This window comes from Pogoniulus pusillus, chromosome 9 (assembly GCF_015220805.1).
Source record: "Pogoniulus pusillus isolate bPogPus1 chromosome 9, bPogPus1.pri, whole genome shotgun sequence".
NCBI classification, from domain to species: domain Eukaryota; kingdom Metazoa; phylum Chordata; class Aves; order Piciformes; family Lybiidae; genus Pogoniulus; species Pogoniulus pusillus.
In genome coordinates, this window is record NC_087272.1 from 22,984,420 (window position 1) to 23,249,382 (window position 264,963).

Sequence of the window (264,963 nt, forward strand, 5' to 3'; positions counted from 1 at the left end):
ATTCTGAATATTCCCCTTACTACTTTGAAAAAAAATTATGAAAGCTGATGTCTCAAATAGCTACAACTTCTCCCCAGTGTGCTGCTCTGCTATCTTCAGAAATAGCAATGGTGCTTTTTCTATTCTGCATCATTAGCCCATACCCCAGTTGTTGGTTAGGAAGCAAATTAAATGGACTGTAAAAGCTTTAGTGCCAGTAACCTTATAATGAAAGCATGGAAGCTGTTTGGCTTTCATTTTAACAGAAGCTGAGAAATAATTTCATGGAATCAAGCAGGTTGGAAGAGACCTCCAAGATCATCCAGTCCAACCTACCACCCAGCCCCGTCCAGTCAACTAGACCATGGCACTAAGTGCCTCATCCAGTCTTCTCTTGAACACCTCCAGGGACAGTGACTCCACCACCTCCCTGGGCAGCCCATTCCAATGCCAATCACTCTCTCTGGCAAGAACTTCCTCCTAACATCCAGCCTATACCTCCCCCAGTACAACTTGAGACACTGTCCCCTTATTCTATTGCTGGTTGCCTGGGAGAAGAGACCAACCCCCACCTGGCTACAGCCTCCCTTCAGGTAGTTGTAGACAGCAATGAGGTCACCCCTGAGCCTCCTCTTCCCCAGGGTGAGCAACCTCAGCTCTCTTAACCTCTCCTCATAGGGTTTGTGTTCCAGGCCTTTCACCAGCTTTGTTGCCCTTCTCTGGACATGTTTGCGTACCTCAACATCTCTCTTGAATTGAAGAGCCCAGAACTGGACATAATACTGAAGGTATGGCCTGACCAGTGCTGAGTTTATTGTGATAATAATATTAACATAATGCAAACCATGTCAGCTCCATAACTGAGTCTTACTTAACAGATGTTTTACTGAAATTTGCATAGTGATGCTGAGACTGCTTGAAGTTTTTCCTACAGCATCTGTTGGCGAAGGGTTACTTTAGTTCAGTCATTATCATACGTAAGGATGAATTCAGAAAAAAAAATTAAAAACAGTTTTCCTGCTCCTTTTTACTTTGTTTTCATAAAATCATTGAACTGTTAAGATTGGAAATGACCCAAGGTCAACACATTGAACTGCTCACCTAGAGCTTGCAATCCAAGGGCTGCTGATAAACCACTACCACTAAACCATGTCCCTAATCACCATTCCACATCTTTTAAGTACCTCCTGGGATGACTCCACCACTTCTCTATGCAGCCTGTTCCAATGCCTGAGAACTCTTTCTGTGAAGAAATCTTTCCCAATATCCAACCTGAATCTCCCCTGACACAACTTGAGGCCATTTCCTCTTGTTCTGTCAACTGCTGCATATGAGAAGAGGTTGGACCCGCACCTTGTACCAACCTCCTCTGAGGCATTTGTAGAGTGTGGCAAGGTTCTCCCTCAGCCTCCTCTTCTGAAGACTTAACTGCCCCAGTTCCCTCAGAAGATTCAATGTGGGGGATGTTAAAGGACAAAATGGAGAAGGTGACTCTATCTTCTAAAAAATCAATTTCAATGTCACATTGTTTTGTCGCATTAAATTATCCATTCTAGAATCATATGGGAAAAGACCTCTCCTTAAAGCCTAAATTTACAAACTTCATATGCCTAGCTTGTCAGCCACAATCATTCTGGGCCATTTCAAATAACTGTTTTTCTTAAGAAAGATTTGACCTGATAATCTTTGAGGTCCCTTCCAACCTGGTGTTGTATGATTCTGTGATAGGTCTGTTAAACTCCTGATGCACTTAATGCCTCTACAGTTTGCAGTCTTAGTATCCAGTTTTTAACTGAAAGCTTTAGATTTGTAACCTTACCTCTCTAATAAAATAGGACAAAACTTGGTCAATATTTGAATAAAGAATCTACTGTCTCACAGGTTGACCTGGTAACAGGAGATAAACTCTTATTCCTCATTTAGTTCTGAATGATTGTCAGTGCTCTGTAACCCATATTGCTGTCTTTTGCTAAGATAACCAATGTAAAGATTATTGGCTTATGGAAAAAATGATTTAGACAGATATACAAGTCTCAGTCCTGGCAAAATTCCAAACTGTACTAAAATCTTGCCTCTGCATTTTCTCTGGTTTTTAAGTGGAGGAATTCTGTATTCTGAGAAAACAAGCTAATTAATTTTACTTTCTCAGTGGCTGGTGTCCAAGGATGTCTCTGTCCATTTTGCCTTCAATTGCACTTGGTGCGTTCCTGAATCTACTGCTGAGTCAAGTCTGCGACTTCCCTGGTGCATGCCCACCATGTAAGTGCTGAAGGTGATGTAACTGCCACTGAGGGGGTTGGGTTCAGTATTGGTTTTGTATATGTTTGTAACTATTTCATTTCATTGTTATTATTTCTACTGAAGTCATTTCAGTTTTAATTTCCAGTCCCTAAGTTTCTCTATTCGCTTTTTCTTCCCTTTTGGGAAAGGAGAGAGGCATTAAAAGAGAGCATCTGTCACTCTAGTGGCTGGCCCAGCCCTAACCCTAAACAGGGAAAGAAAAGGTAGAGTTTTATTTAATTGTCAATTTATGCTTCTTATCTTAAAATACTTTCTGTAAAATATGTTTTGTAAGTAGCTTTAAATATATTTCTGTTAGGTAGAAAAGGAATTGTGTATTCTGAGTGAAGTCAAACAGAGCAGTGACATTTAATGATGCGTTTTAAAGGAAGGCAGACAAGTGTTCAGCCAGAGTTTCCAAATACACAAGTAGTTCTAGCAGTTGAAACCAGAGCATTTAAATAATTTTGACATTCTTAATTGGATGTTCCCTCAATCTCTTGCCTGTCTTGCTGTTTGAATTTGTTTCTCTCTAAATTTTTCAGAATATTCAGAATGTTCTCAACCTTACAAAAATAATATACTTAAGTATTTCTGATGTATATCAGGTCAAATTGTGCACACAGCCCAGAACCACTGAAGTCAGTGGAATTATACCTGGTGATATTTTACCCCACCACCACATTTAGCTGTCAAGACAGATAAACAGATGCGTACCCTTCTTTGAAGTAGTAATTTTGCCAGAGGTTAGATACGTGAAGAATCAAATTTATAGTAATGGAAGTTTTGGTACAGGAAGGGAGTAGTATGAACTCTGCAATCATGCCTATGCCTATTTTATGTGTGTCATAGAAGACTGAAAAAAAGGGAATAAATATGAGAGGAAAAGAAACCAAAAGCCTCTCACATGACTATGCTGGTGCCTATGTCTGTGACTGATCCCTACTCTTAAAATACTAGATACTGTGTGTTGATACAGTTCTCCTAATGTAATAATACGCAGCAAAGTAGGAAACAGCTTAGAGAATAACGAAATGGATGGTCAAAACTACAGAACAGATTCCATGCAAAGAATGACAAGTAAGCTGGAACTTTTTTTCTGAAGAACTAGCAGAAGATATGAAACTGGTCTATGAAGTCATGGCTGGAATGCAGCACTACCACAGGTATGAATTGTCATTGTCTCTCCCAAAACAAAAACTAAAGAGTACCAAGCTACGGTAGAAGGTGGCAGGTCTAACACCAGTACAAGGACTCTTGGGCTTTCCTATCAGATGCTAAGCATTTATATGAGTTTAGATTAATACTGAACAAGAAGATACTAAGGATAGAACCCATGATATAAGCAATACTAGCCAGTGATCAGCTTTGCTTAAGTACGCAGTATTGTATCCTCACAAATTCTTAGCCCCAGCTGGCAACTAAGCCTCTCAGCTCACACCCTCCTCATGAGACAGGGGAGATAATCAGAAGGGTAAAAGTGAGAAAACTTATGGGTTGAGATACAGTTTAATAAGAAGAGCAATACTCATGCATGCAAGCAGAGCAGAAAAAGGAATTCATTCACCTTTGATTTGTTGAGACCAGCTGTCTGAGCTGTTGTTTTCTCCCAGCTTCTTGTTCATCCCCAGCCTACTTGCTCGTGGAGTGGTATGAGAAGTGGAAAAGGCTTTGAGTCTGAGTAAGCACTACTCAGTAGCAACTGAAACATCACTGAATTATCAACATTTTTCCAGCACAAATCCAAGACAAGCCACATACCAGTTACTGTGAAGAAAATTAGCTCTCTTGCAGCCAAAGCCAGCATAGGCATTTGTAACATTTCACTGTGTATCATGTAGTTCTATACTTTGTTTTCAAGCTCTTCATTTTAGTAGAGAAAAAAGTACTGTAGGAGCATCCTTAAGTCCAGAAGCTGAGAGGTATGCACTGCAATGCAACTGATTTAGTACTGTCACAAAGTAGCTATTTCGGGTATAAAGAGAGGGGAAGGTGAGATTTTTGAAATCTGTGTCTTTTTCAACTGCCTCTACTTTGCATATTCTTCTGAAAAACTGTTGTTGAGTGACCTTTAGCTTCTCTCGGGCTCATGCTTTTTAAACTTCTGAAGATGTTCACAGTATCACAGTATCATCAGGGTTGGAAGAGACCTCATGTTATCACTGATCTCTTGAGTAAAGTGTGTACTTTTTCACTCTTATTTCTTTATTACATACTGTTTGAAATATTTCTGTTGTGTTGATAGCTCAGTGTAAAAAGAGGCCAATATAACTGAGCTCCATGTTTTCAGGCTTTTACAATGTTATTTCTCCACCCCCTCAGTGAGTTATATAACTGTATTGTGAGTTTGAGTTTTTGTCCAAAACACTTGATTCAAAAAAAATCTATTTAGCACAGTACATCCCAAGCTATTGAACATATCAGCAAAGACAAAATGTGGCAGCCATAGCCTCAGGTAACTCATGAATGGGTTGTGTTCACAACTGAGAGAGTGTAGGAAAAAGCACAACTTTGCTTTGCTCAGTGGTAACTGAGTTAATTTTTTGCTGACATTGATACTCTGTGATAATTGCTGTATTTCACAGGATCTCACAGAGATTCATAAGTTTGTTACCAGGTTTGAAATGTGACTAATCAAACTAAAAGAAAGAAAATCAGGAACATCATAAAATGCTGACTGCTGGAAACAGCATGGCAGGAAGTACATCACTGCAAGTCTGTCCTCTTCTTACAGTTCCCTCAGGTACCTGATACTGACTTCAGATAGGAATGAGCAGTAGGTTTGGTATGACTTTTTGGCCATCCACAGTGAATCTCAAACGTAATTGTAACACTTTCACAATCTACTGTGAAAGCAATGCATAGCTGACTGTTGAGAACACTGAAACCCCAAGCACTCATAACAGAGTTACATCACAGAGTGCAACTTTTTCATGGCTGTTAGTCTGGCTGAGATTTAGCACCTGGAAATACTGGACCAATAAATGGCAAAAGTCCCTTTTTATTCTATGGAAAGAATAGAGAAAGTAAAGTTCAGCTGCCAAAGATTGAATGTTTTAGGGATTGAGCATCTTAGGTCAGCCACAGGTAGATGACAACAGCTACTGAGAGTTCTGAGAAGCCAGGTTTTCAGAGTGAAATGAGCAGGTGGCTTATATACAGAAGGCATGGCAGCTGTTGGAAAACAGGTAACGTACAAAGTTGTTGATTCTGTGGAGGGCGAGACAACTCCAGCTGTGATACATGAAATCAAGATGCCTTTCCAAGGCACAGAACAGAAACTAAATTATCTATGAGAGTGCTGAAACAGGTCTGAGGGGCAAAGAAGGACACGGTGAGTAAAAGAAAGAAAGATGGTGAATATCTGCTTGGAACTTAGCTGCCTGGATCCAAAATCCTTATTTAAGAAAGTATAAGAATATTATGCAGAGACAGAAGCCAGAGGAGATGAAAGAACACTCCCTTACATTTCTGTTAATACACATTTTTAATGAGCATTGGGACATTGGAGCTTTCATTTAGAAATACAATTTTCATTGCAAATACAGATTTTTCATGCGTACTACCCACAGCTAAGTATTTCAAAGCTTCCGTGAATGGGTTATGTTACATCTGTAGCCCTGCAAGCCATTACCCCATTGACTATTTAGTGTCACTTTAGTGGCAGATTAGATAAGCAACAGGCATCCACTGCTTTGTGGCATAATGGGATATTAGAGCATGATCTTTGCATTGCTCCTTTTGATACAGAGATGTACACTAATCTGCTTCTATAGCAGAGCCATGAAAAAAAAGGTGCTGCAATTATGCACATAAATGCTTCTAAGATCTGAAATTTTTGTGATGCCTTTTTTTTACTCAGAAGAAAGCTAAGGATGCTTGCATTTTCCACAGCACAGATGCAGAAGGAGAAATAGAAATTAGAAGAAAGTGTCTTTTAAGGCATAGCTGACTATGAGTGAAGCAGGTTAAAAAACATGATATGTGCAAAACATGTTTTGTGCTTGAATGTCTCTATGTCTTGTGCCCTTTATCATTTGGGTAAAGGTAAGGTTGGTTTTTTTTCCACCCTATTTTTGTTTGTTTTTTAAACACAAGCAAATTGGAGGAAGTGTGTTAAACGTGGTTTTAGTATCTAACTAAGCTGAAAACCTCCATCCCTCTGCAGTGACTCAAAAAAGGGTTGAGCATAATGATCTTTTATTTCAGAGTCTATTCAAGATAGAAGGTAATTGTTTTCCAGGGCTGCTGAATTCTGAACAGATTAATAAGGAAGAGGTAATCATTTGAAGTGTAGAATCTGGAGAGAGATAATGGACAAGGAGATGAGAGTGGATAGAGGCCAGACTTCTACACTGTCAGTCACAATCTTGGTTGGAATTGAGGAACAGTTTTAAGCTAGGAAGGGGTTTGCACAGTGTAGTTTATAATTCTCAAACTCAAAGCTTTCTGAATTTGTTGAGAGAACACTTGACAGCCCTCTCCTTGTAAGTGTCCATGAGTAACTTAATTGTTAATGCTTGCTGTGCAATACTTCAGAATTGGAGAACTTTTTTCATTTTCTCACAGCTTTCTCTTCTGCCCTTTAGTTACCTCTCATTAGTGGCACTCCCACGTTACTTTTGAACAATTATTTGTTATAGATGAGGTTAGCAGACATCTTTGTTTTAACCCCAACAGTGTCTCTCTGCTTTTAGGGACCATTGTAGGAGGCATATGTTATGATGATGACAACTGCAACCACCTTATCATCTGAAAGTTTGAAACTTACATCTCAGGTAATTTCTACTGGGTTTTGTGTTTTTGGTTTTTGTTTGTTTGTTTGTTTGTTTGCTATTTCATTTACTATTAGTCCTATTTGTTGCTATGGCTTACTGTGTATTCATTAGAGTGAAATGTTCATCCATAATTTCACGCTCTTCTCTTACCATAAGATACACTACATTTGCTGAAATGGTAAACACAGCCCTTAGTTTAGGTAATGAGTATCTCCCAGATGTGCTGTCTAACTGTGTGTTAAGACATGTAACATAAAAAGACATTTGTAATCAGACACCTTTTTCCCCAAGAAAAACAATCTCATTTAACTAAAGGAAAATGTTCCCATTTTGCCTGTGTTCAGCAGTTTTTGGGTTATCTAGAGAGAAAGCAATTTAGCCTGCTGTATCAGGTAAGCTGGAGAGGCAGTTATGAAAGCCACGCTGTGTAACCGCTTCTATACCAAATGCTGGCCTCATCTTCTCAACCTTATCTGTACCACAGGATCTGTTGAAAGCTACCCAGCATATGTCATATGGCAGCCCCACCTGCTCAGGAGTATAAATCTGGCTTTTACAACTCTCTGTTTTGATGATGAAAGCTCCAGCTACTGGATGGGTTGAAGTGTCTGGACCTCTCTCTTCCCCATTATTAAGTGGCACTTCTTTTGGTAAGAAATTGTCTCAGCTATTTCAAGGACACATGGATGAATTGCTATTACTGCTGGGTAGGTTTAGGATATTTAGTGCTCTGTAAGTATTTCTAAGTTTATATAAGTAAGTGCATATACAGAGCTCAGTCAGCATGTACAGAGTATATCTCTCAATGACAATTCCAAACTTCTTGTATCTGTCACCTTAATAACTTACCTATCTTTTCAACTTTGTGAAACGGTCTCAGTGAAAGTCCTTGGCAGGACACTGAAACAGGTGAATGCCAAATCTTTATACTTAACATGACACTCAGCCAGCAGTGGTATATTAAATTCTAGAGTCATTCATAAACCACATCATGTAAGTATCAGGAATCTCTGTGTCACCTCTAAATCCCATTTTTCTTTCTTTTTTTTTCCCCCTGAACGTTTTTGTGTGAACATTCTTCAATACTGTATTTGAAACCTTTCCTTGCATAAAAATAAAATAGAAAACAAACCATGCAAACAAAAAACCCACAAAACTCCCTACAGCAGCAACAACAACAACAACAAAAAAAACCACCCAAATAAAGCATCCAATCTGGCATTGAGCATTTACTGTTAAGTTGTGACATCCCCCTGGAAATCAACTTGTTCAGCTTTACTTTTCATTAAATATTAAATAATCTTATAATCAAAACAATATTACATTATTTGCATAGAAGATTGCAGAAAGACTGTGTGCTTCCCTCGGGATCCATAATAAAGTGTTTTTCTACATAGTCAAGAGTGGTTAAACAGATGAAAGCCTTAAAAGAACAGGAGGAATTTTAAGATGCAAAGAAATATAATTCTTTCCAATTTCTGAAAACAAGTGCGTATACTTTTCTTTAAGAGACAGACAGACACACAGGGAAAGTAAGAGTGAAATGTGATACTAGATGTGGGAAGATTCAGAAGTTGTGTGTGTTATGTGTGAGGGGCATGCTTTTCAGCTATAAACACAAATCACTAAAGGTAATTATGTTCTTCCTTTGTATTAATCACAGTGAAAACAAAAGATTGCCCAGTGCTGAGAGGATTTTACTGTCTGAAGAAATTACCTCATAAAGGAGGCTGGCATGGAGATGAATGTAAAGAGAATTGGGAGAAGTATCATGTGATGTTTTATGTCTTGGAAACACCATGCTTGTTCAATAATTAGCATACAGTTTGATTCCTGTCTGGTGTAATGCTGCAGAGCGCTATTAGAAACAGCAGATGGTTGCACTTCATTTGTGAACAAAATGATTCCCATGAATATTAATACAAGGTACATTCTCTGTCATATCCTGAAAGTCAAGCTAGTCCAACCAATGTAATATTGACTCGAACAAATGGAACAGAATTTGGCCCATGTGCTTTATAAAGTATTTATGATCCATAGAAGTGAAGATAACTGGTGTATATTAACACAATGTTATTAGTCTAATTATCTTTGCATATGGCAGAGTAAATATTGATACTATTAAAGCAAGATGGAACTGAATATTTATGCTTTAGTTCAGAGTATGTTACAGATAGTTTATGCTGTGAAGTTACATATAGCTTGATAGACTTTCACTGCTTATGTTATCTGCCATATGTCTACTCTGTCCTTAATTATAACCCTCTGGCACAAATCTATGGTATTTTCTGTAAGAAAAAAGCAAGGAGAGCTATAAATGACAAAAGCTTAAATTAGTCTGATTTTGAAGAGCTACCACATTAATCGCAAATGCTTTTTTGCTTGTCTCATCACTAGAAGAGAGGGGAAGAGAGGAAAAAAAAGGCACTTGTGAGTTTCTCCCTCCTTACTACAGCTGATTTTTCTTTTTCTATTTTGATGTAATATGGTTTCAGCATTGCACCTTGCTTGTGATACTTCATCTTCTTCTTTTCTCTATATTGAGACTTCTAGAATTTCAGCTAAAAAATCCTGTTTAGAATACAAACGCTTGTTTGTACTCTAGTTCTTGTGAATTCAACATATCATCTCTCAAATCTTGCTGGCATTTGAGATTTAGTCTTCTTTCAAATTTCTCTTTACTGCCTTGATTCACCAACTCTTGTCATTCCCAGACTTGGATGTAGATGTCTAGTCTATTTTTTTCTCTCTCATCTTCACTCTGACAATCAGCTCTTGTTCTCTTCATTTCAGCATGTTGTCATTGCTCTCCCTAATACTTCTCTATCCTGAGCTAGTGAAAAAAATCTAAGATTTAAAAATACTTCCAGAAAGAGGATTCACTTGCCTTAAAACTAAACAATTCCACTCCCTTTTTGCCGGTGCTTCCCATGGAATACAAGCAAGAGAATCTGAGAAGGCTCCAGAGGTCTCATTTAAACACCTTTGAGTGACGCCATGCACTTATTGCAAGGTTAGCATTCATTTCGTGCTCCCTCAAAGTAGTTTTACATGGGAAAACAATGTCTTAACATAATCTGTTCTCTAGATATAACTGGCCTGATGTGTTTGTTATTTTTGGTGGGGTTTTTTGTTGTTGTTGTTGATTGCTTGGTTATTTTCTTCTTGGTATTTATTTGCTTTCCTTCTGCACTAGACCAGACATGCATGGAAACTTGTGTATTAACACAACTTTCAGGTCTTCCAAGTTCCCAATTAATTGTGCTTTCAAGAGCAACTAGTGGCTGGTTTAGATATTGTAAATAATTTTTAAAAAGAAATTAAAATTGCATGGGTGTATATATATACACACACACAAACATAAACTAAGCCAGTGAAAGAATTTCTATTTGATTGCGTGTGCTTTTCGTTCCTCAGGCAGAGCTACCCTACCACCAAATGAAGAATGGCAGGGGATTAAAATAGAAAGTAAGAATTAAAAATTATCTTTAGGGAAACTCTCAAATATCCATTGATTAAGGCATATTTCAGCAGAGCCTTAATTTGAGATAAATAAATTAAGCCTTAATTCAACAGGGCATAAAGTTCATAGATATATGAGCTAAGAGTACATTTAACTAAAGTTTATCTCTAAGTGCTCTTCAGTTTTGCACATCAGGCCCCCAGGATCATATTTTCTGGATGCCTGGTTGCATTATCTGTGCCTAGCATGAAAGTACTGACCTGAAAGTCTTGTTTAAGTGACCATCTAAGAATCCTTTTTTAAAGATGAGTCACAAGCATGGATGGGATCCTTATCTCTAGAGCAACAGAAATTATGCTGCCTTAATTAAAAAATCTTAACTTTTAAATAGTTTTGTGCCACATATAGAACATGTATTTAAAGAAAATATATACAAATTGAGCCAATTAATTCATAGGTATCCTTAAATCATCTGGTGCAAAGGTACTCTGAACTGAATGGGGCAACAGCAAGGAGGACATAGATGGAAGAGAGGGGTAGGCCTTCTGTGCAATTTTTTTCTTAAAGGCAATGTTTTCTGAAGTTTGTTTTTCTAATTCATCCACTATAAACTTAAATTCTTCTATTTAGGGAAGTAAGAAAAAATTCACTGGTATTCTCCAACTCCATCTAGCACAAGCTAAACTGTTGAACAAACAACAACAACAATGAAAACAACAACAAAACCAATGAAGAAACAGGATTTCAACAATAACTTCTCAAAATCACTCAGTTTAGCAAATATTGTAATCAAATTATCAAGCACTTGATATGAATAGTAAAGTAATATTGAGGTCTCAGCACTCTCAGAAATATTATTTGGAACTATCAGCAGTGATAGTGTTATGAGATAGTAAATCCATTTTTTTCTGGTAAGCATTTGTTCTCGAATTCCACAGTGCTGCAGCTGAACTCGGGGAATCTGATCTAGTGGAAGATGTCTCTGCTCACTGCAAGAGGTTTGGACAAGATGACCACTGGAGATTGCTTCCTACTCAAACCATTCTGTGATTGTTGAGGCATTTCCAGTGTCCAGGATGCTGATGGTAGGTAATCTATGTGTAATAGACAGTTTCTCTAAACATCTTGGAACACTAGGTGCCTTGGTATGGCTTGTGGTACTCAAGCATTTTTGAAAGCAAAATGTTTGAAACTCTCAAGCTTCACTGGAACTGTTGTAATTTGTTTGTCTTTAATAGGACAAACCATCTGACTATAGTTCCAGTCAGAGTCTTACCTGTTCAGGGGCTGTGATAGCCCACTGACTTAGATTTGTGTTTTGAATTAAATTCATGTGTTTGTGATTGTTGGTTGGCTGGTTAGTTTTGGGGTTTTTTACATTTTATTTCTAAGCAACAAATTTATCCTCTGATAAAAATTTTTGCTGTAAACTGAATCAACTCATTTAATATAAAGCCCTTTCAGCAAGAAAGATGCTTTCTTTGGCAAAAAATGCCTACAATTATGACAGGGTTCTAGGCTGTGACTCTCCAGTGGACAAATAAACCACTTTTTCTCTATGGTTACTTTGGCTAGATGAACCAGGCCTTGGTCTTTCCTCTGATAGCTTCTTTAACAAGTACATATTATATTCTTTCTTTTCCTTTCTTTCCTTTCCAACATATGAAGGAGTGTGTGCACATTATTCACGCTACTCACACTACCTTACTCCCTGCCAGCTGCTAATATAAAATCCTACTGCTCTCTAGGGAGACTTGTTTTACATGTGTTTTTCTAAAGATCAGTATGAAATCTTCCCCCCTCTAATCTTACAGTTGTTCTGTATGCTAAACCACAGTTTAGATTTACTTAGGTTGTTCTGCCCTTCATGCATACCCTTCTTTCAAAGTGGGCAGCATAAAGATCTCCTAGCACCAGTTCGGTGGTTTGAATTTGAACAAACTATTTCTCCTAAAGCTGCAGAACAGTTCTCCCTCAGCACCCTTCATTTACATACAAAAGCCGATCAGCCCTGCCGCAGAATACACAAATGGTAGGAGCAGCCTTCTTGCTGTTCAGTCACAGTTCCCTTGTAAAGCCCCATTTACAGTGTAATTATCACACTTCGCCCTGCTAAAACACGACGTGTACTTCAGAGATTATGAAATGATGCAACACTAAATTAGATTCAACAATGAAAATGTCTGGAATATTCTTTCCATTCTAGGACCTTTCACTTCCTTTAAGTTAAGTTGTAGTTTTTCTCCAGCCTCCTCCATGTATATACCTACATATATGAGTGCCATGTACACACAGTAATGCAAGGAAACTTAGCAAACAGGCAGATCCAAAACTGATTTTTGTATTTATTGTATTCTGTATCAGCAACTGTTTGATTATTTTGTGCAAAGAAACACATTCTTCTGTGTTGTGGAGCAACACAGAAGAATGAAAATAAATTTCCTGTTTCAGACCAGGAAACCAGACTTGAGATTTATTTTTTTTCTGCTTCCCATTCAAAGACTTTGGTTCTACAAGTTATTCTGTGATGATTTATTTAAAGGCCTTTCTGGTTTATTTGGCCTTTTTTTTACTACTGTGCACGCAATAAAAACTGAAGGGGAGAGAAGAAGCATAAACATTACAGAAAAAAAGCTAATCTAAGGAAAATTTAAGACCTAACTACATATAGGCACATAGGTATATGTGTGTGTATGTATATATGTGTGTGCAGTCTGCTGGGATTTATTCATTAATGTATTTATAGCCTGGAAATAGCAGGAGAGAAATACTGTAGCTATCATTTGAAAATCTTCATGCACTTCCAAAAAAGTTCTCTGTGTGTGTGTGTGGGAGAATATTGAATTAATTGAAACTGTTTTTATTTTAAATTAATTGGATCACCTCTTTGAAAAATTATAATCCGACTATCAAGTGCTTCAATCTTGCTGAATCAGATTGCCTTCTTTGGGGTGACAGGGAAAGTTCACCTTGAAAACCACAGAATTTTACAGCTCTTCCTTGCTGATAAGACAGCAGAGAAAACTGATGTGACAGGTCAGTGTAAAAGAAACAAAATAGTTTATTCTCCTCTGTAACAGCCAGTAGGATGTCATGCAGCATCAGCTGATGGACTGAGTCACTTTATCACGGATCTTGCATACTTAACTTAATAAGTGGTAAGCATTAGCTATCAAATATTCTCTGTCTTATATATAAAAAAGGGAAATAAAATGCAACTTTGTGATGCATTCTTGCCTGATAGACATTTATCAGCCAAAAAAAGAAAAAAACACCCACCAGTGCTTTCCTGGGTTTCTTCATCACATATCATGTCAGTACATTCACCCCTTCATTATAATATGCGTAACTAACATAATTTCTTCTTCACAGAAAATGGAATCTGCGGTTCTTGTACTTTTGTCAAAAGGTTATCTTGAAAATAAACATCGGCCACAAGAATGTAATACTTGCCAGCAACAATTCTTTAGCATGCTTCAGTGACCCTGGGTAAGTTGTCAAAAGAAAAGAGATGCATTTATATATATTTTTTTTCTTACTTTGTTGCATATTAAGCTTTATGGACCAGAAACACACCATTTTCCCGGACTGGAAAACATTTCAATACTGTAGGTACTATTGGAACACAGAACTAAAATTGTGAGTAATGACATCATATTTAATAACAATGACTGACAGAGGCTGGAGAATTCATGGAGCTACAGTTAGTGTGCTTTTCAAAATACACAATATCGAGGTGTACTTTCTCCTGGTAAAAGTGACTCATTATCATCCGTATTGTGAAATTGTGAATTTTACCTGATTTTAACTTCAGAAGATCCTAGTGCTTATGTGTTCTGGCCTCCTGGCATTTTGATGTTGATTCTATCCAATGATAAACTGGATACAGATGCTGCATAAAACACAAGTGCATTCTTTTCACTTCTCATATCCTTGACAGCACTTTACAAGTACAGCTTTCCTTTACTTTGTTATGTTTTAAAATACTTGGTTTGCCCAAACAAGTTCTCTCTTATGCAACCTGCCTTGTGTACTGATGAACTAATTTATTCAGTCCCATGGGTACTTTTGGAATAATTAAATTAGAAAATGTGGATGGGGTCACTGTCTCTGAAGAGCTTCTGTATAGGGAAGGAAAAAAAATGTGATATTTCTGGAACAGTAGAAGTTGACTAACTGAGCTTAGTAATGGATACTACTATATACAATGTCCTCAAATGGACAATTTTTCTAGCAATAGCTTCATTATGTCTCAATCCTAAAAGTGAAGATATTTTACACTATTGTTAATTTTAAATGTAGCTAACATACTTGTTACAGCATTGTCCAAATGATGAGATTAACCTGATTAGGTAAAACTATGGCAAAAATTATTGGGAATTATAAAGCTATTGTATAGTTTCATGGAGTATTTATAGCCTGAACCTCAAACTGATTCTCAGTTTACAAGAGGTTTCCTTCACGTTTCACACCTAGATGAAATATTTGTTCAGTTGGTTCAATTCCAAATTCTCTATACTTCAGCACAGAGAAGTGCTGCTTAGCTTATTAAGACCTGAGAGAGATGGTTTGCCCCAGCACAGCTCTCATTCTGCAGATTATTTTGCTTTTTATACAGGAGGTACATTTCTGTGTTGTGGTTTTGTTCATGTCAAATGCTATTACTACAAATTGGCAGGCTGTTGTGGGAGAGCAGTTACTGATGTGGATCCAAAATGTATTACATAATGCAACAATGTTGCACTCAAAGAAACATTTAGAAGACTAATTCATGCTACAATTGTTAATATAAATAGAAATTATTCCTTTGAACAGTCCTATGCTCTTGTGGTTCATACTGTACTTTTTAGGGTATAAAATACATACCAAACATACTGATTTAAAGCCCATAAAAGTCAGAAATTCAATAACCTGTTCAGTTAACAAATCACAAGAATTAGACAGGTCTCTCAAAGTACACATTTGTTACCAAGATGATTCAGATGTTTTTCACAAACTGTTATTTCTTCTTCCCTATCTTTGATTCCTTTCCTTCATAAATCACAGTATTTGCTATGGCTTATTCGTAATGTCAACAATTTACCACAGTCTACATAACAACAATTCACACAATGCCTCAAAGCAGCGCACTTGCCAACGTACGTATTCATGAGCACGTTCACCTACAATGGGAATAATGGGAACATCATCCAATAGCTCAAAGTTCTCACCTAGTAGACCCTTTTTATCTTCCATGTAAAAGGAGTCAATTACATCCAGGAAATCAAGTGGAGATCCTAGCCTATAGGACAGTATGTTAGTTTGAGTGATCCTGAGGTCCCGCTTAACAAAACTGTAGGGACAGAGGCCCATCCCAGGGGGATGGACCTGCTTGTCCCAGGATATTGTAATTTTGTTATTCTATTCTGTATTCTGGTATCACAGACTGGTCTCTACCCCTTCTCTTCCCTGCCTTTCTTCCCTTCGTTTCTCTCTCGGAACAATGCGTGCTCTTATCACACGGTTCACGGGGAAGAGAGCTAGGCAGGGAATCGAGCCACTGAGGCCTTCTAGGCCCCGGCTTTGGGGGCTATGGAGGGATGGGGCAGTTTTGGCCTACTCAGGCCAACTGAGCATAGAAGGGGTAGAGGATTCTAGAAGGCCAGTTTGGGCCTAGTGGATTTTATACTTTTTCTACCTGCCTGCCTTTTGTATATATGCTCTTGTAAATAGAATTTCTCTACACTTCCAATCAGTGTGCAGTATCCTCAGTCCTACTCCTGGAAAGGGGTAAGAGTCATTTCTGTCCTCCAGTCCCTGGCATGCCCATGGCCCCAAACAGAGACAGACAAAGCAAATCCAGACTATAGGATACCTTACAGCCAATGATTCTTCAGCCTTTCCAGAGAAGTTTTCCCACCTTCCACAAAATGTATCCCATATGTACTTCCGAAGGCTGCGGGTATGTTTCACATAAAATGCTTGAATAAGATGGCCAAAGAAGTTTATCGCTGGTGGGCCAGAAGAATCTTGTTTTGTCTAAGCAGCATCATGAGATTTCTTTTAATACCTAAATATCCAGACAAAGGAGCACTGGGGAAGAAATCAGTCACAGTAGTTATTAGCTGCTCACTGACAAATGGTAAGTATCCCAAATGAATATAGCAACTTTCTTCCCACTGTATTGAGAAAGGAGTGTCAACACCTTGAATCATAGAATCAGCCAGGTTGGAAGAGACCTCTAAGATCATCCAGTCCAACCTATCACCCAGCCCTAGCCAGTCAACTAGACCATGGCACTAAGTGCCCCATCCAGGCTTTTCTTCAACACCTCCAGGGACATAAATCAAAAAACGAGTAAATCAAGACTTCAATTCTGTTACTTTTATATATATATACATGTTAGTGATAACTTCTCTGATGTTTTGCCAACCTAAAACTGAAAATCAAGGGAAGGGAAAGGATCCCTTAAATGTAGGAAGGAAAAATAAATAGCTTAAATAACTTTTCTGATTAAAAAAATAGTCTAGTTTAAAAAATGGGTGTGTAGGATGGAAAAACAAATTTGGGATTAACACCACTACCAGATCCCACCAAGACTTCCTCTCAAAAGCAGAATGAATTGACAAGTGATTGGTTAATATGAGCATCTGCAGAACTACGAACCTGCTTGACACTAGTTAAGTGGCAACTGGTATAAACTCATTTTCCTTAAAAAAAGAGAAAAAAAAAAATAGAAAAGCTGTGGAGAGTCCAAAGAAGAGCTAGATGAGGTGAAAGACACAGAAAATACAGCACACAAACAGGCTTAGATATTTGCTATTGGGGAAGATAGAGAGAGGTTATAGACACGCTTTGATTGTAGGTGCTATAAAAAAGTAAGCCTCTGTTCTTGAATCTGTTACAAATGGTCTGTGGTGACGTCATTCAGCTTCACAACTAGGGAAGTCTTTATTCTCCCTTCTAGTTCTGTCTTGTATTATTCTTCTCTTGTTGTACATCCCAGAAATGAAGACTTTAAGCTGGGACCTCTAGATTCTATTACCATGTAATTTAACATAAAACTCTTTTTTTATTCAGTAGAAAGGTAAAGTAATTAAATATCCTGTGCTGCTGGAAGCCAAATAAGTGAGAGCATGAGAGATAATGAGACCTGGTTCTTATGCAAGAGCCTAGAAGGAAATGTGTACCAATTGTGCACCAATAAAGCTTAGAAAATTAAAACAGCTTCTCTGGAAAACTGCATTTCTAGTATTTTTACAACCATGCATATAAATCTCAAAGTCTCAGTATCAGCATATATAATAAGTTTCACAACAAATGTCATTTATTTAAATCAGGAGGGAATTAACAAATAAACCTATTTGGCATCTGATTGTTAGACTAAAAACCCATCCATCAGATAAGTAAAACATAATAAAGTTTTTGCTTTTAATTTAAATCCAACCTTTACAAAGGTGAAAAACTGTTTTCTGGACAAAAATTTCTTGCTACACCAAGATACAATTATGTTCAGTATTCTAGACACTGGAGGCATACATATGAAATAAGTAAATCTACTGCTCGGGTTAAATAGAATCTGATTTTGGCTTTTTGGAAGGTCAGTAGCTTTTGAACCTATGGGCGACAGCAGTACCACTTACAATAACTAAATCTAATTCAGAAGCTCCTTTCTAGCCAGATTTAGATTGGCTTAACACAGCTCAAGTGGCTTAATAGGGGTGAATATTTACTTTGTTCCACTAGAAAGTGCCTTTGAACGATGAAAGCTGCTCATAAAAGAGATGTGTCATGGAACGTCAAAAGGAGTACTTACAATCTGTCCAGCCTTTTCCGTTCTTATTCTGTTGAGTACTAGTCCATGAGGCAGATCCAAGGGAATTCAAGTTGGACACTTCTTAAAAATACTTATATAAAAGCTTTGAACATGAGCTAGGAGGAAACTAGGAAGGCAGTGAATGAAAAATCAGCTTTTATGTGGTATCTGCCAGCATTAAAGTCAGAAAACTGTAACACCTGTGGCCTGAAGACCAAATACAGACAAATATCAATTTTTACTCAACATGCTGTCTGCAACTGTTGTAGAAGAGAGGTTATCAATATGACATAGGAATGAATGAGTTTCTGTTATGCTACCTACTACATAGTATCTGACAGATACAAGACACTGATGTCAAGAGGACTACCAGATCACATGAAATTAAATTCAGGACATATTTCGTTGCACATGTTACTTCAGTGTTTCAGTAAATTGCAATGTTACAACATTTAGATTTTTTTCCCCAGTTCTAAACAGGCTTTATTTACTTATTATAGTGGAATTATTTCTCTTTAGTTTTCACGTGGGCATGTTTGATTCCATACATGTTGCACCCTTTATGACCATTTTATCTATCATGTCTCAAATGTTTTAGAAGACACATTTGTGAATTCATAGCATATGATATATCAATTCCTTTGCTATTAACATCAGTTAGAGTGTATCTTTTCAAATGTGCAATAATGGAAGAGAGAGGATGAGACTATTTCAGTTGGAAGGGACCTACAACAATCGTGTAGTCCAGCATCTGACCACTTCAAGGCTGATCGTAAGTTAAAGCCTGTTATTATAGGCATTGTCCAATGTCTCTTAGATACTGACCACCTGTCTAGGAAGTCTATTCCAGTGTTTGATCACCCTCTCAGTAAAGAAATGCTTCCCAGTATTCAGTCTGAACCTCTCCTAATGCAGCTTTGAACCATTCTCACTCATCCTATGACTGGATGCCAAATAGTAAAGATCAGCATCTTCCTCTCCACTTTGCCTCCTCAGGAAGCTGTAGAGAGTAATGAGGTCCCATTTTAGCCTCCTTTTCTCCAAATTACAAACCCAAAGACCAGTTTTGTAAACTAGCACATTTTAAACTACTGTACTTCCTCAGCCATTTTGAGCTTGAAAATCTGTTATGGTTGTCATCAGGAAGAAATTAACTCAGGCTGTAATTGGTGTCTAGGTCTAGTTTGTCCATCTTTAGGGCAACTACTTACTCATTTCATATTAAATGAATACTGCAGCTAAACACTTGCAGACTGTGTTTCAGGTTTGAAAGATTAGTAAGATGCATTCTTTCTTGTCTATACCTAAAACATGAGATTGTGTGGTTAAGCCTGGATGTTTGTAAAATCCGAATGAGACATGGTTGCCACTCAGGATACATGTTTTGATCTCTGAGAAATTACCTTAAGCAAGTAACAAATTTAGCTGTGCAATCATTATACATTAAAATATTTATATAGCGGTCTGGTTTTAAAACTCAAAGACACTACTTATGATACTTTAACTGTCAGTTTTTAGTAAAACTACATCTTTTTAATAAAGATTTTCATTGCTGGAGAGAGTTATTCATTGCACTTAGTTGGAAGAAACAAATAATCTGATAACACAAAATTATTAATATACTGTGATCCCAGAAGTAATGCAGTATTTATGAAAGCACGGTCTATGTTTAATGGTCTTTTGAAACTCAGTTCAGAAATCACTGAATGTGATTCACTCAGCCTCTACAAAAAAGGAGGAAGTTATACTGTTGGAAGCCAAAGGTTGCAAATAGAATCACCGAGAAACAAATAAATTACTCACTTGTGAAAGAGAGAGCAGCTGATTTTCCCACATGGATCACTGGCTGGCAAGAGAAAGTGGAAATAATACTCTGGAAACCCAAAATCGGTACCAAATGTGTATATAAAGCAGATTGACACATCAGTTTGAAAACTGTAGTCTGTCTTTGTTGTCTGAACTCCTGTAGTATCATCCAGTTCCAACTATAACATGTAGTTTCACCTACAGCAGTGTCATCCCTGAAAATGGTATAAATTCAAGCGTAATCTACTGGAAACAGTTTAACATAGTTGAACAGTATTCCAAAAGGGATCAATTGAGTTGCCTCACAGTTGGCCCCATTTACAAGTTAAAACATGCACTACAATTTCCTTTAGGTTGCTCTCCAGAAAGCTAGGTCTACACCACTTCTAATAGCAAATTATTTTACTTGTATTAGTACATTTTTTTTATTTACCCAAATGAACCTCCCCCTCAAAATAAAGAAGCTACAGTTCTCTCAAACCTGTGGTAACTACCATGCTTCTCAGTAAAGGAACTTGATTATTTTCACTAGAGAGAAACAGGACTTTAGAAATAGCTGTAGAGTTCTGCGGTTTGTTTTTAATTTCTGATTTCTGTGTGAGAAACCTGAATTGCAAAAAGTCTCACAAGTTGAATGATAAATATTTGTATATAAAGACATACACTTTGTCTCTAATTTTGTCAAAAATAATAAAGATATAAACCAATGAAACATACAACTAAATGGAAAGCAAAACATTTTTATAGCATGTATTCTATTGTAAAGTTCAATTCTGAAAAGTCAAACTTTGAATCCACTTTGTTCTAGTTTTCAGAAGCATTGAGAAGCACCAAGGACACAATCACAACACTTTGCCTTTTTTCTGAACAGTTTTTTAAGGAATATGAAGGTCAGAGTAAATAAATGGAATTATACATAGTGGATACTCCAAGACAAAACTTTGAAAACCTCAAATTATTGGATTCAGATCAGATTATGGCAAATATAAATATTTCTGTACAGTAGAGTCTGGAGGAAACATCTAAACATAATCTAGTCTACCTTTTCCCACCAAGATAATCACTATTGCTTAGTGGAAATATCTCAGCTCTACATAGTCAAATGATGCAAATTTCACATAATCTCTGCTTACATGACCATTAAGTAGGCTCATGGGAAAAAAACAAACAAACAACAACAACAACAAAACCCAATTAAGCTGGACAACAGAACCAGTGGCTATTTCTCTATGGCATGCCTCTCTGGGAAATGTTTCTGCTCTTTCCTCCAGGCAAAGTAGGGCCTCCAAGGGTTTAGATATTCCTGAAAGATCCTCCCTTGAGTCATCTTTCCTGTTCAAACTTATTGTTGTGCACCTCTTTCTATACTGAGTGGCCCAGATCTGGATGTGATTTTGCCCACTGTAATACTTCACCTAGTACCTGCTCTGTAACAAAGCTATTCATGTGATAAAGAAATGCACACACTTAATTTGCATGCTGTTAGGAAGATTATAGAGAGCCATGGTAATGAAGACATACTTCAGCTTAACCATGCAAAGATTCAGGCTCCTTTCTGAAGTACTAGGTCACTAGAAACTAAGCGGAACCACCAGGTCTCAAATGACCTATATTCTCCAAGGATGTAATATTCAAATATGACTTACCATACAGAACAAAGAAAGGGTGAGAAGGAAACTTTCCAAGTAAATGTGATAAAAAAGTGAAAACCATAGGCACTTTATTTCAATTTTAAGAAATTGAAAGCCATAAAGATAATTTTCCTACTACTGTTCAGTAGAAACACAGTTGTCTGGCTTAGCATACCCTGGTTTTATATCTCTGTGTGTATACACACACACACCCCCACACACACCCATGGTAGCTCAGTGTACAGTTGCTACTTACAGTATGAATTAATCCGGAATTTGAAGGAGTTCAATGCAGAACTTTTATCTACATGAACCCACCCTAAGCAGCAAAGTTTCTATCTGTGAAAATCTGTTAATATTCAAAACAGAGAAGTCATCTTTTGAAAGTTGTACACTGAGGTGGTTTGACTCTATCTTTAAGAAATAGTTTATTGTAATTTCATTTCTTATATCTTTTTGCATATATCAATTTTATCAATTTCCCATCTATATAAAAAAAGAGACTAAATTCAATATCAAGATACATAACATAAAAACTAAGTGCAAAAATGCATGTTTTTTTCCTCTCAGAAACATAAATGTACATTCTTTCATCTCCCATGTTACAAGCAAGACTTTTCTTCCTTTACTGTCTTTGCTTAGGGATTAGATCTCCACTTCGGTCATTGGAGTATGAAAACACATCAGTATTTTACCTACTTAATGACAATCTCACTTTTAAAATAGAAGTAGTACTTCTAATGTTCATAAACAGCCTCTTTGGAGTTGATACCAGGATACATCCTGTGTCTTTGAAAACCAAGAAGTAATTGAAACAATTTACAGCAGTTGTAAAATGCTGGTCTTAGTAATTTGATGAACTCTTAGCATAACAGAACAACTGCTGATACGTTAATTAGCTGAAAAGTCCATATCAATATATCTGCTGTTCTGTTAAGTCTCAGCTCTACAAAAAATGCATACGAACAGGATTACAAATGGGACTTCCTATTCACTTTTTGGTAATAATTATGTCTTGCTCCAAACACTTATGCGTCTGATTCATTTAGAGTCAGTCTGTATCAGTTCAACTCAGTTTTGATTTCATTAGGGATGAACATACGTCAAACAGAGTTGCCTGAGTTGAGACTCAGATTTTCAAAGATCCGCAAAATCTAAACTACAGTGACCTGAAGTAACACTGATGCTTGTCACCTCAAATGAGGATCAGCAAAGGCACTGGTATGGCAGAGTTTATAAGGAAAGCAAAAAAGTCTGTTGTTATGACTAGGGAAACCCAGAGGCATCCTGTTCTGGATTGGATACAGATTTTCTATAGTTTGACAATATCTAGTGAGCTGACTTCTGAATTTCCACATGGATCATGAATGGACGAGTCTTGACTACATTTTGACTTACTGCTGTTTCATGCTACATATTCACTGTCTCTCTCAGTGATTCTAGGGTCAGTGTAATTTTGTGTGAAAATTCAGAGTATAGAGCATGTGCATTACAAAGCCACAGGGTAAGGTCTTTCACTGTAAATTCAACTTGATGATCAGTGTTTAAATTTTTCTTGATGTTCCTGATATTCCTACTTAGACCTAGTTTCACATACCTCTCTAAATATCCTTCCCGTCACTCTCCAGGGACCATTCCAGCTTTCCTGAACTGAGGTAGCTCTCACACTCAACAATGTTCATCATCATTTACTTCTCTCTTAAAGACCTTCTCCCTCCAGCATCCTTTTCTCTTCAGTGCATCTTTATATATCCATATTGCTTTGCTCATAAAGTCTCTTTTGGGAAACAGTTAACTACCCTCTGAAACTGATTTATTTAAATTAAATTTGCCCAAAACAAAAAGGTCACAGCAGCCATCCTACAGATGAGATTAACAGCACACTATCTTGATTCATTCAGGTTACACTAACATTGCTTCACTTTTTTCACATGGCTCCTAGTCATTCAGGCTGAGGTGTGTATGCCTGTCTGTGTAATTCCATCCTCTAGGCAGCAAAAATAGTATGCACTAGCTCAGCAGAATAGTATTAGAATTCCAGCCACAGGTGTTGGAATCAAAATACTGTATGGAAATCTTAGATAAAGAAACGTATGCTTGTACTTTGCTCCTGAGGAAGACAAAGAAATCAATAATTACATACCTTAATAACTTCTTAGTCCATTAATAAGTCTTCAGCCACAAATCCTGAATGAAAGAGCAGCAAATGTCAAGCTAATCTGAAAAACATTTTAGCAAAGTGTTTAAAACAGAAAATTACCTTCATGATAGTTGAGCTGGAAGTGCACTGTACCTCAGGAAACAGTTGCTTTGGTAATAGTATTTTCAGTTTGTTGCAGTATGGAAATACATTTTAATTGAAAAATGCAGTGGTCCCTAAAAGGTTATTACAGAATTAACCTCTTGGATTAAATTTGAAGTGCACCTAGGTATGAGATTCTTCATCAATATCAACCCCATAAGGATCTTTATTTTCACTTCTATCTACATTCATATTGGAAATACAGTACAAAGAGAAAGAAAAAGACAGCCAAATCCTCTTTCTACAAGCTTCCTCTAAATTTATCCTTTTGTTTTCAAACATTCAGAAATATCACTACATTCACACAAAATACACTGTTTGAAATTCCTGGTTTAATTCAATGCCTTGCAGAGTTTCCTTAAGAGGATTCCTCTTTCTAAGAACCGTATTCTTCTCCAGATTTTGCAAAACACAGCATGATTGTTCCTACAAAGATGGGAGTTGCCTGCTGTAAACAAAGAATTACCCATCACTCAGTTTTACAGCCTAGTTCCCTGCACTTTTATCCCCAGATTAAAATATGTTAGTCAAAGTATAACCTCAGTGTCTTCTCAAATGGTCATTTCCATATAGCACAAAACCCACTGCATAGTATAGAATGCATACAGGCCTTTAATGTACAGCATCAGCAACATTTTCTCATAGGTTTTCATCTGTATTGGGATGTAAAAAGGAGAACAAGAAAGATTTTCTCCTTTCTGTTCCATACAATATTTCTGACTTAAGAAGAAATATGGAAAACCTGTATCTTTCCATGTGTAAAATAACTATGTTTCTATGTGTAAACACCAGATACCTTTGTAATATGTCCTGGTTTTGCTGGCTTGGCTGCAGGACATTAGCAGGTTCGAGTCAGCTAGGACAGCTGACTGAGCTGGCTCACAGCTATTCCCAGCCTATAAACGTCATACTCACTACAAAGGTGGAAGTTTGCCTCCTATTTGCTTTCCGTGCTCAGGTTCATCCTGACGCTGTTCCTCTTCCTTCTCTGTTGCTGTATATATTAGTTAGTGACAGACAAAATAAGAGACACATGAGAATATGTGGACATAGTAATCAACGCTTTAGCAGCAGTCTTTTTATATGCCGTTCTGCAGGCTGTGGAATAATTCCACAAAAATAAACTCTACAAGTTATGGAATACAGTGAAGAGGTAAAATACTGTTTTTAACATTATTATTGGATAACAGTGAGGTGTTGGCTATCTTGGCACAGACTACTTCCAGATCTTTGTTCTAAGCTTGCTGTGCTCCCATGCAAATGTTACACAAGGCGAGAATACCAGTTTACTATGTTTCTAACCTCTGTCCTTGCTGCATCAAGGGTACACAGGGATGCGCTCCGGAGATACATCATTTATCACATTTACCTGACTCACTTCTTTGATTCTCACACTTCTGCTGGTCTTGTGGGCTGCCGTCCTGTTTAAAGTGCCTTTGTTGGACTGAGTATAACTTTGTATTGACATTGGTATCAGTTTGGCCGTTTCATTAAGTCCACTTTAATTTTAACCCATGGATCTTTTCTCCTTTAGCTTCTCCCTCCCCTTCTCTGCTGGGAACAGATCACTAGGTGACTGCTAGAGTTCAGCCCCAAATATACGCCAAATGTAGACATAATGTAAATACTTTAAAGTTATTTATCAAAAATTTCCGTATTTCACAGAGCTTTAAATATAAAACAAAGATATACCTTACAATTTCACATTGCTATCTGTGTTTTCTTTTCTGCTCCCAGACAAGCAAATCCCACACAGCTCTCATTCTTCCATTTATCCTCTACATATTTACAAGCCTTTCACTGCAGATTTGTTGCTCTTTTATGAGCAGAAAAGTTTGCACAGTGAAACTCAGAGAAGAAAATGTTATTCAGAGAAATTTCTTCTGATATCTGATGTGGCAATTGTATAAATTACATTTTTTGCATAGATGGAGTAAAAACAGCCTATGCTATTTTTTTTCAGAAGCATGTAAAGATATGGATTTCAGAGAACCACACTGACTCTTCCAGAGAATTGTTTCACTTGCCTAAAATACCTCCTGCCTACGAGTCTGAAGAAATAAACAAAAAAATTATCACCAGAAATAGGAGAAAAGAAGAAAAGTATCATCCTGATGAAGTAAGAGCGAAATAGCTCTGCTTTTTCCATCAAAAGAAGGAAGTAGATAAAAGGAGAAAATCTTTTTCCTGCATAAAAAGTTAGGGGTGTGTGTGGAGGAAGCCTTTTCATAAGGAGGAAATGAAAGATGAGAAATTCTAAGCAGACACAAATGAAAGAGAAATGTCAACTATGAAGTAATTAAAGGGAAAAAAATGTGGTCTGTGTTACTGAAGATTTGAGGTAAAGAAGAGAGCTTAAAATATTCTAGCAATATACATAACATTGCCTCTGTTCATAGTTATGCTTGAAACAAGACCTATTTTAATGACTGAGTTCCATGGCAGGAAGAACAAAAGAAGAACCCTCAGAACCTTTAAGGTGATGCTTATCCAGAGTATTCTGTGGTTTAAATTGTGTAGTTTTAAAAACAAAAGAGGATTTAAAAGCTAAATAAGACTAAATATTCCATTAAATAGGTGATATTGTTATAAAAAAATCCCAAACCAGAGTGACTGTTATAGCCAAATATTTTGTGATAGTACCTTAAAATATATGTTTTCTTTAGAGTAGCATTTCGATAGTATTCTCGAGACAGAATGAAGGAGAGCTGGTCAGTGACAAATACAACAGTAATTTGGTTACTCTGCACAAAAAGACATTAGTAAACTTTTGACTTATTTGGACAAAACCAGAATTCAGGTGCCTAACTCATACTTTTACAACCAGCTAACTTTATATCTTGCCCAGAGACTTCTAAAGGCATAAGAAAACATATTGCTTTTATTATGTACACTTTTACTTAATAAAGATCAATGATAAGTTGAAATGTCCATGGCCCCATTTAGAAGTTAATGCTCCCTTATATATTACATATTTTCAAAATATTGATTTTATGGCACAATTTTATAGGCAGAATTACATATTGATTTTTCTTACAATCCTATCCACTTCAGTGGACATATTTTACTTGTTAGATGCATTGTACCAATTAAACTGCACACTATGACACATGCTGGTGTTGGAGGTCAGGCCTCACTCCTCTCGTCTAGTAAGACCTTCCATCTTAAGGATCCAAAGAAATCTCCGTGGCCCTGAAAAATATCCTGAGGGACTAAAGAAATCCTCGCTGTAGGAGGACTTCCTTGCTTAATTATCTAAACTAAACAGCTTTGCTTAATTCTCAACTTCTCTATCTATTTTGAACATGTAAGCCACAGTTCAAAGGGAAAGCAAGTCATAACACTAGAAATTGTAAAGGACTTCTTCTAGGTTTTTTAGTGCTAGGACAACAGCTTGCCTTTTTTTTTGTTTTGTTTTAATTTGTTGCTTTCCTTGGCATTTTCAGTGCTTGCTGTAGGTCTAGAAATATAATCTTCAAAACCACAGAAGGACAACTAAATACATATGAACATAGCATGGGTAGCTACAAGGAATTATCACTCAACAAATTCAAACACCACACACAAAAGAAAAAAAATAAGGATGATGCAGTATAGCTACAAAAATAGATCTTCATACTGTGTAAATTTAGGTAAGGGTCTAGTTTAAAACAGCCTGCTTAAAAAAAAAAAAAAACAAACACACAAAACAAGGCAGTAACACAAATGAAGTCATCATTGAGATATCCACACATTTCTATCCAATTTCTGATAAGGCCACAAGTCAAGCAAGAAGTGAAATCACTTGCTGGTATAAGAGGCTTGTCCCACTTTATTACAAACCTTATTATTAAGTCAGAACTAGATTTGTTAATGCAAATCCAAGACAAGAAGACAGAAGGCAAGAAAACTATCAGAGCAATTTATCTTTTCCGCTTTTACAGCTGTCTATGTGTCCAGGATTAATACAGTCCCACCTCAGAAGCAAGGATCCCACCCCACACACAGGTGGCAGGGAAAGTCACAGAAGAAATCTCTGGGTTGAGATACAGAAAAAGCAGCAGTAGAAGCCAGTGATAAAATGGTTGCCCCTAACCAGACACACAGCAGCCCACACACTGGAAAAGAACACCCCAAACCCTGAAACTGGAATCAACAACTGGGATAGCTGGCATAATGGCAGCATAGTGTTGAGTACACATCAGCAGATTCAACTCAGCCCATGGTAACATGTTTCAGAAATTATTTTCTGAAAACGTTTGTGTGCTTGTACCTGCTGTAGTTTTAACCCAGCCAGCAACTGAGTTCCAAAAACTCATGACAGTTGCCCAGTAAATACTGCTTGTAGCACAGGCTTGTTGAATTAACAGCACAAGCCTCAGGATATCTCAGACATAAGGCTTATCCTGGCCTGTTTGGCAATTAGTCTTGTAGCAGTGGCTAACACACTGGTGATTATAGTCAAATTTGTTTTAGCTTCTCTTTATATTCATTGAGGTTTGTGGCACAATACCTACTGGTACATATGAGGTGTGTAGGGGATGGCTAGTAACAGCAACTAGTTATTACATATAGAATGAACTGCTGCTGACTTACAATGTAAGTCAATACAGATATAAGATTACAGCAGGAGCCTTGATTGTACAGTCACAAGGGGCTAGAGAAGCATTTGGGCTATAAACTCACCAATGCTATTCACCAGTGGTTAGCTACTGGTTACCAAAGAAATGCAGGTCTGGGAGATGAGTAAAAAAAGTGTTGGAGGAAACAAGGAAAAGAAAGAACACTATGTAACATATACCACAGAGAGCAAATGTGGATGAACCATGGAGATTTGAGGCAAGGAAAAAAGAGTACGGTGTAGAAAGTGTTAGCAACATGTAGCAACTTCATTTTACTTCCACCAGAAATCCTGAGATGCTACTGTCTTGGCAGACCATTGCCCACTGCCAGCCCAAAGTCATTAATCTCAGGATCTGGGAGGCAGTGGAAGGAAGGCAAGCACAATAGAAGGGGATGGATACTCAGCTTGTTTGTGTATATTAATTTTAACCATATTTCCTTAAAACTCTAACACTGTAGCAGTGTTCTTGACTTACATGTAATATATGCTGTCCTTCTTGCACAAAGGAAGCATGAACTGCAATAGCTGTATGGAAGACTCTGCTCCAGAAGAGAAGGACTGGAGGAATTCTATCAATTTATATAAACATCTGGTGGAGAGAAGTGAAGAAGAGCCAATCTCTTCTTAGTGATGCTCTGTGACAGGACAAAAGGCAATGGGCACAAACTGTAATTCCAGGAAATTTCATTCAAACCTCAGAAAAAACAAAAACAGGTTCTCTGTCAGTTGGCTTGTTGATAGTTACAATTCATCACTTCCCACACATTTTCATGTGCTATGAAAGGAAATGTATACAGTCAAATATAAGAGAAAAACACATTTGAAGGACAATATTGTGCATTTTTTCAAGTCCATTTAGAGACAAATTATACAGTAAGAAAAATGGGGAATATATAGTAAGAAAAGCATAGACTTTATCTGCATTTTGTTAATCCTTATTTGTCATTTCCTTTGCTTTAATGCTCCTCTTCTGGCTATAAAAAGACTAAGTATTAAAATAGTAACTCCAGAAATAGTGAGAAGGCAACCAATGAAGGAGTTTCATCCATCTAACATGCTGTATCCTGATCATATCACCATATTGCAGAAGGACTTCTCAGTAAAGTTTTCATTTAATATGCTTGTGTAAACATTCCCGTTCCAACTTAAAGAGGAGTTCCTGGGAGTTTTGCCAGCCCATGTTTGAACACAGTGTAAAGACTCTCCTCCTCTGGATGTAACCAGTGGCAGCAGTTAGGGATATGATAGCTCCTTCACAGATGACTTCATCCAAATTTTTTAACAGAAGAACCACGACACATTGCTTTTTTGCTTTGATTTTAAATTAAGGGATTAGGGCAAACAAGCTGTTCTGACTTCTTCACTAGAACATAAGGCCTGTACATATTTCAGTAAGTTTAGTGAGTAGAAATGCTGACAGGCTATGAGATGCACAGTAAGTTTCACTTTATTTTCTGACAAACACAGTGACAAGATGTACTGCTGTATAAGTAAATGAATGTGCTTATGAAACTTTAACAACTAACTTGTGGACACCAGAGTAAATGCAGTAGACATATGCCTATGTCAGCTAAGATTTAGTTGACGTCCTGTTTAAAACATATTTATAGACCAGACTTTTTTTTCCTTGTGTTATCACTGAAAGTTAGGCTAGATCTCCAAGAAGGACTTTGAAACCAAAAGGGCACCACTCGAGTGACTTTGAGTGAACAAAATAATCCAAGATGAAGGATAAACTAAGTAAAGTTCTTGACAGAGTCTTTGGGTGCCAGCTGCAAGGCTGTGGTAACTTCACCTGGATCTATCACAGAAAGTTAATTCTGTATTTTTGAATAAGGAGCACAGCATGTTTTTCTACATGCTGACATTTAGTAGGCAGGAACACAGTTTTGCTTTCATTTCCATTTTGTTTCTCATTATATCCTCTCAAGTCAGTTATTATTTTATGGCTCTTGCATATACAATTGCAAATAACAAAATCAACCCAAAATCCAAGAAGCTTATTTATTTTAAGCCAGTATGGGTTTTCAAGTTATAGTCCTGCATCCAGTGCTGCACACACACATCTATCAATGCAAGCATTTTAAAAAGGATGAATGTTTGTCTCTCTCCCCTCTGTTCAGGCATCACTCCATTGGAGTAGCACTATTGTAGCAGCATTGTTGAAAGTCTTTCCTTCTCAGGCTATGCAAAATGGTCTGAGAATAGGCAAGAGATGTGGTTATGACTCAGCTGCTTTTGCAAATCAGGAATATTTTTGTATTTATAAAAAATACTATTTTTTATAAAATAATTTATAATACACTGTTGTGTAGAGGTTTCTTTAAATATGCTGAAAGAGCAGGGTAAGGCGAGTTCTGCACATCTCTTTACAATAAAGCGAAGGAACACTTAGAGCTAGAAGAGTGCAAGCCAAAGGCTGACAGATGCAGTGTCTTTCTGGAAACATAATGAAAACAACTGGGGAAAAATCTGCTATCTTTTCTGTCTGTATACCACGCACAGCTACTGATTTTATTATGGGAGTGTCCTACAAAAGACTGAGAATAGTCAGCTTTCTAAACAATGCAGATTTTCCTACACCAAGTACCAAAACTAATCTCTAAACCTAAGCCTACTCCTAACAGTAATCCTAATTCTAAAACTCATGCAAAACCTAATGTCCTCACACTTACCCTAACACTAATGACCTAAGGCTAACCCTACAAGCCTAAACCTAACGAAAATCTAAGGGCCTAATGCTAACCCAATGTTTGAACTCTAAAACTAATGGCCTAACCCTAACCTAACCATAATCTTTACCATGACCCTAAGCCAACAATAAACCTAACCTTAATGGTGTAATGCTAACTCTAAACCTAACCCTAATGGTCTAAAACTAACTTCAGCCCCAGTGGTCTAACCCTAATCATAGCCCTAATAGCAAGGTAGACCCTGGGGAAAAAAAAGAATTTAAAATAAAGGAAGGGATCCAAGATATATTCAGTCACAAGAAGTTTAGAGTTTTCCAAAGGTAGTTTTCTCTGAGGTCAGCCAAGAAGGATATACTACCTAAGGTAATAAAACAACTCTATGGTTGTATTAAAACATAATTGAAGATTCATAGTAAAATAGTTGAGTTTTTCCCAGTAATTTTCAAATAAATACATAGTTAGGCTGCCATTTCCCTTACAGGTAAAGCCTGAAATGTCCTGAAATATGTAATCAAAACTATAAAACATAACCTGTGTATGTATATATATAATATATATTTTCTATATATAAAAACATACCAAAAATACAGTAAATAATAATGATTGAAGTTATTCAAGATGGGTATACTCTTGAAAGTTTGCACTGAAGATAGGAGGAGATTCAAGTGTCAAAAAGAAATTCTTATTCCTCTACGATAAAGGATTCATCTGATGTTAAGGTTCATTTAGAAGTCAGTAACTGGAAGCAACGTATGACATCAGATAATATAAAACCAAATTCCTCTTTAGAAATTAAAAATAAATGTAAAATGTCAGGCAGAAGACTGAGAATGAGACGGTGTCATGCTTCTTACAAGCACCTACATAGCAGTCACGTGTGAAATTTCATTCACAGATTCTAATAGTCAAACACAATTTGCTCTAAGCACACTCTTCAAAGAAATATTACTGAGCAATAATTGCAAGCAAGATGCCTTTGGAGATGTTGAAAGGCTGCTAAAGCAAGTTTCCTGTTAGATCAGATACTGTGGAGAAATACACCATTGATAGAATGGTATCGAAGTATGAATTTATCATCCTAATACAGGATGATAGTCTTGTCACAATGGTAGTGGGAAAATTCACCAGCCTTCATTTCACTTTGTAGCAACAAATACAAGGTAATTTATTGCACAGTACCAATATTAGGAAAAAAAAACAACTATTTTAGACTTGCCTCCCAAGATCCTTCCTCTTCTTTTTCCTCTTACATTCTGCTTCAGACTTATTTTTATCTGTGCTGTCTTTCCAACTACCTAAAACCCATCCCACATTATATTGACAAATTATCATTCAGTGCATGAATTTTCCCTATCCTGTGACATGTTTAGCCAGTCTTCTGTACTCTTAGGGGTACCCATCTTCTAATTTCAGAACTACCCATGATAGAGCTATGAGTGTACGTTTATATAACTTAATTGTAGACAGCATTAAAAAAAAAATCTAAGAAATCCAGTATTTATCTTCTAGTACACTGAGAAAGTACTTTTTGGTTTTTTTCTGCTTCATGGTCTATTTCACAGACAGACCCATGTGTTGTACTTATGGGTATATCTGTCAGTAATTAATTTGTGACTGAAAGCTGAAATAATGATGCTATTCAAAAATAGTTGCCCAGATTTTGTCTGGCTTATTTTGGCTTTGCTGTAACTGAATGGGATCCAAATAAACTATTTGGATGGGAACCAGAAGATTCTAATGGCATACTTCCACCCTGCTTTTAGGTCAGACTTTTTGAAATGCAGAGAGGAAGCAAAATTTCATACAGATTGTCTGAGCTTCATGGTATTGGTGATTCTTTTAGCACAAGTAGCAGAAATTACAGTGTACTCTAAAAATTTCTCATTCATCAATAGTAGCCTCTACCACCCATTCCTTTAGTGCTGGTTTCAAGAGAGAAAATGCTGGAGTAGATCCAAACAACTCCCATTTAAGACCTTGTGTACAAGATATAGAATCATAGAATCAGTCAGGGTTGGAAGGGACCACAAGGATCAGCTAGTTCCAACCCCCCTGCCATGGGCAGGGACACCCTACCCTAGATCGGGCTGGCCAGAGCCTCATCCATCCTGGCCTTAAACACCTCCAGGGACAGGGCCTCATATGTTTGTTTCTACATCAGAGGGTTTTTTTTCCCCAATAAATTCATCATTCCAAAACTTAACTGTTACAATTTTGAACATGGTATATGAATCATAATGCATCTTTTATATTTGCATTACTGTGGGCTTTACAAACAGCAGCACTGTCCAAGAGTCACTGACCATTTATTGCATCTGCTTATCAACAGTTATATGTTTTGAATATAATAAAGTTTTTATACTAATAAAAAAAATAAACCATATTTAAAAACAAAGGAGTGTCTGGATTAGATTTGGCTTATTATGTAAACAAATGAAATAGCAGATCAAGACAGTACTGAAAGTTACAAACAGCAATTATTCCATACCTTAATTCAGCAAATTATGCAACTTGGGAAAAAACCCTCAACTTGTCCTTTCATCACTTTGGGGGCTGTAGTGAATCCATGCATCTGCTACAACTTGTTTCTGTGGATAAAAAAAAATATTTTTGCTCACTGCAGATGGTGTTTTGCTGTTTTCATTGGCAGGTTAGTAAATAAATTCTCTTTGTGTTTGCAAAGGCACAATGGTTGCCAGATGTTATATTGATCTCTACAACTTCAAAAATATTTCTTTGTAAAAAAAGGAAACTAGAAAGGTCTAATAACATCGACTTTGGTATCACAAAAAAAATCCACAGCACTGCTTTGACTAGATTAAGAAATGCACACAAACCACAAACCAGGAGAATGCTTAAATCAAACACAAACAAAGTACTTGAAAAATACTTATTTGCTATGCCAGAGTAGAGCAACGATTTTTGGAAACAACTTAAGAGGTGAATTTTATTTCATTTCCAACTGACAAATTTGGGGTTGATAACTGTAGTGTATTTGTACATCAATGACAAAACAAAACTGGTGCCACATAACTTCCTGTACAGTGTATGTTAACTCTATCACAAAATGATGCCTATCATTCACCTGTAAGTGTATCTACAAATTCAAGTTATTAGCTAATAAAATAATGGAGAATAAGTAAAGAGATAGGATTATAGCTCAATGTAGTTTTCTTAAGAAACCCATCCTTAATGCCTTTTTATAGTAATTTAGAAATATAATAGCAACTGGAACAACATTTTGATACCCATTCACCTGTTCCTTACAAAAGAAAATAATGCAAGGAGGAAATTCACAGATTCTTCTTGGTGCAATCAAGTACTGGTAAATTTTATGAAACTATTAACATGTTTCCCACTGGACACTCAGAACATATGAACTTAAGAACTCTAAATTATGAGCTAGGAATGTGCAAAGGATTTGTGAGAAATAAAATAGTTTATAATGGTCAGAAAATTAAAGATTTTGTGAGTAATATTCAGAAGATTAATATAGAAAATTAATACATATTAGGAGAAATCAAAGTCTGTTTCTCATTCTCTACTGCTTTACCTAACACAGATGAACAGACCTTTCACACCAACCCCCATCTTTCAAAATATACTGAGTTTACTGCAGTTCAGTACTGTTTTAGTGGATGAGCTGGAGATCTGAATAAGCAGGTGCCCATCACCACAAATGCATTCCTGGGTCATCTAAAAATAGTACCCTTTTACTAAAAAGTTTTTATCTTTGTCAATATTGTGAGTCACAGATGGTTACCTAAAATAAGACTTTTAAATGTTTTAGTACTTTTCAAAGTATCAAAGCATGAAGAAAAGGTTGAAAGGTCCCTAAATGCCTTTCGATCTTAAGCAGTGCAGCAGATTTTCAATTTTGAGCCTAATTTAACAGCTTGTTATATTCAGTGTTTGGAGAGTAAAACAAAACAAAAAACAAACCCCAAAAATTCACAAGAAACACCAAAGCAAATTTCACATTTTCCTAGTAAATCTGAAAACAGGATTTTTGCAGCCAGGATATTCCTGAAAGGAGGTGTAAAGGAAACAGAAATGTTGAAGACAGACTTGTATTTTGTTTCCAATCTATGTATTTTAAGTATTGATACCACAATGATCCATTTCACATTACAAATATAAGTAGAACAGCAAATAACTGGCAAGATTCTAATCTTCTGTTAGAAAATCTAGTTTTTTATTTCTTCTACACTACTGGATAGTAGTAGTAGTATCTACAGACTGGATAGTATAAGCTGACAGATGAGAAAGAAAAATTATTTCTTTACTTGTTTTCTTTTTATGTCCTAACTTGAGAGTTGCAATGAGTAGCAACAAATACCAAAAAATACAGATTTGTCTCCCCCAGCAACAACATAAATTCTTTTTATACTCTATTACTTGTATTCCAGCAGTAATTGCCAAAGTTTTCTTATTTTAAACCAAAATGTAGAAATGGAATTTGATATGGGATCTGCCATACTACTTGAAGTATATCTTTAAAAATCTGGTTTCATGACTACCTGCAGTCTGCAACATTATGTTAGACCTTAGCGAATTCTGAAACCAATTCCAGCTTTGATGCACACAGGACCATTAAAAAAAAGAAACAAATCATAGACAGTGACTGAGTTTGTAAGCTACTGTTCTACAGTCTGTTTTAAGACTAAATGCCAAGATGTCTTTATTCTCCCTGGAATGAGTTATTTATACAAATGCAAAACTATTTAAATCCAGTTTGTCTTTCAACACACGATTCAAAACAATTAGTAGTGTTTGTGATTTTTTTTTCCCCCAGAAAGGGCAGACTAAAATTGCAAACACCTGTAAAGTTAGTCATGAAGGAGAAGATAATTTTTTTAAATTAAAAAAATAGATTTGGTTTTCTATCAGGAATGAAAACTTCAAAAAATATTCTTCACTTTAGGAGGTATCATCATAGGTATCATAGAATCAACCAGGTTGGAAGAGACCTCCAAGATCATCCAGTCCAACCTATCACCCAGCCTTATCCAGTCAACTAGACCATGACACTAAGTGCCTCATCCAGGCTTTTCTTCAACACCTCCAGGGATGGTGCCTCCACCACCTCCCTGGGCAGCCCATTCCAATGCCAATCACTCTCTCTGGCAAGAACTTCCTCCTAACATCCAGCCTATACTTTCCCCGGCACAACTTGAGACTATGTCCCCTTGTTCTGTTGCTAGTTGCCTGGGAGAAGAGGCCAACCCCCACCTGGCTACAGTGTCCCTTCAGGTAGTTGTAGACAGCAATGAGCCCCCCCCCCGAGCCTCCTCTTCTGCAGGCTGCACACCCCCAGCTCCCTCAGCCTCTCCTCATAGGGTTTGTGCTCCAGGCCCCTCACCAGCTTTGTTGCCCTTCTCTGGACATGTTCCAGCACCTCAACATCTTTCTTGAATTGAGGGGCCCAGAACTGGACACAATACTCAAGGTGTGGTCTGACCAGTGTTGAGTACAGGGGAAGAAGAACCTCCCTTGTCCTACTGGCCACACTGTTCATGATGCAGGCCAGGATGCCAGTGGCTCTCTTGGCCACCTGGGCACACTGCTGCCTCATCTTCAGCCTACTATCTATCAGTACCTCCAGGTCCCTTTCCTCCTGGCTGCTTTCCAGCCACTCTGTCCCCAGCCTGTAGCACTGCTTGGGGTTGTTGTGGCCAAAGTGCAGAACCCTGCACTTGGCCTTGTTAAATCTCATCCATCCAAGAGTTTAACATTTTTCATGCTAAAGTTAGAAAGAACTTAGTCTTCCTTTCTTCTTTCTCAGGTAATAGACTTCTGAGATTTTTGTCACCATAACCAATCTGAAATATAATGCCTGTATGCCATTGGAAATAGGTTTATTACCAAAAAAAATCTTAAATGAACAAATGTCATTGGTCTGCTTCTTCCTATGTTAGTCCCTAATTTATTTCTAAGAAATAGTTTCCAGAACAAATACTGAAAGATAGACATAAATAAAACTCTTCTATGTATTCCAAACCAATTCAGTTTGCCCTTCACTGAAAAATGGAATTCAATTATACCTGTGCAGTGAAAACCTTGAAATGTTTTGTCTTATCTATAAATATACCTAAATATGTTTTGTGATGAATGGGAAACGTTGTCTAAAACATCACTCTAATTTAAAGTAGTCCTAACCAAACCAGGATGATCTCCACTCCTAAACTGCTGTTTGTCTTAATAAAATTGCTTAAATTGCTTTAATCATGCAATGGTTTTCAGTGCTTTAACTAATTTTCTCTAAAGGTAAAACATCTTTCATTTTAAATTATTGGAGTGGAAAATTGAACATGTTTAAAAATTTATGAAAAAAAATATGTAAAGGCCTGCAGTCTCATAAAATATGTATCATATAGCACCATATTTATTCTCCCTTCTTGCTAAATTTGCTTAAATTGCCCACTGTGATTTGTTTGGCAGAACACACTTCTTTTTCTATGAAAGTCCTTTCAGTTTCTTACACAGTGTTATCTCTTGTTTGAACTGTGCCTGGGAAAAAGAGAGCTTAACATTTCCAATTGTTTTTCCCTGTCCCTGTTAACAGAGTTTATCAGTTAGTGTGAATTTAAGACAGCACTTTTATGAAACTACTTAGGACAATGTAAAACTGAAGAGGATCTATTAAATAATATAGCAATAAACAATATAGTTTCTGCTTTCAAATGAAATACTGCATTTGTGATCCTGAAAAGTAATGAGAATTCTTTTTTGTAATTTTGTTGGTTTAGGTAGCCTTTCTTCAGCAGCAAGGGTAAATATCAGATGTCTGACTTGTAGAGGAAGTACATGTATTCTCAATGAAATACCAATACCAAAGTCATTCAGTAGGATGGAAGGGAAAAAAAGTTACCTTTCACTCTTGAACAAATCAGGGAGGTTCTTCTCATTTGCTTTAATAATTTCTACCTCATTTCCTAATTAATTAGTTCAGTATTTATAGGACTAACAACAACATTAATATTCATTGCTAAGAGCCCAAGAACAGTTACATGGAAGTAAATCAATTAAAAAAAAAACTCACTAGATGAAATTACATCTGCTTTCTAAATATTGTAGTAATCATTGGTTTTAGCTTGCCTTGTGTCCAGTCCCATGTATTGCACAACACAATAGAATAAATACAGAGAATGAGCCTCTGAAATGCACAACATTTTTCTGTGAGATGATATAATTAATTTTATGTACATTACAGATAAACTACATGAGGAAAGTCAGAATTTGGTATTCTGTTTGAATGGATGCTTGTTTCTGAAAGCAGAAGAGATTAACCTTTGTGCATTCAAGAACCAGTAAAAGAATAAACGCATTGCATTTGAAATATCTATATCCCTCTAGGATAATGCTACAATAACTCTTTTCTTGTTCAGAATTTTGTGTTTAGACTTTCCTCTCTAGTTTAGAGGTGTATTCATAATTGGCTTGACCACACTGCTGCAAATTAGCGTTGCAACACTAATAGTTCAAACTCAAACTGAAAAAAAGGGTGTGGCTGCTCGGATGGAGAGATTAGCTGATGGAGAAGGAGATCTTGTATCACAAATCCACTTGAGACAATTGAAAGGAAATTCTTTGAAAGGAAGAACCTTTGCCTTCTATTCAGGATTTTTTGAAATTAAAAGCCATAGAGTTGGTTTGTTGTTTTTTTTTTCCCCAGCTTTGTTTTGCTTTGACCTTTGCTTTTTGCTTTGTGTATTGGAGACATTATATGTAAAATGTCATGAGGAAGAAAGCATTATACCCTCAAATTTGTAGCCACTAGTATCTTGGGGACAATATATCTCATTTTCCTAATATCATTCCAATACACTAAGCAATGATACACAGCATAGATATGAAATCCTACTATAAACCCTGCCATCAGAGACTACATGCCATCATATTTCAGAATCTGTGAAGGATATTTAAGAAGATCTCCAGACAACTTATTTGTTAATAACACATGTGTCTATCAATGGAAAAATCTGTAATACCAACAGGTTAGCTTGAAGACAAGATTTCTTTGGCAACATTTTCTTCAGGAAAAATAGAATTTATTTACTCCTAAACTAGCTTGTAACATAAAAAAAAAATAAAATTAAATTAAAAAAATCTATTATTTGAAGACTGAATCCATACTTTTCTTCTAAATACTTCTGAAATCTTAAAAAAAGCTGTACATAATTCTAGTTCATAAGTCCACCTGTAGTTTTTCCCCCATTTAAAATGCCACTGAATTTGCGAGGTTCAAGTTTTGCTTTGATTTTGACATGTCCAACCTTGGTGATACTGTGATACTGTGATGTCACTGTGTCACATCATCTTGGAACTTCCTCTTTCTTATCCTTTGACAAAATGAAAGATAATTTCATAGCAAGTAATTCTTCAGGACAGTTTCTTCTCATTTAAGTTTTCATTATATATCAGGAGAGAATACAGTGTACATATGCACAGGAACTTGTTGGCCTGGACCACAAAACCTTTGATTTAACATTCAGTACTACTGTCAAGCATATGGTTAACTTGCTAAAAAGCCCAGTAGTTACAGATAAGTTAGTTTTAACTTGTCAAGCAGAAATTTGAGGTCCCTTCCAACCTAAACGGTTCTAAGAATGTCTAACTCAAAAACACGTGCATTCTGAAGTGTGATCACATTACTCCCTTTGAATAAAGGCCACAAGTAGTTCACAAATTGTACAGGTAATTTTTTGTGGCCTTCACAGAAATAAATTACTTCAAAATCAATAAAATATTTATGTAGCTATACCACCAGACACATAGTAGATGCAATTTGTTCCTTTTTCTTGTTGGATAACTACATAAATCCAATATCCAAGTCTCCCAGAACAAATGGCTCTGCCTGGATATACAACTTCATTCATGCACTGAGATTCTTTCAGCAGACTATCTCTACAGCTTTAAACCACCTCATTCCACATCTTTTGCCTAGCATAAAAAGCCGCTGATTTTTGCCCATCAACTTGATTGCTAGAGGCTAAGGTTGCTTTCCTGTGGAGTTTTCTTCCAGGCAATACCCCAAAGCTTTTCATATCTTTTTAGGTCCAAAGGGTAGTTTACAGAGTCCTTAAAAGGACCTTTTTAAAAGTGCTTCTAAAATTTCTGTTTTTTTCCCATACCACAAGGGACTGCAGGACACTATGCATATTATCCTGTACTCCAAAAGAAATATCTCTGTCTACACATCCAGTCTGTTTTTCAGTAAAAAGTGCTTTCAGACAAATCCAAACCTGTAGCTGATTAAGCTCTCATAAACTAACAGTGGTAGCCTTTTTTTCTCCCCTTTGGAAATACTAAGTGCAATATCTGTTCTTTTGATGATTTAATCACTCCATCTGATGAGGCAGATTACTTTGATTATATTGACTCCGTCTATAGCGATACCAAAGTATGAGAAAAAATAAAGGTAGCACTAGTCTTTTAGAAGTTGCTGTTATTATCACCTGTACTTTTGCAGTCTAGTAGATTTGTAGAAAGAAACAGTAACTAATGAACCCTAAGGAAGAGTATTCTGATTAGAGTAAAAATTCACAACCTCTATGCCCAAGAAAGTCAAAATATTCTGAATTTCTGCCAAGCACCTCAGTAGCATTTAAATTCAAAGGGTAATGTTAGTGAAGCTGGGTAAACAGAGTTCTAAAGGAAAGACACTCTCTTTTAACATGTTGTTCTGGAAACAGGAAAAACAAAAACCACAGTATCGTCTCTGTTTTCTTTTACTTAAACGCATATAGCTGCCATCTCTCATCTCCATAGGCTACTCTTCATTCCTGATCACATTAGAAATAAACGAGATAAAATGGGTAGATTACATAAACCTGAGTACCTCTAGAAAAAAAGGTAGGCCAACTGCTAACTGTGACACAGAAGACATATTCTTTTCTCCTTAGAGAAATCCTTCCCTATTTTTTTTTCTTTTTCTAGCTTAAATAAATAAATAATTTAGAGAATCTTATTACCTTGAAAATTCCTTCACATATTCTAGCTCAAGGATAGAATCTGCTTGCATTTCCTTAAACATATGTGCATCAGTGGAACAATAGGAGAAATAAACCCATGGATGGACAAGCAGGTTTTGAAATGCTTTTCCATATGCACATTCCCTCTATTTCCTCTCACTGATTTCTGTATTAGTGCTTTTATCATCCCACTGTAGAAACCATTAGCACACAGCTGAACAGCCTTTAAATCACTGGCTTTCATAACTCTCAAGGTACATTAGATTTAGTATGGTTGATCATTTCAACTAGAAACAACCTTCCTCTGGAGAAAAGCCAGGAAGTTGCATATGTCAGCAGCAGCAATCTGCTATATCCAATACATGACCTTTTTTTTTTTTTTGGTGAAAAACAGTGAAATCAAACATCTTAATCACATTTTCTTACCTGACAAGATCGCACACTGCAATAAATGAGGAAAAATAAAGTTTATAAGATTTAAAACAATATGTCTTCAGAAAATGTTAGCAGAATTTTTTGCTGTTAACAGATTTATCTTGTTACAGTTCTGGTGTACTCCTTTTTATAGGTGATAATCTACTTCAACAATGCAGAACACAATAGAAATATCTTCAACTCTGTTTGAATAAAGACTTACGTAACAATTCCTGTAGTTCTTTCACCCTAGTCTCTTTTATACATATTAGAGTGTTTATTATCGAACAATGTTTTTTCAGGGAAAAAAAAATATTTCCATACTATTATGTTCTTCCAAAAGTGTCTGAAAATTACTTAGTTGACCATAAAGCATCATCAGTTAAGGTCAATGTGCCAGTGTGACACTGGCAAAAACAGTAAACTAGGGAAACTCCACTGTAGTTTCTGTATTTTCTAGTAAAAAACCTAAGTTAAAAGTCTGAGCACATTTCCATATCTATAAGCTGAAAACAGTGCATGGAGCTAACAGTCGAATTTACCAGTGTAGAAATAGCTGGGTTCATATTGGCATTTCTGTCCTCCTTTACTTTTATATGAACTCAACTTCATGGAAATTCTGTATTTTGAAGAACAGATCCTTTCTCCTCCTTCCCTTCTGCAGAAAACCAAAACATGCTTTCTTCTGACATAAGACCATGAAAATTCATCTCAAAAGGAGTTGGGCGAAAAAAAATCACAGAAAAGTTCTGTAAATGTGGAAGTTTGTGCATGAACCATTGCAAAGCATTAAGTGTTCAAGAGTTGTGGGGTGTTTTAACTTTATCTGTAGAATGTAAGATCAATCAAAGAGAAGGATCTGGAAGGATCTTTAGGATAAATTACTCACTGAAACAAGTAGCACTGATAAATCTCTCTTTCAGCAGATGGGAATAAAATTAGAGTCATTTGGGCTATGGCATAATCATAGGATGTTAGGGGATGGAAGATCATTGAGTCCAACCCCTCTGCCAGAGCACAGCAGAGGTTGTGTAGCAGTGGGTATTTTTTATGACTCCAGTGTTTTCCTTCTATAAAATCTATTATGATTTTATACTTTAATGTTGATATTAATACTTGCTAAAACGTAAAGCTTTTTCCCATTCAACTAAAGTTCCAGCATAGAACTTCTCGAATAAACACACAAACTATGTGCTGGAGAACTTTCTTCCTTCTCCCGGTGTCTCACGTCAGGATAGCAATAACTCTAGACTGCTACTCCTTATCTCGAGTTCTTTCCACACTTGTAGGATTTACAGTGATTATTGCATGGACTAAAACCTATAATATGTATAGTGTTTTAAAAGTAAGATAATCTTTTCATCACAGTAAATTGCAATTGAAATTTAAAAGAAACAACCAACCAAACAAAAAAGCTTTTGTAGTAGCCTCTATTGTCCTAAAACAATGCATGTGGAAGGATTGGGCTGATATCCTGTAATTACTCTATTGTCTCAAAGTGGGACATTACCTGGTCTGAATAGACAGAATGATGGTTTTGATGGTCTTAATAGCTCTGGAGAACCTTCTGGTCAGATGGTTTAACAATGAAAAGAGATAATTTATTGGGAGTGGGGAACTCCCTCTTTAAAACCACTGCAAAAGCATCACTGACAGGCCAATGGCATTCCTCTGTGCACACCACACTTATGCATACCTCTCTTTGTGACTTGTGAGAGACCACCACCCCCTGCCAAAAACTATAAAAGGACCATAACTTCCTCGTCCACATGTTGCTTTTACCACAGAAAACCCTGTTGGAATGTACACCCACCACCAACAAACGGGACTATTCCTGTGAAACCATCACTGGATCCACCCATCACTGGGTGTTCTTTCTCTCTCTGTTTCTCTTTTTCCCCCTCCTTTTTCTTCCCATTTTCCCTCTGCTCCAGTCCATTACCAAGGGTTTTCACTGGCTGGCAGTAAACCCAGCCTTTAGCATATTCAGGAAATTAATATTTTAGAGCAGGTGTAAAAGTCCTAACTTGTAAGACGCATATATCTACAGATGTTACGCCATATGCTTGGTCACACATGGAGATTACCTTCAAGATTGATACACAGTCTACACCATAAGGTTAGTGTGTAGCAGTCAGAGTGATGATCAGCATGTCTAAGAAAGTAGAATATAGTTTTTACTTCATTTATTTTGGAAAGAATTACATCAAAAAAATAAAAATTAAAACCACACATCTCTGTACATGGAATGTTTTGGTTAATTAAAATTAAATTAGCTAGACTGCAGCTGATCTGGGTCTGGATGCCTCATGTCTCTTTCTTATCACAGCATAGGAACAGGAAGACAGGAAAACATAGAGGGGTATAGAGAATATATAAGAAAGTAGAGAAGGGAAAAGTATTTCCATAAGAACAAAACCTAAACAATTTAGACAAGACATTCGGTGATAATAACATTGAATGATTGAAGAATTGCTATGAGACAAATTAAATGAGAGCAGAGCAGAGGATCTGAAGGGGGAAAAAAAAGTTTCAATGTTTTTTTTTCCACTTTAATTTATTTTTTAAAAGCTGTATTACTAGCTGGTAGCACTACACAATGACAAGGTTTACACATTCCCCCAAGTTCTTTGGAGTATCAGAGACACAGACGAACTCTGTGTTCTAGAGGAAGCATGTCTTATTTTCTTATTTCTAATTTTCTATGTTGCAGGTGAGAGCATTTCACTGGCCTTTACAATAGCAAGAGGAGTGATAACAGTGCATGTAAATGGTATGCTTGCAGAAAGGTTGAACCAAGACTAATGATCATGGGAGACTGGTACATGTAAAAGGGGAAAATACTTAGTTCCCATCTAGTTTAAAATAAGTTTTAAAATGCTTTTGACATGCCTAATCATTCTAATTAATTACATCCATGGAATATCTCATGTTATATTCAGAAAGAAATAGAAGTGGCCCTACAGTATGAATTATTTCAAAACTTTGTAATGAACTTCTCAAAACAACAGGCCACTGACGCAGGGGGCAGGTAGTTGGATTTTTTAAAGTAAGCCCAAGTTTTCTTTATCATAAAATAATTTGTTTCACTACTTAAAAATTTGAAAAACAATCCAACAAATTAAGATCTTTCAATATATCTTTTTGAAGAATCTCTTTTTTAGTGTTGAGGGGTCTCATCAACACTCATTCTGGAACCACCTTTTTGAGTCAAATAGCAATTTCCGAAAGACCATTTGAAAGCAGTCTCCTCATACTTGTTGAAAAGTGGTAATTGAGAGATTTAGCTAAAAATCTCTAGTTGTTCTGCACTAGAATATCTGAGTCAATTAACAATTTTTAATCTGTTCATAACAAAACTGATAAATTAACTATTTTTTGAACATGGCTTTCTCTGTCATTGAAAGGGAGATTCTTTCTTCTCAGTGGAAAATACCTGTGCAGTTCTGGAGATGTTTTCCCTTTACCTACAGGAAATGTTAGCTTTATATTCTCTTGGTGAAGGGGAAGAGGAAAACCTATTTGGTGGCTCTCAGTTGACATAGGAGAACAAAATAAAAAGCAAATTTTAAAAATTCTGTTAATGGCCATTCATTCCTGTACTCAATTAGATACACATTTCTAAAAGAGAAAGCACCTCTAAGCTATAGATAAAATTGATTCAATAACAGGCATTCACCCATTGGCTCAGCTGTACACCCTCAAGCTCAACTTCTTTTCTCCCATCTGGTAGCATGACTAGAAGTGGGTGACTAAATTATCATGAATAAATTTATCCCAGAAGGAAAAAAATTGCAACATTTTCATTAAAAAAACCAAGCTGCATATACATCCTTAGGGAAGGAGTTTCTTCAGTCTAAATTTAGCTTAATCTGGACTAGATGTTGGAAGGTCAAATAAGGTCATCTGAAGTTTCTCAATTGGTTTCACTAAATCATGTTTGAAAAAAAAAACCCAACAATCTTTTAAACAAAATGTTCCTGATAACCACTCTCTCCATCAAACCTAAGAGTAAGAGAAGGTCAGATGATAATATCCTGTCAGAAACCCCAGACTTATTACTCCTCAGACATCATCATCATCAGGTTTACAGGAGTATTTCTTCTGACATTCTCTCATTAGAGTCATAAGAACCTTATTTTCATGGCATTATTTTCCTGATAGTCTCACAATGATGTGATTATTATAATATGAAATGAAAGCAAAGCAATGAAGTCTAAGCACCTTGCTTTGCTACTCTTTCAGATATAACTTGCTAACTAGGATGGTTTTGAGAGAAGAGATAGGGTTTTACCCCCATTACAGTGAGGAAGGTGTAGAAGATGTATCTCTCTTTGTGTATCAATGTTCTAAACAGCACATTGTATTTTAAAAGACTGGATGTTTACAGAAAAGAATCATGTATGTTCAGTTGAAAAGAAGATTGCTTCTTAGTAACTATATTCAAAGTACTTGTTCTAAATAAATGGAAATGGTACTCTTCAGTCTCAAATCAAAATAATTTCTATGCTTGGTAAGGTTTAATTTATTATTTGTTTAGTTGTTCTATTTCTTTATCTGAATTTTCTTTGATGCAAATTATTCTTTTTTCTTCAGTACACCACAGACAGAAATTTTCTACTTTGAAATACATGGCTTAATTTAGAGAATTCACACTTGGCTACAAAAAAAAAAAAAAAACAACCAAAACCCCTCAAAACCAAGCAAGAAAAAAGATCAGCAGATGCTCTTTACTTCTATAGGTAAGGTAAACCTTATTTTGATAACCTGATCTGTGGTTCAAAAGATTAATGCTAACGTATTTTAACAGCTGTCTTAACCATTCAAACCAAATACAATTAGCAGATAGCAGCAGCTCTAAATATCATGATGTTTTTGCTGAACTTTAATCAACAGCCTGAGCAAATTCAGTTACAAACAGTCATCTAGTACTACATCAGCTCTTTTATGTCATCTCCTAACTCAGTCTTTTGCACTATCACATCATAATTACTCCAAAAAGCTAATCAAAAGCAGATTTTTAAGTCTGTAGAATCAGACATAAGTACAGGAACCAAGTATGTACTTCCATGGCTACAAATTTAGGAGCTATGATGATTAAAAGGAGAGATGGTAAATCATTTCAATAAATGGTGAAAGTGAACATTATTTTTCCTATTTACTGCTCAGTTCTGGGTAACAGCAAAGTAAATTCGTGAATGCATAGTCAAATGCACATCCAGTGCCTGATCGACCTACAGTGACATATAACATCTTAGTAAATTCATATGTCACATAGATTCCAAAAGCAAACAGCAGTCAAAATTGTTTGTGTACTTGAAACCACCTATGAGTTTCTTCTTTTACAGTCTATTGCACATTAACCATTTTGAACATTGACTAATTCTTGTTGTTATTTGTGACACAGATTATTAACAGGGCAGGCAATACACTCAGTACTGCATATGACAAGAGCCTGTGATTGATCATTGGATATTATAATTGGATTATTTATGAAACATATTTGAAAACTAACTGAAGCTGAAATAGTGACTAATTATAGTTCTTGTATTTATCCTTCTAAATGAGGCTTACATATAGATTGTCAGGCAGCCCTGGAAATTCAATTTCTGGTCCTTATGTCTGCAACAGGAAGAGTGAAAATCTTAATTGTCTCAGATTTACCTGAACCTCTTGGCCTGTATAAACTAAGGATTTATTGATGCTATGAACTAAGGGCATAAATTCTTCCTTCATCAGTGGAGAGAGTTGGAAATCCTAAAATTAATCTCTTAAGGTCAGAATGAACATTCAGATGTCTCTAATTCCCTGTGACAAGGGTTAGAAAAAAATTCTAATATTTCAAAATACATCAGAGAAAGAAAATGCACAGGCTCCACCAGCTCAGGGTGCAGTTTCAAGTTTTTCTTTGGAATCAGATGGGTAGGAAAATTCCATTAAGAAATAAAAACTGTGATTCTAGATCTTTTCTTAGTTTGGGGAGTTAGGATTTCACTGCAAGATATGATCAGATTACAACATTGATTTGTATTTCAGTAATAACATATATGAATATTCCAAGATTGCAGCAGATATGATGTCATAGAATCATACTACACTTGATGTCCAGCATTCAGAGTACAGCATAAAATTAGAACAGAACTTAAAATTATTGTTCACAACTAAAAAAAAAAAAAAAGAGAGAGAGAAGAAGAAAAAGAACAATCAAAATCAGTCAGGTTTATTTCACAAATAGTACCAATATCCAAAACCTTTGCTTACTAAAATTTTTAGATTTCTTTTTTTTTTAACTTCAAAATATCCTCAAATTACAAAACAGCATCTTTCCAATGAGAAATATTTTTGACTGAGAAAGAAAGATAAGTTCTACCACTTCTGATAGCAAGAGAAATACTGCTCAATACAACAAAAGTAGTTCAGCTGTAACACAATGAAATGTGATTATGAAAAGGAAAATGTATGCAAGCTATAAGCAAAAACTTCCTGATACTAATATACATTATTCATAGCACTGGTAAGAACACTGAAGCTAGCCTCACTTTTTGTGTGACTCAGAATATCGATTTTCCACCAGCTATCTTACCATTCATTCCAATAACTTTTGTTTGTTTGAAATACATCTTTGAAAAGCCAGAGTCATCTACTCTCATTAACAACAGATAGAAAAAATCTTCATTTGATTTTGTTGTTTTTTTCCCCAGTAACTCACTCTTAATCTATATGCCTAATTTATACCTAAGATTTAGGAGACTGCCTCTGCAGCATGTAACACTTCCCTCTAATAAAAAAGTACTAATTTAAGTCACCTTTTAGGTTTATTCTAATTAAACAGTAAGATGAAAGTCTCTAAGAGCAAAATGTTATTTCTTAAGGCATGCTAACAAAAGTATTGGAAAGCCAAAAATCCTCCAATATTTGACCATGATAAGACATTTTCAAACAGCATAAAGAGCGATGGAGCTCTTTTGAAACGAAATAATCAAAAAGTTTTACAAGAAAACGTCATGTTTTCAGAGATCTGCAGGTTTTCACCATTCCACAACAACTTTTAAAAACTAAGTTGCAAGAGAGGGCTACAGGATTAAGTATCTTGTGAAGCCCCTGGTTGGGGACACATATGTTTCCCTTTCCCTTATAGGCACACCATTTCTATATGTATTTCTCTCTGAAAAAGGGACTCCTACCACTTTCTCATCTTCTTTCTTGCCCATCAGAATCATGCTCTTCTGTATGGGAAACTCACTGAATTCCTTTCTCGGACTGCTAGAGCTTACCATATATCTGGAATGCTGAGGAGGAGGGTACAAAGCAGTAGAAGTGAATCCAAAAGGAAGCTTCAAAAGAGGATACTTGCATGTATTGCATTAATTTTTATTCCACTGTGTTATTCTGTTGCATTGACTTTTATTTTAGAAGAGCTAAGGATGTCATCTGTCTGAACTTCTAAAAAGACTTTGACATATATCCTGGGCGGCATCAAAAGAAACAGGTTAAGGGATGGGATTCTGCTTCTCTGTTGTACTCCAGTTAGACCCCATATGGAGTACTTTTTCCATCTCAGGAGTACTCAGCACAGGAATCAAAGAAAAGGTTTGCTTGGAAAAGATCTTTATCATCAAGTACAACTGTTAACCTAGTACTGAAAGTCACCACAAAGCCATGTTTCCCAGCACTGTAACTATACATATATCTCCAGGGATGGTGGCTCTGCCGCTTTTCTGGGAAGCCCGTTTCCATGCTCTACAACTGTTTAGGTAAAGAAAATTTTCCTTATAACCAGCCTAAAGCTTTTCTAGTGCAAACTGAAGTGGTTTCCTCCTGTCCTATGAAAAAGGAAAGGCATGGATGTGTTGAACTGGGTCCAGAGGAATATTTCATAAATTATAAAAGGGCTGGAACACGTCTTCTATGAGGAAAGAGAGAGCTGATGTTGCTCAGCCCAGAAAAGAAAAGACTCTGTGGAAACCTCATTCAAGTCTTTTAATACTTAAAGGAGGCCTATAAGAAAGACAGGACGATTTTGTCAGCAGAGCCTGTTGTGACAGGACAAGGGGTAATGTTTTTAAATCAAAAGATGGAAATATTCAAGGTCAGGTTGAATGAGGCTCTGGGCAGTCTGATCTAGTTGAAAATGTCTCTGTTCACTTCAGGGGTGTCGGACTAAGTGACCTTTAAAAATCCCTTCCAACCCAAACTATGATTCTGAAGTTTGAAAATGTATCATTTTAAGCTAAGCTTGTACTTTATTCTTTTGAGTGCATGTTCACTTTACAAAATCTCAGCAATTCATACTGGTCTTGACAACTTGATCTTTTTTTATGATTCTCACATTTCCAGTTGACTCATTAGCTTGCTTACATAGCATTTTGATTTCCTCCAATTCTATTTATCAGAATGTAGCTTTTCTTGTGCAAGACATCTTAAACTGCAAATTAGATTGTCAGGTATACTTAGGTGTACCTAATCATTCCAAAGAATTTCATGGCAATTATCTACGAGAACTGACTTTTAAGAATTCCATTTGGCATTGCTTCTTCCCCCTCCTTCCCCCTACAGTGGCAAAGCTAGTCTGAGATACTAACAATCTGTCATATTTCAAATACTTGCTTCTGCTTCTCAGTTATGGCACTATTGTAAACAGATTACTAGGATTATGAGGTGGTGGTTTTGTTGGGTTTTTTTCACCTAAAGTTAATTACTTTAAAGTTTTTCTTAAAATTAATGTTTATCTGCAAATAAAATGCCAAGATAATAAATAGAATCCAGATAGGCATGTAGTTCTGAATAATCTTCTGGTTGTTTTATGGCTATTTGGACATTTTGTGAAACATGAGTAACATTTATAAAACAGCATATCTTCACAAGTGATCACAGGATGTTAGCAACTGGAAGGGACCCAAGGAAATCATAGAGTCCAACCCTCCTGCCAGAGCAGGACAATATTATCTAACACAGATCACAGAGGAACACGTCCAGACAGGCCTTGAAAGTCTCCAGAGAAGAAGATCCCACAACCTCTCTGGGAAGCCTGTTCCAGTGCTCTGTGACCCTTACAGTAAAGAAGTTCCCCCTTGTGTTGAGGCAGAACCTCTTTTGCTGCAACTTATACCCATTGCTCCTTGTCCTATCATCCCCACCCCCAGCAGGCCCTCAGATATTTATAAACATTTATCACATCCCCTCTAAGTCTTCTCTTTTCCAGACTAAAAATAGGCATATTCAGATAATAATATATATATAAATAAAAGAATACATATAATACATATATTCAAATAATATTTAGATACCACTTATGTGAAGGATTCACAGATGAAAATACTCTAGAGACTACATAAACTTCTGTAATCTTGTTGAAGAGTATACTGCATGAAAAAATCCATACTTAGTACACTACCATTAAAAACTTTTAATGATGCTAAGGATTAATTTAGTATTGTCATTTAATTTGTAAATTACATGTAAGGAATTATGAATATAAACACAGTTGTAAGAGAAACAAGCAGCAAGGATCTATGATTTTAGTGAAATCCTTAAAAATAGTTAATTTACTGCAACAACAACAAAATAATCCAAATAACGACAAGATTTTCCAAAACTGCAAATCAAAGTGTTGAGTACTAAGATAACATGCAGTGTAGTAGCCAAGAGGTTAAATATTGTAATGAAAGTTTCTAGTTAGACAACCTTGGTTTGTAATTTAAATTAATTCATAAGAAATCTAGAAGTTTTATGTATTCTCTGCGATTAGTGTTATATTCTATCCAGAGACATGACAATTTTAGAATTAAGGTTGTTTGAGTGTATTTTATCTTAAGATAATCACACACAAAAAAAAAAAAATCAAGAAAGGGAGACATTTACACCGCTCACATTCTTGTCCTTCCCTACCTCCCCATTCAAAATAGCCATTCAGGGATGCTACATAACTCTTTTTCACTAACTATTTGTTACAGTGAAGATCAAACATAATATTTAATATATAATCTAGATTAATATTTTCCTCTAAATCAATAATTATACATAACAGGATGAAGCCAAGTTACTGATTTGATGGAGAACATGGTGCACTAGCAGTAAACAGTTTAGCAATGGAGAATTTCCTATGGAACAGAGAAGATAAGTGAATTTGCCTTGGTATTTGATGTAACAAGATACATCCAAATGAGATTGCCATGATTTTAACAGTCTCTTAATCAGAAAATTTCTATATTCAATTTATTACACTGACAGATGGTACACCTGCACAGTTATGCAGGAATTGTGTGGGAGAAGGTTTTGCTTGGTTTGCCCTCCTCCAACGGGTTGTTCTCATTTGTCTGTGTTTTTTTCCCTGTTTTCCTCTGCTTTTCCTGTATAACCTTAAAATAATGCCCCTTGTTCTCCATATTTTAATCCTTATTCCACTGCTGAAATTCACTTTGGTCCTATCTTGGTTTACATTCCTTAGCTGCCATCCAATCACAAGTGGAGCCAGGGAGTTCTTGATTTTTTAGTTACCTATTTGGACCAGGCAGTACTATATACTGCAGCCAGATCATTAGCACAGGAACAATTTCTCAACTGATATCATCTCAGCTGACTTGTGCTTCTCTCCCTAACTGTATTCATTGACAAAAACTAGTTTACAGAAGTTAAACACTGGGAGGCTCTTTATTGTATAATATAATGTCATTTTTCTTTGAGCTCTTCATTATGACTATGGTTTATTGCAAAATGGAATCAGTGAATTGGTTGGTTTTCAGTTCTGTTAGTTGTTAACACAGATTAAAGACCTTATGGAAATAGGCTATTACTGAACAGACATCTCTATCCCCAAGGGTAGCAGAGCACGTTTGATTAATTCCAGTGTGTTTTAGAAAGTATGAATGGCCCAATTATATGTGATGCCTCAACCACAGAACATTTCCATAGTCATTGCTTAATTAAGGAAAGCACTTCCATATTCAGTGTGAGAGAGTATGAAATATTTAATTGGGGTAATCTAATCACACTTGGTTTTAATGCTAACTCAACTGAAGGATTTACAGTCTAGAATCTTTAATAAAACTTCCTACCATAAAACACAATACTCCTTCCCACACTGTGTTGGAGTTCACATACAAAGTCAAAATTAACAAATGAAATCCCCAAAGTAAATTGGCAGAACACAGCCATTTTCTGCATGGTCAGTACTGCTCTGGCCCCTGGTGACAAGATCTGTGTCAGGCAACGCAATATAAGCAGCCGTTTAAACACAAGCTTTCCAGTCTCAATAGCACAGTCACATTTTCTATACCATCCCACATGCTCCTGATAACTTATTTTCTCTGTGATTCTTTCAATTAGTATGAAATAGTCAAAAGATGCAAGCAACTTAGAAAAAAAAATTGGTTAAGAACTGAGATTCTTCTACACACCCCCGAATACTCTGTTACAGCCCATTAAAGTGCACATATTCTTGAGACTGTGGGAGGTTTTATTTCTTGAGAGAGGTTTGGTTTTGTTGTTTTGGGTTTTTTTTTGGCACATGTCCAGGTGAACAATTTTCTTCAACACTGGCATATAGGCCATGGCAGTGGCTTTTAAAACAGTTAAATGACTCAGAGCAGTGCCAAGATAAATTGATGTCAGCAGAAAAAGTTCCCTGTAAATAATGACATGTAGGAAATAAACTTCACTCCTTGAATATACCCACTGCAGTAGAAGACAAGATTATTCTGCACCTCAAAAGTGACAGTGATGAGCATTCATTCACAACACTCAGTGATGCTGCAAACGCTTAGTAAATTCTTAGTGTTAACCCTTTTGACAAACATGAAAATCTAGGCTAAGGTTAATTTTTAGAGATATGGCGAATAATAGAATATATCTGATAATACCTTCAATTGGTATGGTTCTTGGGTAATAGTGTACTGTACTATACAAGAGATTTTGAAGGTCAGTTAAATGAATGGTATAATAATTGAACTGCAGCTATACTTTTTTCTGCACCCAGAACAGCACCACACAAGTAGCATGGTTGTTGAAGGAAATTAAGACATTTCCTAAAAACCCTTTTGAACTCTAGATGCATCTTTGTGATGAGTAAAAAGAAAAAGAAAGATAATAATTCAAAGCAGTACCTTTTTCCTAAACTAAGTTTTATAATAAAATCCAAGGTTTTGTGTATTTAGAGGCAGCCACAATTAAACTGCAATAGTCCATATGAGCTAGACAGAAGCCAGCTCCAGTCCAACAGCAGTACAGCTACAAGCAGTACCTTATGAACAACAAAGAGTAGGCTATATTAACCCAAGAAAAATCAGTATGTTGTGAAGGCAGGGAATTCACGTGCAAAGTTATTCCTGTGAGCAGAGCTTCTTAGAGTAAATAATGCCTTTGTTTTAGTCATAGAATCAACCAGGTTAGAAGAGACCTCTAAGATCATCCAGTCCAACCTAGCACCCAGCCCTAGCCAGTCAACAAGACCATGGCACTAAGTGCCTCATCCAGGCTTTGCTTGAACACTTTCAGAGACGGCAACTCCACCACCTCCCTGCGTAGCCCATGCCAGTGGCAAATCACTCTCTCTGTGAAGAACTTCCTCCTAACATGCAGCCTATATCTCCCCTGGCACAACTTCAGACTCTGTCCCCTCATTCTGTTGCTGGTTGCCTGGAAGAAGAGACCAACTCCCACCTGGCTACAACCTCCCTTCAGGTAGTTGTAGACAGCAATGAGGTCACCCCTGAGCCTCCTCCAGGCTAAACAACCCCAACTTCCTTGGCCTCTCCTCATAGGGTTGCATCCCAGGCCTCTCGCCAGCTTTGTCACCCTTCTCTGGACACATTCCAGTATCTCAGTATCTCTCTTAAATTGAGGGGCCCAGAAATGGACACAGTACTGAAGGTGTGGCCTGACAAGTGTTGAGTACAGGCCACACTGTTCCTGATCCAGCCCAGGATGATGGCCCAGTCAGGAATATATATAAAAATAGAACTATTTTCCTGAAACCCTGCCCCCAAAAACTATATACAGAAATTAACTTAGTTTAATTAGCAGACTCCGCTTCATTGAGAATACCTTAACAAAGGGTACTACAGATAAATTTGGCTATTTTAGAAAGCAGTAAATGGAAAAGACTAAGTTACAAACACAGCTTTCCCCACAATTAATGCAGCTGATCAGAAAAGTTAAACTACTCACAGGTGAGTTCGGCTGTCTGAGAGAGAGGGCAGTCAGCTCTGTCTCCTTCCAAAGGCATCTGAGGCTCGTCAGGCCTGCTAAACTTGCACAAAGGGTGCTTATGGTGGGAAGGTCCCTCGGGAGCTTGTCCTTCACAGTGCCAGAGGACTCTCTGCAGGAACTTTCCAGATGGGGAGAACTCTAAGGCAGGCACCCCAAGGTGGGAAGTACCCTAATATTTATATCTTTCCTAGACAAAGAGTCAATTTACCACTTCCTAGGCACGAAGATCACAGCCAGTGCCCAGCCCGATCCCAGCGCAGGCACTGCATGGGGCACCCCTTGTGCTGGAAGGACCCTTTGCTCCCCCCCTGCCTTCACACCTGCAGGGCGGGGGGGGGAGGTGAAACAGGTGTTTCAAGCCTTTCCCCTGCCTGTTCAGACCACGGAGGGAGAAGTACTGTCCAAAGTAATTTCAGGGGGGGTTGTATTTTTCTACCTTCTGAGAATGTCCATGTTAAATGGCATTCTCTTGAAACTTAAATACTTTCTGAAACACAGCAAGAGCAGTATGTGATACCTGCTGCTGTGTAGCATGTTAGACATGTTTTTCCAGACTAAGTTCCCAGTGAACAGGAGCATACCTCCACATTACTTTAGCATCTCATAAACTATTTATATTTGTTCTTCCTGAGTGGTTTTGATCTTAAGACTATTCACAAAAAAATTTACATGATCACAATTAATTTGTAATAACAACAACAACAGAAAGTCAAGTAGCTCACAAAGGAATAGTTTTCAAAACTGCTGTAACCTAGATGCACGCATACCAGCACATTCTCAAACTACAGTCCCTTTGCTTTGTCAAATTGTATTCTAAAGAACAAGGCATGTCATTGTGCTTCTCCCCAATGATGCCATAAGTACACAATTCTGCTACTTATATTTTAGAATTAATTATGTAACTAGATTGAAAACATGGTGGATTTTTTTTTTTTGAGGGGTAGTTGTTTCCTTCTCTATTTAGCTATTTTTCTATGAATAGGAAAATTTTCAGGAAATCAGAAGCCAGCCTTCCACATGCACACACATACACATGCTTAGAAATACCAACTAGTAATATCAGTTAGTTCTACTCTTGTTGGCTGGAACATTGCCTGTGAGAAGCATCAGAGATTCAGAGCATCAGAGAACACAGCATTTTCTTGAGATTGTCTTCAATTCTGAACCTAGATACATATTTCCCCAGTGTGTCCTGAGCTAAAGAATAACTGAGTGAAGAAGAAAAAGGTAAATAACCTCATGTTAGAATCACAGAAACATCCAGGTTGGAAAAGACCCTTGGGCACACCACCAAACCTTCTGGTTAGGTAGAGCCTATACTAAGAAAGACAGTCTGAACAACACAGTTTAAACCAGAATTGAAGCAGTTGGAGAGTTTAAACTGGAAGTCTGAGTACATGCTGCCCAGGGAGGTGGTGGAATCACCCTCTCTGGAGGTGTTCAAGAAAACACTGGATGAGGCATTTAGTGCCATGGTCTAGATGACTGGATAGGGCTGAGTGATAGGTTGAACTGGATGATCTTGGAGGTCTCTTCCAACTTGGTTGATTCTATGATTCTATGCTCCAAATAGAGCCTGCATATTCCAGTATGGCAGTTAAAACTGCTTTTAGGTTATGATGTTTGTACATTGTTTGGGTTGTCAGTCCTTTGTGAGTAACACTTCACATATTCTTAGACAACGCATGGTCTCTTAACAATGCATGGTCTCTACATTCAGTGGAAAAATAGTGTTAAATTTTTATAGCCTTGTCTAAAGATAGATCCATGCCTAAATGCATCAAATTTAATATCCATCAAAGAATGAGTCAGTTTTGAAAGTGACGTGAATCACTGTCACTTGGTGGCTCACCGTCAGAATGCACAGAAAGCTGAGAATTACACTGAGAAACTTCTGGCTTTCAAGTATGAGCCAGTCTTGGTTTGTATTTTTAACATATTAAAGTCCCTCTTGAAGGCTGTTTTTTTTTCCTGTTCTACTCTCTGTGCTACAAGTGCTGTTTCCAAGAGCTGTTGTACTGGAGATATTTCAAAATATAAATTTATAATCATTAACTCCGTCCTTTGGATGACAGAGCACTTGCATGAACTCCTGATTGTACTGAATAACCATAAAACTTTAAAGAGAACTCCCAACAATTCATGGAGTCATGGAAATGACAGCTTTCAGCAAAGTATCAGTAGACTTCATTTGTTACTGGCCCACAGAGACATTCACCTTAAGGCACTGCCTTAGGCTTTTGGATTTCTTGAGTCTACCTCCTTGAGATTATTTACACTGCCTTTTACTTCCCACTAAATAAATCTGTTTTAACGATATTTCAGCACTGAAGTGCAGTTCTATGTTTTAAATTCACTAAATATATTTCTAGAAATAGAATTTATAGGAAAAATAACTGCAGTATCCCATTTTTGCACCATATTGAGAGAGAATAATAATAAAAAATAGGTTAGTGATCAGTTATATTTCTACACATTTATTTACAGCAAAAATAAAGTATATTCTGGTTAAAATGTATTTTTTTAATGGTCACAACTACCTGAAAGGAGGTTGTGGCCAGGTGGGGGTCTCTTCTCCCAGGCAATCAGCAATAGAACAAGGGGACAGAGTCTCGAGTTGTGCCAGGGGAGGTATAGGCTGGATGTTAGGAGGAAGTTCTTCACAGAGAGTGATTTGCCATTGGAATGGGCTGCCCAGGGAGGTGGTGGAGTGTTGTGGAGGCAGGGAATTAATGTGGCCAAGTCCGGAATTTTTATCAAAAAATAGAATTATTTTCATTTTCCTGAAACCCTGCCCCCAAAACTATATACAGAAATTAATTTAGTTTAATTAGCAGACTCCGCTTCATTGAGAATACCTTAACAAAGGGTACTACAGATAAATTTGGCTATTTTAGAAAGCAGTAAATGGAAAAGACTAAGTTACAAACACAGCTTTCCCCACAATTAATGCAGCTGATCAGAAAAGTTAAACTACTCACAGGTGAGTTCGGCTGTCTGAGAGAGAGGGCAGTCAGCTCTGTCTCCTTCCAAAGGCATCTGAGGCTCGTCAGGCCTGCTAAGCTTGCACAAAGGGTGCTTATGGTGGGAAGGTCCCTCGGGAGCTTGTCCTTCACAGTGCCAGAGGACTCTCTGCAGGAACGTTCCAGATGGGGAGAACTCTAAGGCAGGCACCCCAAGGTGGGAAGTACCCTAATATTTATATCTTTCCTAGACAAAGAGTCAATTTACCACTTCCTAGGCACGAAGACCACAGCCAGTGCCCAGCCCGATCCCAGCGCAGGCACCTGCACGGGGCACCCCTTGTGCTGGAAGGACCCTTTGCTCCCCCCCTGCCTTCACACCTGCAGGGTGGGGGGGGAGCTGAAACAGGTGTTTCAAGCCTTTCCCCTGCCTGTTCAGACCACGGAGGGAGAAGTACTGTCCAAAGTAATTTCAGGGGGGTTTTATTTTTTTCTACCTTCTTAGAATGCTGGTCATGACATAATGGCTGCATTGAATTTCCTTGCCACAAGCCTATTTCTTCCTGTGTTTACATGAATGCAAATTAAGGCACCACAAAGCAAAACAACAGGTCAACTGGCAGAGGCAGATGCCAAGCAAGATGGTATGGGGAACTCCAATTGCTTCTTGCATTATCTATGTTACCCATTGACAATGATGTTGTGCATAAGTTCGCAAACGTTCTCTATGCATGTTTCACATTAACTGACGCAGTCTTAATCCACTATTTTTCTCTACAGAAAAGCATTGTGTTGCAGTTAAATTGATCTTGCTCTCATGGGAAATCTTTGCTTTCCCTGACAGATGCCTCCCACACAATCCCCTCTCACCCCACCTCCCCCCAGTAAACATCTGTACAGAGTTGCCATATTGTTGTAGATTTTTTTTAATTAGTTCAGCCTTCAGGCTCATTATTCATAAAAACTTCTAAATGTTATTAGAAATAACGCTTACTTAAGAGATACAAAGGCTCCCTGGATAATATACATGCTGAACTACAAAAGTTTTGTAATTGGTAACAATAACCACATAAGCATGCTCTGCAGAAAGCACCTATCAGTCCAGTCTGGATTTGCTCACTTGTATGGCAAGTGAACAAAAGCAAAATCTGTGTTTAAAAAAAAAAACAAAGCAGACACTCCAATGCAGTAGTAATAACACATGCAGGCAGTATTATAAGCTCTTTCTGCCCTCTCTTTCTCTCTACTGTACAGCACAGGGCAATCAGGCAAGCAGATATAAGCAGCTCTGGGAGCTAAGACAGAAGAAAGGGAAAGAAATACGAGCTTAACTATTGAGGATCTATGTCTCATTAAGGCCAAAAAGTCATGGTAATTGGAAACACACAATGAATATTACCTCATCCTGTAATCTCCTACCCCATGTTCTCGATTCCCTGAACAAGGCTGCAGTGGGGATACAGTTCATTTGTGAAGAACTCCCTTTCTGTATGTCATCTTCTCAGGCCAAAAGAGCAGATTTTACAATTATTTCCTCCTCTATCCTTCTTCCTACTCAGAAGATGAATAGTTGAAGTGTGTGATGAATATCAAAAGCCATTTGCAGATGGATCGAGCTTGAGCATCTAGAGTTACAGTTGTTAACATGCTACACAGCCAAACAAATTACCAGATTTCCAAATTATTGGTACTCTTATCTCAAAAAATATCAGTCAGTGCTAGCTTTTTGCTTGAAAATCCATTTCTCTGTCTTTTGTCAGTTTGCAAATCCAAATAATTTCCTTAGTACTATTACATAACCTCATTTGCATAGTCTCCCAAGCTAATAGCTTCTGTCTCATCTTAGGGTTTCTAAACTTTCCCTTATTATTGTAGTTTATCTATAAAAATTTCAACAATTACTGATAAAAATCTGTCTTAGTATGCCCTTCAGTATCACTTCAATTAACCATCCAGTAGAAATAACCAAAAAAGGAAAGAAATAAGAAAATACTGTTTTCTTAAAATAGAGGAAAAGAAATAATAGAAATAAATAAGTTTGAATGACATAATTTGACCTTGCAAGAAAAGGCACTTGCAGTATTAAAAAACAAAGAAAAGGAAGAGCTAATACTGGCATTAGAAGGAGTAGGAACAATGATTCTCTAAGCTTCTGATAAGCTCATTTTTTCGCTCACGTCAGGCTAAATGATTGTTTAAAGAACCAAATCTAGCATCAAAGTAGTTGTTCAACTGATGAATTAGAATCTTTCTTCTTTACTGTCTTCTGTAAAGTTTTCTAAATATCCTTAAGCCACAGACAGACCCCTGGTCCTTTGGAACTATTCGAAGGTCAGTTCAGCTACATGCTATATCATGCAGATTACTGCACTATCCAAAGAATAAGATTCATTTTAATCCAAAAGTTAAGTACATGTAATGAGACATGGCTGTGGGACCTGCACAGTCAGGAAAGTCAGGAAAAGAAGGGGGGAAAAAATCAACCACTGATTTCAAAGTAAAATGGATACTTATTGTTTACTATTTCTCTCTCTCTCTTTTTAATAGCACATGCCACAGTGTTCTAAACAGTTTCTTTTAACCAGGTTATTCATTTTTTTCTGAAAGCCTAAATCTTTATCAAGCATGCCCGCCTGAGGAGAAAGGCTGATGAAAAGGGATGTAGGCAAATCTGTGTGTTGTGGAGGCAGGGAATTAATGCGTCCGAGACAAGAATATATAGAAAAATAGAGTTATTTTACTTTCCCAAAACCCCACCCCCAAAACTATATACAGAAATTAATTTGGTTTTTAATTAGCAGATTCAGTTGATTGAGAAGATCTACAAGGATACCATAGGTAGATTTGACTATTTTGGAAGTCAGAAGTTGAAAAAGGCTAATCTATTAAACATGCGTCCCCCATTTTTAATAAGGCTGATCCCAGGTTACTCACCGGTGAGCCAGGCTGGCTGAAAAGAAGGGCAGTCCAGATGCTTGTCCCCTCGCTCCTTTCAGAGGCCATCAGAGGCTCGTTAAGGCCTATCGAGCCTGCAGAAAGGGTGCTTAGGGCGGAAGCAGTCCAAAGCAGAGACGGCCCTGTCCCTCAGGAGCTTGTCCTTCGGAGCGCCGGGGGACTCTTTCTTGCAGAATCTATCCAGGTGGGGGGGAGAACTCTAAGGCAGGCACCCCAAGGCGGGAAGTACCCCACTATTTATACCCTTCCTAGACACAGAGCTGAGTTAGCACTGCCCAGGCACGAAGAGCACAGCCAGTCCCCAGCGCGAGCGCAGCGCGGGCACTGCGCGGGCAGCCCTCGTGCCGGAAGGGCCCTTCGCTCCCTGCTTCGCACCTGCAGGGCAGGGGAGCAGGTCTGTCCCTGCCTGTCGCTGCCCTCCGAACCGCAGAGGGAGAGGGGGTTGGGGGTATGCAGGACTCCAGGACGCTGTGTTTTATACATACATACAACATTTCATTGTATGGAAAGTGAAAGACATTGAACTTTCCGACAGTTGAATGAGATTTTGTTAAGTTTAAAGACAGTGAAACTATGAAATAAAGACACCTCCACCCTTGTTTTTTTTTTTTCTTTCAATGCATTAAGCTAATAATGCACTCGACTTCAAACTATGTCTGTAATAAGAGTCACAACAAGGTATTCAAAGTGACCTTGTCATATATGAATACCTATGGTAGGCTTTGAATTTCGTATTTAGTAAAATAGACACCCTTGTAAAAGAGAGTACTTCCTTTAGCCTTGAGAGGAAGCAACATTGTCAAAAAGGATTAAATTAGTAACAAATATAAATAATAAATAGTATTATAATTAAAAATGAACTCGTAATTCTGAAATTCCTATGAGGTTTTAAAGCATATAAAGTTTCCACTAATACCCTATTTCTGCTGGGCACTTGGATTCCATACGAAATAAAGAGAAGTTGTTCAACTCTAGCAGCTTAATAATTTTTCCCTTTCCCAAGGTCTGAAGCTCAGGTTAGGTTTCAGGGAATAAAATAGTGCCTTGCAATGAGGGTCAAACTAGGTCTGGTCTCACAAGCAGCAAGCATTTTAGAACCCCACTCCCCACAGGCTAACCAGCAGCCCTGTTGTAACAGTTGCATACCATTTCCACTACACCAGCTAACCTTCCTTCCAGGCAATGGGGATTACATTAATACAACCATAGAGATGCTGTACCAGCTAGTCTGCCCAGGCACAGCAATGCTCAGCGCTTCAAGTTCAAGAGCAACGAGTGTAAACAGATCTAGTTTGATGTGAGAAAGGCATTCACTGGGGCCAAAGGGGGTTATCTTACATTAGTCTCATGAAAGAGAATATGTTCAACAATGATTCAGAAACTTAAGCTCCTATGAATTCAAAATAGCACAACAGCCTTGAGACTAGAAGGTGAACCTTAAATAATACCTAGACAGAAGGAAGAAACAAACCAGAATCTCCTGCATTGTTACACTAACCACTGTATAACCTAATCAGATTTATATGGCCATCCTTTCTTCCTTGTTTCTTCTACTAATGTCTCTGCAATTCTGGGCTGAGAAACATGGTTAGATAGATCTACAAAATGAGTGACCCTTAAAGCCACCATTAATTCAGGAAGTCCTACAAAATTCTCCAGGTGTTGTACAGGTAATAAACAAAACCCTGCTTAAGAACGGCGGTATGCAGAAGGTAGACAAACATTTTTCACTGCAATTAGTCTAGCTCAATTTCCTTTCCTTTCAAGAGAATGCTCCTGCAAAAAAAATAAAAATTGATCATCCTGCTAAAATGAGTAATTTTTGTTACTAACTCCAACAGCAATATTTGCTCTGGGTCCCCCAAACCTTTCATAAGTCTTGGAACAAAATAATCTTTTCCCAGTGTTTGATTTGTCATAGCTTAGATTAGCTAGTGAAATACACACTTTTCTTTCCTCTTTCTCAATATAAAGAATTCCCTGAATGTAAAGCCAAGAAAGGCAAATTCAAGCCATTTTCAGGAATGCATTGTTTCAAGGCAAAACGCTTTTCAGAACAGATTCTTGTGGAGGATAAATCTATCATTTACAAATTAAGGTGCCAAAACTCAAAAAGAAAAATCGAGATAAATAAGAAATTATGGGCCTTTGCATCTTCAATACAGCTCTACTTTAATTAAACACATGTTGAGACATTTGTTATTGTTAATAATATGACTAGCAAGTTCTGCAGACAAAGTGGTAATGATCTGAGATATTAATATGTATATGAATATAAAGCAGAAACAAGCAGAGAAGACCTATTAAAATTGCCTTTTTCTTCTATACTTCATTCTTAAGGTCATAACCTGAAATATATGATGGGAGTACACAAAAAAATACAAGTTTATATTAAACCCTTATATATTACTGTCAACATTTACTTGCAAGCAGCTTTAATTTTTTTTTTCCTGAGACTTGCTGCAGTTCAAGTTTTGATGGAAAACAAACACTTGAGGCCATGCTAAACTAAACACAAATAATTGTTCTTGCCAGGATAAGCACTACAGATGCATCTTCTAGTACCAAAAAATCTGATACACTTCTCCCTTCATTTGACATTCTGCATAAAGTTGTTTAGCATTCAAGTCACATGAAGACTATAATGAAAACTAACATTGATATAATTTCTTCCAAAACCAGCTGGAATCCACTCTTATTTATTATTATGAGTAGGGAAGTTTGTTCTAATTCACTACTGTGCTGAAGCAACTGAATCAACTTGGCCTGCTGAATCAACTTGGCCTGTGCAGACTTCAGGCATTTGCCTATGACAGGACCACTTATTGGAAACATCTGTATTATTTATCAACAAGTTTACTGATACAAAATATCTTATACAGAATCTGACTTTGTCCTAAAAGCCTACACGTACAAAATTCCACAGGCAGAAAACAGCTCAATCCATATCCAGCCCACCAGAAAAACAACAAAAATTCAATTCACTTTTAATGGAATGTGTGTAATGTTCCTCAATTAACTGTAAAAACATAAAAAATGCACTTTATTAAGATTATATTATTCATATTTGTGCCTAAGTATAAACCTAATTTAAATATTTTTTACTTAAAATACTTGTGTTACAACAGTCACCTAAATAGCTTTGATCATTTAGTCTGGTCTAATACATATTACTATTTCCATGAGACACTGTTGAGTGATTTGGAATTTAATTGCATGCATGCCATAGTTTCTTAAGGTTTGCTATTCAAATAGCAATGGCTGAAAAAAAGAAAAATCTCTGGGATTTTGATCCTAGCAGAAATTCAAGACATAAATAATTGGCAAGATATATTCAGCCTCATTGCATTTATTTTATTTTTGCAATAAAGCAGAGACCTGATACAAATCCAGCTGAAATTTTAAATAGATACACAAAGACCTTAAAGAAGCTGAATAAGATGAATGCCCCAAACAGCAATGGGATGTTTGTACTTAAGGACAATAAATGAATTTTGTTGTTTTCACTGCTTGCATCAGTCCTGTGCTAATTTATATCACTTACAATAACATTAATCACCTCAAGTGTTTGTTTACATTCTGGTTTATTTAAAAAAAAAAAAGTATATTTACTGGTATATTATACTTTTATAAGTCAATATTCTGTAGTTTTAGAGAGCTATTGCCTTAAAGGTTGCATTCATTCAAAATCCTACAAGAAGATTTAAAATGGATGTACTGCAGATTGAAAGCTTTGGCCATCATGAATGTCTCAACATTCTAAAAGTATTCTGTGAAATCTTCCCTGCATTAGAGACTAATTTTGCACTAATAAGAACCTATTGCTCTCATTTTACTGCAAATGACAGAGGAAAAGCATGGCAAATAAAAAGGGGAAACAAACTAACTCCACTTTCAAAAGTAGTATTTGTGTTACATTATGCACAGGAAATATATGTATTGCATCAGCACTAAACAAAGAGAAAATGTATCAATTTAAACAGATACAAAATGAATTAATTCTCTATGAAATTTAAGAGAAACAAATAAACCTGTTTATTTGTTCCTAACAACGTTACCTGCATATCCAAATACATGAGGTAGATAATGCTTTACCATTTCCTCCCATAGTAGTAATGTACCAGGAAGTCTCACAGTTACACTAGAATTCCATATCAAATATGAATAACTACCTCGCTTAGGCTCTTGTGAAAAATCTTCACAAGAACATTCAAATAATACTCATATTTATTTAACAATAGCACAAGAATGAAAGTTAACAGGTAGGTCATTGGCAGCAGTATTAACTTTTAAACGAAAGACGTTAAGTCTGAACTTTCTCAGCTTCTTTCTCTCCTTACTCTAGGATCAACACAGAAGCATCAAGTGATTTTTTAATTAACCAGTGAACTCAGACTTGCAAACAGTAATCCTAATAAGTTTACACAATTGGTCTACAGTGCAAGAGTTATTTTCTGGAAAAAAATCAATGAACTGTTATTAGTGAACACATTTAAGGTTATTGTATTTCAGGCAGTTTCTAGATGGTGAGAGGGGGAATACAGTTATTGAACAAATTATTCACCATGCTTTAGCTACCAGAGCAGAGCATCAGTCCCTGGGTATGACAGTTAACAGCCTAACATTAAGAAAAGCTGCTGAAATGTTCTGGTAAGAGATCAGTATAGTGGCCCCAAAACCCCACAATGTTGATACTGTTCAATCTGTAGGCAGCTTTTTGTTTTTTTCCTGGAGAATCATTAAGAAACAAGTTGAGAGACATTTTCTTTATTTCTTTATTGTGATTAATTTGAGTACTGCTTATACACACACATATATACATGACAATTAATCAGAAACAAGTGTGTATTAATGCATATTGTGATGGTTTGGGTGTTAGCCAGCCCTCACTCTTACGAAATCACCCAGACTAGACTCAGCCGAGCTGGCAGTTAAGGAATGAAGCTATATTTACAACTTAGCACAATATATATACACAAATATATACAGTTATATACAAGTGAAAAGTAATACAGAAACACAATACCCCTCCCAGAAACCAGAGCCCCCAGGAGGGCTCTGTCCCAAACCCCAACCCTCCTCCCTCTTTCCTTCCCTTCAGAAATAACCAGGTCAATCCCTGTGTATCTCACATGATAAATCTGGAGATCTGAGGTGAGATGTCAAAAAAGATGACAAGGAGGTTAGAGGAAGAAAGGGGTTAGGTCAGATTAGAATTAAGGCAACCACAGAGACCAGACCACCAGAAAGAAAGAACAGAACAGAAGTGAGAGCTAACGGAGAAGTGTGTGAGGAGTGTCTTACCTATATAATGACTAGTTGCACTTCTCAGCAGAAGAATGGGTGATATAGGTTATTCTTGATCTTGATTTCTTTTTCTTTTCTCTCACAGCTAAAGATTTCATTTCTCTCAGTAAAATATTCCAATTAGCCTCAAACCAACACACATATCTATACAGCCAAGTTGTTTAAAGGCTAAATTGCCTCTCACACTTCTGCACCACTATTCGAACAGTTGATTCCTGTTATTGCCTCTCACACTTCTACACCACTATTCGAACAGTTGATTCCTGTTTCTTTCCACTTTTTTTTTTTCCAAAAATATTACTCTCTTGAATCTTTACATAATTCTATTCCAAATGTTTGTATTGCTATGTGGTTAAACTGTTGCTATTAATTGTGGTAATACAACAGGGTCATGTTAAAATAACCTCTGCTGAAGGTTACCATTTTAAAGGAATCAATTGAACATTGCTTGACTAGTCTACATGGACAAGAAGTTGTCCATGACTCTGTTAACACTAAGTAATTCATAGCATAGAAGTATGCTCAGTTTCCTGAAGAAAGTAATAAAAGCATGCCCCACACTACTGATTGTCTTACCTAATATTTACTAATATTTACAGAGTGTTTCTTTCATTTTTGCCACAGATTGTTCATGGTAATTATCTCAGAAATTTGCAGAGCATTTCTTTAAATAAACTCTTCCAACATGTGAGGTTGTACCTCTACTTTTCAACTACAAACAAGTAAGGAAATGAAAGGCTGCACTTTGTTCTTCCTGAATTTGACAGATTTGGGTTGGAAAAGAAATTGAGGGATTATTTCATGCTGAAATTAAAATTATTGGGAAGGAAATGAAGGAATTAATAGCAGAAGTTTAAGAAGATTAATACACTGGGCAAGAAAACTCAAAATTATTTTTTAATGTCAAAGGCAGTTCACAGAAATTGAATTATTTCTAGATTTTAGAGACTATACCCACTGAATTTCTACTCTTTAAAATCATTAAAATAAATTTGAACTGAGAAGCAATTTCAAAACAGAAAAGATATCAAAATATTAATTTAGAAACTACCATGTTCTCACTTAGTTTGTTTTCTTTCTTTTTAATTTTGGAAGTCTTAACTCAAAGTTGGTAGCTGATACTAATTCACAGACTAGTTTGCTCCTGCTGAAAATACTTCTCCTTTAGGAAGGGATTTTCATTAAAAGGCTTTCACTGAATCTGATTAGCTTATGAAGCAGCTTGCACCTTCAGAATGTTTTAACAGTAAATGTTAAACAGAATGTTTAACAGAATGTTTCTTAACAGTAAAACTTTTTCATACCAAGTTGATTTACAGATTGAGCACATTATAGACTGAGCACACACATTTCTTCCCCTTCTTATTGGAAAACAAACAGAGGCACCTTTAATCATTAAGGAATTTCTCAAAAAAAGGAGAAGAATTTACCAACAATTCTATTATAATTAATCTGCTGCACACAAGCATGCAAGACATTCTGCTGGCAACCTGATACATTTTCATAGCTAATGCACCTGAGAATATAAGAACACTATTAAGCTTCTTAAAGCTTGTTTGGTGCCCGTGTTTATAGTCATTGTTATTCTGTACCACACTTGGTGAAATTTTTAACATAACAACCTACGTGAAGCCAGAGTCTGTATTCTCCTGCTGCCTCTAGCTTGACCCAATTAGTTTGCAAAGCTTGGCAAAAACTCATCCCTTGACATTCTGGAATCAAAATCTGCTTCCAATACCACTGCATATATACTCAAGAAAGGCTGCTCATTTTAAAAGACTCTGAACTGCTATGATTAGATGTTGTCCTGCCTCCATTATGGAAACCAAAGACAAGAAACATTTCAGTCAATGCAATGATTAACTTACTAATTTACAGGAGTTCTTTACGTAAAATATAGCTCTATAAATCCTTAATCTTTTCACTTATAGCCATTGAAAATTTTTTCGTATCTGAAGGAAAAATAAAGCTGGCCATCCAGTCTCAAATAGTAGAGAAATGAATGACAGTTGTAAGAGAGGAAAACAAAAATAACAGCAGAACGGATAGACAAACAGTAAGAATTTCTGCAGAACAAGACCTCATTTTATAAAAACAGATGTCTGCTAATACTCAGACAGGACCTGCTAGGATTCATATGGTTTTCAGAGTCAAAGAGAGAATATAATCTAAAGACACTACAGGTCACCCTGCAATAAACTCCCTCTCCATGTTATCTGGAGACTTGTCAGGATTTTCATAGAAACATTTTAAGTTTCCAAGCAGTCAGAGCTGTGTAAGCAAAATATTAGATATGCCAAACTAATATTATACAAATCTGCCCATTACAAAAGAAAAAAGAAAGGAACTAAAGCACAATAGGGTACATCTATTTTGAGGAAAAGACAGTTTATAATTTCCTTTTAAAGCCTGCCTAGATTTATTAAAGGCCATTACTCTGAGTAGTAAAATTGAAATGATGTATCAAAAAAAGAATAGAGGTACTACTTAGAAGGGTGATTGAATTTTTAGTGATTCTACATTTTCAAAGAAAGAAAGTGAAGGAAAATTTTAAAAAAAGAAAAAATAGTGATGTTTCCCTTTGCAAAAGTGATTTTTAAAAATTCAGATATAGTGCTAGTTGGAGATCCAAAACACTCTAGCTCTCCTCCTTAAACCCATAGTTAAAAGTGAAGCTGAATAAACTGGTAGAGCTATTTCCTTCTGAAATTACTGGAGCTGATGGATGCAGCTGGATAATGCAGTGAATGTGCTGGATATTGGCATCCCGAGTTAAAGGTATAACAGAAAACTAAAGGGAAAAAATACCAAGAGTCAATGGGGAAAGAAGTTTTGATACAGGAGGACAGTATTTACCTGGTTTAAGCACTTTTTGTTGCTAAGAGCACTAAGTAAAACATAATATATGCTAAGCATGATGAGACCAAAAGCCAGCTACAGTTCCAAAGATGATATTCAATCTAAACATCCTCTCACACAGCTTGAGACCATTTCCTCTTGTCCTATCACTTGTTGCTTGGGAGAAAAGACTGACATTCACCTCTTTAGAACCTCCTTTCAGGTCTCTCCCCTCAGCCTCCTTTCCTCCCAGCTAAGCAACTTCAGTTCCTTCAGTATCCCCTCACAAGACTTGCACTCTAGACTCTTCACCAGCTTCATTCCCCTTCTTTGGACATGCTATAGAACCTCAATGTCTTGTAGAGAGGGCTCCAGAACTGAACACGTTATCAAGGTGTGGCCTCACCAGTGCTGATTGCTGAAAGTTAATAACTTCCCTTATTTATGATACAGGCCATGATACCATTAGTCTTCTTGGCCATCTGAGCACACTGCAGACTCATACTCAGCTGGCTTTTTGCCAACACCTCTAGGTCTTTTTCTGAGTGGCAGCTCTCAACCACTCTTCCCCAGACCTGTTGCATGGTATTAAAAGTAGTCAATAATAACTATAAAAAGATGTTAATACAAACAGCAAGTAAGATTTATTTTCCAGGACACACCACTTTAAAAAGTCTGTAAAGGAATGACAGGCTGTGTATTTTACACGGCATGTTGGAAAGATTAGCTTTTCCCTTACATTAAGACTGGAGGCTGCAAAAGTTGTTTCTCACAACTCTTATCATTCACACTGACTGGAAAGTTGTCCTGTTACTCGGGCCTAAACTACTTTGCTAACCTTATAAAATATAATCAGCTGAGACCCTCTCCCCAGGACCAGTCTCTGAGCCATATGTTATCTTCCTTAACTTGCTCTACAGTGACCCTATATATCAGACAGCAGAGTATTACGGACTTTCACAATCTCAGTTAAAGTAGTGAAGACTGCTGTGGTGTCCCAAGATGGTTTCAATTAGCTGTCATCAGTTAAGAAGTCATTTACCTCAAATAAGCAGTGCCAGAAGTATTCACCACCTGGCTGTAGCTGAAGGTAATACCAAATCTGAAAACTTACCAGGAAGAAACCTGAGAGTATGACGCTTAGCCGTTCCTACCATCAGCTCTGTGAGAGGCGTTGCTCTATTGCTTATGCTTTTCTACATTACTGATATAGTTTTGCATATGACTTTGCCAGCGTTTTAATTGCCCTGATTCAGCACATGAAATGCTTTGCAACTAGTATGCAGATCACATCTGCTTCGTAGCTTACCAACTAATCAGTAAACTGTAAGTGGGAAGGAGGTCCCAGAGTTTCTGTCTTTACTTTATGACTAAGAAGCATATCAGACGAAGTCCTGTGTTTTGTAAGGCTGGGTCTGATCCAACAACTAAAAGCTTATTAAATAAAATTAAAAGGGGTTGCCACTGGTAGCTGTACCAGTCTGGCTGCTTTTCTAGAAAATCCCAGTACCATAAGCTGCCATTAGATATTCACACTTAGCATTTGTCATACAGGGAAGAGCAGTTTCTTGTTGATCGCAGCTAAAATGGCCATACCTTTTTATTCACGAGTCATAGAAATAAACACATTTTTATCTGAAATGTTGCACATTAAGAATTCCTGATGCAAATATGGCACATTTATGTAGTTAGCTACAACCCTGTTCAGAATCACCATGTCACATTTTTCAGCCAACAGCCAATTTCAGTTCCCATCATTACAATACCCTGGCCCAGCTATCAGCAATGAAACAAAACCAGCTTAGTTTAAACAGTATTTAGCACCACACTGGTACCTGTCAAGAAGGTTGCTATGCAAAAAGCTGACTCTTCATTTCACTGATCAAATAGAAAATTGGCTCAAAATTAAGAGAACTGCTTTTTAACTTTCTAAAAATGTCTTTAAATTAAATGTAGATTGATTAAATATTTTAAAATTCATATCAGAAAACAGATATATTACTTTTCTTTTAACGTGTAAATAGAATACATTTTCAACAAAACTGTTTCCTTAGGAAAGGAAGGGAGGAAGACCTCACCCAAAAAGTTCAGCAATTTCAACTCGAATTTGCAAATACTTCTGACTGACATGAAAACAGAGGGTTTAGCTAACATTTTCAACAAAAGAAATTCATATGGTGTCGATTGTCATCACTGTAGCAAATTATTAGACTATGTCTGTTGAGTATGTGACCGACATGTTTTCTGTATTTGCAGCAAAGATCTGAGCACCATCATTCATAGTTACTCAATTTTAAAATAGCCTTGCATAATTTTAATGAAATAAGGAAATAGATTTATTTCTTAGAAAGTCAAGGCTGTTTTCTTGTTGTAGCACATAGATACCTATGAGAAAATGGAGCCTGGTTAAGCTGGATGCAAGACAGATAAACAAGAGTAAATGTAAATAGGAAACACAGAGAAAGATTAAATAAGGAAGGCCATGCAATATCCTCATTTTACAGAGAGTAAGCTGTGCCCCACAGGTTGAAAGACTTGAGATTCTGCCTGTGTTTGAGCTCTTAGCTGAATAAAATGCATCAAATAAAGCCCCAGGCAGGTAAAATAAAGTATGACATTCTGAAAGCCAGACTAGTGATCTAGAATTATAAACCTGATTTTGTGCTGTTATGCATATTCTATACTTGCAATTTGATTGTTTAAAGCACTGTAGTGCACTGCTTTTCAATATCTTTTCCAAGAGCAGCAATCATTAATATTTCTTCAGAACACTATACATCAACAATATTGCTGTCTCTGGAGTCCTGAGTATTTGGTTTGCTTGCTAAATGGAATTTGTTAACTTAGAGGAACATGATATGAATGCTGATAGCAGCTCAGTTGGTTAGAAGAGTTGTTCCACACTTACAAACTCCTGTAAATCTTTGCTGCATTCAAGTTGAAAAAAAAAAAATTGCTACAGGTCTGAATAGTTGCATTGCAACTACTTCTATAACTACTACTGTACGAACAGCAGTCTGACAGTATGGTTAGAGCTGCTGTGTTGAAGACCAGGATTAAACTGGTGCACATTTTCAGATTTCTTATTGTGCATTAATTAACATGTCGTCAAAAGGCCATAGGAAGCTGGAAAAAACCCAGTGCTGTTCTGAAACAAGAAACACTATAAATTGTTATAAATGCAAAGCGTAATGCTGAAACTTCAAAATATTCACCACAAATTTTGAAATTACCATTTTGAGTGGTTTTAAAAGCAGACAAAATACTTTCAATCCAGTATAAGGATGTTTGTAATTTATGTTTTCTGATAATCGATTGTGCTTAAATTTTTAGGAATAGATAGAAGCTGAAAGAAGTAAATAGCAAAATATTATACTTTTAAACTAAAGCACTTAGAATGGCACCTACGTCCCACAACACCTTATTCTTTGGCATTAAAACATAAACCAACATTTCAATGGACTTCAAAACAAAATAGCTTGGAAAAAACCCTCTAAACAAGTATTTACCCTGCTGAAAAAGCTGATAAGTGTTAAAAATGCAGGGGCTTATTATCATGGCTTTAATTAATTCTAATTATAAATTAATAAATATTTATATATGCCCATTGTTAGCAAACTGTTATATTTTTATAAGAATATTAACTTTTACATCAATTACAACTTATTGTCACTAATCACATAAAATGATTCAACATTTATAAACAGGCTGTCTTGCAGTAAGTCCCAGCAGTAATGTCCCCACTCATGGTATTTGGAATAAAATAACTGTGTAACAGCAGCCTACACATTGTGTGAGGGAATTTCTGGACCAGTACTGCAGACAAATATGTCTTCAATGTCTTTATATACATTAAAGATGTCTGTAAAACAGCTTCAAAATTATTTGTTTCTGTACCTCATGGCTTGTCAGGATAATGATTGCATAGTCCTCACTAAAATGGCTGAAAAAAAAGTAAGGCATCTTTCTATGATGCTGATTACTGTATATATCCTCATAATGAATATTTGTTAAAATATTTATCAAAGTAGTTCCCATAGAAGTTGTGATTTGTAAATGAACAGTTTTCAGAAAAATGGACTAACAGAACAAAAACGATGGTACAGGACGGATAGTCTTGCAGCAGTAAGAAGGAGAAGGTTGTTGGCTATAAGGTAGCCTCACCTCCTGTATAAAATGTGAGCATCAAAGATGGGATACAAATGTAATTTACTATATCATTATTTTTTATTCCTATTTAAAACCACAGATGGAAACCATAAAAGGTAGTCCCATGGACACAATTTTGTGCTAGTGCCTTGTTGGAGGCACATACTTTAACAGCTTATCAAAACAAGCCTGTCAGAGATATTGTTTGAAGACCTTATCAAGTCTTTGTCATGAATAAAGACAGTAATTATGCTTCATAAGGTGCAGTTACTGCCAAAGTCTGGCAAGCACCAAGTGATCTGACATTACATCGCTACTAACACCGATGAGTTTACACTAACTTTAGGGGGAATTCATTTCAAGCTCATAAAATCTATCACCAGTTTCAGTGGTTATTGAGATCAAGATTGAACATCTCTGGGAAGCCCACTGCTCTTGGGTGGCAGATACTTTCAAAACACTGCCTTTCCTGCCCTTTTATTTAGCATGGTTTGAAAGTAAATTCATAATTGTTAGCATGTGTTATATATTGCATTGCCACAGTCAGTAATTCACAGCTTGAAACTACACCTCTGAGATATTCAATTGAAATACCCATTTTAGAGATGACTAAGCTACACTTACATGAAAAGGGTTATGTGAACTAAGTAACATGTACACGTAATAGTGTAAGAGCAGGCCTGCTGAAATACTCTTACTAGAAACATGATACCATGACAGTGAACAATTCTGACATTTGTATAGTAGTTTGCATGAAGAAAACATAAATCAAACAAAAAAGCACAAGTTGAGGGCAAATATTAATACATCTGGTAAAAAATAGCTACTCTTTATCAGCTACATTTTCCTAAATCATTATTATTGCACACCTTTCATTTTGGGAATATTCAGCTGTCTAATATCCCATAAGATCAAGGAAAAAGAAGGAAGTTCATAGACTTAAGAGCTAATTATGTTACCAGTTAATTTCAGAATTGATGTATGCTACTTAATAATGCTTTTGCCTGCACAAATCTTCAGAATTGGCATCCATTTCCATGAGCATTTAAAATGTGTTCCTTTAGTGACTATTTGCAGTCTTTCAGAAAGCAAGACTTCAAAGAATAACAATTTATCTTGGATGTTGTATATCTTTTTGCAATAAATTTGAGTAATATTGTGATGTTTTTTGTTATGTTGTTGAAAATAATCACTTAATGAAGAGTTAATATAGTCGTGCACATACATACATGCATATATATATACACATCTAAGTCATTATGACATACATAGTCCATATAAATCACTTATGTGTGATAGTTTTGATGTTAAATTATAGAAAAAATATTATAGTGTTTTATAGTAATATAATGCCAAAATTACATTAGTATATATGTATATATGTACACTAAGGTATATACACATATACATATATACAAGTGCAGATGTATATGCACACATACATATATAATGATTTGTGTGTTTATATATATATATACATATATGCTAACTTTAAGCTACTCATGAAATTTTCTTATATCTTCTGTTGATTAGTTAATCACTTACTAGACAACCACTGAGCTTTTTATGGGGAAGAGTACCTTTCTTTAAGGAACTATAGTTTAAATGTTATCCATGAAAAGCACACTTAATAAATTTCAGCATGCAAGGTGAAAATACAGCAAGCCAGCGTATCACATAGCACTATTATTTGACCTCAGACATATTTCTGCTCTGTGAGCAGCTAAAACGAATGGATTATTCAGGTATGAGGAATATATATGTCTTCCCAATGCTAGATGAAATTTTCTTCCTTTGTCTATTTTTCAGAAAATGCGGGGAAATACATATTTCATTTTAATCCTCTTTTTTTTTTCCCTCTTATATACACAGATGGAGCAAATATGGTATCTCTACACTGCACCTGCATATATATAAATACCAAGGAACTGTTTTAGCGTTTTCTAAATGATAACTGCAGACTCAAGAGCTCCTGCTGAGGAGAGATTCATTTACTTTTTCGTGATAAAAGACAGGTTAAGCTGAGTTAAGATATCTCTTTCCGAAAGTCACGTACAAAGCTCTGAATGTTTCTAGAGTTATCTGAACCACTTCCAGCATATATAGGAACTGATGCTTGAGTATTTCATTTTAGTTTGTCTCCTGTCCCTTCCTCTGCAGAAGCGACATTTCTCTCCAGCATGGAAGTGTAGAGCTGAAGACAAATGATTACAACTTCTAAGTCCTGCTTTTCCTTTGATCATCATTTTTGGTATTCTAAATACTTCGTGTGACAGAGTAAGAAAACACACTGCATATACTAGGTTAAGAAAATTAGTCACAGAACAGTTATTTTTAAAATAAAGAGCACAAGGGTATTTTTCAAATTAAAAAATATTAAACTTCTTTGAACAGCTTTGCAACTGGAAGTGCAGATTCTGCCTGAAGCTGTTACCAAAGACTATGGATAAATGCTGAAAGTGTTCTTTAATGTCATTCAACAGAATCTTTCTTACAATCAGTTAAAATATCTCTGTCCTAACACATGCGGCTACTGGTTGGGGGGGGGGGGTGGTGTTGGGGTGAGTTTGTTTGTTTGTGGGTTTGACTTGAAAGTTAATGAGGAGGGGAAAAAAGACACAGGAATAAAATGCAAAAAGTAAATACTCTGTCCTCTTGTATTATTGGTGGGTAGCATAGTGAAATTAGCCTTTAGTGGCATAATATGACACCTTGCACATTCATCTTTTTTATTCAATACAGAAAGAAAAATATATTGATCTAGTGAGGTGCAAACTGCTTTTATTTTAATATGGGAAATGTAATTTTTTTAATGCAGCATTTTCAGAAAGGAAACATGTTAAAACAAGTGGAAAATAAGAGAACAAATAAGCTGCTTTTTACTTTTGCTAGGGTTGATACTATTTCATTTCACAATAATGTACCTAGCATGTTTTTCTCAGTTTGGTTCACTTCAGACAGGTAAATTGTAACTCATTTTAGAGTTCTCATTAGCCTTTTATTCCCTTGAAAGAAACCATACTCTATCCATTATTCATTAGGGAGAGCAAATCTTTACAGCAGCCACATAGGCTGTGGTATCACAAAACTACTTAAAATTCTATGCCTTCTTTCTCCGTTTCTGCTGAATTCAGTTCTGGTCTAATCTCCATGTATAATGCAATATTTCTGGCTAATTCAGATATTGCAATACTGGAGGAAATATTTATTCTTTACTTCATTAATGCTGACTAAAATATCCTCCCTTTTATTTATCAAATGCTTGTAGTTCATTCTCAGTATGACAGCCTTTTTTTTTTCTTTTATGTGTGTGTTTTAAACATGTACACAATCATATGCAGTGGAAGACTGAATCGAATAGCTTATTGATCCTCACACCTGTTTGCCTCCTCTAGTTAGTTCTTTTTCCCACACATCTGTTTTATATGCACCCTAGTAGTTTTCACTACTGGTGAAAACTATTGCTTTGCTATTTACTACTGCTTTCCTCAGTTTTCTACCAGCTGACATATTATACTTTATTGGGGAAAATGACCAATTCTTCTTACATATGCATCAGGTGACACCCATTTGACAAGCTGTATTGAAAAGAGCATAGGTTGTGAGCTAGCACAATAATCCAACTAGTTTCTTGAGTCTTTGATTCTGCCTCTCTATCCTTTACATGTTTCTTCCAAACAATGTAATACAAGATGATGCAAACCGTGTGGTTCAGAGAATGGCCACTACACAGAGACACAGAACTTCATTTCATTCGTGACTGGGCCACCGACCAGTCACTTCTTTCTGTTTTATTCTCTCTCAAAAGCACTCAGTGCTTTTGCTTGTCATTTCTGCTTAGCCCATAACTAAGAACATCAGTGCTGTCATTTGCTAGGTACATATTCAAACACTAGCAAAATCCTCATCACGCTAGGGAAACCCAGAGACTATAGATAGATAGCTAGATATATTTAAAATAACACAAGGCTTTTTTAGTTACTGATTTTTACCTCATGTGTTACCTCTAATCAGCTTAGTTACTGATTTTATTTGTGCTGGTACCACACAGCCTCCTTCCCCCTAGCAAAGACGTGAGGGAAAGCAACACACAAAAGAAACCCCTCTGCACTGAGAAAGAGTTGAGATAAAAAGGCTTTACCTTAAACGAATTAATATAATGCAGAATTACATTGGCCTGTTTGCAAAAAAAAGGGCAATAAAATGCAGAATTAGCAACAGAAGACAGCCACATACCCTCCCTTCTTTCTCCCATCCTGGCCCACAGTCAAATCCAGCAGAATGGAACCACCCCCCAAAACCCAGAAACCAAAGGCAGGAACTGGACCAGGAAGCCTCTTGTGTTACAATCTGAACTTCAAGCCCTATAATACTTTGCTCCAGTCAGCACTGTCATTTTGAAGCTGAGGTGGCAGCAGTGTGGTATTGAATATCAGCAGCAGAATCAACTGAACCCATGACAATTTCTTCTCTCATGTTTCTTGTGGCTGTGCGGTTTCTGAGTACTTTTACTTCAGATCTTTTTAAATGTAGAACTTTAAGAAAGAAATAGGAACTCTTGGTGCTGCAGCCCTAAATCTGCTTATTTGCATTATTTCCACCTTTCAAATGACTCTGTCTTTGCCACATTCATTGCTGCTGGAGTACCGTGCATTCTTCCTGCCACTTTTGAAACCAAATATGCAGTCATAGGTGTCTTAAATTACAAAAGTTCCTCTTCAGTCAGGAATACTTCTTTGGTTGTTATGAAACTCAGATTTTCATACCATTCTTTTTTAACACTGACATTTTTATTGTTACTTCTATTTGTAGTAGTTTTTTCTTCTTTTTGATCTCTGAGTGAATAAAAACTTTCAAAAAGAAGAAAAAAAACTATATCTAAGAGGCCACAGGAACTGTTTTCATGGGCTGAGTTGAACCTGATGATGATATTCAATACCATGCTGCCATAATGTCAGCTTCAAAACAAAAGTGCTGACTAGAGCAAAGTATTGTAGGGGTTGAAGTTCAGATTGTAACATGAGAGGCTTCCTATTACAGTGTTTTTTTCCAGCTTTGGGATGTTGGTCATTTCTGCTAGACTGGCTTCTGCATGCTTGGGCATGGGAAAACAATTTTATTGCTGGCTTCTCCTGCTGCTTCTGCATTTTGCTTTGTGTTTCCTGCAAATTATCTGATTCACATTCTAACTAGTATGAGAATGTGTAACCAGGATCCAAGACTTTCATTTTACCTGTGCTATCTTCAGAGCTTTGAGTATGGGACTGGAAAGGAAGCTCTTGAACTGAGACAAATTGTTAGTATTCTTATTTTGCAGAAGAAAGATTTTTGTATTAAATATACAGACACTCGTGTATACTAAATGTCACTAGAGATGGCATAATATTTCTATTACTAACGCTAACTTATCTGAGGGACACAGTGGGGTCATGAGCAAAGCACTGGAATGGTGAAAATAAGCTTTAAGTATTTCAAGAATGGGTTAAAGAGAGAGAGTGACCATTTCCACAGGAAATTATTTTACCTTTACTACTGTGTCTCTGACAAAAGTTCTCTGTCCTAACATAACTGATTGTCCTCCCTTCCTTCCATACTGCAGTTGTTTCTCCCTTTCTCCATCCTACTGTTCACTTCAGACTTCAATAAATGTGATATGAGAAACTAAAATTCTACCATGAAGTCAATGAAAACTGAAATTGTTGCCTTGATACTTGACTAAAAAAGTAACCCTTGTGTATTCCAGTTAAAGGTTTTTTTAATACTATATAATCCCAAATAATGGATACAGTATTTTATGCTATCGCTGTTTGCTATATTAATATTAAAATTCAGTGGCTGGGGGTGGCGAGAGTTCAGAATACTAACATTAAGAAATTATATGTTTTTATAAAATATCAACTTGCTTCAGTGAATTTCCCCTCCACAGCAATACCTCACATTCTCAAACACTCTATGAGGAAATTTTCTAACTGACAAGGCATCTAAATGTTAAACTTAAATATTGTATATCTAAATTATGTAATGAGCTAATCAGTATCCATCCAAGAATCTAAATTTCGCTGCCAGCCTTTTGACTCATAATTAATGATCTTGGGAACTAAAACAAATCAGTTCTGAAAATTTTATTGAATTGTACCAAAAGTAATCTTCATTATCATTCATATTTTGGAAGAATATCATACAGCAGTCATAAAAAAAAATTGTTTTATTATTTTCTGAGGTTCATGAGAAATGTAAATCTCAAGAACTGTGTATAATATGAAACACATCCAAGTTTTCTATTTGTGATGATCCTTCCAGAAGCAATAATTAAAATTGAAGACTGCATGAAAAGAGTATTTTAAAACTCCTAAGCATTCATAACATTTCTTTCATTTTCTTATTCTTTTTTTCCAAGTAAAACATGTGTATTTCTTCTCATCTAAGATAACTTTTACTGCAGTAGGGAATGCCTTCCAAAAGTCTGGCAGTGCTGAAGTGCTGCCATAGAGCAGCACCATTTAAATTTTCTGTATTTCAATGTGACCAGGTGAAAACTAGGGAAAGTGTTCCAAAATATTTAAATATATCATAAAATAGTTATTTGTATTTTTATTATAGATTAACCTATGAAATAGAAATTTGGCTTAACAGTGGCTATCTTGGTAGGCCCACAATGCCATCTTGTGGCTGTTCTGGGCTGGTAATCACTGATAGTTCAGTGATCAACATGATGAAAATTTCTACTGAGTTTCCTGGAAATCTTTCATGCATGAACAGCAAAGCTAACTTTGGCGAAGAGTTGGTATAAGACAACTGCCTGTGACAGTGGTGCCTGATCTTTTTAGCTCACAAACAGTTGTTCTAGCTGCTCCACATTGGTGTCAGTGGAAGATTAACTGATTCAATTTTCATACAATCCATCTCCTGTCAAAGTGGCTACACTACATTGTGAGTGTGACAGCTGAAAAACTTGAAGCTTTCAAAACCCAATAGGTGAGTTTGAATTTTCCACATTAGGAAGACAGAAATTAAACCTCAGAGAGCGATTTCTGAAGGTCCAGAATAAAACCTTTTGCACAATCTCCAGAAAGTTCTCACTCTGTTTTGTTCTTCTATTGTTTGGAATGGATGGTTGTTATGTTGCCTGGCTAGCTGTGCTTTTTTGTTTTCCATTTCCAGTCCCCAAGAATTTTGATCAGGTATCCATTCTAATTCACTCTCTTTCTGCAAATATAGATTGCAATACAATTTATATACAATTTTTGAGTATCCTGATTTGAACTAGAACAGAAACAAGTCTGTTTTGTGATTTGGCTTTTTTCCTAGGTTTCTTCTAAGTGACTTCACTTTCTGAAGTTAATGGCATAATTAGCAGACAGTGTCTGCTTCTAGAAGTGATAACACCTGATGCTTATAGTTACTACCAAGCATAGGTAGGCAGAAAGGCATGTGCTTATATTTGTTCCTATGGAGACCAAGGCAAAACTGCTAAATCCTGTTTACTACATCGAGGTCCAGTAAGCAAGAGGTCATACTTGCAGGAAGAAGCAGACAGAACAGGTGACCCTAAACTGACCGATGAGGTATTGCTTTCCAGATATGTCACATTCAGTATTTAGCTGAGGGATCATGAGGGTCAGGTTTCTTCTTCAAGGCCAGCAGGAAGCATGGGAAACACACAGTAGCTGAATTTCCCCCAAAAAATATTGTGAAGTGAGATTTGTGCTTTAGTTCTAACATGGAATTTAACCTCATGCTTGGTAGGAAGTTAGAATTTTTCAATATATTACTAGCATGCAATTGATTGACTAGAAATTGACAGTGTTAAGAATGTCTGCTAACATGGTTCAAGTATACCAGTAGGCAGTGTACAGTTAAAGCACAGGCTTGAAAATCTTCAGAAAAGAAAAAACTTTCTGGTTATGAGTAATCCAGTTTCTATTAGCTGCTTACTCAAGCTGATCAGAAGCACCCACATATACTAGTGAATTACACCAAATCATAGAAACAGAATCCAATGTGTTGGAAGGGACCTGCAGAGGTCTTCTAGTTCAAACTTCTGCTCAAAGAAGGTAAAGTTGAAGGGGGTTGCTCAGAATATGTCCAATGATGAAGATTCTACAGCCTTTCTGGACCCTCTGTTTTGTTTTTTAACAATGTTTCCTCAAAGAAAAAGAAAGTCTTCTTATTGTGGAATTTAACTTAAATTTTCCTGTTTATTCTATTTCTGCTAAAATGTAGAAGCTCACAAGTTAATGAATGAAAAGTTATATATGCTTCTCACCAAGTTACAGCTACGCTACTTTTTGTTAATTTACTTTAAACAGCATCCAAATCAGAATGAATACAGAGCAAAATTTGTCTAACTGCATTTGGAGATGCCTCAGAAATCTGCTGGCAATCTTCACAAAGGCATATGCCAGAAGGTGCCACTCCTGGCAGAGGTATGATACCAGCCGCCTCAGGCACTTGGATATTCCAAAGATTAACACTGTTGCATCTTGGTTCCCTAAGGACAGCAATCTGATATGCACCAGCAGATAAAAGGAATTCATTTGGAATTGCCTGATAAGGCAGAAAAAGGCCACCTTTTGCAGAGCAGCCTTATGCAGGGATTTTTTCAAACCATCCACATGCAGCCAGCCTCTTGACATAGACAAACAGGCACAAGCACAGCAAAGTCTTGTTTGATGGCAATTGTGCATATGTTGTTTTGGTTTGCCAGACAATAGATTGCTTCTGCCAGCTCACTGCCAGATGAATGCCAGCTGCCATCAATCAATTCTGTAGAAGTGCCTGGCTTTCCAAAGGAAGCTACTGAGAAGACCTTGGCAAAAATGTAGGCAGTCCTGGGCCTGCATTCCCCCCGGAAGTACCAGAACAAGACCAAAAGAGTACCATGTTGTTAAGGTGTTGAAAGTTAGAAGCAAGATTTACATGAAAGTATGGTTCCAGGTCCCACTGCAGTCATGAATAACAGGAGTACAGAAGCAGGAAAGAGTAAGGAACTGGACTACTCATACTCTGAAAGAAGGGAACTAATTACCATGTGTAGAAACTTCAAGGTAAACTGCATTTGGGTACACCTTACTTATCCAGTCTTTTCCTCAGTAACAATTGAGTGAAAGGCTTAAATTCACTTCCAACATTTAAAAAGAATAAGGAGGGAGTGTGTGTGTGTGTGTGGAAAGGAGGAAAAAAGAAAACACAATTTTTAAAAGGGAAGAGGTGGAAGAGAAGCCTAGATTTTCCCTGACACTAGGTAATTTCTACAGCTTTCTAAGAGTTAACACATTCTTCCTGTGCTTTCTCTTGAATCTAGCCAAGATTATGAATGTTGTATGCCTAGGCATGATGTTGAAAACTGCTATAGCAACATACCTGAGAAGGTAGAGCCTGTTTCTGGCATTTGTTGGTTGTGGATGGATTTTTGCTTCTGTTTATTAGTTAGTTAAACAAAAAAGGTATAATCTCAAGATTGCAAATGGAGAACATCTCAATTTCTTCCCCAGTTTTACAAAACACACACAAGTTTAAGAGATTTCAAATATTATCACACCCTCCAGAGGAGGCCTACCTATAGTCTAGAATTCAAAGCTTCTCTCCAACATAGAAACTGACAAGTCCTTGTAAAGCAGTCCTGTATAGATCTACTGTAACAAAAGCCTTTATAAGTACCTGCACTCTAACATTTTGCTGAGATCTTACTCATCACATGAAGTTCCAAAAGGACTGAAATGGCTGGTGCAAAGTTGATGGGAACAGTGGAATTTTACAACCTCACCAAGCTTTCTTGTTGTAAGAGAATCTGTGCCAAGCCTAACACCAATTCATACAAAGGGAAAACAAAGCTGACTGCCCATCTTGGATAAATCCACCATTTCTTTTTTGTCTTCTCTTCATATAAACCTAACAAGCTAGCAGTGGGATCTCATGCTGTAACAACAGTCAACATAAAACCTGACTGAGGTTATTTTGGCTGACTCATAATCACACTGGAGAATAGGTGCAATGATCTGAGTCGAAATCTGTTGCTATAGATACCATGTCATGCCAGCTTCAAAATGAAACTACTGGCCGGAGCAAAGTACCACAGGGTTTGAACTTCAGATTGTAACATGAGAGGCTTCCTCTCAGGTGCTGCTTTTGGGTTCTGGGTTTGGGGTGTTGGCTCTTTTCCATGGTAGTGTCAGTGTGAGGGGCAGGAAAGTTGGGGGTTAGCTTTTTCTGGCCTCTGCTTGCTGCCACTTCTTTCTGTGCTTTTTCTGCAAATGGGCTAAGGTAATTGTGCATTATACTATTTCTTTTATATTAAACTCTATTTATCTCATCTCCTTATCTCAACCCAGAGGGTTTTTCTTGTATGTGTTACTTTTCCCTCTCTTAACATGCTCGGGAGGAAACAGGCAGGTTAACCCACTACAGTATGTTACCCATTTAAAATACCTCTGAGACTCAAAATACCATCATCACAAAATCACACCTACATCACCCAAGGGAATCTGCTTATTTTCTACACCTTCATTCTAATCTCTTAAGTGCAAACTGTAAATACTATATTAGGTCAGAATGCCCTTTTTCTTATCTACCTCGCTTCCCAGATGTTTGATATCATAATCTAAAATCAACCTTTAATAGAAAAGAGTGAATAATAGAATTCATTAGACTTTATTGCTATTGTCAGTTGTCCTGCAGTGCACAAACTATCCTTTAATTACTTTCTTGATTGCAACAAAATTGCACTTGTCTGTTGTAGCAAAGTTAATGACCCAATACTGTTCATGGAATTGCTAACAGCTAATAAAAGTGTTAAGTAATGTTTGCAATTAAATAGCTTCAGTTAATTTATTTGTGGTTTACTGATAAAAAAGTATTCTGCCATCTACAGTAAGCTTCCATTATAAGCAAGAATAGCAGAAATTGTATGGAAATGCAAGTTTTTAGTAGAATTGTCCAATATGGACCACGATTCAGAAGTTCAAGAGCAATGTTTTTAAAATCAAACACGTAAGATAAAGTCTTGACCATAGGCCTGATAAGTGTGAATACTAGCTACTAGAGACACATTATGGATTCAATATTGGACAAGCAATTTATAAGCAGCTTCAGAATAGAATACTGAAAGGGACATTTATGAGCTTAAAATATGCAGCAGACACTTGCAGTGTTATAAAGAAAAGAATATGAAAACAATTTAAAATTTAAGTCTATATGGCCTGAATCAAACATGTGGTGCTGCTTATGACTCGCACTTGAGTGTGTCCCTAGCAACCAGATAAAAGAACAGCCAATAGAAATGAACATAATATGTGACTAATACATGCAGGATGAACAGATGAGAAGTCACTGATCAGAATCTGCAACTCATATCTGTGCTGCTCTAACTCATTGTCACTTAATTGGTCACAAGTACTTATACCAGTCAGTACATGTCCTACCTACTCGATTATACTAGCGCAAAATAGTGGCGGGTAATTCTGGCATCAAGTAGAGTTTTGCTGATGGACTACTGATCATGCCAAGAGAGGTGTGAATGCCTTCCTGAGCTAGCCATACACTCGGGGGAAGTATATAGTGGCTCATTCCAACATGAGTATAATATCCAAGCAACCAACAAAATTACCTTGGAAGAAAGCAGAGGACTTGAGAAAGCTTCAATTTATGTGTTTCTCTCAGCAGCTGAAGAGGCTTCATGATGCCACATAATGGGAATCACATTTGTATTGTGATCCAATTGTGTGATGCAATAATGTCATAATATTGTACTTACACTGTGATTTCAATACATTGTACCATGTTGCTTAATTCTCTGTAGAGCTAGGCATCTTCAAATAAGTAAACGTACAGTCAACCTACCTGAAATCTGTGTGTGCAATTTGCAAACAGGGAAATGTGTGCAAGCCTCTTGGTTTGATTGCGGCACTGGATGCTTCTTGATTTCAGATATTGTCTGCAATATTTCTTCCACCTCTAGAGATAAGGTGTAACACAACACACAGTTAATGTGACTGATAGTGCACTGCTTCCAATACCAGGAGTTTTCTGATTCCTGTAGCACTTGATTATACCAGTGCTGCATTTCCTCAGAAATTACCAAAGGCATTTAAAATCTCTTTCAAACAAGTGAGTAAGCTCTGATATAATGTCTTTTCTGCAGTAAGAATACTAGCCAAACTAGGCAAAACATTCCAGTAAAAGAAGTCATTAATGCCATGAAAATATAAATCCTTTTATTGCTATTATATTTAGTTCATAATGTCCTGATCTGATCTGTTTTGTGTACTACATATTTTTTCATATTATTTTCTCTTATATTGTGCTGTATCAACCATTCTTGTTTGCATTTAGTGTGACAAGACAAACTTGATATTTTCATAAACCATCATATGGTTCAGTAATAAAACTAGAGTGTTGAAATTTAGATCCAGGATAATATGACACTGGGCAAATTAAGCATAAGATTAATTTTTTGATAAAACAAAGTGAAAAATGTTGAATTGGATTTTCTCAGGTCCAGTACTTAATATTCCCTAGGGTTATATTGTTTAAGTTATTAAAATAAGCTTCTATTTTTTTGTACGTTACTCTATCAAAAGTGTTTGTGTTTTCATTATTGTTTTATTTGAAACCTTGATTGTAAGATGAAATTTTACTTCCATCAGCTTTGTGAAGGACTACAAACTATAAAATGCTAAGTCTGTGCTAATCAAAGCTCTTGATATGAAATGTGACTTCATCTCCACCTTGTGGAAATTGTCTACATATGCTATTACTTATTTACAAAGAATGAATTTGTATGATTTGAACAACTCCCATAATGTAGCTGTAGTATGTTATATATCCAGAGATCCTCTTCAGTTCACTTTGTCATGGAGTTTGTAGCCCAACATTCAGAATAACCAGGAGAAAGAATTAGAGGGGGAAAAAGGAAATCACAGTACCAGAGCATGTAAAAATTCAAATTTAGATGTGCTCCAAAGACTATGCAATCTAAATTAGAAATTAATATAGAAATTAAGCTGACAAAAAGAAGATCTCAGAAGAACAGTTATTACATTAAACTGTATGATTCTACTTTATTTCTGAGCTGTATTTCCTGTCCATCCTCAAAGCAACTCACTGGTGCAGTGAATATTTCATTTATACAATAATTAATCAAACATATGGAGAAATTGTAAAAAATAAGTTATTACCTTGATCTGGAGGTAAGAGTTCTACAATCCAAATCTTGTTTAGCTGACAGCTCCCTTTCCTCCTATTTTCTTCTGGCACCAAAAATAAATTTTCCTCTGGCATGTAATGGTTAAATTAAGGCAGAGATGCAGACCTGGAGTGAATCATGGGATCATTGGATTTGATTCTTTGCTATTAAAAAAAAAACACAACAAAACAACCCCCAAAACAAATAAAGAAAAACACCCAAACAAACAACCAAGCCCTCCTCCCCCACCCCCCACCCCCAAAGAAAAAAAAACCTCATAGTATTATTTCGCTATCACTACTAGGGTCTGATTGAATATATATCAAGATTCTCCTTCTGTTTGACCTTTAAAAGGTTGTTAAGAATGGTTAAAAGGTGTTAAAGAAAATATTTACGTTAAAAATTTGGAGAACATATGTTTGTTTGTTTGAACATTTTCCAGTCTAAAGCCATGACAGCTAACACTGATAAAAGAATAAATAGGCAAAAGTTCACATTCCCTAGTGCTCACTGTTATAGACAAAAACCATATCCCTCCAGTTTTTGCTTGGCTTGGCTGAATATGCCAGTCTCTTCATTCCTTCTTTCCCATTTACCTGGTCATCTTTGAAACATTTCCATGCATTTGTATTAGGGTCACCTTCTCTGAACTACACACTGTTTTAGCCGAGACATTACACAAGGTACTTGTGACATCATATTAAAGATTTTGTCTCAAGTTAGCAGGACAGCAGCACCATATTTCAACAGAAACGCTGTCCACTCTGCTGCCTGCATTTGATATGTTCAGAAGAGATGGGGGTTTGCCTGAATTATTTTTTATTTCCTTACTCTGTTGGCAATTTCTTTTTAAATGGATGGAAGAGAAACCAGCAGTAGAAGGGGGTTTCATACTAATTTTCAGCTAATAAAATATCATACCGTTTTTCCCAATCTTTGCTTAGCATGGAATCAAATCCAATATATGTAGTAAATATGCTGTTTCTGAGTCTACGAAAGTGGAGTAATTTTGCTAAATTTTTTTTTTTAAATTAGACTTAACATTTTTGTAAACATTGTATTTCTTTCTGCTATTCTCTACAAGTTATTTTTCCTTTCAAATTAGGGACAAATTAAAAACCAGCAAGCTAGGGACTGACATCCCTGTTTAATCTCCCAAGTAAAATCTCCTGTACTTGCTTAGGAGCTGTATCAGATACTAAGTACTCTTCCCTCATTTAAAGACTGCATAAAATACAGCATTACAAAACTAGCATCATACTGTCAGTAACTATTCCAGTCACTCTGTGCAAACAGGAGATGGCAGCAAGAGATATGGTCACCCTGCAGAACCCTCCTGCCCTCTAACAGATCAACACATGCTCCCAACTTGGTGTCATCTGCAAACTTACTGGTGGTGGACTCAATCCCCTCATCCAGATCATCAGTGAAGATATTAAACAGGACTGGACCCAGTACTGATCCCTGGAGCACACCACAGCGATTGGCCACCAACTGGATGTTGCACCATTCACCACCACTCTTTGGGCCTGGCCATCCAGCCAGTTCTTAAGCCAGCACAGAGTGCCCCTGTCCAAGGGCTGCCAGTTTGGCCAGGAGTTTTCTATGGCAAACGGCGTCAAAGGCCTTGCTGAATTCCAGGTGGACTACATCCACAACTTTCCCTATGTCATAGCAGGTCACCTGGTCATAAAAAGAGATCAAGTTGGTCAAGCAGGACCTACCCCTGCTAAATTATCTGGTGAGAGGAAATGCTGCATCAAGTGCAGGCTATGTGTGATGTATGTACAGGTTGTTCCTCCAGCTAGGATCCTGTGAGAGCCAGAAAAGCCACAGATGGACTTCCCTGTGTTATCTTCTTGCCAAGTATCTCAGGCTGGAGGGCTGAGACAGAAACAGCAGCAGCAGGGTTGGCTTTGTTGATTTCCCTGTGCTGAAGAGCCCCAGACACAACACTGACTATCAAGGGGTGTAAAATTAATTTCCCTATGTCTGATACCTTAGTGTCATTTTGCATGTTTTAGCATGTTTGATGCCCTTCAGAGGGATAACAGATGCAAGATACACTGTGTTTGACAACCCTTCCAGAGTATTAGGTGGAGGCCAGGAGAGCCTAAGGCATCTAAAATGATCATAAGTGTCATCCAGTCTATCCCTCTTTGTTTTTTAGGCTCTAGTGATAACACAACTTTTTCGTGAACAGCTGCTTGGCTAGCTCAATATCAAAGCAGCTTATCAGGCAACATCCATGCCTACACAAGGTAATACCACTTACTGCAATCCTTACCAAGGTGTCTCACAGTTGTCTCATGCTCCCATGGCTTTTGGACCAAGCACAGACCTGCTGCACATGAATTTAGAACCATGCTTGTTTTAAATGCCAGATAAGTTTTATGCACAGCTAGAGTTGTATCTATTGCTATTACCACTCATCTGTTTAATAAATGTATGCTTATTCTAGAAAGCAATAAAGTATTAGTAAAATATTAGCAGTCCTGTTTTCCCACCAAGTGAACTACACATCAAAAATAGCATTTTCATAAATTACATCTGTAATATAATTTTTTTTAAAATATGCAAATGAGTAGTATTTTGGGGAATTGATTCAGAGTATTATCTTGCAACAACAATTATATAAAATACCATCGCTAAAGCAGGCTGCAAAAATGGCTAAAAACAAACCAAATGAAAAAAACCCAAATCCTTTTAGAATAATAAGCAATGCCAAGCAATGAGATTCACCAGTGAAATCCTCTAATTATTCACTTTCTGCCAAGTTATCAATTATGACTAAGATTTAAGGAACAACTCTACCCATATATATATATATATATATATATATATAAAGACATATGTATGTAAAGGTTGTCCTTAAGCTACATTATAGAATAATTTCTAAATATAAAGAACTAGAAAGTAAACCGATTGGAACAACCTACTGAAAATGATTATTTAAAATGATACCTTCTCAAGGAGTCTGAGTAGATGCATCTTTCTGTTTTAAGCAGCTCTACCTCCAGATGTCAGTGTTCTACAAATTTCTGTAAGAGATTTACCGCGGTGCTCCTTTTCGACCATTTTCCTCACTGTCATTAAAAGCCACAAAATAATTCCTTACACGGATAATCTCCTTTTCTGTGGTTTGGAGGTTTTATTTGATATGTGAAAATACCTAAATGTAATGAGAAATAAGCATGAAAATCAACATGCTTTCGGTTTACCCCCAAAAGAGCTGAGTTTGTGGCATTTTCAAACAGTATTACAAAAACTAATGAATTTTTAAATTATTGAAAATGCTTTAAAGTTACTAAACCCTTCGAAACCAAACAAATATACTGCTAATGACAAAGTTTCTCCACTTAAAATGGAAGACATGAAATGAGATCAGCTGTAAGCATACAAATTCAGAATTGTAGCTGCAGCAGTGAAAGTATAAAATAATTAAGGGATTCTTTCTGAAGACAAATGAGAATCTTGACACCAGATTTTCAAGACAATACCATCTGGCATACTGGTTGACTATTCTTCATAATGGAGAAGAAAATAATCTCCACAAAGCTTATCAAATTTAAGTGTATCACCAGATTTTTGTGTTTGTCTCTCCTGTCTAGTGTCAACCCCAAAACTCCCAGTTAAACTCCAGGTTAAACACAGATGTGTTAACATTCACAAAACTTGCTCTATTTTATTTTGTTTTGTTTCGTTTATTTGTTTTCAGCCAGATAAAGTCACACAGATGTGGTTTTAAGGGACGTGGTTTAATGCCAGACTTGGTAGTTAGATTATGGTTGGACTGGATGACCTTAAGGGTCTTTTCCAACTTAAATAATTCTATGATTCCATGAAAACAGACCAATGGCACTATCAAAAAAACTACCACTTTAGAAAGGGTCTCAAATTATGTAGTCTTCCCAGTTAGCCTCCTGGAAAAACCTGTGACATGAGTTTAAACTGTAATCTTCTGGAACATAGTCAAACTGTTTGCATGTCTATTCATAAATACCCGTTCCACAGATCTGGCCTGTATACTGGTCCAGGAACTGAATGGATTTTGTTCTAAAGAATTTAATCCAGTTAAAGAGATTAACGCAGATAAACTCTTACTGCTTCCCATGGCACACAGGGAAACCTTTGGTAAAAGATGACTTTCACAGTTTGATGGCTACTTCAATTCATATGGCTCTCTACTGTACTGCAGTGTAATGAAATGCGAATAGAGATATGAATCTGTGTATTTGTTGTCAAAATACAAAATACCATATCATACACAACTTACCCCCAGAACTAAAAGGCATGTCATTCCTGAACACTGTTAATCAGGCTTGTATTTCAAATAAGGACTTTTTTTTTTTCCTCTTTAATTTCTCTAAAAAATCCTTTTTTTTCCCTAAGGAAAAATGACTACCACCTCCTATCTTAGGCATACCATCTAAGTTAAGGCATGAACTCACATTATTACTTTGAATGTTTTTTGCAAGAACTTAGTGGATTTGGATTTTCTTTTATCATCCACTGATTTATCCTAGGAGAACACCCTTTCCCAAATTTATAGAAATATACTTTTGCTTAATATCATTATTGATGATTTTGTATTATTTTAATGAAGAACAATACCAGATCTTGAATATCGATAAGTATTGCATAGCACAAAGTTGCCTAGTGTTCACAATAACATTACATTATATGCATAAAGATTCCTCTAGTTCCTGGTTTCTCCTTGTTTCTATGTTAGGAATAGTGAAGGATGATAAAAATTTTTTTAAGGAGCTCAGATTTTTCTCCTTAGTTAACATTTTCCCCAGAGTCTTCGCAGGGTCCCCTCATTACCATTTATTCCTCAAATTTGGATAATCAGGCTGGGAACATGTCAGAGAAGCACACTGAGTAACTGTGGCAGGGATTCAACTGGGTACAGCTTCACATTTGCTCAGAGTCAGGTAAAATTAATCCCAGTGCCATTCTTAGCCACTTGCAGCTGGAGCAGACCTGATTTGCAAAGATGAAGGCGGATGCTGGGCCCACCACTGGCTTTACTCAGGGGTAGTGAAAGAAGAACCTTAACACGTTGGTGAAGGGGGTGTGAGGAAAAGTGTTAGAGGAAAGCAAGTGTGAAGTTATAGCACCTGAGGTTACATTTCAGAGATTTCAGAGTGACGGAAAACCACTATTTAGCTTGTTAGAGATGGGGGGAAAAAATCTGCTCACACATGGACTTGCACATGGAAAATTCTGAGAGAAATCCCAGGTGCTCAACACTTCTGCCAGGATGCTTGGAAGATCCAAAGGGGAAGGAAAATAGCACTATGAAGCCAGAGGCATTCAGTTTCTATTTTTTCAGTTTGTTTAATTTCTACTTGTTCAGTTCTATTAGCAGAAATCAAAACAAGCTGAATAGGCTCATAAGAAAGAGTCAAAGCTTCTATTCTTTTCATAGATTATCTTATTTGCACAAGTATCCATTTAATGTGTTAGAATAAAATAAATGCCATTTCTTGTCAGGAAAAAAACAATTGCCTAATAATTAAATTTACACTTTTCCTTTAGGGGTGGCATTAATATTAGTGTAGAGTGGAGATTTATGCTCTGGCTACGCTGCTGTTACAAAGGAGGAGGGCCTGCATTGAGAGGTGTTCCCTACAAAGGATTCCAAGCAAGTAAAGGGAATTATTAGGGCAGCTCTTGTAAGGGAACTTGTTGCTGCTTACCACCTACAGCAGAAACAATTTCCTCTGAGACAAGAATAACTGAAATGACATTAACTCATACTAGGAACAAAGAAAAGAGCACTGTATGTCCCAGAAGTCAGAATCGTAGAATCATAGAGTCAGTCAGGGTCAGAAGGAACCACAAGGATCACCTAGTTCCAACCCCCCTCCCATGGGCAGGGACACCCTACCCTAGAGCAGGCTGCCCACAGCTTCATCCAGCCTGGCCTTGGCCTCATCCAGCCTGGCCTTAAACACTTCCAGGGACAAGGCCTCAAACACCTCCCTGGGCAACCCATTCCAGCCTCTCACCACTCTCATGGTGAACAACTTTGTCTTCATGTCCAGCCTGAGCCTACCCACCTCCAGCTTTGCTCCATTCCCCCTAGTCCTGTCACTCCCTGATATCCGGAAAAGTCCCTCCCCAGCTTTTTTGTAGGCCCCTTCAGATACCGGAAGGCCACAAGAAGGTCACCTGGGAGTCTCCTCTTCTGCAGAGTGAGCAGCCCCAACTCTTTCAATCTGTGCTCACAGCAGAGCTGCTCCAGCCCTCTGGTCATCCCAGTGGCCCCTCTCAGGACATGCTCCAGCATCTCCACAGCCTTCTTGTAATGGGGGCTCCAGAACTGGATGCAGTACTCCAGGTGGGGTCTCAGCAGAGTACAGTAGAGAGGGAGAATCACCTCACTCCACCTGCTGGCCACACTTCTCCTGCTGCAGCCCAGGATCTGGTTGGCCCTCTGGGCTGCAAGAGCTCACTGATGGATCATGTTGAGCTTCTCATCCACCAGCACCCCCAAGTCCCTCTGCTCAGGGCTGCTCTCCAGCCTATCACTGCCCAGCCTGTATTTGTGCTTGGGATTGCCCCAACCCAGATGCAGGACACTGCACTTGGTCTTGTTGAACCTCATGAGGCTGGCTTGTGCCCACCTCTCCAGCCAATCCAGGTCTCTCTGGATGGATCCCTTCCCTCCAGCCCGTCTGCTGCACCACACAGCTTGGTGTGGTCAGCAAACCTGCTGAGGGTTCACTCAGGGCCACTGTCCATGGCACTGACAAAGATGTTGAAGAAGACTGGTCCCAGGACTGATCCCTGAGGGACTCCACTTGTCACTGGCCTCCACTTGGACATGGACCTGTTGACAGCCACTCTTTGGCTGCAGCCATCAAGCCAATCTAGTGGTCACCCATCAAACCCATGTGCCACCAGCTTGCAGACCAGGATGTGGTGCGGGACAGTGCCAAAGGCCTTGCTCAGGCCCAGGTAAATGACATCAGTTGCTCGCCCCTCATCTATCAATGCTGTGACCTGTTCATAGAAGGCCACCAGGTCTGTCAGGCAGGATTTGCCAGAGACAACGATCCTCATAAAACACAGAAATGAGCAGACAATGTGCCTGAGAGTGGGGGAGGTATCTGTATCAATTCTCCTTAAAGATAAGCTAGTCTAGAAGCCAGAGCTCAAAAATTACTTTCCTCCAATATAATGCTCTGGAGTCCTGTATACCCCAAAATTCCTCTCCCTCCGTGATTTGAATGGGAGAGGAAAAGGTGTGAAAAACCTGTTCCTTCCCCCCCTGCTCTGCAGGTGTGAAGGGGGGGAGCAAAGGGCCCTTCTGGTACAAGGGCTGCCCGTGCAGTGCCCACGCTGGGATCGGGTTGGGCATTGGCTGTGGCCTTCATGCCTGGGCAGTGCTAACTCAGCTCTTTGTCTAGGAAAGGTATAAATATTGGGGTACTTCCCACCTTGGGGTTCCTGCCTTAGAGTTGTTCCCTGCCTAGATAGTTCCTGCAGAAAGAGTCCCCTGGTCCTCCAAAGGACAAGCTCCTGAGGGACAGGACCGTCCCAGCTTTGGACGGCTTCCCACCGTGAGCACCCTTTATGCAGGCTTGATAGGCCTAACGATGCTCGGATGTCTTTTCAAAGAGAGGGAGGGGACAAGCATCTGGACTGCCCTTCCTCTCAGCCAGCCTGGCTCACCTGTGAGTGAGCTTTTGGCTCAGCCTGGTTAATAGTGGGGAAGGCTCTGGTAAGTAGCTTAGCCTTTTCCAACTCCTGACTTCCAAAGTAGTCAAATTTATCTGTGGTGTCCTTGTAAGATCTTCTCAAACTGAATCTGCTAATTAAAACTAAATTAATTTCTGTATACAGTTTTGGGGCCAGGTTTCAGGAAAATAAAATAACTCTATTCTTCTTCTATATATTCCTGACTCAGACACATTAATTCCTTGCCTCCACAACATATAAGAACTGTCTTACTTTTTATCTGTTAACCAATTATTTACCCATACAAGGATTTGCCTATATTTTGACAAGAAACTACACCAGAAGACTTTTGGATGTCTAAACAAAATTGGAAATGAAAGTGAGTGCTGATAAACACATGGCTGTTGACACCCTTAAAAGACTCCAATAGATTTGTTGATATACTTCCATTCATAAAAGTCATGGCTGTGTCTTCTCAAGTGTGTTTGATTTACCCAGGTACCCCCTAATTGTATTTTTCACTGTAGGTTCAGAAAACCCCTAAACATGTGGAATAAAGAGAATGAGCTTACAGGACTACAGGACATCAGAACACTATAAAAGCCTGCAGGATCCTGGCTGACTCTTCTTCTGTAGTTGGAATAGTGCAATTTGAGACAAGAGAGCACTGCTTAACTGTATATTTTAAATATGTATGTGTGTGTGTATATATATATATATGTTCTGTTTTATCAGATTATATTTCCTGTGTGTCTGTGTATATTGAAAAGATATGAAAAATGCAATCAATTAACTCCATTACATTGCAAACAATCTTAACACATGTACCTAGGTTGTAAGCAAATTATACAAACCCAGATTTTCCAGGCTGCTCAGTCCTACATCCTGACTTTATTCCTTTCTCTTTTTGAAAAACATTCTTTCTTCAGTGCTCTAGTATTATGTCTGCAGCCATGGTCCTCTTCTGCATCATCCCCTGAGCTGCTTTAAATGACACAAACTCTACGTGATTGTTCCATGCAGCCACATATGTGATACATCTGCTCTGCCATCGTGTTACTCATGCTGGAAAAGGAAACCGAGAACACATGGCCAGACCACCAGAGATTTGGTCCTGCTGTGACAATTAAAGGTAACTTGCAGCTACAGGATTCTCTCAACCATCTGCTCCTTTGAGGAGAAATACAGCTTCAGACTGCCCCAAATCAGTATGATCCAGAGAGTATTTTCCTTTTGGACCTTGTCAGAAATTCTCACTAGTCAAGTCCATGAGTCTTATGAGGCATACTTGTGTCTAATTCTTCAGTTGATGTGCAAGTCCTGATCCAAGTTTATTAGCTTGCAGGTGGGGCTTACTAGGAAAGGAAAATCTTACATTTCCTTGTCCCTGTCTTGCTCTTTTTCACTCTCCTTATCCCTGTCTCCAGCCACATTGTACACCTCTGTCCTATTGGTGAGACCTTGCTTCTCAATATCAACATATTATACAATAAGTTATGGCACAAGGAACAGCAGGAGAAGAATAAAGGCAAATTTCAAAGGGACAACACAGAAATTAACTAAATACTTTGTGAGGCATTCCTGCCTAGCCTTATTTCATACTTCACAAGATGGTAGCAATAATGAGGGATTGAACACTGCCTTCTTGAGCAAGGTTTTGGTCTGCTTGATCAACTCAAACCAGCCAGCTAGAACCTGACGATAAGCTGCTGTGTCCAACTTGATTTAGGTTATTATTCTAAAAGACTGAACTTGCCAGGGTGTGATTGCACATGCAGACTAAACTGACTGAGTTATAAAATTCCAAGAACTGCTTTGCATGCTTTAACTGGGACATGAACTTGTTGAGCACAAATTTGTTCACCAGTGAGCTTCATTCTTAAATTAATATTTATCCTTAAGGGGAAATACAGGTGACTAATCCTCTTTTTAAAATGCAGGACTTACAGTCTCAGAGACAAAAATATTCTCTATTAACTGTAAGAAAATGACTCACGGATAAGTATATTTTTTCTGGACAGCTGAGAAGAAGAAATATTTAGACAGTCTGGAAAATCTCTTATCACTGTTCTGGCTTACACAGCATTTCTGGCTTGAATAACTCAACATGCAGAACCACAGGATATTCACACAAGCCTCTTGTTACTGTTTTCAGATCTTTTTTTTAGTATGATTGAGATCTAATGCCAAAGTTTCAGTTGTTGCTGTGTTAATGCTGTAAATGTGGCAGATGCTGTGAAAAGACCTTCTGCTTGACATCACCTTATTGCTTCTAGAGAAGATGTACTTGTCCCTAAATCATCTCTTTCAAGTATCGGAAGTTCAGCAATGCGAGTTCAAGGATCAACTGCAATTTAGCCGTCTGTGCTCCACCTGACATGGGAAAAAGTCCACAGCAGCTTGTACAACATGGGTAGAACAACTTTCTCATGACAAATTTCTCCCTGCAGAGTAACTGCTGATACTTAGACTGCCATAATCCAAAGATCCACTACTCTACTAGAAGCCAGATCAGAATCACTTACCTGTCACCATCATTGATAATAACTGTTAAAACCAGAAATAATCCTCTGAAGTGCTGGGATCATCCACAGATATCTGAAAGAAGAAGAAACTACAGTTGAAATTCTCAAAATTCCAAAACTGCTGGAGTTTCTTTCTTGCAGAAAATGCAAGTCAGAAGAATGTGTGTGAGATAGAAGGAGCTGTTAAATACACAAAGTTCTTTGAACTTGTTCTCTTCAATGTCCATCTATCCAAAATGGAGGCAGTGCTGAAATGCACATAAATTAGTATGCTGACTAACAGTGTCTGTCTGCAGGGTTTCTGTGCAATCCAATAGAAATAAACTGTTGCTTTTTTAAAGAGAACATGTGTAAACACCAACTTTCCCCTCCTGGGATGAAATAGATTATAGGCTGCTGTTTTATGGCTTAGCCAACTTGAGTCATGTTCTTCAGAAGGATTAATACTTGTGTTAACCCAGAGGTGAATAACTGAAAAATGCATTGGCTCTTAACGGTGGAAAGAACTCTAAAAAACTCTAAAATATTTTGCCAGTACAAAAAAATTCGTTCCTAAAATCTACTATGCCAACTGAAGGTGAATTAAAACCATGCTGATGTACAATAATAATTATGATTAATGTATGCATATTACAATTTAAATAACTGCATTAATTCAAGACTAATAATTGCATATATTATTAAAACAATTAATTTGTAGATGTGTTGCCAGTTATAATAGAAATCCTCTTATTTTGTTTTAGCTCCTGTGACAAATAAAATAGTATCATTAACTACCTAGAAACAGAAAATTAGGAAATTATTTCAGTGCCTCGTGCTTTTAACTATATCACTTCTGCTATCAACACTCATCCCCACATCTGTGGTGCACTGAACTCTTGCCTAAATTATGTTGATTGAACAGCTGTGTGGTTGTGCTGAAAACAGGAATGCTGATGTGATGCTGCTGAGGGATAAAATAACCTTATTAAAAACAATTTTAAAAGGTGATGAGGTTAGGTTATAAGGCATTTTTTGGATCTTTTTTGGTAATATGCTATTAACACTATTGATAGGGCACAGTAAAGTGGTAAGAAAACACAAAACTGAGGAAGTGGGGCTGGAAAAAACTGAAACTGGAATTTCCATTTAACTAAACTTTTAAGTAGCATAAAAACCAAACTGCACCAAAGAACAAAGATTGATCTACAATTGGTCTCCTTGTTTCTGAAAAGCACAGTAGTCACAGCATTAGATTAAGCACAGAAGAGAATGTAGAAATCAAGATCCATGCAACCTACCTCAGGAAAAAATCAGCTTAGGCTGGCAACAAAGAAAGAGGGTCAAAGAAACCAAATATATGCATAGTTTGATGTGAACCAATTATGACTGCTGTGCTGTGCTCTGGAAAGCTCCTCTGCTCCATTGGCTTGTGTTGCTGCTGAGAAACTGTTTGCTATTATGGCATGCAGTCTGATCAAGAGCACACAAAGAGCTGTACAATAGCTCGTTAACTAAGAAACAAAAACGTTGTGGAACTGTATTTAATTAATTTTCCTTAATGATACCATGTTAAATGGCACAGCCACAGATTTGGTTTAACCATTTCAATGACCTTATATACCTTTAAGTAATGTAGCATTGTTAACAAGAACTAAGTATTAGCTACTGTAACACCCTGGTATCAAGTATCCTCAGCAGCATTCAAACTGATGTCAGACCAGAACTTGTTGAACTGTTCAAAATTTAGTGCAGTAATGAGAACCTTGCCCAGTTGTTCTCTTGACTGATCTGTTAAAAGATATAAGTATGTCTCATGCTACCTGACTCTTCCTAGACTATGAAATTCTACTCTTAGAAATTATTTTACTCTCTTAATCCTGGGATACAGAATTTCTGACGCTAAATGTTGATTAAGAGACATATTTAAAGAAACCTATGCATGAACAATGAACAAGTTTTAATGCAGGGGAATAAATTTTCCAAGACTGAGGCACGATTTCTAACCATAGAAAGGCTGCACACTACAGCTTTACCTCTGTGTGATTTCTGAAAGTACAGGTCAGAGGGAACTACGTCATGAGAGATGAGTATGGATTTTTTAGTGATTCACCACAATAAGATTCTTTTTTTCTGTCACAGATTTGACAAACACATATTCTTTAATTGATGTAACATCTCCAGAATATTTCTTCTTCTAATTTTACTCTTTGCTCTCATAATTTCTGTTACAGGAGCTATCTTCTTGAACATCTAAAAGTAGGTTGTACAAAAAATGCATAATATTGAGAACAGCCCTCCAATAGCAAGGACAATAGAAGGAACAAACCTCTTCCATTTCAGATTACAATGATTGGTATAATGTAGGCAAAGGAGAAAAAAAACACTACACCTCACAAACAGTTATTAATAAGTACACAAAGTACACAAGTGTGTTTATTACATTTTTTTGCAAGCACTTTGTTCTACATTTCAAAAACGCCACCATCAAGCTGTTGGCACATTTATGTACAAAACAGATTAATTGTAATGCCTGCTACAAAGCATTCTTTGTGAAAATACAAACTCTAATACCAGAGAAGAGCCAAAAGCATTAACATTGTTACATGAGTTTAAAAGACATAATTTTAAAAATCAGCACAAACGTTTTAAGACACAAAACTGAAACACTACAATATAGAATGCAAAAGAGGTCCCTAATACTTTTTGCAGAACTGTAATACCGGTACTGCACATTTTCAGAAAACTGTTGACCCTATAGGACAGCCTAAGTGTAAAAAAAAAAAGGAAAACAGTCCAAAACCTCAAATCAAAAACACAACCAAAAAAACCCAAAACAGGCAAAAGAAAAGAAAAAAAATTCAATCAACTAATACTACTTAATGCATTATCATGCCACAAGTAACTATAGTCATTACCCTCTACTTACTACAAGAATTGTTAAAAATTACTGATGATGCATGACTAGTAATAGTACAAAGAAGAGTTTTACTCAATAAGTTTTATTAGAAATGCACTTACACTGAGAGAATTCACAATGGTCCAATAAGTGCACAAAACTACCTAAGATTTTTAACACTGACAAAAATGTCTTGTCAGGCTACATCACTTTAAAAGACACTTTTACAGCATTCTTGTAGCATTAGAAATAGGCAAAAAAACCCAACCAACCAAACAAACAAAAACCAAACAAAAAAAAGACAAAAAAGCCCAAACAAAACCCAAGCAAACAAACAAAAAAAACCCCACCAACCTCCACCAAATTTGGTCCAGCAATACTGACTTTGCTTAATTAGGGTTTTCTGGTTTTTTTTTGATACAGGTAATTATTCCAAATTAAGATGATCTATCTTTCTGATAACATTTTCCTATCAAAATAAATGTTCAAATATATTACTACACTTTCAAATAATAAACTCTGTAGTGGTTTTTCACCTTACTTTAACATAGTACAGGTAAACCAGTATGTGTAGGAAAGCTAGAAGCCAAGCTATAACATTTATGGAAGTCTCTTTTAATGTGTCATGTACAGTTCAGACAGGTGCAATCCATTTAACTTTTTTAAGCAGGTAAAAAGACATCTGATCCTATGGTCACGGTATTTTTTTATGTATCACTTTCATAAATGTAGCTAAGCAGTAATTTCTTACGTTATCACATGAACAGCTCCAATCATCATTGAATTAAAGAGAGATCATTCTGTAAAAAACTATGGATAACTATATCACTTAATTAACAATTGTCTATATACCATAAGTCTTTAACAGGTAGCCGTGGTATTAAATTCCTTCAAAAGGCAAGTGGCCATGCATTGTTAGCACCACAGGCTGCATGCTCACAATACAAACAGGAATTATCACCCATTGAACTTGGAACATGAGAATATTATTTAAAAACATCAATAATAATACAATGTTAACAAAGATAAGAAGCACTTTTTTCTTTTTTTTTTCTTTCTTTTTCCTCTTTTTTTTTCCTTTTTCTTTATTTTTTCCTTTTTTTTTTTTTTTTACCCACTATTACAAATTTAGAAATTGCACCTTTGTTTAAAACTTTCTTAGGACTTTCACTCACATTGATCAGGGTCCATCTGGCAAGTTTTCCATATATAAGGAAAGTCATCTGAATGGTTTCTCTATATATTGTACATCATGTACAATGGTCCCTTTGAAGTATACCTGTAGTTAAAGTGGTTATCGAACTCAAAACTAAAAAGTATAAAAAGCTACTTTTTTTTCCCAAAAACATATAAGAAACAATGCAAAAAGTGTTATGCATAACACATACAAAGTGATTAAAAAAATCAAACACATATCTGTATTTGACAATAGTTTAGTATATTTGATCTAGCAGAACTAATTAGATTAAAAGAAATTAGGAAAGGCTATTTAGGAGCTTTGTGGTAGAGAATGGTTACACAGAGTAAGAACTAATTAAGAAACCAAGTGCTAGACAACCAAGAATTGTACAGAGGTGATATGTAAGTCACCCAAACTATCTTTTGTGAGAAGCACTTCCAATTGGTTTTAAAATGGTTGGATAGCCTTTAGTTAAACAACAAAGCATTCACATATTAGAAAGTAAGACAGGGTTTCTTTTATGTGTAAGCGTTGAGCCTCTCTTTAGAGCGAGTAGAATGAATATCATGAAGCTCTTGTTCCTCCTTTGATTTAATATCTTCGTATTTCTGCATTCTGCATGCATCTTTCACATAGGCCCAGTTGGCAGACAACACCATGAGATAATGGACCTGTAAGGGAGGTAACACAGAGGTAAGAAACAGCAGACCTAATCAGAATAGAACAGGTTCAGTCATGAAAGCTCTAGGACTCAGATTGGGTTTTCATCAGAGGGAACTAAACATTGTTAAATCAAGAAGCAATACAGCTACACAGTATGAATTCCATTCATCTTCAGATTACTCAACTGACAGCTGCTACTGTTACTGTGACTAGGAGTTGGTAGCCATGGTTATAAAAAAATTAAAATCTAAAAACTCATCAGATCATCCCTGCTTCACTATTTCAGCCAGTCTGAAAATCTATGTGGAAAAATATCTTCTTGCTATTTCTTGCAGACTTCTCTCCATTGAAACACTATTTGTTAAAGCAGTTGCTTAAGACAGAAACGTGTGGTAGACATATCTGTAGTCTTGTGATTACATATGCATTACAATAGAAAAAGAATTGCTTTTTCTTTCTCAGTAAAGTTAGCATTAGCAATCCTCTTAGCCATGCCACTTCTAGCTATTTTGTCAAATCCAGCTAATTTAGGTAAAAAATGTCAAAAACCAAAGAATATTTTCAGCTAGGCAAAATGTGACAAAATGCAGTTAAGAAATAAACTCAAGATCTTAAAAAGGCACATTTCTCATCATTTTACTCGAGCATTTTTACTTCATTACTGTATTAGTTACACCACTATATATATGTGTGTGTGTGTGTAATTCTTTATGCTGTCTAGAAAAATAAAGCAGTCTGTATGATTTTAAAAGACTTCTGTCCATCATGAATGACACAGGAATTATATTTGTGTTCTATGTACATTTTTTAACATGCAAAAATACCTCCTTCTTTAAAAAAAAAAAAAAATTGGGAGCTTTCCAAAATCAAAATTTAAAAGATGTCTAAAAAGAAGGGATCATTTGCAGCCAGTGCAAGTTACTGGACAAATTATGATGACATATTCCCAAAAGCTTGGTTTATTTGCGTTAGTAAATGAGAAGGACCAAATGTCTATGAATACATCTGAGGATTAAACACCAATTAAAGGATATTGGCAATATTGTCACATGAACAAATGTTTTTTCATAAGGCTTTGAATAAATCTAATCTGAAAGTTAGTGAAAGGTATCTTACCAGTAGAAAAATTAGGTTTTTCAAATGTTTTCCATTATAGAAGATGTATAGCACCCAAATTGCCTTTGAGATGGAGCTTAGTAGTTTATTAAAATCACCTGGTATGGCTGCCAGTGACTGAACTTAATGACCACTTAGTCTTCTAAATGGTGGCAATGAACAGTCAAAGTGACAAATTTTAATGTAACACTAGTACAAGGAATGAAGCTGAGGCCTCCAAAGAACTGCTGCCAATGCTACTTTATTCAAAATTCCTGAGTTTGCTTAATCTTCATGCTTTCTGGCCATGCCCTTTGGCTGCCTGATAGAGAACTGCTATCTTGTCCACTCCAACTTCCCAAGTCTAGACATTTCAGAGTATCTGAAGATTTTGAAAACTTCCCTTTTGAAGGCAGACCTCAGATGTCCTACCTTCAGTCTGCTGGATCTGCTCACAGGAAGCCTCCGTGACCTTCTCAAACTTGTCTCACTCTTACCTTAGGATATGTTCTATTGACTCTGTATTCTTCCAGAAAATAAAAATGTTCAGTATTAATATTCAGCTAGTTTATTCTAGGACTCTCTGGACATTTATTCTTCCCTTAGCAGGTTTTCAGATACTTTCTCATGAAAGCATCTCTTAAATTCCTTAATCCACTGTCTCAGTCACCACAAAAAACAATTCTTGAAGTCAAAAAGATTCCACTCTTCCCTAAGAAACTGACAAACTAAACTAGAATTCAATTACTGGAAAATGGAATAGAGTAATCATGAAAACACTTTGAGATTGTGCACATTATCCTCTTATTATTGGACTTGTTTTAGATATATGAGTATTTTAGATGCATAGTAAGTGAACAGAACCCATTTAGTATGTTTTTGCTTTTTTGGAAATACAAATGTTGGCTTTTTCCTCAAATGCTTGGTGGTAATGAGCACTGTTATATGCATTTCTTAATGTGGATAATTAAGATCAAGGAAACCATTCTGAAACACTTCAGAGTGAATACTTTTGGTGCCTTTTTATCCTCGTACCTTATAGTGAGCTTTCACCCAGTTAATCCCTACTTGAGGAACACAAGAACTAGGAGAGGAGCCATAAAGAAGGAAAAAATAGTGTAATATTACTAGCATAATCTGTGATAGTAGTGCAAGTGCTAGAGATGGCAGCATGTAGTGTTGCTCTGGGACACTTCATGTGGTCATAATCTGGCAAACAGGAAAAGGAAATGCTTTGTATCTAAGTCACCCGCTCCAAAAGTTTTCACCATTGAACAGTCTCCGAATCAGGCATTGCTAAATCAAGTGAGAGACATTAATGGTGAATATTAATTCTGCTGAATAGAACTTCCCCTGCAGTAAAACTCTTGAGAAAAATCAGAAGTAACACCCTTAAAATCCAATCAATTCTGTCATTTCAAAGCAATTACAACCTGCATCCACTGAAAACACAAGTGATGGTCCTTTGAATGTAAGATTTCTCTTGAAAAGTGCAATCTGAACCTCAAACAGATTGTAGACACGAGAATCCTAGGAGTGGTATCTGAGCAGTATACTCACATCTTCCTAACCTTTGAAAACTAATCTGCTAGAAAACTTGGCAACTGAATAACGTGTGATGGAAATGCAGCCATGTAAGCAGATTTCTCACTAAATGTTTGGTAAGACCTAGTAAGAGACAAATTTAAACCTAATGTCTTCAGTTTCACTTGGCATTTTTTACCTATAAAAAGAATATTCTGAAGGTACAGGGGACACGATCTGACCTTCTTTAAACTCCAACTTAAAAAAACCCTACACAACCAAACTTCTAGAACAACTGTTGAAAACTCTTGGAGTTCATATTCACTATAAGTAGAATGGCTTTCCTGGAAGGAATTAATTTTGGTTGTATAATGAATATAATCTCAAATACATAATGATGTTCTGTAATGACATTTATACATTTAGCGGTCCCATCATCTTTATTTTTTTCTGTTTAAGGACAGGTTCCTAGGTAACATTGCCACACTATGAAGATCATCTTTAAGTGGCTGTCTAATTGCATTTTGCAGTTCCATGACCTGAACACCCTGAAGCCAGTGGGGTCCTGTGAAGGCCTATTCAAATTGAAGCAGGGCAGCTTCCATAGTCTGCCTCAGGATGTTTCATTTACAGACATATGAGAGGCAACTCAGGGTCTTTCCATACTTATGAAACATTCCAGTTTAATATACTTCATAAGGTAAAAGTATACTTCAACCTTTTAAAACTGCAGAGTTGCATCTAAGCTAGGGTCTTTTTGTTTGTTTGTTTTTCATTTTAGGACATGCCATCAGCTTACCAGGGCAGAAGTCTAAATAACTGCTCTCTTTTCCTTACATGCACCTAGTATTCTGCAGAAGATCACAATAATACTGGGGAAAAGGGACTAGACCACATATGTTTTCCTTGTTCATCAAAGGAGCATTGACTGCATCTCAGTCTTATAGGACATAACTTCGGCAGAAGTTCAGGCAGAGAGTACTGTTCACATGGTAACTTTTGAGAAGGGAAACTGTGCATCTCATAATTCAGTTTTGATGTAGTGATTTGGGGAAAACACTGCAGGCAGAGTGCTTAATAGCTTTACAATCAACCCTTTGAGATGGTATAATTTAAATTTAAACAACTTCATGTCTTCTATCTCCACAACACTGACAATAGTAAAATTATTAAGCTATTATGCATTACTTCAATGACCATTTCTGCATCCACTTCTTACCCAGACATAATAAAAGACAGTAATATTCAGAATCAGTGAACATTAAATGTGATTCAATATTCTATGCTTAAGACTCACAAAAAGGATCTACAACATAAATAATTCTATCAGGCTTTATCTCCTTGGGCTGAAGTGTAAGAATGACACATTTTTGAAACAAACTATTTGACATTTTCCTTCTATGCAAAATAAAGCTTTCCCTGACGCACACTGTAAAAAAATCTATGTTTTTCTATGCATCAATCCTAACCTGTAGGCTTCTCCTTTGAAGATTAAAGAGGCAGCTAGTGAATTGAGAAAAAATTCTAACATTCATAAACAAATCTGAAATAGAGAGCAAAGTAATAGACATAGGAAAATTGTGATTTGTGAGCAAAGGGATTTGCAAATATCAACAAATTTGTTTTGGTTTTTTTTTTCAGTAAATTACTACATTTTTAAAAACACTTTTAAAAAAATGCAAGTTCTATAAAACTATCCTGCTGACAGATGGCTTTAATATTTATGAACAAGCTGATTTCTTTGGCAAATTTCATGACATATACTGACATTAAAAGAGTTAAGGAAATCTGTAATTATTAATCTGGCTCTTGCAAATGTCCACAAATGCAGAAGTGAGTATGCAGTGGAATATTTCAATGCAATGACTTAAAATGCCATTTAAAGACTTCCACAAATGCAGAAGTGAGTATGCAGTGGAGTATTTCAATGCAATGACTTAAAATGCCATTTAAAGACTTCCACAAATGCAGAAGTGAGTATGCAGTGGAATATTTCAATACAATGACTTAAAATGCCATTTAAAGACAGGTTTTACCAATTTGGTTAGTCATTAGTCTCACTGATGATGCACTACTCTTACTGGCTGGTAATAAATGCAAACTACTTTAGTCAGATGAGCTATGCTAAAGTAACTATTTGCAAGAAATGTTTTTAAATGGCAATAAATTAATATGATTTCTCTTTTGTAAAGGACTGCTATTTTATTTTTTCTGTTATCTTCAATTTTCTCTCATGTCTTGTCCCCATTCTGCTCCTACTGTGACATACACTGCTTAGCCTATAAATGTGGTCTGATATGCCACTTTCAGAAATTATCACCATGGGAGTGGAATGTGCTAGTCTTCAGCAGGTTAAAACCAAATTATTTAGTTACACAATAGAATGCAAACATTTACCAACACTTGGACAATTTAATAGAACTTAGTCTCTGAATGTGTCTTTCTATTGAAATAATGAGTGTTACCGTGCCCACTCTGTGAAGCCTTAAAACACAATAAAGCACAACATATTCAAAAATATGTTAATAAATGTGAGCCATCAAAGTGAACTCCTAGTAGATTACTGATTGGTATAGAACATCTATGGCATCTTTTATATGGTATTGTGAGCTTTGAAGAGTTGTGGGTTTTAAGCTTTGGGGTTTTTTACATATTTAAATTACATTGCTCAATGTACCTACTTAATTTGCTCCCAATGAAGATGTGTTTGTTTTCATTGAAAAACATCTGGTGGCTGTTCTCATTCAAACCTCTTCTTTGAAATTCAGAATTGTTATCTGAGCAAATTACCATTTGCTAATTGCTACTGCAGAATGCCCAGGTTGCTGGTGGAATCCACATCCCTGGAGACGTTCAAGGTTAGTCTTTAGAGAGCTCTGAGCAATCAGATCTAGCTGGGGATATCCCTGTTTACTGCAGGGGTGTTGGACTAGATGACTCCTTCAATGCAGTGCATTCTGTGATTCTGTAAATACACTTCAAAACAGTAACATACTGGATATCTAATGGTCTCTTGGATATACTTTCCTAATGCAAATATATGTTGGTGTTGGTGTTGTTATTATCCTCATTATTATGATTACTATTATTAGTTTTGCAGCTAGTAGCAGAAAAGTCTCTATTTGGAAAATAAAATTAATTATTGATATTAATTATATTCTATTAATATATTTATTACTTGTGGTCTTGTCTACAGAAAGTACATGTTTTTCCTTTAGCTGTCTCCGTTGTGTTGGCATAGCGTCATGTAATACTGAGAAAATGGCAGAGACTAAAAAACAATAATCTAGCTTTGTTGAATATTCTCTGACTGTTCTTTTTAATAAATGCAATTCTAAGGAGAATTTAATATTTACGGGCCCAGGATTCAGTGAAAAATTACTAGTAACAGTAGAAATAGTAATCACTATTCCCTAACACTTTTCTTATAAAATGTGTCAGTACTGAGTAACAGTCATTCTTCATTTCTCATTGCACTTGTACAGAAACTCCATTCTAAAAATATCTTTATGTTTAAGCAGGCACAACAGGCAAGATAGAAAAACAAGGCAGTAGCTCATGGAATTTTTCTCTGTGGAACGTTCTCATTGGTAAAATGTCATCAAAGTAATCTTTTTTACAAAATAAAAGGAAAAATTAGTCCCGAGAGGATTGACCATTCACATATATGCACAGGACCGAGAGAAAGGGTCTGTTCCCAAAATAGCAGCATGGCAAGCCTGTGAAGGTACAGAGAGGCATAGATCATAAAAGTATATTACTATAGCTGTGGGACATGTGAGCTTAGGCAGAGCTGATCACAGCAAGAGAACGTTAACATTTGTAGAATGTGGATTTTTATCCATAAGAAGTAATCATGAAATTCTGCTTCAAAGGGAATCCATCATTATATTAGAAACTGAAAAAAGGATAAGACATAGTTTTGAGTAACATGAGTGCATTTCAGTAATAGCATTGAGTGACAGTATGAAAATCGATCAATACCAATACTAAGTAACAACCAGAATGTATTAGCAATTGAAACAAGGATGGGACCACAGAGCATTGGGTAGCTTACCATAGCAATGACTGCCGCTCCAGCTCCAGCAAGTGCCACAATGAATAAGTGGAATGTCATGTTAAGCTGCAAAGTGGGACAAAGAAAAGGACTTTCATGGTGGTACAATAAACAGAAATTGAACAAAAAGTCAGAATGACAGAGCAAATAATTACCTTGCTAAATAGAGCCACCCTGCTTCTTTTTGCAAAAGATTGACATTGTGCTTATGGTTGGTGTTTTGTTGCTTGTTTTACAATACTCATCTAATGGATGAAGCATGTTTTAAAATAGTGTATTTAAATCATAAATGCTATGAAAAATAATTCCTTTAAAATAAACAGTCCACCATCCGTTTTTTCTTTCTTTTTTTTTTTTTTTTAAAGTTGCAATCTTACCTTACCAGCTTTACAAATGGTTATGGCTGTTTCTCTAGTAGCATTAAAGAGACTAAGAAAACCCTGTTTCTCTTCATTAACTGTAGATTTCTCATCTCATATTGATTTACTTCCCTCCTAAATTTGCCAACAGAATATGTTCACAGTGATACAGTATAAGCAAGATTAATGAAATAATCCAGGGTGACCACATTCCCCACTCTAAACACTCAATATCATTACCTTTGATTGTAATATCAGTGATCTGTTTTACACAGCAGCCACTGAGTGTTGACTGCACAGCAAGGGCTGCATTTTCTGAAATGGTTTTAGTAGAAAGACAGACTGTGTGCCTTAACTCTAAGAAGATTTATTCAGACGCAGTAAGACCTGGAGAAACATTTAGCAAAGTAGCCTCTGTCTTCAGAGGGATCAAGATTTTAGACTTATTTTCTATTTCAGATAGGTGTGATTTTATTTCTCCTGACTTTATTCTTGATTGTTAACAACCCAGAAACCTGGCCTGTACTGAAGTAAGTGGCTTTTGCCTAAGGGAAAAACGACAAAGAGAAATGTAGTAGGAGTTATTATCCTAACAGATTGCAAGATTTGGTCAAATCCATTTGAAATCTTTACTCTCCTGTGATAGCAGCAATCAAACAGTGATTCACTATATAGACCTATCCACTGTACAGCAAGTGCATTAGCTTTCAGAAAAAAATCTTAGTAAAAATATACATGACAAAGGAATTCTTAAAAAAACCCACAACAAATGTATTTATAAAACAAATGTCTGGAGAAACTGCACAGACTAATTTTTTTATGTGGCAAAAGACTTAGGAAAAGTACTTGCTGGCTGTATTCTCCACTGTGTTTCCATATAATCACTATAGTTAGAAGTAGAACATTAACAGTAAGAAGAAAACACCACATCAGTTACATTCCACTGTAACATATATTATAGATATGATAAAAGTATTATCACATTTATTCACCTCATTAGAGTCACACATCTTGATGAAACTTTCTGATGAAGTGCAAACCTTCTTTTCCTCTCCAATAGTTACAATACCTGCAGCAGAATAAACATCACAGCATTTAGTATTGCTAGTACATGACAGATTACTTCATGTGAGCCACAAAAAATAAGAGACAGAAAATCTTGGCTTCTTCGCAGGAATTTTTAACAACCTTTTTTTTTTAATTGATGATCAGGAGACTAGAGCATCTTCCCTATGAGGGCAGGCTGAGAGCTGGGGTTGTTCAGCCTGAGAAGACTGTGAGGAGATCTTACAGCAACTTTCCAATGCCTTCAGGAAAGCTGGAAAAGGACTTTCTACCCAGGCATGTATTGGTAAAACAAGGGGTAATGATTTGATACTGAAAGAAGACTTTGTTCTCACCACCAAGGAGGGACTGGTGGAGAATGAGAAATTTAAGGACAGCCTTGGCTTCACTGACCATAAAACGGTGGAATTCAGGATCTTTAGCGCAACAATTCTGGGAAGACGGACAATGCCGCTTCAATATTGTCAGGCCTGGAAATGCAGTGCATCTTTAATATACTGCCTTGACTAGTGGGTAAAAGGACAGAAAGAGATGTTTAATAGTTACTTCAGAAACACTGAAACAGTTAATTTCAGATAAATGGAAGCAAAGCAATGTGATGCTTTTGTTTGTGAAATCTTGATTGATTTAATGTTCTTCGTTCACATACCATACTGGCGAAGATCCAAGCAGAGATTAGCTCCATCCACTATGGTGGCATTTCGGCAAATGGTCCACAGATTGAAGTACATGTAAACAGGCAAGGAAGTGAAAGCTGTAACACCAAGCCAGGCCAACATAAAGATGTATGTCAGCATAATAAACTGCAGTAAAAGAGGGGAAAATAAAACCGGTGGTAAGTCAGAACTTGACTGATTCCCCCTTGCAAAAAATAAACTACAGAGAAGTAATAGACACATTTCAGACTGCTTTTGTCTGTTTCTGTTCTTATTTAAATTGCATTCTGATTAGAAATTCATGGTCTAATCGAAGTGAGTGATGGAACACTAACGTGAAATTTCTGAAGAACAAGCTTACTCCACGTTACTGTCACTATTGGGCCTACGCTTAATGCAAAGCACCACATCTGAAGTAGAGGCAGCTGCATGCATTGTGAAGCATGTCTCTCCCTCTCTTTCATCACTGCTACTCCGTAGTTAAGATGAGAACTCACATAGGGTTTTTTCTGCTATGAGTCATGGCGCAAAGAAAATTAGAATGAAATAATACAGGTTTTGCTTGCTTTTGCTTTTAAAATCTCAGTCTCAATAAAACTGAGTCACTATCCATGGTTGCCGCCAAATCTCACTGGCAGATCCACTCTGCACTGAACCAATAAGACACAATACATTTGCCGTTTTATCACTCTGTTCAGACATATTTGGAGCATACATCATTCAGAACAAACAAGAGTACTTACCTCTGTTAATAAGAAGCACATTAATTTACCTGCTTTACAATGTGTTTCCCAAAGGCTACACATTTTATTTTCTTAGCCATGAGACTCAAGAATATAGCAATCTGCTTGTAGGAGGCACCGAACTCTACTTCAGGGATGATAGCTATGCTAGCACACCCAGCTTGTGTAAATTTGTATGGATTCTACATTACTACTCCAATGTTCGCCTGAGATGACTAACAGATAGATTCATCAATAAAAAAAATACCTTTTCATTTTATGCTGTGCGAAGGAAATGAAGATGCTATAAGATGAAATGCAGAAGATAAGTCAGCCTCTAAAGATTTAATCTAAAGCCCCAAGATTTGATGGTTTCAGAAATGCTGATGAATGTAAACACATTACTGAAACAACAAAACCCCAAACCCTCATCACACTAACATTTTCCTAACTGTTTACCACAGAAAAATATTGACTTTGAGAACAAGAGCTGAGAATAAGACTAAGACTCTAAGAAAGCTGAAAAAATTGGTCCACAGTCTGCTTTAAATTAAGCCTTAAAGAAAAAATTAAGGGTGAAATAGACAACATTTTATGGTTCTTTTAAAATGTGAGGTCTCTTACATCAGGTGAGGAAGGAAGAAGCCTAACATAAAGACATCCTTCAATTATAGAAATTATATAAGTTCATATTCAGAAGGATTATAAATGGCAGTAAAAAAATGTTAGAGGGATGGCTTGTGCTTGTTGACCTGATCAGGAAAAGTGATGCAAATAAAAAAGCTTTGAATTTTAAATGTGGTGATTTTATTTTGATGTTATGGGATAGACATTCTCAAGCAAGACCTTAATTTTATTTACTTTAATTCGCTTCCGAAGAATATTAAGTAAAAGACATTTTAATTCCGAGGAAGTGTATTTACGTAGAGATGTAATGTACTTTAATTAATCCAGTTTAAAATTAAATTCAGATTAATTTTCCTGACTGTCCCTAGGCAGATGGAGCTTGCAGCAATAGGTTGAAAAACTGGAGAATTTATAGCACTGAAAAGAATTATCAGAAGTATGCAGCAAAGTGAAAATAAAGTAGTATAAATATTAGAACTATTCTGTTTAATACTTTAGATATCTGCTTTCTATTCATTTCCTCAGTACTCAACGCTTCAGCTTTACCTGCAACTTTGTAAATTATGTACCATTTTAACTTTTTCCTTAACATCAAACTAGTTTAAAAGGCACATGTATCTATCTGATTATGTTCAGAGACTTTTGAAAATTCATTCATGAAGATAATGGTTGTGTTCCTCTCCAAAAAAAAAAAATAAAAACCAACCAACTGATAACACAGATGAAATAATAGCAAGGTCTGTAATAAATACACACTTGAATGTTACAGTAGACTTCTCTGTATTTCGTTTCCTTTATATGATGACAATTCTATCCCATCTGAAGCAGACAAAATAGTCAATAAAACTAAATACTGTTCTTTACACATTCCTATTCATTTTGCTCCTTTATTGTTTTGGGGTGGTGTGGTTTGTTTGGTTTGCTTTTTTTGGTTTGGTTTGGATTTGTTTTTTTTTTTTGGTTGGTTGGGGTTTTTTTCCCCACTCCATATTACACTGTTAAAGCTAATGAAAGAACATCTGCTCCAACCCCAGACACTCATTTACAAATAATTACTTGGAAAATTACTTGGAAATGTAGTTTCACTTCAGGGCTATGAATTCCCAGCTAAATTGCTATGTCTGATTTTAATTCATTACAAAGCTAAAGAGTTGTACTCAATTTTTCTGAAGCAGGAAATAAGAAAGTGGGTTTTCTCTGTGTTTCCAGAACAGTTTTTCATTTCTTAGTGTACTATATTTTAGAAGTATTGTACACTCAGTTATTAATTAATTAGGAGCAAGTTCTTCACAGAGAGAGTGATTTGCCATTGGAATGGGCTGCCCAGGGAGGTGGTGGAGTCACCATCCCTGGAGATGTTCAAGAAAAGACTGGATGAGGCACTCAGTGCCATGGTGTAGTTGACTGGATAGGGCTGGGTGCTAGGTTGGACTGGATGATCTTGGAGGTCTCTTCCAACCTGGCTGATTCTATGATGATAAGTAAGATCAGCCTCCTAGTGTATATTTTATGAAACCTCATTTTTGAGCCTTCTTCTAGAACTTCTGAACTTTATAAAAAAGTATTATATGTCTCAGTGTTGTACATGCATGATAATTTAATGGATAAGTAAACCTTTGATACCTGTTATATCATTGAACAGTACTAACTTTTAAAATTTCTTTTAAGATGGAGCTCCACACAGATTCAGGAATATTCCTATTCTGTGGTTAGGACCAAATGGAGAAAACATATTAGCCTTACTATGAGAATTACAATTCCTATTTAATATCTTTTTATTTTATGGCCTATAGAGGAATGAAACACTCTGTAGTCTTGATTGCTTAAGAAGCTTGCTAAAAAAAATCTGTACTGAATACAAAGCATTGTTATAGCAAAGAGGCTATAACAGATCTTATTAGGCTCTAAAAAAATAATCTGCCTTGGGCATAGAATAAGAGGAGAATTCTGTCAGATGCTAGTTGCTGCAAGTCTCAAGAGCTGTCTGCTGAGAGACAATTGCCTGCAATTTTATGGAAGGATTCTCTTTTAAGAACATGAATCCATTTGGTGGAAGGATCAGTCCTGAGACCAGTCTTGTTTAACACCCTGTCGGCAACAACGACAGTGGCATTGAGTGCACCCTCAGCAAGATTGCTGATGACACCAAGCTGTGTGGTGGGCACAAGCCAATCTCATGAAGTTCAACAAGACCAAGTGCAGTGTCCTGCATCTGCGTCGAGGCAATCCCAAGCACCAATATAGGCTGGGCAGTGAGTGGCTTGAGAGCAGGTCTGAGGAGAGGGACATGGGGGTGCTGGTGGACAAGAAGCTCAGTATGAGCCATCAGTGCGCTCTTGCAGCCCAGAAAGCCAGCCAGATCCTGGGCTACATCAAGAGAAGAGTGGTCAGCAGGTTGTGATTTTCCCCCTCTACTCCACACTAGCGAGATCCCACCTGGATTACTGCATCCAGCTCTAGAGCCCCTATTACAAGAGGGATATTGATATGCTGCAGCATGTCCAGAGAAGGACCACAAGGATGATCAGAGGGCTGGAGCACCTCTGATATGAGGAGAGACTGAGGGAGTTGGAGCTGTTCAGTCTGCAGAGGAGAAGGCTCCGAGGTGACCTTATTTTTGCCTTTCAGTATCTTAAAGGGGCCTACAAGTAATCTGGGAAGGGACTTTCTAGGATGTCATGTAGTGATAGGACTAGGGGGAATGGAACAAAGTTAGAAATGGATAGATTCAGACTGGGTGCTAGGAAGAAGTTCTTCATCATGTGGGTGGTGAGACCCTGGAAGGGTTTACTGAGGGAGATGGTTGAAGCCCCATCCCTGGAGGTGTTTAAGGCCAGGCTATATGATGCTCTAGACAGGCTGATCTAGTGTGAGGTGTTCCTGCCCATGGCAGGGGGGTTGGAACTATATGATCTTAGTGGTGTCTTCCAACCCTGACTGATTCTATGATTTTATGCAGTGAATATTTTAGAAAAGGAAGAACTTTGTTTTTCCCCTTTCAGTCACACTGTCTGAAGAGCTAGTGGTCAACGATATAACCAAATTCCTGCCATAATATGAAGAAGATGATGGGAAAAGATTGACAAATTGCATTTGTTTAATGTAAGAATACCTAAAATGCAAAACTTCACATTAATTCTCTTGGCAATGAGTTATTCCATGGAAGCTGCTATCACTGACATCAGTGAAGAAAACCACAATACTGCGATTTGAGCAATAATAACCTTTTGCCTTTTGTTGCCCCTACAGCAGAAAGTGTAACCTTGCACAAGTCGTTATTTTCTAGCAAGAGGAGGTATTACCTTATAAATTCTTGTTACAATGGAATGAAATTGTGATTTTTTTTAAACCACCATTGAAAGACTGAAGCTTTTTAAAAATAATTTTCTCTGCTTTCAGAATCTTCCTCCCAAAGACCTTACAAGAAATGCTTAAGGAGCCTGTTCAATACAGGAATTAAATTCAAAACTCAGTCTGCTGAGATTCAAAGGGATCTTTCTCCTTTGAAGTAGCATTCTGCTATGTGACAAGCCAAAGACTTGTGGAATAGTAGTACAGCATCTTAAAGAGGTATCACAGTTTGTTCTTTAGTACACTCTGTATTGTGTTGGTAGTGAAAATTACTTTCTCTGATCAGTTCAATTTTCACTCTTAAAAGCCAAACATAAACCCAAATCAAAATAGAAGTGATAGTGAAATTCACCTAACAAATCTTAAAGACAAAATTTGACTGATCAATAATCAGTTCACATAGGGAAACAATAGCTAAAGTAAATAATTATTTCAACAAAACAAATCTTCAACTTTTGTAGTGGTTAATTTATTGTGCCAACAGCATGGCTGGTAAAATGCACTCATCAGATTTTATAAGCTTTTGATTGTCGGTAACAGCTTTCTTTAATCATAAATGATCAAAGTAAGTGAATCACCAACCCTTATGAAAAGGTTTGGGTTTTTTTTTAATGAAATGTCAGGAAGTAGTGATTTCAGAGCATGTTCTGAAATCATAGGTATACAGCACAACAGCTTTCATGGAGGTCATAGCTGCTTGAAATCCCATTTTCACTGCAAACACTGCCCAAACCCTATCCATTTTAGTAGGAACAAATTTTCAGATAAAATTTTATGGACACTTGTCCCACATAAAACACATCCACTGACTTTCAAATACTGCTCTTGTTTTGTTTTGTAATGTAATACTTCTGAAAAAAAAAAACAACCATCATATGATTGCTTCAGTGACCCTAGGGACTGAGATCACAAAATCCTGTCCAAAAGTTATTGTTAGTATAGAGAGATGGATTTGAAATGGAAACAAAGTAAACACAGAACACTCTACCTTACTAGAAAACAAAATGTTGACACACAGCAACAAATTGAGAAGTGCCTCAATAAAACTTAACATCAGAAAGCTCATCTTGCTATGTAATTTTATCAACCAAGCCACTCAGTACTCACATGAATAATTTCTTTCAGTTTATTTGTATACATGCTTTATATTGACTCCCTAGACAAGCTCTCAAACCAGAGTTTTGTAAGAAGAGTTACACCTTGCTGTGTTTGTATCTCATTTACATTTATTATCCTTTGACACACACACACACATTCAGTTTGCTGTTAGCTTGATAGTCTAAAAGGTTCCTCTGAATCCTCTTCACAGGCTCAGTAATCCTGTTTGACACTCTTTGCCAGAGATCAAAACTGCATGTACACAGCTCACACATCTTCATCCTGCCAAATGTCTATTATGCTTCACAATGAAACCCTGCCAGTGCAGTCATTATCTGAAAATAAGCACAGGGTTAACCTGGCTGTTGCTAACTAGACACCTGACCTCTTGAGTATGTTGTGTAGTCCCGGTTCTGGGTGCAGTTTCATAACTGAACATCAGAAAAAGGCCCTGCTTGCCATTTGATGTCAACTCAGAAGCATGAACAGGAAGATCTTTTCCATTTTGTGCTGACTTGCCCTGTCTTGCTAATATAATGTTCATTGACAATGATCTATAGATTTTATTTCAATGCTAATAAACACATATTTAGCTTTAGCACTTTGCACAGCTTCAAATCCATAAATGAACTTTGGCTTTCAGGTTTTCTGCTTCAATCTTCCTCACTTTTCCTAGGAGAAATTCCTGCAAGTTAATGCTACTGTCTCTTTAACCTGTGCATATTCTGAATAAACACATTCACCTATTCTGTTTAAATTATTTATGGAAGCTGCCACATATTTTTTCTTGATGAAGTTGTGCTGATAATTCTTTCTGTAGTTTGCAAGAAGTCAGACTTCAAAGTTCTATGTGTTCCTACTTCATACCTAACTGTTTATTTGCATTCAATTTTCTATAATGCAGGGTTCTGTTACCTCAGATCTACAAATCAGACTCAGTCATTTCCTTTGGTCAATAAGCTTTTAACACAGATTAGTGTAAATTTAGATGTGTTGTTCCTGTTCACAATTTGTATTCTTAAAATACAGATGTTTGTTCTTTTTACTTTTGGGAGGTTCAGAATTAATCTCAAAAAAAAAAAATTTGGACTTTTAAAGAAGCATCTACATAAATACTTCAACCTCTTCCCAATGTCCTTTGGAACAGCATCTTAAATAGATAGTTCAGTACATGCAAGTGTGAGAAAGGGCAAGCAGAATATGTATTGGGTTGCTCTGGAAAGGATTTTAACATTGAAAAAGCTACACCAACTTTTGTTGCTTAATTTAAAATGTTAGATTGTCTAGAACAAACAATATTATTATTTATTTAAATCAAAATAAATCAGACATTAAAAAAAGGATATATAATTATATTTAACTCATTGAGATATCGATGCTTTATATGTTACAGATCATCCTCCATGACTCTACCCAATGTCTCTCAGTATTTACACTCTCTCTTACATGTACTATGAAATCTAAATACGTCTAAGATGGACTGTTAAATAGCTCATAGTCAAACGACCTCCTCTAATGTTCTTGTTTCTGTGCTGATTGGTGTTTCCTACACTCATGCCTCATTCCTAAACAGAAGCAAAAAATTAAACAAAAGTACTTCAACATATTTTAAATATAATGCTGAAGAAAGAAACTGATATCCTAGTATTATCAATGAATGCACTAGAAATTGTGTAAAACACTCATAAAGCCTTTTTTGCTTGGTTTAAAGTATCACTCTCATTGCTGACAGTCACTTGTTGGATATTCATTACTGTCCCTACAAAACATGTTCATCCTATCTCTCTCTGACATATTAAATTCCTAGGCACAGCTCCAAGAGGCTTGTTGAAACATGGATGTATTTCATGTTCTACTACTGTCATGAGGCTGATTCTCCTTGGATTGCATTCAACTGCTTCAAGATTAAAAAAAAAAAGGTCAATATTGGTCAAAATATCTCATCCTAGAGGGACACAAGACAGACTTCTCAGGTTTGCGTAATTGCAGTTGTTCCGTATATTAGTTATTGTGGCATTCCTTAGACTGTTAAAATCTAGTACCACAACATCATTACATTTCTGGAATTTTTAATTTTGAAGTATCTATTTTATGTAACTGTTTTGTTTGGGTTTGTTTAAACATTTTCCTTCTACAGATATTTTAAATGGTGGGAAACACTATTTTGACAAAATTAAAAGCACTTCTTACTGCTACTTTCTGCTTTACATTTGCACACACATTTTACTATAATTTCCTTTAAATGTGTGTTCCAAGGTTGAAATACTACACATAATGTCTATTGGTTTGTATCTATTTAGATGCCTATAAAAAGGTAGTTTACTTTCTGATTTACTCTGAATTGATTTACTGGAAGCACTTGGGAAGGAGATTTCATAGCTGCATCAAAAATACAAAAAGGTTCTCTATCAAACTGAAATTGTGCTTTGTAAACAAACCCACTGTCAGAAAATACTCAGCTCAAAGAAGATAGTGGGAGAACTGAAAAACAAGCAGGCTAGAAACCAGTGTGAGTAGATACAGAACACATCTTTGACCATAAAATTGTGTATTTATGATTCCACTGATATTCACAGGTTTAAATAACTATAGAGTAAGATGTATCGATGCAATGAAAAAGATGAAAGCGGCAAGGTGAGAACAATACTCAAGGAAAATTGATCATCTGATGAAGTATTTAAGTTAAAATAGAGAAGAATTATCTGAATCAAGGGGAAATAAATCTAAAATCTGAAACAATTTGTGATGGTTCCTAATAGAATGATAAAGCCCATGGAGAAAGTGTAACATCTCCCACAGACAAGCACAATTTGGAAAAAAACAAACAACTACATTTGAGTAAAATACTTATTGACTGAGCATACATGCCAAGAAAAAACAATCAGTCCTTGTGTGAAAGGCACATTTACAACACAATCTGAAGCAAAGTAATTTTGTCCAGTTTATCACCAGAAATAAACATTTTGTCAGTGAGCAGCAAGGCCAAGAGAAGCTGAGAAGCTACTGACAAAGCATAGTACAAAGTCTGGCACACTTCACTATTACAGAAAGCAATGAACGTTGCAGCCAATAAAACAGCTTTGTACAAAGCACATAAGTCAGGTGAGAAGATGAATGATTGGATGATTTTGTACGTGTAATATCCCTGAGTGAGAAAATGTGCTTGTATGAAAAAAAAAACACCAAAAAACCCAAAGCAAACTGCCAGATCACAGAAATGACAGGCTGAAAGTACAGTCAACATGTGCAAATATATATCAAAATAATTTCTAAGCCCACTGCAGAAGATTTCTTAAGTATAAGAAGCAGGAGAAAAAAAAAAAAAAGTAGAGTCATAACTTCCATTCTTTTTTTTTTTAAAGAAACCAATGTAGTTGGGAGCACATTGGCATAAATGTTAGAGTCTCTTAACTGCTACAGTGAGTTCTGAAATATTGCTAGCACTTGTCTTTCCAGAATATTACAAGGAACTCAGTTCTTTTAAAAAAATCACAACACTGGCTTAGCATCCAGAGATTAAGAGTACTTCCAGAAATGTAGGAAATTGTTAATATGTCTTCCTTTATTTACTAACTCTATCAGTGTTCTGATAGAAAATGGTACTCGTGTAAACTCAGATTAAAGGGGCCAAGAAGGATACACAGTGCTAAATTTAGGTAGTTTACTGATGTGCTTAATATAAAAGATCTAACATAAAAGACTTGAGGGTCATTTGCAGAAAAACTCAGCTCATCTGAAAGAAATCTTTCTAACCCTCCCTCTCCTTCAACCACAGACGGAGCATAGGCCCTTCTGGTAGCCCTAGCTACATTCCTAATTAGGTAGAATACATCTGTGCCACAATACATTCCCTCTGAAACTGAATTCTCTATCAGCTTCTGATCATTTGTGATGATAATTCTTGGTTCAACTTTTTAACTGTGCAGCCTGAAACATCAGAGCACCATATGAATGTCACCTTCCCCATTTTTCATGTCAGCACCTGAAACTACTTGGATATTTCACTACTCAATATGTAGGAAGACAAGAGTTTTATTAGATAATTTTCATATTTAAGATTTTATTAAGGAATTCTGGACCCATAAGTACATTTGCTGTCTTGGAGAGAAGGTCCTCTGCTTCTCATAAATGAAGAAGCAGTGGTATCAAGCATTCAGCATTCCTCAGACACAGGAACATTCAATGAAAAGAAAGGCCTCTCTCTCTGTCAGCTTGGTGTTTTGCCAGCAGAATATCCAGATATGTTATCTGATTTTCAGAGAGCTTCATTTCTAACATTCGCAAATGACCTATCTCTCACATCTTACAGGGTACGCTCCACAGCAGCACCAGCATGACTTGGATCCTAAGCCCCTAAGTGCTCACATAGTCTGATTAATCAACTATACAATCACTATAGGGGTTAGGTTGAGCTAGTTCTTATTCCATTAATTCAGGCAAAAAGAATTCCCTTTACCCACGTAAAGCTAGGAAGTGAGCTAGTCACAGTGAAGGATGGAGGTCAGGAAGGACACTTGAAAAGCTTCTGTAGGTGTCAGCTTTCAGTGTTCACAAAAGCTTTCTTTGCAAAGAATATTTCAATAAGAAAGGAAAAAGGCTGTTACTCTTCAGATTTCCAGTGATAGATATGTCTCCTTCATACAATGTTAAAACAAGTTTGTCCTTCTTGAATTTTTTGTTTTCATTTTCCTGACAGCCTTAATATGCTCATGCAAAAGATTAATGAGAGGTGATTGGTGACAATGGTAAAAAGCAGGTCTTCATTTTCAGACTTCAACATACTAAACTGGTATTTAGAAAGACATTGGCAAATTTTAAGTGAAATTATAATCACAACTAGATTTTTCAAAGGTATCTTTGATGTAGGACCATTTCTGTAATATTAATTCTCCAACAAGTATCCTGTGTACATCCTTCTTAGTACTAAGATATTACTAAAAGAAACCAAGTGTTTAGTCTTAAACAGCTTTGATTTTAATGTTTACAAATTTACTATCTCATAGTTTTAAACAAGGAAACTTTCTAGCAACTTTCTAATCTTCTTCAGCAGCATTAGCAACTGTACATAACTAAAGTTATTACAGTAAATTCACATAGCAAGAGAATAATCTGGGTTCAACACCCAAGGGTACTGATTAAGTTTAATTTATCTCTCTAGTTGAATTTTTTGTTGTTCTTAGAATTTATTTCTTCATATCATTGCATGACTTAAGGAAATTAATAAATGGTTAATATATCACTTCTGGATTGACATATTTTCTGATTGCAAAAGGTTCTTTACATGTAAACTGTCATTTGTCCCTTAGAAATTTTAAATACAAGACAATGGAAATAAACCTAGTCAAAAGGGTTATCAAATTTTAATTGGCAAAAATGCTGTATATACTAACTTCCTCTCAAACCTTTAGAGCAGAGAAACAAAAGTCAGAATAATAACCCAAAATAGCTCAAGACATTTGTATAGCAGTCTCTCTGACATATTGTTAGAATAAGACAAGCAATTACATTGCAAATTGTTTTTCTTCTCCAGGGAAAAGAAAAAAAAAACTTCAACTAACTTCAAGAATAATAACAGCTTATTTAACTCAAAATGATTGATGGCTTATTTTTGTTGTGCTAAACTTAAACTTAACTGCAGGATATATATCAACCCAGGATGTCTTAAAGGAAAGCAAAAACATTACAATTTATTGATGAGGAAAATAAAACGGTGAAGGAATTACTCCAATAAATCATTATTATTAACAGTGATATTAACCGCTGATTATGTGTTTAATTGTTCATTCCTTCCAGACGAACACTACAGAATTACAGTTTCTACTTCAAAGGCATCACAACTGTGAGAAGAAGCAACAATACTGAGGACAGGCATTTATGGGAGCTGTGAAAGAAAAATAACATTCTGAAAAAACTGTTACTTTCTAGAGAGTTTGAATTAGCTTAGTAGGTTCTCAGTGCGTATGGATTAGTAATTTCCTTCCAGGAGATGAAAGCAGTGTTTGTATAAGCAGTGACTGTTCCCAGTCTGATGTATTTGTTTAAAAGCTATAAAACAGTGATTTTGTCACTTTGACTAAGAATAGTGCCACTTGACAGGAACAGAAGAAAAAAAGATAACAAAGTAGCATTACTGTAGTGCATATTCCATCTATGTAGGGATGGCATGCATGCTACATTCCATATTTTTTCTGCATATAGATTATCTGTGTTCAGTTTAACCTTAAATGTCAGAATAGTCAAAAATACTAGTTTTGACAGCATTTAGTGTGATTAGAAGGTATACTTATATTTATTCTTGGTACATATTCCAGTTTGGGGATTGTTGATATTTGTAGGAGAGTAAAATGGAAAACCCTCCTCCCAATATTATTTTGTATATCAGTTATTGTAATCATAGTATAATATTAAGTGTACCTTAACACACAGATCTACCTGGCTGTATTTAGTCAGTATTAGAATATATCATTTGTTGATACTGACATTATTTGCAGAAATATCCCAATCCAACAGCTACCAAGTGTCCAAGTTAGATAACCATGCTAGTTGCAGAAGAGTCAGTTACCAAAAACATTAGTTATGTACTTGATATTGAACAGAGATCTTAATCTCAATTCAAATAGTCAGCAATTTTATAATGAGAAACCTTCGTTTAAGTTCCAGTACAAATCAGAAGTGTTTTTTCCTGGATCATATGTGTGTGGTGTCTCCAAACCAGAGACAACAAAGGAGCAAATAACAGATTGTTTGCCATTTAAGAACAAAACACAACTTGATGACAGATCTCACCTTATCCCAACGAGGAACAAACATGATTTCTAAAATAACACTGAAAATGTTAAAAAGAAAAGTATTTCTTGCTGAGTACACCTGAAGGCATTACACACTTTCAGTCCTGCCTGAAACAGCTTATGTTGCTGAGAAAGTTTTCCCATTGAACTGTTAAAAGTGATTGTTCCTGAGTAACAAGAGTTATTTAGTGACTAACCAATATAGAGAACGTTTCTAACAGTCTTTTCTCCGTTGCTATGCTTTTTAACCACAAAAATGAAGTATCAGAAACCAATGAGAAAAACAAACCTCACAAGGCACTACAAATATGAAAAACATGTTGAAATTATCATAAATAGAAGAGCCTTTTTTTCTACTTACCCAGGCACTGACACATCTGCCACAAGTGGTGATTTTGAAATCTCCATAGAGATCTTTGATGGCACCAGTTGTAAAGAATCCCTCCACCATCAGCAAAATGCCATATACAAAGAATGCAGCTGCTACACCATATATCACATATTTGAAGATGTCAATCCTGTATAGGAAGAGTAAAAATTATTTATCTGCATAAACATCTAAAGCTAACTGAAATTTCAGGGTGAGATGAAGAGACTCACTAAGCCTCAAAGCCTCAACACTAGAGTCAGCTTAAGTGCTGATGTGATATGACAGCTGAAGCTGAGGACAGGAATGAACTTTGGAATAAAATAGCATTGATATAAGAAACACTGGACCTTTCAGTTTAATAAGATGTAAAATTGGATCTGTCAAAATTATTTAAAAGTCAGTAAATTTTAGTTTTATTTTTCTTCCAAATAAAGTGGAAACACAAAAAATAAAAGGAAAAAGAAACATTTATCTGACACATGTCCTGGTAACACATTGCATACAGCACTTAGGTTATAGAAAAGAGAATTCAGTCACAATCTTGAATAAACCTTTCTGCATGTACAAGTAGCTCTCAAATTGCCATTCCAGTCTGTGCTACCTTCTCACTGTTTTTCAACTTGTTCTCCAATGGACAAAGTATCTGACACAAAATGATGAAGTCATCTACACAAATCCCTAATGTAAAACCAGAAACATTATTCTGAAAGTAATAAGGTAAGATCTCCTGGTGTTCTTCTACAACAGGGCTTTAAAAACATCATTTCACTGACCCTAAGCTCAAGAAATAGAGACAGTTTACAGTGTAACATATAGAGCCACAGAAGGCTCAATTTATTACAAGGAATATTATCTGGGTTGTCATGTGGTTGTCCTGCCTAGTAATGTCTGGAAGCTCAACAGTATTTCAAGAACACTCTGTCTTCTAAATGTTCTCTCACAACCAGGGTTTGAAAAAGATGTTTGAAAGCACTTTTCTGTTCCAAGTGTTTAAAACTTCCTGTAGCCATTGCCTTGGATCAGCAGGTTTCAATGTTTCCTACTTGGACTTCTCTAAAAACCTAGATGTGACAAGATTCCACTTTATCAATATGACATGGCAGGAGTTGTGCATCTCTTTAGAAAATGTTTATGAGTGGGAGCTCATAACAAAATAGGAAAAAAAATAAGCCAGACTCAGCAGGATCTGCAAGATGAATTCTGACATGCACCAAACAACTACCCAAAATGAACATTTCTCAAGACAAAGATTTATACTTCTATTGTTACAGAAAGAAATAATTAACAATAACATTTCTTTAGGATCACACTTTTCATTATCACCCAAAGATAACTCTCAACACATGCTTAACATGTACAATAGAATAATGAATCTCAAAACCTCATTCACGTGTCTTTGCATTTGGATGGTTTTAAGAGATTCAAGGTCAAGTTTAAGTTTACACTTGATATTTCAGATGTATTACTGTCTTTGCAACTGCAGTGAACATATATTAAGATTGCATTAGTCTCATAAAGGCACAGTTAAATGTATGACCTAACTGGGGGTAGGAGAAGTATTATAAATAAATGGGGTTTTGCAATTTGTTATAATGTTTAATACATATCATTGCAGATTACATTGCAAAAATCCCATTTCCCTAATTTTGTAGTAATTCAGCCAATGCAACATTATTTTAATGAGTTAATTATATTTTAAGCCTATTTTTTCTTTACTGATGACAATACCTTTACAAGAAACAGCAACTTCCTGACTATTCCATAAGCTCTTTTCCAACCTCCACGTTATATACCTTATAAAATTGTGACCTCTGTGAACAGCTGAAGTGGAGGAGTTCTGCCAGGAGCAGCTCCTTACCGACCTTTGTATTTTCAGTGCTGTACAAATTTCAAACTGTATTTGCTCTAAAGAGGTTAAGACCCTTGGGAAGTCCAGAGACCATTTCAGCCCTTGCAACACCCCTTTCAATCATTTGTACTGAGTGTCCTGCTGAGTTGCTTGTATCAAATCGCATACTAAAAGATCTCTGTTTTTTCCTTAGCCTTAGTTTTAACTAAAGGAATAACTTTCACTTAAGTCTTCCTTTCACAAAGAAATAAAATATACATAGCTATACACTAACCAGATATAGAATTTTCTCCTTCATATACTCTCCACACAGAGAAGCAATAAACTCTCCACTGATCTGACTACGTGAGATGAAAAAGACAGACTTATTCAAAGAAACAAAGGATGCTGTTTAATACAAAGGGTAAAAACATGAACAAATATCATGAAACAATCATACAATTATACCTTTTAAAGCAATATAGAATTGTATTGCAATATAACTAAATTTGGTGTATGTTATATTTAAAGAAAACTTATTACAACAGTAGTATTTTATATATACAATTTTAAAGATAGTGCTGACATTATTCTTCAGCATCTAATAAATTCCACATAAACTTTGATTTTCCAATTAAGTTACAGTATATAATAAAATATATGCCTTGTAAAATAGAGGTTGCTTTTCTTTGATATGAAATTTGATTCTTTGTGGATGAACTCAAGGATATTAGTCGCCATCTGTATTTCAGTAAAGTCTGCTGCAAACAGAACGTGAGGGCAAACAGGGAGGTAGAAGGGAATGTCAGAAGGGGTGATGAACATGAGCCAATGGGCAAGATGGGTAAGGATAAAGGAAAAGGACAAGCAGGGATTACAGTTGTGTAGGGTGGAATAGAAGGAATGAGGTGGGTAAGCACTAAAGGAAAAATAAACACTATATATATATGTATAGAATAAATTTTGTACTGCTGATAAGCTTGTGAAGAGACACATTAGGGGAAGGCTATGGCTGCACAAAAGGAGAAGAACAAAAAGAAATCTTGAATATCTACCTGAATGCAGGAGTTCTATGAATATCACATAATGCTATAATTAAAATAATGAAATATTTCTACTAAAAGTTAATGAAGAATGTCAATAAATTCATGTTGATTATGCAATCTTCACATCTTAACTGGGGCTGCTGGGTAGAATAAGATGAATGATTATCTAAACATAAGTTCATTGTGAAAAACATCTTGAAATTAGTATTTTTATATATATATATAAAAGAATCTAAACCACATTTCACATATGGTCTTAATCTTGTAGACATTCCATAGGTTCCTGATCTTCTTTCTCTCACAACAGTACATTCAGAAACATTAAAAACACAAACACTACTGTTTTCAATTTGTGATTTAAATCAAGCTGATCTTCCAGTTTTTGGGGTTTTTTTGTGGTCATTACTCCCTACTAAGCAGAATTCCTACTTCATTACTCTGAATGTGGATTCTATCTAACAAGATGAATATTAAAACATATCTAGACAAAACACTGACAGAATTTAGTGATGGAAGCCATCAGGGCTAACACCTCAAAGAGTAGGTTGTAGCAGAATACGGAGTAGACTATCCCAGCAGAGACAATCTGGAAATGAGTGAAAAACATGCTGGTTAGCCAGATCAGCATTGCAGGTTTCCTACTGTGTATTTGGATTGTTCTTTTGCAAATTCAGGGGTTAAAAAATAAATCAGCAAGCAATATGACTAATTGTTGAACGATCATGTCTGTGTGCAGCAGGCCCTTGTGAAAAGTGTGTATAACTGATTACTTTGCTGTTGTTGAGACTCCTTCAATCAGCTGATTCATAATTGTTTCACATTATTTCCATTGGCTTCCATTAACTACGTCTAGAATCAATAACGTTTTGGGCTTGTGGAACAATTATCTTCAGCGGAGGAGATCAGTACTACTGAACATAATAAATGGATTTACTACCCCCAAAACTGTTACCATTGACCCTTCACATTTTACTGTGTCCTAACAGCAATTATAAATTCTAGGAACCTGAAACATTTACACTATTCAGTTTAATCATGGTACACTTTCTACCCTTGTTGAGGTTTGATACTCAACTAATGCACAGCAATATGTATTTTCCTGTCACAGCTACTTAATAATATTTGCAAAAAGTCTGTGTACTATTTAGGGATATTTTTCTTTAATAAGAGAATGCATTGTAGACATTAATTTCACTCTGAATAGGTGATATTCACATTGAGAATTCCCAATAATATCTGTTACTCTCCGAAACAGCAATGCTGAGCTTCATGCTGACCTTTTTGTCCCCTGGGATACTGATCCTAAGAGGCTGATAAGTGATAGAGATAGCAGCCTTCTCCTTCGAGCTATTTCAAGCTGTAACAACAGTTTTTCAAATGCGTTATTTGAAGATGAGATATAACAAAATGTTTGCAAGCAAGAAGGTTTATTTAGGGCATGCAGAAGATATGCTTCATGAAGTGCACAAGTTCTTCTGCAAACCAGCTGGGAAAAGAAATCTTGGAAATAAATTCTTGGTGTAAGTTCATGACATTATTAACTTGTATAGTTGGTACCAGGAAGCAAGGAGGAAATTGTTAGCAAAAGGAGGAGACAAGCAAAGGCAGATTTCGGAAGGCCAGTGGAGAGTAAGAAGATTTATTATCAATCATGTGCTACCTGCAAAGTAAGGCAAAAAAACTCCAGGTGACAATAAAATTAAATTAAAGATACTGAGATATTCTCAGGTGCAGAGAAGAGAAAATGAAAATAGTCCCAAAAAGTGTGTGTAGGCCCACAAGGGATGTTTTCTGAAAGTAGATTAATACAGAGTCTAAACTTCTAAATTTCAGACAGAATGAAAACAAAATACAAGTACAGAATGCTCAGTTAAAGTCCATCAGAAAATGATAAAAGGAGATCTGGAGTCCTCTTTCCCTGAAGAAGGAAAAAACCTGAAATTACTGCAGAGTTACATGGAGACTTCTGGCAGAATTACATGATAGTGCAGTGCACTATGGATGCTACATTGCCAGGCAACTTTCCATAGCAATAAAGTGTAAAAAAAAATGTGGCATAAGCATATGACAGGATTTGTATTTACAAATGTAATTTTTTTAAAGTATTACAATTGTAAACTTAGAGTCACCTGCAATAAATACTGATAGTGCTGACTGTTCCACTTAATTCTGGACTACATCTTCAGATCTTCCATCTCAAACATACCAAAAGAGCAGATTCTCTATAGATGTCAAAATAGAGTTTTAATAATGCAGCCCACTTTTATCCATTTTTCATAATGCATGATTTTCAGCCTGTGCAGCACACATATACCAAGTTAGGATTTCTGCAATACTTGGGGGAAATAAGATTAATTGAAAATTATTTGCTGTCACGGACGAAACTGTACTTTACATTTATCCGTGTAATAATAATTCAGAATAGGTTGAAAATATTTAATTTGCAAAGCATTTAGTAACATTTTTTTCTGAAAACATTTTTTTCAGATATTATAAAGGCATCAAATTGACCTAATGCAGAAATAAAATTGATTATCAAAAGATAAACATACTTCTAAGAAGGTATATCTTAAAAATAATTAAGTTATAAAACCCAATAATTTTCTAAGAACCTTTTAAATTATTTTTTAATGGATATGTAGCTAAAAGCTTTGAATCATATTCCTAGATAACATATTAATTTTATGTACAAAGGAAAAGTAATCTGTTATTTAAATAACTATTTCAATACTACCATATAATCAGCAATGTGAAAGCAATCCTTACCAAAAGGCAGTATACATCTCCAAATAGGCAGTGTATGTCTCTGATGAATCACTGCACAAATCTGGACTTCAGTCACAGGAGGTCATCCTACTTGTTTGGTATATGCAAACCCTGTACATTTCCACTTCTTTCCTGCCTCTTCTTCCTATGCATAGACTCAGATACCTGAACTGGTGCCTCAGTGAATCTTCTCCTTACAGAACCAACAGGGACATCTGCCAAGGCTCTTTAGGACAATTGTTGTCTTTAGATACAGTAAGACTCAGCCTTAAGCAAGCAATTGCTTGCCCTAAAATAGAGACTTACAACTTTCCCATAACACAAATAGTGTTCACAACATAATTTAAATTCAGATTTAAAGAATTCCAAGCTTTTGTTAGAGAACAGGCATGTATGAGGAGAAATAGATTAATATCACTGCATACGAAGTATACGACTGAAACAAGTTTATCATATGGTATAATGCCATCATTTCTAAATACCATCATTCATATCAGCTAACCTTTACTACAAGTCTTACTGTAACATCTGTAAGAGTATTCCAATAATATTAGTGTAATAATATTAACTATAATAATATCATTTTTAGTGATGGCGATATTTAACTTGTGATAGCTAGAAAGCCAACAAAAACAGAACAGCAGAAGATCAGACTAATATCCATTTACCTACCTCTCAAAGCTACCTTCAGACACTATAAGAGAGGATATAAAACTTTCTATGCAGGCCCTTTTATTTTTCCTCAAAAGAAAACAGCTAGACAATATATACACATATATATAATACAGCTACACATATATATATAACAGCTACACAATACATACATTAGGGCCACGAGGATGATCAGAGGGCTGGAGCACCTCACCTGTGAGGACAGACTGAAAGAGTTGGGTCTGTTCAGTCTGGAGAAGAGGAGACTCTGAGGTGACCTTCTTGTGGCCTTCCACTATCCGAAGGGGGCCTACAAAAAAGCTGGGGAGGGACTTTTTAGGCTCTCAGGTAGTGACAGGACTAGGGAGAATGGAGCAAAGCTGGAGATGGGTAGGCTCAGGCTGGACATGAAGAGGAAGTTGTTAAGCATGAGAGTGGTGAGACTCTGGAATGGGTTGCCCAGGGAGGTGGTTGAAGCCACATCCCTGGAAGTGTTTAAGGCCAGGCTAGACAAGGCTCTGGCCAGCCTGATCTAGGGTAGGGTGTCCCTGCCCATGGGAGGAGGGTTGGAACTAGATGATCCTTGTGGTCCCTTCCGACCCTGACTGATTCTATGATTCTATATATGTTACTAAATAATATCTTTTTAATAAATAATGGCAGTAGATTGATTAACAGAAAGCTCATCAATGAGCAGCAAATTTGAACACAACAGCACCTGAAACACAGGCATTCACATGTGAAAGGAAGGAAACTTTTAGCTGCAAGAAGGTAGGTAGCTCCAGCAGAGTGTCTGTGGCACTTCCAACAGATAGTGACAACAGATTTATGGATAGTCACTTCACTTAGTTTACTATTTGGTTTCACACCTTTAAAAAAAAGTGAACTTACAACAACCTGAATTAGCTCTGAGTGTAGCAGGAAAATGTTAATGTTTCTCTGAGGAAGATTACCTCCTTTTCACTCTAGGAGCATAATTCCCTTGTTTCATGGCCTATATATCATAAAAGTGACAGATGGCACTAACTGGCCTTGCATACTGAAGAGAAAGAACTGTGGAGAGATGCTGTTGGGAAATATACCAAACCTATCTTGTGTTGTTGATTTCCTAATATATATCTTTTGCTTAACCAGCTCATAAAATAGACAATTGATAATCATACATCTATTTCTGTTGACCTCAGGCTCTTGTCAATATCAATGATTGAGTGAATCTGTTTACACCAGCACTTTTGCAGATACAGTGTTCACTACAGTTTATTAAATTATCAGAAGAAAGACTGACTACCATGACTGCCTCAAGCAGATTACTCATTTTCAGTGGAGCACCCTACAGAGCCACTAAACTGACAAAAGTATGCAGTATAAGCCATTCACCTCTTCTAGTTAAAATATCATAAAGGTCTTTTTCAGGAAAATTTAGACCGCTGTATTTGTTTTCTTAGGACCTCTTTGAATCACAAGGAACTAAAATAACTACATCCACTGAAGAAATCTACATCCATTTCCACACATTAAATCACAAAAAAAAAAAAGGCATTTCTTCACCTGGGGGAGAAGCAGCTACCACTGAAAGAGTGCTAATGCTACTAGTGAAGAAGTCTAGTACTACAGAGAATTAAGTTTCTTTAAAGTGACTCAGAAAGCAATATTATGAGCAGCTAGTCACAATAGAAAGGTCACTCATTGATAATTCCAGGGGCTTTTTATAACTATCTGTTCTGGTTGAGTTAGAACAGAACTAATTCTGCTCAGTGATTGTAATTTTCAGCTCAATCTCTAAGTAACAGCACTTTCTGAAATAAACAACTTTCTCAGAGAGTGTCTTCTTTTAATAGTGATAACACTTGCTGTTTGTAGCTAGCACCAAGGATTAGTATGGAGCCCAAGGTCACTGCTAAATCCTGTGAGGGTGGAGAACGTAAAAGGCTGCACCTGTGAGGAGCAGATAGAACAGGTGTTCCCAAAATTGTCAACTAGCTATTCCATTTCATATGTGTCATATGCAGTATCGAGAAGGTCAAGGTCCTTCTTCAAATGGCTGGCATCTGATGAGGAGTCTGTACATTCTGATTTTGATCCTAATGATCCTAGTCAATGTATTGCTGAATCTAGTTCCAGAATTCAGCCCATGAATCCAGTCTGGACTTCCCCAATGTCTGCCAACATCATTAGTGGTGACAGTGATGTATTTGCCATCAGCAGAGGGGGGAGGTGGGGATGGGCATAATATTGGTTTTGTATATATTTACATATATTTTCTTTTATAATTATTATTTTCATTAAAGCTTTTTTCCAGTCTATAAGTCTCATTCTCTTACTCCCTTTCTCTTCCCTTTGGAAAGGTAGAGAGGCTGGCTGAGAGTGTCTATCATTCATTTAGTGGTTGGCCCATCCCTGACTCTTGACCATCATCCACCATATTCAAGGTTGATGGTTTGAGAAATGACTGCATTAAGGGGAGAAGTGTCTACCTCACTGAGCTTGGAGATTTCTGAGGATATGCCTTCCTGGATTACATGTCTTTACAGTAAGTGTCCTGTGAATTTGAATACATTTGATTTAGTTGAGTTTTCAAGAATTTAGAGTATCTCTTTTATGTGGGTCACTCTGAAGAAATTCAAGCTAGGATATAACCCAGTGCTCAGAGACAAAAGTCTTTTAAAAAATACCATGATTCCCCTTTAGAAAATGCTGTCTTTAACATCCTATTACAGGTTTAACTTAGTTCTTTATTTCTTCCTTCAAAACAATCAAGAAAGAAAAAAGGCATTTTTTTCTCTAAACTTTTGCCATAAAAACACTATTTCCACTCTGCCCAGCACCTCTCCAGGATGTCTTTCATACCTCATAATTATTGAAGATTCCATATTTTAACTTGACATTTAGTGAATTTTAAGACCAGCTGCAAAACTTGGTTTCAATTTTAAAAATTATTACTATTTAATACTTATTGTTATTTCCAAAGTGGATAGCACTGTAGCTACTATGTTACTGGAGATAAGAGTCCAAGAGGCTGGACTCAGACTATGCTCACAGTGCATTTAAAATCCACTCTGTTAATAAAATTACAGACAGAAACCATAAGCATCTAACACACTTCACTCAACTGCAGCATCCACCTAGCACATTTATGACAGAAGGACAGACTCCACATCAGTCTGAGGCACTTCACAGTACTAGAAGCATTAAGAGCCAAAATGTCATAAATTATCCTTAGGTAATTTAGTAGGGCACACTAGTAGGGAACGCTGGTGAGAGGCCTCGAGCACAAGCCCTACGAGGAGAGGCTTAGGGAGCTGGGGTTGTTTAGCCTGGAGAAGAGGAGGCTCAGGGGTGACCTTATTGCTGTCTACAACTACCTGAAGGGTGGTTGTGGCCAGGAGGAGGTTGCTCTCTTCTCTCAGGTGGCCAGCTCCAGAACAAGAGGACACAGCCTCAGGCTGCGCCAGGGGAAATTTCGGCTCGAGGTGAGGAGAAAGTTCTTCACTGAGAGAGTCATTGGGCACTGGAATGGGCTGCCTGGGGAGGTGGTGGAGTCGTCGTCCCTGGGGCAGTTCAAGGCAAGGTTGGATGTGGCACTTGGTGCCATGGTCTAGCCTTGGGCACTGTGGTAAAGGGTTGGACTTGATGATCTGTGAGGTCTCTTCCAACCTTGGTGATACTGTGATACTGTGATACTGTGATACTACTTACCGCTTTCAATCAGCAGAATAAACAACTAGATTTTGTTTCCAAATAGATAGTTTTAAGAAAGCAGACACTGCAAAATTTGTTTCTACTTATATATTTTTTTTTCTTTCTATTTTTTGGTCTCTTAAGGAAATACAATTGCCATAGGGCATTTGTACTGCCAACTGCTAATCAGTAGTTCTGACAAAATATCAAACATTTCTTCTCCCTACAAAATCACTTTACAAAGCAGAGTAATAAATATTTAAGCAGGTAGAACAATAAAGTGTGCAAACTCCTTTGAGATTCACACAGTTTATCCAATTAAATCATAGCATCATAGAATCAACCAGGTTGGAAGAGACCTCCAAGATCATCCAGTCCAACTTATCATCCAGTCCTATCCAATCAACTAGACCATGGCACTAAGTGCCTTGTCCAGGCTTTTCTTGAACACCTCCAGGGACGGCGACTCCACCACCTCCCCTCCCTGGGCAGCCCATTCCAATGGCAAATCACTCTCTCTGTGAAGAACTTCCTCCTAACATCCAGCCCTATGCTTCCCCCAGCACAACTTGAGACTTAATCCCCTTGTTTTGCTGCTGGTTGCCTGGAAGAGACCAACCTTCACCTGGGTGCAGCCTCCCTTCAGGTAGTTGTAGACAGCAATGAGGTCACCCCTGACCTCCTCTTCTCCAGGCTAAACAGCCCCAGCTCCCTCAGCCTCTCCTCATAGGGCTTGTGTTCCAGACCTCTCACCAGCTTCATTGCCCTTCTCTGGACACGTTCCAGTATCTCAACATGCAATGACTGATCTGCTTTTAGTCAAAATAATTGTTCATTCTCCTTTTAAGACATAACTTCAGAGACATATTTCACAACTAAATAAACTGAAATTTTGATTTCAGTAGATCTGCCAAGGGAAAAAACTACTTTAATATATCTTTAAGTAAATAAATCCTCAAACAAATAAAAAGCTTCAAAGTCAAACAATACAGTTCTTTAGTAATTTCAGACAAATTGTATGCATTTAAAATGTGTCTCCTGTCTGATATTTATACTTAGGTATTTGACAGTGTGAAGCTGGAAAACTTGCTCTGAAGAGAGAGCATTGATTTGCGGCTGTTCCGCACTAATAGCTTCCTAGGGACTAATAAAATAAGTTAGAGCTTAATAAAATGACTAACCATTCATTCAGGATAACAATGAACCTTAGCCACCAAGTCAAGCCAGACCCATTATTCTAAATGACAAGACAAAAAGGCAAAGCAGAAGTCACATACTTCCCACCAGCCCAATATATATGTATAAGCAGATCACTTTGTCACAGAAGGAGATGTGGTTAGTCAAGTGGAGCATGCTTTCCATGAACCCACACTAGCTTGGTTTGGTCACCGGATTGTCCTGTATGTGCCACATGATGGCACTCAAGATGGTGGCACATAACCTTCCCAACGTCAGACTGACAGTCCTGTAGTTCCCCAGACCCTCCTTCCAGCCCTTCTAGTAGATGAACATCACATTTGCCAGTAGTCAGTCAGCTAGGACCTCAATGGTTAGGCAAGACTCCTAGTAAATGATGGAAAGGGGCTTGGTGACCACAAGCTCCAGGAACTATCCATCATAAGAGGCTAGTGTTTTCATGGATGGCCAAATCATTTACCTGAAATAGCTTTCATGAAAGAAAAGGTTTATGAATTTGAGTATAGGATTCTTCAGCTTTAGTTACGACCATTAGCAGCCAGTTAAGAATCTGGATTTTTAATATCTCTGAAAATCATGTTATAAGAGGAATTTTTAAAGTCTTTAGAAAGCACACAATTTCATTTCAGTTTACAATAAAATACCTTGTTAGATGTAATTAATTTACCAAAGAGAAGGAGGTGTTCCACAATGCAAAGGTCTTCCAGAAACAGCTGTTTTTTTCCATGTGTAGTAAAGTATGAAACTTTCAAAACTGAGGAATTTAGAAAAATCAGACTCAACAGAGTTTTGACATTTGAAGTCTCAAGGTTTTGTACAAATCTTTGATTCCTTCTTTGTTTTGTTCATTCACAGATACAATCTGTCAATTGTTACACACTCCTGCTTTAGCTAGAGTTGAGAGACACTTTTTTTTTTACACTTTTCAGAAAATAACACCACAGGATTTAAAAAGGATAACACCAAGCATGATTCATCAATGTGATATGTAGTCATGATGATTAATAAATTGAATTATAACTATGGGATATTAAATAGTAATACAAATTGCTTGCAAATAGAAAAAAAATCAGCTTTGTCAAAAGTTCATCTGCTAATCTTACCCAAATCATTCTTTCTTTGATTTTCATTACAACACATTTTCTTTAGCCAAATTTATATCCCTTGTGGAATTTTTCAGTAGGTTTAAAAGGACTCAATTAAAAGAAACATCCAACTTACATGGTAAAGACATCAATAACATCTCCTGCAGCTCTTGTCATCTCAAAGTAGGTTTGCAGAATGTTGACAGTTCCTGAAAGTGCTTCATGTCCACAACCACAGAACAGTGCAACTCCAGCATACAGCAGGATGGTGGCAATCAAAGACGCATAGGGAATACCTCCCAGGCATTTGATGCAACACTCAAAGCACCCTACAAGAAAACAGAAGTTCTATGTTAGCAATTTGTTTCAAGAAAGCTAAAATAAAGCTTTTACTTCTAAGGAATGCTTTTGAAAATTGAATACTGAAGGCTTGAGATGAGGTCAAATACAACAGCCCATAATACAAGAAAATCTGTGAAAGCATACAGCAGGTTAATTTGACTCTTGATTTTTCTCTGTTGAATCCTGTTAAATGTAGATGTGTCATTCTATAGTCACAGTTCCTGTTGCTCACATATCAGATTAGTGATGAGGATCCTCAATGACAGGAAAGCCACAAAAAAAAGAAGATATTCAGTTCCACTCTTTCCATCACCACAGGTTCATTCCATTTTCTCACCTGTATAATACTGACTATAGAATTGCTCCTGCCCAATTTTTTGTGCATCACTAAAATGCCTCACAAGAGCAAATGAAAATATTCACTGAAAAGGCACAGAATTAGGAACAATGATAGAAGTTGAATATATTTTGCTCTGTGCAAAGTTTCTTTAGTGAAGGCAACTGTTTTTGAATCACATAAGTCCAACCTTCTGCCTAGTCATCAGCATCCGATCCAAAGCCCAGTTCCACAACAAACCCTTTCCCCAGAAAAGGTGCAAAGTAGTTACAGTACTATGAGCTTTATTTTCCAAGTAGTTTCATGAATGCAGCACCTCTGGATCTCTGATTCTTCCAAATCTTACCACAGCCAAAGGACTTTTATACCCTGTAAAGCCCTTCCTATTGCCTTTTGGAAGGCTGAGGGAAGACAAACACGCATTCACTCAGTAACCAGAAGTTTTATTCTGTCATATAAAATATATGTTTAGCAGTTGTTTATACATAAGTGTCGTGATAGGCCTGAATAGGCCAAAAGAGGCTTATAGATGTCCTGTCTTATCCAGACATGTTTTTCTGATCTCCATCCTACTGCTATGGGGAGAAGCAACCATCAGAAAGAGGACAAAGAATGTGAAGCCACTCAGTCTAAGGACTGTGGCCTGCCCAGACTTGTTTGCATCCTGTGGTAAACAAGGTACACAGGCTTAGCTGTGCCTGCCTTGTGCAAGGCCTGTGCTTTTCCCAAATTTGGGTAAAGCAAGCCTATGGTTTCGCCTATTATGGTCAAGTTTGGCTAACTGCCATTCTGATTGACTATTCTGTGTCTAAAAGCCCATTAGTCCCAGGCTATATGGATAAAAAGAGATGAGCAGGTAACACAGTGTGCTCTGCCATTGTATTTGTGCTTACCTGCTCTTGCCTGTTGCTATTGCTCTCTGATTCTGGCAGTGTACTGTCTTACCACCTCATTGCATCTTGCCATGCTATGCTAAGCGATAAGCTAGCTCTGCCACAAAGTAACAAACCCAGATACTCAGGCCCCTTCCCTGGAGACATTCAAGGTGAGGATTGATGGGGTCCTGGATGACCTGGTCTAGTGGGGATGTTCCTGCTAACTGCAGGGAGGGCGGACTAGATGACCTCTAGAGGTCCCTTCCGGCCTGGACCATTCTATGATTCTGAGTCTATGATTCTATATACATTTTCACATTAAAATGCACACAAAGCATTCTTTATACAAGCAAATCTGTGAGTACCCCTTCTAGCTGTGCTAGTCTTTTGGGTACAAATTTTCTAACATCTCTCCAAATGCACCAGCCAACATAAATAGACCTTGTCTTTGAATGATGTCTTCTCTACATTAACAAGGAAAACATTTAGATCTTGAGAAACTGTCTACAATTTTCTGACTTGGTAATTATTCAAACAAATTGCATTACAATTATAACTTCTTAGTGTGCCAGTGATGTGTGGACTCTTGCTCATCAGTGTGCATCAAGACAGATAAGATCATAAAGGAAAAATAAATCCTAGACTTCTTGCCACATAAATCTGTCAAAGTGAAATTCAAACCCATGATGTCAGAATCAGTTTCACAATGCTGTTGTGCTACTGTCTTTTACATAAACTCTTGAGAAAAGCACTTTGGGTCTCTATGAAAAATAAAACATGGAGAAAACAACCATTTAAAACAAAAAACCCCAAATCAAACAGGGAACACAGGAGGATTTTCTCATTTTGCTTTTTTCCCTCCTTGACAATGCATCTTTGGGTAGAACACCTAGGATGATTAAACACAGATAACTAAATCTCCAGTAGAAACAAGTACCTCTGAAGATCACATGACATTTTAATGGTATTTTTTCTTACCTTTCTTAAAGGTTTTTCTATCTAATAACAGGACACAGGACACCAAAGCCCAAATAATATGTGAGAGGACTACATAAACTTGAAATGGAAAATAAAATAAGAAAATCTTATTTGCCTTCCTTGCTTGGCTAGGCATGCATTTTTTCATATCTAAATTTGTACCACTTGTGACACAGCTTTCATGGCAAATCAACTCAAATATATTTTCACAGACCATTTAATTTTTTAAGCTAGCATTTAGCTCAACAAGTCAAGCTACTGTTGTGCAATTTTTTTAATTGATAAATACACCCATCCTAATACACTGTACTGAACATAAAGTAACACATTTTATCTAGGTCTAGTAGCAAAACACCCAAATTGTTCACACAGTATGAATTTCTGATCTGAAACTGTTCTCCAAGACATCAACAGCAGAGAACAGGCAGAAATAATCAAAGTTGTTTGATATTGTCCTAAGTACAGAACACAAAAGACATTTGCCACATGGTTTAACAAAGCTGCAAACAAAGGCAAGCAACATTTGAGAATTAGTCAATAAATGTCATCCTTGCACTATGATCTGGAAACTCTATTCAAGATCACACATCACACATGATTCTCATCTGTGTCACAGAGTCATTTATGGGATACATCCCCACTCTGCTCTCACCATCTACCATAATAGAAGATCTACTGGAAATTAGAAGAAATCTGTCTTTGCTATATCAACACTAACATACCTTTACTAGCCCTCTTCAGGAAATGACTTCTCCTTTAAGTTAACTTTCTATAAAACATTTATTGTCACTGAATTACCTATCAAGCAACAAAAATTACTTCTGGCACAAAATTAATTCTGAGATTCTGTCTGCTATGACTATAGTGGAAAAATAAACAAATAACAGCATTTTGATTCAACTGTTATAAACAATGTGATATGCAAAAGAGGAAGAATAACGTCCACAGAAAAATCTGAAAAGCATTTTCAGGAAAAAAGCCAACTAATTGCACAAAAATACAAAACAAATATGCGAGTATCTTCTCATGCATTCAATTCTGTATCATTACTGCATCTACTTTTACTTGTTATGTAATCAGATAGGCAGAAATCAGCTAACACAAAATGTTTTTCTTTAGGCCTTTACAGTCATTCTGGAAGTAATAACAGCACCAGTTGCCACAATCAACATGGGACAAAGCTACAAGTATTTGTTAAAAGACTTTTGCTTATTCAGATGCAGAAATTCTCAAACTAAACTGAAATACCCAAGACTCTGCATTCTCACAACTACTACAATGCCTGTTTGCTAGTAAGATTCACAATGGTCAAAATTATGACTTGAAGCAGTGGGGATGTAATCTGGTTATGCTGGATCTTGAAAGCAGCTCCCACAAGCTCATCCCTTCATCAGATGGCTGCTTTTACATTATCCCACGTTTAAAAAGAAAAAACTTAGAAACCACCTTTGTGCACAAACTTTGTTACTCAAGGGTATATGAAGGATCAGCATTGTGGCAATCTGCAACTGGAAGCCTCTCTGTAAGGTCTTAGCCCCCCAGTACTTTACAGTAAAGCATTTTTCCAATGGGAGTTTACTATGACCTTCCAAGGCCTGCTCTATAAATTCACTTACAAATGTGTATTTACAAATCATAAAATTCTTAGCCCAAGGTATTTTAAGGTTTTATGGTTATTTTCATTTCAAGTACATGCATCACATGGCATTGTAATAAAATATATAATACAGGGCACAAAATCCCTCTCTGTCTCTCTGATATTGATACTATTTTCCTGAGTTGTGGATAAAAATAACTATTAAACCTGGACAAGGGTAACAGAATTTGTAATTTTTATAGACTGATTAAAATCTGCTATAATTTCATCCAGGTCTGTCACTCATTTTTTCTTAAACACTCAACTAAGATCAAATCACAAAATGTAAAAAACTACATCGACTGGAGAAAAACCTTAGCTCAGGAAGATCACTAATAAACCATCCTAGTATCTTCTACATCAGAAATACAGTTTAGACTTGCATTTTCATCATATGGACTGTACTAATTTCTTCAGCTATATTCAGGGCAATTAAATCTCAAACAGATTGCTTAAATGGCTTCCAAATAATTCATAGTTTGAATGCACAGTGGTAGTAAAATGAAATATGCTGCTTCATTAGGAATAATTCAAGAAGCCCACAAAGGAATAACATTGAGCTATTCAAACAACTACATTTAGCAAATCCACCTGGTAAAGGGATCTGTCCTATCTGTGTTACCATCATGTAGTATAATAAAATTTCAAAGCCTAAGTAAAGGTGTATTCTGTATGTGAGCTAAATTATGTTCAAAATCAGTTTTCAATGAAGTTTAAAGACACATCTAACATAACCAGAGTTTTAACTCTTATCAAGGCACATAGCACGGTAACATAAAACAGCAAGGGAAAGAAGGCTCGCTCTTTCTCCTAGGTTAGGAGTCACATGCACAACCTTACTTATTCCACAAATAACAAACATGCTTCTGTTTTGTTCTGTCCTTGTTAACTGCACTGAAATCTGAAGAGAAAACCAAAAGGCTACCTACAGTCTCTTTTCTTGAGTAATGGAAACACAGCAAGGTATGGATAAATATACATACATATATATACACAGGCACATTTCTATTATAATGTATGGCATGAAACAGAACAAAATGAACAATTTGTTGAATACATGTTTATAAGTACATATGAATTAACTAGCACATACAATAATTTCATCTTATCTGTCACTAGTCGTACTTCAGCAATACTCAATGGTGGATGTACAAAAAATCATATCCTGTTCTGCTAGACTGTACTCTTTTATCAATGATTAAATAGCTTTCTGAATTCCTCTGCTGCACCAAAGTAGCCTGCCAAAGCATTTGCGGAACTTGGATAACTGTAATAAATGACAGGAATTGCTAGATGTCATACATTAATACACTTTGCTGTGAAGCAATGCACCTAATTAGTACCTTTTGGCAGAAAACAGATCTAAACTACTGTAACAGCAGAAAATCAGTGACTTGGTAGTAAACTCTCATCATGAGTCATGATCAAAGGTTTAGATTTCACATAGTGAAGAACCATTTAAGCTTTGGCAGAGGCCGTAAAAACTCCCAAAGAGATGCTACTCTGCATCTCTTTCCTACTCCATAACTCATTGACACAGAGAAGATACCTTGAATTGAGTGGAACTACTTTTTTAAAGAAAAATGCTTCATCACCTCTGTCAGTCACACAGGAAACCAGCTTGCTACTACTTCTTCTTAATAGGGAAGTAAATGATCATCCTGCATTCTCTGGGCTTCCTTTGAGGTATTGGTGTCACCTTGCATAGTACTGTCAATTGTTATTCTAACAAAGAACTAATTTAATCAAAAACTCCTGACTGAACATCTCACAGCTTGTTGAACAAATTGATTTGGTTACTATTTAGGTACCTACAAAGGGCTCCATTTAGTAAGGTATTGAGCATATGCTTGACTGTAAATATGTAGCTTGTCTCATCAACTTAAAATCAAATTAATACTGTATATAAGAACACAAAGCAAACAGCCAGAACTAGATGACACCATACCACAATTATTTCCAAATAGCTTAGCCCCATCCTATACCTGAATTCATTTTCTTCTTGGGTAAATATCTATGGCAACTTTTAACTTGCACTAATTTACAGAGAGTATCTATCTGGGTGGTTGCCTTTGTATAGTTTTGGTTTTGAGTTTTTGTAACTACTTAGTATGTCCAGTCCCTTATAAAAACACTTCTTACCTCCTTGTGTTTGGGTTCTGATGGCAACCATTTTTGCTGTTGTTCCTTAATCCTGCATTGTAAAGGTACCTGCAAAACCTACTAAATCAGACTATCTGTCTGTGCTATTAAAAAACAATATAAAAGTGGACATGATCTGTCTTGGTCTGTTCTTACCATGACACATTTCATATTTGTATAATGAATTTTACATATGTAACATTTTAAAATGCCCATGATGCTTTAATTTATCTATATGTAAATGAGTAATGCTTCTGGTGAGACAGGAACTGATTAAGAGAAAACATTAGAAGGGTGTATTGTATATGCTTGAGAAGATTCACTCATTTTACAGGGACTGTTACAGCTTGCAAAGTAAATTAAAGTAATTTTCCCAGACAAAATATTAATTTAAATATTTTATGTATACACATGGAAATACGTTCACACCTTTGAAATAAAGTACAAACACAAAGGAACACTTATATTTATGGAACATTAATGATTATGACAACGTACATATGTGTGATTAGCTGTTATAAACTCTTCAGTACATTAGGTTTATTGCTGTTTAATGAGACAAATCTTAATCTCGCAGTTAATAAGTACCAAAGTTATTGACACAGAGAAGTAGCTGCCTGAAATACAAATCAGTCAGGCATAACACAGTCAATCTTTGTCATCTTAAAAAAACCTGCTGGCTGATTTAACACAGACAACATTTGTTAGCTTAAAAACCACTCCAAAGCTAAAAGGTCAAGAGTGAACACAGCGGCCACACAAATGCAATACAATTAATTCAGTTTTTCCAGTACATGCACTTTATCAAGTATCTACAGTTTGTACTTTAAGTAAACTTAGAATTTATTACTGTTAACAAATAGGTTAAAAACATACTATTCTATCAATAAGGCATAGATGATGATTGAAACTATTACAGATGTTTATGTTTTTGATCTGCTGGATACAGTAACTGTTTGTAAGAATCTAATTCTATGCTTCTATGCAACATTTAGTACTCTCATTATAAAGTGAATGAATATGCTTTGGATCACTGAAATAAGTATTATAGAATCACAGAAAACATTCAGTTGGAAGAGACCTCAAAGATAATCCAGCCCAACCCTCAACCCAGTATTGAAGGGTAAACGCTAAACCATGTCCCTAAAAACCAGGTCCAGACCCTGCCTGAGCACCTGGAGGAACAGTGACTCCACTACTGCTCTGGGCAGATCATTCCAATGTTTGATAACTCTTTCAGTGAAGAATATTTCCTAATATTGTAATGGTATGGACGGGTTTATTTAAAAATCCATGTATTTTACTATTTTTATAGTCATATATTTAATCTTGCCACATTACTTAATTTAATCACGTTCTTTGCACAGTCATAAAAAACATTACGCAAAGGAAAAATAGGGGATCTAGAACAATTAAGAAATAACTAGCAAAACATAAGAAACATTAAAACTACTGAAACTGGGAATGGTCCCTGCAATTGAATATACCGCTTGCCCACTAGAGGGACTCGAGAGGCTTCTTTCTGCTTAAAGCAGAAGGCACTTGGATTCAGTGACAAAAAGGCTTTAAGTATTTACTAAAAAAAAAGCAGTTTTGTAGACACAAATAAAACAAAATCAGAAGTGCTTGTTAATGAACTTAGAATAAACAATTTAAAGATATCCTTTCCTTAGTGTAGATTTACACATCCACTTATCTCATTGATAACAATTTGACAGATAAGCGAAGTCTCCATGAACATACAATTGATAACGATATAAAACTGAGTCATTAATATTCATTCTATCAAAATCTCAAGTTTTTTAACACAAAACCTGTAGTAGCCAACTTCTATCAGCTTCAAAAAGACTAGATATTTAAAGCTCCCACTAGAGTTAAACAAATTTTACTATTACTGACTCCAGCAGGAACAGAAATGCCAGCAAGCATTCAGTAAAGAGATGATTTTTGGAGTACAGGAATGACTAACTCTATCAAGGAAAACCACTTTCAAGCAGATTAGAATCTAGTGAAAAAACAATCCACATTAAGCATGCTTTTCATTTTCACTGCCTGTATAACATGGAAAAAGTATTTATTCTTGTATGTTAAAATACTAAAAGACGTTTACATCTAATATATGAGAGGCAGTCAGGAAAATTACATTTCAAGAATGCAGACTCTAAAATCATGGTTTGTATTACTCTTGTTCAACTTCTGCTTTGCTATGTTTTCTTTCTAGTTTCACAAAGGTTCATCTATAATATATTTAGATATAATAACATTTATAGTTTAGACAAAATGTCATCCATATAGGATGCTGAAAGTTAATAAATGTTAATGTTTTCTATTTCTTAATATCTTTTCTAATCCTTTGCCTTTCTTGTCACTGTCTGTCTTCAATTTATTTTTTCTTAACGTTTCAGGTCCCCATTACAAGACTGCATGAAATTCATCAGTATACTAATAGTTGAATTTTCCAATGCCCTTGTCTAACTTTAAAGGGTGAAATGCCTATAGTAGTTACAATTTATGATTTATGCCCTCCTCTGGACTTGCTCCAACATTTTCATGTCCTTCTTATGATGGGGAGACCAGAACTGGATGCAATATTCAAGGCAGGGTCTCACAAGAGAACAAAGGAGAAGAATCACCCCTCTTGACCTGCTACTGTAAACTCACTCTGCACACAACCTGTATCTGTGCCTGGGGTTGGCCTGACCCAGATAAAGGACCTTGAACTTTGACTTGGTGAACCTCAAGCAACTTGCACTGATGCACTTCTCAAGCCTGTCACAATCCTTCTGGATGTGATCCCTTCCCTCAAGTGAATCCACTACATCACACAGCTTGGTGTCATCTCCAAAACATCTGATTTCTCCAGGCAGGCACTTTCACCACATTTACATGGGAAATTCCTTACTTGTATGTAGAATAAAGCTACATTGCAGCTGTGTCAACAGCTGCTGCAGTGAGGTACAAGTCGCAGCCAGGATTTCACAACTGAAACACAGATGAAATTTTGAAAATGGAAGAATCAGAGTAATGCTTTCATGCCCTCATCTCATCCACCTCAGAAAACACTGTTCATTAAAAACATTCTATCAGAAAGGAAATTACAATTTTTCTTCTTTTACTGTTTTAACATTTTCAAGTGGATGTGTGAATTTAAGCTATTTTTCTTCTACAATTATTTTTTATATTAAAGGACATCTAAATAATGCCAAAAATAGAGTAAAATACACACACAAAAGTGTTTTATAAAGCCTCTGAGTTAACAATTTATAAAAGTGACTGAAAATTCTAAACATCTGTTTCAGAAAAGTTGTATAGAGAGTGCCCATATGAATCTCTTTGTATTTTAGGACACCGAGAAAACAAGACAAGAACAGACTTTGGTTCATTCTGTAATTACTTATTTTTTGTTTTCTCTGATAACTGCTAAACAAAATATCAAGATTAGGATAGCCTTACTACCTTGGCTCTTCCATCACCAGTTCTGCCTGGAGATGCCTGAAAAGTACCAAACTTTTCATTTAATTACATACATTATTAGCTGGATAACAGACAAGTTTATACTGATTCACTTGTCAAATGTGTGGACTACTTCTCTTTATGTGCGACAAAGGAGAGTCCTAAACATTGTATAGGAAGACACTCAAGGATTTGGAAGAGAGATGTTCTGAAGACAAAATTCAAAATGTATGTGAAATGAAACAGATTAAATACTAAATTTTAAGCGAACTCTAGCTATTCTGATCAGATTTCGACCACCCTGAAAACATATTAACAAGCTGAAGATTAACTGATTAATTATGCCTAAGAGAAAAATGTATTAGTGGTATTCACATTTTGATGAAAGGTTCTACCACATGTCATAGAAGAGAACAGAAACCAGGATAAATTTTTTCTACTTCATTTTTCCATTTGAAATTTTCCATTTTATGAACAAGATCTTATACAACATGGAAACTCACAATTTTCTCTTAGTTTGGTATGACACACAAAACGTGTAAGCTACAAACAACTCATGCATAAAATGCTATGATATAAATCTTTGAATTACAGATACTTTCCTGATAACATTGCCACACAGATAAACCTAATAGTGCCTGTGTGTAGAAGAATGCATGAAAGTTCTCCCCAAAGCCTTTGAACATTTCCCTACATTAAGATTTCAGAGCTGTGCATGCTGCAGGAAAAAAAGAGCTTAATCTGCCATTGCAATAAACTATGACTGAGTTTAATTCCACATGCAGCTGATAAATATGGGAAATTTCCAACATTATGCTCAGATCACTCTCAGTCAGTCCACTGCATTCTTATAAAAAATGGAATCTGATATTTGATTCCATTTTAATTCAGGGGGCATATCAGTACGTTAACAAGAAATCTCCAACAGGTTTTTGCCAGTTGGTTTTCAATCAGAAATTAATTGTAATCAGGCCAGGTTACAGCCACTAACAAAAGGAATGAGAATTCATCTGCCTCCAGGGATTTCATCTGTTTCCTCGCTTCTCAGAATTCATTGAAAGAGATGATAGGAAAAAATCAGTTTACAGTAAATTATTCCCTTGTACAGTTCACAAAATCTCAGTGTTGCTGCACGATACACAGCTGAGGAGGTAGCTGAGCACTTACTGGTTTATCAAAGGGTAAACGGTTAGAGTACCAGCAATGCTACAAGATTATCTCAAACATTAACACCCAGAAGAAAGATTCTAGGCATAGCTTTCATATTGAGCAGGCTGACACACACAGAAACCAGAGATGACATCTTTCTTTTAGAGTTACATAATTTCTCACATGACTTTGCTTATTCTTACTTCAACATTACATGCCAAGATAAGGTTTACATAGGCAAGAATAGACATTCAAGTAAAAAAAAATATATAATTTTTAATTATTTGTTTTTCTGTATGGGAAACACTACCAAGTCTGCAAGTAAACCTTCTCCAAAGGCACAAAGCATAAATGGCAAAATTGTTTATATGAGCTCATCTGAATGACCTTAAAAGACTTTCTTCTGTTTTCTCAAATAGTATGTTCTGAGGAAAACCACTCTAAAAAGACAAGAAAAGGTCACTGTGATACTGTAGATGGTGATGATAAGGAACCTAGGAATCTTTCTAAAACTTAGAGATGCCTTCAGATAGCGAGTATATATTTCACATCCACTTAATATTTAATAAATAAGTTAAAGACTGCACATAGTATCTAACGTGGTAGGGTAAACAGAACAAAGGAAAACTGTAAAACACACAGCAGGGTGCCTCTTCAGTCAAACATACTGCATTCTAGTAAAAATCTATCCTTTTGGAAAGCAGACGGTATTTCACCATGGACCAAATTGTAGCTCTGCTGATGGAAAGCCTTTTCTTGGGGCTTTTTGTGGGTTTCTGTTTGATTTTTTTTTTTAATTTGTATTTTATTTTATTTTAAACTACTACCTCAGCTTCAAAGAATCCTACCAACAGACTTCAGAAGAAATGTGCTGGTTTAATGTGCTTCATATGTACACTAAAAAAAAGATTAAGACAGTTCATTTTCTAGATGATTCCCACTCTCACATGCCTAAAGTTAGGATACCTATGTATCACCAAAATATTTGTTCACGTTCTTCTCACATTTTTGTCAAAGTAAACAGCCAGTTTGTTTCCTAGGAGCTTAGTACAATATCTATTCGTGGTGCAACATTAAAGAATGCTGCTACACATATGAATGCAGAAGTTATGCTGAAATAAGACTAGTCAAACAATGAGATCAGCAGGACCAAACACAAAGCTAACTTGTCTGAAGTCACAAATTGGAGTGCAACAATGTTCAAATTGCAGAACCATTATTAATATTTAAAACAAAGTTTCAACATCATGTCTGTTTTTAAGAGCAAAGCAACTGGGAGAAGCTAATGTGCTGTGAGATTCCTTGTGTAATTAAAAAAAAAAAAAGTTTTTAGCAAAACCCACACAACATCATTGTCTCAGCAATGAAAAACAAACTTACAGTGACACTGGTCACAAAATACGAACTTACCACTTGTCAAAATCAGTTAAATGTTAGAACCTATTTCTATTCTCGGTTTGCAATTCCAAATCTAGACTCTTGTCTTTCACTGTCCTGTGTATTAGCCGTAGGCATCTGTGTGACAATAGTAGGTAAGAAAGAAATGTATGGAACTAACAGTCTCTATGAACTGGATAAGCTAGAATATTCATTTGCAAGTCTCCAGTAGTGCTTAGTTTTATTCTAAAACTCTAGTACTTTCTAACACAGTAGGAAAATACTTGCAGATATTATCTTAAAAATGATCCTAGAAGAGAAACAGACCAGATAGGACATCATGTTTTTGTGTATTAGAATGCAAATACACACATCTTCCAGGTTTATTCTATGGGGAAAAAAAAACACAACACAACAAACAAAAACTAAATATAACCAAAGCAGGGTTAACTTCTCAATGCTTCTCTTATGCACAGTAGAATAAAGAATTAATACTGTTCTTTCATTGATCATAGCCAGCTGTCAGGGCACAGTTAGTCTGCTTTTTGCCACCTCCTAATCCTAGATGTTTTTCAGCTAGCATCCCTTCTTTACTCTCTAGAGCCTTCATAACTAGATTTGCAGTGCCCATCTTCTTTAATACTCCCAGTTATTTTCCCTAGCTAGACAAGTGTTTTCCATAGATTACATATATCCTGAACCAATGTACTATAGAAAGAAAGTAAAAGGTCTATGATGAAAGTAAGAGGCTTTTACTTTGATTAAAAAAAAAATCCAGAGTCCTAAATCCTGAAAACTAGAAAGACCGTTCCCTGCTCAGATCTTCTAAAACAGTGACAATTCAACGTATTCCACAGGGAAAGGCCAATAAACCACTTGCAGCTTGAATTCACAGTTGGAAATTACTGCATCACAGTAATTCCTAGAATTTAAAATCAGACAAATTCACACTTGCAGTAATTTCATGTATGATCAGCAAAGCAGTTGTGTTGTCACATAGCAACACAAGCTCCATGATCCACCTGAGGAACCCACTTAGTTTTTGGTCTACCTTATTTCCAGTGTACACTAATGTGAATTGCTAAGGATTTTTTTTACACATGGAGCAAGATCAGAGATGTCTCCAACAGCTGCAGTCATACTTAACTTCTTATCTCTTGCGTCCTTTAAAAGTACCGTAACATTTAAAATAGCTCCTCTGGACACATCTACTTCGTGTATCATTGTAATAAGAAAATTCTGAATCATCACAGAAAGTCTTCAGTTGGTAAACAGTTTTTAAACTTTCCACTAAGGGATAAACAAAGCCAAAAATGTTTGGTGCAGTTGGTTTAATTCGAGATGACCTTTGCAAAGGTGAAATACTTTTAGGATATGATTTTGTAACCAATGGAAGAGAGATGGCAGCAATAAAACTAAATGGAAAATAGAGTTTACTACAATATGAAGCTCATCAAATATTTACCTCCCTCAAGTGTGCAATAGACATAGAAGTGCATAGGCTGAGCATTTTCCCTATTGGTGTATGAGAGCTTAGTACACATTGAGTTCTTAAGCATGGTTTTGCTATCAGATCTCATGCAGCAATGACAATTTTGCATGTTCTATGTTACACCTAATTAATGCTGATAAAGCCAAGATATTCAAAGAAAAGACACTGTAAGATTTATTTTAATCAAAAGTAAAACTACTACAACCAAATGCCAACCCCTTACTCAGTGTTGCTAAGAATAGAACAATGGCTGCAAGGTGAATTTTGTTAATACTTTAAAATTCCCGTCCAGAAAAACCCAATGAGCATGTAATGAAACAATAAATATTTGTGTAGACAAAGTATTATCATATTCCTTCAAAATGCACAGGATCCAGGCAAGCAAATGAGGAATTTTGTTCAGATATAACGCAACATTTTTCCTGTTCCTCACCCAGCTACACTGCAACTTTACACTCTTCTGCTCTGTGGATTTTCTGTTTCAAGTTCCTAGCATCAGGATTTTTTGCTGGGGAGATAGATCAACATGATGTTTTTTCATTAGTTCTGGATTTTATCTCATCTGCCAAGGTTGCAGAATGATGTGGAATAAATGAACACCTGCTCTTGAAAAGGAAGCTGTCTGAAACGCCAGGCTTTGGCAAGATCAGTATAGAATATGCATGTCACCCAGAAAATCTGTTACAATGGCCAGTTGCCAAGTCATTTGTTCCCAGTGAAACACAGGTTAAAGCTGCTGTCCAGAATCTGTCTTTAGAAGACAAAGAATCAAGTGGAACACAGCCAAAGTAGAAAATAACCCCAATATTCATAAAACATGTATTTAAACAAAACAAAACAAAAAAGACAAATAAAAAGATGTTAGGTCCTTTTTTTCCTACCACTTCTAAACAGCTAGAAATAGCTCATTTTCACTGATACACTAAGTAATGATTCAGCCAGAACTGAGTCATGAGTTCATTATTCTCCATGGGGAGAAAAAATTGGTCAACATATTTTATAACAAACCAACTTTGGTGGAAGAAATCTAGTACAAAACCTTGCTTAAAATGTGTATTTTGTAATGAAGTGGGGAAAAAATATAGCTATGCAAATAATTTTTGTGTACTTAGTTTTTCTGTTGTGTTTTGGTAATGAGATGTACAGCTTCTTGTATATTCTGACGGATTTATCCTATGTGAATAGAACATTAGTGGGGATTAGTATGAAATAACCTGTAACTTTGAAAATCTTCATTCAGAAAATTTGACTAAATAATCATATATTTTAAGTTGTGAAATTCTCAAAATACGTAGAAGTAGTCTTTAGGTATGAAAATCTCAGGAGAATCAACGGCAGAGAAGTATTAATACCACTTCTGATACTTGTTAACCATTCAAAACTTCTAGCTGGCCATAAATAACATAGAATAAAAGTGTCTAGAGAAATCAGGAGAATTTACTAGTCATTCTGAATTATACTCTCCTTTAGTCATGTCCCTACATAAGTTCACCATTCCCTTTTTTAGTAAAAAGTTCATGATCTGACCCAACAGAACAAAAAATCCTGGAGAGGAAGAAGAAAAAAATAAGTTAAGATTAATATCAGACATAAGTATAGAGATGAAATTCAGAAGTGGTAATCTATAACTGTATTTCAATTATCCCAATTTTAAAAAAACCCAAAAAAATAAAAAGCAAAACAAAACCCCCACAAAAACATCCCCACCCAACAAAACTTTTCAAGGTTAATTTCCTTATGACAAAATATGGCAGACATACACCCATCACAAAATCATGAAGTTGAATTTCACCTTCTCACCAAGCTGTAAATTACAAATAGAATCATAAAATCAACCAGGGTGGAAGAGACCTCCAAGATCATCCAGTCCAACCTATCCCCCAGCCCCATCCAGTCAACTAGACCATGGCACTAAGTGCCCCATCCAGTCTTTTCTTGAATACCTCCAGGGACGGTGACTCCACCACCTCCCTGGGCAGCCCATTCAAATGGCAAATCACTCTCTCTATGAAGAACATCCAGCCTAGACTTCCCCTGGCACAACTTGAGACTGTGTCCCCTTGTTCTATTGCTGGTTGTCTGGGAGAAGCACCCAACCCCCACCTGGCTACAATAACATAAGGAAAGTTAAACATTATTGTTTAATCTGAATGCCAGGACACAAAAAACCCCATCTAAATTATCAGCTTTAAATAAAGCATTCGTTGAAAAAGAAGTTCTTATGCATGGCCATTTCCTGATAGAGCACTGATAAATATCTTCAAAAGACAGAAATTATAGTGGCCTAACAACTTCCACTAATATAATATTCCTAAATTACAGTTTGGGCTGTCAGCAACAACCTAAGTGTTTAATGGGGAAATATAAGGTAATTAAGTCATAGTTCTCAAATACTATGTTTATGAGAGCACATTTACTTCTAAAGGCTGTGCAGTGTGTGTTTGGCAATCTTAGTTTGGCTACTTGAAGCAGATTCCATTACTCAAACAAACTAAAAATTATATGTAAGAGCATCATTCCCTTTACTCAATAAATGTGTATCTCAGTGCAAAATTGGGTAAAATATTTTTTCTGTATCTTTCAAAGAAGAAAATCAAATAAAAACACATTTTAAACAAAATGACTACAATAAATATAGGTTTCTCTAAGGAACAGTTTACTTAGCAAATTTTAAGGAGTGAAAAAATGAATTCATAAGGTGAGTATAACAAAGTCATGCTCACAGAACCCTCTACTTCTATGGAAATTATGTTGTTGCATTATTTGTGAAATTTCTTCTACCTTGGTGCTTGTTTTAAAGACAGTTTCATCTGTCAGCATCTTTCAGAAGTCCAGCTGTCTTGGAAGTCTGCAAACAATGTAATCTTCTGGGACCTACTTGGCATCCATAAATGTTATACTCTTAAATTTTATTTTCAACAGATCAAAAAGATAGGCATTATTCTTTTATGTTTAAAAGGACAGTATTTAATAAAACAGTAGCTTTATTCTAAAAATAGTAACATTTTTTGCTCTTCTATAGCTGAATATGGAAGGCAGTTACAGGGTGGGTTGGGGTTTTTTTTGACAAACATCATGTGGCATATTCAAGCTGAAGTGATGAGCTTGCTTAGCTGAACATTATTTTGTCTTCAGTCAAAGGTCTGATAACAAAGCTTTAGCAAAATTCCACCACATTTTCTCTTTTCTTAGTATTATCTCCATCTTGAGTCTGAGATACCTCCTCATAAGCTTTTTACCTGATTTCTTCCATAAAATATCCATGTTGCAGAGTTCAGTTCAGGATAAGATTTACTATCACCAGTTAAATCTGGAATAGCCTGCACAAGATTTTAAAGAGCACGAAGCCTTGCAGAACTTAAGAAAGGAAACCGAATGAGAATCTATCTTCGTTATTTAAGTGTGGGTTGGTTTGGGAGTTTTCTTGGGTTTTTATCTTCTACAATTAACAGGCATTTAGAAATGTTACTATTTATAAAACTTGTTTGCCCTTTTTATTCTTATATTTGACTTATAGGTATGTGAAATGCCAAAGCCCTGAAATTAAGCTTAAAGTGAGACTGTGTAAATAACTCCCCCTCCAAGGAGAAAGTTCTCACGGGCAAGTAGGAGGATTTAAAAAATATTCTACTCTGACCTCAAAAGACATGGTCCTCTTAAAAAAACGATGTAGAGGCTGAGGGAGATTTAATTATATTCCTGATAAATTTGCAAGGAAATGCCAGAGGGTTTATTGATCATAAGGCTCCCCCTGCTCTGGTTAACGTACGATTTTGCTTTTGGGCAGTTAATTATATATGTCCTCCATTTACAGAAGTAGAACACTAAATTTCTCACTAACCATGAAAGATCATTAAGGCAGATGTCAATTTCAAAGATAATGGCCTAAAGACTTTTTAGGGCTTACAATTGAGCAATTGCCTCAGATTTCAACTTGTATGGATTTTTAGTTGTATCAACCTTACCATTGCCTCATAAAGTTGTTCTTGTTTTAGTCTTTACAACATGATTTGATCAAACTGTAGATGAAAAGGGTTGTTGTTGTTTTTTTTTTTCTTCTTTTCCAAAGAAGTTCTACCTGTCATAATATGGCTTACACAGCTGCAGTTGTCTTGTGGTGGCTTTGATTGCCTTCCCAGTCATAGCAGCTATAACAGTGAAGAGGTTCCTGGAACTTTACAAACTGGGAAGAGCAGATTCTGTGCTAACTTCTTCCTTCTTTTCATACAATTACAAAAAACATAAAAATCCTACAGCTGATGACACTGAGTTAAAACATACTACTAGATGTCATGAGGCAAGCATACAAGGAGTAACATATGCTGAATTGCACCACCTCTTTCACCTTTATTCTTGTTTGTTCCCTTTAACCCAGAAGGGACAGCAGAGTTGTCCCGAACATCTACACTGAGTATAGCATATTTGAGTCGTAGAGATCTTAATCTCTATCAGATGATACAGAAAGAGAAAGAAAACAACTTTAAGAGCCATCTAGGCCACTTCCTACAATCACAGAGAAAGTGATCATAACCAACTTTTATCAACTTTCTTGTCAATGGATAGTCTGTTATTTCTTTTTAAAAGGAATTTCTCTGAAGTAACTTTTTCAATACATTCTCATCCAACAGCTATTATTTTCTTCTACCCATTAAAGAGCAAAGGTGTAACCTCTCTTTTTATTTCCAATTCAAGAAGATGAAAGAGAAGAGGGACAATTCTCCAAAAGCAGAGGAGCTTTGCAGATTACTTGTGAAAATCACATCTTCAAGAAAAAAAATAAAACAAATAGCCAAGGGAAATGAAGACCCAAGAACTACATTTATCCTCAATTATCCATTTGGTTCACTGTCTGGATCTATCACTATAATATAAATAATGTTTTACACTGTTTATTACGAGTCCTTATTTCCTGTTAAATATTAAAATTCCTTTAAAAGCCCTGGTTACAATCTTTGTCCTGCTCTTACTGCTGAAAAAAAACAATGACAGTGCAAGGAAATGGTCCAATGGAAGAGCTGTTTTAATAAGCTCTCTACAGCTGCAATCTAGAAAAAGGCTTCAACAAAAAATTCTTTTCCAGCTGTACTCTCATTTTTACTGGGAAATCTGATGGCAGAATAATGGGAAAATGTGTTTACAGATGCTGAATGGTAAGAAAAACAAAGTATCTATTGTTTTAATAAAAGAGGAAGAAACAGAATCCTACAAGGGGAAGGAAAAGCATGGGCTGGGTTTCTCCAAGTTGGTAATACATACAACTCACAAGTCTACTGATCTTACTAAAAGGTTTAGAACTATATCCACACCACAAGAGTACCTATGCAGTACGGATTAGTAGAGGCTGATTTGCACTTTGTATTCCTCCTGATAATTTTTTTTTTAATATCTCAAACTAGAAGAAATTATCATATGTGCATTTCTTGAGGCTGAAGATATCAGGCTTCACTCTGTAAGATGTAATAAATACAATACTACTTGCTCTATAACAAAAATACAGCAGGACTTGGGAAAATAGCTTCTGAACAGACAGAAAATCCTCTACGTATTTCCTCAGCTGTAGGAACACTGTAATATGTTGGACTCTTTTAGTTTGAGTACTCTGAAACAATTTTTGCTCCTAAAGCCACTCTGTTAGTGTCAAATTCCCCCATTTGCTACCCCATTAAATTCTACCTAAACCCACGTGATGTAGATTGGAGTTACAACAGACAATTTTGTCTGAATCTTTTTCCATCTACCAAAATGCTCCTTCCATTAATAGAAAGTTGTAGCCATGGCAAAGAACCTCATATTGCACACACTCAGCTCAGCAACATTTCCTTCTAGAAATTGTTCAGGTTAAAAAGAAATTTCAAGGCAGCAGTGAGATTAAGCTTTATCTAAATATGAAGAAACAAAGAGTCTAATGAAACCAGAACATTCTGCTATTTGATGTTAGTTGCCTGAGCTTCATTCACAGCATCAATTCTTCATATATTTGCACCATTATACACCCACAAGAAGTCTCCTTTTCTTTAAAATAGAGCTTTAAAGAAGCTTCAGAGAATATAGAGTAATACTCCTAGATACCAACAACACTACCAGTTATCCGGAATATACTTGTTCCCTGCTTATACCTGTCTGATGTGACATATCACATAATGAAATCTGAAGCAAAGCAAAACAAAATCCCTCACGCTAAAATAAACCCTCCACAAAGTTCATAACTATTTGTATTCAGTAGGGATCACTACAAATAGCTGAAATGAGGAAGAAGAAAATGGTAACCAACTTGGGGATTATCTTGAGTTTTACTTTGCATGCAGGAATTTGGCTAGTAATGGTAGTTGTTTTATTTTTCCACAAAACTAGATATGAAAAATCATGGTGTTTACAGAAAATACCCATGATCGTACTCCTTTAATTACAACTGCTTTTACAAATGACAAGCTATGATGGAAACTGTGATATCAGAAACATTCCTGTACTATGTTAATTTAGAAATTAATTGATGAAATGAAATTTCCATTTAAAAAAAAAATCAGTTATTTTACCCAAATCAGTAAAGGTAGAACACAATGTAAGTTAAGTATCAGTCTTTCAGTCAGCAAATGCCAACCTAAGCACAATTTGAACAGATTCTTGATCAATGTTTCCATTTAAAAAAATGTTACTGATTGTTCATGCTCACCTAGTCAAATACACCATCCCTCACTGCTTGACATAAAAATTCTGAAGCCGTAGCTACTACTCTTTATATACATTTTTCCTAATGACTAAATTTGTAGACAAGCTGCCACAAGCACAGCTTTATGTCTGAAATCATTTGACTGGATTCATTTCAGCTGTCACTCAGGATATGAGCAGAATACCAATTCTCTGAAACACAACCTATTTGTACAAGCTCTTCCTGTAAGAATATCTTTTCTGGAAAGTCAGAATTCAGAAATGTGTCATAGTACTGTGGTTTAAAAAAAAAAATGAATCCTATGAATAAATAAGAGATTCCCAACGAGCTACTAACTGCCAAAAGGCCTGGCAAAGCCCTTATTCTCTCACTGGCTGTGAGTGGGCTCTTCTGTGTATTGTTCAGATATTAGCTGTCTTTGTAATGTACCAAAGCACCTATAAATGTACACTGCCAGGCACATATGTGGTTATAGAAGCCACAAAGGATGTTCTGTGCCATATAAAAACTGCATTTGAGGTTAATAAAGTTAGCTTAATCCAAGTCAATGAAAAATTTTAACGTACTACCGGAGTTTCATTAAATATTAACATTTCTTACATAATACAAAAGAAAAAAAATAAAGAAGTCCCAACTTTTTACTTACAAGCACATCTTTGTATTTATAAGAAACTAGAAAAAGATTATATTTGGTTGCTTTGAGTAGTATTACAAACCCCATAAAAGTTCCCTTGCTTCATCATCTATGGCTTAACACGATGAAAAAAAAAAAAAAAGTATAAATATTCCAGTTGGTAATGCCATAAACTTGTGTTTTCCAGGCCATGTGTAACTGCTTCTATTTCTTCACTAAAGTGCTTTCAAGATAAGACCAGTTACATAACATGTTATCTTTCAGACTACTGATGGGAATCAATTTCTGCATAGTTTATTAGTAAGGGGGGAAATATTGTTAATCTCATGCAGTTATTAAAATCTGGTATTAGCTACTTTAAAAACATCATTGCACCTCAAGATCAAAACTCATAGAAACTTTAATTCTCTTCCCCTTTAATGACTCCACATACCATCCTGCTCTAGGGAAGGGCAGAAAAGGCACAAATAAAACATGGGACAGGGCCAGTCTGCAAGAGATACAATCACAGATATCTTAGGCGTATCAGCACCTGTCAGAGGCAAAAGATACCTTTCGGCTTAAATTGAGAACACTAACAGGTGGCAGATAAATGGGTGTATGTGTGTAGGAGGGCTGAATGCCAGAAACTGAATTTTTGAACTGTCAAGATGAAGTTTGCTATTTTCCAGCTGCAACAAGTACGACCTGTTTGTAAATTTTTATAACAGCTGGTACAAAAGTGCATGCCCCAGATCTTTTCAAGTTTTAGAGACACAAAACAGAACCATAAATCAGGATGCTGATCACACATTGTGCTTCTGCACACTAGCTGCTCAGATTGGGAAGTCAGGGATCTTGGGGCTGCGGAAGAGCAAAAAGAAAGGAGACTTGAGGGGAAAAGACGGTGAAGATAGTGGCAGAAGGAGTGATTCTAGAAATGGGAGAAAATCCAAGAGAGCAGCCAGCTGGATGAAGACAAATATTCTGGTGACCCAGGATCCTTGACTAGCAATGCTCGAAATGGGTAAGTACAAGCAGCACAAGAACCAGTTCAAGTTCCTGCCCAACCATGTTAGGCCAGCAGTAATCTGTGTACAGGAAAACTAGGATCTACTGAGGGAAACTATGATCTACTGAACATTGTGTTGGGTAGACAGAGACAAACAGGACAATGTGAGCTGAGGGTGTATAATATTCAAGTAAAGAAAAAGCTCTAGCCTAGTTGGTTCTTAAATCCTGGCATATAAATCAACTATGGGTTGATTACAGTGTCTCACTTGTGAGAATACCTGGAAAGTTAGACATCCTATATATTTCACAATGATGGTATCAGTACTGTATCTGTATATCACTTTCAAATAAAATGAATGTGGGTTTTATTAATGCAAGTAATTTCACAGTATCACAGTATCACAGTATCACCAAGGTTGGAAGAGACCTCACAGATCATCAAGTCCAACCCTTTACCACAGTGCCCAAGGCTAGACCATGGCACCAAGTGCCACATCCAACCTTGCCTTGAACTGCCCCAGGGACGACGACTCCACCACCTCCCCAGGCAGCCCTGAATCACACAAAGCATATACTCTGATGTGCATTACAAATGGACATAGACAGAATTTTTAAACGATGGTGAAAAAAAACCCTAAGATTTTTCTGCCTTACACACCAAAGAATTATACTAAAGTAAATATTTAGCTGTATTTTACTGCAGTAATTGTTTTCTCCTTACCAATTTCCCCTCTACATACACATTTCTATGTGAAACAGTAACAATGCAACTTTGGGGAAAAGATTGTGCTCAAGTGCAGTTGTTCTTCTGCTCTCCTGCTCCTGATCTGCAGATTTTCACAGCTGCAAGAGCTTAACAAGAACATAAGAATCTGCAGTGTACTATCAGAACATATTGAGAGCCTCATGGAAAGAATGGGCAGAGGCTCACTGAGATCATGGTTAGGAAATAAAACCAAACATTTTATTTCTAATTACTGTAGCTACTGGGAGGACAGGACTGTCTACTTTCTGGTACAACAATCAATCATCATCACTTCCAAGGCTGTTGATTATAGGCATTCAAAAAATTCTCTGCCTAAGTGACTTCTGTTTCTGCACAATCTTCACAGAGTGACATCTACATCTCAAATCACATTCTCCCTTGCTACTGCATCCCTCTGGGCATTCCAGAACTTCCCCAAAGTAACATAAAAACTCATACTAATTTATCTTTTTTATTGGATAAGACTGGGGGCAAAATCTATGCCAGGTAAGACATCTAGTAGGTACCAGTCTGTTCATGTAATCTTCTATTCCAGTCAACTGCCACCCCCTGACTCAGAAAAAGCAGCAGCGAATGCAGTAGGTAGACATGACCACAGATTACAGGTGGCTGATTGAGTTTTGCTCAGATTCTCCTGTCAATGACTATCTGTCCATCTATGGGAGCTTGCACAACTGGCCCTCTAAAGTGTTCCTTGAAAAACATAATGAATATCACATCCAGAAACATAGAGAGCACCAGGTATTGCTCAAATACAAAAGCTAGAGAGTCAAGATGGAAGATTTTAATAAAGTTCCGAAGTTGCATCATGGATAATACTACACAAACTTGAAGTCACAAAAGTCTCATTTCGACCTCCCCAAAAAGCATTCACTTTCAAAACTGATCACAGTTTCTGAAATCTATGATATACTAGAATTGCATAGCTTTTAGAGATTAAATTATCTTTTACATCTGGATATAGATGGGGCAAACATCCCACTAAAGACTATAAAAGATTGTGATAATCCAAACATATAGATAGAGGTGTGGTAAAAATCCAGTTTATAAAGTCTGACCTTAAATCCCAGACCAACACTAACATTAGTTAGATTTGCCTGCATATACAAAACCCAAAGCCTTTTATAAACTCTTACGTGCTATGAACCTCTACCAATTTGCACAAACTAGTTCCTCTGTTCATTGGGACTGCTTTAGCCTCAGGCAACAGAGAGGCTAAATTTTGGAGGCAAAGGTTTCAAATCTGGAACTCATACTGAGGTTTATCCCAATTAATAAGGTGATGTAGGGAATCATATCTGCCAGATCTTTTCAAGAAACCAGTTGTGTTCTCTGTGTACCCCTGGGGCTGGCACTTGCTATCCATCTCAGAATGAGTAAGCTCAGACTCTCTACAAATCTGTTGGTTGATATGCCAGACCTTTTGGGAAAGATCCAGGGCATTCCTCCGTCAAAGTCATTTCCGTGAGGCTGATGGCATAGATTTCACAAATATATCTGCATGGTAGAGAATGAACTCAATTGAATAAAACTGGACCTTTTTAGAGAGAAATTTCAATGAAATTACCAGAGAGAAAATTCTACATGTATTTTCAAAGGCAGACATTACAGAAAGGCAACTGTTTTATTCTTGAGCCTTCCCTGATGGTCTCCCTGCATGAAAACTGTATGCCAGCTAAAGGAGAATGCTGCATCCAGAAGAAATCACACTGTGTTGCAACTCCACATTCTTGACAGATGACAGCCTTGTAATTAAGTGAGCCAACAGTGATGCATCATGTGGTTGGAATAAACTTGGAATACATTTATATATGCTTTATGCAAGGCAGAATGAAAGTTATAACTTTTTTTTTTTTTTTACAGAAGACCACCTGAAAACATTAGCAGTCAGCAGTAGCATTTCATTATATCTGAGATTTAAGCTATGAAGTATACACATGACAAAATCTACATCATCCACATACAGTCACCTTAAACCTGGTTTTGTTCCTACCAAACGAATCTGTGACACACAACTGCGGTCAGGTGGAAATTCAGCTGATCTTTAAGGCCAGCATCATGTAACCAGGCAAAACATTACTGGAGCATCAGGAATACGTAGGCATCTTTGACTCCCCCATTCAGCAACTAAATATCTCTCAGAGATTAATAGTTTCCTATAAATTACTAAGTGAATTTACAACAGAAGTTTAAAACCACAAATACTCATACAATATCTCATGATCTTTGTAGAGCTATATGGTAAGTAAAAATAGTAAGGTACCAAGATCCATTCTAGAGATGTCTTTTAATACTTCTAAAACAAACAAACAACACAAACAAACAGAAAAATAAATCTTTTCCTGAGCATCAATTATAAATATCTGGGGGGGAGGGGAAAGGGGGAGAAGATTTCTCTGACTACTGGCAACCTAGAAAGTAACAGCATGAGTTTATGACATTTTTATTTTTACTAGCTAAAATTCTTCTGCTGAGACATTTTAGCAGTACCCCTAGCAAACTATTATGCACATAAAAATAACGCCTCTTTAAATACCGGGGGGGCAATAATTTGCCTTGTGAAAGTAATGTAATTGTTGCAATCATTTTTATTAACTAAGCAGCAATACCTACAGATCTGCATGTTTACAAAGAACTGTGCCAAAAATACTTTCGGAACCTAAGACAGGAGAGATGAAGGTACCAAATCTAGAGATCTATTTTGCATTACCAGTCAATTGGGTAGACAAGGTTGCACTATGCCATTGGAAAACCTGGTCCATTAAAAGGAAGGAAGGAGATTATCTATGGATGAGGTATAGAATCATAGAATCAACCAGGCTGGAAGAGACCCCCAAGATCATCCAGTCCAACCTATCACCCAGACCGATCCAGTCATCTAGACCTTGGCACTAAATGCCTCATCCAGCCTTTTCTTGAGCAGGATGTCTTACTGAGTACTAATGATATTTCAAAATTAATGTTTAACCCATGTCATCTTGCATTTCGTGTCCCAAATTTAAATGTTGTTATACTGATATACTAATAACATTTATGCATTCATGCTATCCTACAATATGCAATTTCAAGGTCTTACCAACCACATAATGCAATGCAGAGCCATGTGCCCAGGCACCAGGAATTTCTCCTATTCAGCAAGACCACTGACTAATGGCTTTGGGCACCCAGCCAGCAATGCACAGCATTCATACGTAACTTGTATGCCCACAGGAATCTAAAGGCTGCTGGTGCTTTGTGGGGACATACCAAAACAGGGAGGGTGTATAGCACAGGGAATTGAGTATGAAGGACTTTAAAAATTCCCAACTATGACAAAGCTACTGGCAGTAAGGTTTTTGCTAAAGATGGATGGGCTTTGGAAAAGAAATACTTTGGGAAAAGCCATTCAAACTTATTGTTGTGCCAAATGACACCTAGCCCTGAGAACACTTCAAAGAGTGGCCTGACAGGACAATCAAAATACAAAACTAAATGGCATGGAAAATATGCTGAAATAATTGCTACCATTTGGTCAAGAGGAAACAAAATAAGATGAAGAGGAAGATCCTTATCAGACTTTGCTACATGAATATACTGAGAGTAGTTTCAGTTATAGTTTTTTACCTAAGGATGTTATGATAATTTTTAACCATTCTGATTTAAGTGCTACTAATAAATATATATACACACCTGCATTTTTTATTAATTTGGTTCAAGTTAAATACACTTTCAGGGAACATATAATAGAAATTCCTCACCAAAGTGTATGGAGAATTTATGATTTTTAGGCCTTGTGAAACCTTAGCAATATCCCCATCACATGCTCCACTGGATCAAGCATGAAACAAAACAGGTCTTCAACAGAGCTGCACAGGATAAAAATTGGTAAAGCAGAGATCAGGAGAAGCAAAAGTGACTTATGTAAGGCTTGAGACACTCTGGTATTCAGTAAAATATTGGGATATCTCCTTCACTCCAATTGCCATAGGGACAAAATGAAGGTTAATGGAACAATAAGAAGTACAAACCACTGCAGTGAGTCGAACAAAGCAACTTTGTCAGGTCCTTCAACAATCAATCAGAGAGTATATGTTTTGTCCTCTGGAGGTTTGCATGCTATTATAAAACCAATAAATAGACTACCTGTGCAAGTTCTGGTTTTATGTAATGCTTTCCCTTTTTCTGTTTCTAGTGGTTTCCAGTGGTTTGAAAATGGAAGATGAATACTAGCATACTAAAGGAGAAACCATGGCAATTTCTCATATTTATCCTTGTAAAAAAAAGTCCATCACACAAAGCTGCAGTAAGGTATCACACTTAAGAAAATATGATCTTAAACTCATGAATAACAATAAACTTCTAGGGCCACTTGCCCAAAGAAAACCTCAGGAAAAGCTGTGGAAAATAAAACCTCTTCTTTAAAATTTTTATGAGCCATCATCCTTGTGGGAGTTGTTGAAGAAAAGAGAGAAGGGGGGTGGGGGTGGGGAAAGCAAGACTTGCTTTTGTTTCAATGCTCAAAGGGGAAAAGACAATTAAAAAAATCAAGTGATTAAAACCTTAATATTTGGCACTTAGCCCTTCTTCTTTAAAAGAAAATCATCAATTTTACCTACCCTTCTTAATATTATTTCTACTTTCTCTTTATTCCTTCATGCTTTAACAAAAGCCTTTCATATGTTCTCTTAGCTTTTCACTAAAATGAATTAATTTTCCTTTTATGCTTTTTCTTTTTTTTTTCTTTTTTCTTTCAGTGTAGCTAATGCTGATATTACTTTCATTATTACTTGGTTGCTTCCCTTTTCTTTCAGGAGCTATTTTTTTTCTCAGCCTTCCATCTTTAATTACATTATGAAGGCACTTGGCTTTTTTCCTGTTTCTTTCATTCTGTTCACTTGGAGATGTGATCAGTCATGCCTTAACCAGTGTGCTTTTTAAGGCTTCTCAACTGTGTTCCATTTGGGCAGATTTCTTTCTCATTTTTTACCTTACTAACTGAATTTTTTAATGCCTTTCAAATCTCAAAGTCTTGTGTGGCTATATGCTGTTACAGCTATTGCTTCTAAGTTGACTCTATGAAGGCTATTAACACAGGTATTAGAAGTCTTAATCTCATAGTTTCAAGTAATTAATTAGCAGCTTATTTTCTGATAATTTTCAATAGAAATAGTAAGTAACAGCACGGTTTTGTGATCAACTTTCCTATGGCATCTAAACCCACCAAAGTATTGTACCTTAGGAAAAACAATGCTCAGTCGCAGTACAGTTACTCAATCACACTACATATGTTGAAAACATGATATGAACTAATCAGTCAATTCAAAGGCATTTTGACAAAGATAAAGACTAAGAAAACATGCAAATAAAGGGAAGAATACTAATACGTATATATACATTTTAAAATAAGCATTACACAAATTAGATTTCTATTTCACACACTTTTTTTTCTTTTACCATCCAGATAGTACCATTATGATGCTTAGCACTTTACTGATGTCTCTGAAAATGAGGTCACTGCCTTGAAGAGCTTATAATTGAAACCCCTGTGAATTACATACTGAGTAAGTGAAGATAGTACATCTATCTGCCTGAGAGCTATGTAGACAAGATTATTCGGTGTTACATGTTACATATTTATGTTACTTTGAGTTCCAGGTTGTATGTCATCCAACACAAAACCAAAACCAAGCAAATGGTGAAGGGCTTAAGAAACAATTCTAGCCACTGTACTATTTTCTCATTTGCTTTTTCATAGATACAAGCTAAATGAATGGGTTACCAAGACAACCATTTCATGAAATCAGATTGTCAAAACCTGTTAGGAAACAAGTAATCTATAAAATGAGCCTCAGGCTAAACCTAAGTCGTCTGATGTGATGTAACTCTGAAATTACAACATAATTTCAATTAAAGCAAGTTGCACCCATTTGGTCTGCGAATGCTGACCATTATTACAACTGTCATTCTCAAATTCTTACCACTGAAAATAAACAATCTAAAGTGCAAGCAACTTAAAAGGCCATAGCAGTTCCACTATACCTTTTCCTGTTCCCTGTTCTTCAGTACTCGTTTTCATTGTGCTGACCACCACAACTGAAAGCATACTTCTGCAGAGCTAGCAGAAAAAAAGGTTCACGTTTTCCCAGCAAGAAAACAGAACTGAGGAGACTGTTTAGTATTCATAATATCGCATCTCCTTCCCTGCCCTGTCTAGGCGGCTAGAGTTAGACCCTGTGTATGTAAATCAAAGAATAGTGAGAGGAATTCATAGGTTGGACGTTTTTCCCAACCTCAGTGATCCTGTGAAAAAAAGGTTTGCAATTTCCACTTGTTTTTATCATTCCAACTTTGCTGCTCTTTTTCAAGTTCTCACATCTGTAACCAGCAGTTAATATTACAAACTTGCAATCAGACTTAATATCAAAGGAATGATGTGCTGAGAACATCATCAACAATCTCCCAGGGTGCATACCATTTTATTTCTCTTTGGTTTTTTATGCAATATACGCTTTTTACATGCACATAAAGAGCATTTTGTATATAAAACCACAGAAACACACACAGATCTTTAAAATTATATGCTCCTTATTTCACAATGCTCAAAAGAACTTTTCCTTTAAAAAATATTTAAGCTTAACTATAGCTTTTGAAACATTCAGAAATTTCTTTCAGTAGAATTTCTGGAATCTCTGGAAAACACTAGGAGCTCCAGATGGAAGAATTTTTTTGAAAGCTTGATTCAAAAGACTTCTGAATTTTGGCAGACAAATGCTGCATATGTTGTGTGGAGGTGATCTCCTGTGGGGGACAGGAAGATGATCTCTCAATGCACATTCACCAACTGTCATAAGGCTGAAAAGAATATGCATGTATTGTGCAAAGATACATACCAAAATTTCAACCCCTTAATTTCAGTGTAAAAGCTGAAAGAAATCCTAAAAGTGAACTGTGATGTTCTTCAGGGGATGAATTAAACATGCGTTTAAGTGTACAGACTATTGAAAAAGAAAAACCAAAACCCTGGTCCTTTTTAACCTTTATGCATATAACTCTATTTAAAAAATAAATTTTCAACAGCATGTCATATTGGGGTAGAAAATCCCATCCTAAGAAACCCATGCAACATAAACAATTTTCAGCTAAACTGAAGGTAAAAATGCAAAATTAAACATAAAATAACCATGCTAAACTAATTAGACAGCATGCTAGCCTATCTACTTAAAATGTTTACTGATTTATATATGTGTAATTGTTTTAGTAAAAAATGTACAGGTATATGATATGAATATGTGAAAATCACAGGAAGAAAAATTCTTCATTTCCTGTGGGATTCTTCTGCTACAAAGAAACACAGCTTACACCAAGTCAAAACCAGATTTCAAACCCATTCAGTTGTGACACGCTTTGTTGGTGACATACATAAAGTTCCCTCTTTACTCAGTAGGTCAAACCTCTATGCTAGGATGCAGTAGCATAGCATATATACTCTTTCAGAGAATGAAGAGTGAATGAAGCCAGTGAATGCTGTGACAGAATGGGCAAGAAGTAGGATCCCTAGGGTGAACAGGGATCTCAGTGCCCACATGGAGGTACTATTAGTCCCTGCATGGCCACCTATCTCTTTATGGTTCTTGAAACTATTTCAGTACAGTCGTCAAAACCTTCTCTGTTCTGCAGAGCTACACAAAAGACTGGCAAATAGCTTTTGAAACACTAAAATCATGAACATTTACCAGAGACAATCCCACCATGCAAATGTCCTTGAAGAAATGGTTTATATCCCATGGAGAGACTAAACACTGTCACCTCCCTTAGGTCATTAAATGAAGCTTATACCACACGATTCATTTTTAGAAAAACGAATTATACTCACAACACAGAACCAAAACAAAAATCTGGAGAGCTTTTTTCTTATAGAATAATCAAGGGCCCACAAACTAATTCCCAGAGAAATACAGAATCTCATTAAGGCAAACAGCCTCAGCGTTTTCTTTGCGTATTAGTGTTTCATGGAACAGAAAGCAGTCAACAAAAGCAGCTTTCATTATCAATTGCTTGTGTAAAAAAGATTGTATTCTAAACTTCCAGATTACAAATTATCTTAGTGATTATTGATAAACAGACACAATTTGTGCATATAGTGCACCTCCTATGAACGTAAAGAGCACAGAAATGGAAAAAATAGGTATCTGTCAGAAAAAAACTGCTTCTAAGTTGCTGTGAAGTTAATGTAGGGAAAAGAAGTCTTACGAAGGAAGACCTTAGTTTGTATTTTGAAAATTAATTATTCGACTTTTAAAAGACATCTTAGACAATCTTTAACAGTTCACAGAGAAAAGATCATTGTTGTGATAGGAAATGGAATTACTTAACAAAATATTCCCAAATTTAAAACAAGCATTTTTTCCAGACATTAATTTTATGTTGCTATGTAATAGATAGCATCCTGATGAAAGCAACTGAGATTTCATATCTTTAGTCTATTATTACAGAAACACAAAACAAATCAGTTTTTGAAAGAAGAATGTGCCCATAACTGACAATTGTACTTGAAGTGTCAGGTTATAGGGAAGATCCAATGAATATATGAGCCATTTACTCCATAACAAAGTAAAAAGCTACAGATCTAAAAGCTTCCAGGAACCTTTCAAAAATATGACCTCTAAAAAAGGGCAATGTGTTGTCTTGGTTCCCAAGAGAGCCAGCACAGATCAGGTAGATCCACCAAAGACCACGATCCATGACTGTTTGTAGTCTGTTCTCCCCAATAACAAGCAATAGGGAGAGAGGAAATGGCCTCAGGTTGCACCAGAGACACTTAGGTTGGACATTCACAAAAATTTCTTCACATAGGAGGTTCTAAAGCACTTGAACCAGCTGCTCAGGGAAGTGGTGGAGTTGCCAACATAGTTTAGTGGTGACCTAGCAGTGTTGGGTTAATGGTTGAACTTGATCTTAAAGATCTCTTCCAATCAAAATGATTCTATTATTCCGTAATTGAAGAAAAATCATTTTTGAAGAGACAAAGCTTGGATAACATTTAATGGCTCTGTGGCAGGATAAATCTACACAATAAGGAGCTCTGTTGCACTCATGGTTTTACTACAAATCTCAACTTCATATTCTCCTGTTACCCAGTACAGGATAAGCACCTACTATAAAGGAGATAAAAAAAACAAAGCAGGTCAATAATGTATTTATTCAAGATGATTTTTATGAATGTTCTGCCTTAGTTCAGGCCAAAGATCTTATGGCATGGGCTATACAACTTACTGTTTGGTACCTCAAACACACAGAAATATTAGAAATAAGGAGAAAAAAACTTACTCTTTCTTTTGCATGCCATATACAAAGCTTATTTAAAAAAAAAAAATCTCTTTAGATCCATCATACTCTTTCTTTCTTCTCCTTCTGCTCTTCCCAGCCAAAATGCCTTTGCAAAAGCAGTTCATAAGAATTTGTCTTTAATCTCAGAACACAGAACTGTCAGGGCTCAAAGGGACCTCAAAGATCATCCAGTTCCAAACCCTCTGTCATGGACAGGGACATCTCACACTAAATGAGGTCGCTCAGAGTTCCCCTGAGCCTGGCCTTAAAAACTTTCAGGGACTGGGCTGCTACCACATTCCTGGGCAACCTGTTCCAGTGTCTCATCACGCTCACAGTGAAGAACTTTTTCCTAACATCCAATCTGAATCTACCCACTTCTAGTTTTGCTCCTTTCCCCCTAATCTAATCACTACCCAACACCCTAAAAAGTTCCTTGCCAGCTTTCTTGCAGGCCCTCTTCAGATACTGGAAGGCCACAATTACCTCCCCTCATAGTCTCTTCTCCAGACTGAACACCCCCAGATCTCTCAGTCTGTCTCCATAGGAGAGGTGTTCCAGCCCTCTGATCATCCTCGTGGCCAAAGGATGTGTCCTAGACATGCTCCAGCATGTCTGCATCTTTCCTGTAATAGAGGCCCCAGAACTGGATGCAATACTCCAGGTGGTGTCTCACCAAAGTGGAGTAGAGGGGGAGAATCACCTCACTCTACCTGCTGGACACACTTCTCTTGATGCAGCCGAGTTCAGATTAATAAACTGTAAGACACTTAATGAATGAGTAAAAAATAAATTGCATTAATTTAAAACCATTAATTGGATGAGTAATCCCACCTACATAATTTAGAAGGCTGCTAAATATAGGAGTAAAAGGCAGAAGTATCAACACATCCATGGATGGAGTATGTGTTACAAGTACCATTGCTCCCCATCTGCTGATAAAGCAGAGCAGCATTCTCTGGTTAAGTACAATATAAGAAACAGTATAAAAAAGATGTTGAAATTGTACTGGTTTTTTAACTATTGAAATCCTAAGTAGTGGGTTTAGACTCTTATCTTTTGAGCCAGTGGCTGTAATTTGCACTTATCACAAATTAAATCAAAGTATTTGAAAACCATTAATCCAAAGAGATGGCAGTATTTCAGCAAACTGCAACCAAATAAATGTATTAAATGACTTTTAAAAATGCTTCTGAGGAAGAATATGATTGGTTTTTTGGTACTGAATTTAGCAGCAGGAAGTGGGGGAAGAGAGGGAAGAAAATGGGAGGAGAGAATAAATTTTTAAAATGTAAAAAAAGAAAAAAATAAAAATGAACTAGCAAAAAAAGCCCACCAGTTTTCAGTGAACTATCTCATTTCTGTATTCAAAAATTAAACATCCAATACTACTTTGGTTGGAAGACTAATACAGCAAGCATGCTTACCTGACCCATGTTAGTCTGAAACACACATTCAAAATAAGGTATAAAATTATCACATCTTAGACACTATTCATCTGCTAAGTGCTGGCAAAGATTCTTTTTTTTTTCCAATAATGATCACATTTTAGTTCAGAAAGAACCTTCTGAACAAGTTGAAAATGCAACCTCCATTAGGCAATTCTCAGACCTTAGGCTCCTGGCATAGCACCTAGTAATGACCACTTTCTTAACTTAAATAATGATGGTTTTCCAGAGAGAGAAGCCTGTATAAAACAAGAAACTGTAGCAGTAACAAAAGCGTAAAATAGGCAAGGTGAAATTCAATTATGTGATTTCTCAACTTGTGAGGACAGGAAAATCAAAACAGAGAATTACAAATCAGCATAAAAAAAATAAGACAATGAGGGAAGAAGTGAAAATTTCTCCACACTGTACCATTTTTATCAGAGAGCATGTGTATCACATGGTCTCCATTTACAGCATTGTCAAAAGAACTGCTTGTCATGGTAGCCTTGAATAGGCCAAAATAGGCTGATACATGTCCTGGCTTGCCCAGACATGTTTTTCTGCTCTCCCTCTCTCTGTTTTGGGGAGAAACAAGTGCAGGAAAGAGGACAATGAACCTGAAGCTACTGAGTCTAAGGACTCTGGCTTGCCCAGACTTGTTTTGCTCCTGTTTGCATCCTGGGGTAAACAACATATATACGTGCTTGGCTTGTGTCTGCCTTGTGCAAGGCCTATGTTTTTCCCAAATTTGGGTAAAGCAAGCCTGTGGTCTCACTTAATATGGTCAAGCTTGGCTAACTGCCATTCTGATTGGCTATTCTGTATCCAAAGGCCTATTAGTCTCAGGCTGTATTGATAAAAAAGAGATGAGCAGGCAACACAATGTTACTAATACAACACAATGCTGTTGTATTAGTGCCTGCTGCTGTCTGCTGCTGTCTGCTGCTGCCATTGCTCTCTGCCTCTGGCAGTGATTCTGCTGTTGCCTCCTGCAGCATTACACTAAGTTGTAAGTTAGCTCTGCTGAATTGCCTGGAAACTGCCTGCTTCAAGTTTACCAGGAATAGGTTTTAACTCCTCCATGCAATCAGCCTGCATAGCCAGCATGACATTGTGCTAAGACTGCACATCATAAGACATCCTGCCTACATCTGAAAGTCTCCTGCCAAGACAGGAAGTCCTGGAGGTACACAGATCATCCAGCAGAGCCAGGGAGCCAGGATAAGGTCAGAGATCGTCTGCCTTCTTTCCCCAGCATCCTATGAAGCCTGTGAAGAATTAGAACCCTTAGAGGCTCACAAGACATTGACAGAACTCTGCAAGTGTTTGAGTTCTGTTTGAAGCTGTAGCTAGCCCCACAAGTGGGGATGTAATTTTTGTGAGTAAACACTTAAACCCTCTTGTAATTCACCAGTTGCCTTTTGCCACAAGCAGAAAAGTGCTTCCTGAGTCCATCTAGTGGATAAGTGGTATAATTAACCGCAAAAGCCTTCTCTTCCAGTACAATGTTTGCATTTGCTAGTCATTTATTAAAATGTTCGAGTTTTGCTTGTTCCCTGTGTGTATAAGTATCCACATCATTGTGTTTCAAACTTTATAATTAAGTTTTCTGGTGAGATTTAATGTTAATAAACAGTTTTCATAGTTATTTGCAATCTTTGCTTGGATATAAAAATTAATATTGATTATTGATTTTGCATAATCCGTAACACTGCCATTACAGAAATGTTGTGCACCAAAAGTCAGTTTGTCAAGAAGATTTGCCTGATGCTTTTAATGACATTTTAACTTAGTGCTTTAAAAGCTTAGAAAGTTTTTTAAAACTTATGCTCATTGGCCAGTAATTACTTCTGGGAGGGAAGGAAAACCAAATACTCCATTTAAAATAATTAAAATAATAGTCAAACTAAAAAGAAAATTTAAGATTTTTTTTTTTAAATATAAGCTAACTAGCACTGTCAAAACTGTTTAAAAGGGTTTTTTTTTTCCTATTATGAGCACAAGGTAGAAAATATCTGACCAAAGGAAAAATAAGTATGGAAAACACCTGTGATGGTTTGGATGTTCCCCACCTCCCCACACTTTAGAAATCACCCAGACTAGACTCAGCCGGCTCTGGAAATACGAATGAAGCTTGTATTTACATCTAGCACAATATACAAGCAGATATTTACAGTATATACAGTTATAGACAGAAAAATTAAAGGTAAAAAGGTAATACAAAAACACAACTCCCCTCCCAGAAACCTGAGTCTCCAAGAGGGGCTCTCAACCACCCCTTCCCCCTCTCAATTTTACCCCAGTCCCAAGGATGAATAGAGGTTTGGCCAGAGGGTTAGGAAGCAAAGTGGTAGTCCAAAATGGAGGGTGAGGTTAGAGAGTAAGCAGCAGCTCAGCCAGTTCCCCAGCCACAGCCCAAGTGAGAGTGGTTATCTATGTTTTTATTTCTTGTTCCTATACATCTCAGCAAGCCTATGAGGGAAGTAGACATCACCATTATTTTCCTTTTACAGCCTGTAATCTAGTTCTTCTCACCAAAACATTCTAGCCTGCTTCAAACTAGCACAACACCATAACACATTTACAATTTAAAGGCAAATAAATAATGATTTCAGATTAAAAAGAAACAACAAAGACAAAAAAGGCAATTACATACACACACACACAAATAAAAATCAAACAAAGTCCCAACACAATAGTAAAAAGTTTTAAATCTCCTTATACATAAAGCATGAATAAAGATGCCAGTCTGAAAATAAATCACAAAGTATGTACTAATAACTATCAGATGGTTCTAAAGCATTATCTAAAGTTGTGTTTATTTGCCAAGGTTGTAGTTTTCATCACAAATTTGCACTGATGGTAATGAACTACCTATATGAAGTAGTGAGATAGGCAAAGCACATAGTATCTGTATATGAATGCCAAGTAGTAAGATACCATATCATCAACTACTGTGTATTTTAGGAACATCTTACATACTTATCAGCTATAAAACCAAATAACATTTCTCATTCAAGACCTGACATTTAAGCTTCACAAAAGCACTGAATAGATTCACTTTAAAAAAATCTCCAACTTAGAATTATATAAAGCTAACCTTGAAATCAACAAAAAGTGCATTAAAGTCTGTGTTTTGTGACTAAAGATAAAACATGTTATATGTGAGTCTTGTAACAGAAAGATAAACCTGGGAATCCTTGTATGTACCTTGGTTCATTCATGTATTTTTTTTGTCAAAGGCATTAACATACTCCTTTTACTCTTTAAAGGTCTTTTACCTTTTGTGGACAACTATTTATTTGTCTTAAGTAACATAATGAAAAAAGAAATTACCTGCACCATACAGTGTAAGTTAACATGCAAAAGAAGAGAGAAAATCATGTCATGAGTCTTTTTCATGGAACTCATACAAACTAGGTACACATCACAACACTTGGCATACAAACATTGACTCAAGTAGTTAGAAACACAAAGGAGGGGAGTGCAGATGGGGCTGAAAAAATAGATAGTTGTTACTTGGACTAATTAACACAGTTCAGGATGCTAAAATTTGGATTGATTAAAAAATACAAGTTGAATGTAAAAAATATTTCTGCAATGCTTTCATGTAGTTTGTGTGGAACGTACTCAGTTATCTATGCTGGAAACATTACAAGGGTAGGCTATCTTTGAATAAATTATTCTCTCATTTATACTACAGACTTTCCTTGAAGGGTGAAGCTCAAATAAGTTAACTATTCTTATTGTTTTTCGTCTTGTAAACCTCTGAAATGGACAGCAGAGGAGTAATACTAGAAGTGTAGTACTACTATTCAGTTTCAGTTTGGTGTTTCCTACTATGGCATGGAACAGCTGGTTGTACAGCTCTCATTTTGGAAATTAATTGTCAACTTTTATCCCTCTCACAGTATATTTAGACCAATATTTTCAACATGCAGATGATTAGTGTCAGAGATGGAGACCTTATCAAACACTTCATTCTGGTCAGTTATCATAGTCACATCATGCAATCAAAACACAAATGTACTTTGCTGATGTAAGAACCATATGAGCTGAACAAAAAATGTGATTTTTTTTTTCAGTTTTTATAGCAGAAAATGGTAGGTTTTGCTGAAACAATATTTATGGGTCTTTGTAGTATCACTGAAAGAATTCTTCACACAAAATGTGAACAAGTAGCTCTTACAGAATAAGCCATAAATGCAAATTGGTTTTGTATTGGATGAGCTGCTGCCCATACAAAACTGAAATACATGCAAAGCAGTAGATTTACCACATGCTAATATAGATAGAATACCAGACATGCTAATGCAGAAGACCAGACCAGTACTTGAATTTACCATTCAAATTAAATAGACAGGATTTAAGTGGATTATATCACAAGTACTTTGTGCATACAGAAGGCCTTCAAAACCTTCCTTGTGTGAAACTACTTTTGTATAAGAAGTAGTCTACTTTACTAATAAACCCTGGAAAGTCAATCCAGATAAATATATGCAATAATTTATTATGCCAGGCATTTCAGCAAATTCAGCACACACCCATTGAGCAGCCTTGTATCACTTATAAAGTTTTTAACAAGGGCAAAGCTGTATATCTACGAATCCAGTACAAAGCATTTTGAAACTGATTAGTACGTCACTGTCTACTGTAAATAACTATTACATATATACAAAACCACAACTCATGTTAACACAAGCTTTGATAATGAATCCAGCCAGTATCCACAAAGCATCAGAACTTGATCAATAGATTGATCAAAAGGACATGCTGATAGTCTCATAATCAAATGTCTCACACCACTGTGTTAGCTAGAAGATTGCTAGGAGGAAGACAGTGGATAGTCAGAAGTTAATCGTGAAAGAAAACTGTTAGGCACCTGTTCACATAAATGTTATTTTGTACCTATGAATCTCTTCTGACTGACATCCAACATATGTGAATTATTTGCCTTTATCAGACTATTTCCTTCAACTGATTTGTAGGACAAACATTTATCTTCTGTGATTGTAATGCTTGACTGCATACACACACCAGAGCATGGTACAAACAAGGCCTCTGTGGTCTGACAAATGACTCTGTGCCTGGTTAGACAGCTTGCTGACACTTCAAGGCTCAGATCTATATTCTTTTTCTTCAATATGCACAAATCATCAAATGAAAACAAGGCTGAGAGTTTTCAAATCTTACTTTCCTAGAGTGATTATTTTAGCTTTCACATTTAAAACTATGGCAGAATGAAGCTGTGCAGGTAGGAGGGATGCCCAGAAGGGTGTGTAGGAGTCTCAGATAATTGCATTCACTGTCTGGCTTCAGAGGGGTTCCCTAGCTGTCATGAGAAAATAGAGAAAAAAATCACTAACCACATCATGCCATTACAGCTGATATGCACCTCAAAAAACACTGGACAAACATTCTTACGTATTTACTGATGCAGTTGAAACTGTTTTCTTCAGAGGTAAAAGTATTTGTGAATTAATGTTGAATTCAGATGATGATACTGATGTCGTTCACAAAGAAGCACGAAATCTAGAATTCCAAAACTTTCTGGGCTTAACTTCACTTAGAAATTGAAGCATGTTCTCATAAGGTATGGATGCCCTAATTGTTAATCTATTAAATTGGGGTTTTTTTCTCTCTTCCTGGCAAACCCCAAGACACTTCCTTTTGTTGGCCAATTTGATTCTGAAAAACTTTATTACCAAGGTAAACAAACCCAATTGTTGTATTTATAGGATTAAACACGCAAATGAAACAGTCAAATTTCCCCAGAAACTGAACTGTGATGAAATGCAATGTGTCCTGCATTCTATGCCATGACTGTATAGTTCCATGATTTACTTATGCTAACAATATTTTGTATGTCCTAAATAAGAGGAAATTTTGAGACATTTCAGTACAGAGCTACCTCAGTGACAACAACACACAATGAAAGTGAGGCTAAATCCTCTGCAAATACATATTTATATTACAGAACAAAGGAATATGCTCTGCTTTTTTTATCTGCCCCTTTATCCTATTGAGTGGCCACTATATCTGGTTTAAGAAACCAGTAAAGTTTAACTAGACAGTTTTTTACTGGGAATGAATTGATGAATGAATTGATATCCACAGTAATTTTTAACCTAGAAGGAATCACTAGCAGTTGAAACAGTTGTGCAAGCATGACACAAAAGTAGGTTACAGAATACTCTTAATGGAGAAGACTTTATCAATAGAAAAAGTAGCTTGAAAAAAAAAATGTTGATTCTTTCTCTGTAAGTACAAATAAGCAATGTTACCACTGTACTGGTAATGACAAGGCATCAGCTATTCAGAAAGACAATCTGAACTTGTTAGAAAAAAAAATTCAATCCTGGGAGTCAGTGTGACATCCATCTATCAACCACCACGCAATAATGTCAGTTTAGATGTCAATACATCTAGTACTGCAAGCATATTTACAGAAAATTAAATATATTGGATCACACATGAGGATGAAAGAGCTGAATGACAAATATTAAAAATAAAATTAAATGATGTTTTTAAAAAATTGATATTTACAAAGAATAATCTGGGAAAGAACTCCATGTCAGAATTTCAGAAGGACCATCAGTTTGAGCTACTGAGTAGAAAAACAGTAGAAAGCTGAACTGGCCAAATTAAAAGTTAATGGACTTAGCTTTGCCCTTGCATATGCAGGAATAAAAAGAAAAGACAATGCTTGTTTGCTACATTCTTGTTGTGTTATTTTTGGAAAAAAAAATAAGAAAAAGAAAATGCAAAAGATTTCATTAAGGCACATGCTTTTATCTAAACTCTTCAAACAAATCAGTTACCGCAACCTCTGTTAGCCTGCTTCAGAGTGATTTAAGTCTGACCACAGCTTCATAATGTGGCAAAGATTAAGGTTATTTGCCTAATAGCTTTTTTAAGTCAATAGAAAGACAGAAAGCAAGGTTTTCTCACAGCATCTTTCTTACCATACTAATAGACTGAGTTAAGGAACAGGTTTGAGACTTTGATTCCCTGATGCAGCAGAGATTAATTCAATTAGGAAAGTGCAAGGATGGGCTCTACACAAAGTGAAGAGTAGTATGTGTTTCTGCATTAGCTTCTCCTATCAGTTAACACATGTAAATGAGCACTCTGAACTAAGTACAAAAGCATTCAATAACCAAGAGCAAGAAAGCAAAACTCAGAAACTAATTTCAAATGAGTAAAAAAATCACTAGTCACTGTGATAAATAACTGAGAAAATTCCGTGGTTTCACAGTTCTGAGCAGTACAGAAAATACAACAGTAAGCAAAACAGAATCACAGAAACATTCAGGTTGGAAAAGACCCTCAGGATCACCAAGTCAGATCAATAACCCTACTGTATAAGGATAACCCCAGGCATCAAATCCAAATGACCTTTAAACACACCCAGGGTCAGTCACTCAACCACCTCCCTGGGCATTCTGATGCCTGACCACTCTTACCAAAACAGCACTGCAATACTAAAGTTACAATACAAATCTACCTGTAAAGGGCTTAAAATTGCTCACCAGTTACAGAAAAGTAGCCTTATATTAGCATAATCTGAGTGCATACAACTAGTCAAACATTACTCTGAGTGATCTAGTAAGTATCTCATATTCTTGTAAATTTTGGTGTAGTAACATATAAATATGAGGTATATAGTAATATAAACTCAGTCACTTGTGTTAGCTGATACTGTGGGGTTTTTTTGCTTAAAAGGCCAACTTTTTAGTAGACTTTATTGATCTCTATTTACACAGAGAATCTTCTGGTAACAGCATCATACACACAAACTAGAAACAAAGCAAATCAAGAAGATACATAGATGTATGTTTATATCCACACTGTTTTATGAAGAGGCAATGAGTGATTTTGAGGGATTTTTTATTACCATAAAATTTCTACAATGTCATTTTATATATTGAAGCTGTATTAGAAACCCTAGAAAGATGATTTAATGATGTAAAGCCAAAACAGTTTAAAATTTTGTGACCATTGCAAAGCTGCATATAACAGAGGATACCCAGTCTTTATTTACAATAAGACCATAGTAGCCAACTGCTTCTTGTAGCAAACTCACCCAAGCAAATTCAGATAATGTCAGGCCCAAGAAAGAAGCGTAGGCTAATGAAGGATTGCATAAAAGAGAGATGTAACAGAAGTCAAGTAGTAAAATCAGAAAATTACAACCACTGTTAATTATGCAACTTTATATGAGACACTATTTTTACACAGCTTATTTAGAAATTCTAAATGTATAGCCAGACAGCCCAGCAGCCACACAAGACACACAACTCCATTCAAGTGTATATGTACTTATGATTCATGTTAGACAATTAAATGTTAGGCAGACTGAAAACTGATTGCTGTTCCTGTTTTATATTGTTTCTGCTGAGTTAGGCCAAGACATTTGCCTTCAACACATTACGTAAGTCTTCTTACAGTTGGGAAAAATGAGTTTATGCCATCTTAATCATGTTTGTTTTTTTTTTTTTTACTGGCAACTAAGTATCCTCAGTTTAATTAACTTAAAGTTAATTAAATGGGCACTGTCAGTAAAATGAGGGCATGTTTTAAAAATTATTGGGTCAAATGATAATCTGGATCATCATAGCTGAAGTACTCCAGTCAGTCAAGAAATTCATAAGCAGTGGTATGAATCCAGTTGATAAGGCCTATACTAGAATGAAATAGATAAACATCTACTCCATCAAAAAGCAAGCATGGTTGTAATAATATCCCAAAAAAGGCATTTAAGATGTTGATTTCTTTCTTCTGTAAGTTCAGTATAAGTTACTATGTTGTTAACAAAGTAATTTTCTTCTATTTTCCTCATCCTACTTTAAGACCAGTCACTGTAAAAGTCTCACAAAGTGATTTAGAATATGCTTACATAAAGACTAGCTAGGCAATGACAGAACAGAAAAGAATAATTTAAAGTTTATGGAAAATTGTTACTGTATCACATTTCATAGCATTATTCAAGCCTTTTTTATAAATCCTCCATTTGCTAATGAGATATAAATAAATCCATTTCAAACACAGAAGATATCAGAACAAAGGTTTTCACTGTTTCATTTTTCATGTCTCACTCATTATAAAAGCTTCCTTTTCCCCACCAGCACATTCACCCTAACATATCTTACATGAACTACTACTTTTATTTTTCTTTCAAATATCTTAAGGGAAAACATATATAAAAATTTTAAATGAATAATATTTGCATGGGAAAGTGTCAGCTATGTGCTTTGTCTTCAGCTCTCAGATTTCATTGACAACCATATTTAAGGTTTAGATAAGCCTATGGGAAAAAAAAAGGAGCCGCTTATCTAGAACCTAATAGATTGTTAGTTAAGCACTTTAATAATATTCACAAAGTGTACTCATTAAGATCTTGAATACACTGCCCCACATATCCTAATGTTACAGAAAAGACTAAAAAAAAAGTTTGTGTGTGTTAAATTGAAAGACTTTGAAGAATGTAAAATGCCAGTAACTGCAGAAGCTGGACCCCTGAGAGTACCTGCTGTACTTCTAGAGGATTTCACATTCATTATATTGCTAGTTATATATAGTGATGTATTCGTCATACATTGTTAGTACTGAAGATTCTTTTCATTTGGAAATCTAGACCTGCAACACTAAGGTACAAGTCCAAAATTACATTGGTGGTGTATTCTTTTGCAGCATACACAAATTTTTTGTAAGATGCAGTTTGTCTATCTAGGAAAGGGCAAAAATTACACATATCAGAAAAGTAACGGTAATAGCCCTGTGCAATACAGAAACATTCAAATTCTTATATCAATAATTTAGTGACAGCATATTTAAAATATGCATGTAAATACTAGGCTTCATCATCATGGTCTCCTTACAGATCCTTTTGCTTTTTTCATTTTCCTTCCTTCTCTCTTTCCTAGTGAATGCGTAATTATTTTCAGTAAAATCTAACCGTTTCAGCAGAGTCTGAACAGCCCCCATTTCAGCCTGATCTATACCCTGATTGTTAGAACATGCTCAGGCACACAGGGAATATGGGTGAGAAGGAAATTGATCCCAAGCATATGCTCTAACCATTAACTTAGATCTTTCCATTTCTGATGCTTTTTCATATCACACTTTGCAAGATGAAACCTGTGAGTGAACATGGGCAAAGCAACACCCTGCACTTAGATGTACTACACAAAGACATGAAGCCCACTAAGCCACTTACTGACATCTCCACTTCCTTGATGTCTCTAAAACAACTTAGATGTTTTGGCACACACACATTTTAGAAGGCACCAGGATTAAGCAAAATCTCATGAGGTTTTAGTGAGTGTCAGATTAAAATGTATATACCTAACTCTTAACTGCCTTTTGCATGGATCTTAAGCCTTCAGCTTCTTATGCTGACAACTGGGATCCTGAAAATGTAGTGATACTGTCCATCCCACAGTCACAGACTTCAGGAAGCCACCCTGACAGTTCAAATCCAAAGCTGAGTTGTGGGAGCATATCTTTGGACAAGCACCTAGGAATCTTTTGGGAGCAGGGGGAAGGAAAAGAGACTAAACCAAACAAAGAAAAAGCCAGCAAAAAAAAAAAAAAAAAAAAAAAAAAAAAAAAAAAAGCTCCCATAAACCGAACATCATGATGGGAAGTATTAGACCTTTTTGGTATTAGATACTTTGTGCTCTCACATTTGCTTTTGCCAAAACATAGACATGCTTTAAAATAAGGAAGTTCAAGTCACAAACATTTGATGTAAAACCCTGAGTAGGATTGTTGATTATCTTGTGGCAGAAAATGTCAAATTTTACAGCTAATACAGCTGTGGCTTAAGATTGCTTAATTGTTTAAATAGAATAAATACATTCATATTTTCTTCACTTGAACTCATGTCCCAACATTTCTACTGTGGATAGATATAACAGGAAGAACTGCTTTTCCTCCCATTCCCTTCATTTTTATTCAGATTCAGCTTTTATTCTGTCCTACTACAGAAGATAAAGAGATATCTTTGAGAAACTTTAAAATAAGAGACAACAGTGGGATATGTTACAATAACAATCTGCCTACTATGCAAATAGGAAATGTGAAGAGAGAGATGCCTCTCCATTAACTCTGCAAGATGTTAAAATACAGGAAAAAGTAAATAGTATCTGTGATGTTTTAATCCATTAGGCTATGCACTATTTCCCCAAGAATGTGGTAGAACTCAAAATATAATTGGAACAGACTCTGTAAGGAGCTCCACCTTGCCAGATCTCAGGCAAAATAAGTATCCTCCCCGCATCGCTTTACGGTACTCTGGTTAGGCTATTTAAAAGACATGACACTCAGACCAAGAGAAAAAGCACACATTTCATCTTGACTTAAGGTGAAATATTTAATCAAAAGTATTTCAATATTAAAATTCTTTACTGCTTTTCCTGACAGCTAATGTAACTTTATTTAATTAAGTAATTAATCACTTGTCAAAAATCAAAGCAGTAGGACTTTTAGACTTATTTAGTTTGAAGGACCTGGGCATCATTTGTTAGGAGGAAAGTTATTAAATATATCTTTATCCCCGACACATTTTGCTGATTGAGATTTGGCACCAGCTTCATGTATGCTCACTGCAGTCCATCTGTTAAAACAGATATGCAGTGAGTATTTAAGATATGCCTTGCTACAGGTACTAGCTATCTCCAAATATGCTCTCTAAAGGCATTTAATTTAGGAAAATACACAAACATATTGGAAATTACAGTGCTACAAAGGAAATAAAAGAAGGGGAAGCTGTGAGATTTAAGACTGTAACCTATATCCTCCACTGTCTTATGCATCCACTTGAAAATAAACACCTTAAGTCTCTAGAAATCTGAGTTCCTCTTGGAAATGACTGCAATTGTGCCACACTTTATTTACTGTCCTTGACTTTTTTACAGCTCTGTCCCTTGCATTCATTACCATGTTCCAATGAAATATCACATATTTATTCCTGGACTCAAATTTAAAGCACTGCAGGGGCAGATAATACAAGATATGACTACACAGCAATGAAGTTTGTGCAGTTTTATCATTAATTTCTGTAAAAGCAGCACCAACCTGTTAGTCTCAAGGGTAAAAGAGGTAGAATTAGAGGATTACTTGGGTTAAACTGAATAGCAGTATGCCTAGCTACTTTGCTAGAGAAACACATAACAATCATATATTAAAGAAAAAAGGCAAAAGAAACTGAAAACTCCTAGTTGTTTTTTTTAATAGTTCAGACCTACATGAAAAATACAAGAAGCTTGACTTTCTCTGTTAGCAAAACAGAGCTGGCTGCTGCTCCTGTAACTAGCTCTATGGCAGCTGTTACTAGAAAACTCATTGAGGGGATTGTATCTGAAAACATTTCTTTTTCAAAAAATATCACAGCTACAGAATATTACATGCTTCTCAGCTCTGCGTAAGAATTTTCTTTTACAAAGATAGATGTCTTTATCAGTGCTTACCAAGATAAAAGTCTAATTGATTATTTTCCAGTTGCCAGCTACTTGTTTGAAGCAAAGCAACATGTAGTCTGTGGAGCAGTGTCACTAAGAAAGATCAGTTTCCTCCACATGCAAGACTTTTCATTGATGCCTTGACTTGGTCAGGGAAAATATTTTATAATTGCAGAGACTGAAATTTCTTCCTTTTCCCTTCACAGCCCATCTCTTATAAGTATTTTAGTGGTAATATCCAGGCTTTGTCATCAACTGTAGAAATCAGTTAATTAGATCTACAGCTACTACTATGAACTGGAGGACGTTCAAATTCAAGTTTCCCTTGTGCATAACTACTTCTCAGAAACTCATACAAATTGATCACTGATGTCTCTTGAATGTTAAATGTCTGTTTTAAAGTTTACCTATCAGTAAAGATCAAGGTAAAATGCAAGTTCTTTCTACTTTGGATAAATAGAAAGTACTAGCAATTTATATGACCTTGTGGAGCTTTGGAAAGTTCTACCCATTTGAGTAGCTACTACAACAGCCATGAACACTGCTAATTATCTTCTGCACTTGGAAGGTAAATTTCCTAATGTATTTCACCATAAGCATCTCACTGTGCAGTATAAAAGCCTTTTTCTTAAATCTCTACCTCTTCAATTTTGAAAAAATCTGGTTGAAGGGATTCTGATAATTATGACAAACCTGTAGTTTTAAAGAATGGAAATACAAGAGATTTATCAATTATATGTTTGAAATTCCCAACTAATTTCACATTAATTTTTTCCCCACACTCCTAAGTATGTTGATAAGATGGAGCAGATTTCTTTTTCACAAAGACACAAACAATTTCCACTTTATTTGTTTGACATTTCTGTGTAGGCACAACCTCCAAGTTTACTTGCATAGCACAACCCAAGGAAACAGGAAAATTAAGAATATGTGACAGACAATGAAACCGACAGCCTGTGGGTTTTATCCCCTTTTTTTGTGCCCTTAAAAATACCCCAAAGGGGAAAAGCAGTCAAGGAATATTGTTAACTAGCACCACATATAAGAATTCCTACACGTACTTTATCAGATGCTTCTATATAGGGAATTGTGAAAGAAGGGGGAAGGGAACGGCAAAGCAGAGCAAGATCTAAAGCAGTTATGAAATATTTATCTTTCTTCTGTCACATATTAGAACAATTATATCCAACTGGCATATAATGTATTCAGCCTCCCCAAACTAAAGTAATAACCAAGATTTAAGAACAGAGCCACAATACGTAGTGTCATTTGCTGTGCAATGCTTCATTTTATTTATGTTTGGATTTCCATCTCCGCTGTCAGCATCACTGAAAGACAATATACACATTTTTAAAAAATTAAAAAAACACCAGAGAGAGAAGAATCTGCTGCCTATTTCATCATCCAAGTGATTTTTTTTTTCCTCCCTGCCCTCCAGTGACACCATTTGAAAGCAGCAGGCTGGAGCCCGCTCTGCGCATGTTTCCTGGACCACTGTGGTTGCCTTGCCAACGAGCAGGGAGAACTCAGGGCTTACATCGGGCATTTCAATGCAGTGACCCAATTACTGTCTGTCAACAAATTCACTGGGACAATAGCGAGTGTAACACATTACAGAGATTAAATCCCAAAGACCGAACTACAAAGATGTCTGCAGCAAAATCTTAGTCAGTTTGAAAGGCCAGAACACTGTAAACAGAGTTAGCTGTAGTACCTTCCAATCTTTTAATGTATTTGTTGCTTTAAAGAAGACATTTCTTCCATAATAATCTGCATTCACTATTTGTGTATTTATGTCTTTAACTACATTCACAAACCTGAGTCAATGCTGCTGTCAGATTAATGAGAAGTAAATACATTTTGTGTGTTACATTCCTGGCTAAAACTGGGCAGAATTAAAACATTAAAGCATTCTTCTTCCAAGCTATCATAGGAGCAAATCTTTAAAACCCCCCAGTGATTTCTGCAAGACAGCTACATCGTGGATTTGTATTTAGAAATGAGCTATAAGCAGGTTAGTTATAAGGCTCCCATGCTGTTCTGCCCCTTCATAATATTATCACAGGCATGCTCAAAAAGCTCCCTCTTCTTCATTTCCCAGTTTACCTTCTGTTCTTTTCATCCTCTGCAAATGCATTATTCCAATATAGATAATTTGCTTGAAGAGACTGGCAATATTCAAGAGAACAAAATATAGATAATGGCATATTATCAAATGCAAAAATACAGGTTTAATATGCGGTTACCTATATTCTTTAATTTCTTAGTAATAATATCCTGTCACTTTAAATAAAGGGCAACATTTGTTTGTTTTTTTTTTAAATGCATGTGTCACCAGTTACCAAATGGAATTATCTGAGGAACCACGCAGGGAGTAAAAAATAGCTGCAGTCTTCTGCAGTATTTGTAGAACAGGCTATTTTTTAAACCACCGAGGGTTTACTTATATGTTTACTCCTAATACTTTGTATATACATATTAGCTGTCTGGCTATAAGATGCCATACTGCAGCAATTTGATATACCAGAGTTATGAGACTTTCTCCACTGCCTGCCTTCACCAGAAACACCTTTCTGATTAACATCTAAGAGTGGATACCACTTCACATCTCTAAACCTATGTTTTCAAACCCAGTGCAGCTTGTGGACACTCACAGCATCCATATAACATACACGTATTTTTTTTACATCCTATTGTCCCCCAAAATGTTAATGTTTGTTATGTTTGCCTGAGATCACAGATACCACACAAACTTAAAGATTAAAAAAAAAAAAAAATCCCCAGAAAATTCAGCATCAGTAAGGAGTAAAAAAATGTAATCTTTGGTTATATATAATACCAGTGCAATGTTGTCTAACAGTGAAGCTAGCTTACAGAGGTGGTGAACCACACACAATCATTTCATTTACAGCCACCTTTTCCATCACACTCTCTATATCCCACACACTGACCATTTGTTCCTTCCTCTGGTCTCTTCTAGCTTTCTTTTTTCCTAAAATTATATTCCAGATTTGTTATCTTTGAAGTGCTCCCTAGGCCCATGCTACTATGCCATCCAAAAGTAAAACAGGAGCTCTCCTTTCTATCTCCCAGGTGATCTATCTTTATTTAGTCTTGTCTACTCTCTACACAACAAATTTGCCTCCATAATTGCTGTTAAAACATCAGAATATTATAAAACAGCACACATTATTAATAATTCACACAAAATATATTTTATCAAACCCATAATCTCTCAGTCTTCACAAATACTACACATCAGTAATACAGATACACAACTATGTTGATTTGCTGTTTCCACTAATTTCCCCTCTTCCTTATGCTCAGCTTCTCTCACATGTAGGGACTTCCATGCCAATATTTTCCAATATAAAAGATTTGGTTTATTTACTAATTTTTCAAAATCATTTATTAAGGATGACATTGGCTGTGCATGATATGCATGGTCCCTCTAGGCTGCAATCTTTAAAGTTACAGCCAAAAAACCTCCCACTATTCCAAGGAATAAAATTAAATTACATTACATTAACTAATTAAATTACAGTGGGAAATCTACCAAGTATTTCTTTCTACAGCTTTAGTATGATTTCTTTGGGGCTTTACAGGAAAATGGCAATGTGATAGGTGCCATCTTAGGGATGTATTCTTTGAATTATTCCTAAAAATTCCTTCAGACTTGATCGATGAGATTTTCAGTGTGCACACATACACAGCAGAGGTGTGCTGAGTTTGTGGAACAAATGCTGTCTCACCCACATCAGCTGCAGTACAGCACATCTTCTCCTGCTTCTCTGTGAAACAGGACATATGAAGAATAATCTGGAGCTGACTGCATCATGTGCAAAGCCCACAGTGTCTTGGTGAAGAGAGAGTATCTGGCTGACGAAACAGTCACCCTATTTCCAGTAATTTTGTAAGAATTTACACAGTCTGGTCTGCTGTCCTTCATTTGCAGCATACATGAAGCCTCCAGTATCCTCCCAACAAGATCATCTACTTCTCATTTGCCAGTGACTAAGAGGCGTTTAGGTTTCTCCCCAACACATCCTTAAATTAAAATAATTGCAAGAGAATTATTTCATCATTTTTGCCTCCATGGGAGTGGAGCTTTCCAAATACCATTTGGCATCAATGTCCACAGGAGCACTTCAGAAGGAAAGAAAGTATTACTTCAGCTTTCTCTCCACTTCTCAAACCACATCTGGAAGGAAAAAAATCAGTCTGCTTTCACTCTTAGGTAGCTCTCTCCTCTCCTGTAGAAATCTGGCCTCTCTTCCTAGTTAGCAGCTTAGGGAAAACTCCCAGTAGATTTCAGTCCAGTGCCACCAATCCCCATGAAAAACATCCATAAAATACTTTGAACTGTTACAAATATTTCTCCATACTGTGCTGCATTTCTCAAAACCAAAGACGAGGGCAGTAAAAATGAGATAAATCACTCTTTTGTAATATAGGAATACTTTAAGATTTACTGTTCATGCTGCACTCAGCTTTTTGGCAACTATCACCAAAGAATAGCTTTATCACTGGACTGTACTTATTAGTTACTGCTCAAAGCAATGTTTTATAAAAATTAGCATGCATTTCTTACACAGCACTGCAAGTTAGTGACACAGGGCTGAGTCCATGGGAATTTCAGCTAGAAGCAGACATAGCATTTTCTGCTTTGTTGCTTTTTTTTCCTCCTGTTGCCTGAGGAGAATACTGAGGTCCTCAAGGTTTTCTCTCCGGCTAAAGTCTCCGTGCCAATGCTACCCCTGACACAGCTCCGCACAGGCAGTGTAACTGCTACAGAAACGCCTAGATGACGTTTTCTTCTCTCAGCCCCTTGCTTCAACAGCGTGATTAAACAGCAGTAAAATATAATCTATCTATCAAATTACAACCCCTAACTGAAAAACCCCAACTCCTAACAACTCTCTGTCAAAGCTAAACACTCCCGGTGCATCCAGTTACCTCATCTGCCAGCCACTGTCAATTCCAGCAGTTACCCACCCTGCAAATCCATGTAACACCATAGAAGCCTCACAATCCCTGCCCCTTCAGATAATTCTTCATTATCCAGCTGCTGCAGGCAGATGTCTTCACTGAACAGACATAACGACCTGATACCATGCACTCAGCCTCTACACAACTGCTGCATTTTACAGTACCCCTAGAAAAAGAACTTCCAACTACATACTCTCAACAGTTCTGTTATAAATTGCTTTAGTGGGCAGAAGATCCATAATTCAAGTGAAAGGAATAAAGGACAGATCTCACTCAAGCAGGAGATAGCCTTTCTATTATAAAATAATCAACTATTTAGACTTATGTTAATTGCCATAAACCCCAAAGACAAAAACATTAAGCCCCTATCTGTCCTTTAAAACAAGTTTGAAGTGGGGGTTGGTGATTTTGATTGGCTGTTTGGTTTTCACAGGATCACAGGATGTTAAGGGTTGGAAAGGACCCAAGGAGATCACTGAGTCCAACTCCTCTGCCAGAGCAGGACAATAATATCTAACACTGATCACAGAGAAACACATGCAGACAGGCCTTGAAAGTCTCCAGAGAAGGAGGCCCCACAACCACTCTGGGGAGCCTGTTCCAGTGCTCTGTGACCCTCACAGTAAAGAAGTTCCCCCTCGTGTTGAGGTGGAACCTCTTTTGCTGCAACTTACACCCATTGCTCTTTGTCCTATCACAGGGAGCAAGTGAGAAGATCCTGTGGTTTTGTAGTGGTTTTTAGGCTTGGTTTGGGTGATTTTTGTTTGTGTGGGATTTTTTTTGTTTGGCTGGTTGGTTAGTTTTTTTCCAAGATTCTAGTCTTTCAGAGGTTTCTTGGTTCCCGCACTTTCAAAATGCATCCACTTCACATTTTACTGTTCGGTTTCATGACTCTGAAATATAACGTCCTAATAACTGCTTCAAGAAAAGGTTAGATATTTTATCAAATGCATTTTTTCCTCAAAATAATTTCTTAAAGTACTGTTCATTAGCATTTACAGGTTCCATAGAATGAAGAAAACCAAGCTGTTCTGCAAAACATTATACATACTGCTCTTACAGCACCTATGCTATGGTCATATTCAGAAAGTTAACTGCAAAATTAATACAACCTACCATGTACACATTAAAATAATTTTCTAAGTAACTTTTATTACTATTTAATTTGCTTCTACTCAAGATTGAGGAAAGTGGTTTTCACTATTAGATCAAATCTGCCATATATTTACTGCCTCTTCCAGCAGTATATCTGTCTTCTAGAAACAGCAGTGTTTGCTTATGGATAAATAGTTTTCTATGCATGTCGTGATGTAAAGAAAACATTACATTTATGTATGAAAAAAAAAGGCAAAAAAGAATACAACTATCAGCCTGCCCAAGAAATTTCCATAAAAACAATACAGAATTTTGAAAGGAATAATCTTTTAATAAATAAGTGCAATTTCAAAGGTTTGTATCAAATCTGTAAAAAAAAATAATGCAATATTTCCTATGTATATTATTTGCGCTAACTACATTTAAATAAATAATTTGGAATATGTAGTTTCCACTTTCCTCCTCCTTTACAGAATCAACCAGGTTGGAAGAGACCTCTAAGATCATCCAGTCCAACCTATCACCCAGTCCTATCCAGTCAACTAGACCATGACACTAAGTGCCTCATCCAGTCTTTTCTCCAGAGATGGTGACTCCGCCACCTCCCTGGGCAGCCCATTCCAATGCCAATCACTCTCTCTGGGAAGAACTTCCTCCTAACATCCAGCCTATACCTCCCCCGGCACAACTCCAGACTGTGTCCCTTGTTCTATTGCTGGTTGGCTGGGGGGGCATTCCTTTGCTGCAGCCCTGGGGAAATAACTTCCCACAGACACAATTCAAGACAAAGCATCTAGCCTCAAAAAAAAACCTGATACATCTATTCAAGATGCATCTTTAAAAAGCAATTTTTCTTGTTCTCCAGAGATGTGACAGGACTCAGATATACAATGTGAATAAGATGTTTCCTCAGGGATGCAGTACATGGGCCAGTGCTTCAGTGGACTGACTTCCTAGCATTATAATGAATCTTTCAAATGAGTTTACCCTGCAATTACAGTTCTTGACTGGATGTTGAAGATAAAGCTCCATTCACTTTTCCTCAACCCATATACTAGACAGCCTAACTTCAAATACCCTATGTCTCATACTTAATCTATTTAATTTGTAATAAACCCTTCTTTCTTTTATATCTAGGAAGTTTGTAAGAGTGAGTTTGCCATTGTTTTCATTCATTCTAATCTTGATATTTGCTGTCCGCAGTCAGATCCCAAGGAGGGCAGAACTGCTTTTCATTGTTATCTAACATTAGTGGCAACCACTAGGTCCATCATGTGTTGGACTCAAAAACACTAAAGCCTGAGGGATACTTTTACTTACCACAGAAAAGGAAAAAAAAACCTTCATATTTCAAGTTATTTGAAAGCATGCAATGAAAGATAATAGAGCATACACATGCTGAAAGTGTCACTAGCACTGTCTGAGCCTCTATATAACTCTATTCATAAAATACATTTGACATGTAATTTTAATAACTTTGATACCATGAAGATCAGAAATTTGCTTTTGTAATGCAGCTGCTGAGATTTTGTTCATATTACATCATTTCAGGAGCTGTTATTTAAGAGGATTTCAAACTTGCCACAAGGTGAGTGGCATGCAGAAGGTTGCCTCTTTCAACAATTAATCAAAGTGTACACTTTTTTAGCAGATGGCAGTGCTGAAGATCTATAAACAACATTTAAACAAGATAGTTTAAGTAGCAGAAATAAATTTTAACAGAGCAGAGCTCACCAAGAGTATACTCATTTCACTAAGATAAATTATGCAGTGGTAGTGCTTGTAGTTACAGGTAGAGACTGGTTAAGCTGTAACATGGCGGGCCCACATTCCATGCACTACTGAGGAAAATATTCAGTCTCTCTTTGTGTGGCCAGTATAGAAAACGTATCCAGATAAAGCAGATACACCTAGGAAACAGTCTTTTGAGTGTGTTTCTATTAAGTACTGAGGCTAGAAATCTCCTTCCATATTCAGCCTGAATTATTCTTTGCATTTGCAGTTATATTCCGTCATGTGCTGTTAATACAAAATTCATGTTTTCTGCTGCCAGAGACAATGCTTTCCATTATTTCATATTTCATTTCATATTGCAGTCAACTTCCTAAAGAAAAATAGCCATTCATCTGAAGAAAAATACTTTTTAAAACTTTTTTTTAAGTATAAAAGCAAGCAAATACAGATCAATTTGTCACTTCTGTAAAATGTGCCACTTCTGTAAAATGTGTAAAAAGAGATGCTGACCCCTAATAGAATCATATCTGACCTGAACTTTTTATATCACACATCTATTATCACTAAGAAATCCAGTTCTTTTGAAGTGGCTGAAGTTAACAGTTTTCTGAACCATTCCTTCCTTTGGCATCCTGCATAGACATCCACTGTGTGAGCATCACAGTGTTCTGCCTTAGATTACATCACTGATAGAAATTAAAGGTCTGACACTCTTCATTTTAACAACACATATGCCACATGCATAATTATAGCAACTTCTTTAGTTTTGCTTATTGAAATAAAATATTTGGTTAAAGTGGAACAGACACCATACTTCAATTACCCTGTATTCCAACTTCAGTAGCCAAGAACATTTCATGTCTGCAATGTATTTATTCCTAAATCAATAACTATTCCTTGGCATACTTCATATTTCTTTAGTATCTCAAGGCCTAAGCTAAGATAATGTTCCCATCATAGAAACATAATAACTATTATCTACTAAAGCACTAAAGAAGCCATAGAATGAGTGGAAGAAATAAAAGTTAGGTATATCTCATATGGCATTTCACAGATGGGAAATCAAGACAGTGAGTTACAGCAAGATATTCCAAGAGCATAAAGAATTTTGTATAATTTCTGTAGGTCAGATGGAAAAATGTAAGCAATACAGATAAACAGTTTCAAATCTTTCATATCACTGTCCAGAATCCTAAACTGTACCGTAATAATTTTCACAAAACATTATCTCTAGATCAGTAATATGTAAATTACTAGCTGAAAAACCTTTTTTTATAATTCAATGACTGTTGATACTTTCACTAGTTCACAAAACCAATTTCATTCCTCAGAGTTACCAAGCATGATGGAAATTATTACTGTGACATTTTTTCACCCATTAATACATCCAAGAATTAATACATCAGACAAGAGTCCAACATCTGTACCTACAAAACCTGTGCATTCTTGAAGCTACTTTGGGAAGATCTTTGATAGGTTTTTGTAAGGTTTAGTTGGTTTTACTCTATTTATTAAAGCACAGCTGTTGGTATTTGGTAAAGTTAGTACAATAAAACAGTTGTTTTTACAACCAGCTTATCCCAGTAAGCATTCTGCCTCATAGTGCAGGTACACCTGCTCAAAGAGGTATTATCTCTGTTCATTAAGAAATTTATTTCATATCCCCTACAGGCTTACTTTCACCCACGCTAATATTTGTATGCTTCTGTTGCAGAAGTTTCATAACACAGTTTCACAAACAGAAAACTATCACCTCAGTACAGCTTTAAGTGGTGAAACAGATTAAAATGAGCTAGGAGAGCTCACTAAAAGGATTATGATCTTATGAACTTTGGCTGCATATTGCACTTCACAGAAAAACGGAAGTCTTCCAAACATGTATTGAATACAAATTATCCAATGTCTTACGTTCATTGTTTATTATCATTACAGTTGCAAATATTGTGGCTACCTATGTGCTTTATTAGCTCATATATAACAAACAACTGAATAAAAGCACTTTGTTCTTTGAGGAACACAGCTGTATGGGGTTTTTTTTTCTGATAACCCTTTGAAAACATCTTTAAAATACTTTTAATTGTGTGGGTTTTGACGTTTGCTTTCTCTCAAATCCAATTAAAAAGCTCCAAAATAGCACAGTATTGTTGCTTACCTAACACCAACATTAGCTGTAATTAAAGTTGTATGACAGCAATTGGGAGATTTTGCCAGAGGCCAGTTGTATTAATAGATTCTGCAAAAGATGGTGTACTTAACCCAAAGACATTAAAATATATAGCTTTCCTAGTCTTCTCCATCCTGAAAAGAAATAATGTCTTGCAACTGGGCCAAATTAGACTTATCATTTAGCTTTTTGACGGCAACAAATTCTTCAAATAAACCAAATCAACTGTGGTCCTCAGTGCATGAGCTACATCAAAAAGGTGGCCACTATCAGGAAGGCAAGTTTACTATAAACTACAGAGAAGGAAAATAAAGAGCAATTAAGCATGCAGAATGATGCTCTGGGCTAAAGAAACTGAGCCGATCAACCTCAAACCAGAATCAGGAGCAGAGCCTACTAAGGTATGTCATTGGAATTCTAGCCTGAAGGATGCTTTTCTCCTTCTACAGAGATGTAGAGTGGATTCCATTCTATTCAAGCTGTGCAGTTCACCAGCACAGAAACTCAGGAGTGGAATGGAGATAAATTGAAGACTTCACTAGCTAGGAGCTCAGAAGAAATGAAAGCACAGGTGATAGCAATGACATAAACAAGGCTGACACTTCTGAACTAACCTGATATTGAAGGGTCCATGACATTTCATTCAAAGGGAATTTTTTTCCCTTACATTTGTCCTTACATAAGAATAGTATTGAAATAGCAGAAAGGAATATTTTAAAGTTCAAAGAAATTGTCCCTAGGCGTTATATTTTTCCAGTATAAAAAAACAGCTTTGAAATTGCAGACCATTAAGAGGTTTTCTTCAATAATGTGATTATTACTACTTGGAATATTCATATCTATTTTAAACTTCCCTGCAGTGCTAATAAGCAAGACCTGCTGAATACATCTGCAAGCTGAGTAAGGGAGATATGTTTCACTTATTGCACCATTGCCATAGTGGCAATAATGATAACAACTCCAAACACATACTATATAACCAGCTAAATAAGCTGTCTTTCAAAATTTCTAAAATATCAGACAATAGAGCAGATATTTATCCTCTACATATACACTAAAGTCCAATTCTGCCTCTATTGAATACCTCAGTCTTACAATGGCTTTGTTTGAGCATGCAAGAAATACAGGACTGGATAACAAAAATGTGGATATTAGCTATAGTCATAAAATTGTAGACTGACACAAGTATTTGTCTAGCATTAGGTCACAGGGAAATCTAGTTTCAGTTTTAAAGCAAATGATTTCATATTCTGAAATGAGAGCACCCTGAATTAGTCATTTCCATTAAAACTATGAAGTAGAATTGCCTAGCAACCAAGAAAATTAATTCAGAGATTAAAATAAACACTGTGACACTGACAGAACAACTGCTATTCTATCCCAACAACCATAAAGATGCATAGAAAAGAGGATAGTATTTCTTTATTTTTTCTTAACAAAGGAAAACCAAATGACTTCATAAAATTAGTCATAACAGTCAAGGAATAAAAATAAACAGTAAAAGCAATTTCATAAAGCAAATGCAAATAATTGCCTTCTTTTTACATAACATTATTAAGGTGAAAAGTATGAGAATCAGAGAATTGTTTAGATTGGGAAAGAACTTCAAGATCATCAAGTCCAACCATTAACCCTACTCTACCAAGTCCAATCATTAACCCTGGTCTACCAAGTCCACCACTAAGCCATATCCCCAGGCACCACAACTACACAACTTTTGAACACCTCTAGGCATGATGACCTCACCACCATATAGAAATTTTTCCATATTTTGACAACACTTAATGAATTGTTGTGGAGGTTTCTAACATGCTTTCCCACTTACAAAAAGCAAATCTATTTTGTTATATTCATTTCATGCAAGCATTCTCACCTGGACACCAGTGACAAGTGGCATCCCTCAGGGGTCAGTACTGGGATCAGTGCTCTTTAACATCTTTGTCAGCAATATGGACAGAAGAATCAAGTGTACCCTCAGCAGGTTTGCAGATGACACCAAGCTGTGTGGGACAGTCGACTTGTCAGAGGGCAGGGATGCCATCCAGAAGGACCTGGACAGGCTGCAGAGGTCGGTCCAGGCCAACCTCATGAAATTTAACAAGGCCAAGTGTAAGGTCCTGCACCTGGGTTGGCACAATCCCAAGCACAGATAGAGACTGGGTGGCGAATGGTTGGAGAGAAGCCCTGAGGAAAAGGACCTGGGGGTCTGGGTTGATGAAAAGCTGAACATGAGCTGGCAGTGTGCATGTGCAGCCCAGCCAGCCAGATCCTGGGCTACATCAAGAGAAGTGTGGCCAGCAGGGCAAGGGAGTGGATTCTCCCCCTTTACTCTGCTCTTGTCAGACCCTGGAGCACTGTGTTCAGCTCTGGAGTCCCCAACACAAGAAGGACATCGAACTGTTGGAGCAAGTCCAAAGGAGGGCCACAAAGATGACCAGAGGGCTGGAGCAGCCCTGCTATGAGGACAGGCTACGACAGTTGTGACTCCAGCCTGGAGAAGAGAAGGCTTAGAGGAGACCTTATAGTGGCCTTCCGGTATCTGAAGGGGACCTACAGGAAGGCTGGGGAGGAACTATTTACAAGGTCTTCCAATGACAGGACAAGGGGGAATGGGTTTAAACTGGCAGAGGGGAGATTTAAACTAGATGTTAGGAAAAGGTTCTTTACAGAGAGGGTGGTGAAACACTGAAACAGATTGCCCAGGAAGGCTGTGGCTGCTCCCTCCCTGGAGGTGTTCAAGGCCAGGTTGGATGAGGCCTTGAGCAACCTCTTCTAGCGGGAGGTGTCCCTGCCTATGGTGAGAGGTTTGAACTGGATGACCCTTGAGGTCCCTTTCAACCTAAACCATTCTATGATTCTTTGATGCTATGTTAGTACTTCCTAGCTTAGTTTATTACAGAATTTATGGCCACAGCTATCTGAAAACACTCACTACTACCCCTACTCAAATTATTCCTCATCACGTTTCTGTAGGAAAGCTTTTAAATTATAGAGTTTATCACATTGAGGCTATTGGGGGGGGGGGGGAAGGGAAGGAAATGTAACAGATTACAGACAGGATGACTGCAGTAATTTAATTTAATGACTGCTACTCTCCATTGCTTGTTACATCTGAGCTGTTGTGTAATTCATTGTCCCTGAAGAACTACAAAAAACCTAGTAAAATTATCTCTTTAGAAATAAAACAACCGCATTCTGTAGCAACATTGACGTCTATCGTCTTGTCAGGATATTAGATCAGAGGAAAGATGACAGATTGGCAATTCCTGAGTGGCAGTACTTTCAACCCTCTAGTAGTAGACAGTCCATCTTTCCAGTTTGAGCTACAGAGTTTGCATTCACTCAAAAAAAAACCAAAAGTGATTATGAGGGCAAGAACAGTCAAAGAAGAAAAATGAGAACCCAGAGGATATCACAAGATTTAGTAACTGCAGCAGCTACATCAAATCTAATTGGACCTACATTAAAAGATAATAGTAAAAATAAAACAATATGAGAAATAAATCAAGACAGACAAGTAGGAATAACTGTGCATTAGAAGGTAATGTCCCAGGGGAGGACATAACTGTACTGTAGTACAGGAAAGAAATGTATATTTGAGCTTCTCATTTGTGTATAAAATTCAGAAAACACATCCACAGCTAGCTACAGGTACTTTAAAGTCTTGAAATCTGCATATTGCAATCACATTTGAGAGAGATTGAGGTGTGTGAACTTTAAAGGCTGTAAATAGATATATAATAAAGTATGAGTTTTCATCTTCTAGACGAGGATATGGCAGGTAATAATAGAAAGATATTTACTGAAAGCAGAGAGTGCAGGCAATATAAATGGTATGGGCATGGGTAACAGATCAAAATGAAGAAAGAATTAATGGCAAAAGGCCCCCATATGCATATACATCCATAAAGCTGGTAAAAGACCCAAAATGTCCATAAGAGGTTCCCCTGTGTCTTAAATATTTGATGACTGTAACAGATGGGGAGGAGGGAGAAAAATATCTTGTCTGAACCATTAACATAAACATAGCTGACCTAAAAGATCTAGTCAACCTTAGGTTATAATTACTCTGGTGTTTTCATCAGCAAACAATGTTCATAAATCTAGAATAGTTTTGAAAGGTGACATCTTGGAGAAATGGTAGCCTCCATATGCTGTTGAACAGCTGAAATAAATTTACTTCTTATTTTCTGTTCTGTGTGCCACACGTCGCAGGCATGGTTGTAGTATACATGTTACACATATTTTACTAAACTCTTAGGATCATCACAGTGATAAGAGCTATAAAAGTAGGAGATACTCCTGCAAAATACAGAGCTGATGCTAGTATCTCTTTTTCCTGTAAGACTATACCGGCAAAAATATCAGAAACACTCTTTTTCTTTGTTCATTTCAGACATCAGCAGAGTCCAGAACATTTGCAATAACAGAAATCCTTGTAATACATCCTGAGTTTGAAAAGATTTATTAAATATCTGCTCCTCTCTATCCCACAAAAAATAGACAATGAACCAAAATGTTGCTTCAGACCTGCATTAAAAGACTAAATGTCTTATCCATAGCTTGTTACAAGAGGATAGTAAGAAGACTAACACTAGTGCTAGTTCTTGCACTAACAGGAGGAACTTTATGAAATTAAACTCCCAAATAGTCTTAGAAAGCAGGCCATGACCATGTTGCAAAGAAAAGGTAAAAAGAAGGTCACTAGTAACCTGCCTTGAGGAAAATTCCATCTGCACAGCAACTGATCAGCTTGTTAGGGTGAACAAGACACATTAACGAAATACTTTGATATCGCTAGAAAGTCCAGTATACACTGCCCAAGAGTGAATCCCAGTTCTATTAAGTTCTATTAAGGAGAAATACAGACAAAAACTCTTAAAAATTAAAACAGAATAATTTTAATATAAAATAATAGTTTTAATAGAAAAGAAGAACTATTTCTTGGAACCTAATGTCAGTCAGCAGAGACCTCAAAGTATATAAATCTACTAGTAAAGCAAACAAAAAAGCCCCAGTTGATAAACAAAGTCTGTTCAACCTTCCTTCCAGTCTGCTTTCAGATCAATTGCATCATTATTGTGTCCTCTCACAGGTTTCCTGATGAAAACCTGTTGACTACATGAAAATTACTCCATGGTATTGTTAGGTCTTAATCTTAAAGATTCTGCATCTGCTTTGTTTTTGCTTATGTGAATAACTGAAATTATTTACAGTGCTTCACATCAAATATGCACCTATATGTCATTGCAGGTTCAAAGTCTTGGTCACTGATTTTCCTGATTTTGAAGTTACTTAGGTCTATAACTTTGCAAGCATTATTTTACCCTAAAATAAAGGGCAACATATGCATTTACAAGAAAATCATACTCATGTCTACAACACTTGTGAGCAGTGTCACTGAAAGTGGTCTTTAATACCTACTAGGACTATGAATTTCCCAGCAAAAGGGAATATATCTGTAGCAAATATAGTTGAGACTAAATACAAGAAAAGCTTTATGGCTTGGGGGAGTAGATCTCAAGCTAACTATGAGCACCTGAAGAACTAGATATTGTTTCTTTTCAATCTAGTTAACAAGGGAATGAGATGTTTTTGAAGAATATGAGAACCACAAAAAGAATCTATAGGTGTTTATAAGGAACTGTGACCTACTATTAAGAAGAAAGGCAGAGGCAAAAGCATGGTTACACTTTTAACACACATAAGCATATGTTGATCAGACTTTGTGGTCAACCTCTCAGTAAGAAATCACGACAAGAAAGTCCTACACTAAAGCACCATAACAAACAGGAAAAACTTTTTATATATCTAATATAATCCTCAGACTGTATGATGAAAAACTAAATCACTGGATTTGCATCATTCAGCTAGAAGCACAATTATTTATCTATGTAGGAGTGGTTTATCAACAAGTCACAAAGGCAAACCATGTTAAGTGGGAAGCATTTCACGCTAAAGCTACTCAGTCTCAAAAATCAATAATAAAAAATTCAATAACACAATTGAATACCTTTATGAACAACACTAGTGGCCAGTAGTCAATGGTCTCTTTCTCAAGGCAATTTCATCCCAGTTATATTACTATTTACAATGGCTTAGCAACTTACTACTCTTACAAGTTCAAGTACTTGCTCTTTATTGCTATACAACTTCTACAAACTTTTAAATTATGGAAGTTTTAATAAGTTCTTTGGTGCCATGTGCATAAATCAAGATGTTTTGGATGTTACCTTTATCATTATCAGTAAAAATAAATATCTGTTCATGATTATCTGCTCAATTATTATTTTTCACAATAGAGCAATCCAACAGCCAGAAAAATTCCATTTTTCGCACTGCACCCAGTAGCAGCTACTGCATTCCCTTTCTTCTACTGTAGCCACCTGACCTGTTCAAGATTGTATTTGGGAAGGGCACAGAAGCATTTATCTGCTCTAAATTACAGCAATACCTTCCATTCAGTTTTTCTCTGCCTCTTACCTTGGAAAGGTAAGAATCCCAAACACCAGGCCCAGTCTCCAGATTGCACCATAAACACATTAAATTACGCAGAAAAACAGTTGTAAATACAATCGTCACCACAATGGTCACCGACCAAGCAGTAATAGTCAAGAAGCTGCTAAATGTAAAACACTGTACATATGACATGAGGACACAAAATGGTATTTAACTGGTAAAAAGAAAAGATTTACTAAAAAATGTTAAAGTAACCTCAGTTAGTCTCTTGCCATTCACTAACATGGAAGGACAATCCTCCATTGAAAGACTTCACAGTTAGATAACTCATAAACTCTCCCTCAAGTAAAATCAAGACTATGGCTCCCTCTGGAACACATGACCTTTTACCTATCTAATAAGTAAATGCTAGTTCTCCTGTACTTTGTAGATGCTCTGTTCTGTACTACCCAAAATCTGTGTTTAATTCTCTTTATCCACTAGGAACATCAGAATTTGTAGTTTCTGGTAGTATTACAAAAGACCACAAACCACAACAACACCTGAAAATTATTCAGAGAGGGTTCTACCAGTAGGCTATACATGGATGTCCTTGGCAACATACCTAGAATGCCTAGAAATTCAAGATGCTCCATAAATTCCCATATCATATTCTCAGGCCATTTGACCTTTATGGGTTAAAATGCAGGACTTCAATTTTCCAAAAAGAGCATGGAGATGACCAGGTAAAATCTGAAATATGGGAGGTTTACCAATATCTGTGCAGAATATTTCTCTAAGCTAACAAAGAGGCTGCCTGCAAGTTTCTTTGGGCTTTTACCTATCACTGTAATACCTAAAGCCTGGGATTTTTTTTTTAAAGAAACCCATTCAAACAGCAAATGCTTGCTAAGCAGTAGAACAGGAGCAACAGAACTAGCAACAGTGTTAACCCCCATGGCCTTCCACTTCCATACTTGAAGAATTCACTCTCAGCTACCTGCACAATTTCTTGCTCATCACAGTCCAGATTCTCCTTGTCATACCAGAAAAACTTACCACAGCACCATCTTCTGCATGCAAATCTAGCATGTAACTTTCAAGGTACTGCCAGTAACTTGCACTATATTAAAGCAGATCTTTGGAAGGACAATGGCTCTTTAAGTGAAGTGAAATAAAAGGGTAAAAGAGATGGGGAGCACACAAGTTGGCAGATGGTAGCAGAACATAAAAGCATGACACAGGGGATCTACTCCTGGCAAGTTCTCTGCTATGGCCAAACATGTCCTCACTTGAGACCTGCAAAGAGACACACCAAGCTCTTCTCATGGCTCTTTTCTGCTCTTCTCATGGCTCTTTTCTAAAGGCTTTAAAATTGATTCAAAATTATGCTAGCTGCTTGTTATTGCATATAGCTTAATAGAGTAAGAGAAGATTTGTTGGGAAATCAGGAGGTGGCAGGCTTTGATAAATTACATAAAGAAAGCTAAGCTGATTCACCAGCAGTAGAGGGTGTCACTACACTATGGAGCCTCCCTACATCACCTTACTCTGCAAGGGTAAGCAGTACCAGATTCCTTCACTAGAGAAAGCAGGCCAATGGGTCAACTGGGAAAAATGCCACAAATCTGCAGTAGATATACATTCCTTTTCCAACTATGAGAATCTCTCCTATCTTCCATCAGTTTAATAAAACAAATCTTGCTCTCCCTCTTTCCCTCACACAAGTTTCTATCTTCACCCTCATGGTTTCTACCTTCAAAATAGTTAGAAACAGCTCATAGTCACAATATTACCACAGTAGCCTTGAATTAACAGGCTGCTCTTTTACTTAGGGAAAATAAATGTGTTTAAATTACACACTCACTAGTTTAAAAAGATAACCAGAATTTATGCTCCTACTAACTTCTAACATAAACTTTCTCAGATGTTTTATTTACCAACATCAATCTACAAATATCAATCTAACACTACTCTGCTCAGATTACAGATTCACAGATTACATTGAGTTGTGTTTTGGCGGTATTTTTTTTTAAGTTTAAAGCTATTGAAATTTATATCATTATACTAATGCTATAAGAATTTTTTTAAGACTAAATTTTAAATACTTGGAAGCCATTCAAAAATCACTCTACCTTCAAACACACATTTTACTTCTAAATAAAGTCCTAAAGTTTCTACCAAGGTTCTCTACAGGTCTCATCTGAAAGACCAAATGTTAATATCTTTCATTCTTCTAACTATAATATTGTCTTCCTCTCCACATCAGTTTCAAACTTCTGGACTACTCCAAAGGTCTTTCAAGTTATATTGCTTATCCTTGTACTCTCTTCATCATATTCCCTCTCTTCTACCTTTACCAGCACATTCATCTCTAAGTTTTTTTCCCCACTATGCCTTAATACAAAATAATTCATGGCTAATCTCTTTGCTACAGCTTCTTCCTTCAAGTCCCTCCTCAATGTTCAATTTTACCTGCTGCAGACTGAGAAGTAGGATGGGACTAGATTACTTAATTAATAAATATGCAGCACTTTTCACCTTATTGCAAGTTCCCAGAATATTTTTTTAATTGTTGTAGAATTTAATTTCCATTACTTCAAGACACTAAAAAGAAAGAGTTTCTACAGAAAATTTAAAAGCAGGAGAGCAGTTACAAGCAAGACAGCAGTCAGAAAGAGCTACTTCTCTTTGGTTTGGGTTTTAGGAAGAGGTAGAAAAATAAAACACATTCTTGGGGTACAAACAGGAAGACACTACCAAAGTGAAAGACTGCTTACTGGGACTACAAATATTACATTTCACTTGAGTTTTATTTACACTGTGGCAGCAGCACTTTTCTGGAAAGCTTATATATCACAAGAGCAGCAAATGCACCTTTTGCTGAAGCCTAGTTTTTATATCAGAACTTCAGCACATGTACAGCTTCTCTCACATCACTATTAAAAAGACAGATTTTTGTTAAAATTGATACTGAGTTTGCTGTGATATTAATTTGATGTGCAGTTATATTATTACTACTCCTGGGGGAAAAAACCCAGTGTGAACCAAATAAGAGTTCTTCAGAAATGGTCCAAGTGCAAATATCAGGGCTATGATGCATATAAAAAAAAAGACTAATCCTTGCAAGTAGTTGGTCACGTTTTAACAACTGTTATTTGGAACCATGATGTCTGAGATGGTTGCAGTGTATATTTTGAGAGGACTACATGAGTGCTAGTAAGGAGATGAAAAAACTAGATGAAGGAAAAAACAGAAAATGTAGCGTTCTTGAGTCTAGTATATTATGGTACAAGAACTGGCATGGACAAACTAACTGAATACTTAAGCTATGTTTTGTGTCAGTGGTCTTCCTTCATAAGGGCCTAGAGCATGTTCACAAAAATTCACAGTTCTGATAATTAATCCCTATTTAGCATTTATCTTCAACCCTCACAGTTTTGATGCTCTGAGTTTTATCTCTGTAGCTGAGAAAATGACAAGATTTGTTCCTCACTCCTTATATGACAGAACTGAAGTCTGTAAATCCTTCCTCTCCCCCAAGTTCATGGGACTTGCTAGTCTATTTCAAAAATCAGTAACATAGCAAGATATCAGCAAGAATTATGCATTTAACTTGAATCAATTGCCTGAAAATTCTTCCTAAATAGAATTGTCAAATGGAATACTAACTGACAAAATGATACAAGATCAGTATTCGTTTTTGCTATTTTATATTCTGATTTTCTATGGCTATCAGGTGCTTGTGTTTTATATTTTTTTATAAAATCATAAGCAGTGTCCACAATCTGAAGAACAGCAGATCATTTTTTTCCTTTATTATTTTGTATTTATTCCTATTACTGTCAGAAGAGCAGGTTCTCACCTGTTTATCCAGGGAGAATTAACAACTCAAAACTTGCATAAAGATGGCAAACATTGTGTTTGCCACCATCATTCCATCCATTCTTGAATCTTAAATTTTAGGGCAGTGGAACGCAATTCAAACAACTTAAAATTTACATTGCCAAAATTGTCTGAGGTGCTTATCAGAATTTTAGAGATCAGATATATTGATCCCTAAATCCTTCTCCATACAGAGGCTAAGCACTAAGATGAATCAAATTCATTTTTGCTAGATACACAATATTGTTTTGTCATCACTAAATGCCTTTTTTTTTCAGAGTAACTAGAAACACAAAATATATCTTTTGACCCAAAGCAAACCTTTCACAAACTATAGAAAAAGCTTTTATAAATCTATATGGCTGTTTAGATATGGCATTTTAAAAAAAATATTATTATATGTTAATTGATTAAAATACATTCAATATTCTTTTCTAAGCATCTACATATCTTACTTATAAAATATCTTATTTCTAAAATACCTTTTTTATGAAATTGATACACAAGTGTCAAAATTACCATGAAGACTTAAATTCTTACACATTGAATTGAGGATTCCACCAGCCTTAGGGCAGTTGGAATACTATTTCCTCTATAAGAATATATATAAAAGTATAATTAGGTCCTATTAATGCTGGATTTTCATGCCTATGACTAGTATGATGTTAAGCCTGTAAGAAACACAAAGTTTTCTTTTCTTAACACAAACATTTCCATGTTAAAATTCAATAAGTAAGCAAGTCTTCATTATCTATAAAAAAAGCTCAACGTTTTGATTAATAACATATATTCAAATTACAACTCTAGAACTCACTGCTCCCAATGTAAAAATATTAAGGAAGGTAGTCTGTTGTTACTAAAGAATAAGTCTTGCAACATCAGAACAATTAACTTTGAATGCATATTGAATGTTACTGCGTTTCACTTTAATAAACTTTGTTAACTACTAAGCAGTATTAAGCAGGAAATTATAATGAGATACTCTGCCAGATGCTAACATTTACATCCAGAAATAATATTAGTTAAGAAGGAAAATTATTTACTCTGTTAGTGACTTCATGATTGGCAAGTATTTTAACTTGCATTTACTATAGAGACACATAAACACTTTCAAGAACAGGAAGCAAAAAACATGATGAAAGTTAAGAGCGTTCTATTCTGAAGGATCTTGAAAAAATCAAATTTGAACACACACTTTGGAACTATGAATATAATTGGAAATATATTACTAAAGAAAAAGGAGATAGACCTCTGCTTACCACGTTAAGAATTAAGCAATGTAGACTTGGGTTTTGTGTGAAGACTATCAACTAGCAATTGCCTGCTACTTTCTACTTAAAAGGACAAATTTAAAAGCCGTTTCCAAATTACTCACAAAATTGAGAGCAATTCAGGTGTCCCATAAGACTAAGCAGAGTTCTAACAACATAAAAAGAATCTAGCTGAAGATGCAAGATAGCATCCTAGACTCCTCATAACTCTGCTTAAGGCTCTCCATTAGAGGCATGCTGTGGAAAAAAAAAAAAAAACAAACAAAAACAAAAAAGCTTTGCTAACAAGCTGCAGATCCACTTAAATCAGTAGCGCAGACCAAATACTAATTCATTGTTTATTCTTTATTATTCAACTATTTCTTGACTATTTTTTTGCTATCTCCCAGTGGAACCTTACCTATGTTTATTAAGTATACTACAGCCATGAGAGCTTAAGTAAACTGAGCTCTTCCTGATGTTTGCTTCTGTACAAACAGAGATCCTCTAGCTATTCCCAAGAGTTTTTTTAATAAAAGAAATTCAAACTACAAAACAAACTTATGGACAAACCACAAAAAAGGCACACTTATCTTCAATTTATTGCAAGTGTTATTAAGTATGTCTTGTTCTTCTATAGATTTTATTTTTTCTGGAATGCAAATACAGTGAGAGTAATCCTAGACTCCACTGTACCAAGTCCCACACAATGCGAAAAATTACAGGGCCTGCCTTCTGTTTTCTATTGTGGTGAACGGTTGAGGTTGGAGATTTCATTTGAAGTCTTATGGCTTTCATGGAGGGGAAGACCTGTTCTGCAGGAACTGGACCATTATCTTTTTCCACATAGCAAAGCCAACAGTTTGACGACATTGTCTGTCAGAGATTGGCAGCTGAGATCTACCACTGACACATGCAAACTTATGCATGATGTTTTCAAGACTGGTGTGCATCCCTAAAAGTATCTGTGAAACTTCTAAGCAGAGATGATTATTCTCAAAAAATACACCAGTCAAATAAATTACAGGCTTTAGTTATCCTGGGTTTTACAGACAGCACATTTGCAATCAAAGATCTTCGTATGTTACAGTTCCAGGCATGAGGCATAAAGTCAGTATTATGGAAATTGTGACTAAGGTGATATTTTTGAGATGTTATGAATTTTTACTTTGGTAGAATATATTTTGGTGTTGACATGAATCTTCCATTTCAGACAGGCATTTTACACTTTCAGTTCTTGGTCAGTTACAGATAGCTGTGCAACAAATGCCTTAGAACATCCTCCCCAATCTGTCCTGGCTTGCAAGAAAAGGAAATGTGGTACCGAGATAAAAAAAGCAGGGAAAGGCAGAAAACCTCAAGTCTTCTAGTAATTTAAAACAGAAAAGAAATTAATACAAGCTTTTAGTGGTTTCAATTTTCACTTTATATTCAAAATAACATCATTATCTTAAATTACCATGTTAAGGGTACTGATATCAAGAATAAACTACATTTTGTGAGGCCAATAGAAAAAAGGCAATGAGGTAGGGGAAAGTGGGGAGGAGAAGAGTAAAATATATATTTGTGTTTTCCAATCATGACTTCAAACTGTACAGTTTCTAGTAATTAATTATTTTTCTAGTAGTTCATTCCATTTCCCTGTTAACAGTTTTCCAAGATTCATCCATAAACATAGATTAAGGCAGAAGGGACAGTATTTGGAACCACTATTGTAAGATTCTGATCAATATCTTAATGCATAAAATTGTCTAAAATGACAAAAATCTGCAAGTTTCTCACGAGAGCTGTCTTTATCCTATTTATGAAACGCTTCTACATGAAACTATTCACTTCCATCATGGCTGCTAGCAAGACGTAATGCTGTTCAGTGGGAGGTTCAAAGCATCTGCTGTGAAGAGCACAGGAGTTGATAAGCAGTGACAATTCGTACTCCCGTTGATTTTACAGAATGAAAGAAAGAAACAGCTCCACTCAACATGGAAGGAGGATGAAAATCAGAATATATGAATCATAATTAAAGTTGCTGGGACATTACAGGTAGAAAAACTAGTTGAGAAGATCTGAAACTATACTATGGATATCAGTTAAAGATATAATATACAGAACATACTAAATGGAAACAAACAAACAAACAAACAAACAAAAAACCCACAACAGAAAGTATGAAAGTATCAAGTCATATATAACTGCCAATATTTTTCAAATGCAAAGTGCAAGCCTCGAAGAGATTCATGATTTCATAACCATCCCCATACCTCACAATAATTCTAACACCTGTATTTAAACACCCCAAAATATTGTCAAAACCCAAAGTGGGACCATGACTGGTTGACATGACAGGTTCACAGATATGGTCACAGCAATCAAGCAGCATCCTCTTCAGCATCAATAAGGAAAAACAGATATAATTTGTGAGCTCTTAACATTCTCCTGTCATGGTTTGTGACAACAGCTGGGTACCACTAAGGGAAAAAAAGGTTGAACACATGGCAATGTAAACGGGAGGGGGGGGGGGGTAAGCAGTGTTAGCTGTTGTAATCACACTATTAATCACACCACTTTGAGTGGCTATTGGTCATTCGACTACTTATCATATGAACAATGAGGACACAGTTTATCAACAACAGTGTTCTTTTAATATACAGAATGATTTACTTATTTCTCAGATTATTTCTTTTCCTCTCTAACAAGAATTCAGTGATTCTGCATTTCATACTGTTTCTTCAGGCAACATGATTCATTAAGAATGAAGTATTTAATTCAGTGGCCAAGCAGTTCAACTAACTTGGTTTGGGTTTTTTTTTGGGGGGTTGTTTGTTTGTTTTTAAAAAAAAGGGGGGTGGGGGCAAAAAAAGAAAAAGGCACTTCAGACTGCATTTTGGAAGCATGTCTTCAATTGCTGAATGTAAAGCACACTAAATATTTTGAACCATGTAATACAAATATTGATTATATATTCAGGGGAAAAAAATCCAAACCCCACAAATCTGAACTGTCTTGTGCTTTCCCATTTTTTCTGCCATTTGGAAAGCATGAAATTCAGCTGAAGAAGCTGCTGAAATCGCCCTCCAGATACTGATCCTATTTATGCATAAACATAACTATGTATACACACAGAGAGGCACATATACCTTCCTTTGTCCATGAGAAGACTGTCTGCTGTGCATTTAGATCCAGTTAAGACCATAAACAATTCCAAGTTTCATTCTGTCTAAATGGGTCACTTATGAGAAAGCATGACATTTACATGCAGAAAGCAGATTGATCAGGGAGTGGATAATCAGAATATGACACCAACACAGAAAAATATGCCTTTACAGGTAATGGGTGGGTGAGTTCTTAAATCCTTCTCAAAATTGAACTGAATTGAAAATAGATGCAAAATTAAAAGTATACCTGATTTAAAGTGGCAATTATTCACTAGGACCACCCTGAAAAAACCTTAGCTCCTTTCACTACCGTAATGTTGCTTGCACAGAATAACAGCCAAGTGAAACCACTGCATTTCTCAGAGATTCACAAATAAGCAGTCTGCAATAATTTTAATGTGCACCTTTAAGTGCTAACACATCCCATAACATTCAGTTTCCAACTTGATCAGAAACAGTGGATCAGAAATGCTCTGAATATGCTGTGTACATCTTGCTGAATCAATTGCAGCTACAGCATGCAAGATGAATTTCAGCAAAATGCAAATCTGTACAATGCAAATATTAGACTTCTAGCAAGGCTGCTTCAACATATCACAAAACAAAAGAGAAAATAATTCAGTAATGCTTAAACGTATACAACATATGCCCCATTTCTTTGTTCAGTCTGGACCCTCATTCAATGTATAAATACTGGTTACATTGTTAGATATCCAACTACAACCAGCTCCAAATATTGTGTGAGTAGCTTTCTCATAGTTCACACTAGACTCCCTTGACCCAGCTAGACAAGCGTGAAAACGTGAAATAAATGAAGGTTAACAAAGACTGGTCTGGGAAGCAGGCTGCATTAAATGCCTGCAAAAACATTAGCATAGATGCAAAATTTGCTGTTTAGATTCTTTTAATACTAGATATCAAATGACAGTCGCTACATTAATGCTAGGTGCTACTGCAGAGACACAGATGAAGCAAATGTTATGACAAAAATATCTTTCCTCATCTACCACATATGGATATTCACTAACCTTAGAGCATGATGGTAAAGCAAATAAAGAACTGCAACATCATTATCTCCCAGCAGAGAGAAAGCGATTTTATCACAATACCTTTCTGTGTTTGTCCCTCTTCCATATTCTCTTCCATGGCTATCTTTCTTCACTAGAAACAGCTACAGAGAATTAATCAAAAGCTTCAGTCAGATGTAGGAAAAAGTGTGGATTTTTTTTTCCCTGGGAAGCTCCAACGGCAGAGGCTTAGGCAAGTCCTCAGAGCTTAGCTAAGGCTCTCTCACTCTCCTTGTTTGCTTGGAGACAGGCTGTCAAGTGTAATTTCATTCAAATTACTCTTCCGTGAAGATTATCAATTTTTCTTCTCAAAGCTGCCCATTGTATACCACTGTAAGCAGGTATTCAAATAAAAAGCCTGTGATTTTTGGGGAGAAATGTGGTCTGTGCCTTTATGGCAATGACACCGATTCATAAGCCTCACTTTGCATACAAAATGGAGAAAAGAAATTGAGGTTTGTATTGAAATCTGTGTTTTAAATTGGAAACAGGCTGTACTGAAAACAGATGGAGGGGTGTCTTCCTAATGGGAAGCAGACCACCAACCCATAATTCCCCCTATTTGCTACTGAAGTGGGAAAGCCCAGATGCCTGTGGGTTCTTTATGCTGTAATACTTGTCTTTCTTTCTCTCTCTCCTCCCACCCTCCCCCTTCCCCCCCCCCCCCCCCCCCCCCCCCCCCCCCCCCCTTTTAAGAATAATACGACTCTCTATTTCGCTCTTTCTCATGTATCTGTATCATCTGGAATTAAGAACAAATACACACTATTGCCCATATAATATTCTAGGAAACATCTTTATAATAGTACCATTTTGCATGCAGCTGTGTGATTATGAATGCATACAAGCACAACTGAATACACAACATCAATCACTGAATATTATATACACCCTACATATTATCTGCCAGTGTCACAGTAAACAGGAATATAAGGGCAAACCAGAGATTTAATACAGTATTGCATCAATTCTTTTTCTGATTGCTAATATCCAAAATTAGCTGTACATTTCAAACCCCTATTAAGAAAACTGGACCTTCTTAAAATGGTGAAACGCCATGTGTGGGTCTGTATGTGAGGAAGCACATACAAACACACATTCTGTTACGGATCTACTCAAGAAGAAACATCAGTTAAATGCACTGTGAGGGCACCTACTCATTTGGGGAGCTCTGCAGTCTGATTTGGAATGCAAATTGGATGCTGCAGTCTAGCAATAAATTAGCATTTTTGTACCTTACTTGTACAGAGTAATATAATGTAATTTTAAGACTTTCCTTACTTCACCAGAAGTGCACTTAGAACACAGGTACATTTTTTCCCTATAGTTTTTGATTCTCATCCTTCTGGGGAAAAATAGTGGCTACAACTTATGAAAAAATAAAAATCACTCTAGCTAAAAAATCATAGTTACATATAAACAATAAATAGTTCATCTACTTACTTTATGATATCTAATTAGATTGACCTAGTGATTCCATCTAAGTCACAGATAGTTGTTTTTTTATACACAGCAGTTGTATATAAATCTGTCCAAATCTGATCCACACCAGAATAATTATTACATAGGAAGTTAAATTTTCCATATATAATTAAATAGCTGAATGCATACTTATTTAGTTACTCAAAGCATTTCCTATCCCTTTTTTTTTTTTCATTTTTAATTCACCTTTCCAGAGTTTGGGGTTTATTTTTTCTGGAAGAACAATGATCAGTTGTAATTGATCTTTGCAAAATCAACACACTGGGACTAACTACATACATGTAAGTGCTGTGATGTCATAGCACGTAGGTTTCTTTTAACTGAAGAAGTGATTCTTAGACAGAATAGGGGTATTTCCTCTCAAGCAGATCTCAAGTGTAAGTCTTCCCTGCTATACTTTCCTTTCAAACTATTTACTTACAGGAGCATTAATAAATCATCATATTTTTTAAAGTGTCTAATGAATATTTGACTTAAGGTGACAATTGTTTTGTAGCTTTCTTCCTTGAAAGCAGCAAACATTTGAGGTATCTAACTTCTTTAACACTGATATTTGCAACAGAGGAATCTATAAGTTGTTTATGTAACTAAGTTACTTTGTTCTTTAAAACAAACACACAAACTTTGTCTCAAATATAAAAAACATTTTAAAAGAACCCTAAAAATAAATAACTGTACCATCATGAGTGACACAGAAAAAGTGAATAAGAAACAACTTGTTCCATAAAGGGAGAAGGCTGCATAGAAAGCAGGCTCTGATGAAAACAAAGGCATATTGCACAACATATAGTTAAGCTGGAGAACTTGTTGCAGCAGGTTCTTGAAGAAGGGTGAAAAACAAAAAAAGTAGGGAGAATCTGAATCACAGTGATTCATGGATACAAATGAGGAGATTCAACAGCTGCGAATTATTAGACAATAGAGGAATATTCTGTGGGGAAAAAAAATATGGTTTTGATTCCTAGATAGTCTGCTTTTGGACACAAACACTCAAGACGCTGGACCTAGTGAATCGTTTATGTAACACCCACTGTGGTCACTTTCACACTAAGCTCACACACAAGACAGAATTTTAACTTCCTAAGAAGCCTACACACATATGTCAGAGGTTAAGATGAAATCACAGTACCTGGTGAAGCAACGAGTAGCATTGCGAAACAATGTCTTTCAGCTTTCCTCCAGCCCCTCACAGCAATCTGTTTTTCTTTGCAGGTATCATTGTCAGAAAGATACTACAGCAGCTCCTTCTGCTAAACCACCAAACTACACAGGTGCCAAAGCTCCTTCTCAAGAGGACTCCAATGAGTTTCAGGTGCTATAAACCAGCACTATTCACTGTTTGTGTGTGAGAGAGAGATTGTGAAGAGATTTTATGGCACTTTCCTTCATATTTGCCTATATTGTATTAACATATTAATGTTGAAACAAAAATCTGCCCCCTAGATATCTCTTTAAAACCTGTTCCAAGGTCCTTTCAAGATGAAATTAAGAATAGATGTTAATCCTAAAATCAAACAACAGAAAAGCTCTGCAAGTGTGGTGAAGAGTAGCAAACAAAATCAAAAAATCACAACTTTGTGTGATTTTCTAAGCAGCAACCACAGAGGCTTTCTTCATTCATTCAGCAAGCAGTGAAATATGTTTACCACCACTGATATACAATCTACTTTAATGTAATGACCAGAAATACCCAAGTGGGAACTACATTCCTACTTACTCTACAGCATCTGCTGTCTAAAATTCCCTCTTAATGCAAAATGAGATTATTGGCGCAAGTGATCATTGGACAGCCACACCAATTGTAAATGGCAAGGCAAGGCAGAACAACCAATTGTATAATGAGACTAAATAAATAGTTAATCAAGAGAATAATTGGAAGATGATGACATTAACAGATCCCCTGGTATCCATTATGACATTATGAGATTTAGTTGAGCACTTACAGCTTCAAGCAGCATGACAAGACACCTGACTTTTGCTCCCATTTTTGTATGGCCTTCAAATCAGTTTATGACTCCATCCTTCAATCCTATTGATTTTCAATTACATAGCAATAACAATGTTGTAGTACAATAATGTCCTGATAAACGCATGAAAGCATAGTTTAAAGGTATGATGTTATTTACATTGTTAATACTACTACCTCAATACCTGTACAAGAAAAACCAAAAGCCAGCTCAAATTGTATCACCTATGTTGCAACACTTTCCTTATGACTGCATGAACAAGTGATGGATCTGGGAAGTGAAGCAATACCTGCTATTTGTGTTTCAAGGGAATTCATTTTGGACTGATGTCAGTCAAGTCCCATGGAACAACTTCCCTTTAGGGATTGGGGTGAAACAAGGTACATGCCTGGAAAACATGTTCTGTTTTCACTATATAAAAAACAGATTATGTTCTGTGATGCAAACCAAAGTACAACAGGTGGGGAAAACTGGGCCATTCACTTTCAAAGTTCACTCCTGAACTCACCAAAACACTAACATAGGTGCATATAATCATTTTATAAAAATGAGACTGCAGATTGCAAAAATATGTGAAAAGCTCTCAGTAAACTTAAAATTGCATCATCAAGTCTGATAGAGTCCTCCACAATTAACATTTCTATCTCACACTAAAAACAGAAAAATAACTATTTAATGAAGTCACAAGATATTTCATCTTTGGAACAGCCCAACAGAGTAAGCTTAGAGGAAGTATTGAGAAGCTTTATGGCTTCTAAATAGTGTCTAATTTTAGATATGCAATTCTAATTGATGGCTTCGTGAGATACTTATCAAAATAAACAAACAACACATGGTCTATTCCAGAGTTCAAATCATTCCAGACACTCACACAAGTGTTCAGGTCGGGTAGAAATGCTTAATGACACAAAAAAAAAAATCAGAATTAGCAGGGAAATGAAATGCTAAAAGAGAGAGAAAGGAAGCAGAAGCAAAATGTAAAAGCTATAGAATATTGTTGGTCACCCCAGTGAAAGGTTTGTGTATAGTTACAGTAATTAAAAAAAAAAAAAAAAAAAGTAAATTACATTCTTCTAGAGGAAAAAAATACCAGGTTAAAACAGGATGTTATCAAATAAATAGCAAGATGGCCATATAACCTAAGGACATTTCAGAATAGCCCTTCACAAGTGAGTCTATCACTGCATTTGGACTAATTATATTAATTATTGCTCACTAAATAGTAACCTGGGCACACTGCTGGCTCACGTTCAGCCTACTATCTACCACTGCCCCTAGGTCCCTTTCTTCCTGGCTGCTCTCCAGCCACTCTGTCCCCAACCCGTAGCACTGCTTGGGATTGTTGTGGCCAAAGTGTAGAACCCTGCATTTGGCCTTGTTAAATCTCATCCCATTGGCTTCTGCTCACCCATCCAGCCTGGCAAGGTCCCTCTGCAGGGCTCTCCTATCTTCCAACAGATCAACACCTGCTCCTAACTTGGTGTCATCTGCAAACTTACTGACAATGGACTCAATCACCTGGTCCAGATCATCAATTGAACAGGACTGGGCCCAGCACTGATCCCTGTGGAATGCCACTAGTGACTGCTGCCAACTGGATGTGGCACCATTCACCACCACTCTCTGGGCTCGCCTTCCAGCCAGTTCTTGACCCATATCAGAGTGAATCTACCCAAGCCATGAGCTGCCAGCTATGATTCTAAGGATACTCTTATACAAAGACTTTAATTTATTCTCACTTCTTTCTACATGCTTCTGTAATCTCAAATTTCTACAAAAAGAGATTTTATTGAGAGGGAGAGTGTGAAGGGAATCCCTTTGCATACAGCCTCATTATGTTCTGTACTAGTAACTGCTAGCATCATTATCATGCTCAAAAAAATTAACCTCTTTGGGTTAAGGAAAACATCCTTTGAATTAAAAAAAAAAATAGTCTAGTAAATTTTACAAAAGCTTAAAGAGCATCTACACTACATCACAACATCAGGAAAAACAAACTAAAAAAACCCAACAACCCTCAAACAACAAAACCAGATCTAATCGAAAGCTGTTCAAGTGAAGTTAATATTGCTAGAATTTGAAACTAAATAAATTCATGACAGAAATTATATATTGAAGTTTGTCTTCAAAACACTAGAGAAAGTCTACAAGACTGGATTCCTGAACACATACACACAAACTAAATCAAGATCTGATATTATCCTAGTTATACTTTAATTAGGTCATAGGAATTCTCTGATTAATTCCTGAGCTGTGCAGGAGTTTGGACTAGTTGACCACACTAGTCCCTTCTGGTTTTTTAATCAATTAAAGTTGTAATTATATTTGCTGAGAGATTTCATATCTTAATGTGCTCTAAGATTCCCTTGACTTCTGGGTTCTTTGTACACCAAAGTGTTCCTTCAAACCACAGAATGATAGGGGTTGGAAGGGACCTCTGGAGGTCAACTAGTCTAACCTGCCTTGACAGAGCAAGTTCACACAGAACAAGGTGCACAGGAGAGCATCCAGGTAGGCTTAGTATGTCTCCAGAGATGGAGAACTCAGCACCTCCCAGGGCAGCCTGCTTCAGTGCTACACCACCTCAGCATAAAGAAGTTCCCTCTCATGTTTAAACAAAACTTCCTGTGTTCAGGTTTGTGCCTGCTTTCTCTTGTCCTGTCACTGGGCACCACTGAAAAAATACTAGCCCCATACACCTGACACTCACCCTTTAAGCATCTATAAGCACTGATAAGATTCCACTCAGTCTTCTCCAGGCTAAAAAACTCTGAGTCCCTCAGCCTTTTTTTTGTAAGGCTAGTTCTAGTCTCCTTGTCATCTTTGTAGCCTTTTGCTGTACCCTCTGAAGCAGAGTAGAGGAGGAGGAGACCCTCCCTTGGCCTGCTTGCCATACTCTTCTTGATGCACCTGGATATTTATTGGCATTTTTGGCTTCTAGGGTACATTGCTGGCTCATGGTCATGCTTTTGTCCACCAGAACTCTCCCTGGTCTTTTTCCACTGAGCTGCTTTCCAGCACAGCACAGAAGAAACAGCCAAGGTACTGCACACATATAGCATGCAAACTACAGAGCACTAAGCTTCACAGTAGACTACCTGCAATACCCAAGTCAGTTAAATTAAAAATTCTTTCCATTATTCTACAAGTTGTAGTTGAGACATTGTCTTTGTTCACATATTGACACAGAACAGTCTTGCAGTTATGACTTTTGGACATCACAAGACCTAAGAACAACAATCATAAATAGTAACTACTAATGCTTGGCTTTCCACACTATGGAATATAAAGTCATGTGAAATAAAATTAATACAAAATATAACTATAAATCACAGGATCACAGGATATTAGGCATTGGAAGGACCCAAGGAGATCATCGAGTCCAACACCCCTGCCAGAGCAATACTATCTAAAACAGATCAAAGAGAAACACATCCAGACAGGCCTTGAAAGTCTTTAGAGTAGAAAACTCCACAACCTCTCTGGGTAGCCTGTTCCAGTGCTCTGTGAACCTCACAGTAAAGAAGTTCCCCCTTGTGTTGAGGTGGAACCTCTTTTGCTGCAACTTACACTCATCACTCCTTGTCCTATCACAGGGAGCAAGTGAGAAGAGCCTGTCCCTAATTATCTTACATAGATGTTATTTATTTACTCTCAACAGAAACTCAGAAAACACTGATATAGAAAATGTTCTGATTGTTCTAAAAAAGGCAACAGAAAAACAAATAAATGAATATATTACTAAATATATTTCAAAAGAAGAATACAATCAATTCTGAGACTGATTTACAGCAGTGATTTTCTCATGAGAAGAGCAGCACATTATGGCTTCTCATCAACCTCATGGAAACATTTATAAAAATATTGTATCTAAGACCATCCACACATCATTAAAGTCCATGATAGACACAGGCAGGGTGTTGAGGAAGTAATTTTACTTCAGAGAATTTTCATGTCAGCTAAGGTAGAACATTACAGAAGATCCAGCTGAGCTTTATGGAATACTCAAAATTAGGGAAAAAAATAAAATAAAAAATAAGGGACAAATAAAATGTATTTGCAACAGCAGTAAATATGTCCAGAGTTCTGATGCCTGATTGCAGACTCTACTTCATAGTCTGGTAAAGAAGCAGCTACGGATGATTTGTTGTGTAGATTGCAGGTACATGTGTGCCACTAGTGGATTTTTCTGCTTCCACTTCGTTCAAGTTCTGAAGATAATAAGAAAGAAAAAAACAAGCAAAAAAAATAGGAGATTTGCAGTAGAGTGGAAAAGAGAAATAAAAAAAAAAAGGCTGCTCCCACTTACACAGGAAGCTGAAGGCTTATAGAGATTGTGAAGCTGACAACACCATAGATGCTTAATTTCAAGGTCAAGTTTAGTTGCCTGTGTTTATTTGTTAAAACTGGAGAGGTCACAAATATTCAATTTGTAAAATAATGAACATGAAAATGTGCTTACAAAACTTTCCCAGCAAAATGCTTACTCCTTAGTGTATCTCCTAATAAGCAATGCATCACTGTCTCAGACAGCTTGCATGAAACAAATGTAAGGGATCAAGAACAGGCAGCATTGTCATTCTCTTAGAGTAACTTTCATAACAAAAAAGCAAAACCAAAACAACCTTTTTGGAAAGAAAAAAAAAGGAAAAATAGATAGCATACTTCTCATTCTTTAAGAGGAGAGAGTAGTTCTAGAGATTAAGTGTACCTATGTATATGCATGCGTGCCTTATATAAGTGTGTACATATATACATACATACACATATACATAAAAAGAGGTATATCTATAGAGCTATGCAGTTCTCTTCAGATGTAAAAGTCTCAAATAATGAGATCTTCCTGCAATAAACAGGACCAAAAGCAAAAGGCACATAAATCATGGCCCAAGAGAACATATACGAAGTACTACACTGCATCCCTCATCATGCCCCAGTATCATTCCTAGAAAATCAAGGAAAAAGGTTTAAAAACCATAACTTAAATTGACTGCTCAATTACAGGCTAGAAAAGAACAGTTTATAAATATCTCCCATGAGCGCTGGTTTAATGATGCTGGTTCAGCAAACTCCCTGGATCTCATAATCCCTTTTTTATCTCTGTTACATACTTAGAGCCTTTGAAAGGATAAAAGTAGCATAGAATATCCTTACTACAGACCAACATTGTAACAGGACAAGTTGAGGGAAATCAAGATTAACAAAACTTTTTCTTTCTTTTCTTTTTTTTTTTTAAGTGGCACATTTAGTGGTATTCAAGCTAAGATTGCTTTACAAACTCCAACTGTAATCTCATAATGAATAGAGGATCTTCCTAATCTGGAAAACTAAATCACATAAATGGATTGTAGATCAGTTGTCACATAACACAAAAAAAAAAAAAAATCACAAAGAGAGTAAAAGCTGTTGATGAAAACACAGCAAACCAAATCACATTTCATGACTTCTCACCTTTTCTCTACCACACGTAAATTAATTTGTGGTTTAGATATCAGACACCTCTAAGCCTTCTCTGCACCTATTTAAAACCCAGTGTTTTATCAAGGGAGGAACTGCACCCTACATTCTGGAAATTTCACTAAATAAAAACATCACAAAATATTTTTTCCATGAATCTATGGATAAATATAATAATTTTAAAGGTAACACTCTGACAAGAGATTCTAAAGAGGTTTACTGGACTTTCTCTCAAATTATGATCCAAAGTAAAATCATAACAAAAATATCTGTCTGAAAAAAAATGAAGATTTTTTTTTTTAAGTATTATTATGCTCATGACACTCTACTAGCACAAAAAAAAAATTGGATTGTTTTTTTTCATTTACCATCAATAAATCAGAAGTGGGTCACAGTAACTTGAACAGTCTTTAATTGTGGAATGTTTCTGGAACTGTCTGCTAATATTGTAGATCACACAAATGAATATCTACTTCAAAAGCTACTTCCCAACCATTTAAAAAAAAAGTATACTCACCATAGGACACCTAAAAAGTAATCTGAGGTGTTCAGGTGTGATGTAATCACCTGCATATGTTTTTCAAAGGACAAATTTAATAACATACTGACTTACTAATAGGCATTTTAAAATTACCTTGCACTAAAAATATTTTGTATTCATTTCTTAAAGAATTATTTATGAGACTTATTAAATAATAGGGACCAAAATACAGCAACTTTGCATTTTAAAAAGAAAGAGCAATTTACACATATCCAAAAGTAAATATACTTTTGCCCCCGGTGAAGATAGATTAAGCTCAACAGTATGAAAGGAAAACAATCAATGAGACACTGTAATGCTAGACTTCAAAATATGCAGCAACAAATAAAAAAAAACCATGACTAGACAGAGAAAAAGACCAAAGACTACCAACCACTATTTTGCAAAAGTTCAAATGGGGAACTGTGCAAAAATAAGAAAATTATCAGGACAGGAAAAAAAATCCTCAGAGGCAGAAAGACTGCTGAAGATCACTATACTGCAAGAACACCATGCACCTAGGACAAAGATTAGGAAAGGGTGGAAGCTAGCATGCATAAATATGTGATTTGCTATCACTAGCAGATTTTTCCTGATGTTATTCATCCTTTAAATAGGCTATAGTAACTTATGATTTCAGATTTGCATGATCTGCCTCTCAGGAGCTCAGCTTGCAGTTGTCATTCACTACATATACACTTCATTATAACATGAACTTTGGAACAAAAGATGAAATATCACATCAGAGCCAAAACAATGGCAGATGCAATAGGAAGAGACTTCCATGAAAGCAGAGGTGCTCTAAGTTTGCTCCTGAAGTGTGATCTCTTTTAATGTCTCTCTTTTTCATAGAAACAAGTGACATATACCTTCAGAGCAGAGGCTCAAATTATGAACAGTCTTAGTCATGTTTTCTCTCTCTTGAATCATCACAAAAATGTTTATTTACATCTTTTTTACAGATATCTCATGCTTCAGCTTAATTTAATGCATACATACAGAAAAACAGTTGCAGTGGGAACCAAGGGTGAATACAACGGGGATTAGTGATTCTTGAGATATAAACTGACCCCACTAAGTTTCCCTAGCAGGTAACCATATGTTAGCCTCACTGGTTGTTGTATGACTCCAGTCTATGTCCTGTTATGTTAGCTGGCAGGATGTACAGCTGTTACAGGAATATGTCTGACATATAATCTATCTTTCACTGACATTTAACATTTTAGATGACAAATTAATGGGTTTACTGTGAGAAAATCTATGCTAAATGTAATGATGTGGAAGAAGACTATAAAGGCATGGCAGGTGATGAGGTAGTTGAACCTCAGCGTGGACAAAAATTTACACGTATATGAAAAAGCAAGTGCTAACAATATCAATTATTTGGTCCAATGTAATTTTTAAGTTTAATATATGCTTTATTACAACTGTGCCTTCTTTCTGTCATACCAAGACTATTTCTATACAGTGAAGTGCATCCCATGTATATCTCTCAACATTTTTTTCTTCCTCAGTCTTTTAGCCATCAAATTGTAATGGACATAGAAGTAGTAAAGGCTGCTCATCCATGAAGCACAACACTGCCAGTACAAAACAAAACTTTTGAAGGGAGGACTATAAAAAGCTGAAGTACCACAAATAATTCTGGGGGGGGAAAAATCCCCATTTCCATGACAACAGAAACTTATCATTACAGGCCAGTATACTTCAGAAGAACTTGTTCTCTCCAACAGACAGTACTGAAGCTTCATTATTGTTACATTATTTTGTAAAAAACAGAAAGAGTTCTTCCTCTGGAGTCTTCCCATGAACAAATTGATAACAGAACACAAGACATATAGTTTCTTTTGATATGTAAGCAAGAAAACCTCACTACATAGTACTTTAAGGAAAGATACAACTACTGTGAGCAATGTCAAACACATTTCTATCAGAAGTATGACCTTGAATTGGTTATAAAATTTTAGAAATGTTACAAAACTCCCAGACACCCATTCTAGTTGCCTTTATGAAGTTTTGTGTTTATATATATACATATATAAAAGTGTATGTGTGTGTATATATATATATGTGTATATATATATATCTGGAGAGGGTCCAGTGGAGGGCTATGAGGATGATTATGGGACTGGAGGGCATGTCTTATGAGGCTGAGGGACCTGAGACTTATTAGTCTGGAGAAGAGAAGGCTGAGAAGGTATTTAATAAATGTTTATAAATATCTGAGGGCTGGTCAGGAGGAGGGGGACAGGCTCTTCTCACTTGCTCCCTGTGTTAGGACAAGGAGCAATAGGTGTAAGCTGCAGCAAAAGAGGTTCCACCTCAACACAAGGGGGAACTTCTTTACTGTGATGGTCACAGAGCACTGGAACAGGCTCCCCAGAAAGGTCGTGGAGCCTCCTTCTCTGGAGGCTTTCAAGGCCTGTCTGGATGTGCTCCTCTGTGACCTGTGCCAGATTGTGTGGTCCTGCTCTGGCAGGGCGGTTGGACTTGATCTCCTTCGGTCCCTTCCAATGCCTAACATCCCGTGATCCTGTGATATGTATATATATGTGTGTGTGTGCGTGTGTGTGTATACATATACACAAACATATATAATTGCCATCTACTAAGAAGTCTATTTAAGCTTTTCTGAGCTATGAGAAAGTCATGAAATACATCTCTGGACTACAGAAACTGTTTAAGCAATTAGAAAAGCTGCAGACGGACATAGCTGGGAAAACACCAGGACTGGAAAGAATTCAAGTGTTACTTTAAATAATTAGAGGTATGTAACTTTTGATTATTAGTAGCATATTCTATCCATTCTGTGGTGAGATTTTCACCCTTTTGAGAGTGTACACATCTTTCTGAGACTACTTATATATGAAGTGTGCTAGTTCTAGCTATTCCATATAGGAAACTGGTCACTCAGATTCACCTGTGTACTGCCTGACATGGATGTGCTTCATTCAAAATTCCTTCCTAATGCTTAGGATGTATGAGTACTTAGGATTAGTATATTTAATAAATAATAATTCAATGACATCTGACTTAAAGTAAGCTAACAACCTACTGGCTTAAATACTCTTAGGATGGATTTGAAACTCATTGTACTACCGCTTACTTTGCCATCCTATAGCAGGCAGAATAACCTCCACCTCAGAAAGCAAGAACATAGGAAATGTAGTCAAAGTCCAAGGTATTCCTTGCTATCTCTTTGTATTATGTTATAATATGTATACTAGTAGTAAAAAAGTACTTAAGTTGCACAGAAAGAATAAGATTTTTCTTCATATTGGAAAAGGACAACAAACCACTATCACAGTATCACAGTATCACAGTATCACCAAGGTTGGAAGAGACCTCACAGATCATCAAGTCCAACCCTTTACCACAGTGCTCAAGGCTAGACCATGGCACCAAGTGCCACATCCAACCTTGCCTTGAACTGCCCCAGGGACGACGACTCCACCACCTCCCCAGGCAGCCCATTCCAGTGCCTAATGACTCTCTCAGTGAAGAACTTTCTCCTCACCTCGAGCCGAAATTTCCCCTGGTGCAGCCTGAGGCTGTGTCCTCTTGTTCTGGAGCTGGCCACCTGAGAGAAGAGAGCAACCTCCTCCTGGCCACAACCACCCTTCAGGTAGTTGTAGACAGCAATAAGATCACCCCTGAGCCTCCTCTTCTCCAGGCTAAACAACCCCAGCTCCCTAAGCCTCTCCTCGTAGGGCTTGCGCTCGAGGCCTCTCACCAGCCTCGTCGCCCTTCTCTGGACACGCTCAAGCATCTCAGTGTCCTTCCTAAACTGGGGGGCCCAGAACTGAATGCAGTACTCGAGGTGTGGTCTGACCAGTGCAGAGTACAGGGGCAGAATGACCTCCCTGCTCCTGCTGACCACACCACTCCTGATGCAGGCCAGGATGCCACTGGCTCTCTTGGCCACCTGGGCACACTGCTGGCTCATGTTCAGGCGGGTATCAATCAGTACCCCCAGATCCCTCTCTGTCTGGCTGCTCTAGCACACAAGCTTTCTTTGTCTACTAGAATATAAAAGTTATGTACTTCATTGTAATAACATAGAGTCATAACAAAGTCTTATGTTCAAGGTCTGACCTTTTCATCTTCTCTTGCTTAAAGATTCACTTGATATTTGTTCCAGAAAAACTTATAGGAATAGGCTTAAAATATATTTTCCAGCGAATGGAGGCACTTGAACAGTAAATTGAGGTACTCTTCTCACAGGGCAATAACCTCAGCAAAATACCTCCTTAAACAGCCTTTATTCTCATGGAAAAGCTTGTATGTCTTGAATTTCATCATATATCTTCAGAATGTGCAAAAAAGCACAGCAAAGGCAAGACAGTAACTATAAATCAAATTTCTATCTTTTCTTTTATGTTACTAAGTCTGTTGAATAGTGTGAATAAAGGCCAGTAACAACAGACACAATTCTGGAGTAAAAAATATGTTTTGAGTGATCTCTCTTATGCAATTTCAGAACACTCTTCTTTATGAAAGTGTAAACATTACCCCCAAAGAAACATGTGAAACCATCTTGGAACCTGAAGTTGCAAAAGAACAGCCTTGCACAGAGACTTGAAAGAACTGCACACTCCTGTATTTGGGTATAAATGCTAGATGAAACAAATTGTTAACATGAAAATTACTGAGACCAACCACTGCTGAGTTTTTTCTGTAATATCCTTGCTGACATGATTTTACCTCTGAGTACCATTCAAAACTATTCTTATATAATGAAGAAGCAAAAAGCCTACCCGAGATTTCAAAACAAAAAAAGCATACTAAGCTACCCATTGTAGCATATTAAATTTGCATATTGTGTTGACTATCATTAACGAGTTATAAGATCTGCATTAAAAATTAAATAGATGTCAAAAATAATTTCATTCAGAGACTTGGACAGCGTTGGGTGAGGGAAACATTATTTTTCTCCAAGAAAGGACAAACTCTGCTCAGGCCCTATGAAAGCATAAATCATTAGCCAAATACTTTTTACCTGACTAATTTTTCTGTCTAATTAGACGAAAGTGATACTTCATCTTTTTAAATAGACTCTAAGCAGAAGAGGATAAATAAAAGAATGACTGAAATAGCTTCCTAACCAAATTATAACTTAAGAGCTTCGCACAATAAGCAGAAGAGAAGGGAGGGGAAGAGAAAAAAGAGAATGCTTGAAACTGACTATTAAACCAAAATGGTTTTGGGACATAACAAAAGAACATGTTCAAAGACACATATTATTCCATAAAGACAACCTGAAGATGTAGGACTGCTGAGGAAATGGATCCTCAGACAGAAAAACTGAACATGTCATAGGATGCCAGCTAGAATTTATGATATAAAAATTGGTCCTAGAGCTAATCCCACATACAGATAACATGCAAGGCTTTTATAACTACTTAGCTGTTACAATAAACTTTGAAAAGCTCTGTTGAGATTTTACCTTCCATCATTCTGATTTCTGTAATTGTATTTTTTACCACAGTCTTTTATTTTACATTTATTTTCAATGCATATGCAACTACAGTAGTTAAAAACAAGCCTAAAGAAACTACAAACCTCCTTCTTTATTCTCCCTTATTTAAAGTGTTTGTGCCAGTGAATCATGAGAGTATCTTTAGGGTATTTCTTCTGCTTCATATTTGTATAGACAGTCCAATATCTGCTTCTTTTTTTTTCTTTTTCCAAAATGCAGTCCCAGTTTTCTTGATGGACTAGCACAGTGCCTGCAGCTGTCTTTACTGAACAATTGTCAAAACAAGCTACAATCTGGTGAGTCTGAAAAGCCTCTTTTTAATGCAGACTTTTGTGATATGTACATAGCAGTATAATATTAGTGGCAAACTCCTTGGTTAGCTGTCCAGCCTGGCTTGAGTTTTGAGCATTTGTATCCATCAAGGAAACCTCTGATACATGCTCAGCACCCAGGTTTATGTTCATTCTGTATAATTTCGCCTTGGGCCAAATAAATAATATCCATGAAGCTTCTGTTTAAGACTGTGATGAACAGCACCTCCTCCTTTTTTTTTGTTTGTTTGTTTTCCACTTACTATCTGAAAGATACTTTGCAAGTATTGGTATATTTTGCAAGTATGGCTAAGCTACAGAGGAAGGGCTATTTACCTTGCATTTGTTGCTGCTAATGGGGCTAAATGCAGATTTTTGAAGGGCAAAAAGATTGTTTTTGAGAGGAACTCCTCACCTTCATCTCACAAAGACTTGCAAAAGGGCTGGAAGTGAACCTGCAAGGGTTCCTCTGAAAAGGAGAAAGAGGCATACTCCCAGACCTTAGAGGTGACTAGGAAGTGAAAAAAGACATAAAAAGGAACATACCAAAATCACACAAAGGAACCCATCAAGGACTACAATGCTTACTGCAATCAAGAATGTCAGTGAAAGTTGCTGGCTAGAAAGTTAAGAGGAAAAGAAAATCCATGACTTGAGCTTTTAAAACCAAAGAGATATGAATTCCTACTTAATTTCTACATCTTCATATATGATTTTTTGTCCTAATACATTGTATCTTCAAATAAAATGTGAACACTTTAAAGAAGTGTTGTTCTGACACAGTCACGTTAAAGTAATGAAACTGGAACAACTAATTCAAAGATGTCCTAATCTCCCACATTCAATTAATGCCTGAATTCACATGTCCACCCACAATAAATTGGGAAGGGAATGAGGCAGTTGCAGGGAAAGAATAACAAAAACAAAGAACTGTAGAAGAAATATTTTCAAGACAAATATTTCTCCTTGATTTTCTTACTAACTACCAAACAGACAAGCAAACAAAAAAACCCAAATAAACAAAAATACTTTTCAACTATGTTGTATAAGAATTATTTCAGTTCTTAAATTGTAACAATTTTCCATATTTGGGAACGTAATACTTTCATACTGCTACAAAAAAATAACCAAAACAACCAAAACAACAGCGAATCCTGCAGTTCTATGAATTGCAATAAAGTCAAAACCAAGACATTTATCTAGGACAGGATGAAAACAATGTCCTTCTGCAGTTGTTTTTTTTTATAGATGACATTAAAAGGAATAGCAGATCAGAAACGTAAACCCACAGGCTTAACCTGTGATCAGAGCAAAGCAAATAAACAAACTCAAAAACAAACAAACAAAAAATCCAACCACCACCTCCAAAACCAAACAAATAAAAATAAACAAAAAGAAAAAAAAAAACCCACAAAAAAAAACCCAACAAGCCATTAGAAACAAAGTTTTGATTCTAACACTTTTCCCCTTATTTGATCATCAGAACTGCCAAGGTGGATGACCAGGGTGGATGACAGTTTTGTAATTTCTATCTCTTTTCAGTAGTATCTTCCAGCACGACAGTCACATTTTCTGCTATACTTCCACCACGAAGAGAAAATGTCACTAAGTAACAGTGTAAAAACTTGAAAATGCTGAGAGAGAACTATGGAGGCTTTATCATTACTCTAAAAAGACATGCAACCCTGAAGACCTGTGCTTGGGAGAATTGCTGTGAGAAATGAATAAACATTCTTTCACTCCTACCCACTGACATCCAGCAGAAATGAGAAAGAGAAGCTGACAGAGGTCACACACTAATGTGAAAATCTCTGTAAGAAATATCTCCAGATTCTAATCCAGACTGACAGCTATCCTATTCTTCACCAGTGTTACGTATAATGGACATATAACTCTTACTTCAAAGTCAGAATAATCCTCTGTCTATCTCTTTTAGAGGCAGAAATACTAGGCCTTATTCCAGCCTTCTGAACCAAACTACACATAGATCAACTATTTACATAAGCATACAGCAGCTTAAGACTGCTAAAAAAAAAAGCAAAAATTGCCCAAAGCACTTTGCATTATTTACGCACTTCTAAGAGAATTAGCTTATCTATTATCTGTGTGACCTTAAAGAAAATAATGATATTACCTCTAATATATTCAGGTTGTTGTGGATCAGAAAGAAAAGGAAAAGCACTTTCCAACAAATGGAAAAAATGCTTTCCACAGGTTTTTCATTGGCTTGGATATTTAATCATAGTTAACAGAACGGCAAATTTACTTCCACAGTATCAATTAGATGTGTGTGAGACAAATGTATATCTGCCATATAACTTTCCCATAACTTTTTTCTCCTTCTAATTCCTAGTCTCTGTAGTAGAGACTGAAACTAATTTAAAGCAAGTGTGGAGAATAGATTGTTCCTGTCCAAAGACTGAAAAGAATAAAAATCACTTCCTTGAGTAGCAGGATTCATAATACCCTTGCTATCACTAATTAAATTCTGATAGCTGCTTCTCAATGATACAATGATAACAACTGAGTAACAACCCCATCTTGCAGGATTTTGATTTCCCAAGTCTGAGTTCCATCAACCATGGACAATGCGACAAGCTACACAATATAGATGAAATTCATTTAACAGCAATTTACAGAATGAGAACATAGGCTTTTCATTATGTGACACTCAAAAAGAAAAAACTATTTAGGTAAGTGCATTCATGCACCTATTAGAAATGTGGTCAGAGAAGTAGAAGGCTTATTCTCTGTGTTGGTTTTGTGCCTGGTAGGGTTTTGGTAGTGGAGGATGTGGCTATGAGGTGGCTTCTGTGAGCAGCTTCTAGAAGCTACTCCAGTAACAAGTCAAAACAGATTCTGGGCAAGGCTGAGCCAATCACTGCCTCTGCGATAAATATATTTAAGAGGAGTAAAACCTATTGGGAAAGTACTTATGTTCTGGAGATGAGTGGTAAGTGAGAGAAACAACTATGAGGACACCAACACCAGTGAGGAAAGAGTGGGGAGCAGGGTAGTACACTGCAGCAGAAATTCACCTTGCAGCCTGTGGGGAGATGGCAAGTTGAGCCATGAGGTTAGGTTTTTAATGATGGAGCAGATGGTCACCAGCAGTCTGTGGAGGACCCCACACCAGAGCAGAAGGCTGCACCCAGAAAAGGCTGTGACTCTGAGGAAAAGATGTGCCGGAGAAATGGGACGATTGCACCTGATGGAGCAGTCTTATGCTAGAGAAGTTTGTGTAGAACTGCAGTTCATGAAAAAGACTTATGCCTGAGAAGTTCAAGGAGGGGGGGATATCATGGTGGAGCAGGGAAAGAGTGTGAGAACTCTTCCTCCCGAAGAGGAAAGAACATGAGGCAAAATGACCACAAACCACATTCCCTGCCCTGCCATACTGATGAAGGGGAGGAGGCTGTGAAAACATGGAACAGAGAAGAGCCCAGGAAGAAGTAGAGGGGGGGATAGGGTGGTGTCTTTAAGATCTGGTTGTAGTTCCCATTATTCTACTATGATTTCACTGGCAAATTGGTCTTTTTAAATCAGATAGATGACTTTTTTCTCCCAAATTGGCTGGTTTTGCACCTGTGATCATAATCAGTGAGTGAGCCCTCCCTGTCCTTTGCCTGCACCCTTTTAGTATATTCCTCCTCCCATCCCACCAGAGTTTGTGTAGGAGTGAGGCAGCATGGTGCTGTGTTGCTGGCCAGGTAAGCAACAACAATCTTTTCCCTCCTATATACTTAAAAGTCTGAAGCAATTTATGAGTTTAATGGATTGAATTTCCATAAGAACTGTTAGGTGAGAGACAAGGGGAGCACCTAGAAGCAAAATTAGTGTCTTAAAATAGAGCAAAATCCACACACTTTAAAGTGAGCCTAAAACACTCTTCTTCACCTCTCTCATAACACATCTGTTTATTATACTGGTTTATTATAAAGCAAAGACTTTGATTCCTTGCAGTGAGTTATTCCTGTCATTTGTATGAAACCATAAAGCACATATACTATAGAATAAAATGTATTTTCTAACTTTTCTCTCCATAAGCAGTAGAGTGCCTTAAGCCAATGTCAGGTGGGCATTAGACATCCATTAGTCCTGATCTACCAAGATGATGCTGCATGGGAACGTAGCCAAGCAAATTGAATATTTGTTCCCTATTCTGGAAATGTTAATCTTCATTATGGTAAATATTCAGTTTGTTCTCTGAAAGGAATTCTTTCCATACACCAAAAATCTCAAACAAAACCCTGGAAAAATACTCAGGCATTTCTGAATATATGCATATTTTTCTCTTAACAGTTACAATAAAGTCTGGAATTCCTGCTCAATGGAGTACAGAAGGAAAGAAGGTAAGGGGGGGGGCGGGAGGGGGTAGAGAGGACTAATCAAGCTATATATCACAAATAGTTTGACTCAGTATATTCAGAAACACTTATTTCTTTCACCCCATCCTTTTCCAATGTTGGAGCTGTTTACACCCATTTTCAGGAACTCCTACTTGCATTTTACAAGTGGTTTTGAAGAAAATCCAGCTAAGCTGGTTCTTAAAAGTACAAAGTGTTGATGGAATGTGTTTTTATCTTTTCTGTATAAGAAAGAAATATTGAAAGACATGTAAACAGGATGACTGCTTTGACAATTTAGAGGGTATGTAGGCATTACCTCTTCCAAATATGGAGAATCATAGAATGAACCCATCAAAGCTGAAGTTTATTAACTGGTCTTTTTAAAAAACTCATCCTTTGATGAGACGACTCAAACATTGACTAAAAGACATGGGTTTGCTAGTATATATTAACAGTTTGAAGGCAGAATGTTAGGCTTTCAGAGATACTTGACCAAAGAAAATAGTAGAATCAGTGACACCAACCCTGCTGCCAAGATAAATTTACAAACTCTTAGGAGTTTATACGCTCAATACTCTAGCATTCAGAACTTGCATTATGTTTCATTATAAGTTGGCTCAGTGCAATTACTCAGTTTTCCTTACAACTTAAGTTCAACTTGTACAGATCAGTCTTGAAATATCAAGGAATTTAAAGCATAACTTACAGGTTCAGTTGCATGGTCAGGCCAATTGTTTCCAGTGGAATCATTCAGTTCACACAGGATGTTACTCAGCTGGAGACACAAGGGAGAGAAATACAGATTCTGAACATTGAACCTAACAAATGTTGTTCTTAATGCTAATTTAGAAAAATAACAAAACCAAAACCCCTCACTTCCATTATTAACTGCAAAAGCAAACTCTAATGAAATGATACAGACATCAGAAATAAATTAATTTATAGATGATTTATCTCATAAAACTGAGATATTTTGGGAGTTTGGAACTAAATTTCAAAAGCACAAATACACCCATCTGATATTTCTGCAAGTAAAATAACACAGTAAACCATGCAGTAGCAGAAAGTCCTCTTTCTGAAGGTTTGACAACATTATGCAGCTGACACTGCCTCAAAGAAGAGCGATTGAAATCAATATTACTATGAAGAAAATCAAATTTTCAGCACTGAACACATATTTGACTCAGCAGGAATGCTGGGTGAAGATATCTGCTGGTAATTCTGAAAAGTCAGATATTATGAATAGAAACACTATTCCATTTCCATTCCATTTCCACTTCCCGAAGTATTACAGTGTCATTCTATCCTAACAAATTAGCATGTTATTAAAAGTGCCCATGTGATTATTATGCAGTGTTCTGCTAACTGAGCCCTTAATAAGACTAATAATTTAGGAGACACAGGAAATAAAGAAGTTAATTGAGTCGGTTTGTACATAAAGAGAATTCAAAGTTCATGCTAATCATAAACCAAATAAAAGTGAAGCCAGATGGCACAACCTGCAAAAAAAAAAGACTGAAAATTTTCATTTTCATGAAACTGTAATGTGAGCAGCATCTTGTCTACTAATTAGCAGAACTTGATGATCTCCCTTCCAGTATATGTAACATATGTAACATACGTACTTGAGCATATGCACAACTTTCTAAAATAAATATTGCTAGAGATACCATACTATTGATTTGATCTTTTTCCTGAAAGTCCTTACACAGTATTTGAAGTATAAAATATTGCTAAATTCTTATTCAATCCGAAATATTAATTACATGAAAATTAGAATTGAACCACAGCATTTTTCTAGTAATATTGTGGTGCTGCCTAGAAATTCAGTGAAGAAGCACAGACTTGTAGTGCCATGCACTGCAAGAAGAAAATCAGAGACATGGGCCATGCCCTAAGAAGTTCTGATTAATAAAATCCTCTATCACGAAAAGAGATCAAAATAGCAATCCATTTACATACCAAAATAGCAAGCCATTTACATATCTCCTGAAACAGAAAAACAAAAGGGGAGAGTAGTGGAGGCTTCAATGCAAAACACAGGTAAGGAGGGCAGAAGCATTAGAAAAATGCCTGAGGATCAGGAGTGAAGGTTTGATATTCATAATTTTTATAGGATACTTAGACACTTGATGAGTGCTTAGACTTCAGAACAAGTTAGAAATGTAATACAAAAATCAGTGCAAGACCAAACCTCAGATTTAGTTACTTTTTTTGAATCTCTATTTTCAAGATTAATCACTGCACTTAAAAATTACTGCCTGTCCAAATCCATATTTCTCATCTTCCACACCTTCTGTAAGCATGAAGTAAATTATCCGGACTTAAATACCTGCTGTGGTGTTAATTGGAGTTGTTACACTTCAAGCTAGACTCATTTGTGACTTCGTTACTAGCTAGGCTAGCTAGTGCAAAAATAACACTCAAATTATAGGCTCAGAATCCACACCTCCTTATATCTCTATATTAAGTAGAACTTTCTGTGGAATTCCTCCTTGTAGATTATGTCAAGAATTATATATCACTTGAATATACTTGTCATTCTGTTGCTGCTCAGAATTGACACATCCATAATACTGAATTGATGTACAGTAAACTCCACTAACAACTTCAGAAAAAGATATTTAAATTGGAATAAAAATCACACTCCAGTAATGGAGGTGATTGGACCACAGCTGCGGTAAGGAAAAAATAGTTATAGATTTGTGTTAATGAACACAACCCCCTTGTACTATTACAGAAAATGTACAGAGATTCAAACATCTGGCCATTTCTTTCACCCTTCCACAGCTAAAATTTCTGTAAGTACCAAAAGCCAAGTTTGCAAAACCATGTCGTTTTCTAGAGAATGGATGACTAGGTTTCAACTTCACCGCTTCTAAAAATCACAATCATTACACAAAAAGAATTCTCACACATTGAATACTCTTCTTCAGCAACTGCAAGTTTTCCTGTATTTCTCAAACCTGAAAAGACCATTTAAACCTGACCTACAACATTACAACATCCAAAGAATCAAAAGAATGAAGAGCTAGGGATTTAAATACTGAAGTTAACCTTCAGAATGAAAACAAACTCTCATGTTCGAGGTAGATGTCAGTGAGCTACAGCATAGGAGGCAGATTCATTCACACCACCTTCCTAATGAGGATTTCTATTTCCACAGGCTACTACAAATTCTGACCTACAGAAGCTGTAAAAGAAATTAATCAGGATCTTCAGCATGATTTGTAGCTTTGACAGCTTATAGAATCATAGAATTATTTAGGTTGGAAGGGACCTCAAGGGTCATCCAGTTGCAACTCCCCACCATAGGCAGGGACATCTCCCACTAGAACAGATCACTCAAGACCTCATCCAATCGGGCCTTGAACACCTCCGGGGAGGGAGTATCCACAACCTCCCTGGGCAACCTGTTCCAGCACCCCTCCCCTTGAGTGGGTTGTGCCAGACATATTGGTCCCTCTGTTCCTCTCACACGTGAATCCCCTACAACTATCACTCTCTGGTTTTACTTCGTTGCACTACTCCTAATTCTTGGGGCTGGCTGACACATCCTGGACAACTGAGCGGAGGGACTTTCCCCTCCATCCTCCTCTGCCCAATCCTCGGTTTCTAGCGCCCTGTATCTGTTGTGCAAGGGCAGCTGGTAAGACTGAGAAGATCGGAGGGGCCTGTCCTGCCTCTGTGGGCACACACACACATCTGCCTCCACTCCCCGTCGTCTCCTAGGTTTCCTTCTTTACCCGTTTTATCTGGGCAGCAAGAGGAAAAGGAACCTTCTACTTCTTGTGCAGCCCTCGCCTGCTGCCCCTCTCTTCGGAATGGTGTAGCCTGGCTCCACCAGTCAATTTCCCTTTCACAATCCCATATAGACCTTAGTCTCTCAACTTCCTCCTTTAGCCTAGCCAGCATACTGAGCAGATCAATTGCCTGCTCACACCACATACGGGCTTCATACTCACCATTCTCCATTCAAGTGCCAGGCTCTGGCATGCTCTGCAGCCAGGGCCTGGACATCCACATATTTACATGAGACACCGGCCTGGGTGCCCACAGTTTTCTTAGCCACAGCATTTGCCCGGGTTGTAGTCATGGTTAATACTTTGGGGTTTTCTCTTGGTGGTTTTGCTTGTTGGTTGTGGGGCTGTGGCTGTTGTTGGGTTTGGGTTCGGTTTTTTTGACACCCACTCTCCCGGCGCTGGCTGCCGGCTGGGGCCCGCTGAGAGAGCTGCTGCCGCTCGAGCGGCGGGCCCGCGCCGTAACCACGGCAACGCCCCAGCGGCGCCAGCGCCTCCGCTCGGCGCGGGAGGGAGCCGCCCTGCCGCCCCTCTGCCCTTCGTGTCGGGAGCCTTCGCCCGTTTGCCGGGGCAGCGGCATCGTTCATCGCCGGAGCCGGCCCCGGTGCCGCTGCCTCCCCGCTCGCTCACTCCTTTTTCACTTCATGCCCTTGGTAAGCTTACGTATAACAAACAAACAACAATAAACAAACAAAACCTAAAAATCCAGACGAAACAACACCAAAACCACACCAAAGCCAAAACCACCACCACAACCTTCCACAAGAGTCAAAGAAAGCAATATTTAAAAAAAAAAAAAAAAAGGTTGTTACAATTCCAAAAAGTCTGAAGCCTATGCAGGTACCACTGTTGTTATCAGTGGGAGACAAAATCAGCTCACATTCTAGTCTCAATTATATCCATTATATCCCCATATTCTGGAAATCACAGGAAGGAGATGCCATTAATCCACAGCAACAATCTTACTGCTGTTTGCCAGTCCAGAAGTTAGCAAATGCAATTTCCTGGCAAATGGATGGCAGTTTCTGGAATGTTAAGGCATGCTCACTTTGCAGTATTCAGTGATTATGTCTCTAAGATTATTAGTTATATACAAGAGCTTATGTCATGATGTTGGTCTGAACAGCCACCTGAAATTATGACAACACTGACACACGCATCTGGATGCATTTTCAAGTCTTCAGTTTCCAACTCAGTGGTTATACCACTTTCTAAATGTCTCCTGGTAACCACCTCAGCATGTTACAGCACCACTGATTCACTGGCACTGAGATCTTACTAGCTTTGCTGGTGCAAAATAAAATCTAACCTAGCTACCTACCCTGCTTCTGAATCAAGGATAAAGCTGAAAAGTTTAAATAGCTATGTCTTTATCCATGCATTAAACGAACATCATCAGTAGACATCAGTATATCAAGGATACCAACCTCTAAGGCACAAAATAATGAATTGTGTTAACTGCAATTTGCTGTGAGTTAAGACACAGTAACCTGAAAAGAGTTGAACTCCTCTGCCAAAGCAGGATCACCTAGGGCAGTCTGAGCAACAAACACATCCAGACAGATTTCGAAAGTCTCTAGAGAAGAAGATTCCACAACCTCTCCAGGTAGTCTGTTCCAGTTCCTCATCACCTTACAAGTAAAAATGGTTTATTTCTGATGTTGAGGTGGAATTTCCTGTGTTCTACTTTGTCTCTATTGCCCCTTGCCCTATCACAGGACGTCACTGAAAAGAAACTAGCACTTTCTTCTTGACACCTACCTCTCAGTTAATAATAGACATTAATATGATCTCTCAGACTTCTCTTTCTCAGACTAAACAGCCCCAGCTCTCACAGCCTTTTTACATAAGACAGATATTCCAGCCCCTTAATCAAACCTCACAGCCCCCTGTTGGACACTCTCTAGTATGTTCCCATTCCTCTTGAACTGGGAGCCCAGAACTGGACACAATACTCCAGATGTGGTCTCACCAGGGCAGAGGGGGAGGAGAACCTCCCTTGACCTGCTGGCCACCGTCTTCTCAATGCACTCCAGGGCATTACTGTCCCATGGATAACTTACTGGCCACCAGGACTCAATGTTCTTTCTCCATGGAGCTGCTTTCCAGCAGGTCAACCCGTAATCTGTGTTGGTGCATGGTGTTGTTCCCCCCCTCCCCCAGGTGTAGAACTCATCAGCATCAGTAAGTTTGCAGATGGCACCAAGTTGGAGGCATGTTAGAGGGCAGGAGGGCTCTGCAGACAGACCTGGACAGATGGGCGCACTCCAGTGCCATGAGTTTTAACAAGGCCAAGTGCAGGGTTCTGCACTTCAGCCACAACAACCCCAAGCAGTGCTATAGGCTGGGGGCAGAGTGGCTGGAGAGCAGCCAGGCAGAGAGGGACCTGGGGAGACTGGCTGACAGGTGACTGAACATGAACCAGCAGTGTGCCCAGGTGGCCAAGGCCAATGGCATCCTGGCCTGTATAAGGAATAGTGGTGGCCAGCAGGACCAAGGAGGTCATTCTGCCCGTTAGCGCTGGTTAGGCCACACCTTGAGTACTGTGTCTAGTTCTGGGCCTCTCAATTTAAGAAAGATGTTGAGGTGCTTGAACATGTCCAGAGAAGGGCGACGAGGCTGGTGAGGGGGCTGGAGCACAGCCCTACAAGGAATGGCTGAGGGAGCTGGGGTTGTTTAGCCTGGAGAAGAGGAGGCTCAGGGGAGACCTTATTGCTCTCTACAACTACCTGAAAGGAGGTTGCAGCCAGGAGATGGTTGGTCTCTTCTGCCAGGCAACCAGTGACAGAACGAGGGGACGCAGTCTCAAACTGCAACAGGGCAGTTTTAGGCTGGATATTAGGAAGAAGTTCTTCACAGAAATTGTTCTGTGAGCTGTGATTCTGTGACTCTACACTTACTCTTGTTGAACCTCATTAGTAACTGGTTTTATATGCATCCTAACTATACATATAAATACACGCATATACATATATAATCCAGATAGGTGCACACAGAGTTAGCGTTGGTTCTTTTAACTGAAATATCACTTAAGAAAGCCTAGAAATATAATACAGAGCAAATAGTGAAGCAGTTCTTGGAGCCACCAAAACAGCTGTCAGAAAGCACTAAAGGAACTGAGTAAGAACATGAGCATACACTTTATGATTTTAATTTTCATTAAGACATTTTCTGCCAAAGAAAATAGCTGACTGGTTCCAGAAGGCAGAAATGTTTTGAAAGTCTATTAATAGTTAGATGAATGTTATTCATTTAACTAATGTTATTCAGCTAATCTTCATTCAACCTTTCACCTAAGTATATATATAAAAAAAAATACAAACCAAAAAGAAGACAGTTTTTTACAGTCAGGGAGGTAAAACACTGGAACAGGTTGCCTTGAGAGGTGATAGATGCCTCATCCCTGGAAACATTAATGGTCAGATTGGACAGGGCTCAGAGCAACCTGATCTAATTAAAGATGTTCCTGCTCACTGTAGGAGCATTGAACTAGATGATCTTTAAAAGTCCATTTCAACACAAAATATTCTATGATTCTATGAAAACTGTATGCAATTATTATTCAAATGCATGAATCTACAGCAATGTATTCTATTTTACACAATAGGACATGCCTAAGTATTGATAATACAGCAATAATGAAATGATAATGAAAGCAAAATTAATTAGAGTGCATTTCAGAATGCTCAATATAATAACAAAAATAATTGTATTTGCATAACAGATATGTTCAGGGTTTTGTTTTTTTTTTTTGTTAGTGAACTATGACACAGCAGCATAAAGCTAACTTAAATGTCTTAGGACATCTAAGTTTTAAGGCATTGCAGGTCCCTTTTGCTAAGGACAGTATTGGAGAGGCAGTGGTATTTCATGTCTTCGGTTGTACGAGATACACTTTTATATCTGGCATACATTGCAACAATTAGTATCTGTATGCCACTTCTGTGATGTTCCAATAACTCATAATAAGGCTACAGCTCAGGGTAAAGGTACATATGCTTAACTTGATCAGATTCAAACTCATAATAAAAGAGAAGTTATTCTTAGGTCTTTAGAAATCTCTTAGCTTGATCTTGTGCAATAGAACTGTGAACATACCTAGATGCTTATCACATCTCATCATCTCCTCAGCTACATGTGTACCAGGGAGCAGCAACTCATGTTTTCTCCAGTTACAGTGGCAATCCAGACTGGCACTACTGTCCTCCATCAACAGTCTACCACTGAACTGGATCAAGAAAAAGGAGCTCTATAGAGGAATTTTGCATTTGAAGAATGATTTTTCAAAGATCCACAAAAGAACACTGGATTGTGCAGAAGAGGACTACTTATTGTCTTCTGTATTATCATGAGAAAAAGACCATGAAAATCACTGTCTTTTGGGGATCAGCCCCTATACCTAGAAAGCCATTTACACTAAACACATTTAATGAAGTCCATAGGAAAAAAAGGAAAAAAGAAAAAAAAAAAAGAGGCAAACATTAAATATTAACCAGGTCAGTGCAGAGTGTCTTAATACTCCTAGTTTAATTAAATCTTTAAAATACAAATCTCAGCCTTTCTCATCAAAATGCTGGCCTGGCTTTATCCCTGACTGTCATGTAAGGATTATGGTCTAATCCTTATTTCACAGTTTGGCTAACTAACAGTTTCTTTAACTGCCTCTTTAGACAAAGTAGACAGAACTGACTACAGACTCAGTGCAGAGGTACATAATAAAAAGACACCAGAAAAGAAAGAAATGGTGGCTGCATAACTCAGACAAACTGAGGAGGTGAATGAGTGAAAAACAACCCAGAATAAGTCATACATCCTTCTCTAAAACAGCTTCAGGCTCTAATACCAGAAGAAAATCTCCTCTGTAAAGCCCTTTATTTATTTTTTTTAAATAACTTTAAAAAAAATAAGTGAAAAGAAAAGTGAATCTGAGAAGAAAATGAGAGGAGAAACGGCAAAACACACTTGAAAGGAATCATAGAAAAGATGGTTTTTAGGAACAAAAATTCTCCACTCATATTACCCTCTAATGCCAGGGGGAAATAAGTCTGGTCCAATGTTTTTGTTACATAATCAGATGTAGCTAGAATACCCATTCAGATTATTTCAGTCTGAGATAAGCTCACTTCATAAAAGTTTAAACAACTTGGGTTTCATTATAGCTAAAAGGGTTTTCATGTCACTTGTTTTATCATGCTACAGTGAAGTCCCTAAGGAGTTGAAGTAGAACACTCTTATTCTCTTTATGGATATAATTCATATCATGGTCTTTTAAAAATACAGAAATTAAAAGAACGTGATTATATGTAGCAGTTGCTTACTGGTTTGCTCTTCATTTATGATATGTGCCTTTAACAAATTATCTAGTTCAGGTAAGACCCCTTGGGGAAAAGAAAATGGGAATGGATGGCAGGGAAATACTACTCTTTCTTCAAGGAGCAGCTGAGCACGCTTATGGTGGCGATATTTTGAAAGGGAAAGCAGGCAAAGGCAGAAGTAAGGGAGTGGCATCAAAGAGCTTCAAGATGCAGTTTAAGCAGAGAGAATAAGATTACTGCTGAGCAGCATGTGAAGCAGATAACCAAGTCTCAGAGAAAAAATATCCCACAAACCAGAGCAGAGTCTATAGAATATCCTGTAAGGTCAGAATGTCGCTGAGCTACTCTGAACTAAGAAAGAGCCCACATGTCAGGGGAGTGTGGGCAGATATTTACAATCCAAATTTTACTTCTGCTCTCCCTGACATAATCACTTTGAGTCTTCTAGATTTAAGAAGGTAATTATTCTAGTTTTATTCTTCTAAATCCTAGAGTTTATGTGTTAGAAAATAACTTTATTTCTCTGGAGACCCACTAGAGAGGAAAACTTCAGTAAATGCACTTGATCTTTCTGGAAAACTCAGATTCTTGTCACAATAGCATATCCAGTATATGCTACCATCACAGTATGTCTACATACTGTTAAACAAGTGTTATAGTTAGGATCTGAAATACATTCATAAGCAGTTGGTGGCCATTTGAAAACTTATGAGTGCTCTGCCAACAGTGGATCTTCAAACATTCCTGAGTAATCACCATCAAACAGAAGTAAGCCTGAGTCTGTGAATTCATACTGAAATCAACTTAGTTGACAAAAATCTCTCTTCTGACTTACATGCTGCACTTATGCAAGCTTTCTTCTCACAGAACACTTCAGAAATTTATTCAAATAATTTCAAACAGGAATGTATAGAAGTTGCATCTTTTCTGTCCACAGTGAAGTGTCTAAACCATATTTTCAAATAATAAATGGGAATATGTAATCAGTAAGTTGAATAATTTCCTATGTTTCACTGTTTGTTTGTTTGTTTTTTATTGAAAGCTTGATATAATGTCACTTCTACTTTCCTTAAAAGCAAAACTCTTCACTTCTTCAACCACCCAAATTATATTTTGTGTAGAACAGATAATTTCAATTAAAGTAGTAACAGAATATATGCAATTCTCTGTAAGATATTTGTCCTATATTCTGAAATTACCTATCTTTCCACCTAATCTCATCAAACTTTGCACTGAGCATCCTAATGCAATGTATAAATACACTTTCAAGTTAAATTCATTTAATAATGTAAATAATGTTATAAATAGAATTGAATAAAAATGTAAAAACGTCTTCTGATGCAAACATACAATTTTAGTTTGAATAGACTTGACTGTTTATTGCAGATGCTTTTCTAATTCTATAATTCATTATATTTTCTGCACATCATTCTTGCCTTCTGGAACTTATATTGGAAGGGATGAGGTGTGGAGGTAGAGAAAACTTTATTGCAATCATTGGTCTAATAAATTATACTTTATTTCTCCCTTACTCTCCCTTTTAGCTCTTATGAGAGGACTGAAAGAACAAGTTTAAGTCTTTCTATATGAGATTCTTATTATTCTCCTTAAGCCTCAATATTTTGTGTAAATCACTCCATCACAGTAATGGCCAAAACTTGACAGATATCATCTAATAAAATACCTGGAAGATCAAAGGAAAATAAGCATATTCACTATGTTCATGTAGTGCTTTCTTCAGTACCTCCCTGTGCACTTTTGCCTTTTCTGTGATAATTCTCTGTTCTGATATTCTCATTTGCATCTGACTTCTCTTATGTGCAATACCTCATTCATATTGACACTGTATTTCATCTTGTTGATTTCAGGTATCTTCTCCAATTTATCAGATCATCTTGTATACTGATTCTACCTATTTTCAATGAAACTTCAAATAATTGGCACGTATATTATGGCTAGATTAAACCTTCATTTCCTCCATACTTTGCTGATGTATGAAAGAGTATCAAAGTTTTAATAAAGGAAACAGGACATCTAAAATCTTTATGTGCAGTAGGCAAGTTACCCTGACCATTAAAATAAAATCTGTTCCACACAGAAAGAATTAGACTGGCAGACCTGACATTTCACTAGTACACTCCTTTCATACCAACTGACACCCATCTGCCTTCATTTGGGTTACATGGGTCTACACACAGCAAATCAAGAACTTAATAAAAATCAACACCTTGTTCAGTGGTTTAGGTTAGAAGTGAACTCAAAGATAATCCAGTTCCAACACCCCACCATAGGCAGGGACACCTCCCACTAGAACAGGTCACTTGAGGCCTCATCCAACCTGGCCTTGAACACCTCCAGGGAGGGAGTATCCATAACCTCCCTGGGCAACCTCTTCCAGGGTCTCATCACCCAGGGTCTCACTGTAAAGAACCCTTTCCTAATGTCTCATTTGAATCTCCTCTCTTCCAGTTTAAACCCATTAGCCATTGTCCTGTCATTACAAGTCCTTGTAAATAGTAAATGAAATTAGAAATTATAGAGTTTAGATAGACTTCCATTAACTGAAAAGCCTTGTGTATCTCTATTATATCTCAAAATAGCAAGACTCAAGGTGTAATTTTGATTTGTGTGGAAAAACAGGACACATCAAGTGTCTGCAGACTTTGTGCATAATAAATCTGCAGCAGATACTCAAAATCTAAAGGCTTAATATGTTACTGTCTCTGACCAAACAATCCTGCATTGAAGCAGTGGGAGTATGGAATCTCTCATGAAACTACCAGGTTCTAAGTCGACAGTTGGACATACAAATGAGAATATGGTGTTTAGAGGAAACTAATATGAAGCTTAGTATCAGTCTGTATAATCCAGAGAATGCTTTGGTGCATTTCACTTCTAAGTTTTCACTGTACTTTTCTAAAGCCTTAAAATTCTCCATTCATTAAACCTATTATTAATCTCCCCATAAATCTTTCACTGATGTAGACTTCTGTTTAGTCTATTTTATCCTCTGTTTTGAGCATCTAAATATGTCATTTCAAATCACCCTCTTGGTGACTAACCAGTTCAGCATTTCTCAGTATCAGTCCTTATATTTAAATTCTAGAAAGTAGACTCAGTGTTGCTGTTCCTTCTTTGGTTAATATAACCAAAGGAAAGGGTCATTAACTTGGAAATAGTGGTCAGGCACCGTCTTACAACTGCAGTCTGCTTAAAAAAAACACCACACAAACAAACCTATTATGTTTAAAACAGAATTTGGTACAGTCAACTCCCATAACTCTGAACTGAAGTATTATGTAAATTGCATGCATAGTTAAGGATTTTTACACAAATACTTTTAGTATAGGTAAAAGGAAAGTGAGAGATTCCTTAAGTGTTCTACTTCTTGTTGACAATTACCTGTCCCTTGCAGAGTAGCATTTCCTGCAGCACTTCAACAGTTTATTCTGCTCAGCATTCATTGCTGAAGCATAATTAAAAGCATATTTTAGAAAAAACTTACATGGCATAGTGGAACGATAATGAACTACAGTCCAGATGGCATCAAAATATGAGGCATTACAGGGCATCTCATTCAACACAAAGTACTGTACATTGAGTTCTTGGTTTATTCTCTACTTTATCTAAAATCATGTTCCTATAGCAACTCTGTGATTATACAGATATGCCTGGAAGTTATACACCCATAAGGATTCTTGTCTCCAAAGCATACATGGCAATGTATGCAGATGGTTTGGACTCGATCTCCAGAGGTCATTTTCAACCCCCAACATTCTGTGATCCTGTGATCTTTAGGTAGAAGCTTCCCTTTAGAGACTGCTGGGAAACCCCTTTGTCCTTTGCTTCAGTGGAATTACAACCCCTGTCTTCTCCTAACATCCCAGGAGCTTTGCTGATGCTCACAATCATCTCCATCTCTGTCTCACTATGGGCAACTTCATTATTTAACCTCCAGTCTCATCAATTTGAGTTGGAAACAACAGCATCTACTTGATTATAATATTAAGAATTAAAAACTGGTTTCTATTTCCTAAGGTCTTTAAAGGCATTTGCTTGTCATGGAGCATCCAAAAGTTATTTTACCATGAAAACATTGTAACAGAAAATGTGATGTTCAAAGTCAGACTATTAATGTTTTTCTTGTCATTAATAATAACTATCTTGAACTAAAGCAACTAACCTCTCTTCTTTCATTATCCTTCCTCAAAGCATTCAGACACTGGTATTAGGAAAGATGAGAAAAGCAATTGCATACATACTAAGCCCAGAGGTTACCAGGTACTCTGGAGCTATCACATGTTCCTTGAGTTAACTGTGAGCTCGTTCAGAATAGGTACATATGCTAATGCACAATATCAGCTGTTATACACAAATTGAGTCAGGTTGGGATGAACTTTAGTTTTCTTTAAAGGTCTCAGATATCTTGAAAGATTTTCAAAAATCCAATCCCAAGAAACATTCCAAATATTTAAAGTACCTTTTCCAGAGCATCTAGCAGATCTCCGAGTTGAATGAATGCTCTGCAACCATGAAACTGGTCACAGGCTCTGAGAAAGTGACTTCTTCTTCTTCTTCTTCTTCTTTGATGAACAGGATGGTTGTATTCTAAAGCAGTCCTAGATCAATGAACCTACAAACTCAAACAGCAGTATCACAAATGCAGAAGACAGTCTTTGATACATTCCTTCAGACTCCTTGCAAATATTCCCTAGATTGACATTTAACTAAACAGTTCAGGCCCTCTAAAAATCTTTGTAATCTCTAGGATCAAAAAAAAAAAAAAATTTAAAGCATTCAAACCTGGTTATGAACAACTCTCAATAACTTTTGAAGTGATCTTCCTGGCAACATAGCTGTTATGTGACAGTTCTTGTTTTAGAAATATGTATTGCCAAGGCAAAAAAAAATGTTGAAGCAGCAGCACCACCTCTTATCATCAAATTTACAGCATTATGGAAATCTGAAACCATTAAAATAGTAACTAACAGCAATTATTTTAAATAAAAGTTAATAGCCTTGTCTTTGTCATCTACACTACATACAAGCAATTACGCTAGTTAAGAAAATGAAAGGGGAAAAGTCTACTTCTGCAAACACTGCAGCATGCAGGGAGGAGTTATTTATAGCTTTGCTTATAGCACTCTGGGATAGGGTTTAAGAACAAGGACTTCCATCAACTGCTTCAAAATTATTTCATTTTTATCCAGGCACAGAGCTCTCCTGCAGAGGACTTTGTGGAGGTTACAGTGATGCTACAAGTGACACAGAATACTAGGCCACAGAAATAGCATCAATAATGTTCAGATATAAATAGAACTGGACTTTAACACACTCATCGCTGTTTTTATACTACTCTGATCTTAGTGATTTCAGTAGGATTAGTTATGATTGACCTGGAGCAAATCAGATAAGATCCAACCATTTCACTTTATTCTCTGGACCACAGAGCAAAATGCAGATATACACTGTCTTCAAGTATAATTCAAATTTGAAAGCCAAGTGACCCTCAAAACCAAGTGAAATCAGCTACAAGGAAAGTCCCTCACTTTCCATTTCCCACAGAATATGTCTCATACAAACTGCTGATCCAAGTATCATAGTCTTCAGAATAAAATACCAATATTATGGAATGCCACATATTGCAAAAGCATTCTCAAGCAAATGTATCAGAAAATGCACGAATACGAATCCTAGAGGATGAGGACAAGCACACCAGATGATATGATAATCAGGAATAAGTATTACTATGTAGGAAATATTTTTTTCCTCTCTTCAGTGCAACATTGCATTCATCAGTCTTCAATTGACTCACCCTTTGACCTGATAACTCAGCATGCAAATATTCCACCAGACTAATATGTAAAAGTAAAAACAGACCAGAAGGCACACGAATAAAACAGGAGATAATAATGACAGGAAAAGTGGGGAGGGGGAAGTTTAAAGATTTACCATTTTCATTATTGTAACTGGAAAATAACCTGTACCATCAGCAGAAACAACCTTTCAAGCTAAACTATTCATGCACTACTACTTTAAAAATCTACCTAATCAATTACACATAAAGATCTTCAAGCTCATTTAAAGTAAGAGCTCTGTCCCTAAAGGATCAACAAAGCTGAGTCATCCCAAACTAGTAAACAGCTTTCTGGGATCATAAACCTCTATGCTGAGTATCAACTTGCATGAGACCCATGACACATGAACAGACTAGTGGAGATTTTATTTGAAATCCACTGGTTTGAACTCATCCTCTAAGGCAGAATTAAAATAACATGTTCTTTAATTAGAAAATGTTGATCATTCTTTTTAAGTTTTCCTGGTTTCCTACTGCCTCTGTGGACCTCATGTTAATGTTCTAACTTGCATGAGGATTATTCAATCTTTCATCAGGCCATTGAAGGCAGCGAATTAAGAGTTTTACAGAACACAGCACATATTCATCTTCAGCAAGGATTTGGAGAAGAAAAGTCACCAAAAAAACCCCAAACCCTTCTTTTAAACAAGACAAAAAGCAATAGGGTATTTAAACTATTTCTATACATTTTCATATTCTCTTTTGCAACCATCTATCTGTTTTTCCTTAATCCAGCTACGCAAAGCAGGTATAGTCCAGATTGTTCCCAGAAAGGGTAAGGCCTTCACACCAATGATGCTAGAACTCTAGTCAAGCACTGAAGATGGAAAGTTAGCCTGCCATGTCAAAATGAAGAAGGGGTTTGGAGATGGTCATGATTTGCTTATGATTTTTTCATGAACATTTATATGTAGAAGATATTTAAAGTAGAATATAATCATATTAATGCATTAGGGGTGGAAATGACAAAGAAACAAGTGCAGTGGTACAGCTGCCACCCTTTGAGAAAATCATTAGACACCCATACTGAAGCAAGATACAGGTTTTGTTTAACAGTATTGTCAAGACTCATGAGAACATCTGTATTGAGAAGTTCCAGCAGCTCATGATGCTTTACCTGTTCCCTTTTAATAGCACCATCACTATTTAGTGCCCAACAGCACCCAGTACCTTCTCCATATGACTTTGCAATAGTTTTATATGATTCAATCTAGTGTCTATTTTAAGCTGCCCTTATCACATACAGACCATAATGACAGAGAACAGAGCATAACCTGAAATCTTCACTTTCTGACAAGGGACTGCCAGACCTGTTTATACCAAACAGGGAAATCTTGGCATTTGACACTCAGGCCATTTGTCCAGTCAAACTCTTAACCAAGATTTCCAGTTCTCAGACTATCCATGTGAAAAATGAAAGCATAAATGCAGTGTTACGATGAAATAAGGATGAAATGTCTTGTTATAAAGAGGTGCTATATTTTTTTAAAATCTCCACCAAGTGCAAAACAACTTAGCAAAACACATAACTAACTGAAATTTAGACTATACCTTTAAAGAACTACAAGAGACCACAATGTGTTTGAAAGCCACGGAAGATTCCAGATGTCCACATACCTGACAAATTAATTCTGCTCTCATTTAGATATATAAGAAATTGCAACTGAAAGAGAAAAGGGCAAAACAAGGTTTTTGTATTTAATGGCAGGGGGTTGGGAACAGCAACCGTGACAGTCACTGAAACATGTAATTTAACATGTTTCTAAGAAACAAATGTGCATTTCAAGGGAGAATGGGGAAAGATGCTTCTGCTAAACTTCAGAGTAGTAAAACCTTAAGAGTAATCACATTATGTTAATTAGTCACCACATCAGCCTCTGTGATATGACTGATATTGGAATACTTTACTCTTTCAGATATCTACTGAATCCAGTGAATTGAAAATATCAGAATACACTGCGGTCTGCTGCTAACAATTCTATAGGCAATGTAGAGGCGGAAAGAAATCCTTTAAGAAATGTAACATTTAAACAAAATAGCTTTGCCAGTGTGGATCAGATAAAAATACCATACACAGACATAAAAGAAATGGCGAATAAACACTTGTTAGTATCCATGTCAGCCTAACTGCATTTGCCTAGCTATATATTTAAAAAAGCAGATCATAGCTGTTGCATATTTACAGTCAAATATATATATTAATATTTTAATTCAATACAGACAAAACTATAACATACATACAGATACCATAGTAGGAGCCACTGCATACTAAACCCATTTCTTCTTCCTTCCTTATAGCAGCACATATATATCTATATCTATATCTATATCTATATCTATATCTATATCTATATATCAGTATTTTCAAATAGTAAATGAATTGGTCTTAAATATCTTGTAGACTTTCTTCAAATTCAAAATGCAGTAGTAGTGGCAACTCCAAAACAGATGTACTAGGAAGGAAGAAAATTATTTTAGTTTCCCTGGCAGGCAGCATACAGTACATTAATAAACAAAAAAAATCTATTTTACTTTTGGAATAAACTTAGCTCACTGTGACTAGTTAAAATTAACATGCTTACATTCTTCCAAGGCAAGTAGTTTCCAAAATAGATTTTATACTAAAAATACAATTCCAACTCAACACTTACTGAATTTCACTAGAGAAAAAAAAATCTTTGCACTCTGGGGCAAAGTAAAATCTGCAAGCAAACATAGTGATTTTAAAGCTGTATATTTTGACATATCCTTATTCCCACTTATATAGTGTGGAAAAGTACATAATATTTCACAGTGCAAATGATACGAAGACAACTCCATTCAGTTCTAAAAGCAACTTCTGTATTTGTTGTCACTTAGCAGTACGACTTCTTCGTTTATTGTACTGTTCTAGTGACAGGAACATTATTCTTCAAAAGACTCTGATTAAAGAATTAAGAACTTCAGGTTCTAAAAAAAACTTCTAGTCTTTAAGTAAAAGGAAAAACCAGAAAGCATTTCTACATTATTTTTAAAATCATCCAAAAGCTATTGTTACAGACTTTAACTGCTATATACTTAGAGCAATAAATATTCTCACCTTTAAAGTACCTAAGCTCCTTTCCAAAGGCATGTGTGAACTATACACTCTGCAAAGTATCACTGTTAATACAGGGAACGCCCCAGAACTTGCCTACAAAGACAGTGTAGATGAGAATGTACTACAGTAAGAAAAAAATGTCTTCCTCCGTAAGTCATGGCAGGCTTAAACTGTAACAATTTTGTATCCTTTGTGGCTCAGACTCACAGGTTACATACTTCATAAACAATACCTGCATTGTGAAGTCTAAACCACCGACACATCCTGCAAAGAAAATCACAGAATCATCAGGTGGTTTAGGTTGGAAGGGACCTTTAAAGGTCATCTAGTCCAATCCTAGTGTGGTTAGCAAGGACATCTTCAATTAGAATGTGTTTGAAACAAGAAAGGGGGGTTAAGTTGTCCCTACATATAAAATAAAACCACAGAAAATGGGAACATAGTCTAAATATCCTGACATAAGCTAGGATAAAGTTTGATTTCTTTTTTTCTCTTTTAAAGATCTTACTGCAATGTCTGTCTCAAAAATATTTAGAAAACCAGTGAGGTGTGCTATGCTCCTAGCTGCTGCAAGCATATCTTGTTTGTTCCCAAGGGAAAAAACCAAGGTATGATTCAAGATCAACATATATCACACTTTTTGGTCACACGGCTGGTGCATATTCAGCATGATAGTCTCTGCATACTCTGCATTGAAATGACTCAGAAGCAAGTTCCACATTTGTCAGTCCAAGCAAGGGATACAACAATAATTAAAATCTCTAACAATTGCTTGAGGATCAAATAGATCTCACACATCTAGATCTCATAGATTATGACTGATTTTCTAGGACTTACTCAACATCATATCATAATAGCTAAATATATCTGATGGAAACATCAGAAAAATGAAAAATTTGACCTAGTTAGCAAGCTAATCCATGAAAGTATGACTGCTGCTAGCAGTTGCAAGCAATGGACTCTTATTAAACAGTTCTCTGAGGCTTGAATTCCTAGAGAACATCATTAGAATTGGGACAAAAACATTATACAAGTATCTCTTCTACTTCTTGCTGGTTTGAGATCAGTGTGCAGTTATTTTTTATCTATGTTTTCAGATCTTTTCAATACTTGGATTAGAATTGGATGTAATAAAATTTGGGCATTTACAACTTACCTTTCATTTAAATTTTTAGCTGTTTAGTCTCAAGCCTAAAATTTAGGATCCTATGACAGGACTTCAAGGACAAAACTGGACATTTTAATGGGTATAAAATAATCTTGCACACCAATCATAAAGTTGCCTAAGCATAACCAACAGTAAGACTAAGAAAAGCAAAATGTATAAAAATCCACCCCTTTCCTGGCATACATTCAATAAAGTAGGTGTTAGAATAAGAGCAAGTGCCATCTGCTTTTCTCTCAACAATTAGGAGATAATGATTCTATCATAAAATACAGATAGAGAAGAAAGAAACCATGTTTTGCAAAGTACAAAGAGCTCTTGCTCTCACCTGTGAAATGAAAGGTGCAAATTCACTTGCCTTTTCTGCCCGAGATCATTACAATAACGACGCGTCCTTATCAAATTGTAACATTCTCTGGATAGGACACTCCTTGCTCCTCCCAACTAGCACTAAGAAAATAACAAAGCACCCCATCTCACCCATATCCTAAACCCTACAACATTCTCAAAGATACTTCTGGTTCCTGCCCTCCAGTTTTTCTTCAGGAAGATCAGGGACTCAACTGCTATGCTTTTGACACCTGTACTCAGTGATCTCCTCTCATGCACTCTTTGGACAAGTCAATTCAGAGATATAATCTGTTCCTTTCCTCTTGCATCCATATAATGAACTGTAAAATTACAGTTTTGAGCATCATTCTCTTTTTGCCATTTCAAATATTTAAGAACCCAAACTAGCAATTAGTTATTTTCCTCACAGATGTTAATATTCTTTCACAACTGCTACTAAGCTCATTATACAGAACATAAGAGACCTCCTGAAGTATTACAAAGATATACATTCTGGGAACAATGACACAATATGAATTCACTAGAGGTTTGCAGGCACATCTTATGGAAAATTGGATATATCCCTTGCTAGTTTTTTTGTGTTTGTTTTTTTTTTCATTTTTTAAAATACCTTTCCACTTATTAACAGAAAAGCTTAGTCAGAAGTCCACCTCCATAATATAAAACACAAAACCCCTTGAAATAGTCCTAGTGCATCAGACCAAAAACATTTCACTAGCCTGACACTCAGCTTTCCAAAAAAAATCATTAATAGACACTTTAAGAAAGTAAAATGGGGAATATACCTTTTATATAATACAGCCTTATTATTCAAACAATTTTAGTCTGCAGCACCCTAAAAAATTCCCAGGGGAAAAAAAAAAGACATTCCTTTGCTATCTGCTACTTACCCAGCACTAAGGCTTGTTTAAGTTGTAGATTAAATGCCAGTTACCAATTAAGCAACTTCAGGTTTCATTCTGTAGTCTCAGAGGAGTTCTCTTATTCTGACCATTAATTACTATCTTCCTAAGTATCACTTCTAGTGCACATCATTTGAGGCTGTGTTCTAGGTTCGCTATCCATTAGGTGGAATCTATCTCCTATGTGTGCTGCTATATCTTTCTTAAGTTCAAATTCTCTACTTTGGTGGTCTTTCCGTTCCCCTCTGGTGACATCTCTAGGGCTTAAATTCCAGGGGGTGTGGGGGATTGTTGAATAATAAGTTGCTGTCAAGCCTCTTTTCACTTGACTTAAACACAGAACTACAATTTTATGCCTCAGCCTTTATTCTTTTCTGATTTTAGATCACTGAATCAAAGAATGGTAGCTATTGGAAGGGACCTCAGGACATCAAGTCCAACCTCCTGCCAAAGCAAGATCACTTAGGAACAAAAAAACATCAAGCATTAGGAATTTCTCAAATATAATTTTCACTTTCTGAAATACTTGCAACAGGAACCTGCTTAGGAATGATGGACTATACTTCTCATGCTCTAAAAAATTCCCTGCTAAATGTGAGCATTTTAACTATTAATTTGCCTCTTCTAAATCCCTTTTAAAAAAATAATCTGTAGAAAGCCAATACTGAACTGAATGGCCATTTATTTCTAATAAGATTTTGAATTTTACTATAAAAAAACTCATAACAGAGCTACTCTTTTTTCATAACTGCAGTTTAGACTAGGCCTTGTGTATTGCTCAAAGCTAAAACCAAGAGATAATGCTACTTTTTCAATTCCATTACCAGCAACTCTGAAAAGCAATCATTCATGAAATCTAAATCATCATCGCCTATCAGAACACTCGTCCAGTAAAAATAAGCACTTTGCATCACACTAAATATCTGCATTTCATGCTTTTTAAACAGTACAATTTCTTTCCTTATAAAGTGTACACTGTATTGCAAAGCAAATATAAATATTACTAAAAAAAAAAGACTCAGCCTTTTAGAATTCAGTAAGACTTTAAATCAGTGTTTCACATTAAATCTTTGATACAACATGAACTGCAGAATTATGAACAATGCTGCTTTTATCAAAATCTGTTTCCATTGTTGAGGCAAATGCCTGTTTCCTCCACCTAACAACAATAACAACTCTATTATCTCAGACAAAACACAACATGAATAGTTGGCTAGGTTAGATCAACTAAATGGCCTTATTTTATCAAAGACAGCCAGTATTATTATAACACAGCTCATTGCATAGATGGAAACTATACTGCTCATACAGCCATTTTCAGGTGAAGGGTATTCCCACACCAAATCCACATCTATTATTTTCAACATGTTGGCATGTCCCAACACTCAAGTCACCTACATTCTGTGGAAATACAAGCCTCCTTATAATGCACTACAAAGTCTCATGCATTTTAACAATTATCTTTGACTTCACTGAAAGTAAACCAGCAGGTATTCTGTGACAGAATAAATTGCCCTAATTATAATAAACAGTATGTTAACTTTTTTCCACAGATAGAAGCATGTCTACAAGCATTAAAATACCTTCTAGAAAAGAATTACTATAGAGAGACAGGAAGTCTTCATAAGAGTTTTGATATGCTCTTAGCAACCCTTTTTATATAACTTGAGATACAAGCAGTGTCTCCTAAATTATTTCAGTGTAACAGCTCAGTTTGTTACAGCTCAGAGTTTGCTTTTCATTGCCGCTGTTAATTCTAATGTGCACCACAATAATTTGCATATGAGCATCAAATATTTAAAAAGCACAACAAAACACACCACAAAATCCCCACAACTTTAAAGTTCGAAGAGTTTATTTGAAAATCAAACCAATTTCATGGTGGGTCACATACCAAGAAAAATCACAGTCAAAGTGATTTCTGTTTGTCTTAATTTGCCCCATTATAATCATGAATCAGAGAACAAAGCTGTAACATTTATGTCACTTTACCAGGCCACACTTTTCTTAAGAACTTGGAGGCTTTTTCCTTTCAAAAGTGGTTTTGAACACAAGTACAGCTTTTTTTGAGTATGATTTCCCTTCATGCAGGCAGTTTTCATATGCATGTTCCTGAGTACATGCAGGTGTTTTTGTATGCACAAAATATCTGTGGAAAGAAATAGCTCAGTTGAACCTGAACATTATTTTGAAGAATCTGGATTCAATCACATGTACCAAAGTGTTGGGAAGCAAAAAAATACAACTATAAGTCAGACAAGCCAACCTGCTGCCTCAGGAGAAAAAACAGGATGCCATATTGAATTGCCTGTTGAAAACATGTTGAAATGTTTCACCAACAGATGATGTTTGTTTGAGTGTTCTCTTGGAATTGCTAAGGTATGCGGGCAGATGACCAGGCTCTGGCATGGGGTTTAGCTGTCTGAACACTACATAAGTAAGGAACATGATATGAGAAATTGCCAGACATGTTGAATAACAGAGTGACAACCTGACAAGAGTTGCAAATTGCACTGAAAGGAATGGCCAGCTTTAAGGGAGATTTGGGGCAGAAGTGAATGAACCTCATGGATAACTAAAGAGGCAACAGGGATGTTTTGGTGAGCAGACTCTTGAAAAGCCAATGGTACCTAGGTACAACTGAGATGCATGAGGTAGAAATAATTATATGCAAGCTGTTTTAGGAAACAAGAGTGAGTATAAGGAGAGTTCAGGATAGATCAATAAGGAACAAGACTAGCTAAGTGTAGAGGAGTGAAGGAATAAAAGAAACTTGACACATGCACACAAGCTACTAGCCAGTATGCTTGTCTGGCTCATGTTCATGTTTATCAGCACTGTATGTGTTTATGTATGTCTCCACAAAGGCTGTATGCCTATAACATGCATTTGTGTGTGTAAGTGTTTGCTCACCATGAATTAGTATGGCTACAGACTGCCTGGAAACAGAGAAGCTGCTACCTTGCATCTAGAAAAGTTCATTGGATTCAGCTACCTTTAAAACAAGTCATGTTATTTTAACTCTGAACTGGCTAACATTAACATCTTCATAGGCTAAATTCACACTTTCCCCACTGCTAAGTGAAGGAAAAAAATAATCAAAATACAATCTCATACTACCTATCCATTTGTGGGTGTCTAATTTAGTCATCTAGACATGCTGGACACTCATGGATCCTTGAGCCCTGATGGAATTCAACCATGAGTGCTGAAGAAGCTGCCTAACATTCCTAAGCCACTCTCCATTGTTATTGAAAGGTCATGGAGAACAGGCAAGATGCCTGAGGACTGGAGGAAAGCAAATGTCATGTGGAAGTAAAAAAAAGGAGTAGTCAGCACAGACTCACAGAGTCTTGACCAATCATGCTTGACCAATCTGACAGATTCCTGTTACGCTCTGACCTGCTGGGAAGATGAGAGAAGAGTAGTGGATGTTGCCTACCTTAAAGTCAGCAAGGCCTTTAACACCCTCTCCCATAACATCCTCATGGGTAAGCTTAGGAAGTGTGGGTTAGATGAGTGGGCATTGAAACGGACTGAGAACTAGCTGAATGACAGCACACAGAGGGTTATGATCAAGGGTGCAGGGTCTAGCTTGTGGCCTGTGGTTAGTGGTGCTCTCTATCTTACTCTATTCATCAGTGACCCAGATGAAAGAACAGAGTGTACTTTCAGTAAGTCTGCTGATGACATAAGACTGGAAAAATTGGCTGACTCGTCATTCAGCAACACCTGGGCAGGCTGGAGAATGGGGCAGAAATGAACCCCATGATGTGCAATAAGGGCAAGTGTAGAGTCATGCAGCTGCAGAGGAATAACCCCATGCACCAATACATGTTAAGGGTTGACATGCTGGGAAACAGCTTTTGTGAGGCCTGGAAGTGCAATCCTACAAAGAGAGGTTGAGATGCCTGGGACACTTTGGCCTGGAAAAAAGACTGAGGGGATCTGCTAAACTATAACAACTAGTCTACCACCCAATGGCCCCTCACCAGCAGGGAAGGAGAGTCCAGAAAAGGACAGAAGATTCACAGTCTGAAATTTAAAAAAATGATTTAATGGAACAGCCAAATTAATACTAATGTCAATACAAGAGATATAAAGTTACACTTGGCCCAGCAAAAGTGCAGCAGTCAAAATATCCAGTCCTCAAGAGCATGAAAAGGAAGATAACCAGGATGAGAAGCTCCAGCTAGAAGGCTGCCTTCTTTACAGCAGGCTTCCTCCTTTATCCTCCTGGTGGATGGAAGGATGGTCACGAGCCAGCAGTGTGCTCCTGTGCCAAGGAAGACCAATACCATTCTGGGGTGTATTAGAAGGGCTGTGGTTAGTAAGCCAAGGGAGGTTTTCCTTCCCCTGTACTCTGCCCTGATGAGGCCTCATCTGGAATATTGTGTCCAGTTCTGGGGCCCCCAGCTCAAGAAAGACAGGGAACTGCTTGAGAGAGTCCAGCACAGAGCCACTAAAATGATTAAGGAAGTTGAACATCTTCCTTATGAGGAGAGACTGAGGGAGCTGGGGCTTTTTAGCTTGGAGAGGAGAAGACTAAGAGGTGACCTGATTAATATTTATAAGTATGTAAGGGGTGAGTGCCAGGAGGATGGAGCCAGCCTCTTCTTGGTGATGCCCAGTAAAGGGCAATAGGTGGAAGTTGAGGCATAGGAGGTTCCATGTGAACCTGAGGAAGAATGTTTTCAATGTGAGGGTGACAGAGCACTGGAACCAGCAGCCCAGCTGATCCCTCTCTGGAGATACTCAAGAACCAACTGGATGCATTCCAGTGTGATCTGCTCTAGGTGATCCTGCTCTGGCAGAGGGGCTGGAACAGATGATCTTTTGAGGTCCCTTCCAGCCCCTGACATTCTATGATTCTATGATTTATACTGACTGTAATGCTCATAGTATGTGATACAGACCTGGCTGACTCAGAATTGCTAATGTCTAATGACCTGCAGCCTGTGGCTTGCCTGTCCCAGCAAAAGTTGGAGGATTCTGGTTCACTACGGTTCAAATCTCTAAAAAGTCTGCAAATTTCTATCTTTATCCTTTATCTGCTGTTCATGTTTGGCACTTCTTGGAAAATCCAGCCTTTATTTTTTCATTTGTGACCTATCCAGCAGTCACTGCACTTTAATAACTTCTCACTGCACTACGTTTGCTTCACCTGCACTCAACTGTATAACCTGAGTCCTGTATATTACAAATTCTTCAGAATAGGAGATATATCTATTAATTCCCTTCAAACTGTAAGGGAAAAATACATTTGCCTGAGACTTCACATTGAAAAAAGCTAGAGAACAAAACTGGACTATATACTCAGTGTGATGAGTCTTCTCTATAATAGCCACTGATCATTTACAAGTGCTCTATAATTTGAAATGAATGCCTCAACCTTGAGTACAATATGTTCTTTCTTTAACATCTTTCTCTTGAATCAGATCAAAGCATGTACATATTTAAAGACTTATTTTCTTTTAAATAAAATTGCATAGATTAAACATGATGTGTTAATGTGTTACTTTGGGATTTGTGGTAATAAAATGCCAAAAAACAAGCTGCAAGCTGTTTGTTACTTAAGATACTCAAAGAATTAATTTTATGCTGCCATATACTGTAATTAGAAATAACTCTGCATCATGATTAAACTAGTAGCTATGGAAACCAAAGCAGACTAGAATAAGTGTAAAAGGAGAATACTGAATAAGCCAATCATAAAACTCCTTTAATCTGTTTATTTTTAATCTTTTTCATAATGCAAATTAGTATACTAAGGGTAAGTATTACTTTATTTTTATTGATCTTTGAATGGTCACGAAGGACAGTATTCTTTCCAAACTGATTCGTAGCATAGGTACCAGATTTTGCTTTTACATCATAATTTCTCAGCCCACACAATCTTAGGTGTTAAAAGCACACGATTTAAAATTTCCATTTTCTCTTAAATAATTGTATATATTTGTCCCTCTATAAAATTAGAGCTTTGTGCTTTCAAGAGAACAAATTCTCCATTGTGTTCCATCTCCTTAAACCATTCTGATAGGCTTCTGCTGAACATATTCCAGTTTAGTATGTCCTTGGGGGGGGGGGGGGGGGGAGGGGGGAAGGGGAAAGGATGGACATACCTCCACATAGTACTTGATAAAATCTCAAGTCCTTAATGAGGGGGAAGAAACACTTCCCTTTCTATGCTAGCTATATGCACTGTGGCCACTGAGCTAGCAGATAGCTTTCATCACACAGTGCTGACTCAGATTTAAATTCTCATTCCCCTCAAGTCCTTTATTAAAGAGCTGTTTTGTGGACAGTTACCCACTAGCTATGCTGTTGCATGGAGTGACAACAGCCCAGCTGAAGGACTTCCTTCCAAATTTCACTAAGTACCTTCTGGTCCATTCTACAGCTAGTTGAGGTCCTTTTGAATGTTAGCCCCATGTATAGCCCTATGTAGACTGTCTCCCTCATTTCACTGTCACAACAAACACAAGGACACCTTCCATCCCATCTTTCAGGTCAGTGTTAACAATGTTAAACAACATTTGCACCAATATTAGCCTTTAAAGAGCATCACTTGTAAGCAGCCACAATTGGTCTTCAAGATGTTCGTGTCTGCTCTTTTGAGACGTACAGCTGCTTTCCCACCCATTCTGTGGCCACCACTGTACTATGCTGTAAGAAACTATGTCAAAGATTTAAGGCAAGTAAACATCATTGTTTACCTGTTGTCCCCTTGTCCAGAGAGCCAGCTGTTATTACAGAATGTAATCAGGTTAGTCAGACATGATTTGTCCTTGGAAAAGCCACACTGGTTGGCCTCAATCACTTAATTTACCTTCCTATGCTTGGCAATGGCTTTCAAGAAAACATATTTCATAATCTTTCCAGGAATTGACAGAAGACTTTCTTATGTGAAGCTCCCTGACTATCTTTCATTTCCTTCTTGAAAGTGGGCATGGTATTTACCTGTCCCCAGTCACTGGAGATCTCTCATAATGAGCATATGCTTTCAAAAAAGATGGAGACTAGCCCCCTCACCACAGCAGTAAGTTTGGATGCATACCCAGCAGTCTCAGTTTGCTTACATAGATTCTAATGTAATCCTCCCTTAACATAGGCAGCATTTCTCTTCCCTCAAAATCTCCCAGTAGGCACAAAGGTCTGGGAGGCCAGTGACTAGAGGCCTAGGAAGACCACTTTAAGATTTTCAAATCCTACAATGGAAAAATATTTACCATATTTCACAAGCTCTACCTGCTGTCAAAGTATTTGATACATTATTGGGTCATTAGTGTTTCTTCTTTTTTTCAAAGATCATCAAGATTCTGCATATTCACAAACATTATTTTGGACCCAGCCTTCTTCAGCATGCTCCCTCCTGCTCACTACTAGAAGTACATTTTATTTTCTTGAACAGAAAAACTGGTTACTGCAACTTTGTAGAAACTCTGTCTACCCACCTCAACAACATCTGAAACAGCTTCTGGACTACTTCATATGCCTAGAAAGACACAATCAATCATCTGCTGAGACTAAATAAACATTTGTCTTGGCAGTAATCCAGGTGAGATGGTGTGATACTTCCAGCACCTACTATCAGTTTTTATTATTTAATCTGCAGCCAGTTTTGGGCCACAATACTCAGGATCACCAGTAATATTTGTATCACCCTTACCATGGCTTTGCTTTTACTAAGAACAGCTCTATGAGCAAACAAACTGATAAAGGAGAAGTAATATTACACAGATGGCAGTTTAAAAACTTGTGCTCCTACACACAATTACCATACATCCTGTATGCAGAGCATGATGACTGGTAATAGAAACATGTACCAGTTAATGGAACTGTGTCCAAATTAAATGAGCTGCACAAATCACTTCCACATTTTTAGATGTTTCTATGATATAAATACAGAGTACATACTGGCATTTTGCAGTTTTCAGTGCATGCTGGCTGGCAGAGGCACAAACAGATCTACATGAAAGAAATCGGTTCATAAGATTCTAGTTTCAGAAGCTTTGCTCTTTCTTCAATAATAAGAAAGTATTTCAGAACAGGAAGAACCCTTACACAAGGTACTATTATATATTATTTTCTTTAGAAGAGTAGATTTTGAGGGCTCTGACAGGGACAGAAAATTTTCACCATTTCCTTGTGCAAGTATATGAGCTATAAAAGGCCTAGCTCCCAATACAACTTTTCCAAATCAAGCTGAAATCAGCAATACCTTGATTGGAAAATGAGGTTACAACATTATAAGCAATCATCACTCACTTATCAAAACTATATTTTTACCCAGGTTGATTACCAGATCAGTCTGCATCACAACCTCATGCTCTACCACAATTAAAGTTGTTAGAAGAAAAACTCCCTCGTACGTTTTCCTACCTTTTTATGCCGAACATAAAGGCTTCCTAAGCCTATATATTTGGCTAAGTGTGCTGACTTGAAGACGAAGGGAAAAGAACAGTCCTTCTGAGGTTTTCAGAGGGCCTGAGAATGAGAATCTGAGATGCTTCAAAAGACTTGCTGAGAAATAAAGGAAGATGAACAGAAAGACATAGCAAAGATCCTCATGAGGTGTATCAAGAAATAATATCCCATTTCACAACACTGGGAGTATTTAGATAACTAAGCTGTGCTGCAAGCCAGCAGGCACCTTAGCACACAATGTTTCAGTTTGCAGACCTGATAAAATGAGTTCTGGATAAAGACCAGGAAAACAATTTCAAAAAGGGCAGAAAACTATATATGAAGTGTCCCTTCCACAGCATGGATTTTACATCAATCCCTCTACACCTTTTTCCCCTCATGGAGAGCAGAAGGTAATGCAAAATAACTTGTAAAAACAAACAACAGACCAACACATCCCTCAAGTCAAGAAATGCTTTGAAGATCCCTTCCTACCTGTAACAGTGCTAAGTGCTAGAGCCTTAGAAACTTCTGTTGGAGCTTATCTGGAAGAAGGATGAAAGTGATGAGCAGTGAATGTGATGTGCTGTTTTCTCTCTTCCTCTCCCCAATATTCTCTCTTCTCCTTCCTCTCCTCTACCTCTAAGGAGAAACAGATTACACATATAGTTCACAGATGATGTGGTTTAGTTTCCCCAATGTTTGAGAAAGGTTATGAGCCTACTCTGTTAGTGTTTCATTAAAAGTCTCCTGTATTTTTCTCAATCTGTTGCAATTAATGAAGACCTATCAGGCTGTTTTAAAAGGCTTGGCCACAGTTTCTTTTATTTCGGAGATGCTGAGAGAGGTGCTGGCTTTTTCAGAGTGTGATTCTATAAAAAGAGGTCAGCCAACATGCTGCTCCTACATCTCACAAGACTTCCAGAGCCTTGTTTTACATTGCCCTCACTTAGTACTAGCTTAATACTCATTGGCTTCAATAGAAACTGCAAGCCTCTGTGAACAAAATCAACTGTAATGGAGAAGAAAAAAACATGGCTAGTTTTATGATGTAACAGTGATTAGGCAATTTTGACTTCAAGAAATTTCCAAGATACTGGCTTCTGTGACCTCCCCCATGCCGTGCCCTCTGCCAGACCTTAACTTATCCTCCAGTTCTCCAGCTACCCACTCACAGGCAGGCAGATGCATCCACATTCAACACGTCCTGCTGGGAAAAGAAATGATCAAATCGACTTCACTCTTCTCCTCAAATAAAAGATTTCCACTCACACTGAAAGCAGATGACGTAGCCATTGCTGTTTTGCACAGCACAGAGCTATCTACCACAGGCTACTGAAAAGACAGCATTCAGTATTGCAACGAACAATCAGGATGCGAGACTACTCCAGGTCATGCTCTCAATTGCCATTCTTTTTAACTGATTTTAAACGCTCTCTAGTTAATAACGCTCCCGGGGAGCTCTCGGCGAAGGGAGGTTACAAGCAGCAGGGGACGAGAAGCTGCGGCCCACGGCTTACCCAAGCGCTGCGCAGCCCGACCAGCCGCCCGCGGCGGCAGCACACCGCCCTCTGCTGGGCCGCGGTGAGAAGGCAGAGGGACACCCCGGGGAGCGGAGACCTCTGCACCGGGACGGGCTGGACGCAGGACTGGTGTCGTGAGCGACTTAAAATGTGCCGGCAGTTGCCGTCAGAGAAAGTAAGGGATGTTTGTGTCAATAATGAGCACTCGTTTTTGGCCAGATGCTATGTTAAAAGGGGAGCTTGCTGTGAATTTGCTTTTCATGCTTCCTTGCTGCCCTGCAAAACAAGGTGCTTCAGAGCGTGGCTCCAAAGGTAGCGCTCTGAGTTCACTTCATACATGGAGTAGTCTCAAAACGTTTGATGGACAGACAGCTGGTAACAACATTGCCACATTCCTGTGTTTGCAATGATGGCTTTTGACTTCAGTGGTCACGGCAACAGAAGTGGCTCCTAGCTACTTTCATAAAGAACAAATGCTTCAACAGGTTTTCACTTTGCTCTTTTCTTAGTATGGTTTTAAAACAGCTGCTTTGTTAAGTTCTAATATTATTACAGAGCATTGCAAGATTGTCAAGAAAGCCTTAACAAAACACTCCCCTTTGGACAACCATCAAGTCACATTATTCTGCACTGATAAATAGAAGATGTCACTAGCATATGCTGCAGTCCTAATGTAAATTACCTCTGTGATGTGCAATTAACGGACAAGCTTGAATGAGGTACAGAGCTGATCATGCAGACACAGCAATACTATGAGTCTCCACTGTTTTACTGGACCAAGTACCATTTCTCAGAAAAATGCAAGATGCTGTTATGCAGATAATATAAACAGTTTATGAAAACAAAACAAAACAACCCCCAAGACTAAACACAAAAACAAATGGGAATAAAAATAAAGCAAACCCAAATAAAATCCTAAGAGCAAAAAGCAGAAAACAAATAAACAAATGAAATCTCCAAAACAAGCCCACATTTGTCATTGGTGCAGTGACTGCTCTGCAAAAAACAAGTGAAAGTCCATATCATCACAATTCCACAGTCAAATACTCCTGGAAAAACACATCTCCATCCACAATGCTACTTGCTACGTTTTTCAATGGTGTTGAATGAAACCACCAGCCTCAACAAGCAGAGCTTGCGAAGTCAGGATATGATATGGGGTCTTTCAGCAACAAGGCAGAAGCTCTGAGTCAGTTATTGGATGTGATATAAGGAGATTTGTCTTTCACACAAAAGTTATAGGATGTAATCAGTAAAATAGTGGGGTAGCCGGTGGTATTGGGAGTTGCCAGGGGTGTCCTTGACTGAAGATAACAGTGCTGCAGTGAAGCCAGGAGATTCCAGGAGGCCCCTCTGATTGATGTTCAAAGAAAAGACAAGAAGGCACGTTCATCTTGTAAAGAAAACCAGCTGTTGTTTTGATCAAATGGACTCAGGGGGTAGGAGATAAGGGAGTTTGAGGTAGTGCTTAGAAAATACAAAAGAATATTCATGAATATGTATAAAACTAGTACAATGTTATCTAGCCCTTATCCTATGTAAGCAGTTTTAAACTTTGTTAGGGTGTGTCTCTAGCAATTTTGTTAATTGCTATGCACCCAGCATTGTTTGCCTTTATTTTATAATAAACCTGACAAATTTTAGAGTGAGTTGGAGATAGGTATTGTGAAATCCACAAGGTTTGCGATCAGAGAAAAAAAATCACTTGGTTTATCTTTTTCCAGAACTACAGGTAAAATTAGCACAGAACAAAAAATTAAAAGGGGGAGAAAGATATTTAAAAATCGAGCAAAAAACTGAAAACCATCTTCAACTACTTCACGTGAACTATGAAAATTTAAATGTTGCCCCAACTTGCCTCTTCATCTTCAGTTATGCAGCAAAGAGGACATTCTAATGATCTCAGAGTTAATAAATCATCTGGTACAGAATAAATACAAGATTTGGCTTCTTTTGAAAGCAGTGGAGTATTCCCTGACACTGCTTTATGAAATGTTCAATACTATGAAAGGTAAATTATTTTCCTGAAGAGTGCATTACTCATTTAGGCAAGTCAAGCACATATATGTCATTATTTAACCAATGTATCAGACCAAAAAGGTGGGTTTGACCCTTTTTCAGTGTTGCATTATACTTTATGAATAATCTGCAATTTATTTTTTAAATAAAACCCTATTCTTGCCTTTCAGACTTTCTTGTACTTAGATAAATATATTTTCTTGCTTATACATTTTGGAATGTAGGCAGATCACCATGATTTTTTCAACATTTCAATAATCTGAGCAAGACCCAGCCATAGAATATAGAACACAAATTTAGAGCTATTAGGTTGCCAACTCTAAGGTTTAGCAATCTGTTTACAGCACAGCAGGCAAACCTATATACTATAGGCTACAGGAGACTACTGTCATCCTTGATATGAAACACATGCTTTCTAATTGCTCATAAAAGCAGATTTCCATTGCATTATGTCATGAGTTCATCCAGATGAATCTGCTGATGAGTGATACCATGCTGACATCATGCCAGCTTTATAATACAAACACTGGCTGGAGCAAAGGATGATGGAGCTTGGAGTTCAGACTGTACCCTGAGATGCTGTCTGTTTCTAGGGCCCTCTTCCAGCTTCTAGTTTGACATGCTGCTGACAGTGGGCTTAGATGCTGCCCTTTTCCATTGCTGGATGTTTTGCTGATTGCTTTTTGCTGGCTCGGCCTGTTTGCTTGTTTGCACGGCATTGCACATTATATTATTCCATTAGGCTCTCCTTATCTCAACCAACAGGGCTTTTTGTGCTATTTTCACTCCCAGTCTGTGTGTGGGAGGCTTGCTTGTGTGAGCTGGCTGGTTTTGGAATTCAGATGCTGGCTGGGTCAAAACCAGGATGCACCAACACATTTAAGATGGTAAATAATATGAAGAATTAGCATTCACCAGCAGATTGAATTAACACTTTAGAATCACTTGTCCAGAAACTGACCAGGTACTCAAAAAATGCAGAAAAGCTAGTGAAAAAAATTGGGTATTTTTCTACTAAATGGTAGCAATAAGTATGTTTTATTCTTTAAACTTTCCAAGTCAACTATCAACATCTAACAATACAAATTCCACCAGTGAAAGAAGACAGCATTTCCATAGGAAGCTGCTTTAATTTAAGGAGCTATTTTCCTGTCAGAGATGTTGAGTTTCTTGCATTTCAGCAAAAACACATGCTTGCTTTTGTCAGTGCAGAAAATAATACAAACTTATTTACAATGCAGCATCTACTTGGAAGGCATCTGATGAGAATTCACTGATGAAGATCACTTTTTCTATTAACCTCCATGTCAGCAGACAGAAGAAAGAAAGCCCAAGAACAAAACAAACTGAACAGCTTTCTGATCCACACACAAATTCTTAATGCTACCAGTTTTTCACTACAACAGTTACACATTATCAGCCACTGGCTCTGAAGCATTGATGTATAGCAGCATTTAATGCTAGTAAAATTTCAAGGTAGTTATTAATAGAATTCAGCACACTGCTAATTTTAGCAAATTATGAAATTATGTACTTTTCAAAGATAATAAATGTGTATGAACTCTAAAACTCACTGTTAAGTGTCTGTGTCACTTAATAACTGGCACACATTCTATTTTGTTTCTGCTTATTTAGTTAGACTGCAATGAATATATGCAGGACAATAGTTAGGACAATCACATCTGCAGGTTTCCCAGGGGCAAGAGGGGCAAAGATTATTTGTCCTTGTTCCAATTAGGAGAGGTAATTACAAGCAAATCACTGCAATCCTTCCTTTCAATCCTCCATTTTACATTGGAACTAGCTGTATATTTTGAAACATCCACATCCATCTGAGGTTTGGTTTTCAAAGTCATTAAGACAAATTCAGTTCATATTTTATTTTCTAATTTGATCATTTATCCTGGAAACATAATATTACTTTAAGCTATAAATATTAGAAATTATTTCTCAAAACTGAAACACATATAGATGTTGAAGTTATGACATGCAATAGAAACATTCTCAAAGGAAATCAAATGAAAAATCCTGTTTGATGAATGAAGAATCATTTGCAGACTGAAAGAAATTCACATTCTTGGCATAAAATAAAATCCATGAAGTAATCGTGATCTAATGTCAATTAACTTTAATTAGTATCTCAAACAAAGTATTTTAAAAACCTCAATCTATCTTCAGCAATACATCAACTGTCATTTTCACTTGTACAAATGAATGACTAAAGACTGAGATGGTAGATATTATCAGGGAGACAGGATACCTAAGTTCTGTGATGAATCACCTTTTGTTTCCTCATTTAAATACACTGCAAAACCATAGAAGCCTAGAAGAGACATGATCTTTTCCTGCAAAAGTTTTACATAAAGGAATGGATCTAGGCTTCCTATGATTTTGAAGATTTCAGATTTTTTTATAAGAGCCAGTGGGAAGTTAAATGATGATCTTTAACAGTGATTATTGTGTCAGTCTGAACTGTCATCATGTATTTGTATTTTGCCTTTTACTTAATTTGGAATCACATTCTTCAGTAGTTCAGCACTGCATCTAAAAACCCAATTTGCCACTGGAATGGGCTGCCCAGGGAGGTGGTGGAGTCACTGTCCCTGGAGGTGTTCAAGAAAAGACTGGATGAGGCACTTAGTGCCATGGTCTAGTTGACTGGACAGGGCTGGATGATAGGTTGGACTGGATGATCTTGGAGGTCTCTTCCAACTTGTTTGATTCTATGATTCTATGACTACATAAAGGAAATTAATATAGCCATATCATGCTCAGAATGCTTATAGACAACTGAAATTCAAAAGATAGGGAATTAAACACACATTTACAGTACCTAGCCTGCACCAAACAAGTTCTGAACAAATTTTACCTTTTCTTTTCTCCACTTTGATTAAGATATAGAAAATTACATGACATATCAAAGCAGTGATACCACCAGACATATTAGTCTAGATTATTAAAAATCTGAGCCACTGCAGCAGTTGTCAAAGATAAGAGTTCATTAATTAAGGCTCAAAACCAGACAGCTGTTTCCAACAGTTTTGAAGTCAGAATATAACAATGCATTTATTTACCACAGTAATCCTGCTGTACTTTCCTAACAGTAGGTTTGATGTTTCAGTAAATTCTGAACGTTGACAGTACCTTCAAAACTGATCTTATCTCTTCAAGTATGTCCAAACAAAACCTAGCCCCACCCCCCTCCACAGAAATCAGTGGCAAAAATTTTGCTTGATACAATGAAAGCCAGCATTTACTACTCCTGGATCTTACTACCATAAAGTTCTTTAAAAGGCAGGTTTTATAAATGCATTGCTTCTATTAAAACTGTTACAGTACTCTTTTAATTGATATAGATACCATAATTTTCCAAATTTGAAAACAACAAAATCTGTTCTGGCTGTTCCAGTTACATCCACTATGTTGCTTTCCTGGAAATCACTGATTTAGCCTCCAGAGATGAGTAAGCAAGCATGAAGAAATTATACCTGCATGAAAGCACCTGACAAGAAATATGATATCCTATTTTATTCAATGAGAACTGAAGGGTTTGAGTGGCATGAAGGTAGGGCCAAGGGCAAGGAAGAAAATTGAAAGATATGTGAATTGAGTGAAATTGTTCTTTAATCTTTCATTCTCTTCATGTGAAGGATTAATACTCATCGTACTACAGACAAGAAGAGGGTGTAAATTCTGACTTTTCTTAATTCTTCAACAGAACTGTCACAGCCTGACATCATGTTACTAGAGTAACGACTAAGTTATCATCCCTCACTTGAAAGCTGTCAACTCTTTACTTGTGATCAAGAGAAAATGATAGGAGAGGATGAAAGAAAAGCAGAGAGAAATTCTGCCAAGACAAAGCTACACTAAGGTAGATTTAAACACAGGGAAAAGCACAGTCAAGGAAGAGAACTAGAAGCAAATAATTAGCTATGCACCTGCTCCCTGAAAGGCTACTCAAGCACAAAAGATGGAGATGAAGGACTGAAAGAAGGATGAAGAAGGCAGAACAGGAAGGATGGAAGTTCATGGAGCACCCTAAGAACAGCAGAGATGATTTCACAGATTCACAGGGAAGGAACACAGACTGCAGCTCTACAGTCTAATGTACCAACAGTGTAAAGGGTTACCTGAAAAATTAAGTTCCATCATGAGCAAAAAGACTTGATTTCCAGTCTCCTCCCAAAGTAATGCAGTATGCGTCTACATGCGCCACACACTGTGGCATGCAACACTGTTGCATGGAGCCTGCCCAGAGCATACAGCCCCACTGCACATCTCTGTCCCACTGCACACCCCATGTAGTTCCGTAGCCTGCACACCTGTCAGCACTGGACACAGCACTGTGTATGAACTCACCCAATCCCACCACATCTAGATCCACCCACAACTGTTTGAGCATGATGCAAAGATTTTCCTAGTCAAATGGATAATATCAGTCTTTGTGTCTTAAAAGTTGGCAGAACTGAGCCTAACCAGTGCTGTGACATATGATTGTGGAGACAGGACCAATGGGCACCCCCTGCAAGCATTTCACATTTCCTGGTGCTAAAACATGCAGGTTTAGCCCTTACAAACACAGAGAAAGAAGCACTCAGAAACAGCCTTTCCTAAGTGCATGTATGTTAAAGGTAAGGTTCCAAACACACAAAGGTGCCTCTGTAACATTTGTGATAGTGGCCAGATCTCTTCTCCTGAGCCTGACACTAGTTTAATTACAAGTGTATGAAGTAAAACATTTGAAAGAAAATACAATTGCTATCTGTGAAATGAGACATGTTGGTAGTGGGATTGAATGATAGGGTAGTTTATAACTGTCTTTGTCCTTATTTCTCTGAAGAAGACTATAGAGGAGAAGAAGGAAGCAAGCAAGAGGGAGAATACAATGTACTCTTAAAATCAATAGGTCCATTGAGTGCATTTTATAACACTCAAGAGACAGAGATGTTGGTTCTTGAATTTAACATCCTAGGTTTTTGCATTTGATATTTAATTATGGAAGCTGCAGAGGACATTGTAACAAAGAGATAACAAATTCAAGCAGAATCTCAATAGTTCAGTTGTAGGCCATGCATTAATGCTATAAGACATAAGCACATATCATGACATTAAGCATCTACTGTCTATAACAAAAAGACTTCTATGTACCGTTTGTAAGAGCTCCTTCCAATACAGAGGTGTAAAAGCATCATTACTGTTTTCAGTAAAATCTCTGTTCTGGTCTACAAAATTTATTTATTCTGCTTTTTGATAAAAGGAGTAACACATAATTACATTTGCCAGCTCTTTTGCTTTTTCACCTTGAAGGAATTCTGTCAGGTCAGCTGAAGCTGCGTAATAACTGAAGAGGGGAACAAAATCAGCCTCAGGACTTCTTTTATTCTAAAACATTTATTTTTACTAACATCAACAACAGGCCTCTAAAGGTACTGTTTGTTTGTGCGGTGCTTTGTTGTTGGTTTGGTTTGTTTTGAGTAGACTAGAAATCCCACAGGTACTTATTGAAAAAAAATCAGAAAAAATTAGATATTTTTCATCAGGAGATGCTGTTCCTTTATGGTTCCAGTTAGAAAGGTACTCAGACACTGTAAAGTATCCGTTAAAATACTCTTTGTTATAGCTAGCAATAAAGAGAAAGATAAAATAGCTAACTTGGGAGCCTAAAGTTACAGATCAAATGAGCCGCTGATCAGCCTGCAGCATGCTGTGCAGAGCCTGCTTGTTAAAAGGGTTATCCCATGTTGCTAATTTTCCCACAAGGAAACAATTCTATTCATCATTTCTACTGATACATGGGAATCTTCGCGGGAGAAATGCTTGCTGCACTTTTAGGTAAAGACAAGGCCACTGAGGTGCTACAGTCACCAGTACCAAGTTGGAGCAGTCTCCTCTGTTATAATGACGTGGCAGAATTAATCCCAAGGCTACAGAACAAATGCAGGC

The 264,963-nt window shown here is 36.8% G+C and overlaps 1 protein-coding gene and 3 long non-coding RNA genes across 10 annotated transcripts; 1 reads left to right on the top strand and 3 right to left on the bottom strand.

Moving 5' to 3' along the window:
* Positions 1–9,937: 9,937 nt before the first annotated feature.
* On the top strand, positions 9,938–29,402 carry LOC135178211 (uncharacterized). Of its 2 annotated transcripts, XR_010303429.1 has the most exons (5): positions 9,938–10,050; positions 11,439–11,585; positions 13,873–13,989; positions 25,998–26,153; positions 29,144–29,402. It is a non-coding gene; the product is annotated as an uncharacterized LOC135178211 (long non-coding RNA). The 2 variants fall into 2 exon arrangements; XR_010303428.1 differs by lacking the exon at positions 29,144–29,402 and having other exon boundaries at positions 25,998–26,961.
* On the bottom strand, positions 13,544–20,391 carry LOC135178210 (uncharacterized). Its single transcript, XR_010303427.1, has 6 exons — positions 20,099–20,391; positions 18,296–18,422; positions 16,355–16,572; positions 15,711–15,781; positions 14,299–14,392; positions 13,544–13,985 (listed from the first exon to the last, which is right to left on the bottom strand). It is a non-coding gene; the product is annotated as an uncharacterized LOC135178210 (long non-coding RNA).
* Positions 23,876–96,609, bottom strand: LOC135178212 (uncharacterized). 5 transcript variants are annotated; one of them, XR_010303434.1, is made up of 8 exons: positions 96,537–96,609; positions 89,284–89,491; positions 86,312–86,445; positions 84,975–85,088; positions 33,819–33,918; positions 29,113–29,226; positions 24,950–25,028; positions 23,876–23,919 (listed from the first exon to the last, which is right to left on the bottom strand). It is a non-coding gene; the product is annotated as an uncharacterized LOC135178212 (long non-coding RNA). The 5 variants fall into 5 exon arrangements; XR_010303430.1 differs by having other exon boundaries at positions 29,113–29,331; XR_010303433.1 differs by lacking the exons at positions 89,284–89,491; positions 96,537–96,609 and adding an exon at positions 87,711–87,980 and having other exon boundaries at positions 29,113–29,331.
* Positions 96,610–98,918: 2,309 nt separating this feature from the next.
* On the bottom strand, positions 98,919–207,646 carry GPM6A (glycoprotein M6A). 2 transcript variants are annotated; one of them, XM_064148880.1, is made up of 7 exons: positions 207,078–207,646; positions 135,357–135,549; positions 122,961–123,117; positions 110,007–110,160; positions 109,285–109,361; positions 107,934–107,999; positions 98,919–101,265 (listed from the first exon to the last, which is right to left on the bottom strand). In XM_064148880.1, the coding sequence occupies exons 1-7, from the start codon at positions 207,112–207,114 to the stop codon at positions 101,113–101,115; spliced, it is 837 nt and encodes a 278-aa protein (XP_064004950.1). In that variant the 5' UTR covers positions 207,115–207,646; the 3' UTR covers positions 98,919–101,112. The 2 variants fall into 2 exon arrangements, with proteins under 2 accessions (XP_064004950.1, XP_064004949.1); XM_064148879.1 differs by lacking the exon at positions 207,078–207,646 and adding an exon at positions 164,080–164,147.
* Between the last annotated feature and the right edge of the window lie 57,317 nt (positions 207,647–264,963).

Coding starts and splice junctions, on each gene's coding strand:
- GPM6A (XM_064148879.1), bottom strand. CDS start 164,143: ATGCTTTCAGTTGTGGTGGTCAGCACAATGAAAACGAGTACTGAAGAA. Junction 135,550..164,079: donor AGAACAGGGAACAGGAAAAG/GTATAGTGGAAC, acceptor GTTTTCTTGTAG/GGTGCTTTGAGTGTTGCATC. Junction 123,118..135,356: donor GTTATTGATGTCTTTACCAT/GTAAGTTGGATG, acceptor CTTCCTATACAG/GATTGACATCTTCAAATATG.